The sequence below is a fragment of the Vipera ursinii genome, assembly GCF_947247035.1.
Source record: "Vipera ursinii genome assembly, chromosome: 3".
Lineage (NCBI taxonomy): Eukaryota > Metazoa > Chordata > Lepidosauria > Squamata > Viperidae > Vipera > Vipera ursinii.
In genome coordinates, this window is record NC_139516.1 from 79,831,759 (window position 1) to 80,120,116 (window position 288,358).

At 39.4% G+C, this 288,358-nt stretch overlaps 4 protein-coding genes and 1 long non-coding RNA gene across 8 annotated transcripts; 4 read left to right on the plus strand and 1 right to left on the minus strand.

The window, feature by feature from the left end:
- Positions 1-1,071: 1,071 nt before the first annotated feature.
- On the plus strand, positions 1,072-34,245 carry CLCA4 (chloride channel accessory 4; the record flags this gene model as incomplete). Its single annotated transcript, XM_083360246.1, has 15 exons — positions 1,072-1,191; positions 3,256-3,396; positions 10,335-10,485; positions 11,253-11,361; positions 12,366-12,534; positions 12,613-12,834; positions 14,483-14,707; positions 17,220-17,397; positions 22,558-22,664; positions 24,136-24,366; positions 25,609-25,876; positions 27,925-28,089; positions 31,807-32,043; positions 32,377-32,825; positions 34,240-34,245. 15 exons carry the CDS (start codon positions 1,072-1,074, stop codon positions 34,243-34,245), a joined length of 2,778 nt encoding a protein of 925 aa, XP_083216372.1.
- Positions 34,246-40,323: 6,078 nt separating this feature from the next.
- Positions 40,324-61,497, plus strand: SH3GLB1 (SH3 domain containing GRB2 like, endophilin B1). 4 transcript variants are annotated; one of them, XM_083357836.1, is made up of 11 exons: positions 40,324-40,579; positions 47,915-48,056; positions 51,253-51,381; positions 51,664-51,797; positions 52,046-52,138; positions 53,233-53,319; positions 56,018-56,041; positions 56,796-56,885; positions 57,650-57,750; positions 58,219-58,453; positions 61,023-61,497. In XM_083357836.1, the coding sequence occupies exons 1-11, from the start codon at positions 40,508-40,510 to the stop codon at positions 61,128-61,130; spliced, it is 1,215 nt and encodes a 404-aa protein (XP_083213962.1). In that variant the 5' UTR covers positions 40,324-40,507; the 3' UTR covers positions 61,131-61,497. The 4 variants fall into 4 exon arrangements, with proteins under 4 accessions (XP_083213962.1, XP_083213963.1, XP_083213964.1 ...); XM_083357837.1 differs by lacking the exon at positions 56,018-56,041 and having other exon boundaries at positions 40,325-40,579; XM_083357838.1 differs by lacking the exon at positions 53,233-53,319 and having other exon boundaries at positions 40,329-40,579.
- Positions 61,498-80,114: 18,617 nt separating this feature from the next.
- SELENOF (selenoprotein F) lies at positions 80,115-102,425 on the minus strand. The gene is made up of 5 exons (XM_083358866.1): positions 102,322-102,425; positions 100,002-100,169; positions 89,165-89,228; positions 83,298-83,347; positions 80,115-81,004 (listed from the first exon to the last, which is right to left on the minus strand). Exons 1-5 carry the CDS (start codon positions 102,388-102,390, stop codon positions 80,873-80,875), a joined length of 483 nt encoding a protein of 160 aa, XP_083214992.1. The 5' UTR covers positions 102,391-102,425; the 3' UTR covers positions 80,115-80,872.
- Positions 102,426-102,892: 467 nt separating this feature from the next.
- HS2ST1 (heparan sulfate 2-O-sulfotransferase 1) lies at positions 102,893-211,870 on the plus strand. Its single transcript, XM_083360474.1, has 7 exons — positions 102,893-103,688; positions 178,572-178,813; positions 186,043-186,128; positions 191,254-191,392; positions 193,531-193,628; positions 197,754-197,911; positions 203,894-211,870. The coding sequence occupies exons 1-7, from the start codon at positions 103,565-103,567 to the stop codon at positions 204,118-204,120; spliced, it is 1,074 nt and encodes a 357-aa protein (XP_083216600.1). The 5' UTR covers positions 102,893-103,564; the 3' UTR covers positions 204,121-211,870.
- Positions 118,035-124,122, plus strand: LOC310639077. Its single transcript, XR_014492229.1, has 2 exons — positions 118,035-118,112; positions 123,809-124,122. It is a non-coding gene; the product is annotated as an uncharacterized lncRNA (long non-coding RNA).
- Positions 211,871-288,358: the final 76,488 nt, after the last annotated feature.

Here is a 288,358-nt window from a genome sequence, read left to right on the forward strand (position 1 = left end):
GTGGACCTGAGGGTGTTTGGTTTTGTGTGCTGCCTGTATCACACGGATGGGGCTTTGCTTGTTTGTGCGGCCCAGTTACTGGCATGCTGTGGCCCGGTACTGGTCCACGGTACCCCTGCGCTATGAGAAGAAGAAATCACTTGTATTTAAGAGAAAATGAAATGGTTTATAATTGTTTTAATGAGGAAGACAATTATGAGGAGGACAACCTAGAACTAAGGAGAAACTTCCTGTCAGTTTAGAACAATTGATCAGTGGAACAACCTGCCTCCAGAAGCGGTGAATGCTCCAGCACTGGAAGTTTTTAAGAAGAGACTGGACAGCCATTTGTCTGAAATGGTATAGGGTTTCCTGCCTGAGCAGGGGGTTGGACTAGATGACCTCCAAGGTCCCTTCCAACTTTATTATTGTTGTTGTTGTTGTTGTTGTTGTTGTTGTTGTTATTATTATTATTATTATTATTATTATTATTATTATTATTATTATCCTTTCTTTTCCATTTCTGTTTCTGTTTCTCTTTTTCCTTCCCCCCCACAGCTTCTACTCTTTTTTTCAGTTTGTATTAGTTTTTAGAGTTTTTAATATAATCTTTAATAAAATTATTACAGGAAACCACCTCCACTCACTTTTTGGAAAAATGCAAATAATAGACCATCATATGACTTCTATCCAAATATTGACTTCAAAAGTGGGGAAAAAGTTAAGTTCATGAAGTGAACAAGTTACTTTCCTATAAGATTGATATTCCAAAAGGTTGATTTAATTTGCAATGTTTGTAAAAGAACAAAAGAATGTTCTATAAGTTCTTTAGAATGCTTGCAATGAATTAAGATCAGAATGAGGAACTTCAATTCTTATTAAACTGTTGATATTTAACATACATATCAACAAAGAATAATCAGCAACTGAATCACTCCATCAGAACAAAGTCCTGCTATAAAATATGCTGGAGTTGACTGCACATATAAATACGTGCATATCTAATACTTCTGTGCCATCGTTTCAGTCAACAAGGTGAGGAAAGTAGTGCCAACAAAGATGGCACTCAGTCAAGACATTTTGGTGGTAATGATGCTACTACATGGAGTAATGGGAACCATGATCAATTTCACCAATAATGGCTTTGAAGACATTGTTATTGCTATTAATCCAGCGATACCTGAAGATGACAGAATTGTTACCAACATAAAGGTATGATAATTGGACATTTATGAATATATTAACTGTATAATACATTAAGAATTCTGCTATCTATATCTATCTTTTGTAAATAATGAGGTAGCTTCCAAGATGTGTGTGTGTTATGGTGGACAGCTCTGTGTCAAGGGACTGGGCAATTCAAGACCAATTTGATGATGAGAAAAGAGTCCTTATCTGACAGGCATCCATTTGAATAGGCATAAAAATCAACTGATAAACAAGCTAAAATATATTTGTTTAAATTATAACTATAGCTGCCATTTTTATCTATTTCTGTTGATGATGCCACTTGATTCTGTCTAATATTTTACTGATTTAATTGTATCCTGTCTTTATTATTTTTGCAAATACCTCAAGGCAATGAACATATTCAACACACCTTCCTCCCCCTATTTTCCCAACAACAACCCTGTAAGGTGCTGAGAAAGAGTGACTGGGCCAGTTGGTCACCCAGCTGGCTTTCATGACTAAAGAGGTACTAGAACTCATAGTCTCCTGTTTTCCTGCTTTTGTCCTTTGGTGACGTGTAAGCGTACCCCCTGCTTTTACTATGAAGTTCCACCATTAATGTTTATGAAACTCCAAAGAAATTCATAAACGCTTCAACCAACTTGATTTCTCAGGCCCATAATGCTGCTCTTTTATCATATGGACTTTGTGTTCCATTTTAAAAGTCTTCCACACTCAGATCAGGCTAATTGTTAACTAGTCTCTCTCCTTTACCACTTTGAAGGAGAGATGAAGAAATCCTCCTTCATTTCATAGAATTGTAATAATTTGATCTCTGGCACAATATATCATATTAGTGCTGGCCTTCCCCAGCCTGATGTTTTTGAAGTTGAACTACAAGTCCTCCTTTTTTAATCAATATGGCCAATGAACATGTTTACTGAGATTATGGGAACCATAATAATTCATTACATCAGAAAGATATAAAAAAATGAGGAAAAGTCATACAAATTAGCTGGAAGAAAAGTATTCTTCATATACCAAACAAGATTGTGAGCTTTAGCAAAATTTCACCCTGTAGGAATGTATGGTTATTAGATAGTTTTATTTTTAATGGATCTTATTCACATGCATTTAATTTTTTTTTATAATTTCTCAACACAGCAGATAGCCTCATCTACTAATTTCCTGAATGTCAACATTTTGTCAAGTGTTCAAGAAAAAAAAAGAATATTTACCAGAGAATTCACAGATTCTATACGTATATATTTTTTATTTTTTATTTTTATTTTAATTCCATTTATATCCCGCCCTTCTCCGAAGACTCAGGGCGGCTTACAAGCTTAGCAGTAGCCTTCATTCTATGTATATGCCTGCTTATTAGGGCTTTCACCCCCCCCCAAGCGGCATTATTACAAAGCCAGCTTAATTGCCCCCAACAATCTGGGTCCTCATTTTACCTACCTCGGAAGGATGGAAGGCTGAGTCAACCTTGAGCCTGGTGGGATGCGAACCTGCACTAATTGCAGGCAGCTGGTGTTACTTAAGGAGGCATTAGCCCACTGCTCCACCAAGGCTCTTTTTTGTTATATTGTAAAGAGACCTTTTTTCTTTTCACAAGGTAATACTAATAGTATTGTTTAACCCAGGGAAGTTGCATCATGTCCACTGTGTTTTCTGTGTTTTTAACTGTATATTCAATAAAAAAAATTAAAAAAAGAAAAAAAAAGAACACAGAAAGGACAGAAAAAGTTACAACAACATAATTTGTGACTTTCAGATTCTGGGAAGTTGAGGTCTAGGTAGAACCATCTGGGTATGTGTAGTTTAACGAAGAGAAGGGTGAGGGGTGACATGATAGCAGTGTTCCAATATCTCAGGGGCTGCCCCAAAGAAGAGGAAGCCAAGCTATTCTTCAAAACACCTGAAGGCAGGACAAGAAGCAGCGGATGGAATCTAATCAAGCAGAGAAGCAACCTAGAACTAAGGAGGAACTTCCTGACAGTCAGAACAATTAATCAGTGGAACAATGTACAGAACCCTAAACAGTAACAATTGACAGCTCCACAACAAAGTGAATATATTTGTATTTTGTGTTTCTATTAGGATATGGTTAAAGAAGCATCTAATTATCTCATCAGTGCTACAGAACGAAGATTTTACTTTAAGTCTGTAAAAATTATAATTCCATTAACATGGAAACCAAAACCAGAGTATAAAAGAGTAATAAGAGAATCCTACGGAAAAGTAAGTGGACAATATTCCTCAAAAATATATATTAAGAGACAGAAACTACAATACAGCTGCAGGTCTCTGAATTTGTCTTTATAACTCAGTTGCCTTCTCCAATTGCAGTTGCTTTGAAAGGGTATTTGCCTTTTAAGAAGGGAGTCTGAAAGAGCTGGATATGTTTAATCTTCAGGAAAAAAATAACTGAGATAGAATATAGAATACTTTATAAATAAATAAAAAGGTGACAGATTTAGAAGGCAAGAGCTTTTTACTCACTCCCTTTCTCATTCCAGTGGTCAGGACAGAGAATAATAGACTTAAGTTACACAAAGACAGATTCTGACTACTAGTATAAAAAAATGTAATAACAGTTCAACTATGCTGGCTTTATTCAGATTCTTGCACTGAAAATCAATAGCCTAAACAGGCCCTTCCAAATGGACGATTTTAAGATATTGCAACTGTGACATTTGCAGGGGTTATGAATCTAAAAGTCCATATTTACAGAAAGTTTGCAATTAAATCACTGTTAGCCCTACAAAGTAGAGTAGACTAAGACACAATGCAGTTAAGGTCAGGACTAGTTATATTTTAACACCTACAGTAACAGAATCTTGCAAGTCTGAATTTCCTCCTCCTCCTCCTCCTCCTTGCAACCCAACTCAGTGTGACCCAGGCAAATCAAAGTTTGAATGTGCTCTTACATCAGCCATAAAGTACTATGCAGTGCATATTGTGCTGCCACCATGCGGTTATTTGGGGAACTATAACATTATGCTAATTTGGGGAACTGCAACATTATATTAATTTGTTCAGCCAACCCCTCCCATTTGTGACGTACTTCCTCCTTCTCCTTAAACTCCATTCTATTACTTCCTGCCACCATCTCACATGCGGTGGTCTCTACATGCTCGTCTCTACATGCTAGGATCATTACTGTCTTTTGACCTTGAAATACCGTCCATTTCATCATCTACCACACCTTGTCTGCTGTAATCTTCTCTGCATGCAAATAAAGGTCCTTCTGGATGATTAAAAGATAATTTCATGAGTTCTGCTATCTGGCAAAGGTTGTTAACAGTGATAGTATCTGCTTATACAGGCCAGGTACAGGGGTCTCAGCAAGGGGATAAATCATTAAACAACAGTCAGAGTCAGAAAAGTCAAAAGACAGTAGAATTCCTACAGCCTGCAATCCATATGCGTGTGTCATATCTGCAAGCAAGCTCAGTGTAATCCGCCATCTTGTGAGAACACATGGTCACACAAGCTTACTGAACATCTCCTGTGTATGCTGAAAACTGTTTCTGTATATTGGACTGTGTTATAAACCCTGTCTAAGCTAGAATTTGACTTCTTAAAGAGACAGTACCTATTTTTGGCAAAACTTAAAAAATGTCTAGACAAGGCTCTGAACACTCTTTTATTGCTGAATCAATGCAGACGCATCATGCTTCTGACCACACAGATACACAGGCAGCTGATTCTGCTGTAAAATCCAAGCGCACAATAAGACCAACACAGAAACTCAGAGAAAACTATGAGACAATTAGAGATGAATTCTCCAGTAATCTGTCAGACCTATGGGACAGAATTGCACACTGCATGTCAGTTTTGCTGCACTTTAATGACAATCCTGCTGAATTAAGAGACTCTATAGATCGCCTATCTGCAGCCTATGAACGTTACCAGTGGCTGTCTGCAAAATACACAGCCTTCTTAAAGGACTCTAATATAGATGACTCCTCAGCAGAACTAACCAAGACTGATGCACTAAACCACCAAAGAGATCTCCTAGTGCAGGGGTAGGCAACCTCGGCTCTTTTATGACTCGTGGACTTCAACTCCCAGAATTCCTGAGCCAGCCAAGCTGGCTCAGGAATTTTGGGAGTTGAAGTCCACGAGTCATAATAGAGCCGAGGTTGCCTACCCCTGTCCTAGTGCAAGATGCAAGGGATAAGGCAGAACTCCATATTGCTGAACTGCAGGAGACCAGATCCACAGCATGTTCTTCTAGATCCTCTCGCTCCAGGACTTCAGCATTAAGTGATAAGCTGGTAGAGGCCCATGCACATCTAGAAGCAAAGAAAGTGCAAGTCTCCTTTGCCAGAAAGGAAGCTGAAACACAGGCCCGCCAAGCAGAGGCGGAATCTCAAATAAAGATTCTGCGAATAGAAAAGGAAGAAGCAGCTGCCCTAGCAATGCTAAGGGTCTTCGAACAAGCAGCGAAGGAAAGCACTGATCCAGATTGTGCCATCCCAACAGAAGTGGAAGATCCAGTGGAACGCACCAGTAAATATGTGCTAAAGCATAATATTTGCAACGATGCAGAGCCATCTTCTGTACCTCCTATGAACAACACTGTTCTGACTCTCAACATAGAGAGTCAGAAACCTGCAAGGGCCTGAGCCTCTTCAACTCCACAACACAAGTGCATTAGCACTTCAAACTGCATCACCAATGCCAGCAATAAACTGCCAGTGCCAGCAATAAACAACAGTTTAATCAACAGCCAGCATAAGCCTTAGAGACTAAACCACAGCTGAATCCTCTTGGAATGTCATTCTATCCTGGTACACCTCACCCTTATTCACCAGAGAACTTTCACACCCAAGGGGTCCCACAAGTTTCTTTGGCACCAAGGAGTGAGGGATCAGACCTCTCTGACTTTGATACATGATTCGCTGAGAGCTCATCAACACTAGACTCTCAAGGTTTGATGACTGTCCAGAGAACTACAGATCCTGGAGATCAACCTTCAAAGCTGCTATTGCTGATCTCAACCTTACCACCAAGGTGGAACTTGATCTACTCATAAGGTGGCTGGGGCCAGAATCTGCAGATCATGTTAAAAGACTGAGAACAGTACATGTTGACTCTCCATATGCAGGTCTTGCTGCTGCATGGGCAAGACTTGAGCAAACCTAAGGAAGCTCGGAAGCAATAGAGAATGCTTTATTCAAAAGACTGCAAAACTTTCGAAAGATAGGCAACAAAGATAATCACAAGCTTCAAGAACTAAGTGATCTCCTCATGGAGATAGAATTGGCAAAAACAGACCCACGTCTACCTGGTCTAAGCTACCTGGACACCTCCCATCGTGTCAATCCAGTGGTGTTAAAACTGCCATACAACCTGCAGAAGAAATGGACACAACAAGGCTCAGAATACAAAAGATGCTACGATGTATCTTTCCCCCCATTCTCATATTTTTGCAGGTTCATCAGCGAACAAGCCTGGACAAGAAATGATCCCAGCTTCAACTTCAGTGAATTCAGTGGGCCTGCTCCACCATCATCATCAAGGTATGATAACACAGCAGCTAAACACAGAGACTCACGTGAAGCTGTGTTTACAAAAAAGACGGACATCTCACCTCCTGTACCATCTCCTGCTCAATGAAGTGGTTCAGATGATAGAGATAAAGATCCTAATCGTCAGTGCCCTATCCACAAAAAACCTCACCCTTTTAGGAAATCTTGTGAGCTTAGAGCAAAGACCATACAAGGGCAGAAAGAGGTTCTCCAAAAACTTGGAATATGCTACAGGTGCTGTGCTTCTTCAAAAACTTGGAATATGCTACAGGTCCTGTGCTTCTTATGACCATTTTGTTAAAGACTGTAAAGCCTTTGTCAAGTGCACAGAATGCAGTAGCGACAAACACATTACAGCTCTGCATCCTGCTCCACTTCCAGGCAATCCACAGCAACCACTTGTATCCAACCCTGCTTCAAATCATGGCGGGGAGCAGCAAAGTCATGCTCCAGTCACAAATGTCTCATCTTCATGCACTGAAGTGTGTGGGAAAGGTTTCAGTCACAAATGCTGTGCCAAGATATGTCTAGTCAAGATATATCCAGAGGGTCATCCTGAAAAAGCTACCAGGATGTATGCCATAATAGATGAGCAGAGCAACAGATCCCTGGTCAAACCCAAATTCTTTGATATCTTTGGCATACAGGGACTTGCAACACCATATACTCTCAACACCTGTTCTGGTCGTGTAGAGACCTCTGGCAGAAGAGCTAATGGGTTCATGATCTCTCATATCAAAGCAAAAAAGGGCATACCATTGCCATCATTGGTTGAGTGTGACCAAATACCAGACAACAGGGAAGAGATTCCCACTCCAGAAGCTGTATATCACCATCCCCACTTAAGGCACCTGGCTACTGAGATTCCTCCAATGGACATGGATGCTGACATCTTAGTCTTGCTGGGAAGAGATATTCTCAGAGTTCATAAAGTACGCCAGCATTGCAATGGACCTGATGATGCCCCATATGCACAAAGACTTGACCTAGGCTGGGTAATAGTGGGAGATATATGCATAAATAGAACGTGCACACCATCAGAGATCAACTCCTTCAAAACTCACGTGTTAAGGAATGGGAGTGTATCTCACTTCAGACAATACCCTCACCACCATGAAGAAAAGGAGAAGCCTCTTAACATCGTCCAGGTATCTGATGTTATCCCCATCACCTGTGATGATAACTTAGGCAGCACAGTGTCTCATACTACATGTAATGACAACAAAATAGCCATGTCAGTTGAAGACAGAGAATTCATCAACATGGTGGACACTGAATTCTCCAAAGATATGTCTAACAGCTGGGTAGCACCACTACCTCTTCATGCCTCAGGAGAAAGCACAGCTGAGGTCTTCAATCTTCAAGATCCTGACAACAATCCAGAGATTCGTCCTGAAGTCAAGATCCTTCTCACCAGATCTGAGCAGAGAGCCATCATGGACTGTCAACACTCTGAACGGTTCTCCAACTGGACAAGGCTTGTACGCATCATTGCAAGGTTAGTCCACATTGCACAATGCTACCACACCAAGTCTAGTGACACTGAATGTCACGGCTGGCACTTATGCCAAAAACCTCTCTCTGCAAAAGACAACTGCTTCTGGAATCAATGGAAGATGGAGTATCTTTCTCTTTTGCAAGGACACAGAAAATGGCAACATCAGAACCCCCAATCTCCAAGTTAGAGACCTTGTTCAAGGACCAACAAGCCCAAAGAATTGAAAGGCACCATAAAGACTTTTACCAGACCCATCACAGAACTTGTCTTGCCTTTGCCCCTTGGAGACTGAACTTGTCGCCTTTCCTTGTTGGATCCTGACTTCAAGAAGAAAAGTGATTTAAACTTTAATCTAGACTTTGAGGCCTGAAATTACAGTTGTTATTGTTGCAATATATGCATGTTCCACCTTTATGTCTTTCAGGTCTTCAAGACAACAAGCAAATCACAAACATTTATTTGTATTTGCATAACTACCGTTATACAATTTATAGTGGTATTTTACAATACCAGACAGGGAGTGTGCTGTTACATCAGCCTAAAGTACTATGCAGTGCATATTGTGCTTCCACCATGCGGTTATTTGGGGAACTACAACATTATGCTAATTTGGGGAACTACAACATTATGTTAATTTGTTCAGCCAACCCCTCCCATTTGTGATGTACTTCCTCCTTCTCCTTAAACTCCGTTCTATCACTTCCTGCCACCATCTCACATGCGGTGGTCTCTACATGCTCGTCTCTACATGCTAGGATCATTACTGTCTTTTGACCTTGAAATACCGTCCATTTCATCATCTACCACACCTTGTCTGCTGTAATCTTCTCTGCATGCAAATAAAAGTCCTTCTGGATGATTAAAAGGTAATTTCATGAGTTCTGCTATCTGGCAAAGGCTGTTAACAGTGATAGTATCTGCTTATACAGGCCAGGCAGAGGGGTCTCAGCAAGGGGATAAATCATTAAACAACAGTCAGAGTTAGAATATTGAACATGCCTACTCAATACCCTCTGCAGTCAAAGAATGACAGAAAAGTTGTTACCTTCAAGTGAGCTTTATGCTCATTGCTGGAAAAAAAACAATTTCTAAACTATATACACTAAAACTTAATTTAGTGGACTATTAAGAAAAGAGATATCCATTATTCCCAAAGATCTGCTAAATCCAAAACTACTTCTTTGGATCTATTTATATCACTTATATAATGATATAATTAAGCAACTGTTGTAATATTCACCATTTAGATAGTGACAACATTATAGAAATCGACATATAGTATAATTTTATTTTATTTTATTTTATAATGACATTATTAAGGTGAAATTAACTGAAATGTATCTGATTTATCTGAACTATTTGGGCTGTAACTGATTTGCCTGTTATTTTGAAGAGGAATGACAACTAAATGAAAATTTTACTCAATCTTTTTCAAGTCTGCTAAATAGTAGTCCACTAAATTAATGTTTTACTGTAATTCATGGGTGTCAAACTTGCCATGTCACATGAGGTGTTGTGACGTATCACAACTTTTTTCGCATTGCCAGAGTTGGGATGGATGCGGCCTCCGGATGATGCAACCGGTCCGCAGGCCAGCAGTTTGACACCCCTGCTGTAATTGGTTTTTTGTGATGTAAAGGGTCTTTCTTACAGTCTAACAAAGTGACTCTATATTGCAAAGATGTTGCTGATATTGCTGAAGAATAATTGTTCACATCCCTAAATATTTCCCCTGCTAATTGTGGCTGCAAGGATTTATGAAGGACAATAGTTTCTCATCTCTGCAATGTAATTAAATGAATTATAGATATACTTAATATGAGTAAATCATATGAATATCAACCAAGCCTTTCATTATTATGGTGATCCAAGTTTATGTTTCAGATGCAGAAGGAGTTAATTTTGACTACTTCCATGCCAGTGTGCAACACCTTGTCAATTAAGTACCATAAAAGATGTATTCATTGTAGGCAATTTCAAGGCTAAAGAATACCGAATAGTGTGATGCAATAAATTAAAAAAAAATATACAGTGAATTTCTAAGAGGTGGTTTAAGACCAGGGATAATTTTGTATTAGCAAAAGATTAGCAATTTTTTCTTCACCAATCTTTAAAATATGCCCATGATTATTTTATTTTAGGCTGACATCATAGTAGCTGATCCTTACTTGAAATCTGGAGATGATCCCTACACCTTGCAGTATGGAGGTTGTGGGACACCAGGAAGATACATTCACTTCACGCCAACATTTCTGACAAATGACAATTTGCGCAATGTTTATGGATCTCGAGGTAATATTAATTGGGCTTTTTTTCATTCTCATTAATGAAACCTTCAATAGGCAGGGACTGAACAATAACCAACAAAATAAGAAAGTTCATGAAAAATAAATGCCTAATCTTGCTCGGTCACTTCTTTCTAAAGGGTCAAAACTCAGGCAAAAGTTTAACGAGTTTGCATTTTAAAACGAACCATACAGTCTCCAGCCTGAAACTATCATACCCTGGGTCTATTCAGAGGATGGCCAGATTCAAAAGATGGAGCCCTGGGTGTCTGCATGTTTAGTAAACAGGACAGAAAAGGAACTTTCAGTTTTGTGCAGCAAGTCATCTAGGCTTTATTTAATGAATTTCCCTTTTGGAGTTGCACATAATAACTCAAGGTTGACTCAGCCTTCCATCCTTCCGAGGTAGGTAAAATGAGGACCCAGATTGTTGGGGGCAATTAAGCTGACTTTTTAATAATGCCGCTTGGGGGTTTGTGTGTGAAAGCCCTAACAAGCAGGCATATACATAGAATGAAGGCTACTGCTAAGCTTGTAAGCCACCCTGAGTCTTCGGAGAAGGGCGGGATATAAATGGAATTAAAATAAAAATAAAATAAAAATAATTTTAAGTGCAGCTTCAATTCCAAAACTTTTCTCAGTGGGATCATCATTAAATACCCACTAGCAATGGTATGTCTACAGTTCCAACAGCATTTAAGCACATTCACATAACACCAACTTCTTACCAACTATTGTAAATTTACAATTCATTTGTTTTATTTTTTCCTACAGGCAGAGTCTTTGTCCATGAGTGGGCTCATCTCAGATGGGGTGTCTTTGATGAATATAATTATGATGCTCCTTTCTATGTTTCCAAGGAAAAGAAAGTTGAGGCAACAAGGTATCTTCCTAGACTTATATTGGCTTCAGCACTTCATCAATTTTCTATCTACTTGTCTAGATCCAATTATTATTCAAATAATATTCAGGTCACTGTCTTGATTTGTTATTTGTATATCCCTTTCAATTATTAAGCTATTAAGACAATGGTTTCTTTTGTATATCCAGTCTAATATCATGGGAAGTTTTCTTTATAAGTAATTAAGAAAAACTTATTTCAAAATTATCTGGGCTCTTAGTAATTTGTTTTGCTGTTTATTCAAAGACACTTTTGTTTTAGTCAATAAACTTATAGTTTGAAGATTTTCTTTCACTAAGAATTGAAGGAAATTCACCTGGTGCTCTAAAACAAATGAATCCCGACATTCCTAATAGCTAAAATGCAGTTAACGAGTAATTTCCAAAAGTGATTATAAAAGGAAGCATGCAAACTTAATGTCTTTTCAAAGGGGTCTCCACTGGGATTTGAGCAAGATGGCTAACCCTTCTTCTCCCAGAATTCCACCAAGGACTATCATCTTGGAAGGACCAGATGTCTGGACCATTGGTGGGTGATCTCTTGTGTGTAGAAGAATTTTCAAAGAGCTGTTTACCGCTCTTCATTCCGCCATGGTTGTTGGCTCTGCTTTTCTGGGAACTATCTTCAGTTCCCTATTTCTTCCCTAGAAGTCCCTCCAATACCAAAATTCATAATTGTCAATACTCTTCCTATCCTGCTTTTTCAAAGTCCAAGGTTGCAGATATTGTCTACTTAATATAAACATCTTCTCCTGACGTGGATGAGAGATCAAGGATTACCTGAACTTTAAGCTAAACCAGGAAGCTGAAAAACATCCTGGAACAAGGCAACAGCAAACCACTTCAGTACTCTTGCAAAGAAAATGAAATGAATATACCCCAAAAGTTATCAGAAGTCAAGCTCAATTGGAAACAAATGTTCTCTTTTTATATTGATGTCATAGTTTTTCATTTGTAAATTATGTATATTTTTATCATATCATTTAGATGTTCAGCTAGTGTCACTGGTGTTTATATATATCCAACTGGACCAGGAAACCACAGAGACTGCAAATTCCAGGAGGACACTCAGATGTATGAACCGGGATGTCAATTTGTACCACATAAATCCCAAAGCACTCCAGAGTCGATAATGTATATGCAAAGTCTACCTTCTGTAAGTATAACTAATGTAAAGCATTTAATCTGATCCGATATTTGTCCTCCTGATTAATTCTTATTTTTATACTTTTAGGTTACTCTGTTCTGTAATAAAAGTAATCATAATATGGAAGCACCAAACCTGCAAAACAAATTCTGCGACTATAGGAGTACGTGGGAAGTAATCATGAATTCCACTGACTTTGCCTCTTCATCGATAATAAATACTCCTCTACCTGACCCCACTTTCACCTTGATGCAAACACGCGACAGAGTTGTCTGTTTAGTGCTTGATGTTTCGGGAAGCATGGGAGGTGTAAGTGTAGTGTTAGAAGATTCTTTTAATAGAACACTTCTTATAGGAATGCTGGGTTAGATGTTAAGTCATTATTAATATTTAATCGCTTCTAACTAAATACACGCTTCTTTTTTGTAAAGCTATTTATGAAACTATAATACGTCATAGTTGCTTAATTGTTCTGAAAAAGGAGAAGTTATCCAAGAGGATAGATATGATCCAAGATATTATACAGGCCTTAGAAGCAGGGTTTTGTAAGACAGTTTGAAAGCAGGCAAGATGTGCACGCTGCATCCATACATCTGGTTTGTCCTGCCCTCTTCCCTGTTCTGAACTTGGCAGGAAATTGCTATCCCAATAGCCCTACACCACACACTTAATGTCCAGTTGGACAGGTCTGTGGTGTGCTGCTGTCCATAAAGCAATACGGAACATGGAACTTTGCAGCATTGCCATTATTGGTTCATTCCCCGACTGAGAGTTTGTCTTCTCCAACATCATCCACTATTTGGAAATCCTCCACCAATTGGCACACACAACCCTCTGGGGTTACTTCATCGCTGCAATTTCTTTTTTCTTCTTCTTTCTTATTGTACCTTTGTCCAGCTACGCTTTCAAAGGTAACTCTGGGCCAGCCACCAACAGTTTGACCACTCGATTCTCAAGGCAGCAAGAAGTTAACGTTTTTATATCTTTTGGCACCGTCTTAAAAGGCCCTCTGCATTTTTTTGCTGCTGGATAAGGATTTTCAAAGAGTGCGAGTTTAAGAAAGAAGTTTAGGTGTGGGAAATCAGTGTGGGATCTGGAAACTCCCTTAAGAATATTACTTGAAGAAAGGAAATGAGGAGCTGGGCTTCCCTAGGAACAGCAATCACTGAAAAGGGAATTCCCAGGGATATTGGCCTCAACTTATGACCACAACTGAGCCCAAAATTTTTGTTATTAAGACATTTGTTAAGTGGATATAGCCCCATTTTGCAACTTTTCTTGCTACAGTTAAGTGAATCACTGCAGTTGATAAGTTAGTAGCCCAGTTGTTAAACGAATCTGGCTTCCCCATTGACTTTGATTGTCAGAAGTTTGCAAAAGGTGATCACATGACCTTGGGACACAGCAAAGGTCATCAGCATGAACCAGTTGCCAAGCATCTGAATGTTGATCACATGATCATGGGGATGCTGCAAAGGCCGTAACTGTGAAAAGGGGTCATAAGTCACATTTTTCAGTGCCGTTGTAACTTTGAAGAATCACTAAATGAACTGTTGTAAGTCAAGACCTACCTGTACAAAAGCCAAGTCTTCTCCTCTTTAATCCCGGGAAGCAACACACAATTTCAAAGTTTCATAGTTTCTCATCCAACTAATCACAAGCTGACCAATTCATTTTTTTAAAAAAAGAAAAAATACAGGGGAGCCAGAGAAGGTAGGGTTTAAGTCTCTCCCAACTCAATCAGTTCCAAATAGCATAAATGTTTAGTTACAGATCTTAAACAAGCTGTTAGAACTTTGAGATCAAGGTTGGATTTAGGCTAGCTGTTGCTGCTTCTCAATTGATTTTATCATTTGGCCAAAACAAAGGCATTTGAAATGGATTGTTCAGGCAGTATTGACAACTGACAACTTTGTCGTTCCTCCCCGTCCTCCCATCCCTTTTTCTTTCTTTGCAGTATAATCGCATTGCTCGTCTCAAGGAAGCTGCAGAAGTGTTCATCCTACAAATAATTGAAACAGGTTCCTGGGTTGGAATTGTAACATTTCAAAGCAGTGCCAGCACTCGGGTTGGCTTGCAACAGATTGTCAGTGACAAAATAAGGCGGGATCTTGTAAATTATTTGCCTACCACAGCTGGTGGAGGGACTAATATTTGTGCTGGAGTGCGCGAAGGATTTCAGGTGAAAGAAAACATTCTCCCATTACTTTTATTTCTAGTCCCCCCCACCCCAGACCTATGTTGTATAGTGAGCTGGTGCAGGTGTTTTAAGAGAAACATGAAGCAATTATATCATTCAATCATTGTAATTTTTTCAGCCTGATAAAGCTGGGTTGGCAGTATTCACAAGTACCACAGCTTTAATAGATGCCTATTGAAATTAACACACACACACACATGCATATTTTAAAATGAAAAATCGCATTATCTCAGTGATCTTTTATGAAAATCTGATGGCAATTTGATCTCTTTTTTATTTAAATTGCATTTATTATATTTATTTTGGGGGGAAATCCTGGACAGCATCCATGCCAAATTAAGATCCATCATCTCTCATCAGTGTGGAAAACAGGGACAAAAAGATGCCATTCTATTAGGAGATTCTCTTCCTAATGATTAAAAAACAATTAAAAGTAGAATTTCCATATTAATTTTTGAGAGATAGACTGGCATTGCTATTCTTGTTGACTGGATTAGCCTGCAGGCCAGTTTCTGGATACACTTAGAAGCACTTCTTACAGTGGAGTTTCAGAATTTGAAAATATTTTTATTTTATAAACAACTTCTTGTAATCTTTTCATCTTTTAGTTCAGGGGTGTCAAACTGACGGCCCACGGGCCAGATGTGTCACGAAGAAACCGTGCCCACCCTATTGCTGGCAATGGGGGAAAAATTCCAATGCGTCACGAGTTTGACATGTCTGTTTTAGTTGTATACTACAGGCAGTCCTTGACTTACAACCACAATTGGGGGCAGAACTTTTGTTGTAAATAAGAAATTTAAGTGTCTCACGCCCAATTTTATGACTTTTTTGCCACAGTTGTTAAGCAAATCACTGCAGTTAAATGAATTATGTGGTTGTTAAGTGAATTTGGCTTTTCCTGTTGACTTTGATTGTCAGAAGCCAAATGGTGACCACATGACCCTGGGATGCTGCAACTGACACAAATACAAGTTGGTTGCCAAGTGCCTGAATTCTGCTCACTTGACTGTAGGGATGCTATGATGGTTATAAGTGTGAAGAACGGATATAAGTCACATTTTTCAGTGGCGTTGTAACTTTGAACAGTCACTAGATGAATGGTTTTAAGTTGAGAACTACCTGTGGAAAGAACTTTTTTCCTATAAAGAGAAGAGGAACATGCCTGCAAATGCAGATTTTATAAACTATAATTCCACAAGACAGTCTCTGAGGAATGGAAGGATGAAAATGTGAAGTCATCGCGTCTCAAGCTTGAGCTGACCTCATTAATCATGACATAAAATGTATGCAGTTGTTAAAACAGGGGTGCCCAACCTCAGTCCATGGACCGGTACCGGGCCACGGCATGCCAGCAACCATTCTGCACAAACAAGGAAAACCCCATCCACAGTTTGCAGGCAACACACAAAACCACACACCCTCTGGTCCGCAGAAAAAACTCTCTCCATGTAACCAGTCCCTGGTGCCCAAATGTTTGGGGACCTCTGTGTTAGAAAACACAGGAATGCTTTTAGTATGATAGGAGGATACAGCAAGGGATGTGGTAGGAATATTTGTAATATCAAAATACCGGCCCTTTTTCCCCCAAAGTGTATTTCATATGAATCAAGCAGGTTAGTGTTGCTCTGTTTGGGACAGGTTAATAGAGGTAGGGTTAGAGGGAAAAGAAGACAAAATAAACAAACAGAATAACAAAGTAGAAAGACATTTTTCATTAATCTGCTTGGAGATGTTAGGATATGGCAGATTTTTTTGCAATAATACTAGTTCTGCAACAGTGGCAACCATGGCAACAGGCTGAGGGTGTGTGTATCGAACTGAAGAAAATAGCATACAACACAAAGGCCACCCCTTTTGTGCATTTGTTGCAAATTAAACACACACTCAAAGGAAACAAAACTTACAACACTGACACACCACAACACTGCTCTCGTCAGTGTAACACAAATTATAAGATCTTATGGATTTTGTCCTTCGGTAGACATTTTATATGGCAGTCCTGGCAACTACTAAAATGGAATTGCAGTGAAGTACTGCTGAAAAGGAAAAAGAAAGATTCACATCAGAATAGAGCTTTAGAATAACCAAAGCAATGTTATACATGTTGTACGTTGTCTTGGTTCTAAGGCCAATTGAACAGATAGAGGAAAAACAGTGAAGGATGAAGGATTCATAGCACATCACTCCACTGAGATTTATAATATATTTTCTCTCTTTCTTTTCTTCTGTCTCTCTCCCTTCTTTTTATTTCTGACTCTATATGATCACAGGAAGTATGTAGTCTGGCTTTTATTTCATAGGTAATGATTTCTAAGGAATGCAGCACAGCTTTATGGCAGCTGGGGAAACATGCTGTAATTTTTATTATAAATTATTTATATAATTATTCCATGAACGTTATCTAGCTCCTTCATTTTAAAGAGCATTCCATGAGTTTTATACTGCATTCCCTGTTCTGCTAATATTTTATTTTAATTATTTTTTAATACAGGTGATTCGTTCAAAAGATGGAAGTACCGAAGGGGGTGAAATTGTGCTCTTGACAGATGGAGAAGATTCAGGAGTAAGATTTTGCTTTAGTGAAGTTGAAAGTAGTGGATCAATAATTCACACCATTGCTTTGGGGCCAAGTGCTGCAAAAGAGCTAGAAATGCTGTCAACCATGACAGGTAAAGTAAGCTATATACTGTACTTTGAAGGGTTTCCAGTGTTATGCAACAACAAATGGTTATTCAGAAAATGTGAGCTTATCCTCATAATCACTGTTTGTCATGTATTCTAACTTCAGGTATTCTAAAATGATATTGCAATAAGACCCAAAGAAAACTGTTTCAATGCCCAAACTGTATTAGTTCTGCTTCATTTTCCCATTCTCATTGCTCCCCCTTGTCTTTTAGATAATTTCTAAAATAATTTGTCCTGACTACACGTACAACAGGCTTCCCACTTGATTATGAAGAGAGCAGTGAAGAAAGGAATAAGGTTCTAGGTCTTCCGAAATATCATCATCTCAAGTTTAAATTACAAACTCATTGGTATACCACAGAAATAATCAAACTTGTCTGAAAACAGACCTGTGCCTCCCAATTATGAATGCAAAAAGTCACCCCAAATATCCTGAGATCACAAACTCATTAACCGTGTTCTGCAGTCTTGTGGCAATATCACCTAATTCCTTAATTTTCATTTAACTGAAAGGAGAGTCTGTACTTCGAGGGGAAAAATGGCAAATTGACAAAGGCTCTGCCAAAAGTGGAGCCAACAACTGCAGTAGAATGGAGAGCCGACTAGTAAACCAGCTCTTTGTAATTTCTCTCCAGATAAGGAGAGGACTTGAGATTACCCACACGTGCTCCAGACAATCGGTCTTTACAATGAGACTGCAAAATTGTAGCCTCTGGCAGGTTTAGAGCTCTGAGAGACAAGGGAATAGATATCTTGCTCTAACCATGATTGGTGCCTTCTAAAGGCCATTTGGTACACATACTTCCTTTTTGAAAATTGCTTGTTAACTGCTTTTCAGTTATTAGGAACATTTGGATTGATAGGTTTTATAGCATTGGGTGAATTTCCTTCAACCCACAATGAAAGAAGATTTAATTACAAGATTTGTTGTTGTTGTTAGCTGCAAAGTCGTGTCCGACCCATGGCGACCCTATGGACAACGTTCCTCCAAGCCTTCCTGTCCTCTACCATCTTCTGAAGTCCAATTAAGCTCACGCCTACTGCTTCAGTGACTCCGTCCAGCCACCTCATTCTCTGTTGTCCCCTTCTTCTAGTGCCCTCAATCTTTCCCAGCATTAGGCTCTTCTACAGTGAGTCCTTCCTTCCCATTAGGTGGCCAAAGTATTTGAGTTTTAGCTTCAGGATCTGGTCTTCTAAAGAGAAGTCAGGGTTGATATCCTCTAGGACTGACCAATTTGATCGCCTTGCAGTCCAAGGGACTCGCAGAAGTCTTCTCCAGCATCATAGTTCAAAGGCCTCAATTCTCAGCCTTTTTTTAATGGTTCAGCTTTCACTGCCATACATTGCAACTGGGAAGACCATAGCCTTCACTATACACACTTTTGTTGACAGGATGATGTCCCTGCTTTTTAGTGTGCTGACTAGATTTCCCAAGGCTTTCCTCCCGAGGAGCAAGCGTCTTTTAATTTCTTGGCTACAGTCCCCATCTGAAGTGATCTTGGAGCCCAGGAAAATAAAATCTGTCACTACCTCCATTTCTTCCCCATCTATTTGCCAGGAATTGAGAGGGCTGGATGCCATGATCTTGGTTTTCTTAATGTTTAGAAAACCCAACTTTTGCACTCTCCTTCTTCACCCACAACAAGAGGCTCTTTAGTTCTTTTTCACTTTCTGCCATTAGAGTGGTATCATCTACATATCTTAGGTTGTTGATATTTCTTCTGGCAATCTTAATTCCAAGTTTTGATTCATCTAGCCCTGCCTTTCTCATGATGTGCTCTGCATATAAGTTAAATAGGCAGGGCGACAGTATACAGCCTTGCCGGACTCCTTTCCCAATTTTGAACCAATCAGTGGTTCCGTGTCCAGTTCTCATTGTTGCTTCTTGGCCCACATATAGGTTTCTCAAGAGACAAATAAGATGGTCTGGTACACCCATCTGTTTAAGAACTTGCCACAGTTTGTTATGATACACACAATCAAAGACTTTAGCATAGTCAATGAAGCAGAAGTAGATGTTTTTCTGGAACTCTCTAGCTTTCTCCATGATCCAGCGTATGTTGGCAATTTAATCTCTAGTTCCTTTGCCTCTTCGAAATCCTGCCTGTACTTCTGGTAGTTCTTGATCCACATACTGCTGGAGTCTAGCTTTTAGGATTTTAAGCATAACTTTACTAGCATGACAAATGAGTGCAATGGTGTGATAGTTTGAACATTCTTTGACACTGCATTTTTTTGGAATTGGAATATAAACTGATCTTTTCCAATCCTGTGGCCACTGTTGAGTTTTCCAAATTTGCTGGCAAATTGAGTGTAGCACTTTTACTGCATCATCTTTTAAGATTTTGAATAGCTCAGCTGGAATACTGTCACCTCCACTAGCTTTGTTGTTGCTCAGGTTTTCTAAGGCCCACTTCACTTCACATTCTAGGGTGTCTGGCTCGAGGTCAGTGACCATCTCATTGTGATTATCAGGGACACTAAGCTCATTCTTGTATAGTTCTTCTGTATAATTTTGCTACCTCTTCTTAATCTATTCTGCCTCTGTTAGGTCCCTGCCATTTTGGTCCTTTATCATGCCCATTTTTGCATTAAATGTTCCCTTCATCTCTCCAATTTTTTTGAAAAGATCTCGGGTCCTCCTTATTCTATTGTTTTCTTCTATTTCTTTGCACTGTTCATTTAAGAAAGCATTCTTATCTCTTCTAGCTATTCTCTGGAATTCTGCATTCAATTGGGTGTATCTTTCTTTTTCTCCCTTGCCTTTTGCTTCCCTCCTTTCCTCAGCTATTTGCAAAGCTTCGTCAGACAGCCATTTTGCTTTCTTGCATTCTTTTTCTTTGGGATGGTTTTGGTTGCTACCTGTTCTACAATGTTGCAAACCTCTGTCCATAGTTCTTCAGGCACTCTGTCTATCAGATCTAATTCCTTAAATCTATTTGTCACCTCTACTGTATATTCAACAGGGATATGATTTAATTCATACCTGAGTGGCCTAGTGCTTTTCCCTACTTTCTTCAGTTTAAGCCTAAACTTTGCAATGAGAAGCTCATGGTCTGAGCCACAGTCAGTTCCTGGTCTTGTTTTTACTGACTGTATAGAGCTTCTCCATCTTTGGCTGCAGAGCATATAGTCAATCTGATTTCTCTGTTGACTGTCTGGTGATGTCCATGTGTAGAGCCATCTCTTGGGTTGTTGGAAAAGGGTGTTTGCTATGACCATCGTATTCTCTTGACAAAATTCTATCAGCCTGTGCCCTGCTTCATTTTGTACTCCAAGGCCAAACTTGCCTATTGTTCCAGTTATCGTTTGGCTTCCTACTTTAGCATTCCAATCCCCCATGATGATAACAATATCATTTTTGGTGTTAGTTCTATAAGGTGCTGTAGGGCTTCTTGCCCGCAGTAGTATACCTGATGGTCATCTGAATTAAATTCACCCATTCCTGTCCATTTTAGTTCGCTGATACCTAAGATGTCGATGTTTAGTCTTGTCATCTCTTGTTTGACCACGTCCAGCTTTCCTTGATTCATGGATCTTACATTCCAGGTTCCTATGGAGAAAAAATCTTTACAGCATCGGAATTTCCTTTCACTACCAGATACATCCACAGCTGAGCATCCTTTCTGCTTTGGCCAGTCACTTCATTCTTTCTGGCACTACTAGTACTAGCCCTCTGCTCTTCTCCAGTAGCATATTGGACGCCTTCCGACCTGAGGGGCTCATCTTCCAGCATCATATTTTTTTGCCTTTTGGTACTGTCCATAGGGTTTTTATGGCAAACATACTGGAGTGGGTTGCCATTTCCTTTTCCAGTGGATCACGTTTTGTCAGAACTCTCTGCTATGACCTTTCCGTCTTGGGTGGCCCTGCATGGCATAGCTCATAGCTTCATTGAACTACGCAAGCCCCTTCACCACGACAAGGCAGTAATCCATGGGGAATTACAAGTTTAGGGACTTAATTTTTTTTTCTTTTGGAATGAACAGCAAAATGGTACTTAGTTTTTGAAAAGTTACAAATAAGAGTTCATACAGCTTTGAAATAAGATTTTGGAATTAGTGATAAGAATCCTTTCATGGGAAAATGCTTTTGTTTTGAGTTCTATTTGAAAAGAAAACCATGACAAGATGACTTTGAAGATTGGATACTAGAGGGAAGCATTATTACACTTAAAGGAGAAGAACATTTGTCTTTCTAATTGAGAATGGAGGATTTGTTTGTAACACTGGATATATTGAAGAATATTTTTGAACAATGGGCTCAGAAGTTAATTTTAAGAGTGTTTGCCTCTGTGTATAGACTATGTTTCAAAGATGTTATGAAAGAGGAACAAGTTTTAACTGACAAGATTGAGGCTGAATTGAAAAGGGATTAAAAATGACAGACTACAAGAATGATATAAAAATTGATATCCCGTTGGACACAAAGAAACCAGCTGATACCTTAACAATTAAAAAGAGACAAATAACAAATGAAGAGTGTGACCTGGATAATTTTCTTATATTGGATTCCCAGAAGAGGCTTGTTAAAGTTTTGAACAATTTTGTGAGAAGGGATAAAAAAATGAAAAAAATCAAACTCTGGAACATGATTTGAAAATCAAGATCAAGATTGTTAAAAGGAAGGAATATAATGTTGGTTTATTTGAACCAGGTTAAAATAGATATGTATGTTTTTATCTCCAGTAAATCTCTAATGGACTTTTGCTGATCAAGCCTCAATGAAAGAGCCTTTAAGGCTTGTTTATAAATAAAAGATTGGATATGGGAAGAAGAGATCATTTGTTTTATTTTAAAAGGAGGCAATAAATTATTAAAATTATTTATAGTTTTGATGAAGGGGAAGTCATTTCTTTACATATTTCTTTTTATTATATTCTTATTTTTTTCTTTCCTATTTTTCTATTTTTGCACTTTTTTCTTTTCATTCTTTTTATTTTTTTAGTTTGTTTTAGCTTTTGTCTTTTTAATTGTAGCTTTTAATAAATTACTTTTTTTTAACAAAAATGAGATGGTCTGCAAATGATATTTGGATTGTTGCTAGTGCTGCATTGCTGATCCCTAATGTAAACACTGAAACCAGGTTTAGGCATAATGCAAATATTTTAGTGAAACTAACAGATCATCTCCATCTTAATTTAGGGGGATTAAAATTTGCTGCCTTTGATAGTTTGGATCCCAATGTCCTCATCAATGTTTTCAGTGGAATTTCATCAGATAGTGGAAATATTTATGATCAGTCAATTCAGGTATTTGAAAGTTATTTATTTTTTAAAAGCATAAATTACCTGACTGTCAACAACACTGGATGATTAGTAGCCCTTCCTTTGACCATTCCTTTTGAATGGTTTGTAAATGGAGCTATTTCTATCAATCTGTTGATGGCTAATTTGTCAAATGCCATGTTTCTAGAAATTCTCTTGCATGCTTAGATTTGGCTTGATCTAAAATATTTACTTATTCTCAGTTGAAATTGTGATGGAACTTCTCTGTGTCTGGTGGAATTAAAGATATTTGATTATGTCTTCTGATTACCAATTGACATTCATGGATGCTCTCTGCCAATCTTCTGCCTGTTTGTTCTTCATAGTGATTTTCATAGTCTTTATATTGTTTGTATAACTCCCATTTTTCATGTTTGGCTGCTAATTTTTGGATTTATGTAAGATGCTTTGGGGTTACTGTGTTACTTTTTAGGCTAACAAAACCAATGATATTGGTTAGTATTTTCTTGGAAATGTTAGTAGATTTCTTATATTTCCCAGTGTCTTACAACAATTATTTAGAAATGTTTTTTTTAACTTTCTCATAATTTATTGTCTACCTTACTGCCACTTTTGCCACTGTTATTGCTTGATTATCACTGCTTGCATGATTGTTAATTTTGCATTGAACTTTTTTATTATTCTTGATCATCTGATTAAACATATAGGTTTATGTATACTTAGCTGCAGCGTTCTGATAACTATATGCATGTGAATGCAGATGTTTGTGTGCCTGTGTACGTCAATTGTTTCTATAGGTCGTTCTCCAGTTATAACCACCAGTGAGCCCAAAAATTATATTGCTAAGCAAGACAGTTGTTAAGTGAATGTTGCCCCATTTTACAATCTTTCTTGTCATAGTTGTTGTGAATCGCTGAAGTTAGTAACACAGTAATTAAATGAATTTAGCTTCCCCATTAACTTTGCTTGTCAGAAAGTCACAAAAGCTTATCACATAAACCCGGGACACTGCAAGTGTCATAAATATGAACCAGTTGCCAAGCATCTGATTTTGATTATGTGACCATGAGATATTGCAACAGTCATAAGTGTGAAAAATGGTAATGAATCACTTTTTTCAATGTTATTTAACTTCAAACGGTCACTAAATCAAGTACTGTAAGTCAAGGACTACCTGTAGTACGCTTTTATTATTTATTATTTATTATAGTAATAAAAATATGTAATTACCTATGAAAATTACCAAGATAGATGATAGATAGATAGAGATATGGTTTGTTGTAATATCTGGAAGAGATGCTGTTATGTCAAGTGGTTGTTGCACTAGAAATACACAACAATATCAATGTTTATTCTTTAACCTTATATAGCTTTGTATTCAATGTTCTTAACTATTAAATTTACCTTAGATTATATATTCCCAAAGTAATTAAATACATTTTATTACAATTGTAATATTTTCTTGCTATATCATAATTTTTTTCCCCACTTATAGCTTGAAAGTAAAAGTCAGACAGTTGATGCCGGCAATTTTCTTAATGGTATTGTAACCATCGATCACACTGTAGGAAATGACACTTTTTTTGTACTTACATGGAGTGTAGCCAATTCTAAACCTGGAATTCTTTTGACGGATCCAAAAGGAAAAACATATCATACTAATGATTTTGAAGTTGATAATACCAATCACAAAACTGCTCGACTTCAGATTAATGGGACTGCCGAGGTAAAATATCTCAGCTTTCTTTCAATCAAGGAAACTGTATTATCCTTAAAGTTATAATTTTAACATTCCTTTTAGTACAAACAGGTCTACTTCAGAGTGCAAGCGATATACTAATAAAGTTTGTAATACTTTAAACTAAATTAGTACAATTACTTTATCTGCTGAAGCTCCATAGGATGGTAGATTAGACAAAGAAATAACCAAGTCTATAAAAGGAGTGGCCTGGTGTTTCAAATTTCTCTTTGCTGCAACAGTTAGCTGGTGCCATTTATTTGCCCATTCATTCTATTTTGACAGTTGGGAGAAGTTATACTCTACTAACAACTTATTTCCTCTGTAGTTGAAAACTGAAAATGTATTTTACCATATTTATTGGAATTTTAGACACTACAGTTGTAGTACATGGAAGACATTGGATTGGTGAAGACTTTCTTGAAGGGAGTCCTCATATGGGCACTCTTGTGTAGCCCCAAGTTGGCATTTCATTAAGCATAGTGTTCTGGCAAAAGGCTGGTCTTCTATGGACGTTCTTCAAATATACAGTCAATTGATATTAATGATATTGTTAATTGCAAGCAGTTACACCATCATTAAATCTTTTACACATACAGTGTGAGCCACAATCATGAAATTATGGGACCTTAGTTCATATGAAAGCCAATATGTGTACAACTGTATGAGTGATATTTGCAAGCTGCAGAACTAAAATTGGAGACTTCACAAGTGATCATGAATGGGCTTCTGTTGTCAAACTCTTTAAAATTCCGGCATATACAAATGCCTATTTATCCTAATGAAATACTGCAGGGGTCCCCAATCTGTGAGCCACGGCCCACTACGAGGCCACAGCCTATTGGCCACCAGGCCACGTGAGTGGCTGGCAGCTGCGCATGTGTGCATGTGCATAGCCTTACTTGTGTGAGCATTGTGAGCATCATGGGCATTCATGGCCCCACTCAAGGGAGCATCCCTGTGAGTGTTATGGGCTTTCACTGCCCCATTTGTGTCATAGGCACTCATGGCCCCCTCATACGAGTGCCCCACTCACACAAGCAACGGGTGTTCGTGCATGCCCGCATGTGCTCATGCGTTCACTCCCCACAAAACCATTCTTTCCCCCCCTCCTCCCGCTATGGGCCACCAACCCTGAAAAGTTGGGGAATTCTGAAATACAGGATGCAGAAAATCAAAACTGCAGAGTGAATATTTAATAAAATTTTACTTCCAAATTTTGATCTGCAGGCAGGAGATTGGACTTATGTACTTTATAACACATACTCAATGGCTCAAGTGTTATCAATCACGGTAACTTCTCGAGCAGCATCTCTATCGGAACCTCCAGTAACTGTAAAGTCCTACGTAAGCAGTGATGCAAATGTTTTTCCCAATCCAATAATTATTTATGCAGAAGTCAGTCAAGGACTTTTGCCAGTACTTGGTGCAAAAGTTACAGCCACAGTTGAATCAAAGACTGGAAGTGAGGATCTAGAGCTTTTGGATAACGGTTCTGGTAAGTGTACTTGGAAGAATGCTTGCATTATATATTTTTCATTGATCTCTACATAGTATTCTAAAGATATGAACTTACCCACATGGACTCAGATATTTGTCTTACTACTGTTATTCTAAGATCATAAATAGCGATAGTGATATTTGGCCACTGTGTCTGTTGAGTTCCTTGCACCATTGCAGCTGCTTGCCTGGAAAAAAAATGAACTGTGTTGGATTAGGTATGGAAGGCTCATTTGTGGCTAGTGTGCTTCTGCTCTGCTCTCCTTCTGTTGTATTGTTTTATCACACCCTTCTTAGCGTGATGTAACAAAATCTTCACCCCAAGATATAAATAGCCAGTCGCTTAGACTGTCAGCAACATTTCTAGATTAATTTGGTTCAATTGTACTGAGACTGTACATTGTCCCTTTATTTATTTAACTTAAATGTAGACTTCATCATGAGAAATGCTGAACTGGTAGAAACAAAGATTCGAAATAAAATTAATGGGAGAAATAACCACCTCAGCTCTACTAATGATACAACTTTAATGGCTAGAAGAAAAAAAAGACCTAAGCAATCTCTTGTTGAACATGAAAGGAGAGAGTGCAAAAAATGTTCAATATTTAAACAAAACCCAATATTATGTTTACAAGCTAAGTCAATCCAGTACATCTAGACAGAGTAGACTTCTAAGTTATATTGTAACAGGAAGGCTTCAAGTCTGACATCTTAGCAAATTATTGAAATAAAAGACAACATCTAGGTTCAGCCATAATTAACCCTAAGGTGACATACATAACTTTGTCAAAAAGTCGAATCCCTCTACTCTTAACCTTTTAGAAAAAAAGAGGCTTTATTTTTTTGGGGGGTGGGGACTGTAGGCAGACGTCTGGGAGAAACTGAGAAAGAAAGTGAAACAATTTTATTTATAACACTGTGAGATTCTATCATTATTTTGTTTAATATAAAGATTAGCATGTAATTATTAGAAATATTTCTCACTCAACACTTGGCCCAGAAAAGTCTGAACAGAGGATGAGGGATATTTTAGTACTTGTGGTATTCCAAGTCCATATTTTTCATTGATCTTTTACATAGTATTCTAAAGATGTGAACTTACCCACATGGACTCAGATATTTGTCTTACTACTGTTATTCTAAGATCATAAATAGCGATAGTGATATTTGGCCACTGTGTCTGTTGAGTTCCTTGCACCATTGCAGCTGCTTGCCTGGGGAAAAAAAATGAACTGTGTTGGATTAGGTATGGAAAAGCACAGAGATTTAGGCAAATCAAGGTACAAAAATTTAGTCTAGTGAAACTCAAGGTAACATTTGTTTCTTACCTTACAATTTAATTTTCATAACATTAGTTTTCAGAGCTAGTCTTCTGAAAAATGTATACTATCTTAGGTATCTACACTTAACAAAAATATGATTATACAGGCCTGTTAGTTTGAAGTTTGGAATATGTCTCCAGTGATGGGATTCAGATATGTGAACAACCGGTTCTCTGTGTGGATGCCATTTCCAGAAGTCCATTCTGGGCCTGGGCAATAAAAAATTAGCTACCGGTTCTGCTGAACTGGTGTGAACTGGCTGAATCCCACCACTGTATATCTCTCATTTTTAGTGTTTACAGACATTTATATGGAAAAAAATCATGCATGGCATATACCATCTGTATGATATCTCTGTCAGAGAAATTATATTCTGATAAATCTTTAGTTATTTTATCATTGGCTCTGAGTGGCTCACAACAGTACTTAAAATTAGCCCATCATCCCTCAAATTTAGGAAGTCATAAATTAGGGTCCCTACTGTCTCAGGAAATCTATGCCAATAACATTGGTGTTTAGAATCTAAGACCCAAGAATTACAGAATTGGAAAAGCCTTTGTGGAGCCATTTTGACCAACTCCAAACCTATAACAGCTATTCTTTGGTTCTGAATATAAATAACATAGAATTAAACATTTACTTCTATAAAAACAGGAATATAACTTATTTTGGATGTCTTTTCTCCATTATGCAGGTTGTTAATTTTTAATATTTTTGTTTCAAGGTGCAGATATTATCAAGAATGATGGAATATACTCAAGATACTTCACATCATTCAAACACGATGGTAGATACAGCATAAAGGTGCATGTCCAAGGGAGAGATAGCACCAGCCAACAAACTCGCCAAAGGAATCACGCTCTATATATGCCAGGCTATGTTGAAAATGGTAAAATTGATGAAAGAACAATAATTGATTAATTACATGCCATCAAGTTGTTTTGGGCTCCTGGTAGCCACATAGTTTTTCTCCATCATGATCTATCACGAAGACCTAACTTGATCTTTCAAGTTTTCCATCACCACAATAACTGAGTCCATTGACCTTGCTCCTGGTCATCTCCTTCTCTTTACTTCTATCTTTTCCAGTATTAGAGCCTCTTCCAGAGAGTGAGGTGATTGCATAATGAGTCTGAAGTAGGATAATTTGAGTCTGGGGTCATTTGAGAACTCCAAATTGATTTGTTTGTCCACAGTATTCTTCAACATCACAGTTCAAATACTCTTCCCAACTTGCTTCTTCAAAGTCCAACTTTCACTTCTGTACAGTATTACAGGCAATATCATGGCTTACATGATTTTTTTAAAAATAATTTTATTAAATATTTTGATACTTAATACAGACTAAACTTAGAGAAAAAGAATAGAATAGAAAGAAAAAGTGTAGAAAAGAAGAAAAAGAAAAAGAGAAGAAAGAATACAATGAAGAAATATATAAAGAATTTCAAGCTTTATCACAATAAGTATAAATAAATTTAGTAACTCTTGCGGGTAAAGAAGGAGAGTGCAAAAGTTGGGTCAAAACCTAACATTAAGAAAACCAAGATCATGGCATCCAGCCCTCTCAATTCCTGGCAAATAGATGGGGAAGAAATGGAGGTAGTGACAGATTTTATTTTCCTGGGCTCCAAGATCACTGCAGGTGGGGACTGTAGCCAAGAAATTAAAAGAGGAAAGCCATGGCAAATCTAGACAGCACACTAAAAAGCAGAGACATCACCCTGTCAACAAAAGTGCATATAGTCAAGGCTATGGTCTTCCCAGTTGCAATGTATGGCTGTGAAAGTTGGACCATAAAAAAGGCTGAACACCAAAGAATTGAGGCCTTTGAACTGTGGTGCTGGAGAAGACTCCTGCGAGTCCCTTGGACTGCAAGGTGATCAAACCGGTCAGTCCTAGAGGAGATCAACCCTGACTGCTCTTTAGAAGGCCAGATCCTAAAGCTAAAACTCAAATACTTTGGCCACCTAATGAGAAGGAAGGACTCACTGGAGAAGAGCCTAATGCTGGGAAATATTGAGGGCACTAGAAGAATGGGACGACAGAGAATGAGGTGGCTGGATGGAGTCACTGAAGCAGTAGGCATGAGCTTAATTGGACTTCAGAAGATGGTAGAGGACAGGAAGGCTTGGAGGAACGTTGTCCATAGGGTCGCGATGAGTCGGACATGACTTTGCAGCTAACAACAACAACAACTCTTCACTAAAAGAAGTTACGAAGAGCTATTCCTTCATTTCATATCCCTTTCCTTACCTGTAAGCAAATCCATAAAATATGGGATTAGCAAAAACTCCGTAAAGGGTTGCCATAGTTTTGCAAAAAAAAAAAGTGTCAACTGTGATGAAATAACCCTATTTTATATTCTTTCCTTTTACTTCTAACAGTCTGAACATTTAGTTCCAAATATTGTCGTAAGATTTTATTAGTCTTCAATTCTTTTTAATTGCCTTGCACAGATTTTTTTCCCCAAGATGTTAACAAGACTCTTTCATAAGAAAATATTTTCCAGGTCATTCTCTTGGTCTATCATTTGTATTTCCCTTTTAATTTTTAAAACTTCAGCCAGTTTCGTTTCAGTTCTTTCCTGTCCTGTCAGATAAAATTTGTTTCGCGTCTGTCATTCCTTCATTAACATCTTTTGGACATATTCTATCCACAGAAGCAGACATCTGACTCTGTTGATATTGTAGTTACAAATTCTGGCCCCATTCTCCCAAGATGTCCTTTCATGTTTTCAATATTATAATATTTTATATCATTTTGTAACTCCCAGTATTGGCCAACAACAAAGAGCAGGCTTCTATTTTCTAACATAGTGATTTTAAAAGCTACATTAATCTTAATTTTATCACACCATAGAAAGCCATGCCATCTGAAGTTCAAGGAATGTCATTCTAGTTTTAATACCTTATTTTCTACTTCTTCAACCAAACCAAACAGTAAGCTTCAAGTACAATTTCAGGCATTCCCAATCTTCTTCCTTTCTTTGCAGCGTGGAGGATTTTATATTTAAGCCTTGGCAAGACGGCTAGCATAGAAATTTAATAATAATACCCTGAACTTTTTCTTTCGTCATGCAAACCGAGATGTATTTTTCTGCCATTGCTTAAATGGTACAGTTGTCCCCAATAGGTATTCTTTGAAACAAAAACATCATTTTAGACAGTAAATTCATTTTTATCCTAAAAATTCTTCACAACAATGAGTTTAATTTCTCTCATCCTTCATATCATCTTAATTTAATTTCCTGTCTTAAGATATTGAAATTATTCTGAAATAACATACAATTCATATTAGTCATAACTCCCAAGCATTTCCTTTTTGTTGATGTTAAAATCATTGTTCCCATTCTTTTTCCTCTTCCATCTTCCTGTTTTGTTAATATTTTCATTATCTAATTATTAATTTTAAATTGAGCTAATGCAGCAAAATCCTTTAATTTTCCTTTAATATTTCTATTCCTTTCAAAGAATTGTCAAACTATCAACATCAGACAACACCCATAATTTATATATTTTCCTTTTAATTCTTATTCCAGCAGTTATTCATCTTGTTTTAATACTCCAATCAATACTTCCAAAGCTAAGATGAATAGCAATGATTGCAGAGACATCCTTGACTTCTCTTTTTTTCTGTATCTCACAAGGCTTTTTCACTTAAAAATATTTGTGCCTGTTGCAAAGTATAAATCCATTTTACCCATGGAATAAACTTTTCACCATTATCTTTCAGATAGTAAAGTCAGTTATCCAAGGCCTTTTCTACACTTGGAAAAATCAAAGCAGCCTGTTTTTCAGTATTTTATTTTCAGTATTCCAAAAAGTCCGATACATTTCTAATATCTTTTGGGTAAAAACCCAAATTGATCTTCATTATGGAAATCAATGCAATAAATAACTATAACTATAAAGGTAATGGATTCCCTGTGGATTTTACTCCCCTAGTCCTGGTCAATTATAAGGGGCAGTGGCCATCTCTGTTTCAAGACCATTGAGCCAATACTGTCTAAAGACCATTCTATGGTCATGTGACCAGCATGTCGTCACAGAGTTCTGTTATCTTCCTACCAAAGTGGTACCTATTTATGTACTCGCACTGCATGCTTTCGAACTGCTAGGTTGGCAGGAGCTGGAGCGAGGACGGTAGCTCGCCCCATTGTGTGGTGCTCAGGTCTTCAACCTGGGCTGCTGGCTTTCCAGCTGGCAAGCCCAGAGTCTTAACCCTGAGCCCTCTTTGTCTCTCACTGTCTGTCTCTGTCTCTTTCTCTCCCTGTCTCAGTCTCTCTGTCTCTGTCTATCTCTGACTCTGACTGTGTGTCTCTGTCTCTGTCTGCCTATCTGTCTCATCTATCTATCTATCTATCTATCTATCTATCTATCTATCTATCTATCTATCTATCTATCTATCTAATAATTATGTATCTCACAGTCCCTGATGAGTAAATAGGCATGATTGTTTGTATGCGTATAAACACACACATATACATACATACATACATACATACAATAATATGAAAATGATTTGTCATTCTTCTTTGTAGACAACTGAAATAAGCATCAGTTTGGAGTTTCCGCTGAATGACTTTCTTAAAAACTTTTTACAATAGGTGAAATAAAAATGAATGCACCAAGACCAGAAGCTAGTGACAATGATACCCAAGCAAACCTTGGAAAATTCAGCAGAATTGCTTCAGGAGGTTCTTTTGTAATGTCAGGAGTGGTTTCTGCAACTTCAGATGCCTTTCCTCCATCTCGAATCACTGACCTTGATGCCAAACTCAATGATGAGGATGAATTCCATTTTTCATGGACTGCTCCTGGAAACGATTATGATAAAGGAAAAGGTAACGTTTTCTTTCCTATGTTGGGCAGAAGAAATATTGCTAAAGGAGGAACAAAATACTACTTGTTACTAGCTCCCAAACTTAATTCTTTATGGAATTTTCCTTACCAGATAAAATTAGGTGAATGCAATCTAATTTATCACACACACAGTGCTTTTGGTTTAAATGAGATGCCTTTGCCTTAAATAGAATATGCCCCAGAACCCTCTGTGAGTCGTTGCAAAGATTTCCCTGACAAAGATGTCTGTTCCCAAGTGTTGTGGAGAATTTGTAAGGACAGAGTCCTTTGTCTGAATGTCTCTTTGAATATTTTCATTTTTTTGTTTTTTGTAGCTGAAAAATATGAAATAAAAATGAGTGAAAATCCTCTGGAATTAAGAGATACTTTTGAAAGTGCTGCTTCTGTCAACACATCCAATCTGAAACCTGATGATGCTGGGGCCAAACAGTCATTTCAGTATAAGATAGAAAACTTCACAAAAGAAAATGGCACCGCAGTTTACTTTGCCATTCGTGCCAATGATGGCATCCATTTTGGGGAAGTATCTAATATAGCAAGAGCAGTTGTAGTTCTTTCTCCACCGCTCCCTACTCCTCTGCTCCCTACTCCTCCCAAACCAACCAATCCTTCTAACTCTACTCCTCTCACTGATCCTTATACCACACCTTCTAACTCTACTCCTCCCACGGATCCTTATACCACAAAAACCACTTCTAGTGTGACAACTCCCAATGATGGACCCCCTGATGTGATAAATATTGTGACTGTAATTGTTATCATAGTATGCATTACTCTAATTATTATTTGTGCTTGTATATGTATAACTATTTGTGTTTTACATAAGCAAAAAAAGGCAAATCCTGAAACTGCAATGTAAGAAGAAGTAAGGATTCAAAACTATAGACTGGAAGGAGAAATAAAGACGATCTGTGCTAGTTACATAGACTTCTAACAACCTGTATACGTATATTTAGAAGATCAGTTAATATTCTCTGTCATAGATACAGATTTTTGCAATAACATTGATTTTAATTTCTAAAAGGAAAGAAATTAAATCACTCTCCTCAGCCTATAGGGGAAGAGGTGAGTCAAAATAAAAAACAAGTTAGAAAGATTTATCAGCCTTGTATTTTAAATTTTATAAGCCACCAGAGTCATCTACTGTTTGAGGGGATATATATATATAAATTTGTTTAATAAATAAATACAGAAACAAATAATTTCCCCATACTTTCATTACTCAAACAAAGGTGAATTTCCTGTGCAAATACCCCATTTACCTATTCCTCCTTTTACCTTTACTGTAAATTTAACATAAAGCCAATCTGAAATTGTTTAGCAACCTCAATGGCAGCACTAATTTCATCTACACTGATTTACAAGAGCAAGTTTTATGTTAGGTTTAGGTTACAATGATATTGCCATAATGGAGTCTGATTCAGCTTTACACTGAAGCATTTGTTTTCTGAGATGAGAAAGATTAAATTAAATTAAATTAACTTTCTGCAGGCAGAATTTAAATGGCTTGAACATGTTGAATGGTTAAAGTGGCAACTTTTTAGCAATTACAGTTTTTACAGTCCAAGAAATCTAAAAGCATCAAAGTGGGGATTTGGGGTGAAATAATTATAGAACAATAGGATTTTCACCCAATTTAGTAAAATTGCCAAATACCCAATGATTATATTGCACCATAATGTTCTATACTACAACATTAACTAAAGTTGAAGATGGCTTACCAATTCTAATGGCTACCAACAGGGACCAAATTGCTTCTCCTAAATATTGGTAAAATAAGTATCAAGAGTCAGACTCATGACAAAATGATGTTTTAATACACATGGTAGGGAGAGATTTAGAAGAATCATATGAGATAAAAAATATTGTTACATTTCAACAATTTTACTTATTTTCATTTGTTTATTCAATGTATACAGTCTCAGTTCCATGAATCTGGGCAGCTAACCAGGATTAAAAACAAAATAACAACAAAAAAGTCACTAAATAATATAGAGTGGCCAAGGTAGAAAACCAGCCAACTCATCAATCAACATTTGCTCCAGTCTTTCTGAAGTTTAATAAAGAAGAAATTTAATTAATTCCCAAATTTGTTCACCATTGTGTGTGCAACTGCTACATTAAATAGCCCTTGGTGTATTTGTGAAGAAGTGTATTGAACTGTTTTGTTTTTGTAGGTATAATTCAAAATTATGGGCGACATGAAAATGGATGGGGATTTAATAATGTACCTATGACTGCCATCCTGACTTTTCTGACACGCCCCTGTATTTCTGTCTTGAATCCCCAATTTCTCCTTTGAAAATAAGACCTTTGAATTTGATGGGCCAAAATATTTTCTGACTTCTCATTGACAGGCTTATCAGACACCATTGCATATCATCCTCGACTTACGACCACAATTGAGCCCAACATTTATGTTGCTAAGTGAGACATTTGTTAAGTGAGTTTTGCCCCATTGTATGACCTTCCTTGCCACAGTTGTCAAGTGAATCACTACAGACGTTCAACAGTAACACAGTTATTAACTGAATCTGGCTTCCCCATTAACTTTAAGAAGATCTCAAAAGCTGATCACATGACCCCAGGACATTGCAACCATCATAAATATAAGTCAGTTGCCAAATATTTGAATTTTGATCACGTGATCATGGGGATGCTGCAATGATTGTAAGTATAAAAAACGATCATGTCACTTTTTTTTCAATCCCGTTGTAATTTCAGTCACTAAATGAATTGCTGTAAGTCAAGGACTACCTGTCCAGCAACACACCAATTCCCTCTGAGAAAACTATATACAAGTTTTTATCTGAGGTCTCCATCCCCACCAGGATTCATTTTTATGCCCTCCTGATCATGCTTTATCAAATACTTTTTTGTCAGTCCTAGCAAAGAGTAATCTTCAAGCAAGCAGTTCATCATCTAGATCAGGGGTGTCAAACTGCTGGCAAAAGCCGTGCCCACCCCATTGCCGGCAGTGGCAAAACTGTCCCGATACGTTGCACGATGTCACATGACATCATTTGACATGTCTGATCTAGATAATTGACAACATGATTAAATGCTTTAAGAATAGAAAACGAGTGAGACAAGTCTATTCTGGAGAAAGTTTGAGGCAGTGGTTAAGGGTTGGATTAGAAATGGGGAGACGCAGATTTATGTCAATCCTCAGTCATAAAAGCTCATTGAGTGACTTTTGGCCAATTATTTTCTCAGCCCAACCTACCTTATAAGAAAAACATCAAGAAATGATCCCCAGCAACTAACACAGATAGAACCTGGAATTAAGGAATTTTTTTGCTGATTTTGAAACAAAGTCTTCATGTGGGAATGCTCAAATTCTAAATTAGAAGTCACTATTAAAAGTTTAGGGGGGAGGCGTGGTGGCAGAGGAGTTAAGATGCTGGGCTTGTTGACCAGGTCGGGAGTTCAATATCTAAGTACCATAGTGACAGAGAGAATTTCCATTACTTGCCCCAGATCCGGCCAATCTAGCAGTTTGAAGCATATAAATGCAAATAAATACAGTAGGTACCACTTCAGTGGAAAGTTAACAGCGTTCCATGTGCCTTCAGCATAGAATCATGCTGGCCATATGACCATGGAGGTGTCTTTGGACAATGCTGGCTCCCTCGGCTACGAATTGCAGATGAGCATTGCCCCCAAGAGTCAGACAAGATTGGCAGGGGAAATCTTTATTTTTATTAGACATTGAGCATTTCTCTCCTTCCTCTTGGGAGATAATGACTCACTTCTGAAATTATATTTCCTTCAGATGGGAAATTTGAGGAGAAGAATAAAGGTCTCTTTCCAGTCACATTTCTCTGAGATAAGGACTTTCCATTTTTCAGGTGGTTAATTAGTTTATGACAGAAGTAGTTTGGTGTAATGATTAAATTATGAGGCTAGAAGCCAGGGGACCTGGAGTTCTACTGCTGACCGAGGCAGAAAACCAGCTGGGTGACCTTGGGCCAGGCATCTCTCTCAGCCCCAGAACTGCAAACCACTTCCAAATATTGCCAAGAAAACTGCACGCAGCCATGTCAAGACTGACTGAAAGAAAAAAATGGAATCTGGAGGCCAGGGAGGAGACAGGCCAATAGAAACCGAGGCATTATTTTACAAGGCCTTAACCCTGGAACTCTTCCCATTTAGCAGCCGAAATCCAACTTTCAAGCCAAATGGGAGTGACATTTTCAGGCTCTGGGAGGTAAGAATACAGTCCCTCTCTCACTGCTTGCTCTGTGTGCAGCAAAGCAGTGCTAGGACAGATCATTCGCCCTTCCTAACAGTGGGTCTCCTGTGGGAAAACTAGGTCAGTTTACATTTTGCTTACAGTTTTCTCCAAATGCTCCTGTCTGTTTTTCTCCTTCCCCTGCCCTTGTTAATTCATTCTTCTTAGGAGATAAGGTTGACCCAGCTAATTACCGTAGACAGGCGAAGCCAGCCACCTGCCTGCTTCGAGCTACCTGTGTATATAATTTATATTTTTTTTTTCATTTAGAGTTTCTAGGATTACATCTAGTAGAACTGTCTGCAGTTTCAATTCAATTCAATATTTATTTTTACTCACCACACGTAGATTGTTGGGGGCAATAAGCTGACTTTGTAATAATGCCGCTGGGGCCCCCCCGAAAGCCCTAATAAGCAGGCATATACATAGAATGAAGGCTATTGCTAAGCACATTTGATTTGTGCTTAGATTGTAAGCTGCCCTGAGTCTTCGGAGAAGGGCAGGATATAAATGGGATTAAAATAAAATAAAATAAAAAATATGCTTTGGCTATCTCAGCAATCCTTCATGCATCGTGTATCATCTAAATCTAAAGCAGAGGTTCCCAACTCCCAGGTCTCAGACTAGGACTACTCCATAACCCTAAGGAACACAAGAGCCTTCCCCCTTTGTGGTTGCACCTGCCAAACTCAAGGTTGGTCTGTGAAGGAGTCCTTCGGGAGAAGGGCGGTATATAAATCAAATAAATAAATAAATAAAAGGAGGCCTGCTCCTGAAAGGCCTGCCCTGAGGCTCCCTGCAACAATCAAAGGGCCACTTCGGTGGCCTCAGTTTGTGATCTGTTCTGCAATTAGCACTTGTTCATATTTTTGACACCTTGAGTTCCTCTACCTCCTTGTAGCAATAATATGGTCTATTTCTATAGGCACCATCTGATGATGTCCTTCTATAGAGTCATTATTCTGGTTGTTTCAAGACAAGTGTTAGCTAGGAAGAAATCATAAAGGCAGAAATTGGTAACATCTGTTTTTATTATAAATGACAGCTTGTGGCTCAGCATCACACATAAACTCATTTTCAATGGACTTTTCTTTATGAAATTGAGCTAAATATTGGGGTGAATTTATCTTGTAATTCCCCAGAATGCTAAATTGATTTCATGCAGTATGCTGACATCTAGCGGATTTACAATATTATTTTTATTTTACTTATTTATATCCTGTCCGATAGATGCTAGTTGCTCTAATACCATTTTTGCATTGTGGAAATGTGCTGGTGAAACTTTCACCATGCGCATCACTAACTACACCTCAATTTTTGGGAAAGAAGTCCAAGTGTAGAAAATGAATCTTCAGTGACATGCTGCACTTCATAGAGCTGTACACTGTAAGAAGTTTGTGAACCAGCTGAATGTAATTTGGCACTCAGTAGTTTCCAAGAAAATTCTCAATGACATCCTTGAATGCTTTCCAGGCAATTTTCTCAGACTTCACTAACCAATTTTCGAACCGTCTCATTGTCATTGATGATGTATCTGAACCGTGAACCAAGAAAAATGCCTTTGTTAATCTTGGAATTAAGTTATTCTTGGAAACATCTGTCTCAAAGAAGAAAAATCATCACCTTCCTAGCTCATCACTTTCAGAATTTTTTTCATTAGTGTTTTATGTGAAGCAGAGGCAAAAATATCTTTGTCCAGTCAATAGGTGCTTCATTTGTCATGTTTTTCTGTTCTGAAATCAAATTTGTTTGGAATGATCATTTTTTTGTGACTCTCTTGCACAACTATCCCATTCGCATAAATAAAAACAGTACTTGGTACAGCTGAAATGTATTCCAAGCAGCAGAGCCACTACTTTTAGATCTCTTATACTTGATCTACTGCAGGGGTGTCAAATTGCCAGCCCTTGGGCCAGTTTCATCATACCGAAGCCAAGCCCACCCCATTGCCAGCAATGCAAAAAGAGTCACGTCACAATACATCATGTGAGGTGACGAGTTTGACACCCGTGATCTACTGGATATACATCAACCAACAGTTTCATGTTTTCATATGTTTCTTTCATGTGTGGAGCAGAGCAAACAGGTACTGAAGGATGTACATGCCATTGTGCAACAACAGAAGCATTTTATAAAATGGTATATGATAAGTTAAATTACAAGCTATTTTCATGATTAGCAGCCAAAAATCTATAAGATACAGCCAAAAGTGTTTAGGAAGCAAAATCTTTGTTGTCCAGAACTCTGTTGGGAAATCTAGAGCAATGAAACTAGAGGAAGAGTAGAGGAAAAACAGAGGCAGGTGAATTCAAAATTTAGTCTTAACAGGTTTTATTAAAATAGTTTAAATAGCTTTTAGTAACAGCCTGGTGAAAATGTGGATCAATGAGACAATACTTTGCAGATAAAATTGTTCAAGTCCATGGTAGTTTAGGTTTGATAATGGCTACTATATTGATTGGTGTACCAGCAAACTGCATTTCCTTAGGTACGTTTTGAGTACGGTAAATTACAAACTGATAAGAATGTTTTTTTTTTAATCCCACAGTGACTAACATCTTTCAAACCACCTTGTCTCTATTACTGAAGTTAACAGGAGATGCACTTTAGTGTAGTGTTTAAGGGGCCAAGCTAGAGACTGGGAGATTTAGGAGTTCTAGTCCTGCCTAAGGCACAAAGCTGGCTAGGTAACTTTGTGCCAGTCATTCCCTCTCAGTCCTAGGAAGAAGGCAATGGCAAACCACTTCTGAAATCTTCCAAGAACACTGCAGAGATTTGTCCAGGAGTCAATGATAACTCGAAGGAATGCAGATAATTTTGTAACCTTCCCTTTATTGGATTATAAATTCAAATGTGAATTCCAAAAGGCTATTTGAAGATTCTGAGATATAATAGGCACATGCACTTTTTACTATATCGGCAATTTACAGCGTCATATATGCACATACTTCCGTTCGGAGTGCAAAAATACCTTTTTATGAATTTACGATGCGTGCCACACTGTCTGAACCAGTGCTTTTTTTGTAAAAGAAAAAGGTGCTGGAACTCACACATGTCATCAGTGGCGTAGCGTGGGTTGTCAGCACCCAGGGCAAGGCAAGTAATTTGCGCCCCCTAACCCGTGGATTTTAACACTCGAGTCTCTTCCACTAGATTAGTTAAAGAAACCCTTACCCCCTAAGCACATGTATTGTTTGTTATGAAAATACCGATGTAATTAAAGTAAAATGCATCTAATGCGCCCCCCCAGATGTTGCGCCTGGTGCGGCCGGCCCCCCCTGCACCCCCCACGCTACGCCACTGCATGTCATACAACCTGCCTTGCCTACCCTACAAGGTTCCATTCAAAAAAGGTGCCGGAACGCCGTTCTGAGCGTTCTATGAGAAAAAAAAAAGCCCTGGTCTGAACACATATTAAAAACCAGGCCAAATGGTATTTCAGTGGTGAGAAAAAGGCACCTAGCAAGTACTCACGGGCAGTCACATAAAATCAATGACGCTTATTTTTGGAGTAGATGCTCCTTCTGATCTTGGCTGCCGTTTTGAGGACAGCGACTCTGTTGTGTTCTGAAATAGCGTGATCGGTGCTGGAAGACAAAACTCTCTCAAATCAAGCAGCAATTCCCGAGACAACGGGAGGTGGAGGAAAGAAAAAAGATCCACGTAGCTCAGGGGTCTTCAAACTTGACCCTTTTATGAGTTGTGGACTTCAACTCCCAGAATTCTCCAGCCAGCACGCCTGGCTGAGGAATTCTGGGAGTTGAAGTCCACAACTCATAAAAGGGCCAAGTTGGAAGACCCCTGGCGTAGCTCCTCCCGAGGCACCACCTCTCAAGAGATTAGTACGTGACCGGCCGCTGTAATCTACAACCGCAGCCGCCGAGAAAAAAGGATCACGCCCAGCCTCGGAAGGACGTTCCCGTTAAGATCCTCGACTTAGGAAGCTCGTCATCCGGGTTGGGGGCGGAGCGTAGTTGAAGCAGCGGTGCCGTCTCCTTCTAGCTCTTTGGCTCCGCCCACCGTCCCGATGCATCCAATTGGCTGCTGGTTTCGTAACTCCTGGCCAAGGCCCTGTTGCGGCTGGCACCACCCTTTTACTGCCGCCGCCTTCGCCGGCGCTTCCAAAGGGAGGAAGTGTGGTGGGCGGCAAGCCGCCGCCGCCGCCGCCAACGACACCCCCCTCCCCTGAATTGGTCGGCTCCCGCTGAAAGATGAATATCATGGATTTCAACGTGAAGAAGCTGGCGGCCGACGCTGGCACCTTCCTCAGCCGAGCCGTACAGGTAAAGGCGCGGAGAAGGCAGAAACCAGCGCTGAGGAAGCCAAGCCTCGTTTGTTTGTTTTTTTTCTTCCCCTCCTTCCAAAGAGGGACTTCTCGTCTCGTCTCCTCCCGAGAGAGAAGCTCGGGCGTTGGCGCAGGCCGTTGCTGCGCGCGCGAGACCACCCCACCCCTCCCCTCCTCTTCCCCAGCTGGCACGGAAGCCGGTCTCTCTGGCATTGGGGCAACAACCGGTTGATCAGGAGCCAAACTAGGCCTCGCCTTGTCTCCTCTCTTCTCCTCTCCTCTCCTCTCCTCCTCCTCGCCCAGTTCTGCCCAGGACCGGGCTGTCTGCATAGGCCAGGGGTAGGCAACCTCGGCTCTTTTATGACTCGTGGACTTCAACTCCCAGAATTCCTGAGCCAGCTGTGCTGGCTCAGGAATTCTGGGAGTTGAAGTCCACGAGTCATAAAAGAGCCGAGGTTGCCTACCCCTGGCATAGGCGAAGAAGGCAGAGACGTGGAGAAAGAGAGAGAGAGAGAGAAGGGTTTTTGTGCGGTTTTTGTGCCCCTTGCCCTACGGCTCTCCTCCCCAGTCCCCCCGGGTGGGTGGGGTTGCGCAGCTGGCTTTAAATGCAGCTGTTCCTCAGCTCCAGCGCTTACGCAAGGTCTCCCTCCCTCTCCCTCTTTCTCTCCCCCCCCCCAGCCTTTCCCCTCCCTCGTTGGGTTTTTTCTTTTATTTCGCTTCCTTTTATCAGCCTTTCTCCCTCGTCTCCCGGGGGCGTTTCCCGCGAAAGGGAGGAAGGTGTGTGTGTGTGTGTGTGTGTGTGTGTGTGTGTGTGTGTGTGTGTGTGTGTGTTGGGGTGGGGTGGGAGAATGAAGATGCAAAACCCCGAATGGCCCTAGACAAGGTGAAGAGTTTAAATGAAATGCTGGGACTTTCAGGACTGACGGAACGAAAAATCTTCCCTTTCTTTTTCTTTTTATTATTAAAGAGTTTTACAAAAAAATTTTTTACAATACATATCCCCAAAACCCACCCACCCCAAACCACCCCCCTTCCGCCTCCCCCCCCCACTTCCCAGAGCTGAATACAGGGTTATAGATAATAATAATAATCCTATTCTAACTAAAATTATCCATTATAAAATTAACCAAATTCATAATGTGCTTTAACTCCCCTTTAACATAAAAAGGTAAAGGTTCCCCCGCACATGCGTGCTAGTCGTTTCCGACTCTAGGGGCCGGTGCTCATCTCCGTTTCAAAGCCGAAGAGCCAGCGCTTGTCCGAGGACGTCTCCGTGGTCATGTGGCCGGCATGACTAGACGCCAAAGGCATACAGAACACTGTTACCTTCCCACCGTAGTGGTCCCTATTTTTCTATTTGCATTTTTACGTGCTTTCGAACTGCTAGGTTGGCAGAAGCTGGGACGAGTAACAGGCACTCACTCTGTTACGCGGCACTCGGGATTCAACCCGCCAAACTGCCGACCTTCTGATCGACAAGCTCAGCGTCCTAAACATAGATACATTCAAATTATTCAAAACACAATAAGAATAACTTAAAAACAAAAATATAATCAATACTAATACTAAAATTAATAACAAGATCCCTCTAAAATCTACTCATAAGCTAAGTGGAACTTTTTAGTCCATTATTTATTCTGAATATAATCTATCCATCTTTTTTTTTTTAAACCCCACACCACCACAAACAACTACGCTTTGAAATCCTCGAGCCAGTCATCATCATAAAACAGCAAGCAGCCAGTGCGGAGGGTTTTTGGAAAAAAGGGCTTGGGACAGATTGATGGAAGATTTGGGAAGGCGGGTGGTTTTGCTGGTGGTCGTGACTTACATTGCTCGCTGCTTGCTACCCTTGTAAAAATCGAAAGCTTGATGTCTTCAGTACACGACCAGATTTGGGGAATTAAAATGTTGCCATTCTTTAGCTAGCCATGAAGGTTTCAAAGTGCACCCCCGCTGGCTACTTTGTGACACAAAATGCTGGACTAGATGGCCCTGTAGTTGTTTGATCCAGCCAGGTTGTTGTGACATTATTGTTTCACTTAAATATCTGTGTAGACAAATAATTACAAGCCATTAGGATAACTGTAGGTGACTGTAGTGACCCTTCTAGACGCTAGAGTTCGGCATTTATGCTGTCATTTTGGAAGAGTAAGGTCCAAGTAAAATAATATATCAGAAAACAAAGTGAGGCCTCTTTCTTGCTCTCCATGTGTCTCCCTTCAAAAACAAAAATAAAGGATGTGCTCTCAGCTATTATTAGCTTAAGCGCAAGAGTGACTTCATACAACTGACTCTGCACATTGAGATTACGTTTAACTTTGCAAAAAGAAAATGCCTGTCTACAAAGTCTTAGGGCGCTCGATATATTATCAATTTTGTTGATTTCTTCTCATTCTACAGAAAATGTAAGGCTATTCCTGTTAATATACACAGCATGGTGGTGAGAGGAATTGTGCCCTTTTGCTTAACGTTCACTTTTGTATATTTGCCTTATTGGTAGATTGGATGAATTTGTGGCTTTAGAGGATATTTTGTTCCTAACTACACTTACATAAGACTTCCTGTGTTGTGCAATTGTTGCCATAGCACAAAGTTAGGGGATATCTTTAAGATTTTTCCAGTTATTAACAGGATGGCATTTCATTTCTTGGTAAAATTCTGCTAGTTGCATAATTGCCAATACCACTAGAACCATATTCATTTTCTCTTCTACTCCTAAAGTGTTGTTATATATTAATTTTAAACCTTCCATTTGGCTTTTATGGTAGGTTTCTGATCTTGTCTCTTAATTATAAACTAATGAGGAGAAACAAAAGTAGTAGTAAAGTTTTCTTTAAGTTGTTGGTAACGCCATGTCTGCATAGTTTTCTGAGCACCAATAAGAGAATGGTTTGCCTTGTGCCAAGATTGATTTTCCAGTCTAGCTTATAGTTCCAAAGTTTTTTAGAGGCTGTCTATCCAGGTACTAAACAGAATTGACCTGCTTTATGTTTTGAGATGAGCTTTCATTGGCTAAGTACTGTTTGTTTATTGATAATATTTATAATTATTTATGCAAATCTTAATTCATTATATAATATGAATATTAATAGTTATATATAGGGATAGAATAACCTAATGAAAAGTATGCTGATGTCATAGTGGTGGACCCCATTTTGTGACCCTTGGAGGTGTGTATGACCCCAATGTTGTTGGCATTTCGTACCCAGGTCAATTTTATTCCAGCATATGTTGAGCCCTGAGTTTGGTTGGATTTGTTTTGTGGATATCCAATCAATCTATTGTTTAATGTTTAATATTATTTTAACTTACTGTATATTGGTTTTTGATTTTGTTTGCTTTGACTTTGTACCTTGTCCAGAATTCCTTAGGAATAGCCTAGGCTGTGTATGTTGTAAAGTAAATACGCTAAAAGAACATTTAAGACTAAGTCAAGTCATTTCCAAAATACCAAATATTTTGGTTGAATTTTTCACAAGTAAGGACACCGTAGGGGAAAGAGACAGATTGCTGCTTGACATATAGATGTCTTTATGTGAGGGATATCCCTAAAAGTTCTCTTGTTGATGGCCTTGTGATCTGTTTATAGTCTTTAAAATGATATGTGGAACAGAATTTTATATTAGAAGTCTACTCCTTTGGCCTCTTCTTTCCCCTTCCCATGTGACCATTGCTACTAACCACCCTGCGCAGTGGTTTTACATGTTTGTTTTCATAATATATACTGTATTTTTATTTACAATTGTTTAAATTGCAATGAACTCAGAAGAGAGAGGGAGGAAGACAGGCTATATGTACAACAGATGTTTGTTCAGTTGGTCTCTTGCTTTCTCCATTCAGGCCATCAACACTAATTGCCCTTTATGAAATCTCGCAAGTTTATTAAATTTTTATTTATAGATATATGTGTTCAGTTGGTCTCTTGCTTTCTCCATTCAGGCCATCAACACTAATTGCCCTTTATGAAATCTCGCAAGTTTATTAATTTTTTATTTATAGATATATGTAGTATTGAAAGCTGCTCAGAGATGAAGCAATACCAAGTGGCTTGCACTGCATATCCCAATCTCACTACAGATCATCCACAAGCATCAGTATACTACTAAAAATATTGTGTTTGTTTGATTGTAATCTTCCATTGGGTGGAACAGTGCAGCATAGGGCACAGATTTTTGAATCAACATACCTCAAATGGGCTAACCTACAGAATGTGTACCAAATGTAGCACCCATGACTCCTGTAGGGTTAAAATTTTGAAATTTTGCAAAGTTGTGGCTGCTGCTACACTCAGCCATGAACATGTGATCATCATTTTCAATATTCCCTGTCAGTTTTCTACAAGGAAAATCAATGAGGAAGTCAAAAGTCACTGCCATTGTTTTTCTGCCCTGCTTGTGGTCATTCTGTTTTTCTGATTAAGTAAGGAAATACCTCTGAAATGAAGACCCGATGGGTAACAGATTGTCTTGTAATATTGGTGGCATACCTAGGTCTGAACTAAGATACAATTAGTCTCAAAAGAATCTGTTTCCCCAGGGCTTTTTGCAAGTGTTGCCACAAAGTCTTCTCAACAATTTTCTTTAGAAAGGGTTGGTTGGAGACCAATCAATAGTTGTCCTGAATTTCCAGTTTGAACTATGGTTTCTTGAGAAAGAGGTATACCACCATCTCCTCCTAAACAGGGGACATTGTCTACTCTCTCAAGGATGCACTGAGCATTGTACCAACCCATCACTGAGACATGGTTTGGAGCCTTTTGCCAATCAGAAATGGAAAGGAGCCAGATTACAGATGTCCTGTTCCCATTCTTCAAGCTAATTGCTAAAGATTAGTATAAATAAAAGTTAATATTTTTCATACATGCCAGTGTTTCTTAAATTACTTAATAGGCTACAGTACTTCCATCTACCCTGTTTTAAGAACTACATTTCTTCATTTGTAGTTTGTTCATTGGCACTGGAATGAGAACAAACAAAGCTATCTTCTAATTAAGAGATCCTATGATGCTTGTCTTATGATGCTGACTTATTCACTTTTATAATTAATGGAAAAAAATAACTCTTTCATTTTGCATTTTCTTGGCTACAAATAAATATATTTTTGATCTGTGTTAAACTATTTCTGTAGGCTCCAATAATTTTCATTTTAGTAGGTCATCTTGGTAATAGTAAGGCTGTTGTCTATATGTTATTGTATTGTTTTCATGAATTAGATATTTGACTATCTACTTCTCTACTTTCTTCCCTGATTATATGCAAAAGGTAATTGTATTACTGGTCCATAAAATGTATATCACATTGTCTTTTGAGATTGTCTGCACAAATTCATATCTCTTGTCAAGTAATATTCATTAATAAAACTTGCATACTGGAGATTCTACCCAACGTTCTCATGCAGTGTTTTATTTACACATTGCATAACTTCAAATATTTACCATAACTGTAGCATACAGCACTTCTTAAGCATTCATGTGATTTCACAAAGCAATAAAGCAAGTTGAGAGATTAATCATAATTTAAAACATCCATTTTTGTTTATTATTTGGTATTGATTGGAATGTCACGTAGAGCCAATCTTCAGGAATATTTTATTTTTTAGATTATTTTAATCCCACTTTGATTACTTTATAAGTAATTCAAGACAGCGAACATACATAATACTTCTTCTTCTTCCTATTTTTTCTATAACAATAACCTTGTGAGGTAGATTGGAGTGAGAGAGAGAGTGTAATTGGACCAAAGTCAACAGCCAGTGTTCATGCTTAAACATGGGCTAGAACTCACCTTAATTACTACACCAACCTGTTCAGAAAATGAATAGTGATCAAGCTGCTATTGTGAAAGAGATCATAGGGTTATGTATGCTATTCCATTTTAGTAAAGAAGCTGGATCAGCATGCATGAGCATTTCCTACCGCCCCGAGTCCTTCGGGAGAAGGGTGGTATATAAATCCAATAAAATAAAATAAAATAAATGTGAACCTAGTTCTCTAAAGTAGCTCTCTTAAGAACTACAGTACACTCTCTTTAGAGAGAGTGTAGTTCTAACCTGAATAATCTGAACAATATATACATAAACCACCAAAGTCATTCCGGGATAAACGTTCAATTTACAGAACACGAAAAAGATAAATTGCTTTTAATTAATTTATTTATCCATATAATTCCAGAGACAACATGTATTTTACAATTACTGTAAAATTTTATTTATTTATTAAATTTATTTACCACCTATCTCACTGTCAAGCAACTCTGGGTACAACATTCCAAAAGTACCTGACATTCTTACGTAGATGATGAAACAATTAAAATGATATATGTTCTTTTAGCATAAGCACATAATAGGGTGTCAAGTGATAATCTAGGAGGGTCACTTTTCTGAAATCAGCCCTTAGAAATGGAGTCACCGATGTTCTGCCTCGTACTTACAAACTAAACTGGAAGGATACCATGTGGTTAATGGTACTGAAAGCTGTTAAGAGATTTTAGGGAAACTATTCCAGCTACACCCTGCCTGACCTTTTCTACAGACCATCTGTCAGGCTGACAAAGATAGTTTGAGACAGATTTGCAAAGGATAACGAATTTCAGGAATTGCACAGGCATTGCTTGCTTAAACATGTTGCCGAAGGAAGGCTTCCCATCAAGGATGCAAACCCTTAGTAGCCAGTCGTTATTTCTTCTTACATTGTTGCCCCTTCCCCTCAAGTTCTGAGGCTGTGAGGAGGAAAGTTGTTTTTTTTAAAAAAATTAACACAGAACTTGAAAAACCCTGTGTCAGACTACTGTACATGAGAATGCCTACCACCTATTGGTGGGAAAGGAAGGGATGTTCGATAATGCTGAGGCTGAGGCAAACAGCTTCTGGGATCAAGTAATATATCTCCAGGCTACCTGAGGCACCATCTCAGCCAATGGGATTGGCTCGTCCCACTTGCAGAGGTTTAGAAGAGCCTCCTCTGCTGGGCCCTCCCTCTGGAGCATCATATCTCCTCTGTAAGATCTGCACCCATCCTTTTGATCTCCCATAAAAGCCTTAAAACCTGGTTCTCCGATTGGGCTGGGGCCTGGATGGAGGATCTGTTATTCTAGAGGTGGTTACCAAATTAGAAAATTCCACCTCCACTCTATTGTATGCCTCTCCTCCATTAGCTTAGCTATTGCTTTGTTGATTTTATTGTATTTATTATCTTGCTCTTTCAATCTTTTATAATATTGCTGTAAACCGCCCAGAATCGCATGACAGAAAAATCGGCGGTGAATAAATTTAATAAATAAAGTAAAATAAATACATGTGTACCAATATATATGCTTTTCTTTAATCATTGTAGTTTACAGAAGAGAAACTTGGGCAAGCAGAGAAGACAGAATTGGATGCTCACCTAGAAAATCTTTTGTGTAAGGCAGATTGTACAAAACAATGGACAGAAAAGATTATGAAACAGACAGAAGTGTTGTTGCAACCAAATCCAAGTAAGAGCAAAACTTTATTTGTCTTTTGCCATTAACTGATTTGCATTTTGATAAGTTCTACATGCATATATAATGTAACCTGAATTACTAACTTCAGAGAAACTAGCATTTAACTCTTCATGAATCCACATGCCATCTTTCAGTTGTTTTATTATGTAAAAGGTAAAAAGGTAAAGGTTCCTCCGCACATGCGTGCTAGTCGTTTCCGACTCTAGGGGCCGGTGCTCATCTCCGTTTCAAAGCCGAAGAGCCAGCGCTTGTCCAAGGACGTCTCCATGGTCATGTGGCCGGCATGACTAGATGCCAAAGGTGCACGGAACGCTGTTACCTTCCCACCGTAGTGGTCCCTATTTTTCTACTTTCATTTTTAATGTGCTTTCGAACTGCTAGGTTGGCAGAAGCTGGGACGAGCAACAGGCGCTCACTCTGTTACGCGGCACTCGGGATTTGACCTGCCAAACTGCCGACCTTCTGATCGACAAGCTCAGCGTCCTAACCCACTGAGCCACCGCGTCTCTATTATGTACAAACTATGCAATAATTCTAGAACTTAAAAAGTTAATTATAACCTATAAGCTTACAATTTTGCAAAACAAGTTGATTCAAAATAAAAACCAAACTTGTAATATCTTAAGTGACTAGGATGAAATAAAATTGATAGTATAACTCTCTGAATGTCAGAAATTCAAGATTTGTTGAAGCACAAATAACCAACTGATTATTCAAAGCTTTATGCTACTTTAATATAACTAAACTTAATTCAGTTCTACAGTTCTGAAAATTGATTTCTTAAAAGCTTTTCATATGCTTGGGGTGAGACTTCATATACACATTTTTAAAAAAGCTTACACCCCAGCTTTCATTGAGTAGCTCAAGGCAGCATTTAGCACTTTTTCCTCCATTTATTCCTCACAGCATCAACCCTTTCAGACAGGATGGGCTGAGAGAATGTGACCAGCCCAAAGTAAGCCAATGAAATTATATCACTGAGGGAGAACTTTAACCTGGTCTTTCTTCCTCCCCTTTCCTAATGTGACACTCTAATCGTCACATTGTATTGCCCTTCAGCAATAATTTATTTGATATTGTTATTATTACAGGGGCACAATGGCCCAGTGGTTAAAGACATTGAGCTTGTCAACTGAAAAGCTGACAGCCGGGGTTTGAGACCGAGCCCTGCATGAATGGGTAAGCTCCCAACTGTTCTGTACCAGCCTGCTACCGGCCCTGCAGAAAAGGCAACCCCTTTACAAACGGCAAGAGGCTGGAAATACGTCTGCCAAATTTATTACTACAAAAAACAAGACACGAACCAAGATACAGGAGCTTTGAAACACTATCTGAGCAGTTGCTTTCAGCAAACCAGCCCTCCCCACACATTCCCTTTATAAAGAGTTCAGGGCGTGGCCTCTCTCTGCCTCCTTCCGAGAAGCCCCACAGCCTTCCTCTGTTTACTCCTACTTGACTGCCTCCTGCATCGGGCGTCCTTGAACAGGGCCAGCTGTGGGTCATCTTCATCCACACTGTCAGGCTCACACAGCTGGGTCTCCATGGTGACCAAGTGGGAGGGGCCTGCCTGAGGGCTATCATCAGCAAGATCTTCAACCCCCTCAGCAAGGTCTTCAACACCCCCCTCCTCTGATTCGTCCGACCCAACTGCCGAACCCACAGGCTGACCCTGAATCACAACACCATCTTTGCCCCAGCTCCTGCCCACCTAGCAGTTCGAAAGCATGCAAATGTGAGCAGATAAGTAGCTACCACTTCTGTGGGGCGGTAACTGTGTTTTGTGGGCCTCAGTGTATAGTCATGCTGGCCACATGACGCTGGAAAAAGTCTTCGGACAACTCTAGCTCCTTCAGAGATGAGCACCGCCTCCTACAGTTGGACATAAACTGGACAGGGGAAAACTTTACCATTACCTTTATTAATATTACAAAATATACAAGTTTGGTTGTATAGCTAGTCCCCAAGTTACAATGGCAGTTGGGACCAAGATTTCCATTGTCAAGTTATATGGTCATAAATTATGTCATGTGACCACATTGCTTAACAATGGCAATCTCAGAAGTCCCAGTCGCTATTGTAACCCCATATTGTGTAGGTCAGAGGTCGCAAACCTTTTGGGCATCAGAGACTGGTTCCGTGGAGAGGTTTTTCAGTGGACCGGAGGGTGCGTGGTTTTGTGTGCTGCCTGTATCCTGCGGATGGGACTTTGCTTGTTTGTGTGGACCAGTTGCTGGTATGCCGTGGCCTGGTATTGGTGTATGGACCGGGTGATTGGGGATTCCTGGTGTAGATCATGAAATAGGAAGAGGTAGGAGTCCTAGGCAGGCAATGCAGGGGAGAGCATGGTTGCCATGGGGGAGAGGCAGGTGCTACCCAGTGAGTGTGTGGCTAGTGAGGGTGCTGCAGGTAGGCACTACAGCAGGGGTCCCCAACCCCCGGTCCATGGACCAGTACTGGGATGCGGCATGCCAGTAGCCAGGCCGCACATACAAGGAAACCCCCGTCCGCAGGATGCAGGCAGCACACAAAACCACGCCTCTCTGGTCCGTGGAAAAACTTATCTCCTGGTACTCAAAAGGTTGGGGACCTCTACACTACAGAGTGAGGGTGGATGAAAAAATAACAGGAGTGACGACCAATTTCCTGTCAGCTTCCCCATTCACTTTGTTTGTAGGAAGCTGGCAGGGAACATCAGAAATTACAATCATGGAGCATGAGTCCAAATTGCAAGCCAGGTACCCCGATACCCAGATTGCATGACTATTGGGACTGCATTGGCTGTTTTTCCAAGAATTGGTCATAAATCTCATTTGTTCAGTGCTGTGGTAGCTGTGAATGTTTGCTGAATGATTGGATGTAACCCAGTGTCGGCCTCCCAAGTAGACCAGACAGAAAATTACGACAAGATGAACTAATTCTATTTTAATGTAAGGCTACATTTACAGAATTGGCAAGTCTGAAAGTACAAGTCTCCTGCTACCTTTCTTTTACCCCTAATAAATTAATATGAATTTTCTCTAAGTTTCTTTTTCCGTCTGTTACTCAGTTCTGGGCTCCTGATCATTCCCCAGGCAACATATTTCCCACCACCTCACCCCCCCCCCCCCACTTCCAAGGTCATTCTCACATTCCATTCCATCCAAGAATTGTCTATAATGTACACGTGATATGTTTTGTTTTTTGCCAGATGCTAGAATAGAAGAATTTGTTTATGAGAAACTGGATCGCAAAGCACCAAGTCGTCTGAATAATCCAGAACTACAGGGCCAGCATATGATTGATGCTGGAAATGAATTTGGCCCAGGAACAGCATATGGCAAGTTGCAATTATTAGTTGATATGACAGAATGTCTAAAATGAATTAATTAGATACTAATTCTATGATGAATGATTTATCTTCATTGTTCTAAAAGTGCTCTATAACTTTACATTTTGAAGCTATGTGTGCTGGGTACTGAAAATAATATTTTGAACACATTATAAAAATGGTTGTAATATTTAAATATGTAATAATACACAACTAAGGAAGGCTTTGAACAAATGGTCTCAATTATGTCTATACTGCTATTTGAATCATGCAATCAATTTTTCATTGCAGGAAATGCTCTTATTAAATGTGGAGAAACGCAGAAAAGAATTGGGGCAGCAGACAGAGAACTAATACAGACTGCTGCAATAAACTTCCTTACACCTCTTAGAAATTTTATTGAAGGAGACTATAAAACAATTACTGTAAGTTATTAATATAACTTCTTAATGAAACTTGAAGTAATTCTGAAAGCTCAAAGAAATAACTTTTATTGTAGTAGTTAAGCATTTGGTAGCATTATCAAGAAACGTAGCACAATTCCTGATATGCAGCCTTCGCTGATACAAGGAGCAAGAAATTGAAGTAGTTATGCTATTTCATTTTTGTGAAATAAAACTGAATCTTTTTCATATTTTTGTCACAAATAATAATGTTTTGTTTTGTTTAACAGAGAGAACGCAAACTATTACAGAATAAAAGGCTAGATTTGGATGCTGCCAAAACTAGACTGAAAAAGGCAAAAGTAGCAGAGGCTCGTGCTTTAGTAAGTAAGATCTGCTTCGTAAGAACTTCACAATACATAGTTTGTATTTAATTAGTATTTTGTTTTAGTTCTTCACAATCCAGACATTGCTGCTAATAGCAGAAGGGATAGAAAACTAACTCATTTGTCCTTACCTTCTTTTATAGTCATGTATATCTTGGAAAAAGTCTATGCAGGTTTTTGGAGTGCATAAAGTATTTATATATTAGATTTTTAACCTGCCTTTATTACTTTATAAGTAACTCAAGGCTGTGAAAATGCCTAATGCATCTTCCTCTTCCTATTTTTCCCATAACAACAACCCTGTAAGGTGGGTTGGATATTGCAAGAGAAGAGAGGAGCTAGCAAAATACTTCCACCAGCAAAATGCTTTAGCTGGATGAAACACTTTTTATGAATATTAGGAGACCTTCATTTTCAGAATAGGAAATCTGGTTCTAGTCCTTTAAAAACAGTCACCATAGGTTCTTAATTTTTCAGAAAAAAAGTCATATAACAAGTTTAATAGGTTTGTGGCTGCGAACATAATATTAGTAGAACTTTGTTCAGCCTAAGGTGAGACTCTGTAACAGGAAATCTCTAGTCTTGGGGAAGTTAAATGATTCTTGTAATGTTACTTAGAAAACAAGGAGTACCTCTAGGAATTCATATTGGTGGGAGAAAGACTATAAAAATGCTGCTTCCAGGTACATAGTTTCAAGAAAAAAACAGAGCAAGTACCACATCTGAGAACAGGAGGAAAACATCATATTGGCTTTAATTCTGAGATGTTCCGATGAGAAAAAGAGCTGTAATGACTGAGTTGCCAGATCCAAATGAGTTCTGTTTACTAAACGGGGACTACATGTACTATCTAAAATGTGTAGGTAAGGCTTAAGAGATGATCTAATAATATAGATACAATGATCTAGAAGTGCTAAATTCTGTATATTGAAAAGCCTTAAAAATTATTCATGAAGTGTCACTGCTCAGACAATGTGTATCTTATATCTTTGGTTCTGCCTACTGATACTGCAGTCTAATTAATTGATCTACTTTGCATTTTCTAGCTTTTTTTCCACAACATAACATCCTTTTGTCTTTATACTTTTAAGCAACTAAACCTGTCACCACCTGATGAAAATAATATTATGGTAAATGTCTCTTACATGCTCAACTTGCTGCATGTAAAATGGCTGAAGGTTTGTTGGCCTCTTGTCTTCATAACATTTCTTAAGGTGTTTCCTCTTGCTTTCCTGCTGATCAGTATTATTTATTTAGATGAAGTACCACGTCAGCAACCATGATGGCATATATATGATATGTGGTCTAACACATTCACTGTTGGGGAGGTGGAGCTGTATCTCAAAGAGCAATCTGCTGATTGAAAAAACTAATCATTTAAATAATTTTATTGTTGGGTTTCTTGTCCTTCCAAGGTGCTGTATATATTTAGGAAATAATATATGTGCATGCATGAATCCCCAATGTACTAATTAGCCTTTAGGGTGAGCAGGAGTATTTTAGAGCATAGAAAGTGAATAAGAAAGAATACCTTTTAAAAGGTACAAGATAAAAAGGAAGACGTAGTAGTAGTATTAACTCAAGGCAGTGACATAATACTCCTTTCTCCTTCTGTTTTCTCCACAACAACCCTGTGAGATGGCCTTAGCCAGCACCATTCATTATATTTTTTCCATATCTGGAAAAGCATTCTGGCTTATACCACTTTTATACTACTCCATGTATTCCCTTTGCTTTTTAACCTTCTTACCTTTTTTTTTAGGAATTCATTAACCTGATCCTATACATGTCTTGATTTTCTTCTTCCCCATTCATTTTATTTTTATAAATTTCTGTTGCGTTTTCTATGACTAAATGACCTCAACGTACATCTTTTGTACTTTGCATTTACATTTATATTCACCCATTCATTTTTTATTGTCTCTTCTTGTTTTATCACATATACTTTTTCAATATTCCAAATCCCCTGCATTCACTTTTTATGTTTCTTCTGATATCTCCCAACTTTTACTGTTGCCTAGCAAAGTGGGCGGAAGCACCCTTGTATCTATAGCCATTTTCACTTCTTTCAACAAACATTCATTCCTCACAGCAGACCTCATACTTTTTATTTAGTAATTCGTTATTTCATAAATGTGGGAACCAAATAAAGGGATATTAAGATGTGCTTGTAGAAAGATGGCAGGTAGCATGTTCATTACGAGAGATGAATATTTGTTGAAAGAAATGAAAATGGTAGACACTGGCAGAATATACACAGTTTCATTCCAAGATATTGGTATTGTGTTCCTTAATATAGGAGTACTCTCTTATCCTTTTGTTCTTCAAAATTAAAGTGAAGTTCCATTAATTTCTGAATGATCTGTCTGTCTTGTCAACACCACCAACTCCTTTTTTTGGTTTAAACATTCTTGTGCTTTTCTACATTTGTTTCTTAGGAATCTTTATTTACCCCTAACGTGACTAGGTGGGGAAGATATAGGATGGCACAGTCACTTAGTTAACATTTAAACAAATGTATGAATTTCAGTAAAGAAGTTAATAAGGGCTATAAAGTGATTAACTTAATATTATAATTATTTGTAGTCTATCAGCACTTACCTTTCCTAGCACTAAATATATTCATAATCCTGTCTCTTTGAAGATAGAGTTTTTCTTAGACTAGGACTCTGAGCCTCTCTCAATTCTATCTTTTCATCCAAATCTTATATAAAGTTATGGTTTCTACATAAGAAATTTTGCTCTACTGAAATTTTAAATAGACTTTAAAAGCTGTTTATTCACAAATCTGATATCTTTTAAGGCCTTGTGAAAATATTTTGACTTATCTCGATACTATCATAGAAGCTTTTGATGCACAAATAATTTCACACTAATCTTTTAGAACAGAATTACATGACTTAAAATGCAATGTACTAATTATTAAAAGACATAATTGTGAGTGCTAGCAATTTGAATATTGTATCATCTTTAATGCATAAAAACAACAAAATAAGTGGGTCCTTTTTGGTAACCATTGGATTTAAATTATTGAAATGTCAAAGGCAGGCTTGGATAGCAAGAGAAATCACTTATGTTTCCATTATTGTTTGTAGTAGCTGGTTTTTGAATAGATTTGGCTTGTGTAAGCCATTTTTCAAAATAAATGTCATCCATCTGGTCATAATTCTGTCAACTGCTATTTAGATTGTATTCTTTTTGTTGCTTTTGAAGATAATGGGTATTTTTAACAGATTATTCTTTTGACACATTTAATTCATTGGATCCAGAAGTCTATAAAGGGAATATTACTCATGTGGAATGAGGAATTTTCTCTCTGTGTATGTACAACCGTCCTCTCTATGTCCCATGTCATCTCTTAAATATTGAACATTATAGAGGAGTCAAGAAACATCTGGCAAGATAGAAAATAAGCCACCACTAAATCAGAGACCAAAGGGACCTTTTTTTTTACTTTCTGGAAAAGCAACTCTGGATCCAAATACTGAACATCAATTTTTAAAAAATTGTTTCAAGTTTTAAGCTGCTGACAGAATGTTGAAGATTCCCGTTTCGACATTTTCCTTTCCTACAAATTGTTTTTACCACGAGGGAAAATGGTTGGATAAAGGTTTTATCTGGCAGTAAAAGCATAATAATATATGGATATTATAAATAAGGAGAAAAATCATCCTGTAAGAAACTGCACTAGTAGTAGCACTGTCAACTGTAACAATATTCAGTAGACTAAACTTCAACTAATATCAAGCTATGTTCATTACATTATAAAATAAATCCATGAAATGATCATTAATTCGTAGCAGGAGAAAAATGGACAGTGAGGAAAACATAGCAATATAAATTCTTATTGTTTCTTTACATCTTTATGCTTACAAGATATGGGCAGAGGAAGTGACAAAAGTAAGTACTCTGAAGTGAAAATCTTGATTAAGAAATAATGCTGAATTGCTGATGTCCAGAGATAAATCTTATTGTTTAATTCAATAGTCAGTGGTGTGGTCATGGCAAAATGATAAACAATTACCAAAAAAACCCCCTCCAAACATATATATGAACTCCATAACACAAGATAATTCTGATCTGTTGCACAGGATAAGAACTTGTTTGATTAATCTATGAGCTTCAGTCTCCAATTCTGTATTTGAAATGCATTCAATACTACTACTCACTGGAAGTTTGGAATAATATAGTCTTCAGGCACTCATTTGATTGCTTTGAGACTTTAAAGTGGAGAGGGAATAGGACATGTAGACAGCCTCGTTGCCACTTTTTTTCCAACTAGACCTTCGGACAGGTGTTCTGAAACAAACATGCATCGGCACTGATTTAAACGTGAATACCTCTGTCAGGGTGATTTAGGATTGCAATACATTGAATGGAAATATATTGTAGCTGTTTTTCAGAACTCAGCACCTGAATTACTTTCAATATAGTTTAGCTGAAAATGTTTTTAAAAAACCAATTTTGCCAATATAGCCTTTAGACTTGTAATAAGTGTTCTTCCAGCAAAAAATACAGTTCTTAGTTATTTCAGGAGCTGGCTGTTCAGTCCAATGAAGGACCACCATTTATTGAACCATTTGATTATATTTTGCCCACAGCATAAGTAATGTTGTGTTATCAGTACTCTGAAAAGTTGTAATATGTTTTTCAGTCTGAACAGGAAGTGCGGATAGCCCAAAGTGAGTTTGACCGGCAAGCAGAAATTACTCGACTTCTGCTGGAAGGGATCAACAGTACACATGTAAGTACAGAGTAAAAGGGAAGATTGTTTTGCTTAAATGTTAAGGGTAAGAAAATCAACAGCAATTACCGGTAATTATAAGTAAATGTAAGATTATTAATTATAACTAAATGTAAGCTGATTATATCCCTGCCACTCTTCAACCATCCTGCATCATCTGATACAGTAAGACTATAGTAAATAAAATATCCTCTAGAATTTCTGAAGATTCAAGTTCCTCCCTTTGCCCCATTTAGAATGAAAATCTGCAGTTTAAGTTCAGATACAGTCTTTGTTCAGTGACCACTCATTCAGGGTCCATTTGAAGTTACAACAGCGTGGAACTAGTGGGACATTATGGCTGGTTTTCAAAGTCCTCATGGTCATATGATTATGATTTGGGTGCTGAGTGACTGGCACGCAATTACAATAGTTGCGGTGTCCAGCATCATGTGATCACCATTTGCGATCACCTAACAGTGACAGTGGGAAATGCTGCCACTGACATTGTAAGTTGATCTGGTCACATGATATCACACATTCTGATTGTCCATCTTAACAGTGGAATTGCTAGTCCCAATTACTGTCATTAATGAGGATTACCTATATTAGTGGTTAATTGTCTTATTTGTAAAATTTGTAAAATTTACCAATTTCACATTTGATAAAGGTAATCCTTAAAACTTAATTCCCCCATATCCTCCAAATGAACATCCCTGTATTTTTAAATGATGGAAACATCCCTGTAATTTTATTATTAGTATTTATGTTTTATTGTATCATAGGCACATCATCTTCGTTGTTTAAATGATTTTGTGGAAGCCCAGCTGACTTACTATGCACAATGTTATCAGTATATGTTGGACCTTCAGAAACAACTTGGAAGGTAGCAAAATAATCAAATCTTTAGTTACATGTTTAAACTAAAGAGGTAAAATCAATAGAATTGGCAAGTTTTTTTAAAAAAATTTGCTTAGTGACTATTCAAATTTCATGATAGTGCAATTCCTTGAGAATATCTTTCTGGAAAATTTCTGTTCACGTAACATCAAAGATCAGTATTTTATCATTATAGCTAGGATTTAATTGCACACATTTCCTCTGAAGCAAAGAAAAGTTTTTTTGGAATTCGTATGACTAGTCATTGAAGACAATTTGAATCAAATGTTTTGTAACTTGTACAATTTTGTTTATAAAGCTTTTGTACATTGCGTTTTATAGTTCAAAAATAGAATTGCTTGTTTTTGAAAAATTATACTGGAAGATAAAAATCCACATTAAAATTGTTATTTGAAAGTGTGTTACAACATTCATGTTTATCTGAAATAATTAATTTTATGTTCATCCTTTATAGCTTTCCAGCTATGGTTCTTGCCAACAATAACCAGTCATCTTCAACCTGTGCTCCAAGTAGTTCTTCTAGTAATATGTCCTCAGCTACTGTTACACCCTCACTGTCTTCAATAAGCAGTGCAGCAGCTTCTTCAAGCTTTGGTGAATTGAAGTCCTCAAGTGGTCGTAGAAAAGCCAGAGTACTTTATGATTATGATGCTGCAAACAGCAGCGAATTATCACTACTTGCAGATGAGGTACATATTTACTATTTTTTTAAATGAAAGCAAATATTTTATAAAAGTATGATACATCTGCCTTTTGTCTTGGAGCAATTGCAGTGTGATCTGGGTTGGAATTATGTTACCATAAGGCCTTTGCCTTGGTCAGATTATGTGTGATCTCTTTTTGCTCATTGGTGATTGCCCCCTCACTTTGCAGGTATGTAGAGTTAAGTGTCAAGTTTACGACAGATGAGATTTTCAAGTGACTCTGAGGCATTGTTTACCTTAAAAGTCCTTTATTAGCCCTATACATCGGCAAAAGCTTGCTAGAGAAAGCTGGAATCTGAATCCCCTCCCCTTTTGCACAATATATTAAACACAATTCTCCACCTTTCTATTTCTGTCATGAATCACATTCTCCAATTAATTTGAAGAATCAGTTTCTCTTCTGTTAAGACAACCGGCCAAGTTCTTATCTTCTCTCATTTCAGACAGCCTTGAGGTACAATCTTCCTCCTCCCTCCTCCCAGCAATAATCCTCGCTCTTAAAGTAATACACAAGTTTAACATGTGAAATAGCTGCTTCTTCATCTCTTGTCAAGCAGGAACATTCAATGTTAGCAGCGTTGACATTAAGATTGTATTGGTCTGCCCCAGGTGACTGATGGATCCTGTGAAGATTCAGATGGACCTTGGATTTTTATTCCAAGGATCTGATGGGTGGTTTAACTGCAGCTTGGTTATTGCCTGGAATGGGCCTGTGTTGGATTGCTCCTATGTGGCCTCTTACTGTGCCTTTATCTGGAAGTGCTCCTTGTTTTTCTGAGGAACTTCGGGAGAACAGTGTTGGAAGAGGACAGAGAGTGAATCTGACCAAATATGAGTTAAGAGCCATATCTGGGATTCCATCATGGCAATAAGGGTGGCAAAACATGGTTATTTTTTCTGCCCTTGACGTGTCTGCCGATAGCCACCCAACAGCTCTCTTTAAAGTGACTTGTTCCTTGCTGGGGAAGGATGAGCCATTGAATTACTTGAAGGGTGGTAGGGAGGAATTGGCATCTGGCAGGTAAAGTTGTTTAGATTCACTCAGAGGTGGACTCCAACTGAATAGGCTTACCAAGGTGACAGAAACAAGGACCGGTGTTGTTTTTCTGGAGTGAGTTTGTCTAGTAGCTCCTGTGAAAAGAGAAAGGGTCTTCAGGTCTTTTCACCTGTACACTTGTTTATTAGATCCATGCTCCACCTGAATAGTGAACACTGCCCAGGGGGGAGACGTGATATATCCTTGTGATAATATCAGCTTCATTCAGAGGGAATGGTACCATTTGCATTGAAGGTCGTAGGTTCCATCCTCAAGAAGCCTTTGCTGAATCCAACAATCCTGGATAATTTTTCATCCAGCCTTTAGATTTTCCATTCTGGGGAAGATTGTTTAGAGGTTGGTTAGGCTACAGCTTCAGAGGGCTGTGGCAGATATGGATTATCTAGAGTCCTTTCAGTCACATTCGAGACCAGGACTTAATATTGAGATGGCATTGGTTGTGCTTGTTGATGACATTTGGCAAAATCAGGATGGAGTAGTGCAATCATTGTGGTTCTCCTTGGTTTCCTGGCACCTTTCTATGCCATCAGCCACAATATCCTTCTTGATGCAATGTAATGATTAGGAGTGGGAAGCTTAGCATCTGTTGGTTCTTTCTCTGTGATCAGGTCCAGTTGATGTTAGCAAATCAGAGACCCTGATACATGAGGTTCCTCAGGACTTGATGTTCCTCCTATTGCACATGGTAACAATTGGATGAGTTTATCCATCAGTTTGGTGTCCCCTCATACAGGTTAAGTAGAAGATGCTCTCAAAATCTTAGGCTAGGCAGTTCTGGATGAAGAGCAACAGCTCAACCTCATCTTGACAAGACTAAGTAGCTGTGGTGTTTGGACTACCCTGATCTGAAGATGTTCTATCTAATGCCAAGGAAAGTTACACTTTCGCAGTTAGGACTGATGTGCAGTTAGAGGGACTTTTGGATTCATGGCTCCTACATGAGGATCTGGTGTGGTCAGGGAGATTTTTGTACAGATTCCTCTAGTGGGCTGTTTGGCACCCATGCCTGGATTGAGAGGCCCTTGAGATAATCACTCATGCTTTGGATTGCAGTGTGCTCCACATGGGGCAGCTTTGAAGACCACTCAGAAATTGCAGCTGGTTCAACATGTAGCGACACAAGCAGTTATGGGTATGTCATTTGTGCCCACGTAACTCCTCTGCTGCATGAACAGGTTACCAGTCTTCCAGGTACAATTTGGGATTTGTTAGACACTTAATGAAGCTGTTCCTAGCATGGAGCCTGATTATCTGAGATCTGTCTTCCATTGCCCACCCTAAATGATTTGGGAAAGTGGGAATGCTGTCCTTCCCAATTAAAAAGTGTCATCTGGAATGAACCAGGAAGTAGGTTTTCCCTGTCACAGTACCTGCAACTCTTGCTTTTAATATTGTCCAAAATACATTCTTTTATTCTGTTTGCCAGTCAGAATTATGTTGGAGTAAGGTGACTTACAGTTTACATATATAAATAAATGTTTTCTTTATTGTTTCTAGGTGATAACAGTATACAGTGTCTCTGGCATGGATTCAGACTGGTTGATGGGTGAACGAGGAAATCAAAATGGCAAAGTGCCTATTACTTACTTAGAACTGTTAAACTGAGTGATTGGCTTGTATAAAGACTGTCAGTTATGGTGAGATCATATTTATATGCAATTTAACTTTATATAAACCAGATTTAAGTGTCTTCCATGTTAATGTCTTAATGGATGAGAGTAACGAGCATTAGAAATGGGCATTTCTTGCCAGTATTGTTGCATGGTAGATACTGTTTTGAGAACTAAGTTGTTTAAGGGCTTTTTACTTTATGTGCCAAGATTGTTTCCTACATAACTTTGTTTCTATTGGAATTTTCACTAATAACAGTTTTCTGCTTTTGAGTACCTGAACCTGAAAACAGGGAAAACAGTTTTCTACAGAACTTTTCATAATGACAAGCCGCTTCACAATAATAAATTCTTGAAAAATTGTTGCCTTTCTTTTCCTAGCTACAATTGAACTTTTATCTTTTAAAGGACTATAACTGTACTTTTGTGCAGCAAAACACTGTGGTCTTAAAGAAAAGTCTTCATAACATGTTAGTGTTGGTATAGATATTGGGTTACTACAGGACAATGTTTATGGGATATCCTTGACTTATTCCCCCACTTCCACACATTTGATTGTTTTGCTCAGATTTAATAGCGTTGCTTGTTAATACAAGTATTTTGGTCAAATGTTGATTGGATTACAAGTGTTATCATTGTTAGTCACCTTGAATACAAAAGGAAAGGAATAACATCAAGATAGTCCAAATTCGGAAGTCTTTTGTGAACTTGCCTCTGGGTGACACGGTAATTCATCTATGCAGTCTAATTTTTCACCATTTAGCATTATAATCCACAATTGTACATTTCATTTTTTCCTGTTAAACATTTTTTCCTTTTATGTAAGGGAAACAATAGCAGCCACAGATAGTCTTCACACACATCCTGCCCAACCATTCCAAGTGCAGGCTAGCTCTGTGACATTTCTCCAGGTACACCAGAGAGAAACTCCTAGTTTCACAATGCCACTATCTTCTTTGGTGTTATCATTGTAACTGAGGGCCTTTTTAAGTCATAAACACTATTGAGAAAGATTAATAACACACAAGAAGCCAATCCTGAACAGGCCTAATCAACTGAAGATTGACAAAGTAATGGCTGCCAGGAAAGAAACTGTTGAGTATTTCAACCCCCCCAGAATATAAGCAGCATACCTAAAGCAATTGTAACTCTGGAGTGGATGCCTCCCTCCTCCCTTAACATTTAGTCACTTTCTGAGGAAGGTACCAGCAAAGTTATAGCTGGAGAAATCATTCTGAAACTAGGGATTTCATGGCACAATAAACAATGCACCGAATAAGGACACTGTATTTTGGCCACGTTTGCATTCAGTTCATACCATAATAACTATTTTAAAGAACTCAAATTATTGAACATAAAATGGATATTAGGGTGTTTCTTATGTAGCTTGTCAAGGGGTAATCAGTGGACTTTTAATCTGAGAATAGTTTGGGCTTCTAGCTTCAGAAGAGGATTTTCCTTACCTTCAGATTACAACTTGCCTAAAAAATGCCAGGTTATTAAAGCTTTCTTGGCCAACTTCCTTATTATTCCCAGAGGAGTTTTTAAGGATTAAGGTTTGTAATTGCCCCTCCAAAACCGAACAAATAAAGGGAGGTTTGCCTCTGTTAGGTTAATGAGCAAGCTTTGTCTTATCTATAAGTTACATGCTCATTATATGCTTTCTCTTTTTGTTTTGCTTTGGAGGAGCAGCTGTTTAGCTTGATCTTTAAAAACTCCCATGAGAATAATAATAATTGGGCAATCACAGTATCTCAAGCACTTCCCCCATAGTCCACATGAGATGCTAGGAAAGCTGCAAAAACTGGCCCAGATAGTCTGCAGTTGATAAGAAAACTGGAAAGGGTTGTGTGCCAAAAGAGGCTGCTGTCCATCTCAAGGATCCCAACTGAGGGAATGTTCAGGAACGGGAAAAATCCTTTAAAATGCTGCGTATTTCAGTGATCAGAGAAAGTAATAAGGAGAATAAGCTGTCAACTACCCCACTATAGAGTTTCCCCACATAAAGTTCCCCACTATACAATATAACTCTGTCAAAAGGGAGAATGGGGAAGAATTCCATTTCCATCACTTCCTGGAGCAATAAACTACAGTTCTCCCAAGTACAAAGTCCTGTGAGTCTTGAGTGTAGCCAAGCACCTGGTCCCTCTTGTCACCAGAGGGATATTATCAATTTCGAAAGAATTATTGATAACTGATTTTCAAATTTCATACTAGATGGATACTAGTGATGGCCTTTTTCAGAAGTTTAAATGTGCTGAAAAAAATACATGTTAATGGCCCCATTATTTATCAAGAACCAGAGAGGTTACTTTGCAGTTTCTATGTCTGATGGCTGCTCCTGTGTTTGGTCTTGTGCATATTAAATGGCTCTCTCACTAAGGACTGTTCTACTGTATGCAACTTTTTAAAGTACAGTGAATGATCCACTCTTGATGGTTGACCTCCAGTAATATGACACATTATTTGTTTTAGTGATGAAGCCACGCTTGGAAAGTGACTGCTTTGTAATAATAGAGGATGCCTCAAGTGAAACATCAAGAATGCAGCTGGTATTCTGAATGGCTAAAAATCTTGATCCACCATAGAAATATTCACTAGCTTAATTTCTACTGATGACATGTAGACCCATATACATATTTGAACAGCTAATGACTGCATTTAAATCTAATCTGGGCACAGAGGAAAGACACAGATGGATTGATTCAAACCATAAATTACTTATGTGGCTTGACCTTGAAAGCATCAGACTAAAATTCAAAGATATTTGTTTATAAATAGCAGCCTATGGAGGCACACCAGGTGGCCCTCCTTGCATCTAACTATCATATAATCTCTTATAAAGGTAAAGACCAAAGCCATCATAAAAACAAGGCAGATGTTAAATCAGTCTGTCAGACTGCTAAACTTCACACTTCTGGCATTGTAACAGCTTGAAGCTTTTGTAATGGACTCTCACTCTCAGCCATCCAAGACCTTTATTGACATGGGAGGCACGTTATAGAGCCCTCTCTCTCTGAATGTGTGTTACACAGCTATATAACAGGGCTAATGAGTGACCCCCAGTTTCAATATCAGAAATGGCAAAATGATATCTGAAGATAGCCAAAACTTTGGGCTTTGGCCCAATTCTATCAGAAGCAATAAACCCCCCAAAAGACCCCTAAAATCTACGTACCCCACCCAAACTCTAAAAGACATGATCTTTGGGGACATAATAGGATTAACCCACCAATACCAAAAGGGCACACTCAGGCTCAGGTCAAAGTACATGACACAGGAAATACAAAGCCTCAAAGAGGAACAGGAAACAAACTCAAAAGCCCAAGAAGGCATAAAAACACACACTTCCAACAACGTGGTCAGCTTTCCCAGAGCCATGCTTCTGTCTGGCTTTGCTCTTCAATAAACCACAAACTTCTTTCTAAAGCAGTCTCCATTTTGTTTATTCCCAGCTTGGACTGGACCCTGATGAAGATTTTTCTTTCAACAGTATTATACAGAGCAGAGTTGTCTATTTCTTTGCCCTTAATATTGGGAACTATTCTTGTTGCTCCAAGTTTTGTAACCAAAATCACTCTCAACTTTGAATGTGGCAATGCTTAAAGTAAGAGTTTATGACCTACAGACTGATAATCAGTTATTGGCTACAGACTTACTGTAGTTCTTACCCTCTGCCCTATTATTGCTTTTATTGTCTGAGGACTATTTGCTACGTTTGAAGGATGCTATAGAGCAGACATGTCAAACTGGCGACATCACTTGATGTCGCGCAACGTATTGGAGCCTTTTCGCCATTGCCGGCAATGGGGTGGGCACAGCTTCTGGATGATGCGTCCGGCCCGCGGGCTGGCAGTTTGACACCCCTGCTATAGAGGAAGCTCTCAGAAAGAGAAATATAGTATAGTATACATATTGTATACTGTACACACCTACATTTATATATTATAAAGTTTAGTTTAAGAGAAGGTGGACTGTATATACAATTCTGATAGACTGTATATATCCCTTATTTCAACATTACTGAATGCTGGGACCTGGATAGAGTTAATGCAGGTATTCCTCAACTTACTTCCCCACATGACCCCGGGACACTGCAACCATCATAAATATGAGTCAGTTGCCAAGCATCTGAATTTTGATCATGGGAACATGGGAATGCTGCAAAGGTTGTAAGTGTGAAAAACAGTTATAAGTCACTTTTTTCAATGCCATTCTAACTTTGAACGGTCACTAAACAAATTATTAAGTTGACTATGTGTAATATATCATAGTCATCCGGGCCTGATGAATCCCTGTAAGGATTTATTTATTTATTTATTTTAATTCCATTTATATCCCGCCCTTCTCCAAAGACTCAGGGCGGCTTACAAGCTTAGCAGTAGCCTTCATTCTATGTATATGCCTGCTTATTAGGGCTTTCACACACACGTACTAGACACGTACTGCTTTCTGGTGGTCAACGTGTCTGAAGACACCATATGGGATACATACCTATTTCATTGAATCCTAGTTCTGCGTTGTATTCATCTGGCCCATCTGCTTGAATTACCCTCTGTGTCTAGACAGCTGATGTCAATGAAAGATCTTATTCCCAGTACTGGCCATTAAATAGCTTTCCCTCCTAAATTGGCCATGAAATGTGGATAGACAAATAGGTTCATGTGTGTTGGAAATATGTGTAAATCTGTGTTAAGTTCCAATTCTTTATATTCAAGAACTCCTTATTTTACAAATCTATCCCCATTTTCCTGAGTAAGTATTTCACAGCTTCTTTAGCTGCTGACCGAACTTAAGGATTCAAGGGAAAAGTGAAGCTGAGTCTGCAGACATGACATTTGCCCAGTTCTGGATTTTAAAATGGTCAGAATTCAGCAGGTTAGGCCTAATTTCACGACAACCCTAGTCATTTTGAAATTATAACCTGTATAACCTGTTGACACATGACACATAGTGCACAATCTGTTGGGTTGAAATTAGGGTGGATTGCTGTTGTTACACTTGAGCTTGCAACTTGCAACTTTCCATAAATATTTATATAATAGTATACAATATAGCTGGTTAGAAAGAAAAACCCTAGTAGGCTAGGTATTAGCCAAGGTCACATAGAATAACACAAGCAGCAATAGACATATTTTTTACACTGTTCATATTAATTTCAGTTCCTTGAATTTAAGAGCAGGTAAGAGTATTTAATAATTGCAATATATTGGTGCTATTGTTTAAATGTCCCCTTTAAAAGAGAAGGTAGAATTAATATTAAAGGTGGGATTTATTTCAGAAATGAATGGATCTTGTATGAGAACTATATTGTGGCAATTAAATGCTGAATAAGGACAGGGAAATTTGTGCTCCATGCCATCTTCAGCCATGAAAGCTTATTGTGTAATTCTCAGCCCATTCTGTCTCAAAGCTTGTAGGGAAAAACTGGAGGGGAAAGAGCTGTGTACATTCCTTGAAATCCTGGAGGAAAGAGAGAGTGGAAATTTGAGAAATTAGCTTTTGAAAAAAAAACAAAGTGAAAGAGAATTTCTGGCATTGATAAACGCTTCCTATATATTTACTCATCAGAGAGTACTAAAGATCATACTCCACCTTCACTAAACCTGTGCAACTTGCCAGCAGTGACACACATTATTATATAATTGAATGTCATGATAATGTATGCATTTAGATACATTTGAAATTTTGGTAACATATGGTAAGTGTTCTTATAAAATGGCTGCCATTAACAGATGCTTCCAGGTACCGGTATTAAAAATCATCTATTTGTTAGAAAGCAAAGTGCTAAGATGAATTTGTGCCAACCCTTTTTACTAATTCTGTTTTTATTTTTATTTTTTATAATGTGGACACACTTCCAATCAAAGCAGTGTGAATCCTTAAGTGTTGTTGAACTGCAGCCAATAACCCCAGCCAGTATAGCCTGTGATGGGGAGCTTAATATTTGAAGGGCCATATTTACAATAATGTTAAGTTTGCTAATGTCGCTTAATGGCAGTTACTAACGCTTTCTATCATTTCTTCATGGTGTTGTTTCACCAGTAGATGGCATCATCTATTTCCTAAAAATAATGTAGAACTATTATTTGCATTTATTGCTTACCAAAAGTACCAGTATTGTGGAATGTTTTCTGCAGTCTTCAAGGCATAATAAACACGTCTTTACTCATTTGTATGCAGAAGAGCTGTAACCGGGTCACAGAACAATGTCCACTATGTTATGCTGTTTAACTGCAGCAACAAATGTATATTGGTTATCAACAACTGGATGTGTGATATAGTATGTCCAGTAAAATCTAAATAGAGTGCAGTTTCACAACTCATAAGTTGCAAAATTATCCAGAATTTTATTACCATACAACCAAATCAGAAGTAGACAAGGTTTAGTCCTCCAGTTTTTTGGTCTTCAACTCTCATCAATCTCCTCCAGCCAACCCACTTTTAAGGGCTTAAGAGAGCACTGATTTCCTCTCCCAGATCTCAATTATTCGTCCTGTGAATCTACAGGCATTTTTAAAGAAAAGCCAATCATACATCTCTGACAGGTTTAATGCGCTGGATGTAATGTTTATGAACATATTTTGAAAAAGATAGATTGAGGAAAAAATGCATTTTATTGACCCATTTTTTCTATGTCAACTTTTGATCACAAGTGCATTATTGATCCTAAGTATTTTAAAATGAAAACAGTCACACACAAATAGGGCAAAATTACACTGAGCCATTCTAAACTGTAATACAAAAAGATAGAGATTAAGAGGACTTTACAAGGACTTTACTTTTCAAAATAAACCATTCACATGATGTGATGGACTACTGAGAGCAAACATCAAAGTCACCATCAAATTGTATTATTTTCCTAGCACAGAACTTGATCCTTGGTCACTTTACCCATTTCATTGGAATTGTGGGTGGGATTGCTAGAAAAGACAATAAACGCAGAAAGCACGATGAGCAACTACCTATGTAGGTTGAGCCAAAATAGATGCTACATAAGAAAACAAATGAACATTTTGACCATGTGTAAACGATATCAGTTTTATTTGGTACATGTAGTTCTCAACTTACTATCACCACAATTGGGAGCAAAATTTCCATCATAAGTCAATGCATTCATAAAGTGAGATGGCACGTATCCCCTCTGACTTACATTGGCAATCCTGGCACTCCCTGTTCTGATCATTAACCAAGAATCATGGTTTATTAATTGAGTATCCACCCCAATCCACCATTTTGGGCTTGATTCCCCCCCCAAGCCTGTATATGAATGCACCCTAAAAGCTTTTTATGGTAAAAGGCAAAGTTTTTAAATGTTGTCCAAGCCATTCTGAAGTTTGGCAAATGTGTTTTGCATGGATATTATTATTACGGGCATACAGCTGTGAGAGCTGTTATAACAGTTTCAAGTAGACTGGTGGTATCAAATGGAAATGGAAATCTTTATTATGGGACCAACGGCAAGACCAATCATTTACCCAGAAGGAGCCAAACAAAAACCAAAATGACACCAACTAGTAAATAGCTTTCTTTCTTGTCCCCACTTTGCCTGTTCAAAAGCTGCTAACCGTTGTTCTTCAGGAAATCTCACTCCTTTACTCTAAAGGAAAAAAAAAGAACTGCAGAAAGTCCTGCTTTGTTTCACAAGCAGTTTTCTTTTTAACACACTAAGTGTGAAGTTTTAGTGTTATGTTGGCAATCCTGGCTCAGTATGAAACAGCTTTTTCAATTTAGCTTAGAACCTGAAAAAAAGAATTGAAATTAAGAAGAGTTATTATCTCCCCTTTCCTGTCATCCCCAGTATGGAGATGATCTGCTATTGGCTCTGTTAACATTCTTAACCCATTTCTGAGGAATATTATTTTTAACCCTAAGATTTAGCAAAATTCTCTATAAGAATAAAGGCAATAGAGCTCCTTACACACACAACCCAAAGGTGCTTTCTTTCAAAAGGCAAATGGACTCTCATGTTTTGCTAGAAGACATAGAGTAGACATACACCCCATTAAGTAAATCCTTCCACTGGAGGGGGGGGACTGCATAAAGTGTTAGTGTATGGAGTATTGGATAACAGGATCAAATTACAGGGAGTGCAGAATTATTAGGCAAATGAGTATTTTGACCACATCATCCTCTTTATGCATGTTGTCTTACTCCAAGCTGTATAGGCTCGAAAGCCTACTACCAATTAAGCATATTAGGTGATGTGCATCTCTGTAATGAGAAGGGGTGTGGTCTAATGACATCAACACCCTGTATCAGGTGTGCATAATTATTAGGCAACTTCCTTTCCTTTGGCAAAATGGGTCAAAAGAAGGACTTGACAGGCTCAGAAAAGTCAAAAATAGTGAGATATCTTGCAGAGGGATGCAGCACTCTTAAAATTGCAAAGCTTCTGAAGCGTGATCATCGAACAATCAAGCGTTTCATTCAAAATAGTCAACAGGGTCGCAAGAAGCGTGTGGAGAAACCAAGGCGCAAAATAACTGCCCATGAACTGAGAAAAGTCAAGCGTGCAGCTGCCAAGATGCCACTTGCCACCAGTTTGGCCATATTTCAGAGCTGCAACATCACTGGAGTGACCAAAAGCACAAGGTGTGCAATACTCAGAGACATGGCCAAGGTAAGAAAGGCTGAAAGACGACCACCACTGAACAAGACACACAAGCTGAAACGTCAAGACTGGGCCAAGAAATATCTCAAGACTGATTTTTCTAAGGTTTTATGGACTGATGAAATGAGAGTGAGTCTTGATGGGCCAGATGGATGGGCCCGTGGCTGGATTGGTAAAGGGCAGAGAGCTCCAGTCCGACTCAGACGCCAGCAAGGTGGAGGTGGAGTACTGGTTTGGGCTGGTATCATCAAAGATGAGCTTGTGGGGCCTTTTCGGGTTGAGGATGGAGTCAAGCTCAACTCCCAGTCCTACTGCCAGTTTCTGGAAGACACCTTCTTCAAGCAGTGGTACAGGAAGAAGTCTGCATCCTTCAAGAAAAACATGATTTTCATGCAGGACAATGCTCCATCACACGCGTCCAAGTACTCCACAGCGTGGCTAGCAAGAAAGGGTATAAAAGAAGGAAATCTAATGACATGGCCTCCTTGTTCACCTGATCTGAACCCCATTGAGAACCTGTGGTCCATCATCAAATGTGAGATTTACAAGGAGGGAAAACAGTACACCTCTCTGAACAGTGTCTGGGAGGCTGTGGTTGCTGCTGCACGCAATGTTGATGGTGAACAGATCAAAACACTGACAGAATCCATGGATGGCAGGCTTTTGAGTGTCCTTGCAAAGAAAGGTGGCTATATTGGTCACTGATTTGTTTTTGTTATGTTTTTGAATGTCAGAAATGTATATTTGTGAATGTTGAGATGTTATATTGGTTTCACTGGTAAAAATAAATAATTGAAATGGGTATATATTTGTTTTTTGTTAAGTTGCCTAATAATTATGCACAGTAATAGTCACCTGCACACACAGATATCCCCCTAAAATAGCTATAACTAAAAACAAACTAAAAACTACTTCCAAAAATATTCAGCTTTGATATTAATGAGTTTTTTGGGTTCATTGAGAACATGGTTGTTGTTCAATAATAAAATTAATCCTCAAAAATACAACTTGCCTAATAATTCTGCACTCCCTGTATGTACACTTGCAGAGAGGCTGGGTTTTAGGAATGAAGCATCATAAAATTAGGCCCTCTGTGACTAATTCAGTTTATGTAATATAAACATCAAGGAGGCTTTTTGTGTTAAAGACAATCAGTAACTTGAGAAGACAACAAAAGTGAGTATGAAGGCACATCAGTTTTGGGGGTGTTAGAATTACATATCTGGTTAGTAATGGTGGGGTTCATTTCTCTCTCTTTTTGTTCCCTGTTAAAATTGAAGATCAGGAGGAAAGAGAAATCCTGCCAGGCCCTAACATCTTGCTTCCAAATAAGTGGAAATCTGTAAAGGGTTACCCTACTTTCAATTCTTTTAGCACAAATCTGAAGGCAGATGTTTGGAAGATGATCCTTCTTTGTTTTGATCTGTTGTTGACCTCTCAGTTTACTCAGGGCAATGTATGTTCCGGTCTGCAAAGGATTTAACTTGAACCTACTCTCAACGGAATGTTGTTTCAAGCAGTGGTGGGATTCACGTATGTGAACAACCGGTTCTCTGTGTGGGTGCGGCTTCCAGAAGTCCATTCTGGCCTTGGGCAACAAAAAATTAGCTACCGGTTCTGTCGAAGTGGTGCGAACTGGCTGAATCCCACCACTGGTTTCAAGGCTAGATTCCAGTTCTCAAAGCGAGAGTACAGGTAGTCCTTGACTTATGATTCCAATTGAGGTCAGAATTTCCACCGCTAAGCAAAGCGTTGTGCCCCCATTTTATGACCTTTTTTGTCCATGGATGTTAAGCGAGTCATTGCAGTTAAGTGAAACGTGCGTTCACTAAACAAATCCAGCTTCCCCTATTGACTTTGCTTGTCAGAAGTTGGTTGGGAAGCAACTAGCAAATACATGACCTGGGATGCTGCAACCATCATAAATATATGTTGGCTGCAAAGTGTCCAAATTGTAATAATGTAACCCGGGGATACTGCAATGGGCATAAATGTAAAGACTAGTTGTGGGTCACTTTTTTCAGTAATGTTGTAACTTCAAACAGTGGCTAAACAAATGGTTGTAAGTCAAAAACTACTTGTAAGGTTGTGGACCATGTATGGAAAACCTTCCTTTACTATTAAGTATCTACCGTATTTCTCCCAAAATAAGACCAGGTCTTAAATTAATTTTTGCTCCAAAAGATGCATTATTTTCTGGTTAGGTCTTATTTTCAGGGAAATACAGTACTAAATGCACCCATCTGGATGACAATCTTAACTGGGGCTTATTTTTGGGGTGGGGCTTATATTATGAGCATCCTGAAAAATTATGCTAGGGCTATTTTCCGGTTGGGTCTTATTTTCGGGGAAACACGGTAACACATGCTGGCATATTGAGACATTTTTACATGACAGATTTCAGCTGCAATACAACTCAATCCTTGGCCCCATTCTTAATTCAGCTGCATTCTTTTACCTTGGTTGGTGCAAACATGGGAAACATCCGTGTTGAATTTGGACTGCTAAAGATCAGATTCAAATATCCATGCATAATTTAGTCATATTGGCTGAGGCCAGGGAATGCTGAAGTTTAACATTCAAACCTTGCTGGCTTCAGGCCAGTTCAGTGAGAGGGCTTTTTGTTATTTTTGTTCCTCCCTTAATTCCCCCCCCCCATGTAAACCAACAAAGTGAAATATCCACCTGTGGCATGCGTATCTCCCTAAATTGGAGGGGACATCCGAGACTCTTTTTTTTAATGTAAATTTTATTGGTTTTTATAAGGGTGGGGAGGAAAATGAAGGGATAGGGTGTGGGGTTGAGATAGCGGGAAAGATGGGGTTTCCCCCAATCACATTCAATATTAGCAAATAGCATATTGTTTGGGTTGATATATATCAATAGAAGTAGACAGTAAGAATAATGATTGATAACAGTAATAGATATAGCAAATTATAGTAAACAATGTTAAATTTTCAATCTATAATATTTTCCTTAGTAAAACAAGGTCAAAAATAAGTATCACATTCCTTTCTCTCTAATTCGTTTGTCTAGCCATTGATAAAATTTATTCCAGGTTCTATAGTAGACTAAATGCTCTTTTTCTTTCATCTGTAAAGTTAATTTATCCATTTCTGCACAGTCTAGTATTTTCTTAATTAGCATTTCTTCAGTTGGTAAACTCTCATTTTTCCAATATTGGGGATACATAATTCTCGCTGCTGTTAATACATGTAATATTAAATGCCCAGTCTCTTTATCATAATTGGGATCTATCATTCCTAACAAGAACAATTCTGGTTTAAATTCTATTTGTTTTTTAACCATCTTCTCCAACCATAAATGTATCTTAAGCCAGAACCTTTTAAGGACATCTGAGACTCTTAATCCGTCCCTGAATCTTGATCCACAAAGTGCTTCTAACATCAGAGCTTTGAAAGAAAGATCAGCTTCAACTGATAGTTTAACTTTAAACAATATATATATATATATAGTATTCTTCTTGGGTGTTCAGAATGACTATTCACTGAAACCATATTTTAATAATTAAATCTTGGGCCAATCACATGAGTAATGCTGTAAGTAAATACATTCCGGATAAGTCAGTTCAAACAGGCTGAGATCATTGGCTTAGAATAAGTATAACATCCCACACAAGTCCTCTAGTAATCTGATTTATACTCTAAAATCACTGAGATGCCAGAATTTAATTCCAATCATTAAGTATAAAATAAAACAGAAACACAAAACTGGCATTCCTTTCAACACACTGGAGCTCTTGGAGTGTTAGTTGAAACCCTAATTCTGAGTGGGACTTTATCGTCACAATTAAATTTTGTATTTGTTGTCTTGGTATACTCAGGACGTTTTGAGTTTTTAACATTATTGTATCAATGCAAGCTGACATCAGTGAGTAGACCTAATCGAGAAACCTAAGGACAGATTTTCTAAATGGAAGTTTTAATATCACATTTTATATCCCATATTATATATATTTTTTGCAAAGCATAACCAGCTTGGCCCTCCCACCAGCTGAAAAAGTTCCTTGCAGAAAGCTGAAATGTTATCCCCAGAATGATGTTGATGATTGATACAATCTGAAGACACAATCTGCTATCTAGATCATCTCAAGGCTAAGTTTAGCATGATGTTAAAATTATATCGAGTGCGTTTAAGTCAAGGACATACAAACTTGCCGACTTTAAGATTTGTGGATTTCAATTCTCAGAAGCTGGCTAGGGAATCCTGAGAGTTGAAGTCCACAAGTCCTAAAGTCGCCAAGGTTGAATACCCCTGGTTTAAGTTTAAGAGCAAATTAAAGACAATATGAATAATGAGACTAAGGTTTTCATCCGGATTTCAGATATGGAGTTCAATTTATCCATCCTGCATGCCCATCCAGAATATCTTCTCCCCAATCAACTACTGGCATAACATCCAACAGGGATATCTTCTGAAACTAGTTAGAATGGTAATGAAAAAATTATCTCTGGCTGTGATTTTTGAAAAAACTCAGCTCTGTCCAGGAAAGGGTTACATTAATTCTCTCCCCACTCAGTTTTGACTGATTTCTTGGCCTGCACCTGTTTCCCCCTCCAATTTTGATATGGTCATTCTCATATGTAATTTAACTCTCCTCTCCCACCTAATGAGAGGTCAAATCTGATTAGCAGGATATTAGCTCCTTTATCTCAGCATACCTTTTCCAGATGTCTCCCCCCTCCCTTTTACACATCACTTTATCTTTCCTTGAGTTGTGTCTGCCAATCGCTTCAATTTCTACTGCCTGAAACAGCCACCGAATTCAGATCTCCAAAATTCTTGTAACGTGGTGAACAATAGGAGCAAGGTAATGATCATTTCGTTGGCCCCACTGTTGGACAATGCAATAGTCGGTGCTCATTAATGTGGGGTGTCTGCCAATTGCTTCAATTTCTACTGCCTGAAACAGCGACCGAATTCAGATCTCCAAAATTCTTGTAACGTGGTGAACAATAGGAGCAAGGTAATGATCATTTCGTTGGCCCCACTGCTGGACAATGCAATAGTCGGTGCTCATTAATGTGGGGTGCAGAAAATGAGAGGAAGCCTATTGATGTTGCTTTTCTATATGTAGCCATGAATATTGTCTAGTTTGATAAGACTTGTGTGCCATGAAGAAAATGCATATGCTCTTATAAACATGTAAGCAATACAATCCTCAATTTATGACAATTGAGCCCAAAATTTGTTACTCAGCAAGACAGATGATAAGTGAGTTGTGCCCCATTTTACAACCCCTTTTGCCATGACTGTTAAGCAAATCACTGAAATTAAGTGAATCATGCAGTTGTTAAGCAAATCTGGGTCCTCCTCCCTCCCCCCAGCCAAATGACTTTGCTTGTCAGAAATTCCCTAAGAAGATTGCAAATGACAATCTCAGGACCCTGGGATGCTGCAACCATCCTAAATGATGGTTGTGAAGCACCCCAAGTTTCTTCATATGACTTTGGGGATGCTGCAGTGTTCATCAGTGTGAAAACTGGTTGTGTCACATTTTTCAGTGCCATTTTAAGTGGTCATTAAATAAATGATCATAAGGGGACTGGAGGCTAAAACATATAAGGAACGGTTGCTGGAATTGGGTATGTCTAGTTTAGTGAAGGAAGGGACGCGGTGGCTCAGTGGGTTAGGACGCTGAGCTTGTCGATCAGAAGGTCGGCAGTTTGGTGTGTTGAATCCCGAGTGCCACGTAGCAGAGTGAGCGCCTGTTACTCGTCCCAGCTTCTGCCAACCTAGCAGTTTGAAAGCACGTAAAAAATGCAAGTAGAAAAATAGGGACCACTCTGGTGGGAAGGTAACAGCATTCCGTGCGCCTTTGGCATCTAGTCATGCCGGTCACATGACCATGGAGACCTCCTCGGACAAGCGCTGGCTCTTCGGCTTTGAAACGGAGATGAGCACCGGCCCCTAGAGTCGGAAACGACTAGCATGCATGTGTGGGGGAACCTTTACCTTTACCTTTAGTTTAGTGAGAAGGACGAGGGGTGACATGATAGCAGTGTTCCAATATCTCAGGGGTTGCCACAAAGAAGAGGGAGCCATGCTATTTTCCAAAGCGCCTGAAGGCAGGACAAGAAGCAGTGGATGGGAATTAATCAAGGAGAGAAGCAAACTAGAACTAAGGAGAAATTTTCTAAGTTAGAACAATTAATCAGAGGAACAACCTGCCTCCAGAAGTGGTGAATGCTCCAACACTGGAAGTTTTTAAGAAGAGACTGGACAGCCATTTGTCTGAAATGGTATAGGCTTTCCTGCCTGAGCAGAGGGTTGGACTAGATGAACTCCAAGGTCCCTTCCAACATTATTGTTGTTATTATTATTCACTACCTGTACGTGGAATGGTAAGCTAGGTCAAATTAAACGTTGTTATACGCAGTTGAAGCAAAAGGGATTTGCATCTGAATCAGAAATCCATGGCCATGGCTATATAGCACAGATGGGTTGGATGAGAGCAAGCAGCCAGATGTTGGACATTTCCAGGAAGACCAAGGCTTAATTTTACATCTCCCCATTATGGATCCGAATAGCCTTTTGACAATATTCCTAAGACATCAGTAAAGATGCAGTCTGTTTATCTTTCAGTTAACACTGTAAGTTAATTTAGGTATATGAAAAGCCTGGCGCTTATCAGGAGTAAATGCACCTGGAAATTGAATTAATGTCTTGGCTCTTTATGTTGTCTGTTTTTCTGGAGCTGAAAACATTTTCCTGCCTTCTAGTCAAGTCAGAAGAATACCAGTAGGATGCTAAACTTATATATATAAGGCGCACCAATGGGATCCCCTCTATCACCAGTTATCGCCAACCTTTTCATGGAAGAATTTGAAACTAACGCTCTGGAAAAGACTACAAACAAACCAAAACTGTGGCTCAGATATGTGGATGACACCTTCGTGATCTGGCCCCACGGAAGAAAGGAGCTAGAAAACTTCCTAACACACCTGAACAGCCTACATCCCAAAATAAAATTCACCATGGAGATTGAAACAAACAACCAGTTACCTTTCCTGGATGTACTTATATACAAAAAACAAAACGGCACCCTAGGACACACAGTCTACCGAAAGAAAACGCACACCAACCGTTACCTCAATGCGCAATCACATCATCACCCAGCACAAATAAATTCAGTAGCCAAAACACTAATAACAAGAACCAGACGCCTTGCAGATAAAACACATATACAAACAGAACTACACACCCTGACAGACATATTGACAGCAAACAAGTTCCAAAAAAACAAAATCACCAATATGATTCAGCAGGGGACTCCGAAACAGAAAAACATCCAAGAAGAAGAACAGAACAACGGACGAGCCATCTTGCCCTACATAAAAGGAACAACCGACAAAATCAGTAAAGTACTACGCAAACATAACATCAAAACCGCATTTAACACTGACAGAAAGATATCAACCATCCTGAGAAATCCCAAAGACAAAATAGAACTGGAAAACCAGGGCATATACCAAATCCCATGCGCCTCCTGTCCAGCAACATACATCGGACAGACTAACAGAAGAATAGAGGTACGTGTAGAAGAACATAAGAACTCAGTACAGAAGAAAGATCACACATCTTCACTAGTACAACACATAAACACTACGGGACACAACATCAATTTTGAAGGTACAAAAACAATCGCCAAAATAGAACATCTCAATAGCAGAATAATCAGAGAAGCCATTGAAATAGAAAAACACCCAGACAGTATGAACAAGCGAGACGACACCTCCCGCCTACATGACATTTGGAAACCAGCATTGATAGAGAAACGAATTTCAGCAAACAAGGATTTAAAAAACCAACAAACAACCCCAAATGCCACCAGCCCCAGCAAGACTCATCCACACCCAGAACAAAAACTCCCCCACACAGAAGACAGAACAAGTCAAGCAAAAGTGCCATCACCCAAGCAGAAGAACGCACACACGAACCTGACTGACCCATACCAGAGATACATAGCAGGTCCTCGAACTCGGAGCCAAACCAAAGCTCTGGAGGCCACTACACAGCCCACTCCTCAGGACACCAAATCACAACACTCAGGATATTACAACACAACAAAAAACCCCACCCATTCAGAACACACCCCACCCAATCAGAAGACAGCCACGCCTCCAACCAATCAGAAGACAACCACGCATCCACCCAATCAGAAGACAGCCACGCCTCCACTCAATCAGAAGACAACCACGCCTCCACCCAATCGGAGGACACCCCCACCCAATCAGAAAGCAGCCACGCCTCCACCCAGTCAGAACACAGCCCCACCGGCAGTTGGAAGGAAAGGAACAGCCAGACCACGCATTGCTCCTGGAAGCAGCAGGAGGAACACTCCGGCCTGATGATGACGGATGGGATTTCGTCGAAACGTCGCCACAACTTTCTGAAGATGAAAGGAACGCGGGAAGAAACCCGAGACTCTAGATCTACATATATATATATATATATATATATATATATATATATATATATATATATATATATATATATATACCAAAAACACACCATACAAAGACAGTAAGATGTCAATCAAACAATAAAATTCCCCAAATATTCACAACCTCAAAAACATACTCCTATTGAGGCAACTTGGGAATGACTTTGAGATGCGTCATTGGACTTTTTAGTTATATTGTGCTTTTCTGTGATTGTATTTTAGTTGTTTTGAATAGAAAACCCCAAATACCCTACAAGTTAAATTGGCATTTCTCGCTCTCCCATGGTTTGGGTGCGTTTTATAGCAGCCAAATATTCTGCAGAAAAAAGTGAAAACACTTTAACTAATGTTATACATTTTAATTGAAACTTTGCTAAGTTTTGAAGTATAAGTTTTTTTAAATTAAATATCAATGGTCAGTTATATCTGCATAATACATTTATTTATTTTTTGCCGGGGGGGGAGAATCTTAAACAATATGCAATTTCCATTGCTTAGCACGTAGGAAATTTCTGTTCTACTGATTTATGTCCTTTGAGTATTTTCCATTATAATCCAATTTAGGAAACTGGATTACGAGTCCTAATTGTATTGCTTAGGCTGTTTCTTTGGCGTTAAACATGTTTTCCTTGTTTCTTGCTGAATAAATTACTTTTATTAAGTAAATAAAAAACATTGCTTAACATTATTTTGCACTGAGATTTTAAAAACAATTTTTGGAGGGACAGCAATTTAAGTCTGCTGCAGAAATAAAGCCTTACTGTACCCAAGATAGTAATATATTTGTGCTAAAATTCCCCTATTCCAATAAATCTGTAAATTTGATCTGAACTATTTGGAGAGTTTTAGTCTTTTAAAGGCACCACCATTAATGTTTTAAACAACTTTTGGGAAAAAAATGATATAATCACAATGAGCTTTTGAATATTTTGAACCTTAGAGAGAGAATTGAAATGACTGGAGGATATCACATTTGTCATCATGATTAGATCGCTTTCAGATCACTGTGATGCTAATTGGCACCAATGGGATCTACAGGGAGGAGGGCTGAATTAAGATGGTTGTGTAAAGTGCCTTATGGATCCTCGATTCCCTGTGGGCATTTTTGCAATGTTCAACGATCTGGCAGGCAATTGGGTTGGGTATTTGATCTCTGGAATGTAGAAACAATGAAAACAGTTGGAAGGATTTCTCTGGAGGAACCACTCTCCCTATGTGAGTCTCTAATCAAAGGATGACTGACAGATGGAGCATCATAGAAGACTCCTGGAAAAATGAGGGAACATGACTGGACAAAGACAGAAACTCATATCTGGGCCTACAGCATAGTTGTAATGGTGGTGAAACGTCTCTCTTCTAACAGTATATGTGGATCACCATTTATTAGCCCACAAGGTAAGCCATACTAAAAAAAATGCCATATAGGTCAGGATTACTTTTATTGTTAACAGTGATAGTAACAGAATCTTGTACATATGAATGTGCTTCTCACTTTATCTTCGGTTGAACTAAGATGGTCTTGTCTTGAGATGTTTTCTCAGGTTACTTTCTTGGTCCAGATTCAAGGCCAGTTTGTCTGTCCGTTGATATTATTGTATCATTACTAGTACTTCAAGCTACAATAATGATTTTTATACCTGCTTGTGAAGACACCGATCAGATTAAAAACAGATTCTGTACTTCAGGAGGTCAACTTTGTGTGTGTGTGTGTGTGTGTGTGTGTGTGTGTGTGTGTGTGTGTGTATTATTATCCTGTTTGAGAAACTGTCTGTCCTTCTTAAGCCATCCCTGTCTTAAGAAAGTTTACAAAATCATTTAGAATTGCATTTGCAATTGAGGCACATATAGGCTGATTTCATTAAAAAATTGTACCGAACAAATGACACATTCAATACATATTTTGTGAAGTAATTTATTGCCCTCTCAAATAATTTTCCTCTTCACTAAACTCATGTCTGCTGAAGATGATAAAATAATTTAGTGAAAATACACATGACATCAGACATGCATATGCCTTTCTTTAAGGCTTTCTATGTAGTCATCATTAAGTGCAATTCCCTAGCATTTTCCAGTCAATCAACAGCATGGGTCTCTCCAAAACGACAAACCATTTTTTAAAATAAAAAAGCAAGTATCTATTATGGACATTCTCAGTTATAAAAATCAGAATAGTAGAGAAATACAAAATGCAAAGAAAGGTAGCAAGTATTTGGGTGGTGATGGTGGATGGAATATAGTATATTGTATTTGGTATTAAGGTCTCATCATTGTATAAATGAGTGGCAGCATAATATGCACACTTATATGCAAGCACAGAATCACCTAATTAACAGAAACCTTTTATGAAAAATATTCCAATTGTAAAAAAAATCAGTATTTGCATCAGATAATTTATCAAACCCTATCATTAAGGAATCTCTATACCTGCAAAACTGAATTGAAATATACTTGACAGTCATTTGATCAGCCTACCAATTTATAAACTCTGCTTTGCTTGAAGTGCCTTGTAATCAATATCCACATAACGCGGGATAGCTTTTAAATGAATGCAGAAGCTGGGATGTTTTCCAGCATTTATCACACTTTGAGAAGATTATGATGATGAAAAACAGTATGAGAAATCAAGATTTCAATTCTTTTTAAAAGGGGAAAATATTTAGAGACGCTCTAGCTTTTCATTTAAGAATTCTTCGACGCTATCTGTATTCCATTTGAGGATGCTCAGTTCTTCGGCAATGTTCCCACTGTCGTCCAAGAGCTTCAGTACAGGATCAGAGCCACGCACATACTATGGAGAAAAACATATCTAAGGTTACTGACTGTGTCTGGATTAAAAATATTCAGCCTATTTTGCTTGGTCAAACCTCATCTCCCTTGCTAAAGTTCAAATGTCAGTTTTAGATTGAATTAATTATTGTAGCCTGTTGTAAATATGGATCTATTTATGTCATGGAAAAAAAGTCAAACACAGGCCTTTACTGCTTTATCTACAGTCAAAATTGGATTAGTTAATTCAAGTCTACGACTGATTGCAAGAAAATGCTATCACCAGAGATGAAAATTAGATTCAGCAAAATTATGTGGATCTTGCCATTAAATAAAGCAGAGCTGTACTTGGAGTAGAAAAGATCAAGAGCCTATTTGAAAATGCAGTATTGAACATTCCACCTTCCCCCTATTCAATCCTTCCTTATAAAATTTTGAAACAATTTAAGCATAGAAATTTCTTTCTTTTTTCATTAAGTACAAAAATACTATGACAGCTGGAGGGGAAGAGCATTATAGATCATAAAATATGTAAATACTACATGGATAATACATATTTTTGTGCAGTCTGATCTTAGGAGAGCTCTCTTATGTGTGCTAAACTTTGGAACAGAGATATTTGCTGATGTAAGATTACTCCTAACCTTTCTGCTATTCAATGGAAAGCATAATTTTTTTTTTACTACTGAACTTCAATGGAAAATCTCTTGCCAACTGGACTCATGGCGTTAACAGAATCTGAATGGACTCAAATCATATTCAAAAATTATTCTGTATATAAAAATATTGTCCTGTCTTTAAAATGTGTAACGAATCAGTACAAGTTATTTTGTATCAGTTCAACATCCCTGCCTCCTTTAAAGTTAAATTTCTTCTTTATACAAATAACTAACTCGCTATTTTTTATTATTATTGATCCAACCTATCATGTGCATCTTTTGATGCAAAATGCATACTTGAATTCTCTATATCAGGGGTTTTCATCGATTGTACCACTTTTAGGATATGGCAACATCCGAATACCACCAGTCGCCTAGCAAGGTGTCAAAAATTTAATGACCCCCCTCCCCCCAAAAAGGAAAAAAGTGATGAAGTACAGGTAGTCCTCGACTTACAACAGTCAACTTAGTGACTGTTTGAAGTTACAATGGCACTGAAAAAAGTGCTCCCCAAGCCACAGCCAAGCAAGACACCTGCCTGTCCGGACAGTGGCGCTCTTCCTCCTGTCTGAGGTTTTCATTGTTGTGAGCATTTCTGTTGAGGATTGGCAGTGGGGGTGGGGTGGGGTGGTGTTTGGTTTTTATTTCCCCCTTCTGCTGGGTGGTTGCAGCAGGCTTTGGTTATTTCACATGACCCTGGGACACTGTGACCAGCATAAATACGAATCAGTTGCCAAGCATCTGTAAATCACAAGACCCTGGAGATGATGCAACATTCCAGCTGATCGGTGCTTCTTCTGGGCTCAGCAGATGTGCTGGGATCAGCGCCGAGCTCCAGCTGGAGCCTGGTGCTGATCGTGGTGTTTCTGCTGAGCCCTGACAGCCCTGCAGCTCCAGCCATCTCTCGCTCAGGCTTGTGCGGTGCTGCCACCGGTTCAGCTCATTTCCCTCCCCCACTGCCACTTTTCTAGGATGGTCGTGTACCACCTGCCAAAGTATCACAGGTGGTACCCGTACCATTGGTTGAAAAGCCCTGCTCTATATTCTCTCTGAATCCATGTTTTATAGCCACCCTTCTATTACTAGCTGACCACAAAAAGGGAGAGTAAGAGAGCAAAAAATATGCAAACTTAACTATCAGCTATCAACATTTAGAGCTGTTACAACATTTTTAAAAAGGAACATACTATGGTTATATGGTTGGTATGAATAAACAAGACTTTATTCCCTTGAGAAAGGAGCCGCAACCAAAAACATGAGGAAAATGAACAAAGGGGAACAAACTGTAAAAGAAAACTTGCTATACAAAGTTTTCTTACCAAAACAGGTACCATGACTTGTTCTGTATAAAATCTGGAAACCTGGGGTTGTAATAAAGGTTTTCCTTTGCCCAGTGAACAAGCAGGGTCTTTTTTTGTTGTTGTTGTTGTCGTCAGGCACACTCTGAATGCTTGTAGAATATGTTCTCAGAAAGTGGTTAGAAAATGGCTGATGGTGTTCCTGGCTTGTTTAGTTGAATGCCACTCTCTATGCACAAAATGTTTTTAAATGTCTTATAATACTTTATGCCAGACAAATGCAATATTTTATGAGGATTTTTTAAATTAAAAATAAAATAAAAAGGCAGTCCCAAAACCAGTCAAAATTGGTCCTTACCTTAATCTGCAGTCCCCTGAACAGTTTGGGCTTGTCACTCTTGACAAAAGCTAGAATTCAAAAGAAAGAAAAAGGAATTCCAAATAGGTTTAATTTCTCCAGATAAATACTGTATCTGTTTTTTAGGTGTTAAAGAGATATTTTTAAATACCGATTTTAAAATCTAATTGGAAGGCAAAAATGATTTTGGAATGCTACTCTGAACATTACATAAATATTAAAGATAACTAAAGGAGAACAACTGCCTCCTGAAGAAAATTGACAGCAATTGAATTTATGGTTGGTGCCACATGATGTGAAAAAGGGGGCGCTATTAACCACTCTAAAATGTTTACAGTAATTCCTTATTCATTTTTTTCTACCTAATTTATAGATGCAATTCTTTTCCATGTTAATCAGCTTTTACAGGCAGTCCTTGCCCAGCAACTATTTGAAGTTGCGATGGACCTTCCCCAGAGCTACTTACCACCCTATTCTCATGCATTCTGGGCACTTGGCAACCAGTGTGGATTTGTAGCATTCTGCGGTCACATGACTACCATTTTTGGCAGGCTGGTTTCCAGCCAAAAAAAAAAAAAAAAGACCACTGAAGAAGATGGGTTTGTTTTATGACTGTGGTATTTGCTTAACAATCACAACCACAATCACTGCCACAAGCAAGGACATGAATTAGGCGCTGTGACACGGTGACCCACTTAACGACCACCACGACTTACAACTATAATTACAGGCTCAATTGCAGTCGTATATTAAGCACTACCTATACCTATACTAAGGGACACGGTGGCTCAGTGGGTTAGGACGCTGAGCTTGTCGATCAGAAGGTCGGCAGTTTGGCAGGTCCAATCCCGAGTGCCGCGTAACAGAGTGAGCGCCTGTTACTCGTCCCAGCTTCTGCCAACCTAGCAGTTCGAAAGCACGTAAAAAATGCAAGTAGAAAAATAGGGACCACTACGGTGGGAAGGTAACAGCGTTCCGTGCGCCTTTGGCGTCCAGTCATGCCGGCCACATGACCACGGAGACGTCCTCGGACAAGCGCTGGCTCTTCGGCTTTGAAACGGAGATGAGCACCGGCCCCTAGAGTTGGAAACTACTAGCACGCACGTGCGGGGGAACCTTTACCTTTACCTTTACACCTATACTATAGTATATTCATACACTGACCAGTGTATGAGTACTAAGTCACCTGCATGTAGATAAGGAAGCAGAGAGGTAGCATTAGAAATCTGGGCCCCTGCATGTGAGTTATTTGGCTAGATTTGCATATAATACTAAACCATGACTTAACAAAGGTCTGATGAATAACCCACTGCTATTTATTTCTCAAATTTATTTATATGCCATGGATTTGTAATTGCCTCATAGCAGTCTTCAAAAAAGAAATAAAACAGACCTATCAGCAGATCTAAATAAGCAAACTAAAAAAAATTCAAGAAACAATAATGCATTAACACATAAAAGCCAATTCCAGGTAGCAATCAATGTCCAAAAAAGTTCAGCCTTCACAAACATTGGGGAAACCATTGTTTAAGAGGGTCGAAACGGCTTCTAGAGAGAGGATATTTCACAATATGGGTTGGGAAAGAAGTCATGTTGGAAAAAATAATAATTTTTTTGGCTCTTGTCCCCTTCATCTTACAAACATTGGCTGGATTTATATATATAATGCAAAGTGATGAAGTATGGTATATCAACCACAATGGCTAAATTCACACAGCATGCTAAATCAAATCCAAACAAATCCTATTATGTGTAATACAATGAGTAAACTCAGCAACAATGTGGGAGATCAGCATTAAGTTATCCAGATGAGATGCAAATTTGCTTTGTTGACTGAAGGATTAAAAGCTTGCAATGTTTATCACAGTGGTATGGAACATTTCATCAACTCAAAAGATATTCCTTTGTGGACGGATTTCTCTTTCGCTTTTTCGGTAACATTAGCAGACCAGATCTCACAAAGTGATATAGAGTGATAGAAATAACTTAATGCTGATCTCCAGTGTTGCTCTGTCTGATGTCAATTCAAAACTCTAAGACACATTGTAGAGTTGGCAGTATCCTCACGCTAGCAAAAATGAACTGAGGCACCTTCTGGATTTAAAAAAAAGGCAGTAAACAACCTGTTTTATTTTCTGTTGAAACATTTTCAATATGTGATCCGAGGATGAGTAAGCATCGGAGCATTTTAATTTAAAAAAGAAGGAAAAATGATGCTAGTTGAAAAATGCCATTTCCATTATAATGAATGAGATTTTATTAAGTTTCTTGAAAGAGAAGAGATCTTTGTCCTAAAACAGAAGCACGGAATCTGTGTCATAACAGTGTAGGAAGAAAAGTCTCCATCATGGTTCCTCCAAGCGGGGAATAAACATGGCAACTGCTTTGGGAAGAAGGTTGTAGTTTATTGCAGAGGAAAGGCAGACAGAAAGATGGATCCAACAGGAAAAGAAGGACTGAACACATGTGGGTAGTGGGTTTTTATACCCCCTGGACTCTATTGTCTGGAGTTATTTCCTGTTTCAAGCTTTGTATTTCCTTTGTCACATATGCTGTCCTGAGCCTAGGTGTGCCACTCTAGGATTCTTGCTGGTTGTCTGTCCCAGCCCACCTCCCTGGGGCCGGGGTATGTAGATTTTAGAAGTCTTCTTACCTTTAACCTCCCTGAATGGTTTACATCTGCATTTCTATAGTTGGTTTCCGCTTGGGGGAGGGAGACTTGGGGCTATTAAGAAAAACTGGGCATGCTTTTCTGTCTCTTTAAGATCCTTTTAGGAAATATATTTTCCTGCCCTTTTAATATTTCCTTCTCTGGGGAGCTGACTTCCCACAACAGCAACAATGAGGAAAATGAGGACACAGAATTTACAAAGATGTGCAAAATATTCCATGCATTTAACAGCTGGGTTCAGGTGGACGTGCATGTTTCAGGCAGAAGTGATGTGTGTCCACGTGTGGAAAAAAAACACTTTTTTGTTTCAGGCAGAAGTGATCTGTGTCCATATGTGGGAAAAAGTTTTTGTTTCAGGCAGAAGTGATGTGTGTCCACGTGTGAAAAAAAGTTTTTGGAAGAAGTGGGAGGAGGAAGAAGAAGAAGAAAGGCAACATTTCCACTGTTTTCTACAAATCTATAATAGAATAGAGAGAGCTTTTACTCAATTAATAGAACAGAGACAAAAAACAACGGGACAATAAAAAGTGAACAAAAAGCTGGCAGAAGCAGGGAGAAAACTCAGGTGGGCTGCTTGAATAGCAGATGTTGGTAAAAGAGAAAAGAAACCTACAGTTCAGCTGTAAAACCAGAAAGGGGGACTCACAGTTCAGTGCTAAATCTGCACACTGCAGGTCCAAGTTGAACTTCTGCCATCTCCAGTTAAAAGAAGCAGATGATGGAGAAAACTACCAGATGCCAGGTGAACGCTACTGAGTTAGTGCACAGACAGCAATTTATTTCACCTTAAAATAACTAATTTTGTAGACAAAAAATAATCGTTGGTAAACAAATCTCTCTGTTTGAGAAGCGACTGCTATAATTCCAGGAACTGCAAAAAAAAAAAAACAAGCCCAATGTGGTGGATCTGCTCAGCTGAAACAAAGAGTCTGCAATTTTAAGAAAAAGTCGTGATTTTTGCCAGGAGGACAATATCGTTGACTGTTGAGAGAGTATTTTAAATCTCAGTTATTTTAAAAGACGAACTTGGGAAAAGGGATCATGTTGCTTTTCTTACAGATTAACATAAAATAATTAAATGTTAATACACTACAGGTAGACCTTACTGCCATACTCATTTAGTAATAACTTCAAAGTTATAATGGCATTGTAAAAGTAATTTTAAGAACCAGCCCTCATATTTATGACCACTATTATGACGTATGTCAGACATGTCAAACACAAGGCCCGGGGGCCGGATCCGGCCCGCGAAGTGGTTTCATGTGGCCCGCGAAGCCATCCTGGAAACAGTGAGGGAACGGCTCCCACTGCCCTGGCCCAGAGACCCTCCTTCTGCCAGAGACCCTCAGATCTGTCCCACTCCTGCCCAGGCCCCCATAGGCACCCTTGATGCAAACTATGTAGAGCTGACCATGCCCACCCAGTAGGCCATACGCACTCTAGCCACGCCCACCCTGGCCATACCCACCCGGCCCCCTGAGGGCAACCGCAATGCTGATGTGGCCCTCAATGAAATTGAGTTTGACACCCCTGTATGTGATCTCATCAGTGCACTCTGACCAGGAAAATATGCTGAAGATCATGAGGTGAAGGAAGCGACGTATTTCTGTGGCAACCCCCTACTTTGGAACACGTTTTCTTCTGAGGCTCATGGGTTCTCTAGCTTGCTGGCTTATAAGGCGGTAAGAAGGATTTTATTCTGTAGGAGATTATGTAGAACTGATGTTTTGTTTCATGTTGTTATTTTTTATTGGTTGATATTATTGTTGTAGATGAACTAGAATCTCTGGAGTGGAGTGATGCAGAAGCTGCTATATGAATAAATTAAATGTTCATAGATCAGCCACTCAATTTGATACCGCTATTCCTGTACCTAGATTTTCCAGTTAAACAGAAATAATGATTATAAAAAAATAAAAACAATCAATGCGCACTACATAAAGCAAATGTCCAGGTTTTGGGATATTCAGCAAAGAAACAAGTGGGTCCCACCAGACAGAAGTCTACTTTTTTTTTTAAAAAAAAAAGGGATATTGCCCCGAAAGCCTTGGCAATTACACGCTATATAGTCCAAAACAATCTAAAAATATTCTACCTTTTGAAGCAACAGAATGGTCTTCATCTAGCCTCATGTTCAATTACAGTTATTCAAGTGACATGCAAGGAACAAACAAAGCCCTCAGAACAAAACCAGTAATTCTTCCCTAGGAAATGGCTGGCTGCAGTTTAAGACCTTAAGAGTTGCTGAATAGAACAACTGTAACAAAACCTCTTACATCCGACACTTCTTAGAAATTTTAGATGTTTGCAAAGCAAATGACTTCTCACGCCTGCTCTGCAACATGCATGCGCTACCAGCGCTACTTTTTTTCCTTCTATTTTGGTTATTTCTGACTCCGAAATAACTCTTTGCTATTTATTTAATATTAATATTTGGGCCACTTTTCATGCCAGGAGTAATAGTATCCTGAAGCAATCATTCATACAGCTGCCAACGACCGCCTCCCATCCTATTATCGTGTTTCCAACAGCCAACTCTCAATAAGCAATGATTTGGCCTAAAAGATATATTAAAAATAGCTGGGGCAAGGAAAGGAATGGTGGAAAATGGGAGATAGCCATTTACACACGTATCTTGCTATGTGTGCACGTATACATCTAGATAAAGACAAAGTGGAATATGATGTGGATATTTTAAAACCCACACATTATATGCACACACATAAAGCTACTGCATATTCAAGAGAAAAACTCAAGGCTTGGGCTACATTCCTCTCAATCCTTCTTCTAATTCTGTTTCTAGCAGCCAAGTGAAGAGCAAAATTTCACCTCCCCACTATCTTGATAGCAAAAAACAAAACAACAACAAAAAAAAAAACAGTGAGTGGCAGTTTTTAATTCAAGAAAGGAAACCAGAATTAGATGGGATGGAAAAATATCATTGCATGGATTCTGGGAAAGGAAGGTTAAAAAAAACAAAACCTGAACTACAACTTCTATCACTGACCATGCTCTCTCGTACTGATAAGAACAAGAGTTCAGAATCTGGAGGAAATCCCAATTGAATTGACCATCCCTTATAAATCGAATATACACATACTATGCCAGACTAGACATTCCTTCAGGATCTAAACAAATGATGGGGTATAACGACACGTTATGGAAAATAAATACCAACCACTGCAATTTCACTTACCCTGAACCTGAGGGAACCTCCCCAATTTTCATCCACACACTTCAAGGATTGCTCCTGCATAGAGCTGAAAGAAATAAGCAACATCTATTAACAATCCGATCCAACATTATTACTCTTCATGCAAAGCAACAATTTGACTTGATATACATTTATTTTTAATAGAAAATAATTACCAAGATAATCAATACATGTGCCTGAATTTTCTACACAGTGAATTGGTTTACCAAGATTGAAGAACACCTTAAAAATAAATTACTAACTAATGTTGTGCAAGATTGCACATTCTACACATTACCATTAAAAAAAACTGCTGACGCTGTATCCGTTCCCATAGGAGACACTGCAACCATGGACAGATATCTAGCGGGGAAAAAAATCTGGAAGGACAAGAACTAACATACTTTACCAGAATTATATAGAAGCCATTCTAGACAGAGTGATAACCATACTATTGGATTCAGTTTACACTATCAAAAATTCCGGCACTTTTTTATGATTTTTAAAAACATTTTAGGCTGATTTGAAAGTTACCTAAAAAAAGGGGACACAGGCACAGTAACACGTGCCCTGAATTTATTTCATTACAGTAGTATGTTCTGTAACCCGCTGAAGGGAGTATGGAAACTGCCACTAATACAGCCTGCAAGTCTTGGTTGGTAGTCCTCAGGTTAGGAAGGCAACTGAGACTGGAATTTCCTTCACTAAGGGATGCAGTTATAAAGGGTGATGTTCATGTGACTTCACTGCTTAGTAACACAATCTTGGCAGTCCCTGCTGCCATCATTAAGCGAGGTTCATTAAGTGAGGACCTTGCAGGAGAGTTTTGTGGGAAGAGGCATTGAAATCACATTCCAAGAAAGCAGCTGATAGGCAAGAGCTACAGGTGGGCAGGTGCTATGGAGTATGGGCAGGCAAGTATTGTAGGGAGGGGCTATAGAGCAGGGGTCCTCAACCACCGGTCCATTGACCAGTACCGGTCCATGGCATGCTAGCAACCGGTCCGCACAAACAAGGAAAGCCCCATCCATAGGATGCAGGCAGCACACAAAATCATGCCTCCTCCGGTCCGAGGAAAAACCTTTCTCCACGTAAACGGTCCCTGATGACCAAAAGATTGGGGACCTCTGCTATAAAGTGCAGGGGGGGGCACTACAAAGTACAGGAGGGAATGAATATTATAGGCCAGCACTGTGGAGTGCAGGTGCTATGGCTTGCCACTACAGAGCATTGACAGGTGACTGCTACAGAATATGAGATCCCCATGCTGCCTGCAGGCTCCTTGCAAGAAAAAGCAGCAGGAAAAATGTGCAACCTTCTTCTGGCTTCCCCGTTGACTTTGCTTCTGTGAGCAGAGAAGGTCATCAATGATATGTGAGTTGCTAAGTGCCTGAATCATGATCGTGGCACTGTGGGGAATCTATGGCAGCCACAAATTTGAGGACCAGTTGTAAGCCCCCTCACTCAGTACCACTGTAACTTTGAATGCTCACTGAACAAAGGGTTGTAAACTGAGGATTACCTGTTCACTCGCAGGACAAAGTGTTCAGATCATAATGATTTGCTCTTTGTGACAATGGCTTTTGTTGTCCGTTTCAGAATTCAATTAAAAGTTTTCATTTGAGATTCAAAGCTTCTATGGTATAAACCACATTAGCTGAAGGACTGCTTGTATATGTAGGATCCTTCATAATTGCTAAAATCAGGGCCTGAAGTTCTATTCTCTGGCCCACCAGCGATAGGCTAATGTGTATCAGGAGGTAGACTTTTCAGTACCCAACCAATGCATCTTTAAAGACAGATTATTTTGAGCAGCATTTGATATTTTAAAATGTTTACCCAGGTGCTGCTGTTCCATTTTGTTTTGGGTGTTGCCTCTTAATGAGGTCAGTGCATCCTGACCTGATGCTGCTATAAAATACCTAATTCATTTCATTGGAGTAAACCAATTAAACATCATTTCAACCTAGTTCAAGCATGATATGGTTAGCAGTGCTTTCGATAGGACTACTGCACTGCCTGTTTTGTTCCCCTTGGTTGGGGAGCACAAAACCTAGGGAACAATAAAGGCAAAAGCCTTAGAAACTGTCAGATTACCCCTGTGATCTTTTCAGTGATTACTCTTTGGAATCCTTTGCCTTCCAGGTAAAGGAATTAATAGGCCAAAAAAGTATAAGATGTTGAGATTTAGGAATCATGAATGTGATTTCATTTAAAAACACGTCTCCCAGAAAATGAATATGGATGTATTACATCAGCAAGACAAATTTCATACAATGGAGCCAAAACGTAGAGATTCATGGACCCAGCAGCTAAAACACAACGTACCAGTGAAAATGATGCATTGCATTTTGGAAGTGCAGATAAAAGAGAAGGCTTACTTGGAGGTGCTTACAAGTGTTTGTAGTTTATAAAAGTTGGGATTTTATTATTTGTAACTGGAAAATTATCCAATGCAGCATATCCAGAAGCAATGAAATCAGGCATATTTAAATCCTCCTGATTTCAAAGGGAGAATTATGCAGATCTTTAACAGCTAAATTCTAAATGTGTACCCAGGAGGGAAGTTTATATCTGAAAGCTAAATATTCCACTGAAATCAGCGAGAAGGGGAAATGCTTAATTCATGCTCAATCGTGTCTTTGTACCTGCTTATTGAATAGGCCAGTCTTTCCTTTAAATCAGACATTTATTAGAGCTGACTCGTGTCTTCTCGTTATTAAAATAAAAAAGCATACAAGCATTTGAAAACTAGCATCTTGAATTTCAATGTAATTTAGGACTCTGAGCTAAATTCAATAGACGATCTCTTCTGAAATCCCGGCAGATTTGTGAATAATACAATGCGTAAGGTAAACCAACGCCAAGATAGCCTTGAATTCTGAGCTGAATGTCGATTGTGGGACCTGAGAGACTCACGATCAAATTCCCTATTCGACTAGGAAGCAAACAGAATCATCTCCGAATATTCAACTTTTTTTTAAACTGTACATCTAACTGAGGTGAAAATAAAAATCTAAGTAAACTTCGAAGGAAGAAGAATAAAGCTCAAGCTAAAAATGAAGCTGGGATGAAAGTCAGGAAACAACGTCCCGTCCTTTCCCCATTCTACTGATAAAAGGAAAATATTTGTAGCTCAGGGTTGACATGAGGGGTCCTTAGGTGCTCTCTGAGTTTGGTTGTTTTCTTGCAGATGTTTCATTACCCAAATTAGGTAACATCACCAGTGCTAGTAAGGAAAACTCACTCATTACCAGCACTGTTGACGTTATCTAGTCTGGGTAATGAAACATCTGCAAGAAATCAACCAAGCTCAGAAAGCTTCAAGGACCCACCCCCCATTTTCTAATTCTAGAATGAACCTATCACATTTCTAGCCTCATCACAGGACCTCCTCTTTTTCTACTTCACAGGTTCACTAACAACATGGTGGTTGAATATTAAGGCTTTATCTCTCTGATCTAATAGTTACACTTTCAAGAGAGTATCCACTTTCAAGAGAGTATCAACATTTTATTTGGGATGAAAGTATAAAGAAAAATGGGAAGGAGTATTTCCATTGACATTGCCATAACTAAGACAATCAGTCTGTTTTGAAATTACTACTATTTTGATAAAGCCTGCAGCAGAAGCCCAGAGGTGTATGATCTAAAGCACGGGTGTTAAACTCGCTGCGCCATGTGATTTGTCGTGACGTATCACGACTTTTTTCGCATTGCCAGAGCTGGGGTGGGTGCGGCCTCCACATAATGCAACCGGCCTGCGGACCGGCAATTTGACACCCCTGATCTAAGCGAAACTGAAAATAAGAGTCAGAATCTTTTAAGGTCACAGCTATGTTTTAATTAGCATAGCAAAATGAAACTGACTTTAAAATGAAGTTAAATCAGGTCATGCAAATAACATTAGCCTAAAGCACTAAACACATTCTACTATATTATCAGTTCCTGGAACTGGCAGCTCTTCATGGCCACTTGGTTTAAATTATTCTCAAAGATCTATTTTCAAGTATTTCTATCCCTCTTATCCATTCCCTTCATATACAGGGGTGGGGTGTTCTGTTTTTGAAAAATAACATTTACTGGAAGAGTGAAATTACAGAATCTTTGTAGAAATAATTTCCTTCTATTATAATATTAATACTGATCATGTAAAAGAGCAGTTTTACTAAGTATCTCACTCAGTTTCTTGGCATTCTCAGGCCACTGTTCAACATGCCTACTGTTTGTTGTGCGAATAATCTCTTTCCATACTAGCCCTGATGTCAGGTCAATGATGGAAACTTGGAAATGGAAAGCTGCTTCAAAGCAGCTGTTGAAAGTTGACTATTAGGGAAAAAGTATGTGTGTGTGTGTGTGTGTGTGTGTGTGTGTGTACACACACACACACACAAAACAGCCTTTGGGCTGACAAAAATTCTGCCCAAGAACAGAAGAAGGCTTCACACAAAGTCTCCATTACGATGGTTTGAAGAATGATGCCAGTATGCTTTCTCCTTCCCAGAAGGGGGAAACAGAGGAGATTTGTCATGAGATATTCATTATGGAGCCTTGAAAAGCACTAGGAGCAAGCAACCATCTGTTCTGCTTCAGCCCTTGCCTTTTAAAAAGAGCACGCATATGAGAATAGGCATATGAGGCATGCATCTTAATTATCATCTGCAGAGATCTGACACAGCATACAAAAATAAAAAGGAGCATTATGTTTAAAAACGACAACAAAAACATTCATCTGCTGAATTCTGAGAAGGTTCATAAGAGAAAGTATAGAGAAGTCTGTTTGTGAATAGACTCATAGCTGGAATTTGGCTTTTTGTTTCATTTCAGCATTTCCTGTTGTCCAAGAAAGAGGCAGCCATTCTGCTTTAAAAGCCAGCTATATCTTTCTGATGAAAATTTTGGTTAAAAGCTTCAGATTTACATACTTGTTTCATTTCAGAAACCATATAAGCCAATTTGCAGAGAACAGACTTCTTAGATTTATGTGTATGTATATTTACACACACATACAAAATATCAGGCAACCACTGGATTTACTTTTTTTTTAAAAAAAAAATTGAGTTCTAATGGTGAAGAATATCAGAAACTACTGGATTATTAGAAATTAGAAAATGCAGTGTAAAAATAGATTTAATTAAAGGAAATAGGTAATTCCAAAAGAGATGACAGTCACTAGTAAAAGAGCAAAAAGTCAATTCCAAAGTGCAACCAAGTCAACATATGAATTGGCTTTAATGCTAGGGTCTTAATTTTCCAGGTGGTAGCTTACAAGACTGAAAACAGAATTTCTGGCACATTTTAACTTTTTCAGAACAGAATAGTATATGTGTGTATAGGTCAGGGGTAGGCAACCTTGGCTCTTTTATGACTCATGGCTGGCTCAGGAATTCTGGGGGTTGAAGTCCCTGAGTCATAAAAGAGCCAAGGTCGCCTACCCCTGGTATAGGTAGTTCTTGACTTATATCCATAATTGAGTCTGGAAATTTGGCTTTGAGTCATTGATGTCATTAAGTGACTGTGTGGGGTATCTCGGGGGTGAGGGAGGCCCTGGCTTCAATTGGGGAACGCTGAGCTTCTTGTAGCGCTTAAGTTCAACGCCCAGTGTCACTGCCATCCGATACCACTTGCGGATTTGCTCAGGAATTTCCCTGTAGATGCATGCTTGAAACAGGTCACTGTCCAAGTCTTCCTTAAAGCAACAGATTAACAATTGCTCTGGCCACTCTTATTCTGCCTGCGACCCTTCATAACTTTTGAAGAAACTCCTTTGCTGGTCAACCCTTTTGGTTTAGGTCGCATATCTCCACTTTGGCTTGCAGAGCCTGGGACTCGTCTTCAAACCTGGCTCTTAGTTCATCCAGAAAAAGATCTATGTTCCCTAGTCTGGTGTGTCCTCATCGTGAAGACTGGTTATCCACTCTGCAGCCTCCCCTTCTATGTTGGCTACCACTGCGTTCACCATTATCTCTCGTCGGGGTAGGCAAGAGCATAGCGGTCTAGATGAGCCCAGACTTGGTTCATGAAGAAAAACAGCTTATCTGGGTCCCCGTCAAACATGGCTCTGATGGGTAGTGGATCCACAGGAGGTGCCCAGTGTACTGGATACCAAACAGGGCACTGGTGCGGGGGCCGTGGCTGAGGTGGAGCCCATCTCTGGAAACCTCTTGGCTGCCCTCTGGGCTCATGGCTTGCTGTTGGTACGGAGGGCTTCGCCTGGGACCTGCTGCTAGCCTGGGAGATGGGGAAGCTGCACGGGTCATGAGTGGACTCGAGTTCTGATGGGTGAGGAGCGGTTGGATTGTTCTAGCCTCAGCCCCAGCTGAGACCTCGTACTTTGCAATTGGGGGTCACTTCTCTGATTTCCATTCAGTTGAACTTCAATCTCTCAAACAAATGCCCATGGACTGCTGTCAGGTACTTTCATTCCCGATTCATTCCATCCCACTGCTCTCTTTACTTTCCATTTCAGTGTGAGAGATAGGAGGCTGTGGGAAGAGATCAAGGGGAACTCAGCTTCAATAGCCTTGGGGGTACTCTTGCACTGGAAGTCTTCCTCTGCTCGGTATAGATCCCCAACTTCTTCCTGCACTGCTGACCTGTCAGATTTGTCGGCACGGATCTTCAGCTGAGTCCCCATTGGTGGAACTTTGTCCCCTATCTGGGCAGCCATCTGTGTCCCATCTGCAGGTGTTGCACCAGCATTAGTGGTCGCTTTTCCTTTTTTCTCTATTCTGCAATCTTCCGAGTCTTTGCCATCCTCCCAAAAGAACTGGGGCTCAGGACCCTGAAGAGTGTTGTTAGATAGCTTTCTATCTCAGAGCAGATTTTTTTTTCAGAGTTGGTTTAATGTCAAGGTTCCGACTAATGAACCCAAACAAATCAGAACCGCGAGACTTGAAGTCTCCTCAAAGAACATGTTTATTGGATACCTAATATTGGCACCGTCAAAAGTGAAACCAACTCTAAACTCTCCCCCCCCCCGGAATTCAATGTATCTAAATGAAGCATTTCCCTTCCCCTGCTATGCTACTGATCACACTATGCAATGAAGGCAATTGGCGGGCTTTGTGACACTTATTCTCTCCACCTTCCAGCATCTATGGGAATGACCTTGGTTCCCATGGGATCATTCTATGTTTGGTCTAGCAATCCTGTCGGGTTCTTCCCCCCACTTCCTCCCAACCTGTGTGGCAACCAAGAATGACAAAGATGGCTTCAGCCAGGTTTGTTTCAGAAACTGATCATTAAGCATGGGCATGCTTTTGCTGAAAACTGGAAGTGCCACTTTTTGGCACAAACAATGTAAAATGCAGTCATGTGACCAAGGGACGGTGAAAATGGTCATGAAGGAGGCTATATTGCTGTGCACCTGAAGTTTGGCCATGTGACAGTAGAGGGGGCCTGACCACTGGATCTTTGAATTCAGGTAACTCCCCTTTTGGGGGGTCAGTTTTAACTTTGTACAGTCCCTAGGTGATTGGTCATAAGTTGAATACTACTTATATATAATTAATATATTTTAAAAGAATTAAAATATATTTGTCAGCACCAAATACCTTTGACTGAGGGGACAGGGTAATTTTAACTAAAAAGTATGTAAGTGAACAGCACAGTTAACTAGCTTCACAATGTAGTGATCCCTACTATATTGAATGTCTTCACTGGATAGATCTCTAGAAGATAAGGCTTTTCAATAATTATTAGCGATGGGTATATAACTGCTTAGCACTTATTTGATCACATATCATTATTTGCATACAGTAGTATTATGTGTTAAGATCCAGTTTAACTCATTAGAGATAGTTTTAAATGCAGTCTTGTGTAGAAAAATTAAAAGAAAGATACTGCTGGAAGAACTGTAATACTATATATAGATAACAATAAACTAATTTTTATATGGGAGTTAGTATACTAGTATATTAATAGCTGTTTTACATGAATTTTTTATGAGAATATCAAAATTTAATAAGAATTTTTTATTATAATTCATTATTTTATTATAATCATAACATTTAATACTAGACAAAGAAAGAGTACAGAAAGGATAATGTGCAAGGGAAAAGCAAAAAGAGAGGGAGGAAAGGATAAAGTAAAAATAAAGAGAAATAAAATATTTACAAAGGTGACTTCCCATATTCATCACAAGTATAAACAAATTTTACACTCTACCACCTCTAGGGTTACAATTATCTCTTCGTTCCATATCCCATCCTTATCTGTAAACATCGTGTTTTCTCATGTATGCCTGTGTCTCTATAAAAATGATAATCACAGTAATGAACCAATGCATGGTTGATCTATTCTCTTATCCAAATAATATTAATTGTGCTCTGTACTCTCTTGATGTTTGCCTTGACCTCATTTTGTTAACTTTATTAAATTAGCATGCAATAGATACCTTTCACATCAAACAAGATTGGATGATTTGATTCTTCCATGAGAACAGAGTTCAGCCAAGAAGCAAATAATAATAAAAAAGGACAGGATTAAAAATGTGCATTGGTAGCGCAGTGGTTAGAATGCAGTATTGCAGGCTAATTCTGCCCACAGCCTGGAGTTCAATCCCGATGGGGCTCAAGGCTGACTCAGCCTTCCATCCTTCTAAGATTGGTAAAATGAGGACCCAGATTGTTGAGGGCAATATGCTTACACTGTAAACTGCCCAGAGAGTGCTGTAAAGCATTGTGGGGCAGTATACATGTTGAAGTGCTATTGCTATTACTAAAAGGTCATCAGAAATTTCTTACACTTCCACTTGCTATCATTATCGTTAACTTGACTGGTAAAGTAGTGATTGTGCTACTTGACACACAATTCAATATAGGGGAAAAGAAATAGAGCTCATTGATCAGCATTCATTTTATGTTGAGAAAAGACAAGGCCTCTCTATGCAGGAAGAATATGGCAACAATTTCTCCCTCTGCGTGTAGAACTTACAACTTACTGTAAAAGCCAACAGGATAAAATTTATGCCACTTTTTCTATCTGGAAGGCAAAGCTTAAAATTTCTTCCTGTTGTGGGTAGGAAACTCTGTCCCTTCAAGCACATGCATCAATTTTAGCAAATTTTGTTCTACTTTTCTTCTATGGTATATTATAATATAACAAGAAAACTTGCAACTGGTTAAGGTACTTGGGAACAGAAGAGAATTTGCAACAGTCAGCATAATACAGTACATAATTTAAACGCATCTATTAGGTGGCTAACTCATGAATATTTTGATGACCAATGCTTAAAAGGTATATGAAATATGTTTTCAAATATTATGTGATTATTATTTTTGATTTGGCCTGGACATGATCAAAGTAATAAATTTAAACTATAATATACAAAAACAGTAAAATTGGATACAGGCAAGTTCCTATGAAGCATAAATCAGTTATTACAATGACATGCAATTTATTGTACGTGTACAACCTGTAAAAGTCGATGTTTTTAAGTGTTGCTTACACAGCATTTAAATAATAAAAAAGTATCAGCTTTTAAAATAAGTTGCCAAACAGTTTTCACTCATGCCTTTTTAGAAACACAAAATATTCCAAGAAGTTTCTGACTATATGTCATATAATTCTTAAACCTCTCTAAATAAATCTAAGAAACCTAACAAATTTTGTTTCTTGAAACAGATTTTCTGAATTACTAAGCATCCTATTCAAAGCACACAGCACTCTCTTTCAGAAATGTCTTTACAATGAATTGGGCATTCTTATCACTCTGGTCCAGCACAAGATAAATTACTTTTCTGTAAATATTTCATTGCTGTACTAATAAATATGTTTTTAATTGCATTTAGTTGTGTGGCACCTGATAATGATGCCTCGAGAACAGAAACAATACATTTTGATTTCAAACCGATGGGGGATGACTATTACCAATAATCATATAGTTGGCTTCTCCTGAGTGGCAGCAAGAACAGTTATACAGAAAAAGTTCATCACTTGCCATAATGGAAATATTCAGATCTGAAATACAATATTTTCCTTTCTTCAGATAGGAAAAATATTCTTCCATTGTAACATGCACAGTAAACACCTATATTGTATTTATTACAACATCAACAAATAGTTGGTTTTTACCCTGAGGAACTGATATTTAAAAGAAATGTAACTAGCTATTTAACAAAACGTTTCCAGTAAACAGCAATGTATTATTGCTAAGCTAACAACTGGAATTTGTTCAACATTCTCTTCAGTTGATTGTATTTAATCTAACATCTAACTGATTGTATTTCATTTTGCTCAAACTTAACAGACTCCCTAAGAGACAGAAAGCAGACTGCTGGCTGACTCATGTTTGACCTTAAAAGTTTTAGGAAAAATCAGTATTGGCTTAACCAAATGAAAATCCAACAAACTTTTGTTGCCAAATTTACAGTATTAAGATTTAATAAAAAAATAAAAAAACCTTTCAGTATAAGGTAAAGGTAAAGGTTCCCCCGCACATGCATGCTAGTCGTTTCCAACTCTAGGGGCCGGTGCTCATCTCCGTTTCAAAGCCGAAGAGCCAGCGCTTGTCCGAGGACGTCTCCGTGGTCATGTGGCCGGCATGACTAGACGCCAAAGGCACACGGAACGCTGTTACCTTCCCACCGTAGTGGTCCCTATTTTTCTACTTGCATTTTTACATGCTTTCGAACTGCTAGGTTGGCAGAAGCTGGGACGAGTAACAGGCGCTCACTCTGTTACGCGGCACCCGGGATTCGACCCGCCAAACTGCCGACCATCTGATCGACAAGCTCAGCGTCCTAACCCACTGAGCCACCGCGTCCCTTATATCTTATATCACAGGATAGTTAAAACACACTTTAACTCAGATATTTAAACATAATAATGAAACCCACCTTTCTAATTTCAGATTGAGCTTCCTCTTGGCAGCACTTTCTGCAGAATGGATCCAACTGATTCAAGCCGAATTGGCCAAGAAGGTCACAAGAACTGCACAACAAATTACTGGAAAAGCCAAGATCTCTGCATGCCTCCGATGATAATTCTGCTCCATAAGCAGATATCTGAAATCAAGTAACATTTACACAATCACTTTAACATAGATATCTGTAATGTTTCAGTATCCATAGTAACAATTTTTAAATAACATAGTTTCAAGATCTTCCATTTCCCACTGCAAACAAGACCTACGATTACTCTTTTGAGGACTCAGGTAAACAGGAAGCATATTAACTAATTTACTTATTTGCTGTGTGAGGTTTATTGCCACAGGAATTGTTGTATTTATCCTGTCTGACTGGTTTGCAATCTGTACTAACTATAATTTGTTCCCTTTAAGTCAGTGATGGCGAACCTTTTAGAGACCAAGTGCCCAAACTGCAACCCAAAACTCACTTACGTATCATCATGTGCCGGGTGGAGGTGGACCTTTGGGTGGGTGTGGCCAATTTTGTGGGCATGGCCCATTGGGTTGGCGTGGCTGCAGTGGTAATGGCAGACCAGGCGGGACTAAAGTTCAAGCAATCAATTCCAACTTTGCGAGAACTTTTTTTCCGCCAAGAAGATGAAACTGATTGATTGAACAAACCTTTTTTTCTTTGTACACAGCGGCGAAGGCCTAAAGCGAAAAGGTTTTATAAAGCCCAGCTGAAGACCTAGGACTGGGGTGATGGCACGCGTGCCCACAGAGAGGGCTCTGAGTGCCACCTGTGGCACCCGTGCCATAGGTTCGCACCACGGCTTTAAGTTTAGTCAACAATGAGCTATGAGCTCATAGTGGTTTGAGAATCGGCTTATGTCGTTGTATGTTGGAAAGCCCAGCATGAATTTGTGGAGAGGTGGTGTTATGTTCTTCATTTAGCAATTAAATATTTATCTTGTTCTTCAAAGGACTCATTTGGCTTTTTTATTTTCATAACTGCCTTGCAAGACAAATTGGGTTGAGGGCTAGTGTGAGTAGACCAAAATCATCCAGAAAGATTTTTTTCTTCTTCTGAATATGGGGCTTTAACTTGCCACTTCAAAAGTTTCCACTGCCCCCACAATTCAAGTCTTACTTGCAAAGGTGAAATAATAGTATATGTGCCCACAAAAATTGCTACTATGGTGGCTCCTTTTGTGTCAAGTCACAAAACTCTACAATTAATAGCTTATTTCTCAAGCCTTTTAATGCCACTGTTATAGTTTCAGTTACTATATATAATTGGTTAGATTTTATTATTAATTTTGTTTTAACAGGCTGTTACGGTAGTAGCGTTTTTACTATTGACCTAGAAGCCATCTAGACCCATCCAGCTAACAAACTGTGTACAGATAAGCAGAAACTATGCATGTGATTCTGGTCTTGAAATTAAAAAATCTAATCACTTCAAAGAGCGTCTTTGGGAATTGAGGGGGGGGGTTATACACATTAAGAACATTAATAAAATGTAATTAACTTATTACATAAAGTTCTACTAACTATATTTCCAAGGCATCTGTTCCAAAGTATCCACTGGTACTCATATATCAAGTTCATTCCCCCCCCATATGTTCCGTAGTGTGACTAAGAAATTAAAAATGGGGTGGGGGGAGAGAAACTACCCAATATAGCCAATGGCGAACACCGAAATAATTATACTGGATCGTTTACAAGACTTCGCGTTCTTATTCGAGTAAAATCACGTCAAGCTTTTACGCTGATTTCAAAGGGTTTAGCTCAGGGGTCGGCAACCTCGGCTCTTTTATGACTCGTGGACTTCAACTCCCAGAATTCCTGAGCCAGCTATGCTGGCTCAGGAATTCTGGGAGTTGAAGTCCACGAGTCATAAAAGAGCCGAGGTTGCCGACCCCTGGTTTAGCTAAGACAGGGGTAGGCAACCTCGGCTCTTTTATGACTCATGGACTTCAACTCCCAGAATTCTTCAGTCAGTATAGCTGACTCAGGAATTCTGGGAGTTGAAGTCCATGAGTCATAAAAGAGCCGAGGTTGCCTACCTCTGAGCTAAGATATATATATAACAAGGACCGTATCCAGCTCAACTTTTTCCTTTTTTTTTTTAAAAAAAAAGTAAAATGCATCCTGTTATTGCAATCTTTTCGGGAAGGAACCGCCGGGAAGTCGAAGAAATAGCGAGTCAAAAATAACGAGCGGAAACATCTTCGCCTCAAGACCCCCTCGGGCCGTTCCCCAAGCTCATCGTCGCTACTCTCCTAGTTCTAACGGTGCTTTCTTACCGCCTGCAGCGTCGCTAGCAACCAAAGCCAGTAACGGCCAAGCCCCATGCCTCCGTCTCGAATCGCCATGTTGGCACAGACGGTTAGCCCAGGGATTCTATTGATTAGGCCCCTCTACCGACAGGATGACCAAAGTACTGCCTGTTTCGAGCAAAGGAAATAGCCGTACAGTTCTCCCATTCATACGGAACTGACCAGTGTAAAAAAAAATCGAGAAGGGCAAGAACACATTGGCATTTGCAAGAAACAATTTACATGCTTTCCAAGACCACTCGATCCCTCTTTTTTTTTCAGGCACTTTCTTTGGACGCTTCGGAACAGAGCTACCTACTCCCCCTCAGCGAATGGTGCCTAGAGATTGACGAGGCGACCGACCAATCACACAGGCGAACATCAACCTTCGCCTTTACGGCCGGATCCAATACCCTAAGGCAGGGGTAGGCAACCTCGGCTCTTTTATGACTCATGGACTTCAACTCCCAGAATTCCTGAGCCAGCCAAGCTGGCTCAGGAATTCTGGGAGTTGAAGTCCATGAGTCATAAAAGAGCCGAGGTTGCCTACCCCTGCCCTAAGGGAAAGTAGCTAGGCCTACGGGACAAGTTTGTCCAATCAGCAAGCAAAGGCCTAGAAGGGACGCGGCTTCAGTCCCTTCCAAGTTACGCGAAAGGAAGCGTTTGCAGGCGGGCGGATGGCATTGCCTAGCTAGCCAACCGAAGGAGGAGAAGGGGAGCGATAAGCCAATGGACGTTACCTTTTGGGGCGGGACCTGTATTCTGGCTGGTCCGGGCTAAGCGAAAGGGGGCGTGAATACGGCCGGGCGTTTCGGTTGCTGAGCAGCGCAGGCAAATTGGTGGGTTGGCGGGGCGCGTGCCTGGCACCGTGTGCGGAGCGGGGCCGCCGGACTGAGCCGCTCAGGCGGTCGGGCGGCGGAGCGCGCGGAGGCGCCGTCGTCGCGAGGTTTGGTGAGGAATGTGAGAAGCTCCAGGTTTTCCCCGCGAGCTCTCCCCGGCGCCGGGGCTCTCCCCTCGCTCGTCTGCGGCCGCCGGTTGTTGTTGTTTTTTTGCTTGCTTGTCTCCCGCAGAGGCTGTTCCCCGACCACCACCACCACCCCGGTCTCCCCTCTCAGCCCGCCACCCGCCAGCCACCCGCGTGATGTCGTGATCTCCAGGCGGACGTGCGACCGAGGAGGAGGAGGAGGCGGCACTCAGGTGGCGGCGGCGGCTGCCGCTGCTGCAGCCGCCGATGGGGCTGCTCCGGATTATGTTGCCGCCTAAGTTGCAGCTCTTGGCGGTGATGGCGTTCGGCGTGTCCGTCCTTTTCCTGGAGAACCAGATTCAGAAACTGGAGGAATCCCGTGGGAAGCTTGGTAAGTCCCGGACGGCTCCCCTCGGCCTTGGGAAAAAGTAAGTGGGAGCTATGGAAAGGGGAAGAGAGGGGGCCGTCAGAAAGTCGTGGTTGGGTTGTGTGTGTGTGTGTATAACGCGATTGTCTGAAGTGGGGTGGGAGAAAAAAAAAAGATGCCTTTCATTTTATTGCAGTACAACCAAGATGGCAAGGATTTTTTTTTATTTTTTTATTTTAATTCCATTTATATCCCGCCCTTCTCCGAAGACTCAGGGCGGCTTACAAGCTTAGCAGTAGCCTTCATTCTATGTATGTGTGTGTATATATATGTATATTCATTCTATGTATGTGTATATATATATATATATATATATATATATATATATATATATATATATATATATTTACATATATATATTTACATTTATATCCCGCCCTTCTCCGAAGACTCAGGGCGGCTTACAAGCTTAGCAGTAGCCTTCATTCTATGTATGTGTGTGTATATATATGCATATTCATTCTATGTATGTGTATATATATATATATATATATATATATATATATATATATATATATTTACATTTATATCCCGCCCTTCTCCGAAGACTCAGGGCGGCTTACAAGCTTAGCAATAGCCTTCATTCTATGTATGTGTGTATATATATATATATATATATATATTTATATGCATATTCATTCTATGTATGTGTATATATATATATATATATATATATATATATATTTACATTTATATCCCGCCCTTCTCCGAAGACTCAGGGCGGCTTACAAGCTTAGCAATAGCCTTCATTCTATGTATATGCCTGCTTATTAGGGCTTTCACACACACCCCAAGCGGCATTATTACAAAGTCAGCTTAATTGCCCCCAACAATCTGGGTCCTCATTTTACCTACCTCGGAAGGATGGAAGGCTGAGTCAACCTTGAGCCTGGAGGAGGGTGGGGGTGCTGATCCGGAGAAGCTTTGGATTGGGAAGACAGTGGAAAGCCCTTGGGTGTCTCTCTAAATGAGATAATTGGGTTTTGTTCGCATGATTCCGCGACAAACACTGCAAAAGTATATAAATATAAATGACTCAACTACTGGCCCTGGATTTTAATCTATATGTAGATCCTCTTGGTGTGAATCCCAAAGAAATAAAAGGAGAGGCATGCGTTTAGCTTAAAACAACCAACGAGGAAGGGGTTGGTTTTTTTTTTGGAGTTCTGGTTCTACGTAACCAGATGAGAGGTAGGTCTGAAGGCTTTTTCTTCAGTCTCCAAATGAAATATTTGGAATGTCCCTTTTCTGTTTAGAGTCCAAACTTTGAAATAGAGAAATGTGAAGGAAGAGAAGGCAGACGAGCACTCCGAATGAACAGTGTATATTGATTATGAAATATTTACTAGATGTGGTTCATGGATTTCATAACTGGTGTTTCTATTGCTACTCGGTCATTGTGTAATTGTTAGGGAGAACGCTAGCACAGAAACTTAAACTTCAGTTTGTATACCTAATTGCATCCTTTAAAGTTTAGCTAGGCTTTGTTGACGTACTTTGTTGAATTGCTTCGCTATGTATGGTGATAAATGATTATAAATTTTAGCAGTCTGTAATCTGTTCTGTATATAAGATGGTATACAATAATGAAGGATTTCAGGGTCTATCTTTTTATGCTAAACATTACTTTTTAAAATGGGGCTTACTGAAAAGCCATGATTGACTGTCACACAATAAATTCCAGCCAATTAAGATGTGCACTTGATAAACATATAATACAGATTATGGTTCTTAAGCATGTTTTCATAAAATCAATTTATTATAAAACTTATTTTATTAAAAAGCAAAAATTAAAATTCCTACCTCTTGATAGTGTAGGAATTACAAAAGGGTTGTACATTTTTCTTTGCCAGTATGTGCCATACAAAACCAATAAAAATGATGGGAGGATGGCAGTTTGGTGTAATGGTTAAGGCACCAGGCTAAAAATCTGGAGACACTGAATTCTACTCCTGCCTTAGGCATGAAAGCCAGCTGGATGAGTTTGGGCCAGTCACTCACAGAATTGTTGTGAGTAGGAGGAAGAATATTAGGCATGTTTGCTGCCTTGAGTTATTTATGAAAATAATAAAAGTGACAAAAATAAAACATGCCATCTACCAGTATCACTTCATTATATTCATACATTCTAACTGGGGGGAAAAAACTTTGTTTTTCATACTTCTAATCAGTGCTTTTTTTGTAAAAGAAAAAGGTGCCGGAACTCACATGTCATACAACCCGCCTTGCCTACCCTACAAGGTTCCATCCAAAAAAGGTGCCGGAACTCCGTTCTGAGCGTTCTATGAGAAAAAAAGCCCTGCTTCTAATGTTAAAATGGGAGAAAAACTGGCTTTTATGCTGTACCATACATGTTATAATAGTAACTGTGAGAGGGATCTTTGAGTGGACAATCACTTAAATATAAGCCAGCAGTTTGCTGCAGGTGCCAAAAAAGCCAACACAGTGCTAGGCTGCATTAACAGAGGAATAGAATGAAGATCACGTGAAGTATTAATACCACTTTACAATGCCTTGGTAAGGCCACACTTGGAATACTGCATCCAGTTTTGGTCACCACGATGTAAAAAAGATGTTGAGACTCTAGAACAGGGGTGTCAAACTCAATTTCATTGAGGGCCGCATCAGCATTGCGGTTGCCCTCAGGGGGCCAGGTGGGTATGGCCAGGGTGGTCGTGGCCTACTGGGTGGGCGTGGTTAGAGTGCATATGGCCTACTGGGTGGGCGTGGCCAGCTCTATATCATTCGCATCGAGGGTGCCTATGGGGGCCTGGTCAGGAGCGGGACAGATCTGAGGGTCTCTGGCAGAAGGAGGGTCTCTGGGCCAGGGCCAAGGCAGTGGGGGCCGTTCCCTTACTGTTTCCAGGATGGCTTCGTGGGCCGCATGAAACCACTTCGCGGGCCGGATCCGGCCCCCGGGCCTTGTGTTTGACATGTCTGCTCTAGAAAGAGTACAGAGAAGAGCAACAAAGGTGATTAGGGGACTGGAGGCTAAAACATATAAAGAACCGTTGCTGGAATTGGGTAGGTCTAGTTTAATGAAGAGAAGGACCAGGGGTGACATAGCAGTGTTCCAATATCTCAGGGGTTGCCACAAAGAGGGAGTCAAGCTATTCTCCAAAGCACCTGAGGGCAGGACAAGAAGCAATAGATGGAAACTAATCAAAGAGAGAAGCAACCTAGAACTAAGGTGAAATTTCTGACAGTTAGAACAATTAATCAGTGGAACAACCTGCCTCCAGATGCTGTGAATGCTCCAACACTGGAAGTTTTTAAGAAGAGACTGGACAGCCATTTGTCTGAAATGGTATAGGGTTTCCTGCCTGAGCAGGGGTTTGGACTAGATGACCTCCAAGGTCCCTACCATCATCATTATTCCTCATTTTGTAGTAATACTGTGAAAAATGAAAAGCAATTTGTATTTATCTTCTAAATCAATACAGCCCTTTAAATACTGTGCATAAGATCTAGAAGCAACTCTATTAACTAGAAAAAGTGAAATTTCTTTCAAGTGGCTTTATTGACATGTTTCTGTCATTTTCCTGGCAACAGTATGCCTGTAGCTCACAATTGCTGTCATCAGTGCTGGCTTACACCTTCCCATTCTAGCCCAGACCCCTGGGATTCTCTGATACTTTTTCACTGAGAAGTAAACCTGTGCATTAGAGTACATCTTGTAAACATACTTAAATTCTGTGTGTGTGTCTGTGTGCATATATGAAAATAATCTAGCTAAGACCTTTCACTTTTAAATGTGAAAGGTGGAAATGTGATTCTTATTTTCTGATCCAATATGTTTATATTGGTGTCTTGTTATGCAGCATTTCATATTTTTAATATTATGCAACTCAGTTGCATCTTTTGCACAGAACTGTATATAGAGAAGGGCATGGGATTTGAAATTAATGTACTTTTGTTTGATGTGATTTAGGCAAATGCAGGGACCCTTAAACAATATTACATTTCAATAGGGCAGTCCTATCATGTTTATGTAAATGGGCCACTGAGCTCAAAGGAATTCCCCTTATGTAAGACTGTAGGGCTGCAGCCTTAAATGCTTTCAAAAAGAGGCTTCAGTTTATTGGATGGAAATATTAAATAGTGATATTTGGTAGAATAATAATTTATAATCTGAGAAGCCTATTGTGTAACTCCAGAAAGTACATGGTAAAATGGATATATACTGTGTGAGGGATTCTGTATATGTGGTAAATACGATTTCCTAGATGGTAGCACGTATATGGGACTGTGTAAGTTCATGAGGAAGCCACAATAAATGCCTGCTAAATATAAAAGTAATGCAGTTTGGATCTATATTCAATTGGAGCACTGTCTGACAAAATATTTCTGCTGATGACCTGGGGTAAGAAGCCTGCTTCCTTTCACCCTTTCCCCTCCTTTCCAGATCTCTTTGTCCCTGAAAATCTATTCCATAGGTTTTAGGGCTATTCTATAACAGCATGGGAATTATGGAGGGAAATTGATGAAAATAGTTTCCCCTCCTTTTTATTGGTTGGCATATTTGGATGGCACTCTGCTTATGGAAGGGACGCGGTGGCTCAGTGGGTTAGGACGCTGAGCTTGTTGATCAGAAGGTCGGCAGTTTGGAAGGTCGAATCCCAAGTGCCGCGTAACAGAGTGAGTGCCTGTTACTCGTCCCAGCTTCTGCCAACCTAGCAGTTCGAAAGCACGTAAAAATGCAAGTAGAAAAATAGGGACCACTACGGTGGGAAGGTAACAGTGTTCTGTATGCCTTTGGCGTCTAGTCATGCCGGCCACATGACCACAGAGACGTCCTCGGACAAGCGCTGGCTCTTCAGCTTTGAAACGGAGATGAGCACCGGCCCCTAGAGTTGGAAACGACTAGCACGCATGTGCGGGGGAACCTTTACCTTTACCTTTACTGCTTATGGAATATTCTGATAGGAACTAATTTGATTCTGCAAAGTCAGAGATTGTTTTTCTGTGTTTACTTCTTCACAAAATGCTTATTAGAGCTTTATGAGTTAATGGAACCATATTAATTTTCCATAGTTAAAAATTAAATCATGTTTTTTTTATTATTTGAACTACACTAAGCTAGATCCAATTTCATGTAAGTAGATTTTAGCTCACACAGCTAAAAATCACAGCTTTTTTTTTACTTTTTGTCCTCTATATACTACTTAGAGGGACGCAGTGGCTCAGTGGGTTAGGATGCTAAGCTTGTCGATCAGAAGGTCAGCAGTTTGGTGGGTCGAATCCCGATTGCCGCATAACAGAGTGAGTGCCTGTTACTCATCCCAGCTTCTGCCAACCTAGTAGTTCGAAAACACATAAAAATGCAAGTAGAAAAATAGGGACCACTACGGTGGGAAGGTAACAGCGTTCTGTGTGCCTTTGGCGTCTAATCATGCCGGCCACATGACCATGGAGACGTCCTCGGACAAGTGCTGACTCTTCAGCTTTGAAACGGAGATGAGCACCGGCCCCTAGAGTTGGAAATGACTAGCACGCATGTGTGGGGGAACCTTTACCTTTACCTTATACTACTTAGTCCTTCCTAACAAAGTCGATTTGCTTGTTGTGTTCGTTCCACAGATGCATGTATGTGTGATTATAACCTATTGATATCATCTGTGTTGGTTTGGGATACTTTTAAAAATATTTTATGCCATATAATGGAAACTCTTGCCTAATAAATAATTTGTCATTTCTAATTCCTAGTTTTAATGGTTAATCATAGTATATTGGTTAATGTGTAAGGAAGGATATGTCAACAAATGACTGATTAAAAATGATTGGAGTTCATTATGTTAAAGTCTACAATGTTATTACCATTGTACTATTTTCAACAAACAAGTAATTTCAGATTATATTAACTTAAGTGTTTTTGTTTCTGAAAAAAGCTTCCTTGAATTAATATAAATATGATTGTAGCGCAGTGCAATTCCTGTATTATTAATAATTTTGAGAATTATCAGTAGCGTTATAAAAGCTAGCAATATATATGATCACACTTTATTCTTACACAATTTGAGATAAACTTAGAAAATGAAAATATATTTGACGTTTGAGTGAACACTGTAATATCTGTTTTTATCTTTGACAGCATAAGGCTATGGAAACAACTGGTGACCTAATGGCAGTTTTAGATACACTCTGATTAAGTAGCAATCTATAATACTGACATGCCAGTAATTTTTTACTTCTAAATATAACCAAATCACTCGGATTACATTGAAATGTGAATTAATTGGCATGTAGCAAAAATGAAATTCCCACATTGTGTAATACATGGGAATGATAGTCTTTCTTAATACATGTACTGTAATTTAGTTTAACAATTCCACACTACCTATGACAGTGAAAATGAAATTGCTTTACATGCTGTGATTAGTTTTCTTAATATTCCTAATTTAATCTCATTAGAAAGCACTCTATAAAGAGAGCCATTTTTTGCATTTACCCAATTGCACATGTATTTTTGGTAATGATAATTCTAGGAAACGACAATTCCAACTTTAAGAATTTTTTATTGCAATTTATTTATTTATTTATTTTATTATTGGGACTTATATGCTGCCCTATCTCCCGAAGGACTCAGGGCGGCTAACAACAATAAAATACAATAATACAAAAGTTAAAAAGAAATTAAATTAATGGCCCCAGTAGAATAAATTAAAATTAAAATTAAGTTAAAAATTAAAAACATAATTAAAATCCCTGTCAGTCCAGGTCAGCCTGATGGAAAAGGAGTGTTTTGAGGCCGTGGCGAAAGGACCGGAGATCCGGGGCCATCCGAAGCTCAAGGGGGAGTTGGTTCCATAGGGCTGGCACTCCCACAGAGAAGGCTGGGCAAAGTTCGTCCTTAGCTACGGCACGAAGCTGCTTTTCCACCAAGAGTTGAGAATCCAGGAGCATCCCTAGATTATATAGCAGCTCCTCCTGGTATAACTCTACTCACAATTAAAGTTGATTTTAACTTAGAGGCAGTCAGTTTCTGAATCCTCAGCTACTCTGTCTTGCTAGGGTTTCGGTCTCTACCTGTTTTTCTCCCTTTAGCCTCAACAACCTTCTCAAGAAAGCGAAGGAGGAGCATGCACATTTGTTTAACTGTAAACATTAGATTTTAAGAATTTAGGCAAAAGTTGAAAATAACTTTCAGTTCTATATTTACAATATGAGGTTGTGTTATAATTTTCTCTTAATTGTATTCCAAATGCAGTTACACTTTGGTTACCTTTTATATTCCCCTTGCCTTGGCAGTTGAAAGTTAGTAAATCTTAAACAATTGGGTACTATTAGGTATGTTTTTATGCTGCTTCCATTATCTGACTGAGCATTTACAGTGACAGTATGTAATACATAGCATTACAATAACTATCAAGTAATCACTGTGTGAAGTATATCAAATAATAAATATGGTCAGTATCATAATAATGAAAGCATGGTGTTGTACAACATCAAAACAGCTAGATTTGGGTACGTTCTCCATTCTTGCCCCAGTACTCCAAATACATTTAAAACATCATGTTTTTTAAAAGTATTTAAATACCTTTGAAAGTGAAACTGTAGTTCTTCCATCTTTGGGGAGCATGTTCTGCCTTCAACAATCAACTTGTCATGAGATGTAGGGACAGCAAACCTGTTTTGGGGGTGAAAGATTTCAAATCTAGCCTGACCCGTTTGCTGGTTAGTGACTGAAATAAAATGACTGACTGGCCTGATCCCTAACTACCGGTATGTAGGGACTTGACGTTGATCACCAACCAAGGTGAATTGCATTCAGAACAAACTGACAATCCATGTGGCTTTCATAATCTTGTTGTGTTATACGATAATATCCACTTTTTCTGATTAATGTGCAAGTTGCTGAACTAACTAAATTTTCAAGGACAGTCTCATTTGGAACACATATGCTAGCTCAGCCATGAACTAACAAGCTCCATCGCCTTCTCCTTCACCTGGTGTACCAGTCAAAGCTGGGCAAAGTTCGTCCTTAGCTACGGCACGAAGCTGCTTTTCCACCAAGAGTTGAGAATCCAGGAGCATTCCTAGATTATATAGCAGCTCCTCCTGGTATAACTCTACTCACAATTAAAGTTGATTTTAACTTAGAGGCAGTCAGTTTCTGAATCCTCAGCTACTTTGTCTTGCTAGGGTTTCGGTCTCTACCTGTTTTTCTCCCTTTAGCCTTTTAATAGGCATCAAAAAAGAGGAAGACGGAATAATTTCCATGTTATTTTTACCTGGAAGGCCTGCCTGAATCAAATGGTAGATTCTCCACAGATTTCAGCAGGCGAGCACTCCTAAGAACAAGTGGCATCACAGAGACTTCCTCTAGCTACCTTAGGAAGTGCCTTCCTTGTTAGAGACCTAGACAGTGTATTAGGTATTCTTATCCCAAGTGTATGATTGTAGATGTCCTACACTAGGAATGCCCCCTCAGTAGCTGTTACTTCGACAGTGGTATAATGTGTACATTGTGAAGATACAGTTTGTGATTGCCTTACTTAACTAACCATAATGCATTATATATTGTTCGTTCAGGCGAAGAGGCACGGCACAATTGATATCTAGAAGTGGTCTAGAGCCGGGCTTTTCAACCGGTGGTACATGTACCACTAGTGGTACGCGAGCACATGGCTGGTGGTATGTGTAGGACCAGTTGAACAGCACTGTAAAAAAATGTAAAAAAAAGTACAAAAAGTGTTTTTTTACTAACCTGCTTTCAGCTGCATTCCGTTTCTCCATTCGCTTCTCAGCCTTCAGTGGTTGTGGGACAAAACAAAAAAGTTCCATGAGACTTTCTAACTTCTCGTGTGATCTTGGGAGAAGTTAGTCTCATGGAACTTTTTTTTCCTTTATTACTGATAGTCCCACAAACACGTGGAGAAGGCTGAGAAGGGAATGGAGAAACGGAATGCAGCTGAAAGCAGGTTAGTAAAAAAACGCTTGGGGGAGGCGAGGGCATCTGGGTGGGTGCGGGCGCGGTCACCTTACCCTGCATGGTGGTGGGAGGGTTAACGGGTGTGGGGGGCCCAGGAGGAGCTGTGTAAAGCAGGCACCCTGCACAAACAGGCACCCTGCAACCTGAGGGAAGGAGGGAGGGACAATGGAAGGGAGGGAGGGAAGGAGGGCCAAAGAAGGAAGGAAGGAAGGAAAGAAGGAAGGAAGGCAGGGACAATGGGAGAGAGGGAGGAGGGAGGGCACCCACCCCAGTCCCACCCACCCCAGTCCCACCCACCCCAGTCCCACCCACCTCCACCAGAGACCCATGGATTCCCCCCACATAGGCACCCTGCAACCTGAGTAATGAGCTGCCCCCCGGCCATTGTCAAAAGGTTGCAAAAGGTGATCACATGACCCTGGGATACTGTGACCGTCATAAGTATGAATCAGTTGCCAAGCATCCGAATGTAAATCACATGACCCTGGGGATGCTGCAACAGTCATAAGTGTGGAAAATGGTCATAAGTCACTTTTTTCAGTGCTGTCATAACTTTGAACAGTCACTATGTGAATTGTAAGTCGAGAACTACCTGTACTTTATCATTTTTTTCCTTTTTTTGGTCAAGTTTTTGACAACTTGCTGGGCGACTGGTGGTACTTGGACATTGCCTTACCCTAAAAGTGGTACAATGGGTGAAAAGGTTGAAAAACCCTATTCTAGAGCATTATAGCATACTAGTATATACTTACACATACTAGTATGCTATGCACCTAACTATCTTTATCCTTGCAGTACGTCCAATACTTAAAAATTGGCTACTTATTGATGGCTCAGGTGATAACCCAATCCGAAGACTGATTTGGAGATGCTTCATATGTTAAAAAGGTAAAGGTAAAGGTTCCCCCACACATGCGTGCTAGTCATTTCCGACTCTAGGGGCTGGTGCTCATCTCCGTTTCAAAGCCGAAGAGCCAGCGCTTGTCCGATGACGTCTCCATGGTCATGTGGCCAGCATGACTAGATGCCAAAGGCGCACGGAATACTGTTACCTTCCCACCGTAGTGGTCCCTATTTTTCTACTTGCATTTTTACGTGCTTTCGAACTGCTAGGTTGGCAGAAGCTGGGACGAGTAACAGGCGCTCTCTCTGCTACGCGGCACTCGGGATTTGACCCGCCAAACTGCCGACCTTCTGATCGACAAGCTCAGCGTCCTAACCCACTTATATATGTTTATTTATTATTTATTATTGGGACTTATATGCTGCCCTATCTCCCGAAGGACTCAGGGCGGCTAACAACAATAAAAAACAATAATACAAATGTTAAAAAAAAGATTAACAAGCCTCCCACTCCCAACCCCCCAAGACGTCACAGCAAGATACCATGGTCAATGGTATCAAAAGCCGCTGAGAGATCTAATAGGACCAGGACAGAGGAATTTTTTTTAATTTTTATTTTAATTCCATTTATACCCCGCCCTTCTCCGAAGACTCAGGGCGGCTTACAAGCTTAGCAGTAGCCTTCATTCTATGTATATGCCTGCTTATTAGGGCTTTCGGGGGGCCCCAAGCGGCATTATTACAAAGTCAGCTTATTGCCCCCAACAATCTGGGTCCTCATTTTACCTACCTCAGAAGGATGGAAGGCTGAGTCAACCTTGAGCCTGGTGGGATGCGAACCTGCACTAATTGCAGGCAGCTGGTGTTACTTAAGGAGGCATTAGCCCACTGCTCCACCAAGGCTATAGGAATAACCCCTATCCCGGGCCCACCAGAGATCATCCACCAGCGCGACCAATGCTGTCTCCGTGCTGTACCCGGGCCTGAAACCCGATTGGTATGGATCTAGATACTCATATGTTATATAACACAAAACTCGGAGTATAGTTAGAACCATCATTACAGTAAACATGTGACATTTGTATTTATTTTACGTGTATCGCTAAGACATGTTGACGTGCACTGAATTTATGAAGCAGTTATTAGTGTAACATTTTAATTGCTAGATAGAAAGTTTCTAGTCACTAGAGAATCTAGGAAGCTCTCTGTTGAAACTGCCTAACAAATATTTAAGAGGTCTTTAGGAATTTTGCATTCATAGTTTTTTTTTTCTGTATGTAGCTTCAGCTCTGTGAAGTCTCAGTGGTGATAAATTGTATAAAGTTTGATAGTAATATTCAAATATTAGATGGGGTAATATCAAATGTATGCCAGGTTCCCAGTTCTACCATTCTGAACAAATTTAGGAAGCTTGTCATGTTGACAATAGTTGTTGTTTTAATTGAAGAAAGAGTTGCAGCTTATTGTGAAAAATGAAGAGGAGATTCCATAATGTGGGAGTCAGTTTTTCCCCGTTAAAAAAAAGATGGAAATTAAAAAAGCTATTATTTCATAGCAAATTGTATGGAAATAATAATATAAATTGTTTCCTGTTGAAATATGGAAATTAGTTCATGCTATCTTGATTTAGTTTGATTTAGCTTTAAGTATTTTCTTAAAACTTCATCAACAAAATTTAGAAAATTGTGCAGCATTCCTGATCTTAATATTTTAAATCTTGTTTATTAATGCAGACATTCACATAGTGTGGATTGTAATCCATAGGGAATCTTAGGTATATTGGCCTGGGGGTGGGGGGGAAGCATTGCAGAATGTCTTTAAAATGTTGACTAAAGCTTGATAGCCAAGCTTATATATTTGAGTATTAGTAAACATATAAAGCAATTTTTACTTGCTCTTTTGGGGGGGAGAGGTACAAGTTTTATATTAATCTTCAATAGTATTGTATTCCTTACATTATAGGGTGTTATTTTGAAATGAAGTTCTTTTTATAGTCTCAATTTACCTGTTGAAATCCATCATTATGACAAAAACATCAATAAAGTTTTATAACAAACTTTGATTCAAGTGTAATGTATTTTAAAGCAGTTGAAATTCTCATTTTTTTCAAACTATAGCAATTGTATGTATTGCTCATATGACAAACTATTTTTCAGTATGGGCAATCCATTAGTACTGACCACCATTAGTTAGGTTCAGTTTCTGCTGAAAATAATACTGTATTTTCCAAATGCTTGTCAGCATGGACTACGGTATAATAGTAACTTTTAGAATATCTGTAGAATAGAATATCTGTAACTGAAGTTAAGTGATACTTCATGTTTACTTTTTCAAAATGGAAATGTTTTTGTTGGGTAGTAAATTTAAAGTAAAATTGATCAGTCTTGTGGCATTAATAGAAGTATGCTAAAATTACAAAAAATAATGAAAGATACATAATTTTTGGTTTCACAAACATTTTTTGCTTTTGGAGAAGAAGGTTTTATTATAATTTCTCAGAAAATGCTGTCCACTAAGAGCATGAAGCTAAGTGTCTGGAAACAATTGTAAGAATCTACCATTGGTTATTTGCTGAATAAGTGAAAAGTTTATTAATTTAGAGAGAATATCTAATTTCAATTGCTTAAGTACATTTTAATGAGTTGACTGTAGATGTCTATTGCTGTTGAGAATATAAGTAAGCAGTATTAACCTAGATAGGTTAATATTTTGATAAAAAGCAAAACTTTGCAATTTTTTTTTAAAAACTCACTTGAAAGTTATCTCCTAGTTCACCTAGATTTTGGTAGTATGAATGGATAGGGATTTTTTAATATTATTTTATATAATTTTGATGACATGGCTATGCGTTATAAAATTGCATAACTGTCTTGACAATGCAAAAATTAACAGAGTGGGAGTGGGAATATAGGCTGTGATGCCATAAATCAGACATGTCAAACTTGCGATGTCATGTGACATCGCGCAATGTATCAGAGCTTTTTCACCATTGTCGGCAATGGGGTGGGCGTGGTTTCCTGATGACGCATCCGGCCTGCAGGCCAGCAGTTTGACACCGCTGCCATAAGTCAATTAAATGCATGCTTGCTTTATTTGTTTCATTTTTTTTGAAATGGAAGAATAGTAACAATAACCTTCCTAATATATTTTATTTGTATATTGGTTCCCTTTCAGCAAAAGAGCCTTGGTGGAGCAGTGGGCTAATGCCTCCTTAAGTAACACCAGCTGCCTGCAATTAGTGCAGGTTCGAGTCCCACCAGGCTCAAGGTTGACTCAGCCTTCCATCCTTCCGAGGTAAGCACATTTGATTTGTGCTTAGATTGTAAGCCGCCCTGAGTCTTCAGAGAAGGGCGGGATATAAATGGGATTAAAATAAAAAAAAATTAAAAAAAATGCTGTACTTCCAGCAAAATTACCATGTAAGAATATGAAGCCTTACTAAAGTAGAAAATATTTTCCAATGCATTTTTTAAAGTCAGTCAGTCAGTCATGAAGAATTTAATGCTAATATACAGAAATTGAACTGTAGATATTTTCTACTGGATTTACAAAATATATTCATAGGCTTCTGTAAGTTGATGTGGCATACCTAAAACAGATTTAGAATTTCTAGTTTATAAGCTTAATTTATGACTTAGAAATTATGTGGAATATTTTGTTACTGTTTACAGTTGACATTTCTATAATGGATTGTTTTAGGCAAACAATGTGTAGTTTTCCGTGTAAGCAGTTGCCATCTTTGAAGAGGGATGGCATTTTATAATATTATGGATTTTATTTCTTCTAACTCTTTAAACATAAGACATAATTGAGTTCTGAAGGAATAATGCTCATATGTAGAGTAGTGGAGAGATGGCTTCAAGATTTCCTAAACAAAACCCTCAAAATTATCCCATCTAATTGTCCTTATTATATGAGTGGGAGATAGAATCTCTGTCAGAATTTCAACAATAAAGTACAAGTAGCCTTCGAGGAATCTGTTTTTCTGACCTGGCTTGCCGCAAAGGGTGAACGCTATAGCCCAGGGGTGTCAAACTGCCGGCCCTCATCCAGAAAGCGCCACCACCCCATTGCCGGCAATGGCAAAACCGTCCCAATACGTTGCGCGACGTCACGTGTCATCGTGAGTTCGACATGTCTGCTATAGCCTCTTTGGTCATGCGGAGCATTTTATTGGTGCAAGATATCACCATTTCTGTCTGCTTCTGACTCACAAAGTCATTTTCCATTTATTGTTCATTGTTTCAAAACCCTAATGTATCTTTCTTTTTATTTTAAACACTACACATATTAAAATAAATATTTTTTGCACAAATTATATTTGAAATGTCATATGGGATTTGAATTGTGCTCAGCTTGGCAAAGCAAACTTCAAATAAACAGTATTAATATATTTGATGTGGTTTACTACAGTTTTGAGTTAGCCTTAGCTTTTCTGCTTTAAAGAATATATACTTGATTTCTCAAAACTAAATATTCCCATCCCATGTTCTTTTATCTTTTACATTTACTAAATAGGTTTCTCCTTTCTTGGTAGGGACCAGCGCACCCCAGTTATACTTTGGAAAACTGGGAGGATCAAGTGGTGATATGGAGGAGATAATTTTTCTGGGGTGGGGGTGGTTATTTTCATTCTCTGAGCAGAGGTTGCATTATGATAATAGCTGTCTCTTCAGGGGTTGGTTTTTTTTTAACAATCTTGTTAAAAATTTGTTTCCATTTTTTTGTCCATTCTTATAAAATTCTCCAAAGATTTAAAAAGCCTATTTTATAAATCTAATGTAGAAAAATTATCTAGGTCACTCTCTTGGTTTGTTATTTCTATATGCCTTTTAATTATTAAAATATCTGGTTCCTTTTGTATGTTGGGTGTAGCATCTTTCTCCATATTATTCATATAGATTGTTCTTTTTAAAACCAGTTTTTGATCAGTCTCAATCTTGTCCAGCAAAACCCGTTCCTATTCCATAACATCTTTTAAACACAGTCTGTTTAGGCAGACCTTCTTAAAATTAATTTATGGCTCCATTGTTCAAAAATATCCTTTAAGAAGGCCAATGTCAACATATGGTATTTTCCTTCTGTATTAGTAATCAAACTGAAGGCTCCTTCTCCTTCTCCTAATTTCCAAAATCAAAGTTCTAACCATCTCTTTGTATCTTCTTGTGTGTGTAATCCTTAAAATTGTATTTAAAACGTCTTTCACTACAGATTAAAGGAAACTCATCTGATGTTTTCAGATTTGTTCGTCCAAATGTTCCTAATAGCTGAAAAGCAGTTAAGCAATTTCTGAAAGTGATTAGAAAATGAAATATGTTAACCCAATGTCCTTTTGAAGGTGCTGACCATGGTTTGACCAAAATGCCTGCTGCCTCTTTTCGTAGACCTAGAGCTTTTAAACCTGTGGGAGATTTCTGTCTTGTAGTTTCCTCCTGAGGAGTAACTGTCTGAAACACTTGTGGGCAATCTCAGGCCCTTTCCTTATCCTATTTAATTTTGCTTTTAATGGCCCCATCTTCAGTTTGCTATTTCTTCCTGGGAAGTGAGAACTTGCAATTTCAAGGAATGTTTAGGAAAAAAGATCAAGATTAGCAATGCATGAACATAATCCAGTTTTTATTAGAAAGAACAATGAAAAGTTTTCACCATGCATTCAGTAGCTCTTCAGTATACAACAGAGGTGGAAAGATTTGCAGATACAGATTTTAAAAGACATTTAAGGTGAATATTAGAATCATATTTTTCTTAATACTAAAATGGCTCATGTGAGCAGGTTACTTGTTGTGCACTGGGCGTTATCCTTGTTTTTCTCTCATCCTCACCCATTATATACACCTTCTAAAAGTATCTTAAATAGGATTCCTTATTCCTGCCAAACAAATGTGGTAGGGAAAGTGATAATTTTAGCTTAACCTTCCAGTGATGTCAATTTGGTTGGCAGACATATACAACTAGATATAATTGGCTCCAAATTCTTAAATGATAGCTTCCACAAGGAGCTATATTTTATGTTTGTCTTTGAAACAATTTCATTTTTATTTTATGTATTTGTTACTTATAAGCATAAATCTTAAACACTTTATCTTATGACTTTGAGTTGATGAATCAGCTGATTAACTTGAACTGGGCCTTCTCCCAGTTAATATTCATGTCTCCTACATATTTATTTTATTTTATTTTTGACAAAAGTGAGTAAAGTACATGTGAGTTTTGAAACATATGAATAATTATATTTCTTTTTTCTTTTACAGATACTAAGTAGATACTGGAAAGATTGGATAAATTGTACATTTTTTTAAATTCACCTTTAAAATTTATAAAATGCAAAAAGCTAGTAGTAAGTGACCATGTTCACAGTATTTTAAAAACAAAATAAAATGATACTTTCTTAATAAAATAGTAGGTTGGATTGCTGCTGAACCAGTAGTTGAATCATCAAATGTCAGCCTGCTTTGGACTATTTTTGTGTTTGAGTAAGCACTGACTTGATAATGATCCCAGTGTAAAAAGTTTACAGTATTTCTTTTGACCTTTTAAATTATTGGGTTTTTTAGATGGTGATTCACATGTGGTATTTGAATTAGTTATAGTACTTGTTGTTTGTATAAATAGAAAAGTTGGGATACATTAGTGATCAGATCTTAATAAAATAGTATTTTTCAGTGAACTGCAAATTTTCAAATATGTAATCTAGAGTTCACCCGATGAGCCTAGATAAGTATTTTGAATTAATATGGGATAAACTTCATATACATAATCATGTAATGAGTGTCACATACAGTATTCATAGTTGAAGTCCCTATATTGAAAGCATTGAATAAATTTTACATAATTGTAGAACAAATATGAAGAGTTGATCAGACACTATGAACCTTTGCTGTTTCTATATCGTCTCTCTCTCTGTCTCTCTCTTTCTCTCTCTCTCTCTGTGTGTGTGTGTGTGTGTGTGTGTAGAAATGTACTTAAGTTGCTTGTCTCCCATCTGAAATTTAAAAGAAATACTGATAGATTCAGTTAGGGCTGAATAACCTCTGGATTTGTTGACATAACTTAGCATCCTGACCAGATGGCAGATCATATGGAACATTTTAATGATATAATGAAAATGTTTAACCATTTCATTTGGGGGTATAAATGTAGAAGCAGTTTTCTTCATTAAAACTTACACTGCATTCAGGACTCTAAAATTGTTCCTAAATCAAGTTAAAATCACATTGCCCCAAATAGGCCCATTTTGTAACTAGATTTCAGTGTGGCAACATCAAGATTTTGAAGGAATTGCAACTGCAATGCCAGAAGTCACATGCACTGCATAGATTGTCTGCCTCAGCCAAAATATTCAAGAGAGGGCAAAGTATGTTCTTTGTATATTTTCAATATATATAAAATACAGAACTTGCAAAGAAACTCTGCACGTATGATTAGTACTATACTGTGTAAAACAGATTATTTGATAGCAATCATTTAAACAAGCTGCAAAACTGAGGAAAAAAACAAGGAGCAAAATCATATCATTGTATATGATCTTCCTTCAAATGAACCTGATCAGTAAAGATCAATAAATGGAAATGTTATGAATAAATTTCTGTAATATTTCCTTGATGATATTTGGGGGTTAAGTTTAGTTAATTTAAGAGATGATCCATTATGTTCTATATTTTCTTTAACATTAGTTGCAACTACTGGTGCCCTTCTATATTTCACTGCATCAGACACTCCAGATTTGGTGTAGGCAATTTGGTGTAGTCAGTCGGTATTATTCCCATTTGTTGCTGAAGTAGTAGCTTTAGCTGGTATGGCCAGTAGTTAGTGATTCAGGAAGTTGTAGTTCAGCAGCATTGGGAGTGCTCCATGTTGCCTCCCTCTGCATTAGCCCTTCAATAAATCCATTGTGTATTTGTAGATGACGAGGCACGCAGATTAACAAAAGAAAAAATTAAGATGGCAAGGCTTTAGAGTAGAATGTTAAGTCTGGAAGTATTACAGCTTATCCCAAAGCTAGACAATTCCGAAAGAAATATTTTTTTGGCCTATTAAGATCTGAAAATGGGGGTTTGTTTTCTTTTTCTCAGCTTTTCAGCTTTTTTCATATATGGTAATATTTTTAATTAAATAGTTGACCAGTGTGTAAGGGTGTAAAATATCTTCTAAAATAGTTTAGAATTGAACCTTTATAAGGTTGTAAGGTCAGGAAGGTAGTGTTAATATAGAAGATATCTAGAGAGACTCATAAATATGTAAATATGTAAAAACTGTTGTCACTTATTTTCTAATATTTATCTGTTGTGTGTATACTATCCAGCACATTATATAATAGGCATAATTTAATGATTGGTGTAATTGGTTTTGTTACATCAGTATAGATCATGGCTTTTCAACCTTTTCACTGATTGTACCACTTTTAGGATATGGCAATATTCGAGTACCACCTAGCAAGGTGTCAAAAACCTGATGACCAAAACAAAACAAAACAAAACAAAATGTTCAAAGTTGCAATTGCACTGAAATAACTTATGATCATTTTTCACACTTATGACCATTGCAGCATGCCCAGGGTCATGTGATTTATATTTGGATGCTTGGCAACTGATTCATATTTATGATGGTCATAGTGTCCCAGGGTCATGTGATCCCCTTTTGCAACCTTTTGACGAGCAAAGTCAATGGCAGGGCTGCTGGTGGCCAAGTGCTAAGGCGGGACTTCCTTCCCTCCCTCCTTCCCTGCCTCCCTCTTTCTCATTCCCATCTCCTTCTGAAGGAAGAATTTGAACAAACACCTCCCCCCATATTTTCTCTCTTTCATATATTTATCAAACAAGGAAAAGCCTCCAGAGACAGAAAAGACAAGCTGCTGAGTGAACTAGCTTAAAAAGGCACATGCCCCTTTAAGAATTAGCTACTAGCTAGAAAGGAAAGTTAAGGAGCTGGCAGCCAGCATTTAAGGAAGAAAAAAAATGTAGTAAGTACTGGCTGCTGGCTAAGGCAGCCTCCTCAAATGGCTCCATTCATAAGTAAAGGAATGCTACAGGCAAAATCCATTCAGGAGAAAAATACTTCAAAATCCCTTGCAGCAAAACTTACAGCTAACAATAGCAGAGCAATAGAATCTAACAGGAGACATAAACCATCAGCCAAATAGAAATTGCCAAACACTCCTTAAGAACACAAAGCCCACATTGCACAAATCCCAGAACTTCAAAGCCACAAAAGCACATAAGAATCCTTCCACTCTCCATCTCCCTCCCTCTCTTCCTCCCTGCCTCACCTCCAGCCGATGCTGCCTTTCTTCATTGCTGCCTTTCTTCATTCCTCATGGAGGGCAACCCCTCCCCTCCTGCATTTATTGCCTCTTTGTTGCTGACAGCACAGATGGCTGCCATAGAAGTTGTAGATTGGCTCATGGCCGGCCTGCTTGATCTCCTCCTCCTTCTCCTTTCCCTTCAGTGCAGCTAGAGCTGACTCCGCCTGCTCCCAAGGCAGCCTCTTTTTTCTCTCTCCCTCTCCCGCCCAAACTGCCTCCTTTTATAGCCTCTCCTGTCTCTGCCCCCCCTCCTCTTCCTTTCTGTCCCAGGTGAGCCGGAAGTGAGCCTGGGGCCTTTGCCTTGCCCCAGCCACTCTGCAGCTCTGGAGGACTCTCTCACAGTTAGTCCTGCGCTGCGCTGGCTCGTTCCCTCCCCCACTACACTTGGCTGGGCAGGGCCTTGTACAATCTGCCACGTGCTAATGTACCACAAGTGGTACACATACCACCGCTTGAAATAGATAACTGTAACTGAGCTTATTTGGATGCAGTTTACATTAATCAGTGAAGGGGAATATTTGTAGCTCAGGGTTGAAATGAGGGATCCTTGGTGCTCTCAGCTTGCTTGTTCTCTTGCAGACATTTCATTACCCTAACTAGGTAGCATCATCAGTGCTAGCATCAAGGACCCCTTAGTTTGCATGAATTCAGCTGCTGGTAGCATTGCAACAAAGGTTCATCCACCAAGAGTTAAAAAAACATTTTATCAACCTTTCCTGAAAATTTGAAAAGTAATAATACTGCCTATGCTATTTAGAATATCACAGAATTCTGCCCCCTCCAGAGATTCTCTGTTATTGATTTTGTTTTGTCTGTAGACCTGAATGATTATGCTTTCATATACTCATATTCCTTCTTTAAAGAAGGGCTACTATACAGTGGAAGCTGGTCATATTTTAAACTTGTACCCCTTGTAACAATAGCCCTCTTAAGTGGGAATGCCTTTTGTATGCCTTTTCTGTCTCTTGGAATGTCTTGCCAAATGTTTTTGTTTTCTTCTTTTTACAGATCACTTGTAATTGCTGGAGGTCTTGGCAAACTGTTCAAGTTGTAGACCAAAAGATTTATTAAAGTGTCTACCCCAGTAATCTTTTTTCCCTGTACCAGCTTTGTCATAAAAGCCAACAGAATATGCCAGGGCCTTATTAAATTGTTGGCTAATTTGGCCCTGATCAAAATAGCCTGAATCTTTTCCATAGCAGATCCGTATCAGATGCCATAACAAAATACAAATTGTTCCATATCTTCTTATACATGAATGGAGTTTATATTCCATAATTTGGGACTCTGAATTGCAACTAATTAACTGTTTTATGTTTGTATATCCAGTGCTTTTTTACTAAAAAAAAAAAGTGCCGGAACTCAGAGATGCTGTCACTGGGAGTGATGCCAGTGTCTTGCTACGGCGTTGCCGCCCGTTCTTTGCACCCCCGCCCCTGTGGCTCAGAGCCACATGCCGCAGAGATTCCCCTCCCCACAGCCGCCATTGGGATTCCCCTCCCCGCAGTTGCCATGCTGTGGCCCGTGCTGAGCCCCCACCCAGAGCTGCTCTGAACCCCGACCCAGAGCTGTGTTCCTTGTGGCAGTGGTCTCCGGCGCCAAACAACCTCTTTCCAGCCACATCCAGAAAAATTTGTAACAAACATTGGAATTCTCAAGGCCATGTTTGGTATTTCCCAGCAATCTGTTACTGGAAGGAAAAAAACAATCCCTGCTGCGTTACTGATCCCAGAGAAGCATTTGCATGTATGCAGGTATCCTTAGGGTGCCATAGTTATGGTTGAGAAATATTGGTTGCGGAGTTGGCATTTCTGGATGTAATACAGATATTTTGGACTTATTTTTGTTTCTTTGCATGTTTGATATTTTTTAAAAGGCATATGCTGCTGACTACACTTATGCACATATGTAACATCTTTTGCTAGGATACATGACCACTGCTTGTCCAGAATGTGAAAAGTGAAAGATTGTGACTAAACAAAATTTTAATGTACAGATAATACCAGCAGAAATTATTTTAGCCTTTTTAATAAATGTTGTTGTTGATGTTAAGCTCACAATGGAAAACATCATATATTATTATCTATATACTAGGTGTTAACACTGCTAACATCGAATGTTATTGCTTGACAAGAGATTTAGTTTAAGGTTGGGAGGGGGAGATGAGTAGGATTGCACCTTTCAAGGCTATCTCTAACTAGAGAAGATAAGACCTTAGGGGGTTTTCTAATGGAAGGGAAACTGATTCTTTAAATTAATTGGAGAATATGATTAGAATTAGAAAGGTGGAGAATTGTGTTTTAATATATTGTGTTTTAATATATTGTGCAAAGGGCGGAGATTTCAGATTCCAGCTTCCTTCGAGCAAGCATTTGCTGGTATATTAGGCTAATAAAGGACTTTTAAGGTAAGCAATGCCTCAGAGTCACTTGAAAAGCCAATACATTGGAAACTTTACATCAAGCTGGAATCCACACTACTTTTTAAACTAATTAGGGAGTTCCAACCTCCCGTCGCTGTCCAGGTTTGGGAGGCAGTCTGGCAAAGAGTTGGGGAAGATCCCATAATGGAGGGAGTAAAATTGCCTGAAGCCAGTTCCCGGCACCAGCAGCCACCCCAGTGGGGGAAGGGCCAGCGAAGAAGCTGACAGGGAAAGAGTTTCAGCAATCCTCCCAGCTGGTAGCTAGACCCAAACAACCAGGAGAATTGGACTGGTCATAAGAGTGGATTAAACCCAGCGGAGTCTCCAGGCGCCTCAAAGCAGCCAGGCCAGCTGAGATTGAATACTCGGGTGAGTGAAAAATCCTGTCTGCAGATCAGACTGCCTGCCAGACCCAGGAGTCCCCTGCCAAGCCCTCCATACCCATAGAGACAGAGGACCCCAGCCTGGGGCCTCTGCAGCAATGGGAGGTTGGGAAGCCCCCACAAGTGAAAGGCCAACAACCTCTGAGCTTGCCCCAGCTAATAGAAGCCTTGCAACAGCTGGGGTTGGTGCAGAAGCCTGGAGATCAGGAGCTGGTGGGAGGACAGCAGCAAGGGTGGCAGCAGCAGGACCCAAGCGTGCAACCTCTGAACGTACAGCAGGACAAGTGGGGCCAGCAGCAAGGGGGGGGGGGCTGGCAGCCATTAAATCAGCAACCAGAGTGGAGTCAACAGCAACTGGAGACACAACAACAGCAGTAGGGGCCCTGGCAGCTGGTGAATCAACAACCAGGAGGGGGCCAGCAGCAACTGGGGGCACAACAACAGCAGTGGGGGCCCCAGCAACCGTTGATCCAACAACCAAGGGGGGGACAGCAGCAATGGGGCCCCCAGCAAGCAATGATGAGCCCACCCTTCAGAGCAACCTTCGATGGGGACCCAGAGAAACTGATTTTTTTCCTCAACCAAGTACGCTCTCACTTGAATCGCTGGGGTCACTCTTACCCGAACCCGGGTGCAATGGTCGATGTGATTGCATCCAACCTAGAGGGAGAAGCATCTGAATGGTTGAACAATTTATATAATGAGCAGGCCCCTGAATTGGAGGACCCCCACCTTTTCCTCCTGGGGCTGAGGGAAAGATTTGAGGACCCATCCATTGCCCTCAAAGCGGAAGAACAAATGCATAAGATAAAGCAAGCTGGCTGGCCTGCCCTAGAGTACGTGGAGGAGTTTCGAAAGATGGCAGGTCGGATAGAGAGATGGCCTGATCAATCAATAATTCATTTTTTTAGAGAAGGGTTAGACCACCTTTCTCAGGCAAGTATCTACCAAGCTGTACCCAACCAGCTGCGTGAATGGTACTGTTGTGATTCAGCGTCAGCCTGTGGATTCGGCAGCTGAGTTGGACAATTCTGAAGAGGAGGAGGAAGAGGGGTTTGGAGAGCCTTTGGTGTCAGAGTAGGGTTCTGATGCACCACAGAACTCTCAGCCAGGCCCCTCCCGTCTTGTTCCTCCTCAGACCCAGCTGTGTGACCCTGAAAGATTGGAAGAAGATGATCCACAGCTGGCTTTGATCAGGGACGCTAGGAGCAGGAGGCAATCCAGCAGAACTGAGCAAAGGAAAGCAATGAGGCAACTCGGGAGAGGGGAATGTGGGGAATGTGGGGAGGTGCTGGTTGCTGAAGGCAACCATTTGAAGAACTTCTGATAAAGTCTTGGTCTGTATTTGTTTAACTTTTGTTTGAACCTTTTCGTTTAGCTTATGCAAATAAATTTGGTTGGATTAGTTTTCAAAACACACAACAGTCCAAACAGTAAAAGTAAAGTCCAAATTAAGAATATTTCATTCTTAAGAATTGTTTAATTTAAAGTGGTTTAGTTGTAATAGATGGTTATAGATTCAAAATAGTTTTCAAGAGTGTACAAAAGATACTATTTTTTTCTAGCATCAGCTAAATTAGACATATTACATTGAGAAAAATGTTTCTCATTTCTTTCCTGTTACCTTTATTGATTTCATTGCAGAGATATTAACATAGGAAATAGATTATTTTGTTATCTAATTTTACCTTCCAAAAGACAGAAGCAGATGAAAAATGTGAGGTTCTTTCTTGAATTAGCTGTTTTAGATTCTAAAAGTTTAGTTCCTAAAGAAGTAACCTTGTAAATAATTTTAATGTCCTCCTCTAGTGCAGGGTAGCCAACCTTGGCTCTTTTATGACTCAAGGACTTCAATTCCCAGAATTCCTGAGCCAGCATGGCCCAGCTTGGAAACCTCTTTTTTTCCCCTCAGCGTGGCTGGCTCAGGATTTCTGGGAGTTGAAGTCCTCTTATAAAAAAGAGCCAAGATTGCCTACTCCTAAAGCCAATAGAGCAGGGGTGTCAAAGTGCCGGTCCGTGGGCCAGATGCGTCACAACAAAACCGCGTCCACCCCATTGCCGGCAATGGGGGAAAAGCTCTGATACGTTGTGCGACGTCACGTGACATCGCGAGTTTGACACCTCTGCAATAGAGGGAGCTTTTTTTTTTGCAAAAAAAAGTGCTGGAACGCCGTTCTGAGCTTTCTATGAGAAAAAAAGCCCTGTGTATCTCAAATGAAAAAAAGTAAATTCTAATTAATTAATTAACTAGTATTCCTGGATCCCTACAATGGAGAAGCTAGAGAAAATTTTGCAGGCTTGTGTCTTTCTTTGAACTTTTTCTGCACTGGCACTTTGGAGCACTTTTCCATACCAGATGTTACCTGTAAGAACAGAATTGTGTAGTCTTTTTTTGTCTTCAATAGTCATGTCTCAAAATTGGATAATAACTGAATAAGTTGATTTTGATCAACTGTGTCTAATTATCACTACTTTAATGCGATAGCACTTAATATAATTAATGTAACTACATTTCTTGGATTGACCAGCATAAAAGAACGAAATATGCTCCCTATTGCTATTTACTTATTTGTATCCCACCTTTATTATTTTTACAAATAAGGCAGTGACCATATCCAACACACTTTCCTCCTCCTGCTTTACCCACAATCACAATAACCCTCTGAGGTGAGTGGAGCTGAGAGAGAGTGACTGGCCCAAGGTCACCCAGCTGGCTTTCAGGGCTAAAGAAGAATTAGAACTCAAGGTCTCACAGTTTCTGGCTTGGTGCCTTAACTACTAGACCAAACTAGCTCTCAACTGCTTATGTCTGTGAATTTGCATGTGGGGGCGTATAAAGATTATATATAAATAGTGACATGGTAGTTGATATAATGATTTCGCACCAGTGTATAGGTAGTCCTCAACTTACAACTGTCATTTAGCCTGGAATTACGGTTGCAAGTCATGCCAGTCTTTAAGTGGGGCATCATGTGAACCAATTTTATGACCTTTTTGCAGTGATCATTAAGTGAATTGCTGCAGTCATTAAGCGAATGTGGTGATTGTCAAGCGAATCTAATGTCCTCAAAGAGTAGGGTTTTTATTTTGTTTTTGTTTTGCTGGAAATCAGAACTAAACCCCAGTTTTTTGCAGAAAACCTTGTAAATTAGGTGACCGTGGGATGCTGCAAGTGGCTGTAAATCTGGGCCGGTTGCTGAGCACCCAAAATGCGATCACGTGACCACGGGGGGGGGGAGGGCAGCTGTTGAAACTTTGAATGCATTGTGAGTAACCCTTGGGAGGTCCTGTAACCTTGAATGGTTGCTAAGCGACTGGTTGTCAGTAGAGGACTTCCAGTGTTAGGGTCTGTATGGATACTTAAATGCAGATTTTGAGTGAGAAAGACATTTAAAAGGTAAACATTACCCGTATGAAATTTTCAGTAAAGATTACAGTTACATCCCCCCAAAAAATCAAACTCCAATTTGCTATGCAAACACACGTAGAAGTCATTTGGTATACTCTCTTTCCAGATGGCATTTAAAATTACATAAACTAATTAGGGATGATGGAACATTAAGGAAAGGAAATCAATTCACTGTTTTTCATAAAATTAGTTCAGTATACTATTTTTGTAAAGTGAGGACCAGCTTGCCGTTTATGAGTATACTTCCAAACCACCGTCAGATCACAGTTTGCTGTAATGTATAATGAAGCATTTACTTTCTTTTTATTTTTAAGTTTCTCACTCACTTGAGTGTCATTTTTTTTTGATACAAGAGGAGTGTCAAGGTTCCGGCTGAAAAGCCCAACGAAGTAAATCCACCAGAGACATTGCGATCTCTAATGTAAAGCTTTGTTAGGCAGAGCATACCGGCAGGGCAGAAAGTATACTAACTCTGGCAAGATGGCGGGGGAAAAAAGATAATTAAAAGAGTAAAACCTTCCCTCCCTTCTCTGACAGTTCAGGTCACATTGTCCAGTCTTCAAGTGGTTGTTATGAGACGAAAGTCTCTGTTCGCCAAAACATCTCTTCAGTGACCTCGACTCTCACACTGATAGTAACCACTTGTGCTTTCCAGTCCTTTTCCCCTCCCCTCCCCCGCAGCTGTAAAGCAAAAAGCAGCATGGCAGTTCTCATGGCAGAGGTCTTCGTAGCTTTACAAGGTCTCAATGTGAAATGTGTGTGAGATTTTGGAGAAAGCAAAGCACATCAAAATCCATACCTTATATTGAAGTATAAACCAGATGAATGGAAACATGCATAGTTCAAATTGTTAGCATTTCAGTGGACACAATTTATGGGAAGCTGTACTTACAGTGAACGAAAAATTTTTTTTGATCCCCTGCTGATTTTGTACGTTTGCCCACTGACAGATGATCAGTCTGTAATTTTAATGGTAGGTTTATTTTAACAGCGAGAGACAGAATCACAACAAAAAAATCCAGAAAAATGCATTTCATAAAAGTTATAAATTGATTTGCATTTTAATGAGTGAAATAAGTATTTGACCCCTTCGCAAAACATGACTTAGTACTTGGTGGCAAACCCCTTGTTGGCAATCATAGACGTCAGACGTTTCTTGTAGTTGGCCACCAGATTTGCACACATCTCAGGAGGGATTTTGTCCCACTCCTCCTTGCAGATCCTCTCCAAGTCATTAAGGTTTCGAGGTTGATGTTTGGCAGCTCGAAACTTCAGGTCCCTCCACAGATTTTTTTTATGGGATTAAGGTCTGGAGACTGGCTAGGTCACTCCAGGACCTTAATGTGTTTCTTCTTGAGCCACTCCTTTGTTGCCTTGGCCATGTGTTTTGGGACATTGCCATGCTAAAGGAGTTTTTTTTTTTTAAAAAAAATCAGACTCTTAGTTCAGCCCAATAGAATTAAAGTAGCAATTAAGCAGCATTGCTAAGTTGACAAGCAGTATTGTTTATTTGTATTCCACCATTTTTTTTATAAATAAGGGGCAAGCATAGCCAACACATCTTCCTTCTTCTATTTTTTCTACTTGAGATGTAGGTTGGGCTGAGAGAGTGACTGCCTGAGCAGGGGGTTGGACTAGATGACCTCCAAGGTCCCTTCTCCTCCTCCTCCTCCTCCTCCTCCTCCTCCTCCTTATTATTATTATTATTATTATTATTATTATTATTATTATTATTATCTATTTCACATCCTAATACATCACACGTTACTGATAGGACCGAGCCTATGTTTATCAGTGTACATCTACTTATACATAACCAGATTCTGTTGTAAATTTTAGCTAATTCTTAACTAGAATATTCAAACGTCTTTTAACATCAAACGTGGGATCCATAGCCAAATAGTGTTAGCTTTTAATGCAAGGGTTCTTGGTTCTCTGTAGTACCATGGCCACCTAAAATGAAAAAGGAAATTGTATGATTACTGTCAGTTGTGATAGTACTCAGTGAGTATGGCCGCTGTCAACTAAGCATTGAAAGGTTTCCTTGCCCATTCCTTATTCTCTTACTGCTATGTCATTTTGACTCTGTGGTATCCCTCCTAGTGAATCGCTTTTTAGCAGCCAGAAGCCTCCTACATTCCCACCCTCCTCCTTCCACTGTAGTGAGCAGATTAAACAACACAGCTTCTGTTGTGTTTTTTTGGGGAAAAAGTGCCCATAAATTGGACCGTCCAGATTGTAAGCTTCCTTTTTATACGCCTTGGTTGGCCTTCCTAACCAAATGTCTTGGTTGTGATAGGTAGGATCCCAAGACCTGCCTCCAATGTTCCTCTTAGCAATTCTGAACTATTGTCAAAAGACTTGTTTCCAGTTCAGTAGATGGATTCCCGTGACGTTACTGATAGTGCAAACTTAAAAGATTAAAAGCCTCATTCGTCCTGAATCAAAAGTGCAGACTCATAAAGACTCTTCCCCTAGTGAAGTCTCAGAATTTGTGGCTGTGGCTCTGATCTCCTCTCTGCCAGACTATTGGTATTTCTTGGGTACAAACAAAGCAGCAGTTCCCCACTCTTCACTCTGCTATAACTAGTTAAGACCCAGTTCCACTGCCTCAGTGATGTGGTTGAGTTAATGGATGGAGATTCGGGCTTAGGTGTCAGGTCCCAAACTGATAAACGTTGAGGAGAATTTTTTCCCCCCTGATTTCCAGCAAGCTTCTCTGATAATACCAGGAAAGAGAGCGTCTACTCACTGGATAATATGAAGCCTGTTAGAAAGAAAATTGGAAAGTGTCAGAGAGAGATTACCATGGAGATATTGATTCTAAATTGAAAATAATTTAGTTGCTGAAATATCCCATCCTATTCATCTCAATAAATCTTGTTGAAGACAACTCTGTGAAATCATGCTTATGTCTGTAAATCAATATTTATTTTAGAAGGCTAAGCCTATTTTATACATTCGTAGAATGTCACTTGCAGCAACACATTTTTGTCTTAACTCTATCTGTTACCCAAAGGTAGTTTCATTTCCAGCTCCAAATTTTTATTTTCTCCTAGCTCCAAAGATTAATTATCGAAAAATGCATTATTGATGTGCATTGTTCATGGGAGTCAGCTATGGGGCTGATTTGGAGAGGAAGCCTTGGGTACAACAGTTACACTGAATGAAGAAGAGATATAATCCTGATGAAATCCGTTCAGTATCCAGCTTTTTCATCAAAATAGGCCAATCTTCTTCCATGCAGAGGAGCAGGAATTTCAGCATTTGTTTATAAGAATACAGATGCTAAATTGATAATGCAATCTTAGGAATTATAGTTTATAGATGCTCTGTATAGTATGTAGATGCTCTTTTTTTGACTTGCCAGCATGTTTTGTTCCATGTCATCCTACAGAGCCAATAGTTTTAAGACAAATATGTGAAAGGATACAGGTTTTCCACCTCTTGAAACCAGATCACCAGAGAATTTCATCCTCTTTAAATTTTGCAGTTAGGGATCTTTGTTGCCGTTGTGACTGTTTACTCCACTTGAGCTTTCTAAATGCTGGTAGAAGGTATAGCATAGCAAATCAAGTGCAGAAATAAATTCATTGCTAGTGTCACAAAGTACATTTGAGGCAGATTTGTGGGGAAACAGTTCTCTTTATAGGAACTATAAAACAATTGAAGATCAGGGACGTTCATTCTCAATTCTGAAAGATTAAGATAGAAGAAATGATTGCAATGAACTACTTTCCAGTTTTAATGCAGTTTGAAGTGTCAGTTCACAAATAGTGAATACAAAAAAAAAATGGCTGGATTATGGAAACGTGTATACTTTGTAGGTTGTTGAAAGCACTGATTTTAGATGTTTGTTTCCCTAATTACTGTAGTAAACAGCCAAAACACTGAAGCTCAAACTTTGTCCTCCTAATTACTGTAAGGGACGTGGTGGCTCAATGGGTTAGGACGCTGAGCTTGTCGATCAAAAGGTCGGCAGTTTGGCGGGTCGAATCCCGAGTGCCGCGTAACAGAGTGAGCGCCTGTTACTCGTCCCAGCTTCTTCCAACCTAGCAGTTCGAAAGCACGTAAAAATGCAAGTAGAAAAATAGGGACCACTACAGTGGGAAGGTAACAGCGTTCCGTGCGCCTTTGGTGTCTAGTCATGCCGGCCACATGACCACGGAGACATCCTCGGACAAGCGCTGGCTCTTCGGCTTTGAAACGGAGATGAGCACCGGCCCCTAGAGTCGGAAATGACTAGCACGTATGTGCGGGGGAACCTTTACCTTTACCTTTAATTACTGTAGTTGAGAGCCAGTTTGGTTTAGTGGCTAAAGGCACCAAGCTAAACACAATGACCTCTGGTTTAGGAATTAGCACAGAGCCAGCTGGGTAACTTTGTGCCAGTCACTTCAACCTTTGGCAAACCACCTTTGAAAATGTTGCCAAGAAAAGTGCCGGGACTTGTCTAGGTAATTGCCAAAATCAAGGCTGACTTGAAGATCAAGGCTGACTTGAAGTCCCCTCCCCCCTCCCTCTCTTTCTTACACACACACATGCTTATCTTGATTTTAAAATTTTCTCCAGCAGTTCTCATCTGCCGAAGAATTGTGGCAACAATTACGGTATGTCACCAATTATAACTGCATGATTAGCAAGCCTTTCTCTCTTCTTCCATCAGGTGATGATAATATAAAGAGCCAGTGTAGTATGCTAGCAAAGATCTAGGATTCAGGAACTTTTCTGGATGATTTTGAACTACTCAGTACCTCTTAGGCAGTCTACCTGCCAGGATTGTTGCAATGAGAAAATTGCGGGAGAGCACACTGTACACTGCCTTGAGCCTTTGAGAAGGAAGCATGCAGTATACATCTAACTATAAAAAGAAGTTTTATACTAATATTGGGTCATTTTTGTGCAGTCTCATTTGGCCACTGAAATTGAAAATTATGAAAATATAATTTTTAATAGAATTTCCCCCTAATTCCCTTAATTCTAGAAAATCTTGTCCTGAAGGGGCTTAGCAAAATACACATCAGGCATTAGCAAGAATAGGGAGCTATTTGCATGGGAGATTTTAAACATGTTTCTGAATGCCTATATGTTTCCTCTAATTCCTTATGATTGATTGTTCTGATTGTTAAGGAAATATTATTTGAGTATAGATCTTGAACCTTTTTCAGCCCTCACTGCTGGAGTGTATGTGCATTGTAGGCACAACACAAAGAGTTTGTTAAAAATGTATGGTTATACACACTATTTTTCAGATTTGTATTCAGGAATATTATAAAAATGCTGTCTCACAGTCATTCATACTGAATTTATTCAATTATTTTTGTAAAAATGGTAGAGCTATATTTTAACAGGAATTTGTTAAAGGAAGCACATAATTTTTTTTCTCTTCTTCAAATCAGAATCTGAATTCACTGGAAGAAAAACTCAAAAGATTTATGCATGGAGGATGGGCCATATCTGCTTTATTTCCTGAATATCAAAAAATACTTCCAGAAAGCAGAGGCTAGGACTTGACCCTTTTAAAAATAATATGCTGTTGTGTGTGTATGACTTTCCATAAGCTTTATCATCCGTTTTATTACCATTTTAATTCATTATCCTTTGCTATTTGTCTAATTCTCAAAGCTTCAACAAAACAACATGCATGCCGTCTCTTAGGTGGCCTTAATTCTACTTTTGGACTGCTCTAGAATATCCTAAGGCAAATGATATCTCAATCCCTAGTTTACGCAGTAAATGCATTATTTTGTGTAGCTCAGCAAGTACTGTATGGGTCAAAGTGAAATCTGTTTTGAACTATAACGTCTGAGCAAGCATCTTGCTCTTTGTCTACTTTGCATATCTGGGCCACTAATGTGATTGTAATCCAATATAAACTCCATTTGCAGAAGAAAATAATATTTTACAAAGTATTTGATTAATACAAATTAATCAACGACTTAGGACCACAATTGAACCCAAAATTTCTGTTAAGTGAGTTTTGCCACATTTTATGACCTTGCTTGCCTCAGTTGTTAGGTGAATCCCTGCAGTTGATAAGCTAGTAACCTGGTTGTTAAGTGAATATGGCTTCCCCATTGACTTTGCTTGTCAGAAGATCACAAAAAGGGATTTACATGACCTTGGGACACAGCAGTGGTCATAAATATGAATCAGTTGCCAAGCATCTGGATTTTGATCACATGATTCTGGGGCTGCTGCAAAGGTTGTAACTCTGAAAAATAGTCATAAGTCCATTTTTTTCAGTGCCGTCGTAACTTTGAACGGTCACTAAACAAACTACAAACTGACTACCTGTATATGGAATTTGTTACCAGCAGTTACAGTAACTGCAGCTGGTTTGAATGATTTAAAAGGAGATTAGAGACATTCATGGAAGATCAGGTTATCAGTAGCTGTTAGTATTGATGGTAATTTACTACCTCTTACATCATAGACTAGTACCTTAAATATTGATTATTGGGAATCAACAATGAAAGAAAAACAGTTACTTTCCAGTTCATGCTGGTGAGTTTATTGAATGATTCTAATTGCATACTGCAGACAAAGAATGCTGAACTATAGATGTGTCTGTGGTCTTATTTAGTAGTTCTTTGTATATGCTAATCTTATTTTGATAAATGTATAAATTTCAATTTATGGCCACAATTGGGACTGGGACTTCTAGCAGTTAATTAAGAGTCATCATGCGACTGCACCCAATTTTATAATTTGAGCAATGCTAATGTTTTATTTCACATATAGTAGATTTATTCAACCTGTCTCTTACAATATTTATCTAAAATAAAAATAATAACCACTTAACTACCTTTGAAGTAGGGAGAGGGGGTCTCCTTATATTTACAGAAAGGGGTGGTACTGCTATTTTTAAAAAGTGTTTCTTCCTTATTGAAGACTACAAAAGTAAGTGTGGACTCTGTGGAAAGGTTAAATGATTTAAGTGATGCCATAAACATCTTTAGCCTACTGCCTGGAAGCTGTGAGTATCTGGGTGGATAACACCAGGCATTAGCTGAACTCTGGCCAGATTGATTGACTCTTGGTTTTGGGGCCTACGGATTTCAGGACTATACCATCTTTGGTACTGGATAGGGTAGCACTATCCCAAACCTGGTGTACAATCTGGGGGTCCTCCTAGAGTCTCAATTCCTGCTTGAAGAGCAAATGATGACTGTAGCTAGAAGGGCTTTTTGCACAACTTCGTATGGTGCACCAGTTGTGCCCATTTCTGCACCGGCAGGCTTTGATCATGGTCACACGGAACTGCCCTTGAAGAGTATCTGCAAGCTTCAGATGGTGCAGAATATAGTGGTGCTGGCTGTTATGTGTTCTCCTAGAACAGACTATGTTACACCTCTACAATTCAAGGGGCTGCTTTTAAAACCATTCATGGCATGGGACCAGGTTATCTGAGAGACCTCCTCTTTCAAATTACATCTGTTCATCCCATAAGAGCTGGCTGAGGGGGGATCCTTCAGATTTCATCAGCTAGGGATTTACACCTGGCAGGTCCTGCTATGGTGCCCACCCATAGGTAAATCCCCATCCCTCCCCCCCCCTTATATTTGCTGTATCCCTCCTGACATTCCAGAAGTTAACCTGGCTATGTCACCAGGCCTGGAATTCCCAGAGAATGGGAGAATGGATACTGTTATTTTTCTACCTGGCATTTGTATATATTTATGTATTGTTTTTTTATTATGGTTGCTGTAGGCTGTCCAGAGTCACTTTTCATGAGATGGACGGTCATAAAAACTTTGATTAATAAATACAATAAATAAGTGAATAAATATTACTAGTAGGACCTTAGCTTTTTCTGCCTAATTCTAGATATTCATGCTGTACAGTATGGAGGGCAAGCAGTGTAGTCCAGTTCAAAATGGTTGAAAGTTATGACCTGAACAGCAGCAGTGAGATCCTTATCTTCCCAAACTGCTGGCGACATTGAGATTTCAAAAATATTTATGCTTTCACCAAAAGCATGTTTATGTTTCTGTTGTCACCAAACATTTAAATAAATATAGTAATTTGCTGTATAAAATGAAAATATAATGTTCATTAGAAAACACTAATGTAAATAGAGTTTACATAAATAAATTGCATGTGGAATATTCACCTAGAAAAAAGTGCATTTGCTTAGTTATACCTGGTTTACTTGCCTCCAGAGGGGATTATTGTACTAATCTCTACATAGCTAGAATGTTTTCAGTAGTCACTGAAGCCGTATTGCATTGGTATTGTTTTTTCCAATTTGATTTCAGGTCCAATAAAAGATGAAACTGTAGATGGTTTGGGTTAAGGCTAGCTAAAATAGAAAAAACATTGTATGTGCTTTGTCAAGGAAAGCAACAATGATTAACTGAGATCATGCACGACCTTTTCATTGGCAATATCCCAGTTTGGGGCTAATCTTGTTTTATTGCTTGTATAGGTGTTTTTATTTTAATGAACTTGTAAATGTTTGGAAACAAGTTTCCTAAAGCCTCTTGTGGATTTATTGTCTCTGATTTACGCATCTATTTTGGCAGTTTACAGTTTGAAAAACAATGCATACATATTTCTGTGAATAATATTCCAAATGACCTAAACAAACTGTTCTAAAACTAAAGTAAAGTGTGTTGAGATGATTTAAGACAGGGTAGGACCAAGAAATTGTCTGTGTATGAGCTGATAAGATGCTTAAAAGGAATCAGCGAGACACATAATGGATAATGGGCACAAAGAGGTGAGGTATGGACCTAGTCGTAAATTAGAGGTTTGCAAGGACAAAGTATGTCAATGACGAGCATTGCTATAAACTAAATTTAGATTTTTTAAAATTTCTTTTAGAATTATTTCTTTTGCCCATTATCTTCTTTTTTCTTTAGTTTCATTATTTATTTATTAGATTTTTATCCCAACTTTATTATTTTATAGATGATTCAAGGTGATGAATATACATAATACTTTTCCTCCACCTGTTTTCCCCATAATAACAATCCTGTGAATTAGAGCTCACAGTCTCCTGGTTTCTGGGGCAGCACCTTAACCACTATTGTTGTTAGTTGCGAAGTTTTGTCCAACCCATCGCGACCCCATGGACAACGTTTTTCCAGGCCTTCTTGTTCTCTATCATCTTCTGGAGTCCATTTAAGCTCCCGCCTACTGCTTCAGTGACTCCATCCAGCCACCTCATTCTCTGTCGTCCCCTTCTTCTCTTGCCCTCAATCTTTCCCAGCATTAGGCTCTTCTCCAGTGAGTCCTTCCTTCTCATTAGGTGGTCAAAGTATTTGAGTTTCAGCTTCAGGATCTGGCCTTCTAAAGAGCAGTCAGGGTTGATCTCCTCTAGGACTGACCGGTTTGATCGCCTTGCAGTCCAAGGGACTCGCTCACTATACCAAATTCAAATTGTTTTCACCCTGAAAGGGAATAGTGTAATGGGTATGTGCCGTACATCTGTTCACTACTTCTTACCCTCCAATCATAATAGGCAATTTGGGACAGGGAAGTGTTTCATGTATGCTTTCCTTTTTATTATTCTTTTAGCTCATTTGCCAATTAATTGCGCTGCCATTTTTCATATGACTAATTGTCCTAGAAGTACCTCCCAAAGCATAGAATTACTGTATAAATATATCTACTGTGGATTCAGTTTGTTTCCTTACTGTTCAAGTTTTTCTTATTAAAATAAAATGTAGTTAAATGAATATTTTGAAACCTTAGTCTAAGATTATTTAAATATGCATTTTTATACTTTTAGTATATGTGTTACTCTCCTTTTAACATGCCGTGATTTGACAGCAATACATTTAAATATTTCCATATAGAACTTTAGAATTTGTATTTAATTTCAAGGGCTGCAACCAGAGCATTGCATTCAGTATTGATCTATATACTACTAAAACTCTGAATTCTATAACCTTGAACAGAGGGAAACGGTGCATCATAGGGCCAAACATTTTGAATCAAGGTACCTCAGCTGGGCTAACTTACAGAATACATCTGAAATCTGAGACCCATGACACTCATGAGATTGAAATTTGGCAAATTTTATAAAATGTTATAAAACGTTTTATGGCATAATACAGAATGTCTTGTGCTGATGTTTGACATTTCTCGTGCTGATGTTTGACTGTTTTATACAGTTCAACATGGACTATTTTCAAGGCATCTCTGTATCTCTACTTTTCCAGTAAAGACAGTACGTTGCAAGCTCTGTCATTGTTTAAGGCACTGAGGAACTCGGTAAAGAAATATCTCTGAAACAATGACCCCAGAGGGCACAAACTGTCTAGTTTTAAATTAAACATGGAGGGAGACCATTATTAAGAAAAGAAAATCTTGATAAAACTCTACCAATACAGGGAGGCATGTCACAGGGCAGGGTGTGTGAATCTCCAGCACCTGAGAGCAACGCAAATACCAGTAGGCAGATGTTTTACAGAGGGCGCTCCGAAATTGAAATAAAGAAGAATGTTCTGATTGTGGAAAGTGTAAAACTGTGGAGAAGCCTGCCTCATGAAGTTGCGGCTCCTCCATTACTAGTCATTTTCAAGAAAAGACTGGCTTGTTGTTTGTGTGAATGGTTATGAGGCTTCCTGCATTGTGCAGAAGCTTGAAGTAGAAGCCCTTCAAGGCCCCTTTAGATGCTATGATTCTGTGGGTTGTTTTTTTTTACACTTATAAAAAGATTCTGCTTTGCTTACAAAATTAAAAGTGTACTATTTCTGGGTTTTCTTTTAAAGGCAAAGAAAATTAAATGGAAATTGCATTTACCTGTGGAAGATACCATCATATTTACATAAAGTCACATTTACAAAATTACATCAAGAGGGAAATGCAACATAATGATTTCATAATTTATAATCAATTCACTATGATTATATTTTGTCTCTTGATGTAATTTAGTAAATACGATTCAGGTAAGTATGATGTTCCGCACTTAATGTAATTTATGCAGTTTTTAGAATTTCAGAGGACTGGGTCTAAATTTTTTCCCCACATTTTAGATTAATGGCTGTTTTATTGAGAAGCTATTTGTCAGTGCTTAAAAGTGGGCCATGTGGAAATCAGTTTAAAACTGGAAATAATGTCAAATTGATTTTTTTTATAAAGCGTCTCCATTACTTCAATTGCATTATTCAACATTTTTAGTTTAAACTTACTGTAACAGTTGGCTGTGGTGCAGGTTCTAGTGCGGGAAGTACAAAAGATTATAAATAATTTCTTATATAATAGTTGTATCTGAATCGTTGGGAAGAGATTTGGCATTTGTAAATTTATCGGTGTCAGGCTATTCATACAGTCTTACAAATGTTTTTGCTTTCTTAGTTTAACTCAAAGAAGAGAATAGATGCAGCTGATACTATGTAGAAAATACTTTAGTATTGAATGAAATTGCTCTGTGAATTTAGTATCATAATACAATATATTACTTGTTTTCACTCTTCTACCCAAAACTTACATTATGAGATCTCTAATCCAATCTTCCCAAAATGCTGCTGTACATTGTCCAGAATGTCCAGTTTCCACGGCCAGTATCTGTACTACTGACAAATGTTAGTTATTGTAAAGCATGATCAAGTGATTAATTGGAGAAAGGTTGTTTAGTGATTGGAAATAAAACTGGATATGTGGCACTAATATGAGGAAATCTTGTGGATATTAATAGAACTATGGAAGCCTTCTGGTTTAATTTTTTTTAAATTTTTTTTTAAATCCCACCTTTATTATTTTATAAGTAACTCAAGGTGTCAGATATTCATTATATTCCCTCCTTCTATTTTCCTCAAAACTTCATGAAACGGGTCGGGCTGAAAGAGTGGCTGACCCAAAGTCACCCAATTGGCTGCTTATAAGAAGTAGTACACAAAGCAAAACAAGGGGCGCGGTGGCTCAGTGGGTTAGGATGCTGAGCTTGTCAATCAGAAGGTCGGCAGAAGGCGGGTCGAATCCCAAGTGCCGCGTAACAGAGTGAGCGCCTGTTACTCGTCCCAGCTTCTGCCAACCTAGCAGTTCAAAAGCACGTAAAAATGCAAGTAGAAAAATAGGGACCACTACAGTGGGAAGGTAACAGCATTCCGTGCGCCTTTGGCGTCTAGTCATGGCAGCCACATGACCACGGAGACGTCCTCGGACAAGCGCTGGCTCTTCGGCTTTGAAACGGAGATGAGCACTGGCCCCTAGAGTCAGAAACGACTAGCACTCATGTGCAGAGGAACCTTTACCTTTACCTTACACAAAGCAACATTTCTAATAATCTTTTTCTGTTTTTGGTAACAGAGGCTTTATTAAGCTAAAAAAAATTTCTGGACAATTTGAATGCTACTAGCTATAAAGCTTGCAAGATAATAAGTACAGTATTATTATTTAATTAACTGATTAGTTCCAATTTATATAGCTGCTTATTGCAACTGCATAACTCTGGCCAGCTTACAGCAATTTAAAAATTACAAAACCAATTAAAACATATTAAGAAAAATATAAAACCAATAGAATTAAATTTAGGTAATGATAAAGGAAAACAAGAAAAAGCAACTTCTGTGGGAAATGCATAGTAAACTGAATCTGTAAATGCAGTATTACATTGTTTGTTTTTAGGCAGAAGGGAGAGAATTTGTTGGTTTATTTTCTTAAATGAGGTTAAAATGACCTTATTTTAATTCTATAGTATAATTGTTTTTAAAAGCACCTTTCCATTTTGAAGGACTTTAGGAACTCAGTACAAGGAACTCTTTATAGTGCGTTAGAAATTCTGCTTAACAATCTTTATTGCTTGATGGCTAACCTTTACACTGAACATATTGACTTGGACTGGCGTACCACATAATGTACATTCAAGGTAGTTCTTAGCATTAACTATATATAAAACACATTGGCTTGTAAAATACTGCTGTATATTCCTGGATGACAGATGTACTCAATCGTTCATTAATAGAAATAGCAATCTTAAAGATTGCCTAATGGACATTGCTTTTAAAAAAACACTGATTTTCTTCTGCACTTAGTATCATTATATTATTTCAAATGGAAACTGCCTGAATAACTGCCCCTCAAGCCAGTTTAGAAATGACAGAAGATTTTAGAAAGCAACTGGATTGTAGTTAAAATATTACGTTATTAAGTTCAATTTATTATTGAATTTATCTTCAAAATACTTTGTGTAGACTAAGATTAATATTAAATTCTATCTTACAACTTCCGTTAATGTCAGTAATGGTGGCAAACTGGAATCTGTAAACTGCCTATAATTTTTTTTAAAAAAAATAGCCATTGTTTTACAGGAAAGATAGCAGCTTAAGGTATGATTCTACTATTGTAGCATTGTCTGATTTGTTCAAAGGAACTATTTTGTGGAGTCTCTGCTGATTTCATATGGCAACTTATGTGTTTCGTTGCTGCAGGGTTTTTTTTTAAAATAATGTTTACAAGATGGTTTGTAATATGAAATGGAAAACAGAATATTAAAAGCCAGGTAACCTTGGTAGGAAATTTAAGGACTCATCCACAGAGCCTGTAAGTCATGAAGATACGCCACTTCCCATTTTTAAAAGACATACCCTCACATTGGAGCCTTAATTTCGTTGCCTGTCCAAAGTGTTCTGTCACAAAAGTATTGTTTTACCTGTATAATGCCAACAGAAGAATTACTCTGTAGATGTGCATGGAAAATAAAACTGAGGATAACACAGTCTGGCTTGCAATCTACCCTACTTCAGTTGAATGGCAGATCTAATATGAGGATCCTCCCTTCTATCCAGTTCATTCTTCATTTGATTGCTGGCAAAACTGTAACCTCAGCTTTCCACAGTCCTGCTCTTCCTTTAAGTTGGGTAGACAAAACAGTCAAATAATTGTCCTGAAGAGCTGGTTGCTTATACAATCCCGCAAAGAGAAATTGACTGCATTTATCAGTTACAAGTAGTCCTTGACTTGACTTAAGACCACAGTTGAGCCCCAAATTTTTGTTGCTAAACAAGACAGTTGTTAAGTGAGTTTTGCCCCATTGTACAACCTTTCTTGCTATAGTTGTTAAGTGAATCCGTGCAGTTGTTAAGTTAGCAACATGGTTGTTAAGTGAATTGGGCTTCCTCATTGGCTTAGCTTGTCAGAAGGTTGCATAAGATCACACGACCCCAGGGCACTGCATCTGTCATAAATATGAACCGGTTGCAAAGCATTCAAATTTTGATCACTTGACCATGGGGATACTGCAACTATTGCAAGTATGAAAAACAGTCATAAATCACTTTTTTTTCAGTGCTGTTGTAACTTCAAATGAACTGTTGTAAGTCAGGGACTGCCTGTACAACGTGAAACTTAAAAGAGGTTTCTTAGTGCAGGGGTCCCCAACCCCCGCACCGTGGACCGGTACCAGGCCACGGCATGCCAGCTACTGGTCCGCACAAAACAAGGAAAGCCCCATCTGTGGGATGCAGGCAGCACACAAAACCAAACTCCCTCCGGTCTGTGGAAAAACCTTTCTATGGGAGCAGCTCAGTCCTTCTGGATTATCTGACAGCACCTTTTTTCTCCCTACCTTTCAGACACTAACATTCTGTTTGGGAACTTGTGCTGGTTTTAAAATGCAGGAGTAATCTTTTAGTGTGGCTATGTAAGTGTGGGTGCTTCACTGAATCTCTTCTGTTTGGTTTGAGGAACAAAAAGAGGACCAAGTTGCAAAGGAAGAGAGGAGGATTTCCGGGAGTTTATTTGAAGTGGAAATATCTTGTTGGAAGGATCCTTAGGAGCTGAATTGGCAAAAACTTGGGATGGTTTTCAATACTTGAACTAGAGGAACAGGCAGAAAGGGACTTGGTAGGAGAGAGAAAAGCCACCCCACACTAACCCAACTATGTCTTAGAAGTACGTATTTTTGATTCCTAGAGCAGCCATGGGCTTCATTAAGTCATTTTTTAGTTTTGTCTCAGAAGAGGAAAAGAATAGCTTGGACAATTGATAGACTATTTTCATTCAGCAAAATGAGACCATATTAACTTTGTAAAGTTCAACCGGTCAGTCCTAGAGGAGATCAATCCTGACTGCTCTTTAGAAGGCCAGATTCTGAAGTTGAAACTCAAATGCTTTGGCCACCTAATGAGAAGGAAGGACTCACTGGAGAAGAGCCTAATGCTGGGAAAGATTGAGGGCAATAGAAGAAGGGGACGACAGAGAATGAGATGGCTGGATGGAGTCACTGAAGCAGTAGGTGTGAGCTTAAATGGACTCCAGAAGATGGTAGAAGACAGGAAGGCCTGGAGGAATGTTGTCCATGCGATATCTTTGCAGCTAACAACAACAAAGTTCAACAGAATTTATATAAAAAAAGAGACTGCAGAGGTTTTTGTACCTATTAACCTGTACATCTTTTGTCCCAAAGGTGCTTTCCAAAAGGCAACTGTATTTCCTTAGTTTTTTTCCTTGAAAACATTTTGCTTCATATCCAAGAAGCTTCTTCAGTTCTGACAAAGCTTCTTGGACGAGAAGTGAAATGTCTTCAAGGGAAAAACTAAGGAAGTCTAATAGCCTTTTGAAAAGCACCTTTGGGACAACCATGACCTGGATGATTGAGAATCTCCATAGACTGTGTTTCTTTTCTTTTTAAAATTGAACTGCAGGCAATTCTACTCTCTTCTTAATAGAAAGCTTTAATTAAATCCTTCCCTTCCCCAAATGCTTGTTTACAAAATACCAATATTTTGGCTCAGTTTCATTATACAACCCCAAGTACGAGAGGTTTTTATTTTTAATTTAGGATTTCTAACAATCCAAAAATGATTTCTTCCCATCGGCCTGAATTTTTTCAGAATGTGAGCTGTGGTGAGGATCTAGATATGCTAGTCACATTTGGAAGCCTTGGGAAATGGCCGCATTTTCACAGAGGTGTATATCACCCTAGCTCAGAGGTCCCCAACCTTTGGGGCACCAGGGACCGGTTCTGTGGAGAGAAGTTTTTCCACAGACTGGAGGGTGCGTGGTTTTGTGTGCTGCCTGCATCTCACGGATGGGGCTTTGCTTGTTTGTGTGGACCGGTTGCTGGCATGCCACGGCCCAGTACTGGTCCACGGACTGAGGGTTGGGGACCTCTGCCCTAGCTTTAGTAGCACAAAACAATGCCTGCAGGTTTAAGTCAGAACTTAACAAACCCTTTCCGTCTGCTGCTCAGGCATACTTAGGGCCTTCCTTTTCTCTTAGTTCTTCCATGTAATAGAGGCAGATTGGGTGTCAGTTTGTAATCTCTCCTTCCTACCCGATTCTGCATGTTTTCTGCAGTGGAGGAAAGCCTACAGCATAAACGGGAGAAAGGGGTAAAATTGACACGGATAGTTCAGGTTGGATTGTGGGGGCCTTGAAATCTTTTAAGAAGTTGTAACCTTATCAGTACCGATCACTTCAGAACTTGTAAAAAGGCAGCCTATTATTATCAGCCCTGACTTAGGGCTTGTGTGCCCAGGTGTCCCACTCTTGTGTTCAAGGGAGTGATTCATGATAATACTGAAAATATGGGAAACGATAAAGGAAACCACCATTCATTGCTCTGAAACTACCTTACATTGAAGTATGTGTGAGGAAATACTTTGTATGTTGTCGGACTATTCTCCTATATAAAGGAGAAACTGCTTTTCCAGAATCAACCAAGAATTTTGATTAGGCTCCACCTCTTTCTGAATATAGAGCTCTTGATAAACATGTTTCTGTAAAAAAAAACACCTTACTGTTCTAATCTTAGAGATTTTTAGCTATGTTTGTAAGCGATGTAGTTCGAAGCAGATTATTTTAAAGTGGATCCTTTTGCTTTTGATCAAGGTGAGAAGGCTGTTTTTTTAAATCACCTTGGGTTTGATCATAGTGAGATAGTGCGAAGAACATTTGGAAGCGCAATTACATGTTAATATTTTTTATTATACAGCTGTTTTTGAAGTGCGAGAAATTAGTGCAGAAATTATATGACTATCAAGTTTTGACATCCTGTGATTTAATTCTACTGAGAAGCAAAATCTGAATAAGTCTCATCAGAAAGCAAGCATATTTCTCCTTTGTACCATGTGACTAATTTTTTGTACATTTAATTCATTATATGTACTCACATTGCTAATCAAATTCATGGGAGGTCATTATGGATTCTTGCATAAATCAGTGTCCCAAGGGATCATGGAAATAATTTATTATCTTTAATAAAGAAACCCAAAATGAAACAAATTAAATTGGCTTGGTATGGAAAAGAATTTACCATTTGAATTTTGTAACAAAACTTGTACAGTTTCAAAATGTGCTAATTTATTTCTGTGGCACAGTGTGGTATGTGTTTTGTTTGGTTTGGTTTTGGCTTAGTAAAATGTATTTGCCCAGTCTATACAGCATGTGTTTCCTAAAGCATCATCAGTAGTTTACACAGTGAAATTCGATAGAGCACCTTCCATATACAGATCAGGACTCTTGAATGGGAACGAATCTAACTTGTGTACTTATTCTCCCAAGGAAAATGGTGATATTAGCTCAAAGTATAATAAAGAATGATTCCAATAAAAAGACATCAGGGTCCATTCATCCAGGGTGGGATGGTTGTCAAGGCAACATCTGAATTATTGTTATTGGATTTTTTTTAAGGCCACTCCAAGAAGACTCTTGGTGGTACACAATGAAACTAATGCGTATGTTAAAAACATAACTAAAAAGCATATCACTAAAAAGCATATCACTGCTCATACCAAGTAATACTTCCAACGTGCAAGAATAGCTCAACAGGGGCTCCACAGACACTCATTTTCATAGGGTAGTTTTTACATCAAATCCAAATTTTGGACCATTAATGGTCCATAGAGATCATGAAGTAGCCCACCTTGGCCTTCCAAGTTAATTATCAGTGAGCTGGCCAAAGTTGTCTTGGTACCTTAACCCTGTCTCTTTGTGTTCAGGTCAGTCAGCCAGATTGCAAAAATGGATCTGGTTCATCAAAATGTATAGGAGATAGTAGCAAAATGTTAAGTAGCAATATGAGTTCAAAGTCTTAGAAAATGAACAATAATAAACACTTCTCAATTTTAGATATTAATTGTGAGTCCATGTGCACTAGGCAAAGTGGAACTGTGATGTCACACAAGCAAACCAAACATTAGGTTGATGATTTATTCCCTCCTAGTTGCTTAGTACACAAATATTTCTTTGAAGAACATTTTTGACCAGCTCATGTGTGTAAGTTATTACCATGGCCTGAGATATGTAAAATAAGTGATAAAATTGTTTGAGGGTAGAAAATTTAGCTTAAAAGGATCTTTAAAAATGGAAGGGATGGGAAGGCATACACAGACACATCATAATCACTGGTCAAGGAATTTCCCATGCTCTTAAATATAAAAACACAAGAAGAGGGTTTCTTTAACTGAATGGCCGTTGTATTGTCTAAGCATTTATTTAGTGGTGCATGATATCAGAAAATTTAATAAACCGTTTTCGGTACATTTATGTGTCTCCCAAAACTGGTCTTTGCTTTCTCCAGGACCATGCTAGAAATTCCCTCTCCCCCCCCACCAATCATTTCAAATCAAGAGACTGTTGCACAGTGAGCTAGATAGAAATAAAATATATAATCTATATCTAGCGCCCCAGTAATCTTATATTCTGTTTATGGCATTTCATTAAAAGTTAATTTGTATTATTGGGTGGTTGTATATTCAATCTGTCTTCCATGAGATCAAAGAAATGTACATTGCATTCCCTCGTCTAGGCTTTCTCTACAACCATCTAATGCAGACATGTCAAACACAAGGCCCAGGGGCCGGATCCGGCCCGTGAAGTGGTTTCATGTGGCCCGTGAAGCCATCCTGGAAACAGTGAGGGAATGGCCCCTGCAATGGCCTCCGCTGCCTTGGCCCTGGCCCAGAGACCCTCCTTCTGCCAGAGACCCTCAGATCTGTCCCACTCCTGCCCAGGCCCCCATAGGCACCCTTGATGCGAACAATGTAGAGCTGGCCATGCCCACCCAGTAGGTCATATGCACTCTAGCCATGCCCACCCAGTAGGCCACGCCCACCCTGGCCATACCCACCCGGCCCCCTGAAGGCAACCGCAATGCTGATGCGGCCCTCAATGAAATTGAGTTTGACACCCCTGATCTAATGGAATGTTTGGGCCAAAAGAGAGTGATTGACCCAAAGTCACTGGTGAGTTTTTGTGGCAAAGGTGGACCTCAAACTGAATCTCCCCCATCCTACTCCCAATGCCTTTACCTGCATGCAACATTTGCGTATAGTTTAAGTGCATTAGCTTATGTTTTTATAGTACATCACAACATTGTTTAGAAACTCCACTTTCATTAGTTTCTTCTGTCGTAATAAATATCATTACTGAAACTAGATTATAAATGTTAATTACAGTTATTCATTTAATTGAGCTTAAAGCATGGGTGTCAAACGCTTTGGCTTGCCTGGGCCACATTGAGAGAAGAATTGTCTTGGGCTACATAAAAATGTATAATATAGTTAATGTATATAAATCACATAATGTTAAAATTTATGATCTTGTAAGACTATTACTAGCTGTTTGGGGCCATGTGTGGGCTGTGGGCTAGGGGTTAGACACAAAATTAAATGTTAGAATTAATATTAAAACAGATAAAAAGAACCAATGTATAGACAGGGCGGAAACTTGTATTATCTGAAATAAAAGTAAGCTATTATTTTTAAATATATATATATAGTAAACCATATAATGTTATGAATTGAGTTATATGTAAAACATGTTCAAATAATAAATTAATGTTTATATTTCAAATTTCTTTTTATTTGTAAATCCTTTCAGCATCTCCCCACGTTTTCAAAATTGCCATAAAATTGGTTTAGCTTTGGAAGAATTGAACCAAGCAAGTAAAGGTAATATGGAGTTTAAAGCTTTGATATTTGTTTACAGAACATATTTGTTTTTTCCACAATAGTGAGAGCATTTCCAGAATGCTGGTCAATATTCTCAAATTAATTGAGTGAAATTCAGCACATTTCCATCTACATCTGATTCCTCAAAGCAACCGAAACCTATTACTCCCTTGACCATAGATAACTGATTGGTTGTCTTAAAAAAGCCAACCTTGTAGTAATAAGTACGATCCATCAAATAACAACCCATTTAAAATCTAGAAGATCAGCCCCTGCTGACTATTAAATGCTTCATATGCATTTCTTCTATAATGCCTTTAGTAAGGATTCCCTGCATGCCTGTGGCTTTGTGGTATAGAATTGCAAAGTAGGAAGCGACTGATAAACATTGCTACAACTCTTTTAATATTTCTGGCAGCAGAAATATGCTGAGCTGGTAACATCAATGCTAAAACCCAAACTTCAATTCACTGTGGCTCCCAAAGGAAAGCATTATTGTGACTAGTTCACAATGTACTTTAAGGTAATGGAATCTCTCCCCAGGAATACAGCAAGCGTATTACCACAACATTATTGATACTCTAAAAAGCCTGTCATAATATTTCTAGTACTGCATTAAGATTTATGGTAAAAGAGGCTCCCAGCTATCTTGGAAAGGAAAAAAAAATGTACTGCTACTTTAAAAGTTAAACAAAGATCTTTAAAAAATGATACAAATTGCAAAATGGGACTACTTTTCAGTAGAAAAACCATAGTGTGTTTGGCCATGAATAATGGGAAGAACAAACAACTTTTAAAGAAGATTGCAGAGTATTTTATTAATGCTAGATAGTGGAGAGGAGGATATATTGTTATAGTGCTATGCTTGTGTTGAAAGAAAAATCTTCATCAGGGTCCAATTCAAGCTGGGAATAAACAAAATGGAGACTGGTTTAGAAAGAAGGTTGTAGTTTATTGAAGAGCAGAGCCAGGTAGAAGCACGGCTCTAGGAAAGCTGACCACATGTTGCTGGGAGTGGTGGGTTTTTATACTTGCTTGGGCTTTTGGGGTTGTTTCCTGTTCCTGTTTGAGGCTTTGTATTTCCTGTGTCATGTACTTTGACCTGAGTCTGAGTGTGCCCTTTTGGTATTGGTGGGTTAATCCTATTATGTCCCCAAAGGTCATGTCTTTTAGAGTTTGTAGATTTTAGGGTTCTTTGTCTTCCTAATCTCATCAGTTTCCAGCTTCCTGTCTCCAACCTTCCTGAATGGATTATTACATCTGTATTTCTAAAAGCTGGTTTCTGCTGAGTTTTCTGGCTGGAGGAAGGGAAAAGTTTCTGGGGGCTGATTTCAGTCTTTTTAAAGATCTTCTCCATTATTCCTTTGGGGAAATATATTCTGCCTTTTTAATATTCTCCAAAATATTTCTTTCTCTGGATTCTTCCTACAGTTGGATATCTTCACCACCACAGTTCATTCTCTTTTCACTGCTTATGAAGAACAGAGGAATACCTTGATTTCTCTGGTAGTGTGACTTAGCATAACAATTTATAATCTTTGCTATGGAAGAGTGATTGCATTTGGTCAAAATGCAGATGCTTTGCCACTTTATTTCTAGGAAGCCATATAATTTTGCCTAATTGTATCACATGAGAAACAACAATCTGGAATTTTAATTGTTGCTTTGGAGAAACCATTTGCTTTGTGAATTCAAATCTTTGTTCAAAGCCTAACTGGCATCTATCTAGCTTTGCCTCCCTCATTTCCCTCCAGTGTCCCTTCCTCCTTTCTTTTTTAATTCCTTCCAAATACAAATATCCTTATCTATATTATTGTTGAATTCCTTTCCTCCTCCTTTTTTGCTATTTCTGATGGAAGGATGGCTTATGTGTGAGAAACCGGTTGGTATATGCTTATGAAACTCAACAAATCTCCCTTATTGTATAGACCAGGGGTAGGCAACCTCGGCTCTTTTATGACTCATGGACGTCAACTGCCAGAATTCCTGAGTCAGCTATGCTGACTCAGGAATTCTGGGAGTTGACGTCCATGAGTCATAAAAGAGCCGAGGTTGCCTACCCCTGGTATAGACGTTTAATTCATTGGTTAATTCAAGTAACTTTTTGGTTGGGCCCTGCCCTTTCTCGAGGAAATGTGCCCTCTGGTAGATTGATATATAAAAGAATGAAGAGATAAGTAAGTGTGGAAATTACCTTGGCGGACAGGAGGAAGAGCTTCAGACTAGACCAGTGATGGGGAACCTTTTAGAGACCGAGTGCCCAAAACTTCCCCTGCCTTTCCCTCCAACAGGGCCACCCACCTCCTCCATGGCCCACCGCAGATTGCCCAGGCAGCCCAGCAGCGCCATGGCAGCCACAACCTCTGCCCGCGCCCCACAGCATCATCTGCACGCGATGGGGCATGAGTGCAATGTCTTGTCCCAGCTGCCATGTCCTTGGCTGCTTGGGGGTGATCCTCCTCCAGGGGGCTGGTGGTGAGGGTGCTGCGGGGGGGAGGTGGGGCTGTGGCAATGGCACACGTCCCCACAGAGAGGGCCCTGAGTGCCGCCTCTGGCACATGTGCCAGAGGTTCGCCACCACTTGACTAGACCATTGCTATGCAAAAGGTATCTCAGTCCTCAGAAAAAAGAGGGTGCCCTGAAAGCATTTCAGAAGGCACTTTTCTAATTTTCTGGGAAGTAAAAGTAAAGGAGAGGGGGGGAAATACTCTCAGATTAGCAAGATTCTGTTAATGTAACCTTGGAAGAAAGATAATGCTAATATTCATTATTGTGTACCTGCTCCGGTCTACCCGGAAGGGCTAATAAATGTCTATATCACAGGTGGGGAAATGGATTTCAATTGGATTTGATAAGCTAGGATGACAGGGGAGGAGAGTTCATCATTGTGTGGGAATTTAGGTTTATAATATTTTTATCTGTCTACCATTGGTTTTCAGGGCAGGCGGGGCATCTTACATTCAGGTAAACAACACCAGAGTCAATCTTTTCCTGTGTTTTCTAGATCACAGGCCCCAATCTTTTTGGGCACCAGGGACTGGTTCCATGGAGAAAGGTTTTTCCCCCCGGACCGGAGAGTGCGTGGTTTTATATTTATTTATTTATTTATTTTTTATTTATTTATTTATTTATTTGATGCTGCCTGCATCCCACGGATGAGGCTTTGGTTGTTTGTATGGACCGGTTGCTGGCATGCTACGGACCGAGGGTTGGGGGACTCCTGTTCTAGATAACTGGAGTGCTGCAAGAATCTTAATATTCTTCTTCTTGAAAGAAGGAAGTTTTCTGCTTGCTCTATCAAACTGTTTCAGGCTGTGTTGTTTCTTAATTTTTTTTTAGAACTCAGTCAAGTTCACGCCCCTCTTCTTTCGCCTCAGAAGCAGTACATTCCAAAATGCTGAGGGAGTACTTCAGTTCCTCAGATGCATCTCTAACACTGCCTTGTAGCAAGAGGCTGGCTTACTGTCGATGTTTTGATCTCCAGTTAAAGTTTAACTTCTGTCCAGTGGATCTGACTTCTTTAATAGTCCTTTATAACTTTCCTTTGTACTAGAGGAGGAAACTGAACTGCTTACCGGTGGTGGTGTTTTTTTGTGTTTTTTTTTAAACTAAAATTTTGAACGTTCACATGCTACGATCAAGCTAGTTTGAATCTGTTCATTCTTTTAAATAGAGAATTCTGGCCATTGAAATTCTGGCAAAGTAAATTAGACGTAGTTCTTAAAAATGTTCCAAGTCCTGGAGATGGAATCCAAGTCTGCTAAATGTCACAGAAACTGCCTATCCTTTTCAGAGCCTTGTCTCAGACTTGGTTTATTATCCGTCCTCCCAACAGCCGCACTGGAAGGCAGATTTACCAGGATCCCTTTTGAGGCCTATGCTTATTCTTAAAGCTTGGAGTGGTTAAAAAGGTCGGCATAGTGCAGGCAGTCCTCAGCTTGCGACCACAGCTGAGTCCAGAATTTTATGTTGCTAAATGAGACATTCGTTAAGTGAGTTTTGCCCCATTTTACGACCTTTCTTGCTGCAGTTGTTAAGTGAATTACTGCAGTTGTTAAGTTAGTAACATGGGTTGTTAAAGTAAATCTGGCTTCCCCCTTGACTTTGCTTGCCAGAAGGCCTCAAAAGCTATCACATGTTGGAGCATTGTAACCATGGTAAATATCAACCAGTTGCAAAGCATCTGGATTTTGGTCACATGACCAAGGACAGGGGTACTCAACCTTGCCTCTTTTGTGACTCGTGGACTTGAACTCCCAGAGTTCAGGAATTCCTGGCTCAGGAATTCTGGGAGTTCGTCCACGAGTCATAAAAGAGCCAAGGTTGCCTACCCCTGAAGGGGATGGTGTATTGGTCGTAAGTGTGAAAAACAGAAGTCTCTTTTTTCAGTGACATGGTAACTTTAAACAGTTACAAATGAGCTGTAGTAAATCAGGGACTATCTATATATTAAACTTTTATAGGGACCTAAACAACACTTGTGCCTCTTTCGGTAAACTCTCTGAGGCCACCCAGATAAAGTTCTTCTTCCTTATTAACTTATCACTGTAAGCAATGTTGTATACATATAATACAACGGAAAATTGCACCGCACGATTAAGCAACAGATAATAAAAAGACATCAGCTAAGCTGGTAGTCCATCTCTCTTCTCGGTTGCTTTTATATTATTGTATTTATATCTTACATTGTATGTTGTATTATGTTTTGTACTGTTTGCATTCTTTGTTCTTCTGAATTGTTTTGTTGTTGGTCTTTGGCTGTACTACAGAAGTAATTCATTGTATTGTTCATAATTATTTTGAAGCATTGTGATTTGTTTTCCAAGTGGACTATGCATTATAATTCATAAACTTGTTATGCATGAACAATAGCATTTAACTATTTCATGAAAATTGTTCATTTTCTTATACAAACTTTCATTCATGACTTTAATCTCTCACATAAAACTTACTGTTTTTAAAGACTTATTTAAATAAGTATTAAACCATGCAAGAAAAATACTTTTGAAAATTTTGAGGAGATTTGATTTCAATTTTCTTTTTTATTTATCGAAGGAATATTCTCCATCTGTCAGCCTAAATGTCACTATAGCTGATGAAACAAATAGTGCAATAAATCCGTAGAATTGTATAAATTCAAGAATGGCAGCATAATAAGAATCACATCAGTAATAAATGAGCTAAGAGCAGGATAAATTTATTAATTTATACCCAGAGGGGACTCCCTCTCTCTCCCAAAAAAAGCTGGAAATAGGGGAGAGGTGAGACCTGGAGATGGCATTATGTGTCCAGAAGGCAATTTGGAATTCTCTTTCTAGTTGTGGCTTGTTGAATTCCAGAAGGCAGCTGAATTAAAGGGAAACCTCAAAATCATCAGTTGAAGATCCTTGTGCTCAAGTGAACAGATGCAGGAAAAGCTAGCAGCTAAGCAACGTATTTCAGAAAAAATTATGCTAAGATAACTAGAACAGTGGTCCCCAACCCTCAGTTTGTGGACCAGTAATGCGCTGTGCAAGAAGTGGGAACACACAACCATTCCCCCACTGCTGTTACCGCTGGTCCGCAGAGCCAGATGTTCTAGACCAGGGGTGTCAAACTCAATTTCACTGAGGGCTGCATCAGCATTGCGGTTGCCCTCAGGGGGCTGGGTGGGTGTGGCCTGGGTGGGCATGGCCTACTGGGTGGGTGTGGCTAGAGTGTGTATGGCCTACTGGGTGGGCGTGGCCAGCTCTACATCGTTTGCATCAAGGGTGCCTATGGGGGCCTGGGCAGGAGTGGGACAGATCTGAGGGTCTATGGCAGAAGGAGGGTCTCTGGGCCAGGGCCAAGGCAGTGGGGGGCCGTTCCCTCACTGTTTTCAGGATGGCTTCGCGGGCCGCATGAAACCACTTCGCGGGCCGGATCCGGGCCCCGGGCCTTGTGTTTGACATATCTGTTCTAGACCGCTGATCTAGAAAAGAACCTGGAGTGAGAAATAGCACATGTGATTCAGCTTGGAGAAAGAGGAGGCCAGTTCAGCTTTTTGCTGTAAGATTTTAACTTTATCACCCATCCTTGGTCAGTTGGATCACAGCAGTATGCTGGGTTAACTGCATTTCCCAGACTGCTATTAAAGGTAACTCTTCATACACGGCATTACAAGAATTTATCAAGGCAATGATCTAATGTAATGGCCAGACTTTCCCTGTCTGGAAAAAGTTATCGACTTTTAGCATTTAAGAATCTAATAAACTAGTTATATTAATTAGACCAACAAATAAGCTAAGTTGATCTGAGTTCAGTTGAAGTCTAAGTTGATGCTAATTGTCTTCCAAGTACTTAAATGTTTTGAATTTTATCTACTATGAATTTTACTTAAGATGAAATTACTTTGAACAGAATTTTTGGAGGCTCTGGGAGAGCTGGCTGTAACAAGATCTCTAAAAGTAGTTTAGTTTTCATTTAGCAAAGCAGCTCTAACTAACTTGATAATTAAAGGCTGAACATTTCTAGAAAATAAATCCAAGTTTTGAAATGTCCTTCCAGCTATGTGTATTTGCGTGTGTGCGCATAAATAATCTGTGGGCTTTCAGTAGCATTTGATGCTTATGTTTTGGGGTGTTAGGATTTTGAAGAACCAATACTTTTGGCTTTCCACAATTGCTGGAAGATTCAGTGACAGTTTCTGACTTCTAGATTGCTTTTGGTTTATAGCTGACATCATTTTCCCCAGAAGCTGAGATTAGGATCTGGACGGTTTAGTGCTGATGTGCTGTCCTTAGACCGTAAAGCTTTCAGACTCCATGCAGTTGCTTTGGACACATCAATTGGAAAACATTAAAATGCAGTACACTAAGAAGAAAAGATTAATGTTACCCTAAAGTATTCCATACCAGGGCTTTTCTGGTTTAATTCATTCATGGGTAAAGCCGATTGGTATCTAAAATTCCCTAGGCTACTCAATGAACGCATTTGTGCTTGTTCTGTGACAGAACAGCTATAGGAAAAAGGCAGAGACAAATGATTGCATTATGCTGATAGAAAAGAGATTGCATTTTCAACATTTGTCATCTCATTCAACTTTGATATGAGACATTCTCCAGACTCTGCTTTTTAGGCAGATTTATCAGTGTATTTTTTTATTCTCCCTGGTCTTAAAAAAGTAATCAAGTATATTGAAAAGGTATTTAATTTCTGGCCTTCCGTTTTAATGCTCATATCAGGCAATGAGTTGTGCAACTTGCATCCTGCCAATAATCTTGTAGGATTTACATGTGTGTCGAAACTCACATTTTAAAAAGTAACATATTAATACATTTATCCCCTCCCCACCCATGCGGTGACAATAACAAAATCAAACAAGCTACTTGAAAGGCTCCAAATGGGGTCCCAAAGCCCCCTGACAAAACCATGTCTTCTAGGCCTTATGGAAAACCAACAGGGTGGAGGTCAGTTTTATAGCTGGATGAATAATGTCCCAAAGGGAGGGAGGCACCACAGAGAAAGCCCTTCCTAGATCCCACCAGATGTATTTCCTTGAGAATTGGACCCACCCCATGCCCTGCCTTCCTGCTTTGGTGGGTTGGATAGATGTAATTGGGCAGAGGCGGTCCATCAAATAGCATGGTTTTAAGTTATGTAGGGCTTTCAAGAAATATACAGTTTAATTACATCACCTGATTATTATTAAAGTTATTACTTGGGAATATGACTTTGAATATAATTTTAAAATAAATCTGTATAGAATGTAGTCTGGATTCCCAGGAGGGAGGTGCTGTATTCCAGCGTGAAAGAGGCAGCAAAGCATGGAATGGTTGGTTGGGAGGAAGAGAGTACGAAAGAGTCCTCCATAGCCATTCTCAGAGTTACCTATAGTATTACAAGTAGTTGGGCAAGATTTCTGTCTGTATGTGAGGAACAATAAAGGAAACTACTATACTCAGAAATAATTCCATGTGTCTTTCTTGATTTGTGAGCTGCCTGACAATCTTTATCCAAATCCTGCTGCAAAACCCTTTTCCTATGTCTCTGCGCAGAATTTCATGCAGACATCTTTTTTTTCAAGATGAATTTTTGCCTGTTTGGAAATACTAGTCGATAGAAGACTTCGGGTAAGACAATGTAATCATATAGTTCTTTAATAAAATGCAAAATCTTTTTCATTTTATTTTATAAAGCATGATTTGACTCTCCCTCTAGTGGTGAGCAAGTATTGGAGTGCATCTGAAACTGAATAGTAAACCTCTAATAATAATACTTTTTTTTAAAAAAAACTTTTTTTTAATGAGATACTTTGTCAAAGGGATAGGAACAAAAGCAAATTAATAAATCAATTTGCTTTCACAATACAGTCCTAGGCAAAGAGATGAAAAAATAAGATTGGCAGATGTTTCATCTAATGCTAAAGAAAACCATATTAGTTTTATCAGTTTACTGGCTTCATCAAAACATTAATTTATGGAATATATTTTTAAAAATAAATATAATTTATAGCTTTTCTTCTTATCAAAAATAACTGCCAGAATGGTTTGCAACATGTCTTTTTATGTATGTTTTCCCATTTTTAATTATAAGTATATATCATCTTAACTATATTCATAATATTATTTATTCCATTCCTGTATTCTACCAGTGTGGTTGAAATAGCAGAATTAAGTTAAGTGCTGCTGATTTGGTCTTCTCTATTTGGGGATATAAATGACAGTGTGATGCATATTTATTATGAGACTTTTTAACTACTGAAACATATTAAGAAGATGAAAAAATACAATTTCAGTTGTTATTGCTATATTATGCAAGCAAACGTCAGCAAATTTAATATCAAAGGTAATGGTTGATGTCTCTTCTGGCTCTATCACTGATGTACCATATAATCTCTTGCAACCTATTTAATTTTGCCCATATTACTTCTCAATATGCAAGTGAAGTGAATAATGTTGATTTTACAGTACTTTTTAAAAAATCAGTGATTTGTATAGCTTAAAAATAGTTATATCCTTAATATCCGAAACTTCATTTTAAAAGAAGACAAATAAAACATTATCATTGTTTAGAAAATCCTCTTTCTAAAATAAGAGGAGAAACACAATTGTGATTGATTGGTAGTATTAAATACTGGCATACTGGAATATTGGCTTTATTCACAATAGTTGTGAAGTTCAAGACAATTTGTCAAATGCATTGTGAAGTTCAAGACAATTTGTCAAATGCATGCTAAAACCTGGCATGATAATTTAGTAGACTTTAGCATTTATATAAAAAATAACTTATAGTCTACCACCTATTTCACAAGCTAAAATGATTGTTCAACTAAATGTTAACAACATTAACACTACCAAGTTGAGACAAGGATACCTAACCAGTGCAATATAATGAAGATTGGAATTTCTTAGGTAATTTGAGTTTTTTGGTTATAAAATAGTTAAGATCAAAAGTGTTTTTAGTAGAAATCTGATGACATATTTAGGTTGAAGGGAAAAATGAGTATTTGATGAACATAATTAAATAAATAGGGACGCGGTTGCTCAGTGGGTTAGGACGCTGAGCTTGTCGATCAGAAGGTCGGCAGTTTGGCTGGTCGAATCCCGAGTGCCGCGTAGCAGAGTGAGCGCCTGTTACTCGTCCCAGCTTCTGCCAACCTAGCAGTTTGAAAGCACGTAAAAATGCAAGTAGAAAAATAGGGACCACTACGGTGGGAAGGTAACAGCGTTCCGTGCGCCTTTGGCGTCTAGTCATGCCGGCCACATGACCACGGAGACATCCTCGGACAAGCGCTGGCTCTTCGGCTTTGAAACGGAGATGAGCACCGGCCCCTAGAGTTGGAAACGACTAGCACGCATGTGCGGGGGAACCTTTACCTTTACTTTACCTTTAATTAAATAAATGTTAATTGTTTTTCTGAACATTGTTAACTGTGACTAATTACAAATTCAGTTTCTCAAATTATGTTTTAAGTGTGGGTCATAAATAAATTTGAGGTAGACAAAAAGCAGGAGCCCTTTTCAGTGGATGGGTAGTGATACCAGAGTCCAAAATTGCATATTCATTTAGTATGCTGTGGACCCAAATAATTCTTCCTTCTTCCCTTGCTGCTCCCACTTTTACCACTTGCCTCACTTCTTGTTGTGATTCAGCGTCAGCCTGTGATATGGGCAGCTGAGTCTGAAGATTCTGAAGAGGAGGGGTTTGGAGAGCCTTTGGTGTCAGAGAGAGGCTCTGATGCAATGCGGGACTCTCAGACTGGCCCCTCCCATAATGTTCCTCATCAGACTCAGCCATGTGAGCATGAGGTATTGGATGTAGATGATTCACAGCTGGATCTATTCAGGGACGCTAGGAGCAGGAGGCAATCCAGCAGAGTAGAACAGAGAAAGGCAATGAGGCAACTCGGTGAGAGAAGGAGAAGGCAATGAGAAGCCACGCCTTTGGACTGCTGATAAAAGGGGAAGGTGTGGGAGTTGCTGGTTGCTGAAGGCAACCATTTGAAGATCTTCTGGTAGAGTGCTGGTCTGTTATTTTTGTTTAACTCTTGTTTGAACTTTTGATTTCTTTGTAAATAAATTTGGTTGGGTTTTTCCAGCCTCTTGACTATAAAAAGGGGTTGTCCCTGACATTCAAACAGGGCCAGTCATAGGCTGGAACAGAACACTTATTGCCAAAATGCTACGTTCCATTCTTTAGGGCTATCTGATACATTCTATGATACATATGGAACTGAATTGCAAAGTGTGTGCTCTTTCATTAAAAATTGTATATTTTCCTAATTAGGGATGTGTCGCCTTTCCATTCTTCCTTGCACCTTCCTTTCTGTCAACCACTGTCAGTGCCAAGTTGTGGTGTATTCCGCCCTCCCTCATCTTCTAAGCCTTGCCCTTTCCTTCCTTCCTCTGCCACTGTTATCCCAGCATGGCTCGTTCCAGTCTCCCACCTGCTGTAAATTATCATCACTTTCCTTCTACTCCCTTCCCTGCCTTCCTTCAACTGCCGATTTAGTTGACTTCTTCCCTCAGTTATAACCTCCAAAACAGTTTTGCCTGGGAAAACTGCATTTAGATCTGTACCTTTAACAAAACGCATCTATTTTGGTCTATAGTTGAGTCGGAAACATGTTTCTGAGTGCATGTTTTGTTTTGTGCATCGATTGATTTGCACATTCCTCGGAGCAATAGCAGATTTACTCAGATAGATGGTTTAGGTATGCTTCACATACAGGACTGTGTTCTGTTTAGTAAGCTCCAGAAAAATAATAATTAAGCACTGTTAAAGCCTGCTCCTGAGCACTTTATCACATAGTCTCAGCTGCTCCTTACTTCAAGCACATATTTTTTTGGGATCTCATGTCTACCATGTGAACCCAGGAAAAAGTTACAATTCCTTTAAGGAGGTGTCGACAAGTCCAGCACAGAGGTCCTCTTTGAAAAGCTCCAGATCTGAAAGACAGCACATCCCTATCTCTAATTACACATAGTCCTCGACTTACCACACTTCATTTAGTGACCGTTCAAAGTTACAACATCACTGGAAAAGCGATGTATGACCGTTTTTCACACTTAACGACCGTTGCAGCATCCCATTTGGTCACACGATCAAAATTCAGATGCTTTGCAACTGGTTCGTATTTATGAGGGTTGCAGTGTCCCAGAGTCATGTGATCAGATAATTTTGCAAGCTTCTGGCAAGCAGAGTCAAGGGGAAGCCAGATTCATTTAAGAACCGCGCTACTAACTTAACAACTGCAGTGATTCACCTAACAACTGTAGCAAGAAAGGTCTTAAAATGGGGCAAACCCCAACAAATGTCTCACTTAGCAACATAAATTTTGGGCTCAATTGTGGTCAAGGACTCCCTGTATCTTAGTAAATCTGTTATAGAAGATTGCAGTTAGTGGTTCATACTGTAAATTCAGTTCTGTTATACGCAGATAGAACAATCAGGCAATAGGATGTATTTGGGGGGGGAGCTACAGTATTCCTACTCAATTTAGGATCTAGGCCAGGGGTAAGCAACCTTGGCTCTTTCTGGGAGTTGAAGTCCACGAGTCATAAAAGAGCCAAGGTTGCCTACCCCTGGGACTCTAGAAGACTCAGAGCCTTCTCTGTTGGTATGCAGGCCACCGCCACCAGCAGCAGATCCATCAGGCTGCCACTGCTGCCTGGAGCAGGAGCCCCGTCCAGCACAAAGGAGGCAAAGCAGCTGACTAGCAAGCTCAAATAGAGGTGGTAGAGCAGAGGTCATCAACCATTGTCGATTGGTGGACTGGAAGAAAAGGGAGAAGGAAGCATTTTACATGTGTGCATGCACGCACAAGGCCGCGAGCATGCACATGCTGCAAATGGAGCGGGGCTAGTGCCTGCGTGATACTCACTAGCCCTGCCCAGTTTTTGCATGGTGCCTTGTATCTGCACCCTGTGGTGGGGCAGTGGCTGTTTTTGCACCTTGTAGCACAGTGGCCCATTTTTGCACCCTCAGTTTTTGCGTGCCAGAGGTGGCACTTGGAGGCGCCTCTCTGCCGCGCCCCCCCCGAAGATACCACAATGCTTATGCGGCCCTGGCACTTTGCAATAAATAAGTGACTTTTGGGTTGTGTTTGGGCACGCGGTCTCTAAAAGGTTCGCCATCACTGCTCTAGGCTAACACAGAACTTTACCTTTAGCATATAAAGCACCTTCCTAAATTCCTCATTGTTGGGTTCAACATGATTTCTCTTGGGCTCTTTAAATGAACAGTAAATACTAAAATATTTTGACATTAAGGAAAAACACTATGTTTATAGGAAGACTATAATTTAAAGGAAGAACACAAGTATGTCCTCCTTTGAAAATTAAATATTCATAAACTAGTAAGTGGTAATTCCTAATGCTTGTTTTGTTTAATATGCAAGAGCAATTTCATGCAAGGAAAGTATGAACTGTAAAGAATTGTAGACTGTTGGAATAAGCTAGTGATTATGCAAGACACAGAAGCATGATGTTCTGTACCAGCCTGCTACCGGCCCTGCAGAAAAGGCAGGGACAACCCCTTTACAAACGGCAAGAGGCTGGAACCAAGCCTGCCAAATTTATTAACATAAAACAAAGCAAAACAAGACACGAACCATGAAACAGGAGCTATGAAACAGGAACTATTCAAGCGGTTGCCTTCAGCAAACCAGCCCTCCCACGCATTCCCCTTTCATACAGTTCAGGGCGTGGCTTCTCTCTGCCTCCTTCCGAGGTGCCCCATTGCCTTCCTCTGTTTACTCCTGATTGCCTCCTGCGTCGGGCGTCCTTGAACAGGGCCAGCTGTGGGTCATCTTCATCCACGCTGTCAGGCTCACACAGCTGGGTCTCCGTCGTGACCAGGTGGGAGGGGCCTGGCTGGGGGCTCTCATCGGCAAGCTCTCCAACCCCCTCAGCAAGCTCTTCAACACCCCCCTCCTCCTCTGAGTCGTCCAACCCAACTGCCGAACCCACAGGCTGACCCTGAATCACAACACATAATTTCTGTTTAGCAGAGCGTCTTCAATAAAGAAAGCTTCAATATCTTGAAATACATGTGTGAATGGATACGCAGAATACTAGTAGGGCCTTGGCAAAATATAATTGAAACATTTAATATTTGTATTCCGATCAAGCAGAAAGACTTATCTCTTTTCATGTGAAAAGAACTGGTTTGCAGCCAGAATGTATTATATGCAGACAGGGAAAGCTGTTTTAATTAGAAGTTTAATCTGGTGTGGAACTGGATTAACTCCCCAAAGCCCTAGTGAGCATCTACTCTCTTTACCAGCTGGTGTGTTTCTCTTAACAGATGCATTTTTTTATCTGTGTATTGCTCTTTGAATCTTTTCCCTCTTTCCACTCTATCCATTTGTCAGATAATAAACACTGAGAAAATTACAGCTTGTCATTGCTGAATGCAATAATGTTTTTGAGAATTCTTGCCTTAACCACTAATGTATACTTTGATCAAACTTATCCAGTGTTCTAGGCCTGATGGTATTTCTTTTAGAATATATGGTATTGGCTTTATTCTGCCTGAGCAAATAGAAACTGACAGTTTTATGGACAAAATCCATTGCAGTAATTTTGTGAAACAAAACAAGAATGAAAAACATTGTACAGAATTGGATATGCGAAACGCAGTGGACATAAATGGGTATGTGAAAAGCTGTTACTAGTTGTGCATTTAAACAATCTGTGTGGAACAATAGCACTGTGTTGTGCCCACAGAATGTTTAAATATAAAGCACATCCTTAAGGAACTTCTACAGATATCCATTTACTAAGATGAGCACTGAAAAGTACACATCTTGCCATAAGTGGCTCTGTCAGGACTCCAGGAGCACCCACAAGTGGATAATCCTCTAGACAAAAGCCGAAAGACACTTAATTACTTCTGCCATTGTGGAGCCACCTCCTGTGGTCTGCTTCTCACCCAGACTTTTTGTCCCTTATTCACATTTCTGAAAGATGTTGGAAAGGTTACAGAAGGTATCGGTGAAGAAATAAACCTACTTTATAATAATCGCCTTCCTGCTGCATATCAGCTTACGTACTTTTGAAACTGACACTATAAAGCACCCAATATTAACTATATTCTTTTTTTAAAAAATGTATACACAAGCCATCTCAGCTCACCATAATAACTTCAGTGGAGTTTTTTTTGCCATTAACAAAGATTTTCATAAAAGTATAATGAATTTACTATGTGTTCCCCAACAAAATGTCCAGCTCTACAATAGAACGTAATTTTGGTATTCCTTAATGTAGCATTCCTAGTACTGTAGTCATCAGATCAGGCAGAAAGATGTATGGAATTCTACCAATGTACTTCCTGTTGAACCACTCACCCTGCACTTTCCCACTTCTTAGCTTTCTGGCTAAGATCAAGTATGGGAAATGTGATTCTCAGGAAATGTGATTCTTAGGCCAGATGCCACCTTTGTTCCAAAGGTGTTATTGGACTTTCAGTAAATAAGCCTATGAATTGTTGTGCTTTTTGTCTCTTATTTGTTCTTAGAGGTTCCTAGGTCCACCACAGTCTTTCTGTGTACGTTCTGTAAGAGTGATTTTCATGTCAGTTAGTGTTATTTCAAGGAATAGCTCTCCTCAGTCTCTGTAAGGTTGGGCATCCAGAGATATTGCTGCGAAAAGCTTGCGAACCCTTTTAAATTTTCAACAGTTCTGTATAAATATGGCGTAAACATCCCTACCATAGGGATAAGGGTTTTTTGCTGCAATGCAGGTCACCAAGCCACACTTTCATTCAAGCCAAAATGTTCTATTTTGATCTCTCAGAATATTCTTCCAATAGCCTTTTGGCTTATCCACATGATCTTTCACAAACTGTAGATGGGCAGTAATGTTCTGTTTGGAGAACAGTGGCTTTCTCCTTGCAAGCCTGCCATGCACACCATTGTGGTTCAGTGTTATCCTGATGGTGATCTCAAGAAAACGTGACATTCACCAATGCAAAAGAGGACTCTTTAGTTCCTTATATTTACAGTGGGTGCCTTTGAGATTTCCTGCAATATTACACACTGCATTTACAACTGGTTTCAGAAATATCCTTTGTTCAAGGTTACAAATCTGTGTTATGGAGATCAGAATTTTGGAAGTAAATACACAGAATTCTGTTCTGTAAATAATACAGGACCTCTCATATTGCACCTGATTTTGCAACTCATTAATTAAAATACCTGCCTCTAATTTCCCCTTAGTAGATTCCATCACACCTTCGAGTGAACTTGTAATCCTAGAGGTGGATATACTTTTGCCACACAAACAATTATGTAACTTTGGATCAGTTTTCCTCAATCAATTAAAAAGCATGTTTTGCTTGCTACTGTTCATACCTTTCATACACAATGATACAACTCTATTTTTTTATTTTAAAAAAAGGATGCATGTGTAGTCAAGTCCCATACTTCTCTGCTTTCTTTGCTGGTCAAAAACTGCAGTGCTTATCTTAGGAGCAGAGGGGAAAATGGGAACTATACTTCTAAACATTTACAAAAGAATCCCCCCCTCAAAGTTTGACCTAATTATCTTATTATGTAGTAAGTGATAACCCCTGTGAGCCAAGTTCCCATTTCATAGTGCATTTTGTACACATGGCTGGCTATTTTGCCTGAAGATCTGGTAACTTTGAAGTTCTTGCAATCTTCACGCCTGTGATTCCCTGCTAAAAGGAATATTGATTCACAATGCATATGTATAATGAATCACTCAGTTCTCAGAAAAGAGTCATCAGGTAGTCATATGCAGTGGAACATTGTAGAAAGCCGTGTAACAGCCATGCTTAGTGATTTAAAATTTCCTTCTAAACATTATAATTCCTATTATGAGACATAGACATCAGCAGAACGAAGAAATAGCATGTTTTTCTGGGCATTTGCACATACTTCACATAGGCATTAGTCCCTATCGCAGACCATAAATATGAATGTCCTAGTTTAAAATTCATAATGTGAGAAATTAAGGAGGGGTGATAAATATATTATGCTGCACAGCTGTGATTGCTATGCAGAGTATATAAGCAAAATGAACCAACACTGAATTAGATGTTAATTAAAATTTTAATGAATTTTATCCATTTAAATATTCTGAAAAACAGTCTGAGAAAGAACAGAATATAAAGATTAAAAGGAAAAAGAACATCTCACATATACAACATATTGTATATATATTGTTGTGTGTATGCATGCATGTTCTTGTAATAAATCTGTATGAATTAAACGTGCACCTGTTTTTCTTTTGAAGTCCAGAATAGCTATATAAAAATGCACAGAACAAAATATAATAGGATGAATTATAGCATTTGATCATGCTGGCATTTGGCAATACATTTAATTGAAAATTAACTATTGAACTTCTTTCGTTCCTTATATAAATATTTGTATATATACAAATGTGATACTTGAGTGGGTTATCTGATGGTAATAAAACTAAAGTTTTCAGATCACTAGCTCCAATTTCCAGGCAGCTGCTGCATTAAATTGTATTTAATGATATCAAAACCCAGCTGGAGTTGTCTTAGCTGACTTTGCTTACTAGTATAGAGAGCACCAGGTGTGTGTGTTGGAGTGTGAAAATAACTCTCTACATAAGCTATGAGCAGTGCTATTTGCATTCTTATGTCAAAATGTTTTTACTTGCTGTTGGAGAAAATAAATACTTTGGACATTGTTAGCAAACACTGATTCATTAGTCCAACTCTATTTGTGATAAAGTGTTTATAATTATTTATAAATTATGAGGATTGGCTCCTAATGTGTTCATGTCTTACAGGTGATCCTCGACTTCCAGTCCTCCAGTTAGGACTGGAATTTTGGTCACTAACCAATGCAGTCACAAAGTGAGTCATCACATGACTGGACCCAATTTTATGACTATTTTTACAGTGGTTATTAAGTGCAATCATTAAGCAAATCTGACTTTCCAGATTGATTTTTCTTCTCGGAAGCCAGTTGAGTAGGTCATAAATCACAACTACGAAACTGCAAGACATAACTCTCGTAAAAGCGAACGGGTTGCCAACAGCCCCAGTTGCAATCACAGGTTTGGTGCAACAGTTGCAACTTTGTGGATGATCTCAAGTCATTTTTTTCAAGGCTGTCATAACTTTAAACTGATAGATAGATGAACAACTGTAAGTCAGGGACTACCTGTAATGGGGTCTAGGGCAATTTATTTTTAATGCTATTTAATTTCATGAGATGAATATAAGGTAAGATGTTGCTACCACTGCTCTACCAGTAGTGCCAGCTCCAAGCAGTTCATGTAGGATTTACAATGTACTTTTCTATTAGGGAACATCATTACAAACCCATTATTTTACTACACTTGGAAATATTTCTTCAGGTAAGTCAACAGTATATCATCTTATCTGTTATCTTCAGCCCATACAGATGGAATATTATATACACCTATTCCTGATAATAAATGTTTTAAAGCAGTACCATTACTACTGCATGTTTTTCTTTCTTTTCTATTTTGGCTTTAAAGAGTTGTTGACTGTCTTAAGTCCTAATAATGCATATGTTAATATTAGATTGAATTCTCAGGTTGCCTATTACCATAGACCTGTCTTAGCTATTCTGCATGCTATCCAGGATCTTTTCAACTTCTTAGTGGGGTGTCATAGTGTGACTTGCCCAAGTATTAGCACCCAACTTTGTCTCTACACTTCAGTTCAAAGGATAAAACGTGCCTTGCATACAAATTCCTTGGTTTATTCCCTAACTTCTCCAGATAGTAAAATAAAAGACTCCCGTTGAAATCTTAGAAAGTCACTATCAGCCTAACTAAGAAATATTGCTATTAGAAGACTAATGATCTAATTCACTTCAAAACAGTTTCTTGAGTTTATGATCAACTTAAACAAGGCCACCTTCAATTCCTAGAAATGATTGGGATATAAATTTAATCCTGCCTCCAAACATTTAAATATAAAATTTAGAATTGGTACATATACAGCTAACCATATAACTGCTGTATGCAAAGTGTTGGGAATTTACTGTTTAAAGGAAAATATGCTAGGCATGATTCCCATGTTGCAAAAGTCTGTCCTTGGTTAAATTCTGCTAAATTTGACATTATAATCCACCTTATAGGAGAGTTGCTTTCTATCCTGCATGTTGATATTCTTCATGGTAGAAATGAATTTATACGGGTTGGGGAAGAAGACATAATTCTGGGCTATTGAATCTAAACTCAGGCTCTTGAAAACATCTGTTGTTGAAATCAATATTGTTCAATTTATACTGATAGCTCTAAAGATGTTGCATTTAGGAAAGTGAGATCAGCTTTTTATGTTGCTATTATATTATTTGTTGGATTGTCTTTCAAGTATGTCAGCTAAATTAATGACAGCAGTCAGTGTTGGAATAGATGTCCAGATTAAAAGAACGGTAATCTTATCTGATTCTTTGACAAGGTTGGTGGCTTTCCGTAATGGAAGAGTGAGATGTAAGTATTTTTTGGTGAATCAATTTGGTTTCTGAACACAGAATCACAGATAGTAGATTTTTCGATTTTATCAGGACATTTTAGGGAAGGAAAAAGTAGATCACGCAGCTGAGGAGAGCTTGTATAAAATTGTTATGGATATTCCTTTGTATTAATCTTCTTTGGAGGTCAGATGCAGGCTTAGTTGAGAGATTAAGGATGAATTTGGAGATAGTGTGAGTTGTGGCTTACTGGGAGGAGAATTTATTTTCTTTGTCCTGATTTCACATTTTTAGGGTTTTTACTGCCTGGGCCATAGGAAACAGATGAGTCATTCTGGAGTCTTGTTAGGATACTGTGCATTAATGAAAAATCTCTTCAAAAATGATAGGGATACTATGGGATAGTGTGATGATTGTAGAACAGAAGTTAATCTCGTCCCTTGGAATTGTTTGTGTTAATGATAGAGACTTGTTGCTGCAATGACTCGCTGACGGGTGTTTTGAGGTTTTTCTGCAAGAACAATGGTTTATAATACTGTAGAACAATTTAAAAGGACTTGTGGATGATTTATGGGACTAGAAGTTATGATTTTATTGTGACTTAATTGAATTGAAATCATCTTCCAGGAGGTGGCAATAATAGGGTTTATATGTGCTTGCAGTGTTATTTCCTTGGAGTACAATAAGGCTTTAAGGAGAAGGTAGGAATTGTTTTTATTTACTGGTTTTGCTACTGATTGGTCATGGGAAATAGTGAAAGCAGAGAATAGAGCACGGCCTGCTAGTAAACATTATATTAATGGAATAGCGGCAGGTATTAATACGTTGAGGAAACCATAGCTTGGCTATAAGGGAAAGAAGGGAGGAGATTGGGTGAGCTCCCAACCTTTCAAATTGTGGCCTAGCAAAGATATCAAGGTGACAGTAAAGGTGGCCCTCCAATTTAAGATCTTGCTTTATAATGCCTGGTCCCTTGCTAATAAATGTATTTATTATATAAGATATAATCCTGCCTAGACACATTGGCTGTGACATGTCTTGCAGAGATTTAGCTGAGAGAAGAGTATTAGAATTGTTACAGACTCACAGTGAACAAAGTCAGATTCACACTATTGGAGCAAATCACAGAGAAGTAATTGCTAACTGTTTATCTCTTTATATAGATCTCTTTATATATCTAATAAATATTGAAGAGCGGAGATATGAAAGCTCTTTCTGTTTGCTTGATCTTACTTCTCTTGGCTGACTAAAACAGATGAAATGGAACTGATGCCATAATTATAGAGTCCCTGCCATATGGAGGATTCAAATCAGAGTAATTCTTCTGATAAGACTAAAAAAACCATATTGTATTGGATGGGTAGTAAAAACATAGGAGCCTAGCAATTTGGGAATGGATTGGATTGCGTAGAGACAATTGAGGGGGTGGGGTTAACAAGAGAGAAGGGGTTAGGTACCAGTGGTATTGTGACCATAAAGCATTATTTGAAACTAGACATTCTGTGACCCATTGGATCTTCATTTTAGAGATATTTCCTTACCTACCACCATGTACCCCTGTGCACTTTATCTGACCCTCGTAGCACCTTCTCTGCAGCCTGCCAAACCAGCTGTGTGCTGTTCCTGACCTGCAAAACAGATCTCATGCACCTCCATGAGTTCACCCCAACACACACTATGACGGAGGTCCCCGACCTTTTGGGCACTAGGGTCCAGTTCCACGGAGAAAGTTTTTTCCACGGACCGGAGAGTGCGTGGTTTTGTGTGCTGCCTGCATCCCACGGATGGGGCTTTGCTTGTTTGTATGGACTGGTCGCTGGCATGCCACAGCCCAGTACCAGTCCACGGCTCGGGCGTTGGGGACCCTTGCACTATGACACTCCTGAACACCTTCTCACTTCTTCCTTCATGTGGCAGCAGCCATTTACCTGCCTGCTAGCCTGGGACTGCCAGCTTCCTGCCAGCTTCCTTCTTGTGGGAAGTTGGCAGGGAGGGTTAGAAATGATGACCTTGTGACTGTGGATGAGCCTAGCAGTGGCCATAACTTTGCCAAGTTTCAGTCCCCAGGGAAATTCAGTAATGAGTTCCAGAGTTTGGATGCATTCTGCAAGTTAGCCCCTCTGAGGTACCTTATTTCAAAAATGGTTGCTTTATGATGCACTATGTTGCTCAATTGCTGTTGTTGTTGTTAGCTGCGAAGTCGTGTCCGACCCATCGCGACCCTATGGACAACATTCCTCCAGGCCTTCCTGTCCTCTACCATCTTCTGGAGTCCATTTAAGCTCACGCCTACTGCTTCAGTGACTCCATCCAGCCACCTCATTCTCTGTCGTCCCCTTCTTCTATTGCCCTCGATCTTTCCCAGCATTAGGCTCTTCTCCAGTGAGTCCTTCCTTCTCATTAGGTGGCCAAAGTACTTGAGTTTTAGCTTCAGGATCTGGCCTTCTAAAGAGCAGTCAGGATTGATCTCCTCTAGGACTGACCGGTTTGATCGCCTTGCGGTCCAAGGGACTCGCAGGAGTCTTCTCCAGCACCACAGTTCAAAGGCCTCAATTCTTTGGCGCTCAGCCTTTCTTATGGTCCAACTTTCACTGCCATACATTGCAACTGGGAAGACCATAGCCTTGACTATACGCACTTTTGTTGACAGGGTGATGTCTCTGCTTTTTAGTGTGCTGTCTAGATTTGCCATGGCTTTCCTCCCCAGGAGCAAGCGTCTTTTGATTTCTTGGCTACAGTCCCCATCTGCAGTGATCTTGGAGCCCAGAAAAATAAAATCTGTCACTACTTCCATTTCTTCCCCGTCTATTTGCCAGGAATTGAGAGGGCCAGATGCCATGATCTTGGTTTTCTTAATGTTAAGTTTCAACCCAAGTTTTGCACTCTCCTTCTTCACCCGCAACAAGAGGCTCTTTAGTTCTTCTTCACTTTCTGCCATTAGAGTGGTATCATCTGCGTATCTCAGGTTGTTGATATTTCTTCCGGCAATCTTAATTCCAACTTTTGATTCATCTAGCCCTGCCTTTCTCATGATGTGCTCTGCATATAAGTTAAATAGGCAGGGCGACAGTATACATCCTTGCCGGACTCCTTTCCCAATTTTGAACCAATCAGTGGTTCCGTGTCCAGTTCTCACTGTTGCTTCTTGACCCGCATATAGGTTTCTCAAGAGACAAATAAGATGGTCTGGTACTCCCATCGCTCAATTGATAGTTACCGATAAACAGGAGAGTTTTAGTAGTATGTAGATTCCTGAGTTTAGGACTTACTGAGAAATTGATGCTCCTGCTATAAACCTGCCCAGTTACTGGAATTCAACAGGTGAGGCTCTTTTCAGTGTGGTCCTGCTAGACCTTTATTGCTGTGAAGGAGAGCAATGTATTTCTCCCAAACTGTGAAGTGTTCTTCCTAGCACAGCTTAGTTTCCACTCATCCAGCATTTTGAAAAATCCTGAAACTACCTTTTTTCACATTAAATTTAAATTTACCGACAAAGAATTAAAGGGAGACTAATATAGCTATTTTACCTTTTTTCCCCAATCATACTTTTAAACTAAATTTTGATCTGTTGATTGTTAATGTTAACAAATCAACACATCTTTTCAAACGCCACCCAAAGTCACATTTTTGTGAGTGGATATATTAATTTGATAAATACCTATTATGCTTAAACATATTTATTTAAAGTATTTAATTTGGACATTGTACATGTGCTTTTACAAGTCAAAAGACAGTGTATGTATGCAATAAACAAATATTCGTTTAATTCACTTTAATGCTGCTTAATATTAGTCATTTTTGTGTTTACCTAGTAGGATGTCATTGAACTAACATTTCAGAAATCTCACTTTCACTCTTGTGCATAAATTAAATCCAGTAACTCGATTTGATTTACACAGTCCAGTTACCACTGTTGCATATGTGTTCAAAATTAATAATGATTTAATTACAAGGTGGGAGCTGCTTACGCTAGCTGCCAAGGTTGTGCTTGTGTACTCTCTCATGGAGAGTAAGGTAATTATTAAACTAAGATTTGCAATGGTATTGCCAAAACTTTACTCAGAAAAGTGGCCCAAGGCCAGAGAAAAGTATCAGGCTGAGAAGTAAATAAAGTTAGAAAAAAATGATATAAATTTAGAGTGTGGGTTTTTTTTTCTTTCGTTCTTTTAACTGAGGAAGTGCCCAAAATTCAGCTGGTATAATAAAATCAAGTATTTGTCCTTCTATCTCTAGATCCCCTAAACACATTTTGTTTTGAGGAGTGTTGTGCCAACCTAGGAGAGATAGTTTGGTCTAGGCCAGTGGTGGTGAACTTTTTAGAGACTGAGTGCCCAAACTACAACCCAAACCCCACTTATTTATTGCTGGGTGCCAGGTGGGTATGGCCTACTGGGTGTGTGTGTCTGTGGTGGTCATGGAAGATTGGGTGGGTGTGGCCAAGGGGGTGTGGTTACCTCACTGTTGCTCGTGGGGAGGAACACTTGAGGGGTGGGCAGGGTTGGGGGAGCTCCAGGAGGTCTCTGGCAGGTGGGATGGTAGACAGGAGACTCATCCTGTGGGGTGAGGCGAGGCAGAGTGGGGGTGCCATTGCCATGGGGCAAGGCAAGGGCTGGGGAAGCTGCTGCCTGACACCATCGAACCCTGCACACAGAGGTAAGCGAGCGCATGGGGGCCAACAGTGTTCGTCAGTAGCCAAAGCCTGCTGGCCCCTTGACCAGCGCATTCTGGGGCTCTGCAGCCCATCGCCAGCAGTTCAAAGAAGCCGCCTCCAAGATGGATGGTTGGCCAACAGCTGAGGAGATGATGCAGTGGGTCGTGCCTGGGAAAAGGAGAGCATGCAAGGCCAGAAGGGACGGGATGGGCGGGAGGAAAACCAGCCGTGCTGGGATGCATTCAGCCATGAGGGCTCTGAGTGCCGCCTCTGGCACCCGTGCCATAGGTTCGCCACCACTGGTCTAGACTCTAGTGGTTAACATGCTTACCCAGAAGTAGGGAAATCCGAGTTGTATTCCTGTCCTGGGAAGAGACGCCAGCTAGATCTCTTTGGGCAGTGAGTGTTTCAGTCCTTGGAAGAGAAGGCAGTGGCAAATCACCCCTGAACTGGAACCACTTGTCATTAGCATTTTGTTTGTGTGTGTTTTGCTTTGTCTGTGGACCTCGGCAACTGCTTGCTTAGATCACTTCTGCCATCTGAACAGTGACACTGATATCTGGCTTTCACACTTCAGTGTCTCCAGCTGGCTGCATGTTATCCAACTGTGTTCTTGTTATCCACCCAATAGATTATAGACTGATTATAGACTGATAACATAGTCTGATGATGTAGTCTGCTTCAAATCCTCCTTCACCTTGGCAGAATACGATAAGCGTCAGGAGCCCTCCTACCTTCTTTTTCATGCTTGCTGCCATATCTGCGGTGTACAGTTAATGGCGTCATTGTTGGATATCAGAGCTCCCCAACAGTAGCTTTGGACTGAAGGTTGATGAAACATTTGATTCATAAAGTTGCGTAGAGCCAATCATTGTACTGTAATACTCTACATGACAGATTTTTTTTAATGATTTTCCTACATTTTTGAAAGGCATTTTATGTCACGTTCAAGATACTTGAAAAAGAAAGCACAACTGAAAGTATAAAATAAGATTTATTTATTTATTTATTTATTTATTTATTTATTTATTTATTTATTTATTTATTTTATTTGTATACCGCCCTTCTCCCGAAGGACTCAGGGCGGTGAACAGGGCAGTACATATTAAAAGACAAAATACAAAAATTAAAAAAGATTAAACAAAATGCCCACGAATAAGTTAAAACACATTAAAAAAGTAGGTTAAAACACATTAATAAAACCCAACCCCATCCCATCAGGCCAGGCCAGCTTGTTTGAAGAGGTAAGTTTTTAGATCGCGCCGGAAGGAGCGGAGGTCAGGCGCCATCCGGAGCTCGACCGGAAGATGGTTCCATAAATCCGGCGCGCCCACATAGAACGCCCTCCCCTTGGGGGCCGCCAGTCAGCATTCTTTGACCGGTGGCACCCTGAGGAGGCCCTCTCTGTGGGAGCGTACTGGGCTGTATAATTTTTGTGAGATTTGGCTTTAGATAAATAAAGTTCATCCATTTGCCTTAAAGATTTACAGTAACATTTAATAAGTCGGGCTTTGTTTTTTTTTTAACCTGATTCCTTTTGGAGTAATTGAAATACTTCTCAAGTTGTTTGCTGCCAGCTTTTCAGGAAATTGCTGAATTTTGTGGCAAATAAAGGAAAGGTCTTACCTTTTCCTTTTCAAGTTCATAGCAATATTAGGGTCAGGTATTTTCTCCCAGAAAAAAAAATGATAGAAGCACAAAGATATTGAGGGTTTTTTTGGTGCATACTTTACATGCCTAATTTGTAATAAATCTAATCTTGCCTTGGGGCGCAAGTAGAAATCTGTGTTATTCAAGAACAGATACAAAATAGACAGAGAAGGCTGAGTTGGTGGGATAGGGAAAATGAAGCAAGCTGTGATCTTGTAATGAAGTAGAACTATGCTAAATTTGTTCAGACTAGAATCTGGTCTGTAGTACAAGGCAATTTTCTTGACAGTTTAAGAACAGGAAAAAATTGAAAGTGCAAGAATCATGTTCCAACTTGTCTGATCTGTAAAATCCTGACAAGAAACCTGTTGGTGGTGACAGTCCAGGAAAGAGGAGTAGTTATTTATGTCTAGGTTATAAGAACAGTTGAAAAATCATCAAGCCAGTTGGAATCTTCTGTCTTTTCTTGGGAATACTAAGATTCCTGAGACAGAGTTTTAATTATGGTGTTTGAATTGATACGAAAGAAGCTTATTCTGTTAATCTGGGTACTTCGTATTGAGATGTTGATAAGTCCCTTTCTCAATATTGTTGAAATGAAGATGAGTCCTTCGGGAGAAGGACGGTATAGAAATTAAATTATTATTATTATATGTTAAAATTGGGTGAAAAAGTGAAACATTTCATTGGGGTGGACTTACTTTGTCAAATGAATGTAGATACAACAGGTTGTTTTAACTTTTCTTTAGTTCCTTTTTTTTCCTTTTAGTATCCATCTTTCTTTTCCCGCCAGCTTTTAGATGCAAAATGTTAAGATTCTGCCATCCTTAAATAACACTGAACTAAAAGCAACAAGGCAGGGCTAGATGAATCAAAATTTGGAATTAAGATTGCCGGAAGAAACATCAACAACCTAAGATATGCAGATGATACCACTCTAATGGCAGAAAGTGAAGAGGAGCTAAAGAGCCTCTTGTTGCGAGTGAAGAAGGAGAGTGCAAAACTTGGGTTGAAACTAAACATTAAGAAAACCAAGATCATGGCATCTGGCCCTCTCAATTCCTGGCAAATAGATGGGGAAGAAATGGAGGTAGTGACAGATTTTATTTTCCTGGGCTCTAAGATCACTGCAGATGGGGACTGTAGCCAAGAAATTAAAAGATGCTTGCTTGCTCCTTGGGAGGAAAGCCATGGCAAATCTAGACAGCACACTAAAAAGCAGAGACATCACCCTGTCAACAAAAGTGCGTATAGTCAAGGCTATGGTCTTCCCAGTTGCAATGTATGGCAGTGAAAGCTGGACCATAAGAAAGGCTGAGCACCAAAGAATTGAAGCCTTTGAACTCTGGTGCTGGAGAAGACCTCTGCGAGTCCTTGGACTGCAAGGCAATCAAACCAGTCAGTCCTAGAGGAGATCAACCCTGACTGCTCTTTAGAAGGCCAGATCCTGAAGCTAAAACTCAAATACTTTGGCCACCTAATGAGGAGGAAGGACTCACTGGAGAAGAGCCTAATGCTGGGAAAGATTGAGGGCAATAGAAGAAAGGGACGACAGAGAATGAGGTGGCTGGATGGAGTCACTGAAGCAGTAGGCATGAGCCTAGATGGACTCCAGAAGATGGTAGAGGACAGGAAGGCCTGGAGGAACATTGTCCATAGGGTCGCGATGGGTCGGACATGACTTCGCAACTAACAACAACAAAAAGCAACAAGAATCCTTCACAATTGAATGAATTTGCATGTAATGCAAGCACAAACAAGGGAACAACTTAGACAAAGAAAGGAAGGAAAAAAGAAAGGGAGTAGTGAACTGAGAAAAAAATGAAAGAGATCACCGTTTTTTAAAACCTATCTGTAAAAGGTAGCTTTTGTAAAATATATATTTTGTATCTGCCACCTGTTTTTAACGGGACTGAGCATTTCATTATATATGTTAGGTTTTACTTGCTCTTTTTCTTGTTTTCAGGAAAGAATTTTTATTGTTCGGATGGTGTGAGGGTTTTTTGTTTGTTTGCTTGCTTGTACGTGTCAAGGCTATAAGTGCCACAGAAGGCAAATATAGTAACAGAATACTTATATTGTTCCTACTTGTGGGCTAACTCTGAGCGTGTACTATATTTGGGGACGGGAACCAGTTTTTTTTTCTCCTTTGAAAGCCCCACTCTTCTCCAGATGGGGAATTGCATGGTGATGGCAAGGACAAATGATGCAAGACATTGATTGTGCTGCCCATTTTCTTGCTCTTACATTTCTCTGTTCCCATCCAACAAGCCGTTGCCAAACAAATGTATTGTTTCTTGCTTGAGATCTCAACCGATTAATTTTTTATTTATTTATTTTTTATTTTAATCCCATTTATATCCCACCCTTCTCCGAAGACTCAGGGCGGCTTACAATTTAAGCACAAACCAATGTGCTTAGCAATAGCCTTCATTCTATGTATATGCCTGCTTATTAGGGCTTTCACCCCCCCCACCAAGCGGCATTATTACAAAGTCAGCTTATTGCCCCCAACAATCTGGGTCCTCATTTTACCTACCTCGGAAGGATGGAAGGCAGAGTCAACCTTCCTTGTCTTGCTTTTCTTCTGGCCATTTCAGTCTCCCTGTTTTTACACCCTCACCCCTACCCCACCCCAAATCCCACCATATTATTTCCAGAAATTCAAAATGACTTCTAACATTGGATTTCCCTTTTCTGGGTGGAGTGTAACTCCATTGATTTCAGATTTCCCTGTTATTCTCTTTTGTTTTTTTTATCTACACTTTGAGAAGTTCAGGATGCCCATTCCTTCCCTAAAATCCCAATATTCTCTCCACACTCTCCCATTGCAAAGACAGTATTTCTATCTTCTTGACCAGTTTAAGAAATTGCAATGAGGACTACTATAATCATTAGGGAAAAAGTATATTTATTAAACTTTGTTGGGCTGGTAGTTAACTAACTACCAGCCTGCTAGGCAGTTTATCTTCAGGGCAGCTAGGAGCAGCAGGCCTCCATATATACTACTACTACTACTACTACTACTACTACTGCATTCGTGTTGGAAGCACCTACCAAAGCACTTCTGGGTTGAAAGGATTAGCTGGTAATATCACTGTTGCCCAGGGGATGCCCAAGTGGGCTTCTTTCATGTCCCTGTTATTTTCCCACTGAAGTGGTACCTATTTATCTACTTGCATTTACATGCTTTCGAACTGCTAGGTGGGCAGGAGATGGGGCAAATTGACAGGAGCTCATTCTGTGACATGCTCACTCTCAGGTTTTGAACTGCTGACTGTTGACCTCTCAATGGTCTTTTGACTCAGTGTCCTAACTACAAGAGTTACTACGGCCCCCATCCATATATTGAAAAGGTACATTCATTTGGATGATAGTCCTGGCTATGTTTTGTGATAAATTCATTTAGCAATTACTTGGAAAGATGCTGAAAAAAATATATATTGTCCCAGTTTCTGGGATTTCCATTTCAGCTTTTCTACTTGCTTCATTTGCTCCTTTCTTTTTTTGTGGCTTGTGTTTTTGTACTCAGGATGGAAATTTTACATCTTTAATGATGTTATTGTCATAAAGTACTTCCACTTCTTTTCTTATCAGACTTGCAATTAATTTGTAATTGGATTTTGCAAAGCCAATCATTGTAATATCATACACAAGGGACAGCGCTGAATTAAAATAAGCACAGGATTCATTTTATCTAAATTTCAGTTCCTTTTTGCAATTAATTGACTAAATCCAAAATGGTCACTAGCTAATGTTTTGTAAAATTCATATTATGTGCAGTATCTTTTCAACTGTCTGCCTTTGCAAAGTGTTGGATAGTTTATAGTCATTATTTGTAGGATATATGTGAAAAAAGTCTTACTGTGTGATCTTTTTTCTTATTCTTGTTAACCCTGAATAGTTTCGGTTCCAAATTATGACATTTAGCATTAACTATGATTAAGACTAGCCATAACCCTGCCACCTTTAATATACCTTATGGGTTTCCCCTTCCTGTAGTTTATTTTATTTTATTTATTTGTATGACCACCCACCTCAACAAGTGACTGTAGATGGCGAACAAAATTAGAAATAAAATAAAAACAATTACAATAATGCAAATGTTAAAATACATAATAGCCAAGAATGTATGATATACCATAATCACTAATATAACCAAGAAACAAATCACTACATACAGTTGGTGCCTAAATTTTCCATTCAGGTTGAGATGGCATGCAGTGCCTTCATTTTAGAAAAAGTAACATTCTTTAAAGATATAGCTACAAATTTAAGATGTTTAAGGAGCTCCTTTTTAGCCATGGTTTTACCAAAGTCACTTACCCTACTCCAGGGGCAGGCAACCTTGGCTCTTTTATGACTTGTGGACTTCAACTCCCCCTGGACTAATCTATCATATGATCCAACACTTAGTAAAAGGAAATTGAAATTATATTGGTCTAATAAATGGCAGAATTAAAGATGTGTTTGTTTTGTTCTGTGCTTTGTTTTCACAGAGAGGGCTATTGCAAAACACGAAGTTCGGGAAATAGAGCAGCGCCATACAGTAGATGGCTCTCGATCAGATCTAATAATTCCAGATGAAGATGATGATGTAGTGATCATTTACAATCGGGTACCTAAAACTGCAAGTACATCTTTCACAAACATTGCATATGATCTTTGTGCGAAGAATAAGTATCATGTTCTTCATATCAACACAACCAAAAACAATCCTGTTATGTCTCTACAAGATCAAGTAAGTTACCATGGTTAAGATATTACATTTTGCATTGCTCATTAATCTTACTTACAATTTTCTCTATCAATCATAAAGTATTGTGTGTGTGAGGTGATGCCTAAACTCCCAGTGGAGAACAACAAAATAATAAGTTCTAATAAAATCCCTGACTTAGAATTAGAGTGGAAGTTTTCATGTCTGATTTATGTTACATTCTAGTTTCCTTGAACTTAAATTTGAATAAAGGCAAATGTAGGTATGGTATAGGTATTTGCTTTGTGATAAATTAGGGCATTCTCTCACTGTTTAAAACAGAATTAATCATCTTCTTCTGTATTTTCTACATCAGTTGGTCATTCTTTCCTTTTCATATCAGATATAAATTCTTGCCTTTTTTTAGTGGCTTAATCCTTTATTTCCATCGTTTGTACATAACTGGGTCATATCTTTTTTAAAATACAAACCTCTTGATGGAATCCACTGATTCATATTCAGATCATTTTCCATCTTTGTTCTTAGTCAGTCTTATTACCCTTCGGCCTTCTTTTTCAAAATTCTAGAAGAATAATTGTCTTAATAATGCTAACCATATGATGTCCCTTTATGTGCTATCAAGGGTAGCAAAATGGATTATCTGACTTATGGATGATCAAGAAGGAGTTTCTTAAGGCAAGTTATATGTCCACAGAAATATGGTGAATTTCTATTTTTTGCCTAAATATGTATTGCACACCTGGACAGTTCCTCAGAAAATCATGTTGGCAACTTATTTTGCTCAAATCTCAATATGCAAAAATCATATTGTCAAGGTTCTGACTAATGGAACCAAATAAATCAGAACTCCGAGGCTTGAAGTTTCCTCAAAGCACATGTTTATTGGATACACAATATTGGCAAGGTCAAAAGTGAAACCAACTCTGAAATTTCCCTAGAGAGTCAATGTAACTAAAAGTAACATTTCCCTCCCCTCTACTATACTACTAGTAATCCCCCAGGTACGAGCGTTTTTATTTAGTGAGCTTTCACAAAAACAAATTCAGAAAGGGTACTTACATTAGAAATTCAAAACTGTGACCAAAACAGGGCCTCTCTAGCCATGTGACTTGATTTCAGTCTCTATTGTAGTGGCGGCCATTTTTATCTCTGTGACTTGCCTGGGCTGTTTGGGGCTTTGAGAAGCCAGAAGGTTGTTTTTTTTTGTCCCTGGTCACACAGCCAAACAAGAGCCGAGCTGGTACAAGTTTTTGCTTTCACTGCAATCTGCTACTGCCTGTGTTCGAGTGCTACAATTACTTCTGTAAGTATTTTTTTTAATTTTTTTAATTACTCTAGACTTTGCAAACACAATACCTTGCAAAGTACAGTACTTAAAAAGCAGAGCAGTTCCCAAAGTACATGCAAACAAAAAAAACTTGCAAGCCCTCCTTGGAGGAAATTTAGTTCTTGAGCCAGCTCACTGGAAACATCTGATCGGCGGCTGGTGGTAAACCCTCCCAGTTCAGTTAATGTGGCAGTTACCAGAGGAAATAGTAAGTCAGATCTTGGTTCATTTAACAATCCATTTGATTTAATTAATGAATTTGATTTTAAAAATTAAACATTTTAAATTTTTTTGTAAAATTAAGTGATTCGTTTGAAGAGGTTTTTTTTGACTTACGAGCCTAATGGCCAGGTTCGTACCTCGGGGACTACCTGTATAGATTATGCTACCCAATGAAAGTAATTGACGGACTCTTCAATTCATCTTCACTCCTCCTTCCAGCATCTATGGGAATGACCTTGGTTCCCACGGGACCACTCAGTGTTTTGTCTAGCAATATTTTGTTTTCCTATCCCCCTTACCCCGAATCTGTGTGGCAACTTAGAAAAATAAAGATGGCTTCAGCCAGGCTCTTTTCAGAAGTTGACACATGCATCATTAAAGTAAAATGTTGCACTTGTTTTTTTATCATATTTGTCACCAATTTTGAAATTTGTAAGCTATTCTCATATGTTTTTCTGAGCATGTGATTCTTATTCTTTGTATCTCAGAGAATTTTTGAAGCTCCCAATTTTCACTTTTTTCCCTGTAGGATTTCTGATGTTCTTTCTCTGTCAAGATACATTTATTCTATCTTTCACATCTAAAAAATGCATCTGGGTTGAAAATGTAAAGCAGTTTTAATATGCCAGAAGTTCAAAAATAGCTTTTGAATACTTTCTTTTTACGTATCAGGAAAAAAAAATTCTGCAGAAATCCTTTTATATTTTCTGACCTTCCTAAGTAAAATTTTAGAAAAAAGTCTCCCGTTCAAGCACTCCTCCAAAACAAAATCCCAAACAGGTTTGTGTGTGTGTGTGATAGCTTTTGTAAAAATATGAAAGAGACGTAGTGGTGAAAATACTTGCAGAGCTGCATATGATCCTGAATAATTGATGACAAATGAATATTCTCTGTTCATGTAAGGCTTTGGCATCAAATATAGTGATACCAACATACATTAATTGTTACTTCAGTTACTTACTACTGCAAGATTGTAGACAAAAATACTAATATAAAAAAGGCGTACAGGCCAGGTCTTTTGTATTTATGTGCCATTATTTTTTAATTTTTTTTATTTTAATCCCATTTATATCCCGCCCTTCTCCGAAGACTCAGAGCAGCTTACAATGTGCTTAGCAATAGCCTTCATTCTATGTATATGCCTGCTTATTAGGGCTTTCACCCCCCTCAAGCGGCATTATTACAAAGTCAGCTTATTGCCCCCAACAATCTGGGTCCTCATTTTACCTACCTCGGAAGGATGGAAGGCTGAGTCAACCTTGAGCCTGGTGGGATGCAAACCTGCACTAATTGCAGGCAGCTGGTGTTACTTAAGGAGGCATTAGCCCACTGCTCCACCAAGGCTCCTTGGTGATAGTAGACTTTTCCTAGAAAAGGTATCAAGAATGTTGAATGGGCAGTTTAATATTTGCTCCAGTTTACTTTTCTGAAGGGACGTGGTGGTTCAGTGGGTTAGGACGCTGAGCTTGTCCCAGCTTCTGCCAACCTAGCAGTTCGAAAGCACGTAAAAATGCAAGTAGAAAAATAGGGACCACTACGGTGGGAAGGTAACAGCGTTCTGTGCGCCTCTGGCATCTAGTCATGCCGGCCACATGACCACGGAGACGTCCTCGGACAAGCGCTGGCTCTTCGGCTTTGAAACGGAGATGAACACCGGCCCCTAGAGTCGGAAACGACTAGCACGCATGTGCGGGGGAACCTTTACCTTTACCTTACTTTTCTGGGGTTTTTCATTCAACATGCAGGTGCTGGAGGAGGTGGAGATTTGAACAACAGCATAGCACAGTCTTTTTTAAAAAAAAATTCACACATTAGTATTCATGGTCTTTGTACTTAAACTGCCTGGATTCACTTGGGAACTGATGCTGCATGAGTCAGTTGAAACTGAAGTAATAACAATTGGCAGGATCTGTGACCTGTTGGACCTTGAGATTTGATTATTGGAATAGTATTTTTCATATTTATCTAGCTTGTGAGATTTAGAATGTGTGGAGTATCATCATTATGTCTAGATCTTATAGGTCAGTTGTAGGATAGAAGCCCAAATTGTTCATTTCATATTCAAGACGTTCAAAAATCTATCATCCTAAAAAATATAAGCAGTTGTAGTTAAATTTAAGAGACGCGTGACAGTATTTTATTTTTTTTTAAAAATACATACCTGATGCACTACACTGACTGTTCACTCAAACACTGGGAATGAACTTCCATTATATCTCTCTGCAGTAAGTTAGAAGAGTATTCTTTAGAGCTGGATCCATGGCAACTATATTCCTAACAACTTCATTCACTTTTGATAGCAACATTAAAATATATATATTTAACTTGTATAAGTAAGCTTTGAAATATTTGCAGCAGCCCATAGAATGAAGAATTCTGTTTAGGCTTTTTCCAATTATTTTTATTTTATTTTTGTAGCAGATTATGATGGCGACAGGTAGTCCTCGACTTATGAGAGTAATGGAGCCTGCCCATTCTTGTCGGACTACATTAAATGAAGTGCATAATTAATGACCTCCCCATCCCTGCTTTCTCCAATGCATTCCTAAAATGAATGCACAGGTCATTAGGTAGAGCATGGGGTGACTTGGTGGGGGGGAAACCATGAGAGGCCTAGTGCAGGCACATGCGCACCGGGTATACCTCCCCCAACCTCTGCGATATCCCATGCTCTGCCTCCTGCTCCTTGGGTTCCCCAGAGATCTATGGCCCTCCTCCATACCCCACCCTGTCACAATCACACACTTCCTTTTGAAGATATCCAGAGCTCAGGAAGTTGGAGTAGAGAAGGCCTCTCCCTTGCTGGATGATTGCTGGGCCACGTGGCACAATTGAGAAAAAAATCCTGCTGGTTTTGCTTCCATCACAATCCTTTCCTGCCCGGTGCCAGCTGCTCTAGCTTTACGCTAGCCTGGCTGGCGTTCGTGGAGCTAAGTAATTGTGTCGATTTTGGTCTGTTGCATTCCTTTGTTCCCCAGCCAAGCGTAAATCGGCACGATTTCTTTAGCTCCTCGAATGTCAGCATAAAGCCTTATACTACTATGGCTGGTATTCGGGGAGATACCGGTAAGAAGAAATTGTGCCGATTTTGGTCTGTTGCAATCCTTTCATCCTCAGCCAGCATAAATCAGCATGACTTCTTATCCTCCCGAATGCCAGCGTAGGGCTAGTGTTACGCTGGCTGAGGAGGAAAGGATTGCAATGGACCAAACTCAGCACAATTTCTTTTTGGTTCTCCAAACACCAGCCATTCTAGTGTCAGGCCTTATACCGTCATTCGGGGAGCTATGGACGGCAGTCAGCATGAAATCTTCTTAACGCCCTGAACCCCAGCCATGCTAGTGTAAAGTAAATGCAGCTGGCTCTGGGGACGAAAAGATTTGTGAGGGAAGCAAAATCAGCAGGATTTCTTCTGTTATGCCATGTAGTCCATCAGTGGCCTAGCAAGGGAGCAGCCTTCTCTACCTGACAGTGAGCGAATGGCGACGGGGTGGGTGGGTGGGTGGGTGGGTAGGTAGGTAAGAGTGAGTGGAGCCAGGTATGGTGGGAAAGCAGGCCCAGTGCCTCTGAGGGCCTGACAGGGCAGGATGAGAGAGTGATAGGTAGGAGGGTATGCTGCAGTCTCTCTGTGGTCAGTCGTAAGGGTGAATGACCACGGGGTTGCTGCAGGGGTTGTTAACTTTGAAAGGATTTGTATTTAGATTTTTTTTTGGGGGGGGGAGTTTGCAACTTCCAGTGTTCATTAAATGGCCTGTTCTACCTTAGTTATCTGTATTTTGTCCGACACATTGATGTTATATGAGAGTTTGCGATACATTGTAGAGAGTAATTAAATAAAATTTGGTTTCTGTATCATATATTTCTGTTCCCTTTGACATAGCGTAGAGAACTAGCTATTGTTGCTATACCAAAACAGAATTAAGTTTGCATTCAAATGGCAGCTAAATGTTTGCCTCTTTAGAAAATCGCAAATGGCAGAAAATATTTCCTTGATTCCTAAAGGAATGCTTTTTTTGCTCAGGATGTTGGGGAGCTGTATTCCCCCCCAGAATTTAACTTTCTTTATCATCCCACTTGTTTTCTCTCTCTCTGTCTCCTTCACTCCCTCCCTCCCCCCTCCCTCCCTCTCCCTCTTCCCTCTGATATCTATGTTCTATTATTATTGAGTATGCTTAATTCTCATTATGCTACGTATTGTTTTTATCTCTAGATTTTTATGATTATTTGGGGGGGCTGCTTTCTCAAACTTTGCAATTCTGCGGAGCAAGTTGGTAGCTGGTTTTTTTTGTTAATAATGCTGGGAGTTGGCACTCGAACTTACTATTGGAAGTTAATAACCATTCTACAGTTGAAATAGTCCCCATTTTATATTGACTTTGACAATTGTGTCTGTGTTCATTGGCTAAAGCAATCTCCTCCAAAGGTCAAGATGCAGCTTACTTCAGATGTTTGGCATTCTCTCGGCAATAGCTAAAGTCATGTTGCCAGACAAGTCTCAGAAACTCCAGCAACCATGAACACTGTGTTAGGAATGTTGTTCTAGAAATAGCATTGCATATTATCTTGATAAATTACGAGAATAACGTAAATGTGTCTGCTTTATCTTACCTGTTTGATTAGATCATTACAGATACTGATTTTCATGTTGACCGATTTTTGTCCAAGTTTGTTGCTTTCTGAATTATGTATTTGTATGCAAACTCCTGTAGCTTCTTCAAAAATATACTGCTCAAAAAATAAAGGGAATACTTAAACAACACAATGTATAGGATGTCTTATTTTGTGTTCCCTTTATTTTTTTGAGCAGTATACTAATACTGGGTGTCTGTACAGATAATAGGGAGATTCTTGAGCAGTCATATAAGCTGTCCTAAGGATCTAGCTCAGAGGTCTTCAAACTTGGCCCTTTTATGACTTGTGGACTTCAATTCCCAGAATTCCTTAGCCAGGCACACGGGCTGAAGAATTCTGGGAGTTGAAGTCCACAAGTCATAAAAGGGCCAAGTTTGAAGACCCCTGATCTAGCTGCTTTAATGCTTTGTGGTGTTTACACTAGCAAACTTTTTAAAGCACCACTTTCAAATAATTGCAATAATACACATGTATTGTAATTTCCAACTCAGAACTCCAGGTCTGTGGACTAGAATGAGACGTTGAAGAACATTTCTGTGATATTGCTAAGACGATTAATTGAAATATTGCTGAAGTTGCCAGGAGTTGAGCCTGGCTGGGAGCTTTTACTCTTGTCTGTATTTACCGGTGTGTCATTGTGTCAGTGTAAAATTCGTATATTCTAATTATGAAAGATAGGAACTAAATATAACACTTAAAATAATAAATACATATTTGACTAATAATTAAAGCAAAGCTTGTTGAAAGTATTGTTATAGAATATGAAATATAAGACATTCCTGATTAAAAACTTAGCCATGTTTAGCAAATTCCAATGTTTTCAGCTATCTGTCCATAATAAATATTGATGATGCTGGCTCATCATCCTTGAATTTCTGGAGGATATAAAGTAGAATAAATTATCTTAATGAATACACACACACACACACACACACACACACACAGAGAGAGAGAGAGAGAGAGAGAGAGAGAGAGAGAGAGAGAGAGAGAGAGAGAGAGAGAGAGAGAGAGAGAGAGAGAGACGTATTTTGTTTTGTAAAACATTAAAAAAAAATCTTCCTTTCTCTTGTAGGTACGTTTTGTGAAGAACATAACTTCATGGAAAGAGATGAAACCAGGATTTTATCATGGACATATATCTTTCTTGGATTTTGCAAAGTAAGCCACACAACAAATAATTCAATTTGCACCAATTTGACCTTGAATCATTCTTTATCATTTCTAATTTTCATGGTATAACTGTAGTTCACGATTCACTTTAGTTTGTACTGCCCTCTCATGGTCAAGATCAGAAATTGCACCATACAGAGAACTGCAAATACTGGGTTTTGGTCTCTCCTTCCAGTTTTGCTTTTCTCTGCTTCCACCTCCTCTTTCATTTTCTTAACATGTCCTTTCCTGTTCAGACTTTGTTGACAAGAATGTTGTAAATCATGTTGCCTCTTAAAAGAGCAAGTCATGCACATTGATATGTCTGAATAGTCAGAGAAATTAAGTCAGAGAAATTATTTTTCCTGATAGTTAAATCTTGAATGTTTGTGTATATGTATGTGTGTGCACCTGCGGGCGTGCGCATGTATACATCTGTGTCATAAAGACAAGAACAAATGGTTTTAATAACTTATTTTCTCTAACATTTCCACAGAGGTTCTCTCTTCCCCTATCTCAAGACAGTAACCAAGTTATAAAGCCTCATCATTCGGTCCTAATCAGTAAAACTCCATTAAAATTTATCAGAAATGAGAAGGCATATAGGTGTATGTTTAACCAAATCATATTCTATATCTTCCTATGTATTTTAATAGTATTTTAAACACAAGCAGGATTCTTACAGTTAATTTCAAAAATCTTATTTTCAATCCATCTGGCTCTTTAGCAACTTTCTAAAAATCAATGTTCTAATGTATTTCAAAGCAATTTGTTCAAAGTTGTTAAACTTCTTTCCCTGTGGATTGAAGGAGAAGCACCAGGTTTGATGAAACTTGCCATTCTGAAAGTTCTTGATAGCCCAAAAGCAGTTAATAAACAATTTCAGGAAAGGATTAAGAAAGGAAGCGGATGAACCCAGTGTCCATTTGAATGCTTTCAACCTTGGCTTGGGCAAAGCTGAGTTTCCTTCAGCTTCAGGGGCTCTAAAACTCAGTGGAGGCCATTGTTTTACAGTTCCCTTACAAGGAGCCTCAGTATAGAGGTCCTCCCCTTTATCTGGATAGGAATTTTGAAGCATTAATTTGTTTGCCAATTCCTTGCTCCATTGCAGTCATGGTGGTATTAAATTATTAAGAGCATCCCATCCTCAAATGTTAGGACTGAATGCCTATTGTCCTCAAAGGATTTCTGAGTGGAAGTTGATGTTGTGAAGAATCTCAGGTGTACCCCGGGCTAGTGGCTAAAATTATTTTGTAGAAATGTAATTGTTAGTTTTAGCATTAAATTTGATTTAAAGCAGCATAGAGCATTGGGCCAGAAACTCAAACACCTTAGAGTGGGTGCATGCTATGCAATACATATAGAAAAAAGGGTAGGGCTTGCCTTGCAACTTGCATCGTTTTGGGACTCTCCTGATCCCTCCACAGATGCTTATCTTTGTGGATCCTACAGTTCTGTACCCTGACAATGTCTGAGACAGAGACCAGTGCATGAAATTTCTGTTTGAACATTTATTTTAAGGATAGTGGGAATATAGGTTGAATATGATATGTCTTTCATGTTTTCTTCAGATCCTTCTGCTTATAGCAATAGCAATTGCACTTAGACTTATATACTGCTCCATAGTGCTTTACGGCACTCTCTGAGTGGTTTACAAATGTCAGCATATTGCCCCTAACAAACTGAGTCCTCATTTTACCGATCTTGGAAGGAGGGAAGACTGAATCAACCTTGAGCCAATCAGAATCGAGCTCCTAGCTGTGGGCAGAGTTAGCCCGCAAATATGGCATTCTAACCATTGCGCCATCACAGCTCCTATACATTGTAGTCATTGTTTATTTCTCAATTTTGCTTAACCTTAAAAGCATGGTAGCTTTTAAAGCAAGTTAAGAAAGAGTATCGTGTCTGTGTGTGTGTGTCTGTGTGTGTGTGTGTGTGTGTGTGTGTGTGTGTGTGTCTGTGTGTCTGTGTCTCCCCTGCCCTCTGTTTTATTTTGGCAATTGTGTAAGAATGGCAACCTCAAACAAGTTTGCATTATATATACTCATGAAACATAGTATTACATAATGCTGCAGTGAACAATGGCAGAGAAAGGTTGAAATATTACAAACCAAGAAGGAGCTCTCAGTCTGAAAGAAAAAAAAAACCCGAGTATAAAATTGCCTTGTTTTTTCAAATTCAGTAGCGTAACATACTGTATTAATGCATCTCTTGTGTTGAATATATAATGAAATAATAACCTTGTGAACAGCTTTGTAAGCATTTCTTTACTCGATAGATTATTCATAGTTTGAAACTGAAGACGTCTTATTCAGGAAAGACAACAAAACAATATCACAATTTACACTTACAGGCGTATTTTCCCCAGGACTGTTTTATACTTAAGTTTTTGTTTGTTTGTTAAATGACTGTGCCTAACCTCTATATAGTTTGTTTTCTTATGTTTGTGATTTTGATTTTTAAAATAATGCAGTATTTGCTCTTCTTGAGTAACAACATATGGTGTGATGTTCTTTGAGGGGAGAAATATACACACTCTGAATACTGTTTGTTTATCTTCTGGAATAAAGTCTCCCCTAGTGCTTTGATTCAATATGCACTCATACAAAATTAAAATGAAGTTAAAAAGTTTTTCAACAGCTGTGATAAAATACATTGTAGAAATTATATCAAACAGAATTAACATATAGACAATATATGGATGCTTTCATGTTCTTTGAAATATAACTACTCAGCACTAACTTTCTGATAGGATTCTCTTCATTTTTGAATTTTATCATGATTGATTTCTAAAGAGACCTTGATACCTTTTGGGTCTCTTTCCTAACAATACTGATTCATCTCTCCCATCTACCGAAGAAAGCCAAACCTGTGTCTTATCTATTCTGTGTTGGCTGTATACATTCATAGATGACATAAAAAACATATGTTAGACTAAGAGGGCGTAAAGTATAGGAGGAATAATTGCAGCAGTAAGTTTCCCTTCTGCTTCTCTTTCCTGAGCATTGTCTTCCCACATGCAGAGATGAGCTGGCACTTCTGCTTGAGTCAAGGAATGAGAAATACGAATTGAGAAACATGTGCAACAGAGACCTTGATTCCTCTCTTGATTTCCCTCGCTGCGAAAGAAAGAAAGAAAGAAAGAAACTTAGAATATAGTTTTTGCATTTACACCATGCGACCAGTTGTAGTGTGAACAAAATGATAACTATAGCAAAAGGTCAAAATGAAAGCACTTAAATACGTGCAACTAAATCAAGAGTAGCGGCAAAAGAGGCCTGAAGTGGATTGCCTGCTCTTGACACTTTGGGACCTGCTCAGTTTTGTGGCCAGTGTTAAAGCTTCCTGCAAAGCATTTAAAAACTCTCCCCACCTCTTGTGGGAAATGCTGAACCTCTATTAGAAATGTCCCAAAATATAAGCTAGCTTTGTGTAAGGTTTCACAGAACAGTTTGTAAAGGGTCATTTTGGTTAAAAAAAAACAAAAGAAAACCCAACTTGCTGCTTAGTATATCCATCTTAATATACTTAAATAGATAAAAATCTAACTTCCACTTCAGCACAAACCTATCCTAATTTCTGGAGCAATGGAAGACCGTTCTTGCCCTTTCTTCTTGCAACCATTTCCCCCAGTGGGGCCAGAAGAGAGCCCAGGCCTTCTCCCAGGCTCCCCACTTCTGGGCCCTCTGTCCGGTGCTCTGCTTAATGACTGTACAGTCACTTAACAACTGAAACGGGAAGAGCCAGGATTGAGCCAAGCAGTCATTTTTCTCATTTAACAACCACTTCACTCAGCTACCAAGATTCTGGGTCCAACTAAAGTTGTAAGCGGAAGACAACCTGTGTGCACAATATGATGAAAAGCTTTTTATTTTGTAGTAAATTTTCATAGGCAAGCCACTTTGCTGTGGTGGTTAAGGTTAAGAGCCTTGGTGGAGCAGTGGGCTAATGCCTCCTTAAGTAACACCAGCTGCCTGCAATTAGTGCAGGTTCGAGTCCCACCAGGCTCAAGGTTGACTCAGCCTTCCATCCTTCCGAGGTAGGTAAAATGAGGACCCAGATTGTTGGGGGCAATTAAGCTGACTTTGTAATAATACCGCTTGGGGGTTGTGTGAAAGCCCTAATAAGCAGGCATATACATAGAATGAAGGCTGCTGCTAAGTTTGTAAGCCGCCCTGAGTCTTCGGAGAAGGGCGGGATATAAATGGAATTAAAATTAAAAAAAATAAAATAAAATAAAAATCAGTGTAGGAACCGGGAAACGATGAGCTCTAATCCTGCCTTGGGCACAAAAACAATTGGGTGACCTTGGACCAGACACACTCTCTCTCTGCCCTAGGAGGGAGGGAGTGTTAAACTACTTCCAGCATGTTGCCCCAAAAATTGCAGTGGCTTATCCAGGCAGTCTATAGGAGTCAGAGGCACAGAGACACCGACATTTTCACAAGATCACTGTATAAATTCCTTAAAAGAAGGTGCTAATGAAAGAACAAAACTATTGCACTCAGTCCAATCCTATCGGGTTTCTCATCTGTTGAATATGGCTAATTGTCATTTTTCCAGCTTCCAGTATTCATCAAGCTTAATTATCATCTCTGCAACAAGCCTTTCAAAGGCAGGACTTTATCAAATTTATTTAACATTTATTTAAAAGGCAGGACTTTTATCAAAGCAAAAAACTATTTCTGAGCACCTCCCCCATCCTCATACCTTTCCTCCATCTGGTCATTATAGTAAGGCCAGCTGCATTATCTTCTTTGTTGCAAAGTATAGTTTTAAAAGGTTGCATCTGTTGGAAGCAGAAGTACCAGACTAGACTTCTGCTGATAATACTTGTTAGACAAAATAAAGTGAGTATCTATATGTAAATATCAAGTGTGCATGTTTTAAATCCACCAAAATGGAATGTATTATGATAAGGTCTGGTGACCTTCCTTTGAAAACTATCTCGGCTGTGAACTTTTTTTTTAAAGGCCCTTGAAATTGAAAACGTATTGTCTGCTTATTGTTTTTTCCTGTATACATTAATATGGGGGGAAAGGAGAACTCTTGAAATAAACTTGACACCGGATCCATTTTTACATCATGCAGGAAACGCTTTGATTTGTCAATTAGATTATCTTTTCTGTTTCAGATTTGGTGTTAAAAAGAAACCAATATACATCAATGTCATAAGAGATCCTATAGAGCGGCTGGTTTCTTATTATTACTTTCTGCGCTTTGGTGATGATTACAGGCCTGGACTCCGAAGGCGAAAGCAAGGGGATAAAAAAGTAAAAGTATATCTTGTTCACTTTCTTTGTGGCTTAGTTTTAACTATGTAATTTATGAACTAAATGAAAAACATGAGACAGTAATGTTCAAAACCAAAACTGGAGCAAAAGTTCTCATTCCATTCACAAGAGTTTTCTCTACATTTTTTTTTGATCTTTTAAAACATCTGTTCATGAGAGCAAGAATGAGCTTTCTTTCTTTTCTTTTTTTTTTAAACACTCCTCCATATATTTCTTTTGTTATTTCCTCCATAATCCTTTATTGAAGATCTTAAGCTGGTTGGCTCATGTTAGAAGTTTCTGCTGTAAATTGTGAACATACTTGCTTGTCTAGCTCTTTCCTGGATTTCTTAGCTTTTGCTTTTTGCCTGTCGGCAAGTAAATAAATAGGTAGAGGCTAACGGAAGGTATCTTTCTCAAGTATCTATAGCATAGAGGTTTCATCAAAATGACGGAAGTAGTGTCATGGTGGCACAATACAAACCTTGCCCCTTTTATACGTCTGGGCACTATAATGATACATGCACAAAAGAGAAGGAGCTTACACAGTGCAACACTACTTTTGTAATTGACTCTCCCCCAAGGACACTTCTGATACCTTCTCCTCTCTTAGTAAATATCTGGATGCTTCATACCATGAGCAGAGTGCAGTCTATTAAGAAGTGTGTAAATATCCTAGGGGAATGCGGTGGCTCAGTGGGTTAGGACGCTGAGCTTGTCGATCAGAAGGTCGGCAGTTTGGCGGGTCAAATCCCGAGTGCCGCGTAACAGAGTCAGCCTGTTACTCATCCCAGCTTCTGCCAACCTAGCAGTTTGAAAGCACGTAAAAATGCAAGTAGAAAAATAGGGACCACTACGGTGGGAAGGTAACAGCGTTCCGTGCGCCTTTGGCATCTAGTCATGCTGGCCACATGACCACGGAGACGTCCTCGGACAAGCGCTGGCTCTTCGGCTTTGAAAAGGAGATGAGCACCGGCCCCTAGAGTTGGAAACAACTAGCACACATACGCGGGGGAACCTTTACCTTTTAAATATCCGTAATTGTTAGGCCTGAATCTGGCGGGATAATATTACAAGCTAATGATGAATCATAAAACTTTTGCCCTGTATTATAAAGAGTTGTGGATCGGAATTCTTCAAACTGCAAGTAATACAGTCATCCCATCCCAGTATAATATTTCATACTTTGGGGGTTGAATATTATGAGACTTTATTACTATCAGCTGGGTCGTCATTTTATGTTATGGGAATGCTAAAGCAATCCATGGATCCATTTCGGCCAGACTGCATGGGTCTTCCTTTTGCTTTGGTGCCATGTTAACTGTATTCAGGAGATACCTTTCCCTTTAAGCAGATGCAGTCTACTTATTAGATTGTTTATTATAGCATTACTTCGAAAATTCAGTCCAGAGACCCTACTCTTGCTATAATGCCTAAAGAGTTTCTTAGCAAGAAGGAAGTTGGTTGTGATCCAGTTGATCAGTCAGCTGTAACTAATGCTGTCTTAAAATCTGTTCTGACCACACATTTCTTGCTGATGTACACTTACTTGGTGGTTATCATATCACACCCTCTGTGCTCTTGGATTTTGCATTGGTTATAAGCAAGAATTGTTCTGCAACATTTGTTTGGATTCTGCTCCAGTAGTATTAAAAAGTACTAAGTAATTAACCCTTGTATAGGAGGATTCAGAACTATCAAAATTAGCCCAGTCTACTGTAGCAGCAGCAGCAGTAGTATAATTTGATTACCAACAGGCAATCTTTTAAATCAATAAATATAATACCTTCAAATTAGTTCCTGCTAATATAAAATAAACCATTTTAAAAAAACACATTTTGTCTATATTCCCATGAGCCATTTTAATTTCCATTTTTAGTTAACTTCTGTTGTGATCTCTGCAAATAGCATTTGCTTCTCAAGCGTCTGTATTGTTGATTGGTTATCTGCAGTTGGAGCCCAACAGAGTTTGACTTGCAAGCATAGTTGATATAGACAGATTCAGTTGTAGAAATGGGACTTTTTGCTATTGTTCTTATATCCATTATTTAACAATATGACCACTTTGAAAAGTTTCATATGCAAGAAGGAGTTTTACAGCTTGCTTCTGAGTTTCTTTCGTTGTTTTTCCCCCCCAGACATTTGACGAATGTGTAGCAGCTGGAGGCTCAGATTGTGCTCCTGAGAAACTCTGGCTTCAGATACCATTTTTCTGTGGGCATAGCTCTGAATGTTGGTAAGAATATGACATTACAGAAGAAATTTATCCTTGATTGTGTTACATTGATTGAACTAATGAAAATGGGTACCGGAAATTTAAATTTGGGCTGATGGTGGTGGTGAGGATGGTGAGCTTTAATTAACATAAGTAGCTTACCTTCCAATGAGCAGAGTTTTAGAGAATTATAAACCATTTTCAAACTGAACTGTCCCTTTCCTTTCTAAACTTCCATATCAATGATTGACTATCCCGATTAAAAACTGTTTAAGAGGACTTCTGGTTTTGTGTCACAGTGAGACGGGACGCAGGAAGGCAGAGCTTCATTGCCCCAAAGAGGCGATGAAGAAGGAGGGGTGCCTTGTTGATCACAGAGAGACAGCGGTCTCTCCGTTTGATCCAAGAAAAGCTCTCTAAACTGGCAGGGAAAAGAGCGGCCACACCTCTGTGGCTGGCCATTAGTTGCTGACAGCCGAAAAACAAAGCTTTAATTAGCACATTGTAAACAGCATGTTTGCACTGGGTGAGAATATTGTTCCTTTATTTACTATTTTACAACTTAATTTCCTGGGAAAGGCTCCCAAGAAGTTTAGAAACTCCGGATGTGAACGGAAGTGGCATTTTAAATTTGTTATGCGGGACAGAAATACACAGTGCTGAAGTAAAAGTAATACAAAGCTACATCTTTGATAAATCTGAGAACTGAGATAATTGTTAAGATTTTCTCTTTGAGAAAAAAATTATTGAGGTGAAATATAAGAAATCAACCCTTTGTTTTAAAAGTGGAAAATGGACTTTGAATGACATCTAGTGGTGGATTTGAGTACGGTACCATAACTAGCTCCTTGGCTGCTTGGTACAGCTGGCAATAAAGGGAAATATTTTGGCATATTTATCATCCTGACCTTCTTGGACTATAAATACCTACTGAGCTTGTACTTTTAATCTCAAGAGCTAGTGGGAGAGAAAGAAAGATTTGACTTTTGAACATGTCTGGTTGAACATTTTGAACACTTGTAATGTTGTGGACTACAACCTTGCCTGACTGATAATTTTCAGGATACTTGAGACAAAGGATTACTATAAAATATTGCTATTAGGACTGGATTATAAAGGCTATGTATAAAGACCAGAAAAGTAGAGGAAATCTCATTCCATTCTTAATGAGACTGGTGATACCAGAGGATTTCTAGGAATGATGCCTCAAGAAAAAAGAAATACCTTTGAGAAGAAAATACTCTCTGTGTTACAGCAAATTCATCAAACATTTGTTGCACAAAAAGAGGACATAAAAAAACCTATAGTGAGACTAAAAATAACCTAGATGATATATAGGACCAAATCTCCAAACTGAAGCTACAACTGGAAAGCTCCCAGACAACGACTGTAAAGTATGAACAAATAAATAAAGAAATCAGAGGATGAAGCAGAAGAAATGGATCTAGAGATGGAGGAGATAGAAGAAAGGAAATATGGACTGCAAGACCTACCTATAACAATGAAAATACAAAAGACTCTTTACTCCTTTCTCCAAAATACACCTGATGACAAGGAAGATGATTTTAGAAAATGGAACATAGAGTGGGCAAGGGAAATATTTAGGGAATGTGGATGGGCAGAGTCCCCCCCAAAATAAAATAATAATAAAATAAAATAAAATAAAATAAAATAAAATAAAATAAAATAAAATAAATAAAATAAAAAAATAAAATAAAATAATAAAATAAAATAAAATAATAAAATAAAATAAAATAAAATAATAAAATAAAATAATAAAATAAAATAATAAAATAAAATAATAAAATAAAATAAAATAAAATAATAAAATAATAAAATAAAATAATAAAATAAAATAATAATAATAATAAAATAAATAATAAAATAAAATAAAATAAAATAAAAATACCTAAATTGCCTTTCTCATGCCAAGCAGCTTGCACAAAAATATAAAATTTTGGGGCGATTTAATTGCCTTGCCCTGGAAAGCTGCTTGGCAAAAGAAAGAAAGCGAGAGTTAGACTTAAAAAATAGAAGATTTGCTCTATCAGTGGGGGGCACTATCTGTTTAATATACCTGTTTGAATATGAATAAAAGAGTGGATGAACCTTAGATATAACTAGAATTTTATAAAGGAAGATATGATTTAGAATTAAAATAGCTTTTTCTTTTTTGATATGGGAAATTTGAAAATAAGAGGATTGCTTTGAATAAAAATTTTTTAGCTACATAAATGTAATTAATATTGAGAAAATCTTAACTGATAAAAATACTGTAAATATTGATGGGAAATCAAACTTAATAAGAGCACGAAAACAGGATATTGACTTATGAATTGATATTACTGTTATTTCTGTAACATTAGTAAAATATGATGAAGATGTCTATATCTAATTTTGTATGCATCAATAGTACTAAGAATTGTAATTGTTTAACCAGGGAAAAGGAAAAATATGAGAAAGAAAGGAAGATCAAGGAAAAAATACTGGAGTGTATAGTACTGAATAGATTTATATTGAAGAAGTTAATGTTATATACATAAACCCAGACAACATGTTGTTTACTAAGCTCTAAAGATTGTGATTTTTAAAAATCAGTAAAACTTATATATATATAAAAATAACTGTTTAAGAGGAGGTGGGGATTTTGGCACTGGCTTTAAAAAGTATTCATCCAAAGGAGCTAAGCTTATTTTTCATTTTAATTGATGGAAATAGGCACAATTGAACTGCATTATAAAAAAACATAACCACACTGTGAATTCATCAGTAAGGAAAAAGGAGCAAACAAGTGGGGTTTGTCATGATAATGCCCCAAACAAGTAGTGACTGGAGGTCACTTCAAGTATAACCTATTTCCAACAGAATGTTTTTGTATGTAAATGTGCTAATGATCATTTCTTCAGACAATTTATTCAGTGCAGTGGCGTAGCGTGGGTTGCCAGCACCCGGGGCAAGGCAAGTGATGTCACGGCACCGCCGAAAAGACGCGCCCCGCAGCGGCGTAGACTTTCCAAGAAGAGTCGCGCGCATGCGGGATGCTTCCGGGTCCCTCTCGAGGGCGGCTGGGCGGGGCTCCAACCTGCAAGAGCCGCTGCATTCAAGCTCGCACGTGAGCCCCGCTAAATAAAGCCACGCATGCGCACGAAGCTAGGCCGGCCGGCCGGCGGGTCCATCTTCGCTCGGCCAGGCCTGCCGGGGCGCCTGCGGGGCGCTTGCAGTTGGCCTGAGCCTGGGCGGAGAGTTGGGCGCTTCTATTTATTTTATCCAGTTTATGTGGCCGCCCATCTCACCTGCCGGACTCGTTTCGCTTTGCAAGAAAGAGCAGCTCGAGAACGGAGCCAAGCCGACTCTGTGCAGCCCTTAGGGCTCCCTGAGCTGCTCAGTGCGAGCGCGCCCCCCCAGATGTTGCGCCCGGTGCGGCCGGCCCCCCCTGCCCCCCCCACGCTACGCCACTGATTCAGTGCAAGCATGAGCAACTACTTTATGAGTACTAAATGTCATCTGAATGCTTAATCATTTTAAAAATAGAATATAGAATATTCTTTATTGGCCATGTGTGATTGGACCCACAAGGAATTTGTCTGTGGTGCATAAGCTCTCGGTGTACATACAAACAATGAAGTAATATACAGTAATCATAAGATACCAATAGTAGATGATAATAGGAAAGATGAGAAGGATAATAGGAAATCCCTTTGGTTTTGCTTATAATGTAGACTTACTAAAATGCAAATATTCTATGGCTGTTGCGGAAGACTGTTGAACAACTCCAATGTTCTCTGAATCTCTCCCTCCCCCCCATCACATTCAAAATGACACTCTTGGCTGTTTTAGTATAACAGCATAACTTTTCCCCACTAAATAGCACATTTTAAAAAGGCATTTGCGCCATCAAGAAGTTAGAAATCAGAGCTGTAAATCTTTTGACATCTAACCTAGGCAGTGAAGAGAACAAAAAGTGGGGAGAAGGGGAAAAAAGCAAAGGAAATTAAAAATGTGTGCAGCTGAAACTTTGTTTTCTTGTCTGTGCAAAGATAACAGCTTAGCCATTATTTTAGCCTGGTGTGAGAATATCTAAACGAAGGGAACCAAAATTCTTGGCAGACATCAAAACCATCCTGTAATTACTTTTTATCATTTTAGGAATGTGGGAAGCAGATGGGCTTTGGAACAAGCCAAATACAACTTGATTAATGAATATTTCCTAGTGGGAGTTACTGAAGAGCTTGAAGACTTCATTATGTTGCTGGAGGCAGCTTTGCCTCGCTTCTTCAGGGGTGCTACAGAATTATATCGAACAGGTATTTCATCACCCCTCAACTACATCATGTCTCTCTGTGTGTATGCATTTCTTTTTAGGAGAAAGCACAGTGTCTTTTCCGAGATTTTCATTATTTTGTTCCTGAAAGAATTACAAGCGATGTATTAGGGCTATTAAAACTGAAAATGTGCTTCAAGCATAGAATACACACCCAGCATTTTGCAAATTCTGCCTAATTGATTGACTGGGGTGTGTGTGATTCAGCAAAATTGAAGAGCACGGCATTTTGATCGATGGGGGTTTTGGCCGAAAAACAAAATCTGCAGATCTATGAGAGGCTGAGTAGGGCAACCACTACATACCTAAGTCAGGCAACTTGGCTAGCAGCTGAGGCTTGAGTGGCCGGATCTAACCTGCCACCCTAAATCATCCAGCCAGTAGTCTCCAAAAGAAATATTATGTCTCCCTGCCTGGGGTGGTTCTTAAAAAAGAATTCAAGTTAGCAATTTTGCCTTAGATTGGTGTATGCCCAGATTATTTTAATAAATTCTAACAATCTGAATGGGTTACAAGTCTGTATTTAAAATATACATGTGTTTATATTATACCTATTGAGATCTCTTCCTCCTCTCCCCTCCGTAAGCATTTCTTTCCCCAATCAGCAGAGGCACACTGAGACTCTTCAGAGGACATTCTTATGTTCCCCTTTGGCCACACCTCCCTTCCTTTCCCCCCAAAGCAGTGCATCTCTATGATTTGCCCCAAGTGCTAACAGGGAGGGGGAATGGGGGGGCACATGGCCTCTGGCCCCTTTTACAAAAGAACGTTCCCAGCCCCTGGTCTCAGCACTGGCTCCCTCACCAGTCTTTCAGTGCTTTGTTTCCATTTTATATATTGTTTTACCCAGTGGTTGTGTTTTTTTTTTTTTGGTAAAAGAAAAAGGTGCCAGAACTCACACGTCGTACAACCTGCCTTGCCTACCCTACAAGGTTCCATCCAAAAAAGGTGCCGGAACTCCGTTCTGGGCGTTCTATGACAAAAAAGGCCCTGGTTTTACCAACATATAAAATACAAAGAAAAATAATATCAGGAAATTATGACAAGGAAAAAAGAGGGGCAACGCTCTCTACATGGGGCTGCCCTTGAGGACCACTCGGAAACTCCAACTGGTGCAGAATGCAGCCGCGCGAGTTGTGTTGGGGGTCTCCCGATACTCCCATGTTACACCTCTGCTCCGTGAGCTGCATTGGCTTCCAGTTGCCTTCCGGGTGAGATTCAAGGTGCTGGTAATGACCTATAAAGCCCTACATGGCATGGGTCCGGAGTACCTTAGGGAGCACCTGCAACTGGTGTCAACTTCCCTCCGCCCAGTGCACTCCCACAGAGAGGGCCTCCTCAGGGTGCCACCGGTCAGAGAATGCCGACTGATGGCCCCCAGGGGGAGGGCGTTCTCTGTGGGTGCGCCTGACCTTTGGAACCGTTTACCGGTTGAGCTCCAGATGGCTCCTGACCTTCGCTCCTTCCGACGTGATTTAAAAACCTATTTGTTTGAACAAGCCGGCCTGGTCTGATGGGTTTGGGGTTTTAATTATTGTTTTTAAGTAATTTATTTATTGTATTTGGGCACCATGGTTTGTTTTTAATTTTTGTATTTTGTATTTTTGATATTTATTGCCCTGTTCACCGCCCTGAGTCCCTCGGGAGAAGGGCGGTATACAAATTAAATAAAATAAATAAAATAAATAAATAAAGAAAATATGAGATACAAGGGAAGAAAAAAAAAGAGTTGACTTCTGACTCTTTTTAGCACAGTACAAGATAACATCCCAGCCTCAACTTTTTACTTTTACACATATAACTAGCCATTTCTATAACAACAAATCTATCTAATCAGCAAAACCAAGTCAAAAGTTTCATTTTGTTTCATTGCAAGCCCCAAATCCAGAAGTGATATCCAAATAAAAAACATAATTAAATATGTTCTTCTTTTTGAATAAAACAATCAATTTAACCATTTCTGCTTTTTTTAAAAATCCCATTTATATCCCGCCCTTCTCCGAAGACTCAGGGCGGCTTACAATCTAAGCACAAATCAATGTGCTTAGCAATAGCCTTCGTTCTATGTATATGCCTGCTTATTTGGGCTTTCGCCCCCCCCCCAAAGCGACATTATTACAAAGTCAGCTTATTGCCCCCAACAATCTGGGTCCTCATTTTACCTACCTCAGAAGGATGGAAGGCTGAGTCAAACTTGAGCCTGTTGGGACTCGAACCTGCACTAATTGCAGGCAGCTGGTGTTACTTAAGGAGGCATTAGCCCACTGCTCCACCAAGGCTCTTTTATCTTCCTTGCTGTGGAAATCATATGTATTTCTATTTGCACTTAATAATCTTTACAAACTATCACCATTTATATTAACAAAATTCTCACTGTATTCTTTCAGATTCTTTAACCTTAAAGGGAAAATTACTTTTTCCATCCATTTTAAAAGACTAAACCTTTCTTTAAAACATTTCTGAAATCAAAGCTTTCTAATTCATCTTTTTTAACTTCCTCTTAACATGCATACTTTAAAGTTCACTATTAAATTTAGATCACTCGCTCCAAGTTACCTTCATAGAATAATTTTTTCTTCTTGTATACATCCTTTTTAAAATTCTAAACTTTTTAAAAATTAATACATCTTTTTCTTTAACTTTCTCTTAACACAGGTACTCTCAAATAAACATTCAATAACATTTTACAAACTTTAGGAATTACATAAGCATTATATATAAATGAAAAATAAATTTTCAAACATTAGACTTTCTTTCAATTACAAATATCAAGCTGATAAAAATCCATTCTAATTCCAATTGATTCATTAAGTTTAAGTCAATCCTTCCACCTTGTCTTCATGAAGTAAAGTCTTTTTCTTCTCTGGAATGTTTGTCAAGTATTTATAAGCTTCTCTTTTCCTCAAGGATTTCTCAACCATTTTAATGTCCATAAGGAAAAGTCTTAAACTTATCCTTTTAAAAGTTGCAGATTTTCTTGGAGCTTTTCTTTCACTTGTATTGTGGAGCTTATATTTAAACCATCATAATAAGAGTTGGTGTCAGGTTTATATTCCAAAATTGCAACTGACTCCTCTGCATTGTCAGCTACTTGTGAAATTGCCTCGGAGGTTTGGTAACTTTCTACACATATTTGCATCTCTGAAGTAGTTTGAGAAGCTTTTTTTAACATCCTTGGCGCATAGCTGATCTATGAACTGATGGATTTTATTTAAAGATTTTTCAAATACATCTCTAATAATTTGCTCCTCCATTTTCTTAACTCCCTCTCTAGTCAAAGAATAGCTTTTTTGTAAACCACTTAAGAATTGCTGGCCAATCAGGAATCATGAAAATCGGAAAGTTTTAGCCACCCACAGCAAAACAGACCAAACGACAAATTACTAAAAACAATAAACTAAACTAAGCTAAACTAAAACCACAACTTTCTGCCCTTATATTTCTCCATCAACTTTTTTTTTTTGAAAAAGATACTCCACACTTCCTTATTTTGGCTTGCTTTAATAGCTTCTTCCTTGTTGTTTAACACTGAAGATATCCCCAAAATGTCACAGATCTTCAAAAAGGAGTAACAGGCTGTGGTTAAAGAGAGCCTCATTTAGCTTAATAAAGATTAATAGTCTTTAAAAATTACTAAGAAATGAAAGGCACAACTTACTATCCATTTGAAAAATAAATTCTAAAAGGCTTCTTCTTCAGCAACAAATTGATTGCAGCCCCCCCCCCCTTGTTTTGGCACACAAGCTGCTTCGAAGCACAGCTCCTGAAGCTACTTGCAGACCTTTGCTGTATTGGAGGATCTCGAGGGATAATTCTCTTGTAGATCTTGCCCATCTCTTTGGCTTCAAGTGCACCATATTCCACTGCTTTTTCCCCCTTCCTCCCGAATCTTCCCCTAGTTACCCTTAGCTGCTACTGTTTTGCTTGGCCATAATGTATACAGCTGGCCTGATTGCCTTTCCAATCACCCTTAACTGCTGTATGCTATCCCCAATGTTGTTTGGTTTCCTTCTTCCCCCTCTCCCCCCCCCCCCCTTTCTCCAAAACAGATACGGATTTTGGTCTGGGCACAGTTGTGTGCACAGAACATTGTGCAATGTGCACAGAACATTGTGCAATTACTAGTGAGAATATAATACCAGCGGCTTTTTCCAATTTTCCCTTATGTATCTGAATACATATAATTTATCTTTTATTACTTGCTGAAAACTAAATAAAACATAAATGGCTTTTCTATATCCATCTAGGCTCAGTAGAACTAACTTTTTCATCGCCATTTGAAGAGGTCTAGCAAGTTTTCATGGGCTACCAATGTATTACTGAAAAAAAGAAAGTAAAGCTTCATACCTGGCTTTAGGAAATAGGAAACAGACCAAATCACCTTTAGACTACATTTCTAAATAGCAAGCATACTCCTTTAAGTTTCCAGTTATATGTAGCAGGCCTGTGCAGCGCTTCAGAGTGAAAGGGGAAAAGATATTTCAAAGCATGCATGTATGTAAAATTTGAAATTTGAAACGCCCTGTGTCAAGCTGAAAACAGTTGTTTTCTATTGGAAATGAACTGGTTTTTTAAAGTTTTTATTGATCTTTTAATACAATTCAAAAGTACTTCTTCAACAAACATGTTGTCTGAGTTTATCATTCACTAATACAAATTGAATTCCTAATCCCTTATTCTTCTCTCCAGCCACTGATAAAATAAGTCCCAAGTATGAAAATATTCTGTTCTTTTTCTTTCAACCTCAGAGTAAGTCTGTCCATTTCCGCACAGTCTAGTATTTTTTTTAATTATTTCTTCCTCTGATGGTATTTCTTCATGAAATGAACTGTTTTAATCCTGTTGGAAATGTCTCAATATGACACTCCACAGATGATCAAAATGGCCTGTTCCCAGTAGAGGACAACTGTTTAGAATTTAAACATTTTTCACACCATTTAATAGGAGCCATATTTACTATTTTCTTTCATTGTAGTTTATAGCCTGACTTTGATTATTATTTCATAATTATGGCTAGAGAGTAGAACATAAGGAGCTAGTTTTGATAGAATGTAATATAATATATAGTATAGCTTGTATAGGGACGCGGTGGCTCAGTGGGTTAGGATGCTGAGCTTGTCGATCAGATGGTCGGCAGTTTGGTGAGTCGAATCCTGAGTGCCGCGTAACAGAGTGAGCGCTTGTTACTCATCCCAGCTTCTGCCAACCTAGCAGTTCGAAAGCACGTAAAAATGCAAGTAGAAAAATAGGGACCACTACGGTGGGAAGGTAACAGTGTTCCGTGCGCCTTTGGCGTCTAGTCATGCCGGCCACATGACCACAGAGATGTCTTCGGACAAGTGCTGGCTCTTCGGCTTTGAAACGGAGGTGAGCACCGGCCCCTAGAGTTGGAAACGACTAGCACGCATGTGTGGGGGAACCTTTACTTTTACCTTTATAGCTTGTATAGCATGTTAAATGCATATAGGTCTTGTGGTATATACCTAACATAAATGACTTTGTCCTCTTGCCTTTAAAAAGATATTTTAAGATAAAACATTTATATTATGAGAAATGTCACCCAAACACAAATTGCTTTGGTTTTTTTTATTAATTTTGTTTATTTTTATTAATTTTGCTGAATTTCTAAATATTAATCATGATTGAAATAGATAAATGAATGTGATAAGAAGAAATGCACTTCTCTGCAGTCACTCCCTCTTTATGGTTTCATAATTAAGCCCTTTAGCGGTGACAAGAATGCAACTTTTTTTGCTTTTTCCCCTCAAAGTTGTTGCTCACTTCTCAAAACTTAATAAATCTTGGTCAAAATTTTGTCACTTTTCACATCTGTTTAGAAACCTGCAGAACAAAACAACAGCAACACCTTGCAAGCTTGCATAAATTTAAGGGTCCACGAGAATATTTGAGAATATTTACGCTATGACCAATGAAATTGTGACTTGTGACTCTTTTTTTTTTAAAGGTAAAAAGTCTCACCTTAGGAAAACAACGGAGAAGAAGCTCCCCTCAAAAGAAACCATTGCAAAGCTCCAGCAGTCTGAAATCTGGAAAATGGAGAACGAGTTCTATGAATTTGCCCTTGAGCAATTTCAGTTTGTCAGAGCCCATGCGGTTCGAGAAAAAGATGGAGAGCTATATATTCTGGCACAAAACTTTTTTTATGAAAAGATCTACCCCAAATCAAACTAAAGACGATGGATATTTTTAGGCTAAGAAAACAAACACTTGTGATCACATCCTTGTTCTCGGCACCAATTTGTAGATGATTGATGAATCCACTCAAGTGCTTTGATCTTGAGCTCGGCAGAGTGCACTGTGTATCGCTGGAAGAAGACAGCTGAAGACTAAGAGACCTCGATCATCTCTAAGTTTATGCTTTTATTTCTTTAATATTCTGAAAGAAGGTTACTACCTAGACCTTGCACAAAGATTTACAGAAATTAAGCACACACCATTTGTAGCTGAAGCTTAGGTGAAAGACTTCCTTTTATTGTCTTCTTGATTCATAGGGCAGTTTCTTTTACTTAATGCAGTGCAGAGAGGAAGCTGTTGGTTCAAGATGGGAGATTTGGGTTGTATACACTTACGAATAATATAAATAACTGGCCGACATTTGTGCTTTGTTCTTGTGAATTCATATCACATGCCATTCGTTGGAATGTTCACCTCCTAAGAAGTGATGCAGTTGGACGTTCCCGAATTTATAAATAATGGATTTTCATTTTAAGAAGTTAGAACTGGTCATCAGTGGGTTTTTTTAAAAAAATAAAATAAAATAAAAATAAAATAAATCCTATAGTAATATTGTAAAAAGGCTGAAAATCACTCAGTGTTTCTTTAACATCTTTTGAACCTCCATCTTACGTTGGGAAAACTGTTAAGTTAGGTTTTGCCTACACTTCAATGTAAAACAGATAATGGATTCTGTATCAATGTTCCATGAATTCTTTGTATTTTTAACATCTACTGGCAAATCCATATTCTGACTCAAATAGTGAGCCTGTGGTATGGTTAGGGTTTTCCTATTTAGATACTTTTACCAGTAGAATATTTTTACTAAGGTCCTTTACAATGTGTTTTAAAGTATTGCATTTGCAAAAGGAGAAAACAGCTGTAAATAATGCGTATTTTATGTATTTGGACCAAAAGGTTACAAGTAAATTGTTTAAAGTGTCTTTGCACCAATTTTGTTGGATGAAAAGTAAAAACAGCCCCATTTGCTTTTCCAATCCCCACTTAAAATTGACAGTTGGACATCACTGAAACATACTTCAGTGATCTCAACAAATTTAAATATACAGTGTGTCTGTCCAGGATCTCTTTTTTCAGAATAACAACTTAATCATCATCTTTTTATCATGACTAAAAGAAAACTGAAGCATGTGGCCTGGCCAAGAGAGATATGTAGAAATTGATGTCAGTGTATTCATTGAACAGCCTTACATTATTTAGTAAAGTTGCATTTGCCGCAGTTAGCACCTTACAACATAAATGAGATTGTTTAGCAATTAACATTCTGCAATGCTATATTTTAAACAAAAATCAAGAACATTTGAGGTTCTTAAAACCCTGTTGGTGCACAATTTTTGATTTTTTTAAAAAAAAATAGCATTAAGTTTGAAGATTTTTTAAAAAGTTAAAAAATAGCCTTTGAATTTCACATTCAGTAGAGTGCTAGAAGTGTAGCTGTATCAAGAGAAAGTCTATTATACAGACAAAACAGGTTTATCTATAATTGAATGTTTTAATGCCAAAAACACGATACTGTTATAATAAGGTAATGAGACTGTTAAGTAAAGCTTTTACCTTTATGTATATTTTACTTTGACTACTTCTTAGAGAGATTTTAAAATGGCACTGCTTTCCTATGCGGTACACTTTTGTTGAGTTGACAAATACTGATTATGTTACTTCCCTATATTACCATAAGCCTGACTGTTTTATGGCCATTTAAGTCCAGCTGAACGAGTTATGGGAAAATGTAGTAATACTTGCTATAGTATTTAAAATATATTAAAACTTATGAACTTTAAGTGTGGATGTTGACAACCCAACAAAAATATTGACTGTCCAGGCTAATGGTTATATAGTTTGCCTGTTTTCCATTCTTGTGTGCTGGGAAGAGAATTTAAGGTTCTGCTTCAAAACAAGGAGTTGTGTAACATAACCTGAGCTAGTGTCACCATGAAGATACAAATGTGACTGTGCAAATTATTTCCAAAAACCTCCTTAACATGGTGCCAATTACATGGGATATCAGTCCTTGCAGATTCTCCACTATGTGGATGTGTGTTTAAAGGAAAGAGTGTTTGTCTGCTAATTAGACATGAACTACTTTGCCTCTAGATGTATCTTCATTAGTTCAGGTGCATTTTAGGCTGCAATGATACCTACAGTTACCTGGGATTAAGCCCTGTTGAACACATTGGGACCCATTCGTGAATAAATGCATATGGTTATGATGGCAATATTGTAAAACATACATCAAGTGGGTGAAAAGAATAGAAAGGCCCCCCTTTTTATTTCCTAAAGGCTCATTTTGAAAGCAAGCTGTAGCAGCTATTATGCATTTTAGTTACCTTAAATCATAAATGAGTTATATTTGGCTTCGTGAGATATCAGGTACTACTCCATTTAGGGAAAACAATATTCCTCATGGCTATTTAGTCCTAGAAACTACATGAAAAGTTGGTGCAATATTAAGATAATGGCAGAAAATTTAAAAATGTGTGATTGCATTTAAAATGAAACACAATATTTTGAGACCCACAACACTGCTATTGCATTTTACACTTAAAACATCTGTATTTTATTTTCTAAAATTCTTTGCATGATGGGGTTGTAAATTACTTTTAAAGAAATAACTGAATAATGCTCTGAATGCTTATAAAGTAGAATACAGGCTTCTAAACATTTAACATAAACTTACAACTTACAAAAATTAATTGAAGCAGGACATAGCTTACACATTTCAATAGTATTGAAAGTGTTATTAATGAATTATTTATCTTCCTAGAGAAGGCTGTTTAACTATGATTTTACTTCACAAGTAAAAGCATAGTTTAAAAGGCCAATTTTTGTTTGAATCTTAGCAGTCAAAGAGAGGGTAGTTAGAGCTTTGATCTTTAAAGAACGAAATTATCTCTTGTTAGTTAATAGTTAACATTCTCTGATTTTTGCTACAGTAATTGACTTATTGTTCCCTAAATACTTTTCTTCTAATCACTTGTTCTTTCTGGATATTCTGTTTAGAATTCATGGAAAGTTTAGCTGAGCTTTTTGTGGGGAAAGAGGTGAAATATATAACAAGGGCAAATAAAAGACTTTTAAGGAGGAGAGATAGAGCAGTATTGTTCAGTGTGGCTGAGGTCTCATTTTTAATCTTAAACTTGAAAATAGTTGTAAACATGGGCATACAGGAGCAAATGGCTGTGTCAAACTCAGGCTTGATTTGAAATTCTTACTGGAATGATTAGAGGATTATAAACTTATTCAAGAATTTTAAAAATATAATTATGGAAGATCTACAGGGAGATGCTTTCAGCTAAATTCTGCATGACCGTATCCATGTGGAAGTAAGACTATCCTTTGGACAAAGTTTTTCTTCAAATCTTTCCCATCAAGATCAGGAAATCAAGAGTGGAAGAAGAGTATGGATTGGCATCTTCAGATTGTATTGATGACCCATCACCCAATAGGACTTACACTATAATGTGATCTAGTATACTTCTAAGGCAGGGGTGTCAGACTGCCAGCCCATGGGCCGGTCGCATCACTGATACGTCGCAACACGTCATGCAATGCGGCGAGTTTGACACCCGTATTCTAAGATGTTCCAGCAAAGACTGCTAATGGTAGAATGGCCTTTGTTATTAAAAATAAACACTCTGTTCTCACTGTTCCCTGGGAAACCACAAAAAGACTTGTAAAAGAAAGTGTTTTGGTCCTACGATTTTTAAGTATCTTGAAATAATTACAAATATAAAATCTAGATGTTCCTCCTTTGCAGCACATACAGTGGATATAAAAAGTCTACACACCTGTTAAAATGCCAGGTTTTTGAGATGTAAATAAAATCAGACCAAGATCAATCACTTCAGAATTTTTTCCATCTTTAACGTATAAGCTGTACAATTCAATTGAAAAACAAACTGAAATCTTTTAAGGGGAAAAATAAACATAATAACAGGGTTGTTGAAGTCTGCACACTCTTAAAACTAATACTTTGTTGAAGCACCTTTGGATTTTATAACAACATTTACTCTTTTAGGGTTGGAGCCAGTCGGTATATAGCCCATCTTGCCTTGGAAGTCTTTGCCTGCGCTTCCTTGCACAAGCGCTTCAAATCTGTCAGATTGCAAAGGCATCATCTGTGCCCAGCCCTTTTTAGGTCAAATTGATGGATATTTGGAACTACTCATGATTCCTTCCACCTTGACTAAAGCCCCAGTTCCAGGTAAAAAAAAAAGCCCCAAATCATAATGCTTCCAGCATCATACTTCAATGTGGATATGGTGTACTTTTGGTGATGCACAGTTGTTTTTACACCAAACACACATGGCCAAAAATTCAACCTTAATCTCCTCAGACCATAACACATTTTCATACATGCTTTTTGCCAGACTTGGTGTACTGTAGTAGCTTTTGCAAAATGTAGCTGGCCTTGGAAGAATTCCTATTAAAAAAAAAACTTCCTTCTTGTCACCCTATTCTACAGGCCAGATTGTTGTCACATGTAATACAATGAGATCTTTTTGTTGCTTTGTAACTTTGCAGACACAGTTTTTGCTGTAAGAGGCAACTGAGTACATGTCAGGCAAATCCTACAACAGCTGAACTTCATATGAGCTTGATTAGAATCACTTTAATTGGCAAGTGTGTACTGACTGCTATTTAATGTCAATATGAATGAAATTGGTTAATTCTCAACACAGCCACAGCCACACATCACAGAATGTGTGCATGGTGAAGCAGCCATCTTATTGTACATTTTGTATTTTTATTTTTTTCCTCCTAAAGGATTTAAGTTTCTTTTTCAACTGAATTATATAGCTCATATGTTATATTAAAGGCAGACAAAATTCTGAAGTGATTTATCTTGGTCTGATTTTTTTTATAACTCAAAAACCTGGCATTTTAAGAAGTATGTAGACATATCACTATAGATGGTAGTCTGCATTCCAGGCAAACTCTGAGCAGTGGCTGTGATTACATGTAGGATTGACACAATAACCATTGTCTTGTATCCTTCAGGAGCAAATCATGGTTAGCAGGGTCGTCTTTTTTTCCATCTCTCCTAATAATTTCTGGGAATAATTCTAAACAGTGATTTTGAAGAGTAAAACAGCCAACCCAAACTGGATCTTTTGTTACCTCTGAATATCACATAATAAATAGATTGTCCAGCCACCTGTAACCATGGCTTGTAGTTGATTACATGCTATGGAACTGGATGAGGGATTGTGACAAGCATAGTTTCATGTTACATCTAAACTGTATTAGGGTCTGTGAGCTCTGCAGTATTTCAGTTATTGGTTCTCCTGAAAAAACTCACTCTTGTTAGGATTCCTCCATGGTGATATTCTATAAAGAGGATAACTGAATAATCTTTTCTCCTCACTCTGAGTAGAAGCACTTTTTTCTTCATACTGAGCATGTGCACTCAAGATGCACCTTACCTGTTGTTTCTCTTGATCAAAACTACAAATGTACTTTTTTTTTTGAAACATTTTTTTTAATTTAAAAATAAAATGGTGGTGATGGCATAGAGGAAGTACCAAAACAAAACTGATAATCAAAGACTGCCAAATAGTAGCTAAACAGAGGTTTATATTTCAGACTCAATACTCTATACAAAATGCTTACAATTAACTTTCTATATTTCAGCAAGCAAGGATAACTTTTTTTCATCAGGTTTTTTTTAAGATTGTAAATGTCAAATTAAATTTGTATTTGTGTTTAAGTAACATATTCCTTAAAAGGTGCGGCTCATAGTACAGATAATTAGTAGACGGGAAGATAAAATTTCTTAGAATACTTTAATGCATGTATTTAAAGAATTTGATTAGTAGGACCACTTGAATGAAGTTATAAGAATTGCTTTATAAATCTTTAGGCTATGGGAGGTGGGTAGTGATATTCTGATTATTTATATATTTTGTAAATCCAAATATATGAAATATGTATGTTGTAATGTTTATAGTAGTATTCCCCAAATCCAGTGAATTAGCACCATGCCTGCTAGAGGTGGAGTCAAATGCCTGCTAGAGGGGGTGTTGCAGTTGTTATGCACATGAATTGCTGCCCTGAAACAAATGAGAAACTTACCTGCAAAAGGGCAGTGTGTCTGATTCTGGAATTAAAACACAGTTGTGGAACGTATATTATTGCGTAGGGCTTGTGTCTTGTCTGCTTCACAGGTTAAAATTGCCTCTTACTAAGCCATTTCTGTACAGGCTCAAATCTGAACACTCTCCTCCCTCTCAGTAGATGACAATGTAGAATCAGCTTTTTGAAATCCATGTGCATTGGAGAACAGAACAGCTTTAATATGCATTTCAACTGTGACACTTTTTCTCCAGTTAGTCCTTGACTTACAACAGTTTGTAACGGCACTGAAAAAAGTGACTTATGACCAGTTTGAACACTTAGGCTGATGTAGCATCCCCATGGTCATGTGATTAAAACTCGGGCAATTGACTCGTATTTATGACAGTTGTGTTCCCCTCTTGCGACTTTCTGACAAAGTCAATGGGGAAGCCAGATTCACTTAACAAGAATTTGACTAATGTATCAACTGCAGTGATTCACTTAGCAACGGTGGCAAGGAAGGTAGTAAAATGGGGCAAACTCATTTAACAAATGTTTCACTTAGCAACAGAAATTTTGGGCTCGATTGGGGTCGTAAGACGAGGACTGCTTGGACTTAACTTGCAGAACTTGATGCACATAGTAAAGTAAGCTTTTGTAATATCAGAATTCTAGCAGATGTGCTTCAAAGTGTACAGTGAGTTTACAATATACATAATTTGTTCAAATACTGTATATTCACAGAGTCCTCAAATTATTAGAAGTTAACAGTAACAATTGTTTTTGACATTTATTACATAAGGGAAAGGTTGCTGCTTTAAGAATTGAATGCTTTTTAGATATTTTGCATTTCTAAACAAAAACAGCTGATACTGACTTTCCTATTATGAACATTATTCCCTGTCCATCTTCTATGTAGTCTTAAAATTAAGCCTTTTATGATTTCAGTAAGATTTGCTTTTACACTAACTTCTCCAAGCATTGAAGCTGAAAATGGTCTTGGAAATATTTTCTATATTCAGTGCCTAATCTGTGCTACTATGAAAACCTGCTGAAAAACCTCTGCCAGGTGCACTGCCAATTAGCTCTTCAAGTGTGAAAACTCAAGTTTAAACTAGAACAAGTGCCATCAATGATTAGTTGCCAAGATATACTGTATCTTAAGTCCATGTAGTTATGTAACCTTTTGCACCTATTTATAAGCAAAAGCCCTGGTTATTTTTATATATTTGCTTTGGAAAAAAATTATCTGTTCAGATGCTTGGATTTTTCTCTTATTGAAGTTTTGGTGAGCTAAATTGTAGTTTCTATATTACAGCATTTCAAAAGCATTATCGAATGTAATTTTGAGAATAGAGATTGTGACTCATTATTTTTTTAAGCCACACGTCTAAACTAGTGCCTTTTCCCTCAGTCTGTGTTAGACCATACTCTTCCTTTTCACATATGGATTCAGTTGTTCAATACTCTCCCAAGTATAAAAAGCATTTTGTCACAGCTGTTTGATAGACTTGCTTTATTATTTTCCTTTTATTTTGCTAAGAGCTTTCTCTTGATGAGTGTTTCAGTTGATTTACCTAATGCAAATGATACATAAAATAAAACACCCAATGGGAATGGGGGAAGACAAGTCTGGTGTCTTTGTTGAAATGTGTCTTGTGAACATTCAGTAGGCATATCCCAGGAAAATGCAGTGTCAGGTGCAAGAAATCAGGAAGCAAGGCAATCCAATTGAATACAGGTTTATTGCATGCTAACCCTGTCTACAATAATCTGAACCACTAATGGTTAAAGCAAATTGGCGGTAGATAAGAGTCAATAGAATTCAAGGGGTGGGGCGAACTTAGCTCTCTTGTGGGTGTGCAAAGGGATTTATGACTACTGACTTGCTTGACCTCAGGCTCAGCCTGGTCATCTCCTACATGCAGGCGGTTGAATGTAAATTTAAAAAAGCTGCAGGAATGCCTTTGTTATATGACTTTTTTGTGAAAGAAGTGCACAAAGAGGTAGAGACCTTGTGTGAATTAAGACGTGGGTGAGTGAAATAGTCAAAGTTGAGTTTGGAATGACAGCTCACATTTGGAGGTTTGAAGGAACTTGAGGCAGCTGAAGGAACAAAAATGGAGTCCAAAATAACCCACTGGTTATCACTGCTTGGGATTTATTCTGTAACTGGAGTGGATGGCAGGAAGAAAACAGGCATCTCACAGTCAAATAGAAATTTTGGAGAACATTATCTGAAAGGAAAAGTGTGCTAAATTGAAGACACACTCCCTAAAGGAAAATTTAGACAGAAAATAAGTTTAAAATCAAATATAACACGAAGCTATACAGGGAGTCCTCAAATTACAAAGGATGCAGTCATAAGATTGATGTAATGTGACCACACTACTTAGAAAAAGCAATCCCGGCAGTCCCAGTTGCTCTTGTAATCCCCAAATGTGCAGATCATTAAGGAGGAAGTGGTTGGGAGTCCCAGAGGTAGGAAGTTCAGGGTGCCACTTGGAGTTTGTGAGGCCTGGTGCAGGCCACATGTAAGTTGGGGAACGAGGCTACTACAGGCACGTAAGAGCCCAGGGAAGAAGGAATGACACTGTGAAAGAAGGAAAGGAGGCTCATTAGAGTGACTTGCAATCTTCCTTGCTGGCTTTTCCACTAACTTTGCTTGTGAGAAGCCAGCAGGAAAGGTCACATATACGGGAACCATGGGACACTGTGTCAGGCATCTTGGGTAAACCAGACAGGAAACACTACTAAATGAGCTAATTCTATTGTATTGTAAGGCTACATTAACAGACTCTTGCAACTCTGAAAGGACAAACTTCCTACTACCGCCTTTAATTCCCTGATCAGTTAGGTCAGGTCCTTCCTAAATTTCTTAATCTGACGGATAATCCGTCAGGGGCTCCTGCCTCTCCTGTCTGTCTGTTTCCTAGGCAACATATCTTCCCCTCCTTCCCCAGGGTCACCCGCACATTCCATTACATCCTGCAACTGTGGTTACATGCAAGCTGCTTGCCAAAGCAGGTGTGATTGGGAGGCACAGCAATGGCTGGTATTTTGAGGACTGGTTTTAAGTACCCCTCCTTCAGCACTGCTGTGGTCACTTTGAACAGTCTCTGAAAGAGTGGTTGATAAGCAAGGACTATGTGTAGATGCTTGGTTTCCTTATCTTTTCAATTTCCAGTGAAAATCCTCATAGACTGTTTTCCTCAACAAAATGTGGTTGTGTGACATTATTACATATATATATATATATAGTATGTATCTATTATCTGCATAAAATTGTACACAAGAAATAGCATTCCAACAAAAGGCCAGGCCAGGCTTAAATGTAATTTTCATGAACGAGTATCTGGAATTGGAGAAGTTGAAGTCCACACATCTTAAATTTTTCAACTTTTGAAAACACTGATCTATCTCTACCACATGCCACTCAAACACTAATCCAAACTGGGCCTCTGTAAATTTACATGCAGTCTGCAGGAAAGAGATTCCTGAACTTTTTCCTTCTTCCTTCTCCAAATGCAAGAAAAAGGAAATGATAAGGACTTAATAGAAGAAATCTACACATTTTTATTTTGTAGGAAGCCCCACAGAGTTCTGTAACTACGCCTGTGCTAGCTCCCATTCCTTCCCCTCTTGCCCTTCCATGTTTGAACCAGAGAACTTCTGTTGCTTGAAGAACTGTTTTTTTCAAAATCCCCCTCCCCCTGCAGATCTTTGGGGATGAAGAGGTTCTACGTTGCAGATGTTCTTGAAGGGTGACAACAGGAGAAGGAATTACTGCCCTCGTTCTCATTCTACCACAAAGTTAGTTCCTTTCTCCTGACCCTTCAAGCAGTTGCGTTCTTCATCTCTCCCTTCCAAAGTATCTTCCAGTTGTATTTAGATTCCTCGCTGAGTAAAGGTTGGATTAAGTGCTGTCCTGTTCAACTCCAGCATTCAATATTCCTGTGTGAACTGTTTTCATAGTAAATGTAACATGTCTGCACATACAATGTGCTGGTAACCACTTGAGAAGAATTCTCATTTTCCTTTTAGATATGTTTTACAACTTTCTTTAACTGATACAGCTATCTTCCTCTATTCCAAGTTTTCTTTACAGGGCACTAACTTTGTTAAAGCAAATTAAGGTAAAGGTAAAGGTTCCCCTGCACATGCATGCTAGTCGTTTCCAACTCTAGGGGCCGGTGCTCATCTCCGTTTCAAAGCCGAAGAGCCAGCGCTTGTCCGAGGACATGTGGCCGGCATGACTAGATGCCAAAGGCACACGGAACGCTGTTACCTTCCCACCTTAGTGGTCCCTATTTTTCTACTTGCATTTTTATGTGCTTTTGAACTGCTAGGTTGGCAGAAGCTGGGACGAGTAACAGGCGCTCACTCTGTTACGCGGCACTTGGGATTCGACCCGCCAAACTGCCGACCATCTGATCAACAAGCTCAGCATCCTAACCCACTGAGCCACCATGTCCCTTAAAGCAACTTAGATCTCCACAAATGCCAGTATAGGCCTCTTCCTGATGCTAGCTGTCCCTATACTAAATTCTGAAGAGCGGCCTTTCTTAAACAGGTTTGGTACTTTCTCTTCCCATATGGCCCCTTGGGACATGCTGTTTTTTTGTTTTTTTTTTAAACAGATATTCAGTATGAGACTGAATGAGCCAATCTAACTTTCTGGTTGGTTACCCAGAAGCTATAATGCGTAAATGCAATCTTTTATAAATGTCCTGAAATCCTAAGGCACTTCACTGCAGCTGTCTTTTTACTGTGGAACAGTCAGCTGAGCCCACTTTACATGCTTGCTTTCATCTCTTAATGGGATAGTTCCTAAATATTTAGTCATCAGCATTACTTGCTGAGGCAACAGTTGTGTGTGGAGTTTCAATTCCTTCTCAGGGCCAGCCATTTAGCCAGCCAAGGAGACTCCTGAAGGTTAAATCTACAGCTGACTTGGGGGGAGGGGGGAGAAAGAGAGAAGAGAAGAGAAAAATGGAAGATTACTTATCCTGGGATTAGGGAAAATGTAAAGCCCACTCTCAAAATCATGCTTAGCTATTAACGCCATGCAACCTTATCTTTTATGCAGGCAAACACATGGACCGTAAAGCTGGTAGACATACTTTCTCCCAGGGCACCCTTCATTCAGGCTGAAATATGGAACCACTTGAGCCATTATTGCCAAGGAACGTGACAATACCTCAGTATGGAACACATTAGCATCCTGAGCAAGAAAATGTGCAGATTTTATTGGGTTGTCACATTAGTTAGTATGACACCTTTTAAAGTAAATGCTTGCCTGCATAGCCTGTGTGAATCTTAAATTCACTGAGGGGGAGGGCGTGGTTGTTCGTTGGCCTTTTTGTGAGTCTCTTCCCTTCCCCCCTCCATGCTAGAGTTGAGCTTAATGCAACTTTCCTTGCTTCTTAATAAAACATAAGAAGCTGCAAGTGACTCTCAAAGCAATATCCAGATGTTTTCTTCTTACAGAACTCCCTCTTCCTGTGGTGACTTCTTTCTGGGTTTCATTACCACATAGCACAGATGTGATAACTCACGATAGAAGCTAATTTTTCAAAAAAAAAGAAGCAAATAACACTTCGTTTTCTAAAAAAAACATAAGCCTTACTAAGAACATCTGCAGGTTCAAAAATGAAAGTTTCAAGACCTTTCAACTTTTGAGAAGAACACACTGGAACCTCACCAAAATGAAAAGGGCCAGGCAACAATTTTTGCCATTTTTTTTAGAAACCTAAGTTGCTCCTGACCGTGCCCTTCACAAGAGACCTTTTTAAGCAATTTAATTTAATTTAATAATTTAATAATTTTATTTATATACCGCCCTTCTCCCGAAGGATTCAGGGCGGTGAACAGGGCAGATATATAAAAAATACAAAAATACAAAAGTTAAAAGAAAATTAAACATATGCCCAACTAAAAACAGTAAATACAGATATTAAAAATGACCATAAAAACCCAACCCATCCCCCATCAGGCCAGGCTGGCTTGTTCAAATAAGAGTGTCTTCAGATCGTGACGGAAGGAGCGAAGGTCGGGCGCCATCCGGAGCTCAACCGGCAACCGATTCCATAGCTCCGGGGCGCCCACAGAGAAGGACCTCCCCCTGGGGGCCACCAATCGACATTCTCTGATTGGTGGCACCCTGAGGAGGCCCTCTCTGTGGGAACGCACAGGGCAGAGGGAAGTTGATGCCGGTAGCAGGTGCTCCCTTGAACTAAATGTGACTATTGGACTATGTTCTCCCTTTTCATGGAATCTCAAGACGTCTTAAATATTGTCTCAGGAGTGAAGATATCGGGATTGAAGAACCACTTTTCTTTTCCCTCATCACCATGGAGCATGGCCAATTCTGCTGCCATTGCCAAAAGCCAGTGCAGATGGAACGAGATGAATTGGTTTCTTAGAAGGCTGTGTTTTAATCTCCATGTTTTTTCTGCTACCATCTTGCTCCTACTTTCTTCTCTAATTTTTATTAAAGAAATCTTTCTTTCTTTTTTATTGAAAAGTTTTACAATACATTTTTAAATACAACCCCCCTCCTCCCCCTCCCCTCTCCCCAACCCCTCCCTTCCCTCCCCTCTCCCCTCCCCGACTTCCCAGAGCTGAATACAGGGTATAAAAATACAAACAAGCATAATCTAAAATATGCTAACAATAATAAGACATTAAATTCTGTCGCACTTTAACTCTCCATCGTCAAAATATTAATAAAATAACTACTAACTAGTTATACATCATATAGATCCAGTACTTATTCAAATGCTAAATGAAACTTTTTAGTCCCATATTTATTCTGAATATATTCAATCCATCTCCTCCATTCCACAATGTATCTCTGTTGCGATTGGTCTTTCAAATACGCTGAAATCTTTGCCATTTCCGCCAAGTTAGAAACTTTTAAAGTCCACTCTTCTATAGTCGGCAGTTCTTCCTTCTTCCAATATTGTGCTACTAAAAGTCTCGCTGCCGTAATTAAATTCAACATCAACTTAGTATCTATAACAGTAGTATCTGTAATAATACCCAATAAAAACAATTGCAGAGAAAACTTTATCCTTTTCTTAAATATCTTTTGCATATTCCACCAAATTTTGATACAAAAAGCTTTAACCTTTTTACAAGTCCACCATATATGAAAATACGTTGCATCCTCACAGCCACACCTCCAACATTTGGGCTGGCAGTTCGGATACATACTTGCTAATTTTTTAGGATCTAAGTGCCACCTATAAAACATTTTATAAAAATTCTCTCTTAAATTTTGGGCCTGTGTAAATTTTACATTTCTAACCCAGATCTTTTCCCAAGTGTCCATTGTTATAACTTCTTGAAAATTCTGAGCCCACTTTATCATATAGTCTTTAACAAGTTCCATTTCTGAATCAATTTCTATCAATGCATTATATATCCTTTTTATATGTGCTTGACCTTGATCTCTAATTTGTTTTACCAAATTTTCATCAGTCATTGAAAAACCAACTTTCTGATCCTCTTTCCATCTAGCCTGTAATTGCCCATACTGAAACCAAGTTTGTACAATCTTTTCTTCTTTTAAAATATTATATGGCTTTAATTGCCATACATTCCTCTCTAAACTTAAGATTTCCTTATATGTAGTCTCATCATGTTTAAATCCCACATTTATATTTTCTATTGCGTGTTTAGGTATTGCCCAAATGGGTATCTTATAATTTAACTTATGTCTATACTTTTTCCAAACTCGCAACAGAGCATACCTTAAAATATGTATCTTAAACACATTATCCACCTTCTTATCATACAATAAATATGCATGCCAACCAAATAATAAATCATGACCCTCAAGATTTAATAATCTCCCTTGTGTTAAATTAAACCAGTCACTTATCGCTGACAAGGCAGCAACCTCATAATATAATTTAAAATTAGGCATTTTAAGACCACCTCTTTCACGCGTATCTTGCATTATCTTAAATTTAACTCATGGCTTTTTCCCTGCCCAGACAAATTTATTAATTCCTTTTTGCCATTCCTCCAAATTTAAATCCTTTTTAAGTATAGGTATCATTTGAAATAAAAATAAAATTTTTGGCAAAACATTCATTTTCACTGCTGCAATTCTTCCCAATAAGGATAATTGTAATTTTTTCCAACTATCTAATTCTTTTTTTATTTTTCCCCATAACATTTCATAATTATTTTTATATAACTTCACATTTGAGGCTGACAGATATATCCCCAAATATTTAATCTTTTTAACTATTTCAAATCCTGTTAGCTCTTCTAAAACAGCCTTTTGTGATACTGTCATATTTTTAGACAATATTTTAGTTTTTTGTATGTTGATCTTAAATCCAGAAACTTTCCCATATAACATTATTATATCCATCAATTCTACAACTGAATAATCCGGTTGAGTTACTGTAACAACCAGGTCATCTGCAAACGCCCTCAATCTATAATCCTGATCTCTTATTTGAATTCCCCTAATTTTTCCCGAGTCACGTATTTTAATCAATAATATTTCCAATGTTAAAACAAATAGTAGAGGTGACAACGGGCACCCCTGCCTTGTACCCTTTTCAATATTACATACTTCAGTCAAACTGTTATTAACTATTATACGGGCTGTTTGCTTTTGATATATTGCCCTAATTGATTATAAAAATTTGTCCCCAAATTCCATTTTCTCTAATACTTTCATCAAAAATTGCCAATCCAATTGATCAAAGGCTTTTTCAGCATCCAAAAAGATCAACGCTGCGGGGATCTGATTGTTTCTTTCCAAAAATTTCAATAAATCTACAATATGTCTCACATTATTCTTCATTTGTCTACCACTTATAAATCCAGTTTGATCACCATGAATCACTTGTTGTGTAAAGAAATCTTTCATAAATCTTTAATGTTACCTGCTTTTGAACTGCTGGATTGGCAAGAGGTGGAGCGTGAGACAGGAGCTCACACCGTCCCATGGCAGCAACAGGGCCTTGAATGCGGCCCTGTTGATCATCAGCCCAGCATCCCAGTCTTGTGAGCCACTCCCTCCCTTTTAACAAAGTAAAAACCGTAAGAGAAAATATTTATTTATAATCAAATAAAGATAATAAGCAGTAGTAGTAAATAGTAAAAAATGAAGATAGGAAAAGAAAGATCATAAAGAAGCAATTTTCAGCCTTCTTGACTGTAGTTATATCTACATTTTTTTACTTTACCCTCTTTCTCTAAGTTGGATCATAATTTCCTTCTTTTCATAAGCTACTCTTTTTAATCCTCAGAGTCATAAATCACAAGTTCATTTTTCTCTTTTGTTCAGCAAAAAGTCCATAAGAGGTTTCCAGTCACTAATAAATGTAGTCGTTGAATTTTTGCTAATCGAATAGGCTAATTTTACCATCCTTGCTAGTTCTCTCTCCTCCTTCCTTCTCATATTCATCTTCCTCCTCCACCAATGTTCCCACTGTCTGGAAAAACTACCTTCTGATGGGCAGGGGGCCACAGCCTGCTAATAAGACATAATCAGCGATCTCTGGTGCTGGCTCGCAAAAAGGTAGTGAAGGTCCACAAAAACTGATTGGTTCTAAACCGTGTTGTTGTACCTGTTGTTCAGATGGAACTTGATAGGTGAAAATTTGCTCCCCTTGCCCAACGTCTTGGACAAACTCTGATCTACAGATCGTCTTTGTTTAGTGACTACAATTAGGACCAGCAACTCCATCACTAGTTTGGTACACCAGACATCACTTGACCGTGATGGACTTACAACCTCCTTTCCACCACAATAGTTAAGTGCATCCTCCGTGGTCATTAATTGAGACATCATATAACACCACCTTGCAATTTTACTGCCAGCTTCTCTGGTGACTCTGCTGGTTGGGAACCGGCTGCGAAATGCACAAATGGCAAAGGTGACTGTGGGATACTGCAACAGTGGTAAATGCCTGCCCAAGTCGATCACAATCAGGGCACACTGCATTGTTCGTAAGTGTGAGGACAGGCTATAAAGTTACTTTTTCAGTGCCACTGTAATTTCAAATGGTCATTAATTAGGATAGTCGTTAAGCAAGGACTACCTGCATTGATCTCCTTCTCATATATGGTGCAATTGCCCATCAGACTGTGGCTTTTCCATGACTTGTTACTCATGCTGAACCCCATGCTAATAAATTTCATATGCCCTTAAATTGGAATGCATGAATGGGGTCCTGCGGTGTGGTATCAGTCAATCATTTTGAGAACATTTGGAGTGGATAACGGAACATTTGAATTCGCATCCAAAGCCAAACAGACTTGTTTTGATTCACGCTTAAACTGAAATCAGAGCACATTGCTTCATTCAGAAACCGATCAAACCAACTATCCTGTGCTCAAAGGGGTTCTAATTTAAACACTGTGCATTCCTTATAAGAATACATCCATGCATTTATATGAATTTGATTAAAGCTAGTGTCATTCAAAAAGTAGCTGGCTATAAAAAAATCACTAAAACAAATGGGTTTCATACCTTTTTTTTCTTAGCTGATGTTTGATATATTTGTGATTAATAACAATTCTATTTAAAACAAACTTTTAAAAAAAAGTCTCATGTGAAGAGGCTGATTTAACCCTTAATATCGCTGAGGCTGCATCTTTAATCTGATTTTTATTCAAGAGTTTTAGTAAAGTGAAAACACTCTCAGGGAAGGGGGGTGGGACCGAGGTTTGATCAGGCTTTGAATGGAATTCCTGAAATCTGTCGGATGAAATTAGCCAGGAGGACAAATTAGTCATGACTATACTGGAATTCAACCCTGCATGATTGTCTTCTAGCATCCTCACAGTTTTATATCTCAACGAACCTATGAGGTGGGCTATACTGAAAGGCAGAGGCTACTTTTAAGCCACAGAGTGTGCTTGAGAACAATCTCTTATTTATCACTAAGGAGCCATTCAGCCTTTTTTTTTTCTTGTGCGTACAGGATGTGCTGCCTTGCAATGATGAGAGGGAAACGATAGAGCCAAAATCATGATAGGATCACCTGCCCAGGTTCTGGCCACATATGTCTAGTCAGACAAGATTTTTCCCAATTAATTGATGGAGTTTAGTGTGAGCAAAGACCTGGTTCCTTTTTGCCCTGTTGATGGCACAGATGTCCAGCCCTTCTATGCTTAATGAGGAAACACTGTGCATTTAGATATTTTATCTTGCAGGATGACATTTGTTTTCAGATAAGATGGCAAGCGAATGATGTGTCATCTGTTGAAGTCACTGGCTGGGATCCAAAGTGCTGTTTATCATTCTTCAAATTGTTTCCAAAAGCTGGGGAACTTCCCAAAGGAGTTGTTGTAACCTACAAAACCTACAAAGCCGGTGTGAGAAGATGAAGAATGAAGAAACTACTTCTCTTCTGGGCCATTCGGTCCCTGACACTATGATTCAAAGTTGGAAATTCTCAAATGTTCTGGAAGTAAAAAAAACCCGTAAATGCTGGTATGAAGGACACAAAGTGGTGTTTGTGTTTGCTGGTGGAGAATTCCTTAAGTCTAAGTAGAATTTTACAGCATGGTAAATACTATGCTGATCTCATTAGAATTCCTTTGAGTTTCAAAATTAATTATCAGACATCTACAATTGAGCTAGGAATGTGAAAGGAAGGAAGGAAAAGGAAAGTGGGAAGGAAGAAGAAAGAAAAAGAAGGGAGAAAAGGAAAACAGGGAAAGAGAATAACCCCAAAACTGGAGCTTTGGTACCGCCATAGTAGGCCATCCTTTCAGACACGGTTTGGAGCAAATGTCTAAAACTGTTTTACTAGGTGAAGACTAATTTATGCAATATTTTTTCCCAGCCATGTTCCAAAGTGATTTGTTATGTAAAATAATGAGAACACACAAATACTAGCCTAAGACAGTGACGTTTTCACAACGTGTACACATGAATATTTTGGCTGTTATTTTTTTAAAAATTCCATTTATATCCCGCCCTTCTCCGAAGACTCAGGGCGGCTTACAAGCTTAGCAGTAGCCTTCATTCTATGTATATGCCTGCTTATTAGGGCTTTCACACACACCCCAGCGGCATTATTACAAAGTCAGCTTAATTGCCCCCAACAATCTGGGTCCTCATTTTACCTACCTCAGAAGGATGGAAGGCTGAGTCAACCTTGAGCCTGGTGGGATGCGAACCTGCACTAATTGCAGGCAGCTGGTGTTACTTAAGGAGGCATTAGCCCACTACTCCACCAAGGCATAGAGAAAAAAAGGCAAAGTCTTTCTGTAGTCAAACTTACCTCTTGATATGACTTTGTAATTTCTTGGTAGTGATATGGAACTGGAAGACATTGTCTCTTTCTGAGATTTTTTGCCCCTGTTCTTTCTGACTCTCCTGTTGAGTTTATAGCTCTGGGATTTCCCACTAGTCCCCATCTAATTAATAAGAGCCCCAATTTTTAATGTCAGCCAAACTTTACTTGGGACAGTTGATAACAGAACCCAGGAAACTAGGTTTAAGTCCATCATTTTAGTCTTGATCTGACCTACATCCAAGGTTCTGACCTGACTCGTTTTACTTCCTCTTATCCTCCCGTCTGTATTCTTGTGCATGAAATATATTAGCACCGTGCAAGCCATCTTCCAAGAATCAAAATTCTTGTAGTGGGATATACCGGTAAATGCAACGAACAAAGCAATTAATCCCATAATGTTCATATACTATCAGAAAAACGTAACTTCTGCCACTTCAAAGTTTTGGTTATCTACAAGACTAATCAGTTAAATCTCTTTTAATACCCACAGTGAACCACCATCCAATCTTCCCAGTTCTTTGTACCAAGTCTTAGTGCTGTCTACCAAGAGCAGAATCCAAAGGGAAGGTATAAGATATCCATGTTATTTTTTTTAAAAAAAAATTATGCTGTTTAGTGGAATAAGAATTTTCATCTGGTCCTCTGAAAAGCTATTCAATCACCTGTTGGCAATGTTAACCATCTCATAAACTCTACAGTGTATCCTTATAGTATACATTTAGAAGATGGCTCTGTATTGGCTACAGCCTGTTGTCATTTTAAAGCTTTTTACAAGCTGTGTGCACTTTAACCGTCTTCATAAAACTTTGCTTGAACCCTGGTGTCTCAATGTCTCCCTTCTTTCCCTCTTCCCACCCACCTCCTAGAAAAGCTCTTCTCTTTTATGTAGACAGCAAAGTGACTTTTTAGAGCATGGTCCATTGGGAATAATCAGCAATTGTCATGTAAACCTTTCTCCACTCACATTGGATAGCAACAGTCTGTGGTTTCTGGGTCTTCAGCTTGGCAGAAACCTCCTTTTGGTTATCTAACTGTTTAATCTCTCTGAGAAAAGATCTGTGCAAACATATTGATAGTACCTTTTGGAGAAGTGGTAAATCATTTGATATACGATTATTGTTCTTGGAATCTTAAGTGAAACATCCACCAAACATGCCTTGTCTAGTTCCTTGCTTGAATTTGAGTTTAATATTATTTCTGCCTGAGTACTTAATGAACCTGGTCAATAAAGTGAGTCTCTTTGGTTACATCTCAGAAATGACTTGAAGGGCAGGGAATAAAACAATCTTTTTTCTTTTAAAAGTTTTATTGAGCCTATACGCTTTCAACAATAGATAAACAGAACATTTATAAACTTTTTGTGCTACTTGCAATTTTAAAAGCTGGATTAAAGAATGTACATAGAAAGGTAGTAACTGCAAGCCATTTAAATACCTTACCTTTATCAAGGATAACTCTAGGACTTGCACGAAGTGGGAGTTCCTAGAAATGCAATTTAAGTGCCATCACCAAAGCATGAAACAAGAATGAAACTGAAACCTTTAAAAGTAAATTTCTGATACCACCTATGTTTATTTAGAAATAAATCCAACTTGGTTTTTTTGGGGGGGGGGAATTTATGTGAATGGCAATAAGATTGCAACCTTATTTAGTATTTTCTATAGTAGGAGTGGAAACACATGTAACATGATAGACATCGTTAAACAACCTTTTAGCAAACTAGCAAGGATACCAGATTCTATAGAAAATCCAATAGGTTTTCCTGATTTAACTTTTGATTCCTAAAATGAGCGTTACCTGTTCTCTTCCGTAATGAAGTAAACAAAATCCTAAGTATTTTTATTCAGAGTCAAATCATACATCCAATAAAAATAACTACTGCAAAATATCCATAATGTAAGAAACAACGACTATGAAACTCAATAGATGCTGAGTTCTAGAACGTAGATTTTGTAAATTGCAATTATCATCACTTCCACTAAATGCAAATAATGTACCCTAATTACTGTGAGCCTACAGCTGTTTGCAATCTACAACAAACTGCCTCCAGAAGTTGTGAATGCTCCAACACTGGAAGTTTTTAAGAAGAGACTGGACAACCATTTGTCTGAAATGGTATAGGATTTCCTGCCTGAGCAGGAAGTTGGACTAGAAGACCTCCAAGGTACCTTCCAACTCTATTGTTATTGTTATTGTTACCAAGCTCGACAACCATTCGTTGAGACCTATCATGGACTCTTTCAGAATTTTGCTTTCTGAGACTGCAAAACTAGAACCACTTCCAGCTATCCATAGTTTTGGTATTTAAATAGTATGTTATGTTCAACTGAGAGGGTCAAACAGGGTGCAGGTCTACTACAAGCCAATAACTATTTAATATATTCCAGAAGTACTCTTAAGAGTCTAGGATCTGCAGAGGCTTACTATAGTATTTAAAGCTTTTCCTGATGGGAAGTATGTGTTAGGGTGCTAAAGTTTAAGAAATTCTGTTGGAGGATATATTGTTGGTGTTGGGTGTGTGGTGTAATTAACTATGAGTTTAAGTGCTGTGAATGGTTGGCCCTTAACAAAGGAAATTTGCAGGTATGAACCAACGCCAAGTGAATGTGCTCACTGAAAATTAACGGTCTCAAAATAGCCCAGTTTTTATTTTTATTTTTTAGAACATTATTTCTCAACCTGTTCTTTAAGATGTGTGGATTTCAAGTCTCAGAATTTCCTAACCAGCATGCTGGAAGGATTCTGGGAGCTGAAGTCCACACATCTTAATTTTTCCCAGGTTGAGAAAACACTGCTTTAGAGGGAAACAGCCATGGCACGTCCTTTGCATGCAGTAGATTCCAGTTTCATATTCTGCAGAATGACAAAACAATACAGTACAATACAGGTAGTCCTCAACTTACGACCACAACGGAGCCCAAGATTTATGTTAAGTGAGATATTTGTTAAGTGAGTTCCGACCCATTTTACAATCTTCCTTGCCACAGTTGTTAAGTGAATCATTGCAGTTAAGTTAGTAACGTGGTTGTTAAGTGAAACTGGCTTCTCCATTGGCTTTTCCTGTCAGAAGGTTGCAAAAGGGGATCACATGACCCCAGGGCACTCCAACCATCATAAATAGGAAAGAGTTGCCAAGCATCTGAATTTTGATCATGGGGATGCTAGGTAAAAGGTAAAGGTTCCCCCGCACATGCGTGCTAGTCGTTTCCGACTCTAGGGGCCGGTGCTCATCTCCGTTTCAAAGCCGAAGAGCCAGCGCTTGTCCAAGGACGTCTCCGTGGTCATGTGGCCGGCATGACTAGATGCCAAAGGCGCACGGAACGCTGTTACCTTCCCACCGGAGTGGTCCCTATTTTTCTACTTGCATTTTTACGTGCTTTCGAACTGCTAGGTTGGCAGAAGCTGGGACGAGTAACAGGCGCTCACTCTGTTACGCGGCACTCGGGATTCGACCCGCCAAACTGCCGACCTTCCGATCGACAAGCTCAGCATCCTAACCCACTGAGCCATCAGTCACTTTTTTCAGTGCCATTATAACTTTGAACAGTCACTAAATGAATTATTGTAAGTTGAGCACTACCTGTAGTTGAAATAATGGACAGCCATCTATCATTGACAAAGAGGTCTCTGCAGAACTTCAGATTTCAAGGCAAGAAGATGCTTGCTGAGATGAGAAGGTGGCATTGGTCCAATTCTGTAAATCAAACCCCCTGCTCGGTCCCTTTCAATTCTATTGTTCTATGTTTTATGTTCTATGTTCTACGTTCCATGTTCTGTTTTATGTTCTATATTCTACATTCCATGCTCCATGTTCTACATTCCACGTTCTATGCTCCACGTTCTATGTTCTACGTTCCGTGTTCTATATTTTACATTCCAGTTCTACGTTCTATGTTCAAACACTCTTTCCTGGGATGAGAAGGCAAATGTGGTAGGCAGCTGTACAACACCACAAAAAGTTGTGGCTATTGTAACTGCAGAGAGGTGCTACAGTTGTTCCTGTCCACACCATATCACCTTTTTGGTCTTGGAATTTGAAATGCTACACATTTGCAGAGAATATGTCACCCTTGCCTTGACAATGAGCTGATGATCATCCCAAAGCATCTTCATTTTATGCAACTATAGCCAGAGATGCTTATATCCTAGAGGTTGTTTTGTGAAAATATTACACCTGAATGGTAATCAAAACTAGTCCCACCCACCCCCTCCCATTTAGAAAAATCAAACCCAGGAAAAGTTTTGCAGCGTGCTTCTGCTGATCTGCTAAACTTATCTTCGCTGTTCAGTTTTCAGTTCCTTTATTTTATTTCTTTTTGTAAAAAAATAAAAATAAAAATAAAATCAAGAGACTGCGGCTATGATGCAAAGTGGGGACTAATTAGCAACTGGCAATTTGTGTATTTTACCCTGGATCCTATTGCCAGTGGGCCTCCTCTTTAATCTTCTGCTTGACGGATCTTATGTTAAGGCCAATAAAACCAACTGCCTTACTTCAGCTCTTATCTAGCGTTGAGCAATTATCAAGAGGCAATTATCTAACTGCAAGCCCAGTGACCATGAAAGATAAGTAGTGACAAACATACAGCTCTTTTCCTACATTTCTTACTTACCTTCTTCTAGAACAGAAAAAAGAGACTCTGTGAAAATCAAACAGCTGCAGAATATACTATCCCCCCCCCCTTGGTACAGCCCTTAAAAAAGTTTCTTGCAGTTGATAAGTGAGGGATTGTTTTCATCTGTCCTTCCAAATGGAAGTCTTTTAGCACCTCCAATCCAAAGGCCTCGTACAGCTGTCCTTCGCATTCCTCGGTTATTCTGCAGCAGTCGGATATTAAAACCATGAGGAAACAAGCGAGAGTTGAATCTAGAAAGTGACAAACGCTGGACCCTCCTTGTACAAAATTTGGGAAATGAGACAGGGTTAGGGTTGCACCATAAAAAGTGGCCTACAAGCTTCCGGTCCTGAGAGAAATCCTGAGCTTTCAAAGCAAGAAGAAGCATTAACTCGGAACGGGGGGGGGGGGGGGGGGAGAAATGAAACACAACCTAATTCTGAATTTAATCCACTAGATGGTGCAAAAGGAATTCTCACTTGGTACTAGAAAAGTATTCAAAGCTGTTTGGGAAGGCTCAACAAGGCTGTGATGACCTCTCTTTGCCTCCATGAAGGTGCTCATGTTTTATGCTCAAGCTGCTTCTTTTTTTAAGCAGAGAATTCAGAAGATGCTGCTTGCTGCTAATGTTTACTTACAAATCAATGTCATACAAAGCAAGTAATCATTACGGGGCAGTTTTAATGCGTTAATTAAATAAATGGATCCATGCCTTAAAGAACTGAGTCTAGCAGAGATGGCAGACCTACCTGATGTGCGCTACTGCCTTTGGAAGACTTTTAACCGATTTGGAAAACTTTTAACCGGTTGCAGTTTTTTCCCTCTCCCTGAAATCAATGCAAAATAGGACACAACTAAACAAAATCCTGTTGACTTCAGCACAAACCAAATGGGTATCTCCAGGGCTTTTTTTGTCATAGAACGCTCAGAACGGAGATCCAGCAACTTTTTTGGATGGAACCTTGTAGGGTAGGCAACGCGGATTGTATGACATGTGTGAGTTCCGGCACCTTTTTCTTTTACAAAAAAAGCACTGGGTATCTCTTGTTCCAACAGTCCGTGTCTGCCCTAAACAATGGTAGCCATTACAGCTTTATGTCTCAACTGGCGAATGTTTTCCAAATCTATATTGGGCTTATAGATTGGCAGCTACTTTGATATCAATTTGGCAAAATAACGAACAGAGTTGAAATAACTGCAAGTTAGTTTAGGAGCTTGGTGCTTTGGACAGAATGACGAAAGCAGTGTTGCAGCAATGTACCACATGTGATGTCACATATGCACAAAGGGGGAGAGGGAACAGCTAGATTTTTAGTATTGTTTATATGATTTGGTCCTACTTCTGTTCTCCCAACACCACTATCAAACCTATTTGAAGGGCATCATACTAGGAAAGCACCATTCTGCCAGTGGAGTTGATCTCTTTATTTGATTCCAATTTTCTATTTACCCTTTGGACATGTCTTTGGAGCATAGCGGCATGCCATTTATTTTTTAACCCTTGAAGATGGCTAGAAAAAGCCTTTAAGATTTTTGTAACATGTAATAGAGAGCATGCCAGTCCCGATTATTTATGGAGATTCTCAATCATCCAGGTCATGATTGTTCCAAAAGTACTTTTTCCAAAGGCAACCGGTCTTCATTTCCCAACCCCCCTTGAAAATATTTAATTTGCTTCTTGGATGAGAAGCAAAACATTTTCAAAGGGAAAAAAAACCGAGAAAGTCCCGTTGCCTTTTGGGAAAAGCACCTTTGAGAAAGGCTAGTCCTGAGTTAATTATGAAGACAACTTTTTAAAATGCTTGTCCTGTTGTGATTACTGACTCCCCGATTTAATGCACTTTTGTTTTTGACAAGCAATTCTGGAAGGTATCTTAATATTATAAGAAGCTCTTTATCTAAAGAAAGTTTCCTGTGAGTTGTCCAGATAAGTTTAGCAACAATCAGCGGCTGTAGAAGAACCTGTGGCAGAACCTGTGGGGTGGAGTTAAAAAAGAGATCAGCTTAGAATCCCTACATAGTCAATAAATAAACTAAGTCCAACCTCTGTTGGATTCTCTTGACCCTTATCTTACTCCAAGCAGGTGCTGGCTGTTAGTTGAGAAGATTCCTGTGAATAGGCATGAGTAGCAATAAATCAGTTTAATTGGACTTTCACCTGTAGACCAGATTGTTTGTACTTGACGGTAGCCACACGATAGGGATTGTAAGTACCCAAGTGGTCAGATTAACCTCATAGATTAAGAACTTCAGTTTGAAAATGAACCCAGTATGGACTCAGTGCCAAAAAAAAAGCCTTAAAAGGTTGCCTTTCCTTACATAATAAATAGCCCAGTAGATGTTTCATATTGATTTGTTGGGCATTTAAAGTGCTGTGTTTTATCTCACTGAACACTTAGCAAATTTGTCATGATTGTATTTAGCAGGGCAACCACATCATTATTTATTTCCCCAAACCTTTCTGGCATATTGTTTAAGCCCTTATTACACCTTGGGTAAGCTACTATTACATTACGAAGGAATGATAATGCCCTTTCTGCTTAAATAAGCATGACAAAATAACAACTCTGTTCAAGGGAGGCTCCATTGGAAGGGAATATCCCACTGCCAAATGCAATGCACTTTGTGGCTGATAAAACTTGAATCCCATTCAAAAAGATTTGGAGCTTCTTGTTGCTATTTAAATGGCCAAGCATGTTCTCTGGGATTTGTATCTTGCATCTTGCAAAATCAAGCAAACAATTCCTTGGAGAAAGGGAAAGAAATCTAGTTCCAGGTATTGTGATGAAATTCTACTGTATTTATAGTGTGATCTGTCCATGATATGTACATTGCTCCTTGGACAATGGACGGCAACATCCAGATTAAGATACACATCTAATAATCATTACCATTCATCATCAATATCATTTTAGCCATTCTCTATCTACTGCAGGATGAAGGCCTCTTCCTCATGTTTCCAACCAATCGGTCCTGAGCTTTCTTTTGCCAATTGGGCCCACAATACTTGCTGATGTCATCGATCCATCTTGATTTAGGTCTCTTTCGTGGAAGCTTTTTTATCAAGTGGGGTCCACTCTGTCACTGCCTTGGTCCACCTGCCACCAGTTCTTCTTGCTATGTGAGCAGCCCATTTCTATTTCAATTCTCTTACTGTCTTGATGATATTGTATACTTTCGTTTGTTCTCTAATCCAGAGGTCCCCAACCTTTTGGGCACCAGGGACCAGTTTCGTGGAGAAAGGTTTTTCCATGGACCGGAGGGTGCGTGGTTTTGTGTGCTGCCTGCATCCCACGGATGGGGCTTTGCTTGTTTGTGCGGACCGGTTGCTGGCATACCGCAGCCTGGTACTGGTCCACGGACTGGGAGTTGGGTAGCCCTGCTAATCCATGTGCAGGTCTTTCTATCTTACAATCATTACCATTATCATCTTGAAAAAGCTAAGCAGGATAACCACTAGGAAATGCCATGGCTGTAGGCTAGACAGGAAGATCAAAATAACATCCTAGGAAAAGGCGAAATTTATATTATTGTACTGTTGGGAAAAGCAGTGTGTTTGGTGATTGTGGAGTCACCAGAAGTCACGGTCAGCTTTAGAGATGCTTATCTTTTACTTTTGATCCATGGGAAACTATCAGAGAGAATGGTCCTAGTGCTACCAATTAAAAGGATTGTGTGCATCTATTCAGCCTTTCTCTCTTCCCTGCCGATTTCACACTAAGTTAAGAGAAGAAGGGGTGGGAAAACAGGCTATGAAATCCAAGATGAATATTGCTTTGGCCCTCTATAATATTAGATGTCTAGCTTAGAGCAACTGGAGGCTCTTTGTTTCAAGAGCTGCACGTAATGAGAATTACTCAGCAGTAATCATTACAATCATTACAAAGTCAATCACATTTGTTTATCTTTCTTGGTCATGTGTTCCTTTTGTGTTCATTATCTCCATAACAAGTCACCTCTACAAAGTTTTCTTTCCCTTGCAGTTTGTGTCTTTCCTATGCCTCCGAGTTATTTCTTCTGGCTTCTGTTTAGTTCTATCAAAGGAGAATAATAAGAATTCTCTCTAAGGAGAAAAACACTTTTTTGGTATAGTTTCTTTAGTTCATGCCCTCCAAACAGAATGGATTACAGTGTCCAGGTTTCTTAATTTGGGAAGTTATTGTCCAATAGATCTTGAAGGTGTTGGTTTGGGAAAGACTATAATAGCAGTTACAACTGTCTTAATAGTTAGTCCCTTCTGATCAGGAAGGGAATGAATTGTATGTAACATTTATTTCAGAAGTAGAGAAAGATGGAATTAGACAAGTACCGTAATTCATTTGGGTGTGCAAGCGTACGAGGAAATGCTAAACATTGCTTTTCCTAAAAAATAGTCTTCATATTAATTTCATTTCCGTAATACAGTTTACCGTATTTAAGGCAGTTTATTAATAGCCTCTTTGCTAATAGGCACACAACACCTTACATACAAGTAAAAAGGGCAGATTTTGCTGTTTGATTATTCCCTCCTTATATGTTTGGTATTGTTAGGCAGTTATGATTCTCTCAATTGTGAGTCTTTCACGAATTCTGAGTTGAAGTGCTAGCCAACTATCCTTGAACTATTAGCAAGTTACTAGCATAAAATCTGCTGTCTCCATTGTCAGTCCAACGCATCTGTTATGAGAGAGGTGTACAAAAGCATTCAATCAAATGAAAGTTTGAACTAGCTAGGTATCTTTTGAGCGGAGTGGTGAACAGGAGTAACAGATTTAATTGTTAATTTTGCCATTGTCTCATTGTGTGCAGAGAGGGCTCAAGGCATATAAGGAGCCCTCGAATTACCGCCACAACCGACCCCAAAATTTATCTTCCTAAGTGAGACATTTGTTAAGTGAGTTTTGCCCCATTTTACGACCTGGCTTGCCACAATGGTTAAGTGAATCAATGTAGCTGTTAAAAATTAGTAACCTGGTTGTTAAGTGAATCTGAATGGATGTTGCTTGTCAGAAGTTTGCAGAAAGGAGTCACATGACCCCAGAAGACTGCAACCGTCATAAATATGAACCAGATGCCAAGCATCTGAATTTCGATCACATGGCCACTGGGATGCTGCAACAGTCGTAAGTGTGAAAAACGGTCATAAGTTACTTTTTTCAGTGCCATTGTAACTTTGAACGGCCACTGAGGAAACTGTTGTAAGTCAAGGACTATCAGTAGTTGTTCCCTGGGTTTCACAGGTCTAATTTATATAATTGTCTCTATAAACAATTGCTCCTGTTTTTAACAGTGTCCCTCATCAAATATTAATTCATGTCTACCTTCCATACATAGGACCTGCATTGTCAAGGTCAGCTGGTGGTGTCACATGACACAGTGTGAGTTGCCAATTCCAGTATTGTTTTTTAGGCTTTTTTTTTGGTCTAAATGAATTATCCTGTATCCTCTTAATTGTGCTGAACAAATTACATTTGTCAAGGTTTATCTTGGTAAATAAATAACTGGAGACACATGGATGAGTATTTGTGCTGTTCAAGGTCTCTTGTTCCATTTGTGGGAACCAGATGAGCATGAAACAAAAGAGAACTTTTCCTCTAAAAGCAATTATCTCCCTGCGTTCCCATCAGGATAATTATATTGCAGGGAATTCTAAGAAGCTGTGGAAGTAGACCCGAATAGTTAAAAGCGACAGTGGCTAAATTGTTATGCAAAAGTTAACAGACAGTGCTACCACTGGGCCTGTTTCTCCTATTCAGAGGAACTGGCGCACTGCATCGTGCAATGTTAGCATGAAACAAAAATTGCATTAGGAAAAACAGTTGTGATATGAAGCATGAGCTAAAAGGGTAGACGAAACCAATACAAACTTGGACTTGACTGCTGCTCTTAGAGCTCAGTTGCCGGAGAAAGATTGAAAGCCTTTTTCTTGAGAAGTTAAACCACACTTCCTTCAGAACTGCTTACCAAACAATTCTTTGTAACTTCAATAATTGTGATTTATTTTAATTTTTGGTTGATAAACTCAGACTAGGACATCACAAACATTCCTTGTTCTTGCCAATGGGACTTTGGCATGTTATCAAAAATAGCTCTAGGGCTGAGTGGGTGTCACACCTTGGAGAACCAAAGAGCCCAACACATAAGAAGAAAGGGACATCCTGAAGAGCATTGGCTTCTGGAAATCTTTCTTTCTTTGTTTTAATCAGGAGGGGCCATCTTTATCTTCTTTCACATAACAGAATAATGTTGCATTTCTGGGTATATTTCCATGCTGGATGTATGTGTGCACTGGGATGTACAGAGCACTCTGTGTATGTTTCTTATTTGATCAGTAACCAGGAGGTAGAATGGGGGTTTGGAATAGAGAAGTCAGCAGAACTTATTCCATGGAGATGAATTGGAATATTTTCCTAGGTTTCTCTCTCTCTTTCTGCCACACCCCTCTCACCCCCAGTCTTATCTGACTCCTTTTTTGAATTCAACCTCTTCTTTTTCCTGGCTTTTTCCCAGTGCTTTGTTTGTAAAAGAAAAAGGTGCCGGAACTCATACACATCATACAACCCGCCTTGCCTACCCTACAAGGTTCCATCCAAAAAAGGTGCCGGAACTCCGTTCTGAGCGTTCTATGAGGAAAAAAGCCCTGCTTTTTCCTAATCCCATATGTGGTCCTGTTCTGTTCTGTTTTCAGGGAGTTATCCTACTGATGGGTGGACAGAGTCCTAGCCTCTTGTACATAATTTCTTTTAAACATTGTATAGGGTTGGAATGAATAAATATGAAAAAATTAGCTAAAGCCTGGATTTAATCCTGCTTCATCAATGGATCAAGCAAACACTGACTCATTAATCTATCTCCAATACTGTTTTAAACATAAAGTCTGGTTCTTAAAAATAGGAGGAGAAAAGTTGGAGTAGAAGTTATTTCCAGACTTTATTCTTAAATAAACCCCTTAAAAATTTAAGAAACCCCCCCCTAAAGACTGTAGAGGGGAAATTCCTTGGGTATTTTGAATGCAAAGGTCCTCTTCATCACAAATCTTGCATTAGATGTTACAATATCTCAGATAAGCACTCTCCTCTTAGAAATAGATTTTCTTACCAAAGCTATTCATTTAAGCAGGCTAGTTAATGGTTCAGCAGTATCCATATTGATTGAGAAACTACTGAAATCTTGTCTATATGTTCAGCCTGCAGCAATTAAAACTAATTCTGGTAATATGGATATCCCAGATATTTGCAAGCAATGTGAAATCTAAGTCAGGATCAGGAGCATTTTTAATTATAAAGTGTCCTGCAACTGTCACCATGAAATGTCAAGCAGATGCAAGCTCCATTTAGGGATTAATTCCTTCCTTAATCTTCAGGCATTCAGTCTGTCCAGTGCTGTCTTAATGCAACAAGAGGCCTGTGATCGTTTTAGGGCTGCCATTATCTTGGAGCAGGCTCCCAAATTATCTCTTTTTTTCCCCTCTATCAATCATCATACAGATAGGAGCTGTGATGGCGCAGTGGTTAGAATGCAGTATTGGAGGCTAATTCTGCCGACTGTCAGCAGTTCAATCTCACTGGCTCAAGCTTGATTCAGCCTTCTATCCTTTTGAAGTCAATGGTGAAATGAGGACCCAGAACACTGGGGGCCATATGCTGACTCTGTAAACTGCTCCGAGAGGGCTGTAAAGCACTATGAAGTGGTATATAAGTCTGAGTGTTATTGCTATTCCCATTTAGCCATGAAAGGCTGAAACTAATCTTAGCTGCAAAAAAACGGATGACCAGTAGGTGACAGGAGAGGGAAAGAGAAAGAGAAACCAACAGTCTAGGAATTCACTGTCATCTAGAAGTAGCCCCAATTTTTGCTATCCCAAAATAACAAATAATATTGCATAGCATTTCTATTGGTCCACTTTTGACTAACTGTATTCAATGAAGGCATAAGTGCAAACATTCTGGATGCAATAAATTAGAGACAGGGAGGGAAAGATGGAAGTCTTTATAGGCTGCATTAACAGAGGGATAGAATCAAGATCACGTGAAGTACTACTACCACTTTACAATGCCTTGGTAAGGCCACACCTGGAATTCTGCATCCAGTTTTGGTCACCACGATGTAAAAAAGATGTCGAGACTCTAGAAAGAGTACAGAGAAGAGCAACAAGGATGATTGGGGGACTGGAGGCTAAAACATATAGGGAACGGTTGCTGGAATTGGGTATGTGTAGTTTAACGTAGAGAAGGGTGAGGGGTGACAGGATAGCAGTGTTCCAATATCTCAGGGGCTGCCACAAAGAAGAGGGAGTCAAGCTATTTTTCAAAGCACCTGAGGGCAGGACAAGAAGCAATGGATGGAAACTAGTCAAGGAGAGAAGCAACCTAGGACTAAGGAGAAACTTCCTGACAGTTAGAACAACTAACCAGTGGAACAACCTGTCTCCAGAAGTGGTGAATGTTCCAACACTGGAAGTTTTTAAGAAGAGACTGGCCAGCCATTTGTCTGAAATGGTATAGGGTTTCCTACCTGAGCAGGGGGTTGAACTAGATGACCTCCAAGGTCCCTTCCAACTACTACTACTTCTTCTTCTTCTTCTTCTTCTTCTTCTTCTTCTTCTTCTTCTTCTTCTTCTTCTTCTTCTTCTTCTTCTTCTTCTTCTTCTTCTTCTTCTTCTTCTTCTTCTTCTTCTTCTTCTTCTTCTTATTATTATTATTATTATTATTATTATTATTATTATTATTATTATTATTATTATTATTATTATTATGGTCTACTGAGGCAATAAGTACCAATGAAGCAATGTTCATTGGAAGAAAAACCCAAGAACGTGAGGAACTAAGTTAAAAGGCAACTCAGCAGCAAAACGGTTAATACTATATATGTGGTTAGTGGTGCACTGTTGAGTGATCCTGATTATTTGAGCACCAATTCTCCTGTTAAAACAACATATTAGTGATTGTGGCTTAAGTGTGGATCTCATGTTCTCATCAGACACAACATGTACCCAGGGGAATTCAGATGGTCTATTTTACATAGATCTTTTTTCTTCTTTGGAAGATGTAAGAAGATGGGGTTTCCTAAAAAGCAACTTTTTTTAATGAACAGACTTACAACTTTTATAAATGATTATACTTTATATCTTCCACAGAAAAGAAGATTTTCAAAAAAGGATTGGCCTAAAAATTATAGCATTTCAACTCTGAGCTTTTGAAATACAATACTTAAAATGTACTTTTATTTATAAACACACCCATTCAATTCAACTGGATACAGTTTGCAATGTATATAATAAAGCCCTTGTAATATAGGTAGTCCTTGGCTTACGACCACAACTGAGCCCAAAATTTATGTTGTTAAATGAGTCATTTGTTAAGTGAGTTTTGTCCTATTTTACGACCTTTCTTGCCACAGTTGTTAAGTGAATCACTGCAGTTGATAAGTTAGCAGACCGGTTGTTAAGTGAATCAGGCTTCCCCATTGACTTTTCTTATCAGAAGTTCACAAAAGGGGATCACATAACCTTGGGACACAGCAACGGTCATAAATATGAATCCAGCTGCCAGGCACCTGAACTTTGATCCCACAATCATGAGGATTCTGCAAAGGTCGTAGCTGTGAAAAATGGTCATTGTGACTTCGAATGGTCACCAAAGAAACAAACTGGACTACTTGTAATGTATAGCAAGTAAAGGTAAAGGTTTTCCCTTGTTTGACTCTAGGGGGCCGTGCTCATCTCTGTTTGTTAGCTGAGGGAGCCAGCATTGTCTGAGGATGTTTCTGTGGTCCTGAGGCCAGCCTGACTATATGCCAAGGTGCATGGAATGCTGGTACCTATTCATCTATTTTCAATCTGTTAGGTGGGCAGGAACTGGGGGATGTAAAGGGAACTCACCCCGACGTGCAGTGCTTGGGTCTTGAATCTGGGCTGTCAACTGACAAACTCAGTGTTTTTAAACCCGGTTTTTGCACACACACACCCCAAATATAGTAAATGACATAAAATAATTATGTGTCTTTGTGTGTGCATTCAGAGACATTTAACTGAATGATGCATTTCAAAAGCAAAGATAAGGCAGTTACTGTAGGTCCAAGATCGGCTTATGACCGTTTCAATTTCTCCCAGGCATCCGAAAGAAGATTCAGTGTAGCCTAACAGATTGGCATATTTAATTAAAGCACCTAAGATTTTCCAAATCATGCTACAAAATGAACAGAGAACAGATAAAGAAGAGGAGAGCTAATATACACAGTTCAGCTCTTTATTCCTAAGTTAATGGATGGCTCACTGCACAGTGGATATTGCGTCCTTCCTAAGATACGGAATGTGCAACTTCTCAGGATATTGTATCGCTTCCATTTTGAAGTGGTCCATTAAGGATGCTGTTCTTAAAGGTCATTCCTATTCCACTCTAGTTCCAAGCATCATCATGGCAGAGGAATGTGAATGTTTCTTTTGTCTGAGCTTGACACTACACAAATAATTGTTCTACATCCAGCTGGGGACGCTTATTATGGAGAAGTTAAATGCTTTAGCTTTTCCTCTTGATTATGGACACAACTAATAACCTACACCCAGTGTGCTGAGACAATGTATTATGATTTTAGTATGCATATGCCAGCCTTCAAATCAAAGGTTTTCCCATGGGTGATGTCTTCTGTAGCAATTCAGCAGACAAACCAGATCATACCGGCCACTTGATTCTTTAGCTGATGGTTAAGTCAACAATGCACAGCTTTCCCATCCTATTATAATTAGGAGCTGACTATAGGGATATGTGAATTCATCTAAATCTGATTTGAACCGCTTAAATGGAATCAAATGAAAAACAAGCAAACAAAAACATATTATGGAATTTGGGGCTACGTTTCCTGATTATGTACATTTTAATGAATTATTGTATGGGAATAAATAGTGTTCATGTATGGTTTATCCCAGATTTAGCACACAATACATCGGCTTTAAACACATTTTATGAAGAATCTGTAAGTGTTCACCAAGGTAAGATCTATCTCCATAGGGTAGAAAGGGATCTTGGAGATCTTCTAGTCCAACCCCCAATCTACACTGAGGTACATTTAACACCTGAGGCATCATTTTATATACTATTTGTTAGTAATGTAACCAAATATTACAGACCAATGGATATCTTTAAACAATGGAGAAAGTAGGCAGAATTTGGAAAATCAGTTATATTTCGGTATGTGTACACATACTGTAAGTGTGTACCACAGATCCTTGTGTGGCGCTGCAACTGAAAAAGAAGTGGATCCCTGAGAGATTGTGCTATTAAGTTGCTTTTTAACAAAACTCCCAGTAACTATGTGCACATCTTCCCAGAAAAGCAGGTTCAGAAATGAAACTGGATTATTTTTTTTGTTTGTAGATGTACGATTGTGAAGATAAGCTATGAAAAATAGTCTCCGCATTTATCAATAAATAATCCATGGTTCCACTTGCAAAACTTTCTCACCTATCTGAGCTCAAAACAGATTTAACTCTGCTGAAATTATTCCTGGTGGGATATGTTTTAAAATTCCATTTTATTGGATTACAGTTTGCAAAATTGTGCTCCCTGCAACATGAAAGTGATTGGGATAGAAAAGCTAAAGGGGAACTGCATTGTAAGGAGAATACGTTGCACATTGAATCATGTGCTGTATGAGTGATTCAGACATAACAGCACTGAGATAAAACTTCAGCTTAGATAATCCCCAATTTGTTGGGGGTGGAAGAAAGCTGGGACACTGCTACAATTCATTTTCTTTATCATGAATCTCCTTCCACCGTTGGCTTTTAAGTTCTGTTCCTCCATCCTTCTTGGCCTTCCCTGTTTAGCTACAGCACATTAACTCTTCTTGAAGTATAAATTGGAGGAAAAGCAAGTGCCAGGCTTTTTTTTTAATGGTTTCCAAACGCTGTGGAATTTCCTGCTGGCTATATTAGATTGGCCAACAACTTTGTAATTGTCTAAAAACAGTTGGTTGACATTTCTTTCCACCCATGTTTTTAAAAGCTACTTGGCTGAAATGCTGCTTCTTTCTTCTTTCTTTTTTTTAAAAAAAAATTAAACCAAACTGTATCCTGGAATCCTTATGTTTTCTCTGGGTGAACCATGCTTTCATATTTATGACTGAACTCCCTTGCAACGGACAGTTTTAAATCTATGGTGAAAGAGAAGTTATATTCCTTTCAGTGATTTAAGAGTAAGAGCAGGAAATGAGTAATTCTGATTTAAAATCAGGAATCACTTAAAATAAGGATCACGTGATCCTCAGCTTCAGAGTATTTTATATATATATTTTTTAAATTTCCTGAATAGGAGATGGGGGGAGGAAAACTACAGTTGATGAAAGTTAATCACTGCTTTATTTTTGCATACCAAGAGTTTAAACAAGCACCATACCATTTATCCAGCTAGTTCAAGGTACATCTAAACCAATGTCTTATAAGGACGAATTCTCTAGTTATATTGAATTGCTGCTTCTTCCATCTCAAGAAATAATGGCTGAGTGACAACTGGACACAAACATTGATTATGCTGGCTGTCGTCTATGTCAGCTGTAGCCCAACACATGGAGAGTTTATCTCTTTTAGGAAGATTAATCTGTAGTACTTGATAGTGCTTTCTGGCTTACAGACTAAGGTATTTCCCCCTTGAGATTTATTTATTTATTTATTTATTAAATTTATTCGCTACTTATCTTGGTGTCATGAGATGCCACAAACTGAACTGTCCCCTTTGACCTGCAAAGTATGTAATCTCCTCTGAGCCACATCTCAGCTGTCAAGAGTTAAAGAGTTTACAAGAGCCGAGGTAGTGCAGTGGTTAGAATGCAGTACTGCAGGCTACTCCTGCTGACTGCCAGCTGCCTGCAGTTCAATTCTCACCGGCTCAAGATTGACTCAGCCTTCCATCCTTCCAAGGTCAGTAAAATGAATACCCAGATTGTTGGGGGTGGTGGCAATATGCTGACTCTTTAAACCGCTTAGAGAGGACTGTAAAACACTGGGAAGCAGTATATAAGTCTAAGTGCTATTACCCTCCGCCCCGTGCGTTCCCACAGAGAGGGCCTCCTCAGGGTGCCTCCAGTCAGAGAATGTCGGCTGGTGGCCCCCAGGGGGAGGGCCTTCTCTGTGGGCGCTCCGGCTTTGTGGAATCAGCTGCCGGTTGAGCTCCGGATGGCACCGGATCTCCGCTCCTTCCGGCGCGGGTTAAAGACCCATTTATTTGAACAAGCTGGCCTGGCCTGATGGGGAATCACTTAGGGTTTTAATATTTATATATATATATTATTGTTTTTTATTGTGGGCAATAATTTAATTCTTTTTTAACTTTTGTACTTTTGTAGTTTTAAGATATGCCCTGTTCACCGCCCTGAGTCCTTCGGGAGAAGGGCGGTATAAAAATTTAATTAAATAAATAAATAAAATAATAATTATCCTCAATAGTATTGACAGATAGTCCTCATTTAACAATTACTCTGTTTAGCAATAGTTTCAACACATGGCAGCACTGAAAAAGTTGGTTTATGACTAGTCTGTGAACTTACAATGGCTACAGCATCCCAAGGTCATGTGAACATCATTTGTGACCCTCACAGCCAGCTTCCAACAAAGTCAGTGGGGAAGCTGACACTATGTCAGGCCCCAAAAATGAGACATGGAGTTTCTTCTGAGTAGTTTCCTTTATTGTTCTTCACTTATAGATAGACTCTTGCTAGACTAAAGCAACTATTTGCATAGTTATAAATATACCCTGGGATTTATAACCGTTTAAACCTCCTTCCTGCCAACCAAACATTCCACGTTTTGATACTTCTTTACCCTTTCAAATACAGCCCTTCCCTCCTGGGAATCCAGACCACATTCCACCCCAGTTGCAAGCCATAGTCGCGTGTCATCAGGCTTAATGACTGAGGATGATTCACTTGAATGAACCGCAGCGTAAATGATGTGGTGTTTCACTTCCGTCATTTGGCAATGGATTTGCTGATCATTAAGTGAGGACCACCCATATTTTTTATTTCCTTACATAGAAGCTGACAGCAAGCCCATGCAATGAGTAGGGTGTGCCAGATTGCAATGGCACACATGACTCTGAACAGATCCACCCATGCAGATTTATTGTATGATATGATGGGGTAAACCCTGCAGGGCTATTCTGCATAAAGGGCAACTCTTGGGCTACAAATGCCATAGGTATATTTGTATTTAGAAGTTGGATTACAGAGGAGAATGTTGAATGGTTCCTTTCCACAAGGCCATAAATGTCTCTGAGAAATCATAATGAATTACATAATTGACATTATTTGTGTGATGATACTCATGATGTTTCTTGCTTTGCCCTGTCCTCAGCCTGTTGCAGACATCCCCCCACACATTTGAATAGTTGTGGGGCAGGAAGATCCCCCCAAAACCCAGTGCCTCCAATTTTTTAATTTTGGAGGAGTGGGAAAGAGAGAACGGTGGTCCCCTCACCTCCACAGTGGTAAGAACTACCGTACCGGGGAGAGAATGTAACTTTTTCTTCAGAAATACAATTGCAGTACCTCTTTTATTAGCCCCCGCATACTTTAACTCTGACATTTTTGCGTGCTGAAGGGAGTCTTCTTCATTTTATCCTTCATCAGTAGCTAAACCTGCTTGAGCTCATTAAATGGCAATGTGTTGGTTACTTACAGTTGATAAAATTATCAGAGGCCCGTTTTTCTCCCAGCTGGAGCTGCAGGAAAGCATATGCTTCCAGGCCAAAAAAAAGCAATAAGAGAGAAATGTTATTCTCAGATTTGACCAAGTGACCCTTTCCCCTTTTTAGAGGAGTTCTTCTGAATCCCAGCCCAGGACACATCCTTTTCTCTCTCTCTCTCTCTCTCTCTCTCTCTCTCTCTCTCTCTCTCTCTCTCTCTCTCTCTCTCTCTCTCTCTCTCTGTGTGTGTGTGTGTGTGTGTGTGCGCGGGAAGTGACTTATTATAAAACTCACTGTACTCATTGAAGTTAATGAGATGTGGAAAGCTTTGTAATTTGATTTGCTGGACCATATGCTGTAAAAGGATACTGCTGATTGCATTCCTCCACATTTAATTTAAGCAGTATGCAACAGCTTCTTCATATGGCTACTTGTATAATTAAAATTAAATTGGAGTATTTAAAAAAGAAAGAGGGGAAAAAAAGAAAGCACACCCCCACCATTGGCTATATTTACTTAGTGTGTGGTTGGATTGCAAGGTTTCTTCTCGAAAACATCTGTAAGTAATGTGTGGGTCTAATTTTAAATCTTGGCAAATATCTTCCACTTAACATTAGGGGTTTTTTGTTGTTGTTGTTTTTTTACTGACAAGGTTTCGAGTGGTGGTTTTTTGGAAGCCTGTTGGTAACAGATATGCATCCGCAAGGACAAAAACATTTCTTAATTAGAGTTAACTGTAACACAAAACTTAGCATTCTCCTGACCTCCCTCTCACACTCAATTTAGACCCTGCAACACAAATGGGGTGCGGTGAAATTAGGCTTCTGTCTTTACCAGATGCAATGAAGTATTTTGTTGTTCTTTAAAAAAAAAAGTCATCCCAGGGTCCAATGTGTGTGTGTGTGTTTTTTGTTTTTTTCTGTCTTTTCACCATCTGCTGAGAGCAAACACAGATTCCAAAATGGGCAAAGTTATGTGCTCTTTGTGCAGGACTTCATCTAGATGCCACTATGTAAAACCATACTGCTTTAACATATGTCTAGTGCTTTGATTTCCCTCTATTTAACTGCAAATATTTATGAGGCGGAATCCCAGGGATTTTCCATGTTTATATGTATATATGCTTTTTTTTCAGCTCCCCACAACAGCCTTCTGAGGTGGCTTGAATTAAGAGAGAGCGACTGGCTCAAAGTCACCCAGCCAGCTTTTGTGGCTCAGGGAGGACTAGAACTCACAGTCTCTCTGTTTCTAGCCTGATGTGTTAACAGTTACACCAAACTGGCTCTCAAGTAATGCAATGTGTAGTTTTTATTTTTGAAAAGGTGCATACCAACTTTCCTCACCCTGCCATCCTGGAGGTTTTGGACTGCAACTCCTATGGAACAATAATTCCATCACGTTAGCTAGGGTAGAAAACAGATTATGTCATAAACTTTTATAAACTTTACTGTAAGAGCCTATCCATACTTTTTATTTACATAAGCAGTATTCCCTTCTCAGGTCTAAATAACCCAGTGCCCCAATTGTTCCTCCTAATTTCTTTCTTTCTTTTTTTTAAACAAATCCAGATTTCTTATCACCCCAGTTGCTCTCCTTTGCACATATTTTAGTTGTCAATGTCCTTCCTAAGCTGCAAGAGAACATTTTTAGGTGCAATTGTCCAGCCTAAGATTTCTTTGGCACCTTCATGACTTACATTCATCTTGTGATCTATGACAGGGCTTTTCAACCTTTTCACCCATTGTACCACTTTTAGTATATGGCAACATCCGAGTACCACCAGTTGCCTAGCAAGATGTCAAAAACTTGATGACCAAGAAAAGAAAAAAGTGATAAAGTACAGGTAGTCCTCGACTTACAACAATTCGCTTAGTGACTGTTCGAAGTTACAATGGCACTGAAAAAAGTGCCCCCCAAGCCACAGCCAAGCAAGACACCTGCCTGCCTGCCTGGCAGTACTCACCCTCCTGAGGTTTTCATTGTTGTGAGCATTTATGTTGAGGATTGGCAGCGGGGTTGGGATGGGGGGGGGTGTTTGGTTTTTATCCCCCCCCTCTGCTGGGTGGTTGCAGCACTTCACATGATCCTTGACACTGTGACCGTCATAAATATGAATCAGTTGCCAAGCATCTGAATGTAAATCACAAGACCCTGGAGATGCTGCAACATTCTAGCTGATCGGCGCTTCTTCTGGGCTCAGCGGAAGCGCCAGGATCAGTGCCAAGCTCGAGCTGGAGACTGACGCTGATCCTGGCACTTCTGCTGAGCCCTGACAGCCCTGAAGCAGCACTGATCTTGGCGTTTCTGCTGAGCCCTGATAGCCCTGCAGCTCCAGCCATCTCTCGCTCAGACTTGTGCAGTGCTTCCACCAGTTCAGCTCATTCCCTTCCCCCGCTACCACTTTTCTAGGATGGTCGCGTACCACCTGCCAGGTGCCAATGTACCACAGGTGGTACCCGTACCACTGGTTGAAAAGCCCTGATCTATGAGACCCATACCTCTCAGATTTCTCTCTGTCAGTTCCCACTTTGTTCTAGAGCAGTGTTTCTCAACAATGAAAGTTTGAAGATGTGTGAACTTCAACTCCCAGAATTCCCCAGCCAGCTAACTTGGAATAAGAGATTGAATTTGATTGGCAGTTCTAATACCCAATCACCATAGCCCCATACCAGATGTATGGACTTCCCAACTCCTTGTTTTCATTATTTGGTATCCTTGTAGTATACAGGATGTGTTTCTCTTAAATTTCCTTCTGTTGCTTTGCCTACCATGGGCAGACAATTCCTATTGATGCAAGCAGTGTCTCCTGCCTTCCTTTGTTTCTTCCTCAAGCCAATTCTTCATCATGCATTTTTATTTTGCTATATATTTCATTTGTACAGTACTTTCTTTGCATTTTTCAAGATTACATGATCCCTATCATTAGTGTTCCTCAGCACTGTCCCTGTTGTCGGTCACTTCTAAATGGGTAATGAAGGTGATTCTGTTTTGAAGGATTTTTACTTAACTAACATTCATTATTACACTTGTCTCTAATCTGTGTTGCTTTGGTCTTTTTGCACATTTTAAATTTGGGTTTTTAATGTGAACCATCTTGAGTAGTTCTGCAACTTCTCTGCTCTCCCTTTCACTTTACCTTCCCCCTCCCCCCCCTTACATTTCCTCCTTGCTCGTTTATCTGCAACCTAGCAGAATGGGAGCCGATGGGAGGAGTTGAAGAAGAAAAACATTTTTATCCTTGCCTTATTTTCATTCCGCTGCCCCAGTGCCTTGTTTCACAGCTAATTGGCGCAATTTGCAAGACACAGGTCTGCTTCCGTCACCTTTTGGTTCCACTGAAAGCATGGGGGGGAAAAAAGTAGCAGAGCTTTTTCAAGTTTTTTTTTGTAGTTCTGTTGCAGGATCCAACCTCTCACTTTCAATTATAGCTATTTGATAAAAGGATCTAGTGCACAATTTAGATGAAAAAAAAATCCTTCGGCCACGTCTAGTGGTTTTCCTCCATGCTTCTTCACTGAACAATAAAGGGAGGGAGGAGGAGGTCAAAAATCATTGGAGATCCATTTATTTCCCCCAAACTCAATGTGGAGGTCAAGACAAAGATTTTGACCAAGCTTGATTTCAGCCCTTTGATTCTGGGTCGCAAACACAATGAAATAATTTTACCACCTTGAGCCTATACAATTTAAAACCAACCTGGCTGGCTGGAGCGTCACACCATACCAAATTCCATGCCTGGGATTTTCGATATGGAATCAAGGATCAACTCTGGAGCAAGTGTTAGAATCAACCATTAAAAGAATTAAAGGTCAGCTTGGAAATCTAATCCAAATATGTTAGAAGAAATCTTGAACTTATTGGTTTCTCTTTTGAAAACTGTTTTTTTAATAAACAAGTTAGAACTGTGGGGCCCTTGGTTCTAGCACTGATGATGTTACCTAGTTGGGTAATGAAATGTCTTCAAGAAAACAGCCAAACTGAGACATTACCTAGAACCCCAGAGTTCAACCCTGAGCTATAAATATTCTTTTTTCTAAAGTTAGAACTGTTTGTTGAAGCCTTGGTTTTAATATTAGTAAAAATGTAGTTCAGAACTGTTTTAATAGTTAAGAATATATTATTGGCAATAAGGAACTATTGGAATGTAGCCAAACTACAGTATATATGGGAAGCATCCCCCCAAGCATGTGTTTTATGTATCTTCAACCTCTTTCCCAAAATTTTCCTAGCTTGACAAAATATTTATGCTGGATGCACAGATATATTTGCCATATGTAGCAATCTTACAGTCAGTTAAGTATGAACAAATCAATAATTACGTAAGGTGAATTCATGTCATGTAGATTTCTTATAATCTGTTAACAGTGTCACCCAGTAAAGACGTTTTAGTTTATGGTGATAATCGTTCTAAAGTTCAATTAAATGTCCATATTTTTAAACTAAGGGACGCGGTGGCTCAGTGGGTTAGGACGCTGAGCTTGTCGATCAGAAGGTCAGCAGTTTGGCAGGTCGAATCCTGAGTGCCGCGTAGCAGAGTGAGCGCCTGTTACTCGTGCCAGCTTCTGCCAACCTAGCAGTTCGAAAGCACGTAAAAATGCAAGTGGAAAAATAGGGACCACTACGGTGGGAAGGTAACAGCGTTCCGTGCGCCTTTGGCGTCTAGTCATGCCGGCCACATGACCATGGAGACGTCCTCGGACAAGCGCTGGCTCTTCGGCTTTGAAACGGAGATGAGCACCGGCCCCTAGAGTCGGAAACGACTAGCACGCATGTGCGGGGGAACCTTTACCTTTACCTTTATTTTTGAACTGGCAAATTTAAATTGTAAAAGAAAGCTCAAGGCCGTATTGATTGGAAACATGCAGAAGAGGCCTTTATCTTGCAGTGGATAGACAATGGCTAGAATGATGATGATCATTTTTAAATATATAATTTAATGTTTATTTTTCAGAAGACTATATAAGTAGAGTATCAGAATACATAAATAGTTGCAGAATACCAAAAACAATGAGTAAAGAACAACAAAAAGGCATAATAAGTACTTTTTAAAAAGTGACAGAAAAAAGGAAAAGGATAAGAAGTATAATACCGTTATAACAATCAACAGTTTCAGTTTTAGTATACATTCCTGTAATCTTTATCTAGGTGAAATGGTGCATCACTGGGCAACAATTTTTGAACCAGGGTACTTCAAATACGTCCTAAATTCGGAACCAGTGATTCCCACATTTTATAAAGCATTTTATGACTTAAACATGATCATGGAACATTTTATGACATAATATAAAACATCATAAAACATTTTCTGTGCCAATTATTTGACTGTGCTCCCTATATAGAATTGTTTTGTTACAAGCTGGGTGGCCAATAAATTCAATAAATCAATTCAATAAATAAATAAATATATAAATGATTCAACATGGGCTACTTTCAAGGGAGATACATCTCTGAATATATCCCAACTTTTCCAGTGAAAGCAGTACATTAGAAGCTCTGTCATTTTTTAAAAGCATTGAGGAATTTGGTAATGATCAATTACCAAATCAAATAGAAAAAGATAAAAGTTACCCAATAATCCCACTGTATTTCTCATTGTCAACCAATCTACATTCCAATAAGAGCCAAAGATTTATCAAACTCCATACCTCTGGAAATAAAATGCCCCTTCTATTGAAGATTGATCCAAAAACAAATAAATGGTAACTTTCCCATAAAGTCAATAAGGGATGATAATCTACTAAAGTCAGCCTGTGCCCTGCTTCATTTTCTACTCTAAAGCCAAACTTGCCTGTTATTCTGATTATCTTTTGGCTTCCTACTTTAGCATTCCAATCCCCCATGATGATAAGGACATCATTTTTTGGTGTTAATTCTATAAGGTGCTGTAGAGCTTCATAAAACCAGTCAATTTCATCCTCTTCAGCACTGGTGGTTGGGGCATAGACTTGGACTACTGTGATATTGAATGGTTTGCCTTGAATTCGCACTGAGATCATTCTGTCATTTTGGGGATTGTATCCCGGTATTGCTTTTCCTTCTCTTTTATTGACTATGAAGGCTACTCCATTTCTTCTGAGGGATTCTTGTCCGCAGTAGTATACCTGATGGTCATCTGAATTAAATTTACCCATTCCTGTCCGTTTTAGTTCACTGATTCCTAAGATGTCGATGTTCAGTCTTGTCATCTCTTGTTTGACCATATCCAGCTTGCCTTGATTCATGGATCTTACATTCCAGGTTCCTATGGAGAAAAAATCTTTACAGCATCAGACTTTCCTTTCACCACCAGATGCATCCAAAGCCGTCCTTTCGGCTTTGGCCCAGTCGCTTCATTCTTTCTGGTGCTACTAGTACTAGCCCTCTGCTCTTCCCCAGTAGCATATTGGACACCTTCCAACCTGAGGGTCTCATCTTCCAGCATCATATCTTTTTGCCTTTTGGTACTATCCACTGGGGTTTCCATGGCAAAGATACTGGAGTGGTTGCCATTTCCTTCTCCAGTGGATCACATTTTGTTAGAACTCTCTGCTATGACCTGTCCGTCTTGGGTGGCCCTGCACGGCATAGCTCATAGCTTCATTGAGTTACTCAAGCCCCTTCGCTGCGACAAGGCAGTAATCCATAAAGGGGCTTAGAATGCTTCTGAGGATCTAAACCAAACAAGGGACAACGCACAAAAGAGAAGCATGCTGGGTGGGGGAGTTCTGGGAATTGAAGTCTACACAACTTAAAAGCTGCTGAAGTTGAGAACCATTGAGCAACAGGCAACCTGAACCATCTTGTAGAAAATACTTGTTGGTATACACAAACACACACAGACACACACACACACACAGACACACACATACACACACACACGTGTGTGTATACATACATATGTGTATATGTATGTATATGTATATATATGTATATGTATATGTGTGTGTGTGTGTGTATGTATATATATATATCCAGTAATATCTTCTTATTGCCAATATGAGAGCAGCAGCCAAAAAATAGTTATCACTGATTAATTTGAACACAGGATTTTGCAGTGTGGAAACAGTACTAATGATGACGATTCCCAAACCTTCCAGAAGAGCGTATTCTCCAGTTAATACTAATTCTTAAGAATTACCTCTACACATGCAGTCCTATTCCATCTCTCAATGCAGTGCAAACAACTCTATTTAACAACTTCAGTCAATTTACTGTAATGTAATATTTCACTTAGCGCAATATCCTTCTGAGTAGGCTTTGTACAAGTTCACTGATAGATCCAATTCAGAAATAGAAGGTCCTTGCTCCCCCCGCCCCAATTCCCCTTTATAAGACTTTATTTTAAATCTCAGGATAATTTCTCAGTCTTGGAAAACTCATTAAAGAAAACCTCTGTGTATAAAGTCATTTTGGGAGATACAATTTAAGATTTTAATATGAGCGTATGTCCCTGCTTCGTGCTGCCAAAAATTTAGAAACTGCTTCTGCAGAGAAGATTATTACTAATGGCAAACTTGGCTTCCTTTCTCTCTTTTTTTAAAGACGCTGTAATTTGGCTCAAAAATGATCATTGGCTTTTACTTTTTAATCTACAATGTATTGTTTTTTTAATCCAAGCCCACAAGCATAGCAAATTAAGTAAAAAGAAAATGAGCTCTCTGTTTACGGGACCACAGATCTTGCCTTTCTTTCTAGCTTGTTTTTTCAATGTGAATAAAGATGCTCTTTTCATCCAAAAAAAATGGCAAAGGCCAAAAGTTTAATCTTTTCTAGACAACTTATTTTATTGCGTTTTAAATTTCCCCGTGTATTAACGTGACCCTTTTCTGTAGCTTTTTATGCCTGGTGTTTAATTACTTATCATTAGCAACATGCATGGGGGAAGTAGTTTAGCATCTTTATAAATGTGATCATTAGTACATGGAAAGACACCGGTTTCTTTAGGACTCTCATTATTTATTCAGTTTTCATGGAAATGATCATTAGGAGAAAACGGGCCACCTGGTTAATTGCAGTCCCAATTTGAAAATCTCTGTTGCATTTCTTGTGGACTCTGTGATTATGAGCGTCTGCATTTCCTAGCTAGGTGTATCTTTTTATGTCTGTCTGGAATGGATTTGCTAAGCAAATAATTTACAAATGCCAAACTTTGGTAAGGGGAAGAACCTACTGGTTATTCTTAAGCCCTCCCCAGCAGTTATAGCCAAAATTCCTTTAACAAAAAAATAATAAAATAAAAGCAATAAAATAAGGGTCATGAATATGTAAGTTGGAATCAAAGTTATCTGAAAATACATCAACTTTTAAAGTTATGTGTTTTTCTTTCCTTTTCAAAAATCTTTATTGGCAAAGATGTTGTTGCCACTGCAAAATATATTCATTTATCCAGCAGAATCTCATTTAATTCAGGAGGGCTTTTGTCTAAATAAGCCCAATTATTTATTTGATTATGCTTCTAAATCATCTAGTAATCACAGCTCTCTCTGTGTTGTACAAAGAAGTTAAAAAACGATTACACATCCTATTACATCCTATCTTTTCCCCCTATGCAGAATTACGTTTATTTTATGGCCTGTAGGCATTTTGTTTTTGTTTTTTAAAACAAAACAAAACAAAAACCAATATATGCATTTTGTTGAAGAACTTTGCTTTGGAAGACTAATCAATAAATTATGTTTGTGAGAAAGCAATCATGTAGATCTGTCTTGCTTTTTTGCCACAGAAAATCATAAAGTGTGAAAAAAGCGGTTACCTCTTAAAAATGTAATGTACAGTAAACAAGCTATGGCCATTCAGAATCTGTTCAGCTCTCATTGGTTGGGATGACTGGGGATGATGGGAGCTGGAATCCAACCCTATCTGGAAACCTCAGTAAGACAGACAGATAAACCCAAACAGTTTGTAATTCATGCTTAGATGTAGAGGATTTCTACAACTATAGACACTTCATCTACCCTTTAAGGAAACCTTCCCTAACTTGGTGGCCTCAAGATATGCTGTGATCCTTCCACAAAATTAGACCAAGCTGCCAAATCCTGCTTTTTGTACTTTTGCAGAAATGTAAACTCTGTAAAGTTTAGAGAAGCACTTGATTTTAAGACTTGGAAGTGGAAATGTTGAGATGGGGTATTCTTTTGTCCATTAGCCTTGTAAAATCCTAGCATTTATTTTTGTAAAAACTCACCTACGCATACTGTATTCTTTTTTAAAAGACATTGCTTCTCCCCAACGTCTTTTCCATCTGCTGATTATTTTAATTCACTGCCAGTTTTAAGTTCCTTGATACTTAATTATGGAATCTATATGATATAATGGTTCCTAGCCACAAATCAGAAGGCTGATTATGACCTATAAAGATTTCTATGGTTTTGCATTAGAACGTCAAAGAAATGCTTGGATTCTGAAGAACTTTAGAAGATCTTTTGTCTCAGATGCCCCCCCTCCAATTAGAAGAGTGTTTGTCAGAAGAGACTCTGAGACCCTTCCCAATTTGGGCTGATTCTGATTCATATTTGTTCTGTTAATAGATGAAGCCTTTCTTTTAGACACATTTTTGCTTATTAAGCTAAATGCTTCCCTCTAAATTAGCTTTCAATTGATGGGGGAGATGCCATTTTTATTTCTCTTTTTTTTAGCTGTATATTTTCAATCATTCTATTTCTATGTTTTAATCATAATTTTCTATTTTATCCTGTAACTTCTGGTTAGCAGCTTTGTGTGTTATTGGAAAAGCTCTGAAAAACTACTGCAAAGAAAAAGAAATAAAAAATGTCAAATTTTTAGACCTTTATCTGTTAGTCAGGTGGTAGCACTTAGCTGACTTTGGCTGATCTTGGAAAGCTAAGTAGACTTGGCTATAATTACTGTTTGAACAGGAGACCACCAGAAAATATCAAGGGTGAAAAAAATCTATCATGCTGGTAAGAAACTACATATAACTGTCTTATGAAATCTCCAGGATTCATGGTTAGTTCAAAGAACTGATATTTTAATCAAACATAACCCACAGGGTTCTCATGAAGATAAAGGGAAGTGAGTGAATGTGTAATGGGACAAGAACAAACAAATGTGTACTGTATGTCAGATCCAATTTCTTGGGAAAAAGTGAAATAACATTATACAATTCTTGCATTTTTCAGCATTAAAGTTGTAGCAGAATTCTCTACCTACAAATAAGTGCTAATAGGTATGCACTTTTAATGAGAAAGTCACCTTTGGTTTTTTCCCCCAGTAAAATGTGTGTGCTGAATACGGTACACAAATAACAATCATAGGGCAGTAATAGTGCATAAGTATGTTGTGCTAGTATTAAAAGGCATGAAATCTAGAAATAAACACTTAACAAAATAAGGATTATTTTCCATGCATTTATCCTATTTTACCTTCACAGCTTTAAGGCAGTAGAGACATCCTGATATGATAACTTCTTCTGTTGTAAAAAAAAACCACACAACTGTGACAGAAAAAAAAACTTGTCAGAACCTCTTATTCTGTCTGTAAACAATTAGCCGGCTCTTGCTCCTTCAACCTAGTCTGAAAAAGCTCTGGAAATCTGCAATCAGTTATATCTCCAATTAGCATAAAATATATTATCCATCTATTCATTTATTAATGATTCATCAGTTAACCACACATAATGAGCAAATAATTAGTAATGCAGTCTGGTTGCCAAAGAACTGGGAAAAAAAGTGTTGGCATTTTAAAGATGAAAGGTTGCATTTATACCAAAGCTTGGTGATGATAAAGTTAATACCAAAGATAATTACAAAAGCCTCTACCCGATATTAGAGGCTGTGGGCCCACAAAACGTGTCTAATTGAACTTAGATTATTCTTCAAAAACCGGCATGTTACTGCATATTAGTGACTGGTTTTGCTGGAGGGCTGAGGTATACCCCCAAATAATCGTCCCAGTTAATAAAACGGCAGACAGCAAGACAGCGAGTGCTCTTTGTTTGCCTGGTTGAGGCCTTTTGGAAAACAATAAATTGCATTGATGTCAGCCAAGCCACATCCCTTTGCTAATTATCGTTTGGTGCTGAAATGACTCCTGTGAAATTGGAAGCAAGGAGAAACACACAGCCGTAGAGGGAGGCTTTTCAAGCTTCAGCAGTAAATGTGGGATAGGCCTCAGGCACACAGATGTTAAAACAGTGAATTCCCCTACAGATTACGCTAATGGAAACCCTGTCAGAGTAAGTCAAATCCAGGGTCTGTGGTCAAAATCTAATTAATGTACCTAAAAAAAAAAGAAAGAAAGAAAGAAGAAAGTATTGGGATGCCCCGAGGTGATGAAGTCTCCAGAAGAAACTTGCTTGTTTGTAAAAACTGTTAGCATGCATAGCAACAAATGCTGAGCTATTGCTTCACGATGTAACACTTATTTGTTGTGCAGCTCTGCACCATGGATTTCATAGAGGACTGGTGAATCTAGTTTGTACAGCAAACTTTTAGCTCTCTTTTGCTCTCTAGACAAATACCCCTCCTGGAATCCATTTGGGAGAGCTGGGAAGATGTGGGTGCTCAAGTCTCTCTGCAGAAGCTGAGAGGAAGCAGAGTTTCTCTTGGATTTGGGGAACTGATGGAGCATTAAAGAAATTCTGGAGAGAATGAGATTGGACCAAAAAAAGGGCCAAATTACTCAACTGTACAAAAGTAAAAAAAAAATAGAAAGGGATAATGCCAGCTGGTGCTGGAAGGTTCAGTTTGGGAATGTTGCTGGCACCATCTTGTAAAGCAGCATTGCCCAACCTTTGCTGGCTGGGGAATTCTGGGAGTTGAAGTCCACACACTTTCAAGTTGCCAGCATTGGGAAACACCGTTCTAAAAAGCTTTCGCAGCTGTACAAAATTTGTCCCAAGTAATAACAGATTAAATGAATTTCTAATGTAGGAATCTTCCAGTTTCCACAAGCCATCCATTCCCACCCCCCAAAGCAACAACTCTCCTCCTGCATATTTTATAAAGAACAGCACAAGCAGGAGAGACCTTACCTTTTTTTTGAGGAAAAGAAACTATGAAACTCGTCCACCAAGATACACGTTCACATCAGACCACTACAGCAGAACGCCATTTCAGAATGGTGAGTAGTTTGAGGATTTTAACACGTTGAATTATTTAAATCTGTTTTAGAATAGGTGTCCTTTGTAATTCGACTTTCTTGTTGAGGGTAGGGCTTTCTGAGAAAGATATCTTACCCAGAGCCTTGCAACAATGAGCTTTTGTAGGATGTGGCAGAAGTAAATATGCAGAATTTTTTTTTTTTGCTAAAGACCTATTTAGCAATGTGTACATCCCTACAACATACAGCAAATAAATAAATAAATAAATAAATAAATAAATAAATAAATAAATAAATAAATGGGCTCTGAGCATCCCATTTGGTTGTTTGCTGATGCATTTGTGGCATAATAGACATTTTATCCTTAATAGTTAAATTTGAAGTAAACAAAAGGTAGAATGATATTAATTCCCAATGAGATGTTAATACTATTATATTTATTTCTCTTTTGCTTTCCTTATGAAATGGCACAAAGTATTTTTAGGATATCAAAGGAATGTGTTTTGCTTGTTTGGCAAGTGTGCAAAGTACAGGGCGCTCAATATCCATGAAACCAATATAATTCTTACATATCTTTTTAAGCAGAAACAGATTGTTTTCCCTTTGGGAGTTTGTTGCTAGGGTTCAGAAGGGAAACAAGATAAATAGAAAATTTACATAGGCCACTTAAAACATCACAGCTAGATAAATTATACATAATTTATTTGATGATTGTCCGGAACTTGAGCTAAGTACTATCATATAAATGCTGGGTTGTTTCATAATATCCTAATTCACACAATTAAACAATAATATCTCTAATTTAGGTTTAGAACTGTGTGTGAAACAAGCTACAGTGATTTATAAACCATAGTTTCTGTCCTATCATATTGTGCAAACACTGCCACTGTAATGTATAATTTATATAATAATCACGGCTTAGTGCATTAGTTCAGCCACAAGTAGAATTCTTTTTGTATACATATATGTATATATGTGTATAATTTTAATTGAAGATTTTAAGAACATAGTTAAAAAATAATATAAACTAATATAAAGAAACCAAAAAGAAAAAAATCAAAAAGAGAGCTAAAAGTGTAAGAAAGAAAGAAAATAAAAGAAAAATAGAAATGAAAGAAAAAAGATACAATAGCAATAGCCCTTAGAATTATATGCTGCTTCATAGTACTTTACAACTGTCTCTAAGAGATTTACAGAGTCAGCATATAGCCCCCAACAATTTGGCTCCTCATTTTACCAACCTCACAAGGACGGAAGGTCAACTTTGACCTGATCAGGATCAAACTGCTGGCAGTTGGCAGAGTTAGCCTGCAGTACTGCATTCTATCCACTGCCCTACTACAAAGAATAAGACCTTTGGTCCTGATTGTATATTAATCTGTAAAATCCTCTGAATCAGCATATGTATTTGAATTCAAATTTTTTTCACATATCTACTAAGCATGATAAAATAATCTTTCTTATTCACATTTCCAACATAAACCTGAAGTGCCTTTATACATTCTAGACAATTTCTTTGGTGACATATGCAGAACCCACCGTACATCATTTTATAAAATTTCCTTTTAAGATTATAACATAGTGTAAATTTCAGTCCTTTCATCCACATATTTACTCATTGTTCAATGCATGGTTTAGCTTTAGTGTAACTGAAATGTTTAGCCCTCATTCTTTTACTTGTTCTTCTATTTCAATTTTCTATAAACGTTTATATGTTTTAGCAACCACATATTTATCATTTGCACATAATTCTGTTTATACTCAGTTTTACAATGTTTGATGCCATAAACACTTTTGCCTATTTTAAATCTTTCTGAAAATTGTAAATAAGAAAACCGTTGCCAACTATATCACTCTGCAAACAATTTATCTCTTGATTTTATTGTGTTCTCCTTGACAAAACTGCAGTATCTCACAATAAGTTAGCCATTTGTGCTTGCCTATTATTGTGCTTGCCTATTGGTGGGGTTTTTTTACTGTTGTTTTATTGAGGTTTTAATATTGTATTGACTGTTTTTAGTGGGCATGTATTTAATCCTTTTTAAATTTTTGTAATTCTGTATTTTTATTCTTGCCCTGTTCACCGCCCTGAGTCCTTCGGGAGAAGGGCGGTATAGAAATATTATTAAATAAATAAATAAATAAATATTATTGCTTGTTTAACAGAATAACAGAGTTGGAAGGGACCTTGGAGGTCTTGGACCTTGGACCATTCACAACTTCCGGAGGCAGGTTGTTCCACTGATTAATTGTTCTAACTGTCAGGAAGTTTCTCCTTAGTTCTAGGTTGCTTCTCTCCTTGACTAGTTTCCATCCGCTGCTTCTTGTCCTGCCTTCAGGTGCTTTGGAGGATAGCTTGACTCCCTCTTCTTTGTGGCAGCCCCTGAGATATTGGACCACTGCTATCATGTCACCCCTTCTCAATCTTAATTTTTAGTCATCAATTCTGTTTGATCTATTTTCATCTTTTGCTAACATCTTTGTCTTCCACTTATTAATCTTAAAATCTGCTAGTGCACCAGATTCTTTTAGTTTTGCCATTAATGTTTTCATTCACTTTAAAAGTTCTTCCAAATTCAACACCAAATCATCTGCAAAAGCCCTTAACTTAGGAATTTCTTTTTCATTCTCTGCTCCTACAATCCTCTCATCTTGTCTTATATCTTATTCAATATTTCAAAGATTAAAATAAAGAGAAGCCGGTAGGCATCCTAGTCTTGGGTTATTCTTTTAATTTTTTTTTGTTTTTGTACATCACATGTTAAATCTCAGTTGAGGATTATTTGTGCTTTCTGTGTAGGGGGCTGGAGGCTAAAACATATAGGGAACGGTTGCTGGAATTGGGTATGTGTAGTTTAATGAAGAGAAGGGTGAGGGGCGACATGATAGCAGTGTTCCAATATCTCAGGGGCTACCACAAAGAAGAGGGAGTCAAGCTATTCTCCAAAGCACCTGAAAGCAGGACAAGAAGCAACGGATGGAAACTAGTCAAGGAGAGAAGCAACCTAGAACTAAGGAGAAACTTCCTGACAGTTAGAACAATTAACCAGTGGAACAACCTGCCTCCAGAAGTGGTGAATGCTCCAACACTGGAGGTTTTTAAGAAGAGACTGGACAGCCATTTGCCTGAAATGGTATAAGGTTTCCTGCCTGAGCAGGGGGTTGGACTAGATGACCTCCAAGGTCCCTTCCAACTTCTTCTTCTTCTTCTTCTTCTTCTTCTTCTTCTTCTTCTTCTTCTTCTTCTTCTTCTTCTTCTTCTTATTATTATTATTATTATTATTATTATTATTATTATTATTATTATTATTATTATTATTATATATAGGAGAAATAGAATACTGTATGTTCATGAATTAGTTTTCTCTTCATTTGTTAGCAGCTCTTTACTTGCTTATTTTGAACCCAGGTTTGGGTGAAATAAGCTTTTTTGTCCTGCCATCTCCTTTATGGATTCAAAAGAAGAAGTATAACAGAGTTTCCTTTCATTTGTGTTATACATGGATATGGTTATGAGTTTCCTCCCATCTTCATTTTCCATCTGGAAAACTGTAGTCTCCGGCCCTCTGATATCATTCCCCCGCCATCCCTTGTAGCTAAAAGGGAAAGTCCTTCCTGTAACTGACTGAGTCTGTGCCTAGTAATATCAAGACAAGTGTGTGTGTGTGTGGGTCAGACGGATGACCTTCAGGGGCCCTTGTCTTCTCCTCCTCCTTTTTCGTGGGAATCGAGAATAGTTTAGCATAAAGATTGGGTCATATGCTCCTCCTCCTTACAAGGAATTAATGCTGCAGGCCTGCCTGTTGGGAGATTTAAAGGATTTAAAATGAGCTTTCTTTAGAGTTTGGTGGCTTTGTGGTAGAGCAGGTATCAAAGCCAGCGTTTCTTCATCCTGAATATTGCTGTGTTAAATGTGATCATTTCCTCTGCAGTTGCTTTGAATTCCTTAACTGAGTTTTCGCATCTAGGAGGAATGTCTTTTTTCTAGTTGAACTCTTTTTCCAGAATAACCAACTTTATTTCCCTCCCATGGTCTTCCCTCTGTCCCTGAGATAATTCATTTGTTCATCTAACAAGTATTCCAGAACCACAGTTTGCCCAATAATTTCTTCTCTGACAGAGGCCCATAATTCACAGTGTGTACTTAGAAAGCTCTATTTCAACTTTTTGATGAAAAACTTGTCCTCTGTCTATCACCCGTAGCTGGATGAGGAGATAGAGGACAAATGCCACCTTAGAGCAAACTCTTCATTGCTATATAAATTACTAGCATCGCAACTATCCTGGCCTATTTCCTGTGGCTGAATTTGTTTGCAAACTTTGTGCCTTTACTCAGATGGTATCAAGTCAGGCTATCTAGAAGTACTCTTTTATGACTGTTGGACTTCAATTCACAGAATTCCTGAGCCAGCATGGCTGGCTCAGGAATTCTGGGAGTTGAAGTCCATGAGTCATAAAAGAGCCAAGGTTGCCTACCCCTGACCTTTACCTACTGCTGAATGTTTTTTTTGTCTTCCCCTGTTGCAAAGATATTCCATTTTCTCCAAAAACTTCAAACCATCAAGCACTTTTTAAAGATCAAATGGATCATTTCAAAGCCTTCTGAATGTTACTCTGTTGACTGTTATCAGAAAAAAACAACCCTGACATAGGTATTTGAGCCCATACTTTCTACCAGATTTCTCCCCTCCGCATAACAATCTAAGAAAGTAATGCCACATTTATTTCCTAATTTTCCACAGATCAGTCCAATAGGCTTGCAGTCCTGCAGCTCACAGCTACATTAAAAATACAAGTTTCCATCTGTTCTAGAATTTCTACCCCCTCCCCCAATGCACTTCTCCACCTTTTCATTCTCGATGGGGGGCAGGGGGAGAAAAAATTGAACTAGAACATCCTTTGGACTCTTAATGCTGGAAGGGAAGTCTGAAATGGTTCGTTTAGATGAGTTATCAAGGTATAAAATATAAGATGGCAAATGCTGTTCGTTCAACATGCCTCCATCGATATTCTGTTTGCAATGCCCTGAGAAATCTAAGTGGCCAGACAGGTGATGCAGACAGGTTTATGCACTTGCAAAAATTCTGACTCTGGAAGGGAAGAAGAAGTAGAGGAAGGGAGGAGACAGTGCAATAAAGGTAGAGTTCTAGAATGGGGATTGATCCTGATGAAAAACGATCTGTGTGTTGTCCTGTGCTAGGAGGATAGAATAGATAGATAGAATCAAAGCATAAAAGACTCTGCCACAATTCTAGTGAACATGTAACTTCGGGCGCAAAGCTGATTTCCCCCTGCTCCTTTTTAAAGCTACTTTGATTCTAAGCTAACATATGACATACATGAATATATATATATATATCATTTTTATTATTTCAATTGGAATATGTAAAAATTGAGCAGCCTTGGTGTTAGAAATTCTGTTTATTTAAAGTACCACATAGAGCAAACAAAGAGTACAGTCACCATGTGTTTTACTGCTCAACTATATAACTGTAACAGGAACTGGAAACTCTACTTAGAACAAAAGAGCATAGAATATATGCCATAGATCCAAACTTGTAAACACTGCCATCTACTGGGTAAATACTACTGTAGTTGTTGCATAAAAATACATTCTAACAATGAATTTGAACATTTGTAAATACAGAGATGTAGACCTTTATGGAGATCCATGGCTGCTAGCCTTGATGGCAGTGTAATCGTCTCAGTCATCTGTTGGGGGATTAGTGGGTTTCCTTTGGCAGTTGCTGGAAGAGATGCGCCAGGGATGTAATCCAGCAGGGCCCAGCTTATGTTTTTTTCTACACTGCTAATGTATCAGGTATTATGTTATACACTCAACTTCCCAAAAGGAAAAAAAGTGCAAAACCTAACCCAAAGTTTATTACATGGATGATAATGAAAATGCAGTGTGAAAGTCCTAGGGGCTTGATTTGCTATGTCCACAAATGAGAGTGTTTGAATTGGTTTCCACATTTTTTTTGGGATAAGTTTTATTTTTTTCTCTCTAAACAGAATTTGAAAATGATTATTGCAAAGTGCTGTTCTTCCTTTCAGGTTACTTGTTGCCCTTGCATACACTTACATCAGTCTTAAGACCCTCTTTGGAAGCTCTGTCCAAACCACTTCTGCCACTGAAATAAGGAAAGTGAGTCTTAAGGACACGGTCTTATTAGTAGGGACTTTCGGGCTATGGAATAACCACCCCAGGTAGACTCATCAAACACCTTTTTAGTGACTTGGTGAAGAACATTTAAGGTTTTTGTTATTTCGATGCTGTTACTGGTTGATTTGACCTCCCTCCCTCCAGTACAAGGTCCTTTTTGGGGGGGGGGGATCAACTAAGTATTGGTCCATTGCTTGTGACAGAACTGACCAACTATCATGTTTTCCAACCCGGACTTCATGGGCTGAAAGAGAGTGACTGGCCCGAAGTCACCCAGCCAGGTTTCAAGCTTTGCTCCATATGAAATAGCTTGCACCAGCTCTTTTAAGCTGCTTTCTGTATCAAGTTACACTGCAGAAGCCATGGCGCTCTGAGTTTAAGAGATCACTGCACAGGAAAGTAAGAGTGGATAAAAAACGAGGAATGGAATGGAAAAAGACATGTGGAAACTTGAAAGTGACTGGACTTTCTGGTCCATCAATTTCATCTGTCCTAGAAGGAGTCTGAAGTCCCTGAGGCTTTTCTCGTCCAGGACTATTTACCTTAAAACTGGTTTTTAATAAAGCACTTTGCAACGAATTGGACTAATATAGAGGAGAAATTCACAACTAAGCTCTTCTTTACCAGCCTGGAGCAAATACTGCATCTCAGATTTTCCCGGTGCTGCTTTTAAGCTTTGTTACATCTGCAAATTTTCAAGTTTGTACTTTTTCACCCATAGAAATGTTGGCTCTTCTTGAGCGAAAGGTATAAGATTTTTATGAGATATTTGGTTAATCGGTTACTAGCAGACAAATACATTATGTTGCCTTTACATATATTGCAATTGTAATTAATTAAATTCTGGGGTGGGGGGAAGTTGTGCAGTTTTAGAGAAAATTTCAAATTGGGAGCTTCAGGCTGACATGTTTGGGGAAGGCTTCCAGTTATGACCAAATAGAGCCTGCTTTGTGTGTGTGTGTGTGTGTGTGTGTGTGTGTGTGTGATATATCAGGCAGAATTAAGGGAGGCGTTCTCTGCATTTTTGATATGATGAGCCCAAAAGATTCACTGCTATAGAGTTGCATTTATGGGATGGGTAGCTATATAAATTTGATAAATAAAATCTAAAAAATAAAATGTAAAATATGAAACAGGTTTTAAAGTTTGCAAGACAAGCTTTTACTCCTCTTGAAAAAAATTGTTTCGATACTTCCTATTTTGGGGGCAAAGTCCCCAAGAATGGTCTAAATGTCAAACTGAGAAACCAGTTATGGTGATTTTGAAGGCTCTCTGGCAGGAAGAGAGGTGTGGTCAGCCAACCCAATTTTTTTTTTTTTGTAAAGACAAAAAAAAAAAGATATCGGAAGAGGAAAGAGGCAAACCTGCTCAAAACTGTATCTGAAGCACATAGAATATCTGATGTCTGCAACAGCGGGGAGAACACACAAATAATAATCTCTTATGTCAGGGATCCCCTAACCTCGGCAACTTTAAGACCTGTGGACTTCAATTCCATAAATCTTAAAGTTGCCAAGGTTGGGGACCCCTGTCTTATGTCTATGTTCATAGGAGTTTGTAAAAGACCTCTTGAGTCTAGCCTGGACTGTAAATGTTTCTGTTGTCATTTAGCTTTCTTAAGAGTGACAGCTGATTCGCAGAAAAGGCATGCATGACTGTTCTTGTTCTGAACCAGCCCTCTTCTCGCACCCCTAATCAAAAGAAGAGACTGGAAAGCGTCCAAAACCAAAAGGCTTCTGCCAAGTTTTAATTACACTGTTACAAAAATACAAGAGCTTGACTTCTCAAAGGGAAAAGTTGCTTTCAGCAACCAGCCCCTCCCCAAACACTTCTTTTATAGAGAGCTCAGGGCGTGGTCTCCCTGTGCCTCCTCCCGAGGAGTCCCATAGCCTTTCTTTGTTTGTCCCTGCTCGTCTGCCTCCTGCGTCGGGCGTCCTTGAACAGGGCCAGCTGTGGGTCATCATCCTCCGCACTCTCGGGCTCACACAGCTGAGAAGAGGTTCCCGGCTGAGGACTCTGCAAAGTCTCCAAATCATCATCAGCCGGTTCGTTTCCCTCCTCCCCCACATCTGAGTCCTCCGATACATCGGACCCGGCTGTCGGACCCACAGGCTGGCCCTGAGTCACAACACTATCCCGCACCGCAGGGCCCTTCCCCCGGGTCTGCCGATCCGGATGCGGTCGGGATGGGAACTGTTCGTGAAAAGCAGTCACCAACGCAGGGGCATGAACGGCGGTCGCGTCTTCCCATGTGAAGTCCTCCGGCCCGTACCCTTTCCACTCGATCAGGTACTGGAAGCGACCTTTCAGCCAGCGGGAATCCCTGATGCTGGCGACCTCGTACTCGGGGGTGCTGTCGCCATCACGAGGTCCTGATGGGGGAGGTTCCGCTTGGCGAAGTGGACAAGCCGGTTGTTCGGGGACCAACAAGGACCGATGGAAGACGGGGTGCACGCGCAGGGAACGTGGCAGAGTTAAACGATAGGCGACCGGGTTGATGACGGCCTCGACTGGGAACGGTCCAAGGTAACGGTGGTCCAGCTTCCTCGCCGGCCGAGTGGATGGTAGGTTCCTGGTGGACAGCCAGACCCGATCCCCCACCGATAATGGAGGCGTATCCCTTCTCGACCGATCGGCGAACCTCTTGTAGTCGGCCTTGGCCTTCTCCAGCTGCCGTCGCACCAACCGATGGATCGCCTGTAACTCCGCCATGAATTCGTTCGCTGCCGGCTCCGGTGAGTCCACGGGAGAAAGGGGGAAAAACCGAGGGTGATAACCCACATTGGCCAAGAACGGTGTCATCTGCGTGGAGGTGTGCTGCGAGTTGTTAAAGGCAAACTCGGCTATGGCCAAATAGTCCACCCAATTGTCCTGCTGCAGGTTAACGTAGCAGCGCAGATACTGCTCCAAAATGCCGATGACCTTCTCGGTACCCCCGTCGGTCTGAGGATGATGCGCGGACGAGAGGCAAACCTTAATGTCCAACGCTCGCATCAACTCCTGCCAGAAGCGGGCTGTAAACTGGGCCCCCCTATCGGAGACGACTCTATCGGGAAGGCCGTGCAGCCGGAACACCTGTTGGATGAACATGCGACTAGTGGCGCGAGCTGACGGTAAGCCGCGACAGGGGATAAAGTGCGCCATCTTGGTCAACATGTCCACCACCACAAACACTGTCGTGAAGCCGGAGGATGGGGGTAGATCCGTCAGAAAGTCCATGGACACAGCCCCCCAGGGTCTCTTGGGCGTTGGCAAAGGCTGCAGTAAACCAGGCGGGGCCCCTGTCGCTGACTTGGCCTGCCTGCATGGGACGCAGGAGGTGACATAAGACTGGACATCGTGTCGGACTCGGGGCCACCAGAATGTACGGGAGACCAGGTTCAGAGTCTTGAACAGGCCAAAATGCCCCGCAGCCGGGTTATCATGACATTGGCTGAGGACGAGTCCCCTGAGTGGCCCTCCTGGAACATAGAGCCGGTCACGATAATACAGGAGTCCATCCGTGACCGACCAAGGCGAATCTGGCCCCACCTCTTCCTTCCGCTGAGCCACCCACGCCTCCTGCTGCTGCGCCTCCCGGATCCGAGCCCGTATATCCACCGGCTCCCGCACCGCAGCAAAAGACTCGACGGGGATCACGGTCCTGGGCGGAAGCTTGTCTTCCACTCGGGTGTACTCGGGCTTCCTGGACAGAGCATCCGCTCTCTGGTTGTGCCCGCTTGGTATGTACCGCACCCGGAAGTCAAACCTCGCAAAGAAGAGGGACCACCGGATCTGGCGTTGGTTCAAATTCCGAGCGGTCTGCAGGCTTTCCAGATTCTTGTGGTCCGTCCGGACCTCGATTTGATGCCGCGCCCCCTCCAGATGATGCCTCCAAGCCTCGAACGCCGCCTTGATGGCCAGCAGCTCCTTCTCCCAGATGGTATAGTTGCGCTCCGAGGGATTCAATTTCCGTGAGTGATACGCGCAAGGGAAAAGGGTACCGTTGGGCGTCGCTGCCTGGAGTAACACGGCCCCAATGGCAATGTCGGAGGCGTCCGCCTCCACGACAAACGGCCGTTGCGGGTCAGGATGCTTCAAGATGGGCTCCTTCATGAAGGCGTCCTTCAAAGCTTGGAACGCCTGTTGTTCGGGGGCGTTCCACTGGAACCGAGTCTTCTTCTGCAGGAGCCGGGTGAGGGGGGCTGTCAAGGCAGCAAAGCCAGGGATGAATGTCCGATAGTAGTTGGCAAATCCAAGAAGTCGCTGAATATCCTTCACGCGACGCGGGGGTTGCCAACTCTGCAACGACTCAACTTTACTCGGTTCCATGGCGATGCCCTCAGGAGAAATGCGGTGACCCAAGAAATCAATGGTCACCTGGTAGAACTGGCACTTCTCCAACTTGGCAAACAGCCGATGTTTCCGGAGGCGCTGCAGGACCTGACGGAGATGCTGATGATGCGCTTCACGCGACGGGGAGTAAATCAGGATGTCGTCCAGGTAAATCACAACAAACTGGTCCAACAGATCCTGAAAGATGTCATTCATAAAATGCTGAAACACAGCGGGGGCGTTGGTCAGGCCAAACGGCATCACCGTGTACTCGAAATGTCCATAGCGAGTACCAAACGCCGTCTTCCACTCATCACCCGGCCGAACCCTGACGAGGTTGTAAGCTCCACGCAGGTCCAGTTTCGTGAAGATCTTAGCCTCCCGGAGTCGGTCCAAGAGCTCGGGGATGAGGGGCAGCGGGTAGCGGTTACGCACCGTGATAGCGTTGAGTTTCCGGTAGTCACAGCAAAGCCGTAACTCGCCCGACTTCTTTTTGACGAAGAGCACGGGCGCAGACACTGGCGAGGACGAGGGCCGGATGAAACCACGAGCCAAGTTCTTCGTCAGGAAGTCCCGCAATGCAGCCAACTCGGGCTCCGACATGGAGTACAAACGCCCCACTGGGAGAGGCGCATCAGGGACTAGGTCAATGGAGCAGTCGTAGGGCCTGTGCGGGGGTAATTGGTCCGCCTCTGACTCGCTGAACACGTCAGCAAAGTCGGACAGTTCGGGAGGCAAGGAAACCCCTGGGGAACCCTCCACCTGGCCGGCACAGATATGGCGGGTGTGGTCCACGCACTGCAAACTTGGGAAGGTGACCAAGTTCTGAGACCAATAGATCTGTGGATCATGCGCCCGGAGCCACGCCAGTCCCAAGACCACGGGGAAGTGCAGATCCGAAGTGACGTAGAACTGAATGGCCTCCACATGGGTACTGATGGCCATACACACGGGTTGCGTGGCGGCCGTGATAGGCCCGGACAGGAGCACTCGACCATCGATGGTCTCCACAAGCATGGGCGGATCCACTGGACACTGGGGAACAGCCCATTTGGCCACAAAGGCCGAATCCATAAAGTTAGTGGTAGCCCCAGAGTCAATTAAGGCATGGACCGGAATCCCCTCTGGCTTGCCAGGAAGGATCAGACGTGCCTCCAAAATCAAATGCCGTGGAGGTTCACAGGCACCGTCGGAACAACGTCGCTCGGTGTGGATGTTGTGGGTCGCCCGATCTTTCACACCGTCTAGATCGGGCTCGGGCCGTTTCCCGATAGCAAAGCAGGGGACTTTCTCGGGGCAGGCTTGGTCACTGACGCCCGCTGACGCTTCTTCGGGCAAGAAGCAGCCAAATGTCCAGGGTCCCCACAGTAAAAACACAACCCCTCCGATCGTCGTCTGTCCATTTCCGTCACCGATAGACGGGACCTGGCGGCACCCAGCTCCATTGGCTCCTCCCTCTGGACTGGGGGCTCACGCACAACAGGGGCGGCAGGGGTCTGTGGGGTGGCACGGCGACTCTTACGCTGCTGCAGCCGGGCATCGATCCGCAGACAAAGATGGATCAGCCCATTCAGGTCTGAGGGAATGTCCACGCGGGCCAGCTCATCCAACATCTCCTCTGACAAGCCATCCTGAAAGGCATCCACGAGCGCAGCCTCATTCCAGGCGGAATCCTGGCTAAGCAGCCGGAAATCGCTGATATAGGCCTGTAGAGGGCGCTGACCCTGCCTCAAAGCTTTCAGGCGTCGGGTGGCCGTCTGCGCCTTAATCGGGTCCTCGTACATGAGGCGCATATGGTCACAAAACCCCCCAAAGTTATCCAACAAAGGGCTAGGCTGTGCCAACAGAGGCGTGCCCCAACGAGCTGCATCTCCCGACAGAAGGCTCAATACGAATCCCACCTTATCTCGGTCAGTGGGGAAATCAGCTGCTCTCACGCTGATATAAAGCTGGCATTGTCCCAGGAAGGCAGGAAACAGTTCTGGTTTACCAGCAAATTTATCCGGCATAGCTATCTGACATTTCCTCCTGGGTGGGGGGGCAGCATGTACCTGAGCCTGCAGTTGTGCCACCTGAGTGGCCAGCAAGGTGAGTTGCTGGTTGAGCTGGGCATTCTCGGCAAGAAGCTGCTCCATCGTAGTATTAAGGGGTGGGTGGCTGAAAGCAAACTGTTCTGAACCAGCCCTCTTCTCGCACCCCTAATCAAAAGAAGAGACTGGAAAGCGTCCAAAACCAAAAGGCTTCTGCCAAGTTTTAATTACACTGTTACAAAAATACAAGAGCTTGACTTCTCAAAGGGAAAAGTTGCTTTCAGCAACCAGCCCCTCCCCAAACACTTCTTTTATAGAGAGCTCAGGGCGTGGTCTCCCTGTGCCTCCTCCCGAGGAGTCCCATAGCCTTTCTTTGTTTGTCCCTGCTCGTCTGCCTCCTGCGTCGGGCGTCCTTGAACAGGGCCAGCTGTGGGTCATCATCCTCCGCACTCTCGGGCTCACACAGCTGAGAAGAGGTTCCCGGCTGAGGACTCTGCAAAGTCTCCAAATCATCATCAGCCGGTTCGTTTCCCTCCTCCCCCACATCTGAGTCCTCCGATACATCGGACCCGGCTGTCGGACCCACAGGCTGGCCCTGAGTCACAACAGTTCTGTCTAAACTAGAAAGTTTCGATTTGGGGCATTTACACACTAGGCAGATCCCGAGTGTCTCTCTTTTTTCGATAGTGAGAAAAAGGTTTCCTCTTACTCCTACTCCCAAGAATATAGCCACAAGCCCCTCACCACTGACAGTTGGCCCATCCGACAGGTAACCTATTCCCAGAGTGGGCCACAAAATAGAGGACATAAAACAGCTCATGGTCCACTTGATTTTTGCTTCAACACACTGCTGCATCTTCAGGGCCAGCCAAATGCTGCCAGTCATCTGCATCAAAACCAGACAATTCATGGCCCTGCCGTGCTCCACTACCAGTCTATACAATTCTTTGATGCTGATGCTGAGATGCTGCTGTCCACAGTCTGCTTGCAGTCTGCTATTGCTGCTGTTGCTTGGATGGATCCAAGCAGAACTTTGCTTCTCCTCTGCCGCTGTTGCTGCCGCCACCACTACTTCTCATGATTCTCAAGATGAGCGCGCCAAGTGCAGATCTGTACATTGGGGAAACAAAACAACCACTTCATAAATGTATGGCACAACATAGGAGAACAAACCCATCAGGACAAGAGTCAGCAGTCCATGTGGATTTAAAAGACAAAGGGCACTCTTTCAAAGATAGCAAAGTCCACATTTTGGACAGAGAGGACCGCTGGTTTGAAAGAGGGGTCAAAGAGGCTGTCTGTGTCAAAACTGAACAGCCCTCTCTCAACAAAGGGGAAAGGATACAACATCATCTATCTCCCGTCTACAACACAGTCCTTTCAGCAGTTTCACACCCATTTGCACTACTCAGGTAACCCTGACAATAGAGATAAGCCTCCAGGTGCATCAACGACCATCTAAAAATACAAATGACTAGCTGTCTGCAAGGAATATAAATCCTTCCATTTCCCCACTATCCAGTCCCAAGTTTGTACATGAATACCTACCTCTTCAATATGACTACTTTATTGTTGTTGTTGTTGTTGTTGTTATTATTATTATTATTATTATTATTATTATTATTATTATTATTATTATTATTATTATTATCTTTTTCAAACCAGAGAAATTCCCAGGGGTCTGCATCTGCTTTAACAATTTGTACGACTCTCTTGAGAAAACATTGGCAGATCTGGCTGCAGGCACGGTGGAGGAGAAGAATGCCATTCACAGCATGTTTTGCTGAGTCCTGACATCCAGGTCAGAAAAAGAAAAAGAAAAAAAAAAGAGGAGAATTCAAAGATATGTCGGACTGCTGAGAGTCTAGCAGGCCACAGTATATGGCTGGTCTGCTAGATCCAGATCACAAATTTTGCTAGGGTAGTAAGGGAGGAATTGCACAGACTGGGCTAAAAAAAAAATTAAAGAAATGAAAAAAGAAATCAACTGTGCTTAATTATTCTTTTTAAAAATTCACTATTCAGCTTACATCAGTGTTAACATCTACTGAGAAATGCAGCCATCAACAATTTGCAACTCAATGTGTGTTACTTTAATTAGTATGAAAATTAAAGGGCACCTATAGGCCAGTGTGAATGATTATGGAAATACATGTGCATCCCGTGCAGGGCTCTCATTTAATTAATCGTCTTGTAAACTATATCAAGCACTGTAAGGCTCTGAGTGTAGCAGCTCCGTTTTAAATAACTACTTAGTACTCAACAGGATGTGGAAAAAAACTCTGCAACAGAGGCATCTGTGTCTCAAGTTTCCAAGATTAAGGGTTGTTTTGTTTTTTCCCCCCTTCAGAGCAAAACTATGTCAAGAAGAAAATAACCGTGTCTAAATGCCATTTCTGGGATGTTCAGACATCCATTTAAATTGTTTCTTGGATACGGTATATGTTTGGTTGCTCAGGGGAGCGTATGTGGTCAAGACAGAAGATCTACAACAGGGGTGTCAAACTCAATTTCATTGAGGGCCGTGTCAGCATTGCGGTTGCCCTCAGGGGGCCAGGTGGGGTGTGGCCAGGGTGGGCGTGGCCTACTGGGTGGGCGTGGCTAGAGTGTGTATGGCTTACTGGGTGGGCATGGCCAGCTCTACATCGTTGGCATCAAGGGTGCCTATGGGGGCCTGGGCAGGAGTGGGACAGATCTGAGGGTCTCTGGCAGAAGGAGGGTCTCTGGGCCAAGGCCAAGGCAGTGGGGACCGTTCCCTCACTGTTTCCAGGATGGCTTTGCGGGCCACATGAAACCAATTTGTGGGCCGGATCCAGCCCCCGGGCCTTGTGTTTGACATGTCTGATCTACAAGAACCAGGAAGGGTGTGTGTGTGTGTGTGTGTGTGTGTGTGTGTGTGTGTGTGTGTTTTGTAGAGAAAGTAGTGGTTTGTAAATGACTGACTTTAGAAACTGATTGGCAATACTGTAGTAAATATATAAATGAAAGCCTGAATTAAAGCGAGGAACGTTAACTACTTAAGGTAAATGGAAGAAAGAAAGCCACTTTTGTTTCAACTGCCACATCATTTGATTAAGAAACAAATCACCATTTCTTTTCTTTTTTTTAAATGCAGCCTTAATTATGTTTACTGGGTGTTGGTTGAAGGGAAAGAAAACCTATTAAAAGCAACTTTCATGAATTCTGTTCTGTGTGTCCAGCATTGCTGGATCTGTAATCCTTTTGCATTTCTGCTTTGTTTTCGTTAGCAAAGGAAAACATTAAGATCACTTAAAAATGTTCTATATATATATTTATCCCTCTCCATTCATTCTTTTAGAGAATGCAATTTAGATGCCAATTGATTTTTGAAAGGGTCTCATTTTAAGGAAGGAACCGACTAAATGAGTAGAAGTAGAAAAACACAACAATTCAGGACCTGGACTTATTATCTTCTCTCTAATGAGGTTCTAAATCAATGGCATTAGATTGGTTTAAAGACGACTTAATGGAGGGGATAAATAGGCCAATTGGAAATGAAGGCATTATGAGCTCTGAGAAGTTTCTAGCTGGTATTCAAGCTCTAAAAAGGTAAAGGTAAAGGTTCCCCTGCACATGCGTGCTAGTCGTTTCCGACTCTAGGGGCCAGTGCTCATCTCCATTTCAAAGCCGAAGAGCCAGCGCTTGTCCGAGTATGTCTCCGTGGTCATGTGGCCGGCATGACTAGATGCCAAAGGCGCACGGAACGCTGTTACCTTCCCACCGTAGTGGTCCCTATTTTTCTACTTGCACTTTTATGTGTTTTCGAACTGCTAGGTTGGCAAAAGCTGGGACGAGTAACAGGCACTCACTCTGTTACGCGGCACTCGGGATTCAACCCGCCAAACTTCACCTTTTATTCAAGCTCTACAGAAAGATGCTTATTTTTCTTTCTCTATCAATTTCAGTGAGTAAATGCAGCCCTAGAGCAATGTTGTCTATGCAGTGGCAGAATGTTACCCCATCTCTGAAGCTCTTCTGTAAGGAAGAAATATGGTTTAGCTATCCTTCATATCTCCGTTTAAGCTGGCAGCTTAAGTCCCACCTCTTCTGGACCTAGTAAGGCTGGCAAAAATATCCTTCCCAAAACCTTAGAGATTTACTAATATTCTTTTGGACTAGGCTATATCAAGGATTAATGATTATGATTCAGTTCAAGACAGTTTCCCAAGTTCTCTGTGTGAGATGCATCACCCTGGAAAACAACATTTGTTAGCATTTCAGAGTAAGTTCCACTAGAATTTATTTCTGACTAATGCAGTTAGGTCACAATTAGAGTAAGTTCAAATAATGAAATATTCAGTTTAGTGCAACTTGTAAATTGATACCAGGTCGTGCTTAATTTGACACAAAACTTAATTAATGTAGGGACTAGGATATGCACAATTGGGTTTAGCACACGTGCAGTTGTGGTGGGGGTTTAGACACTCCTTTGCACGTGCAAAATGGAAAAAAGGAAGACTGACAGAGGAAAGCAGCACAAGCTTTGAAAAAAAGAAAAAAAGGCTTGCTATTATATTAGACCCCCCAAAATTGATGTGGAGGGTACTAGGGCTAGAATTATTTCTGTTGAATTGGAACCAGTTGCCATATTTTCCATAGAAATATCACTTCCAACAGTGCAACTTCAAATAACGTGAACATTTTGTGCAATTCATTAACTGTAGTAATCAAGATCTACCTGTGTCTTCAACACTGCAGTTTTGGACTGAAATGCTCTACATAGTCATTCATCTGCAATCCATTGAATTCTCCGTTGTTGTTTTTAAAGTCAGCTATATATTACATTGGATGGTTATTTGGACTAGACCCTACTAGGTGTTAATAAGTTTCAGGTTGCCCCAGCACTATTGAGACAACAGAACAATCATAGCCAATGCCTCACTGAGAAATTCTAAATAGAATTGAACTAAGAAGATAATCAGTTTGGTGTAGTGGTGACAGCACCAGGCTAAAAAATGGGAGACTGGGAGTTCTAGTCCCACCTTAGCCCCAAAGCCACCTGGGTGACCTTGCGACAGTCACTCTCAGCCCTATGAGGAAGGCAATGGCAAACCACTTCCAAACTCTTGCCAAAAAAACTACAGGGACTTGTCTAAGCAGGAGTCAACACTGACCCAAAGGCACACATACACAAAAAGTGTACGAAATGTTTCCTGTGTTTGGAACCCATTTGCCATGTACATAATTACCACTTCATGTAATAACTACTCTGCTTATGTATAATCACAACCTCAAGGCTTTTTCACAATGAATTCTGCCCCAGAAGGAAAAAACTCTACTTTTATGCCTTCCCTTTTGAATATCAGCTCTTCACCACTAAAGAAAGAAACCGTTCTCTGCTTTCACATGGAAAACCATCAAATTTTCATTTCATTTTCAATCCACTGGCATTTTTTTTTGTTTCTATTTGCTGTCCCTTATCGTTGAAGAGCACTTGAAGTGACATTAGAAGAGGAGCTACAGTGCAGTTACATTTCATTCTTGATTTATTTTTTGTGTTTATGGAGAAGAGTCAAATTATGTTTTTCAGGTGTTGGCTACAAAATCAAAGAGTATAGTTCTGTAACTGTCTGAAAATGGCATACGAAAGAGTGGATTTTAAGGGGCAAAGGAAATAGGTTTGGATTTGCTGACAAATATTTCTCCGCCCTGCTTATTTTTTCTTATCTCATTATTATTAATAGCTTGACCTTTGAATAATGTTGTGTTCATAACCCAGAAGTACCTTCATTCATACAGAGTAGCTCTAAATATATTCTGTTCAAGCATATTTTATTCCATTCATTTTATCTGATTTTTATATTTTGAAAAGTCGTCCACTAAAATCATAATACGTTGTACTCGTTGGTTTATGGCAACGTTTCCAAACTGGTGTCTTGCAGAAGAATTTGAATTCAACTCTTACAATTGGCTAATCTCACTGGGGTTATGGAAACTGAAGTTCAGCACATCTGAACAGCACCAGGTTGGGGGAAATTGCTGTATACCTTGAAAAAAAAACCTGACAGAATGGCAAATGCTTTGAATGTTTCTGTATCAAGATAAATAGATATCTAGCTAATGGGATTCGGCATCCATTGAAGCTCTCTATTCTACAAACAAATTCTCCACTTGTTTCCAACATTCTGGATCATATGGAAAGTATCTCCAGAAATTGGGAGTTTTCCAGTTTGCAGAGTTGCTTTCTTGGCATGAAGGTGATCAAAAGAAAAAGAGAGGAACTGCAGAACTCACCTTGCTCATTTTCATATTTAGAATACTTGCTTAAACTTAAAACTTAAAATCATAGAATTGGAAAGGGTTATTTATATCATCAGTTCAATCTCCATGTTTCTTTGGTTTGGTCTAAACTCTAAAGCAAGGATAGCGCTAAAGTATAGTTGTGCAGATACTGAATTCTCGACCTCATCAACTCTGAATAAGATAGCCAATGGTGAGGAGTAAGATAGGAGTGGCAAGCTAGCAACTTTCATAGGTCCACAGTTTCTGTCTCTGATTGCAGAGCCCTGAAGGAATCTGAAATAGTAACCAAATTTGGAAGGTCTGACCAGCTTGATCACCTCTAGTAGGAATACCATTTTAGAACATTTGGTGTTGTGCAGTTGTGCATATCAATGAGAACAAAATGCTGAATTATAACTTATTTTTTATTTTTTTTGACAGGGAATTTTCTTCCCCATTTGGGGCACAAGCAAAACTCTTTGGATTTATTTTTAAAATCACTTGGAGTGAGATAAAAAGTTTTCCTTTTAGTTGAAGATCTTCATTCCACTTTATTTTATTTTATTCCATTTATTTGATTTGATTTTTATATTTTGAAAAGCAAACCACTAAAATCATAATTTGTTATACGTGTTGGTTTATGGCAACAAACTGGCGTCTTGTATAAGAATTGGAATTCAACTTTTACAATTAGCTAATGTTTGTCACAAAGGATTATTACCTATGTGACAGATATACCAACACATATAGCAAATTATAATTTGTGGTTTGCTTTTCAAAATATAAAAATCAAATGAAATAAGTGGAATAAAACATGAAGATCTTCAACTAAAAGGTCGCTCCAAGTGATTTAAAAAATAAATCCAAAAAGCTTTGCTTGCTCCCCAAATGGGGGGGAGGGAATTGGCAAAAGATTGGAAATTGGTAGCACCTTAGTCGGAAAACTAACACATTTTATTAAAAGGCCTACACTTTCAGGAGCTGCTGCTTACTTCATCAGATGCACTGAATGGCTAGATTGATGTAGGATTTAAATTGTGGTGAGTTGTAAGGGAAACAGAGGGAGGAAAAGAGGGGAAGATAGGTTGGTTATGCAGATACAGGTTACATGAGAAACAGATTATACAGATTTTATCAATTACCACTGTGTTTGTTGAGATCTTCTGATATTGCTTGAAATCTTTTGATGTATGGGAGATCGTCCGTTTCTTGCTTGATGTGGCTGTTAAGGTCTGTTTTCCCAAAATAGTCTCTATGAGATCTGTTATAAGTTGTCCCGGGAAGTTGAAATGCTGTGGTATTACTCTGTCTTTGTTTTGAGTGCTGATGTCAAACTTATATTCATTAATTTTTTTTGTAGAAAGTTTTCCTCTTTGTCCTGTGTAAAGTCCAGAAGGGCATTGCTAGCAGATGTTGGAACGTATCACATTGAAGGAAGAGCATGTGCCTCTAATCTCATGTGTGACTTGGTGTGGTGGTGCTATTGGAGCAGATGTGGCTGGCTTAGAACAATGCCTTCTTCCCTCTCATCCCCTCCCTGAGACCCTCCTTTACTTGAAATTCATTGATGACATTTTCATCATCTGAACTCATGATAATGAATCTGTCACTGCCTTCCATCTTCAAGAAACCAGTTTGGTGTAATGGTTAAAATGCTGGCCTGGAAACCAGGAGACTGTGAGTTCTAGTCCTGCCTTAGTCACGAAAGCCGGCTGGGTGGCTTTGGGCCAGTCAGCCCAAGCCAACTCATGGAGTTGTTGTGGGGAAAATAGTAAGAGTATTAAGTATGTTCGCTGCCTTGAAGTATTTATAAAGTAATGAAAGGTGGGATAAAAATCAAATAAATAAATGAAGAAGCTTCTACCCCGCTGTAATGTATTGGGATTTTTACTTGAACTGTTTCATGTGTCTGTTTGAATGCTGCTTAAGGATGCTCAATGGTGTGTCTGTGTAACGGTCACTGACTAAGCCAGACTTGTTGTCTCCAAGAAGATCATTGGATGATTTGGGGTGGGAATGGGTTCCTTTAAACCTATTGGCCGCTGCCTAGTGGCCAACCGTATAAGTAGCTGTGCAGCAGCCTCTGTTTCAGTTCTGTTCCTGTTTGCCTAAATAAAGCATGCTCCTGTTTGCAACCTTCCGTCTCGCTTATTGCCTGCAAAGAACCGGCTACACAACACCCACCATCAAGCAATCTAAGGTCTCAGCAAACACAAAGGGGTTTTTTAACACAATGCAATTGCTAAGGTACTTGTCATTTGTTTCACATGTAACCTGCATCTGTATAAGCAACTACCTTCCACTCCCCTTTCTGTTCACTCATCCTATATCAATCTAGTCACTCTGTGCATCATACAAAGTGAGTTCTACCCTCTCCCCCTAAAAAAAAAGGCTTATGCCTTTTCATAAGATTATTACCGAATCTCTATAGGGTCAAACATCCTTGCAAATTGTATTGTTATGCCTCATCTTGTTCTCTTTGTACCGATACAGCTCAATTGTTCTCTTTTTGCCCACCGTGATCAGCTTCTCATAAAAAAAAGAAGAAAAATAAAGAAGCACACACATACAAAAATCTATCCTTATTATGAGTACCATGTTCTATAAAGGTCTTCTATAAAACATTGGAACAAAGGAGAAACTATTTTGGAACAGGATGCAGTTGTATCATTACAGCCTGCTGCTTATATATGTCAAATGACTGATAGCAACTGCTGAGGCCTTTTCAATTCTCTGCAAGTGCTGTCTTTAGATACTCTTCCAGATAAACCCTTCTTGTACTGCAATAGAGGCTTGAAAGATAAATGATGCCAGAAACTATTATTTCTAAAGCCCTCAGCCACATGTATGTTTAGAGATTAGGCAAAAAACATGGAATAGCAGCATGGGAAATCTTTCAGATTGGCGCTTTCTGGATCAACTTAAAAAACAAATGTTTGGAGGATTAGTTATACAGGGTAACCATCCTGAATTGTCTCTTGTTTTAATTTGTCTGGATTATTATGCAAATGCCAGCCAAGTTTAAACCTTGATTGAGTGAAAATGGACCAATCTGTGGTTCTCCTTTCTGATATTCGAACCAGACAAATATAGATGCTTCTACCACCTGCAAACATACATACATACATACAGGGCTTTTTTTGTCATAGAACGTACCGGAACAGAGTTCCAGCACCTTTTTTTGATGGATTTTCCAGAGTTGCCTCGAACAAAATCTAGTCTTTTAGATACACTAAAAATTGAAGGGTTTTTTTTTCCCAACTACAAAGGTAAACCTTGTAGGGTAGGCAAGGCGGATTGTACGACATGTATGACTTCTGGCACCTTTTTTATACAAAAAAAGCACTGCATACATACATACATACACGTTTCAAAAAGGATTGTAAGAAAAGAATTTGTCTTTACACAGCCAATCCTCCTTTACAGAGCAGATATAACAGTGATTTGGTCCCCCCACACCCACAGTGCATTTATTTCTCTGCTGTAAACTTTGTAATCAAGGCCTCCTGGCTTGGTACAACTGGTGAACAAGATGGTAGTCTTTGGGTTGAAACTCAGCATTTTTAGTTTATTTTTGACGTGGGCAAGAGGGAACATGAATTAGCTCTTTAGAACCATACTGGCATGGTGAGTTAACTGCATGAAGGCAAAACTATTAGTTGGATTCGTTAAGTTATGTTGAATTGGGAAAACATGAACTCATTTCACCTGCCTCCTTTTGTGCCTTTGAGTCAGTGTTGACTCTTGGCAGTGACCTGGACAGGGTCCCTGCAGTTTTCTTGGCAATGTTTTTGGAAGTGATTTGCCATTGTCTTTTTTGTAGGGCTGACAGACAGGGACTGGCTCAAAGTCAGCCAGCTGGCCTTGAGCCTAAAACAAGCATAGAACTCACTGTCTCCTAGTTTCTAGCCTGGTGCCTTAATGGCTACACCAAACTGGATCTCCCATTGCCCTTCCTGAACAGAAAGAAAGGAAAGTATTTTGGGATGCTCAACTTGTTGAGGGATCCTGCTTGGTGGATCTGCATTCTGGAGAAAACAATGGATTTTGTTCAGATTTGGGAAAGAAAGCATTGAAAGAATGTGTGGTATCTCTGAGGCAGTCTATTGTGATGAGACTTGTGTGGTCATTTTAGATAGACTGGTAAATAAGTTGTGGCCAATGGACACCAGCCTCTGCTTCTCCCATTGAGCTAGCCCTTCCAGTAAACCAAGTATTCCATTTTTTCCTTCCAGGGGAACAATCTCAAATTGAGATACACTTTACCTCATATTCGTCTTCCCCATCTAGAAGAACTGGGGGTGGGATGAGCAGGTGGGGTAGCTGCTGAATGAAAGGGACAGCAAGACACCTCCCACCCAAGGAGAGACTGGTGAAACACCAGGTGTCCTTTCTAGGAAGGAGCAATGGCAAATGAAAAGTTACCAAGCTTACTTATTCTGTCGCAGAAAAAGACCCAATAAACTTTAACTTTGGGCAATGTTGAGCTTTAGGGTTTTGTGACTGTAGTCTAGACACAGATTTCCTGATGTTTCGCTGGCAAAATGTCAGGAGACTTGTTGTCTAGACCATGGTAAAAAAAAAATCCTGAAGCACAACACTGCCCAACTGATACCATGAAAAGCTACTTCAAACATGTTCTTGGTCATGGGGAGAAAGATAAAAATTTAATGGAAAGCTATTCCAAATCCCCCACATCAATTATAGCACCTAACTGCCTAGGTACATCTGGAGCATTGACACAGAAAATTTGCCAAATCCATCTGTGCTCTTAAGAGGAACTGTACTGCCTATCTCCTTTAGAGAAGATCAGAAGCTTGAAGACTTGTAGGAACATGAATTCTGGGGGTGCAAAGGGCACAGGTTATAGGTATAAACTGCTTGGAAAGGAAATATGGTAATGGAAGAATGCAGAGAATGGTTAAAGCCAATTCTGCAAACAGATCCGTTTCCTAAAGTAGGAATAAAGGCTAAATTATCCCTAATGCACTAGCTTGTTATAGAGAAATTAAGGCCATTTAGATGCTGAGATCTGACTTAGACCACTCAGAAAATAAAACTAATGCAAGTTGTGACCTATTGCTCCAACAAAAACACTACCTGAAGCATCTGGGCCCTTATTTCAATTCTCCTGGGCTTCTCAGCTTCTTGGAAAAACTAAACCTTGGCTGGGAAGTGGTACACTCCACTCCATATACAAACTTCTGTATTTTCTTTTTAAAAGGGTCAAACATTGCTGTCTGCAGCAGAGAGAGGGGATAGGAGGGACTCCTTCCTCTACCTGACAGAGAGCAAGTCTTCACTGAGAAGTGTAAATGTGGCAATGACCTTCGGAGACAGGAGGAAGAGCCATAGGCTAGACAGCATCTGATAAGCAAAATCTGTGTCCAAAGGAGGGTTGGGAGTGTAGAAGGCATCTCAGAAGAACCCCCGTGTGCAAAATCCTTTTTCTGTAACCTTAGAGTAAAGGTAAGGTTAGTACTCATGGTTGGGGCTTCTTATGTGGACTATCTCAACTGGCTTTCAGTCTTGAGTAGCTGTCTTCTGAGATTCTTTCTCCCACTCCACCCCTCCTCCAGAACTGGATTTCTTTTATTAGACCACAGTCTAGACTGTGGTTTTTCCTTCATCTCCCAAGGTCATTCTTGCATACCAGTGCATGAAGATGGGGAGCCTGTTGAAAGATTGAAAGGTATATGGTGTCTCTTTGTTGGCCAGTTTGACTTGTGTACTGTCAATTTTGGTCAGCACAACAAGTTGGATAGTTTGGAAAGTGCTACCTCCTATCTTTTAAAAAGGGGAACTATTTTGAATATACATTGAAGTGTATTTCAGCGGACTCCTTGGAGATATATCCAGTTGAAATTGAGGAGGATTAATATTTTCGGATTTACAACCCCTGCCGTTTTTAACCAATTTTGCCAAAAAAAACACAAAACAAACAAACACAAAAACAAAAACGAGGCAGAGAAGTTTCTGCAGTAAGTTTATGGATGAATCTCTTACCAAACCAAACATCAAATCTCTGAGCAGATTTAATTGAATTGGTTGGTTCTAAGATCTCAAGCTGCATGTTTGAACTAAAACATGTTCTTTTTTTGAATTTTGATTTTTTCGCATCCCAGTTGAATTGGATCAAAGTTGATTTGTACAGGCCTTATTATTATAACACTAGTATTAATTACCAGAGAAGTTGAAAGTCTGACTTTGAAGACAAATGTACGAGATGACTCCATAACTGTATGGGGGGGGGGGAGGAATATTTTCCAATTCTTGTTCATACAGAAGACTTCTGGATATGGTTCCAAAGATGTGGACATTTCTTGAGATTTCTTTTTCAAAATGTCATATTAGATAATAAGATTCCACAGCCTTATTTTTACATATCTTTTAAAATCATAATTTCATTCCTCATGGGTACCAAGTATAAAGTAACTACCTTAATCTTACTGTCAAATTTTCTTTAGGGACATAAACCAGTCACCCACTGTTTTGCACTAAAACTTTAAAAAAAAACAAAAAAAACCCAGCAATCTTTCAATCTTCATTAATTTGAATGCACATGGAAAATTCATAGGTGAAAGCCTGGTTTTACTGAGAAAAGTAAGGGTGAAATTAATTCACAATAGTCCCTGAAAGTCCAAAAAGGATTTGAAGCATTTTGAGACAACTCTCCATCCAAAGGGTTATAGAGAAGATCAAGAAGAATTCAATCTGATGGGGTACCATAAACAATTTGATATGCTAGGTTTTTCTCTTCCTAAAGTGGTCTCCGTACCATGATCCGACTCAAAACTTTAATTCAATTGCTTCAAATAGTGCATTTATAAGGATGATGATTTGCCCATTTCAGCAAAGAAATGTACAATTATAATGGTGTGAAAGCCTTCAGAGATGGCTCAAGAACAGTGGAAGCCTATTCACAAGGTAGCTTTTCATTCTTTAGTGGAGAGAAGTCTTCAAGATACTAAAAAATTAGAGACTGATGGACTGCAAATATATCTTGAATAGCCTGTCACCGGAATCATTAAAGGGTAGAGGCTAAGACACAAAAGAGAAGTATCACATTGACAAAAGGGTAATTTTTGGTTCGCAGTTGATTAGTTCTCACAACTGCTTCTTTGTCTCTCTGCCTCTCTTACCCATTTTACAGCTGTAGAAACAATACAGAGCTGCAGATTAAATTATGAATTATTGTTCAGGCTGGCCATGCATGTTATATTTATCTCTGGTAAGCATAAAACGATTTGCCGAAGGGCTAATCTGTCTCTGAATTCTGTTCAACCTCTGTATTCATTGGCAGTGGCAGGCTACACGAAACGTGTGTCTACCAGGAGAAGACAGTTTCCCCAAGACTACTTTAAACTCTCTTTAGGAGAGAGAAAAAAAAAAGCTGTTGTCATGTCTCCAGCCTCTCTGCTGTCAGTTATTCTTTCTGTTGCAATTGCTTTATATAGCCACAACCCTAGGCCTCCAAGGTATCAGATAGCTTTCTATCACATATCAATAACTTAGTAGGTTTTGCATTATTGCCCCATCAGAAGACACGGCAGTGAAACTGGAAGCCAGAGACATCTGTGTGCTGATGCTATCGATATTATTTTTTTTTTAAAAAAATTCCACATTCCGACTGAAGTTCAGTTTTAGCATTATAATAAACTGCAAAGACCACAGTGGCTGAAAAGAAAAAACCAAACTACCTTTCTGACTTCCTCTTTTTTTTTTTGGTTCTCTTATCTTTCCTTAGCAGGGAGGTCCATCTTTCTATCCACACGATTATCTCTCTACCCAGCTGCCAAGTTGTGAAATGTTTTTGTTCCTGCCCTATTGATGGGACAGCCATTTTTAATCTCTACTTGCCCTTACCTAAGATGGCACGTGCCTCCCAATCTCATTTTTAATCTTTCATAAACCTGACTTTTGCCTATCTGTATTCATCTCTTCATTTTAAAAGAGGATACACGTTCCCCCCCCCCACACACACATTTTTCTCTTAATTGATTTCTTTGCTTGGCATCAATATCTCTGTTGCATGGTGAGTGTACATAAAGCAAGCTCAAATTAAATTAAACAGGTTAAAAAAGTTGTAATATTGGAGTACTGATACCAGCATATAACAGTGTGCAAAATTGCAATCTCACCCTCAGAATCAACACGTCAACGATAATTCATGGTGAAACAGATCTTTAAGGTCATCGCATCCAAACCCCCAAATAATTGTTTATCCTCTATTGATGTTTCTCTAGAAAAAGGTGGGCAATCAAGCTGGTCAGTTCTGCTATCAACCCACACTTATTATTAGGGAACCTTTAAAAAGTTTTAAGTAGAAACTCTTCCTTGCAGTTTCTACCACTCAACGGAGAGTAAGTCTCCTCCATCTTCCGTGTGATAATAGTTGAAGGCAGCCATCAGTTCTACTTTTAATCTTCTTTTCCCCAGGCGGTTCCTTCAACCATTCATCATGGGATTCTTCTCCATCCAGATTGCTCTGGTTCATCTCTCCATCTGTTATTCTGTAACATTCTTTACAAAGGAAGCACATTTGTATTAAACCTTGTTGGAAGCCTACCAATTGGTGCTTTCGGTCATGAGTCCGGAGAGACTCCTGTTGCTTCTGAAGGTCTCCTCCTTAAGTCACATTTCTGGCTGCTGCATGCTTGGGAATGATCTCCTTTAGCCTTTGGTCTAATTTTAACCTGTGCAAGGAAACCAGCTCATGTTAAGAACCACTTGACCCTTTCTTGGCACCTTTGGCATGGGAAAGGCAGAAGAACATCTCAGAAAAAAGAAGAAGAGAAACATGGAAACGTCTACCCCACAATGTCTCTGCCATTGTTTCCTTCAGCCATACCCAGCCTTGGGAGACGGCCTTTGGCTAAGGAGTTTGGAGTTTGGAGACTCACCTCCACCCTGCCCCTGTTTTAGACCTAGAAGAATGGATACAAAAAAAATCTATGTAAAGATCACTTGATTATTGGAAGGTGTATAAAAAGAGGAGCATGTGGATATTGTAGTAGTTGTGTAGGGTATTCTGATAAGCATGTTCAATTTTACTTATCCAGTATATGAAGAACAAAAGCTCTAAAAGCTAACATTTATCTCAGAGGTAGATTGAAACCAGATTTTGAAATAAAATGCCAAAGTGAATAATTCTATTACAGGCAGTCCTCGACTTACAACCATAGTGAGTCCAAAATTTTGGTTGTTAGGGGAGACATTCGTTAAGTGAAACATTCGTTAAGTGAGTTTTGTCCCATTTTATGACCTTTCTCGCCTCAGTTGTTAAGTGAATCAGTGCAATTGCTAAGCTAGTTAAGGGAACAGGGCTTCCCTACTGACTTTGCTTGACAGAAGGTCGCAAAAGGGGATCATGTGATCTTGGGATACTGCTACCGTGATAAATATGAACCATTTGCCAAGCGTCTGAATATTGATAGCATGATCATGGGGATGCTGCAAAGGTCATAACTGTGAAAAACGGTCATAAGTCACTTTTTTCAGTGCCGTTGTAACTTTGAACGGTTACTAAACGAACTCTTGTAAGTCAAGGACCACCCGTATAATTACTTTTTAATGATAGGTTTAACTATATATAGGCATACATATTTATTTTTATACATAATATGTATGTATATACACCTTTACTGATCAAACTTTGTTTTGAAAAGGCAACTGTCCTGGAAATTATTAGAAGTGCAGAGTGACATTGATTTATTCCTCTTGGATGTTCTCTCATCTGTCTTCCAATTAGATAAATTGTGTGTGTGTGTTATTTTAAAGTTTGTTTTTCTTTTCCCTAAAAGTAACCAAATTGGTATTAACTATTCAAGATGTAATCTCCACAGCAGGAAGCAGCAGATCAGATTCATCTTAAATAACGAAGGAACGGCAGAACTGCAAGTGGAATGCATTTTCTTTCCTATCAATTATTTTTATGTCAGTTTAATGCTCAGGAAAGTTACTGAGTGGCTGTGCGGGAGAAATAAGCCCTCCATTTACTCCCATGTTTATTAGAAAAACATTAGTGTTTTGTGCCATTCCTGGAAGCTCCATTTTGGCTACTTATGACTGTCAGTTTACAAACTTCCTTGGCTTGATTAGGTTACCCTAACTTTTCAATGTAATGGAAGTAGATATTACCTGGAATGTAAGCTTTGTTAATCAACATTTCAGAGATGCGTATATATATATATGACTCAGCTCCTTCTCTAAGCCCTTTCCAAGCAAGGTAGGTGTTAGATACTGGGTTCGTTGCTTCAATGATGAGACGAGGCGAGTGAGTTCAGCAAGAACCATTGTTTATTTGGTTGCAGGAACTGAACTGAGAAACAGGGCTGCAAATGCAGCAATTTATACCCTGGCCTCTAGGCGGTGGCCAATAGGTTTAAAGCAACCTATTGCTACCCTACAGGCAGCCAATGGCGGTGCTAGAGATGGGTTGTCTGAGGAGCTGGGAGCCATTAGCCAGCTTCCCTGCTTGAGCAACCTTCCAGCAATTAATCCCACGTGATATTCCCTTAGCAAGACAAAGCCCAATAAATTACACCCCTCCCCCCTAGAATGTACATATATTATAACAACAAAAGGAGAATGATTACAGCAATAAAAGTTTTTCAGAGGTACAACAGTAATATGCAATATACATATTTCTCCAACAGTAATATGCAATATACATATTTCTCTGGCTAATACAGAGAGTCTCCTGGCTAGCAGCACATTAATGATACATACAACATTATAGCTCAGTTATTTCAGAACAAAATCTTGTACAGGAGGCTTGTGAACCCTCACGGAACGCCTGGGAAAGCCAGGCACTCCCTGGGTAGACCAGGGTCCATAAGTTCCAGTGAGTCTGGCTGACTCGGAATTCTCTGGCTGGTCCTTTCAGGTCGGCCCACCCCAGAGTCCAATCGCTCCACAGAGTCAGCGGCTGTAGTGTTCTGGTTGGCTTTCTCTGTCAGGGCCCCCATGTTGCACTCCTGGGCTTTGCTCCCCTATGGCCACCTCCCCATTGCTCCAACTGCTTGGGACCTCAGAGCCTATGGATTGATCAGCCTGGTTGCCAGTTTGCGGTCCATGGATGGGACCTGGGACGAAGTGCTCACTTTGTGGCCGTTCTGGAAAACGCTTCCTAAGCTGATCGATATGGCGATGGATAACTTGCCCGCCCTCTAGGCCCACTTTGTATGAGAGAGGGCCCGACGTTTTTTTGATTTTCCCTGGCACCCACAAGTTCCCATGCCCATAGTTCCTGGCCCATACCCCGTCGCCCAGTTGCAGCCCCTCAGGGGTTTTGGGTGCCTCCCCCAGCGCAGCTCTTCTGGGCTTTTACCCATTGCAGTGCATGACGTGGAATGTTGGCAGAGCAAAAAGTCGGCCAGTCCGTGGTGCCAGTCCCCAGTCACTATATGCTTCAATGATTCTTTCGTGGTGCGCACCATTCATTTGGCTTGACCATTACTAGATGGGTGAAATGGAGCCGATGTAGCATGCCTAATGAGGTTTGCCCTCAGGAAAGCCTGAAATTCTGCCATAGTAAATTGGGCCCCATTATTGGACACTACTACATCCAGTAGCCCATGCATTGCAAAGAGTTTCTTAAGCACCTGGATGGTCCTAGCAGTAGTCATATTTGCGATTGGCATACCTTCTAGCCATTTAGAGTGGCTGTTGAACACTATAAGAAAGAGCTGTGCCTGAAAGGGCTCAGCGAAGTCTATATGAATCCTCAACCAGGGTCTGTGTGTATCCTCCCACCTGTGGATGGGAGTGTGCAGCATTTCAGGCCTAGATTGCTGGCATGTGTAACACCCATGCACTTGAGCCTCAATGGCTTTATCTAATCCTGGCCACCATAAATAGCTTTGTGCCAAAGCTTTCATGCGAACAATACCCGGATGACCTTCATGAAGCGATTGCAATACCCTGTCCCTTAATGAGGTGGGAACAATGACCCTGTTCCCCCAAAGAATACAACCCTTATGAGCTGAGACCTCATGTCTCCTTGTGAAATAGCTCTGAAACTCAGGACCTGGGCTTTTATCTAGCCACCCTGTGTGGACCCAAGATAGCACTCTGCTTAGAGTCTTATTTGCTGCCATTTCTGCAGCTATGTCTCCTGCATGGAGGGGAAACTCCGGCAAGTCCTGAATGGACAAAACGCAGGCCACTGGGGCCAGATCTGGTTCGATTTGAGGCAATGGAAGCCTTCTCAGGCCATCTGCATGGCTCAAGGCTTGCCGGGTTTGTGAATTAGCTTAAAGCTGTAAGCCAATAAAAAATGGACCATCTTAGCATCCTAGGGGATAAGATGTGGGGTGTCTGTCTGTCTGCAGTGAATAACCCCAATAGCGGTTTATGGTCTGTGAAGACCATGAAGTCCCTGCTGTATAAGTAGTTGTGGAATTTTTTTACTCCAGCTACTATAGCCAGTGCCTCCTTGTCGATTTGAGTGTAATTACGCTCAGCAGACAGTGTCCTCGAGTAAAAAGCAATAGGAACTTGAGTTCCATCGCTCTCTAAGTGACTTAGGACAGCCCCCACCCTATATGGGGATGTGTCACACGCAAGGCATATCGGCATTGATTCCTCAAAATGAGTGATCGTGGAACTAACAGACAGTAGAGCCTTCAATTCCTGAAAACTTCTTTCATGAACACTAGTCCACTTCCATGCAGAATTTTTGTCAAAGAGCCGGTGTAACAGCTCTGCCACTGTGGCCTTGTTAGAAAGGAACACATGGTAAAAATTTAGGAGGCCTAGGAATGCCTGAACTCCTTTTGTTTTGGGGCTGGGTGCCATCTGAATAGCTTTTACTTTAGACTCAGCAGGGTGGATGCCGTCAGCATCTATACAGAAACCCAGGAACTCATTTGAAGGGACTCCAATACTACAATTATTCTTTTTAAGCTTGAGGCCTGCTGCTTCGTGCAGCCTTTGAAGGACGGCTCTGAGCCTCCTTGCTAGCAGCTCAGTAGACTCACCGGTGATGAGCACATAATCAAAATAGGTGCAAACCCCCAGAATGCCCTTAAAAATGCTGGGGGCTATGCTGACCCTGAATTGCAGGCATGTTACTTTAAACGCCCCCCTGTGGGTTACAATTGTCTGTGCTGTGGTTGTGGCCTCATCAACAGGAAGTTGTTGGTAGTCCTGAGCCAAATCTAATTTTGCAAAAATTGTACCACCTTGCAAAGACGCCAGGATGTGGCTTACTACTGGTACCGGATATGTATGCTGTTTGAGTGCACGATTAATTGTGCATTTGTAATCAGCACAGATTCTGACCTCCCATTGGTTTTTAGTGGTGTTACAATTGGGGTCTCCCATTCGCCCCATCTACTGGCTGCAGTACTCCCTGTTCAACAAGTTTATCTAACTCATTGTCTATCTTGTGTTTAAGAGCAAATGGCACCCTATGAGGTTTAATCCTGACTGGCACTACAGTAGAATCTAATTTATTGTTATTGGCAGGCCTGTGTATGTCCCCAGAGCTGAATCAAACACATCTGTGAATTCCTCGCATACTGTCACTAGATTCACGGCTTGCATCTGGTTGATTCCAGTTACTTGGATGCCTAGCGCATCAAACCAATCGAGCCCAATCAGGCCCATTCGCTGACCCCCAACTACGACAACATCCAGGTGCCCAGAAAACCCCTTAAATTTAACGGCTAGTGTGGCCTCACCCTTGACTGCGACTCTGGCATTCTGGAAATCAGTTAGTATAATGTCAGATGGCCTCAGCTTGGCCCATCTCTTATTGCGATTACAGATGAAATTAAATGTCTCAAGTGAAATAATAGATACGGCGGAGCCCATGTCCAGCTCCATCTTGCAGGGGACCCCTTGCAGCTCCACCTGAAGTCTAAACTTCGGTTTAATAGGGTAGCGAGCTCCTGTACGGTAAATCGACCATGGTATCTTGCTGCGGCGCCTCAGGGGATTGGGAGTGGGAGGCACGGTTCTGCGGTGGTTCTCCTCCTTTCTCCTGGGACGCTCGCAGTCGGTGTTGGCAGGGGGACAGAGGTCGACTCCGAGGCCTCTCGTTTGTGGAGTCCCTCAGGGGTCGGTCTTCTCGCCTCTCCTGTTCAACATCTACATGAAACCGCTAGGTGAGATCATTCGTGGTTTTGGAGTAGGGTACCATCAGTATGCTGATGACACCCAGCTTTTCATCTCAACTCCAAACAGCATCAGTGATGCCCTCGACGTGATGTCCCGTTGCCTGGAAGCGGTTCGGGAATGGATGGGGAGGAACAGGCTTCAACTCAACCCGGACAAGACTGAATGGCTGTACATACCGGCATGCCAGGATACTCAGAGCATTCCATCCCTTAACATCGGGGGTGAGTTATTACCCCCTGTTGATAGGGCCCACAACCTGGGTGTCCTCCTAGACTCACAGCTATCCTTGGAAGATCACATAGGAGCTGTGACCAGGGGGGCCTTCACTCGGGTTCGACTGGTGCACCAACTACGACCTTATCTGGACCTGGATGCCTTACGTACAGTCACCCATGCACTTGTGACTTCTCGCCTTGACTACTGCAACGGTCTCTACATGGGGCTGCCCTTGAGAGCCACTCGGAACCTTCAGCTGGTGCAGAGTGCAGCTGCACGAACACTTTTGGGGGCCTCCCGATACTCCCATATCACACCTCTCCTCCGTGAGCTGCACTGGCTTCCAGTTGCCTTCCGAGTGAAATTCAAGGTGCTAGTGATGACATACAAAGCCCTACATGGCATGGGTCCGGATTACCTACAGGAGCACCTACTGCCAGCGTCAACACCCCTCCGTCCTGTGCGCTCCCACAGAGAGGGCCTCCTCAGGGTGCCACCGGTCAGAGAATGCCGGCTGGTGGCCCCCAGGGGGAGGGCATTCTCAGTGGGTGCGCCAACCCTCTGGAACTGCTTGCCTACTAAAATCCGGATGGCCCCCGACCTTCGCACCTTCCGGTGCGACTTAAAAACCTACCTGTTCCAGCAGTCCGGCCTGGCCTGATAGCTCTTGGGGTTTCATTTGTTTTTACTATTGTTTAACTGTATGCCTACCTTGCTCTGTACACCGCCCCGAGTCCCTCGGGAGAAGGGCGGTATATAAAAAGAAACAAACAAACAAATAAATAAATAAATGCTTCTGCGGCTGGAGCAATACCCTACACTATACTGTCCCGGGGCCCCGGTACCTCTCCTGGTCGGGATGTCCAACTGGCGATTCAATGGCCAGTCTCTCTGGCGACCTCTGCAGATGGACATGATGTGGCCAGTCTTTCTGCAGGCCTGGCACGTGGCTGTCTGGAACCCACAGTCCATGCATTGGTGGCGGCCGCCACACCCTGGGCACCTAAGGAAGGGATCTGACTTGTAAGTCACCCCTTGTTGCTTGTCACTGTGATGCTGTTGGTCATTGTGTCTTTGTAGCTTGTCGACTTCTGTGTCGTCTTTGAGGTCTTCTGTGTGTTCGGCATCCTCGTGGTGGATGGCTTCCTCATGCTGTGCTGTTTTGGCAGGCTGCATGGCTCATTTTGCCCCACCGGCAGCTTCGTCCGCCATGATTTCTTTCAGCGCGTCTGGGAACAACAGAGTCTCTTTGGCGAAGAGTTTTTGCTGTAACTCTTGATTCTGGACACTGCAGACAAGCCAGTCTCATAGCCTCTCCTCGACATCGGAGAACTGGCACAGGCATGTGGCCTGCCTCAAGGCTGTGATGAATTCAGACGTTGTTTCACCTGGTTGCTGAACTCTCTGTTGAAAAGCATGGCGCCAAGCAATT

Bases quoted from the DNA above. Each gene is read 5' to 3' on its own strand.
- SH3GLB1 (XM_083357836.1), top strand. From the start codon at position 40,508: ATGAATATCATGGATTTCAACGTGAAGAAGCTGGCGGCCGACGCTGGC. The intron at 40,580-47,914 runs GTAAAGGCGCGG...TAATCATTGTAG, and splicing joins TCCTCAGCCGAGCCGTACAG to TTTACAGAAGAGAAACTTGG. The intron at 53,320-56,017 runs GTTTGTTGGCCT...TATGCTTACAAG, and splicing joins TGCATGTAAAATGGCTGAAG to ATATGGGCAGAGGAAGTGAC.
- HS2ST1 (XM_083360474.1), top strand. From the start codon at position 103,565: ATGGGGCTGCTCCGGATTATGTTGCCGCCTAAGTTGCAGCTCTTGGCG. The intron at 178,814-186,042 runs GTAAGTTACCAT...TTTCTCTTGTAG, and splicing joins TTATGTCTCTACAAGATCAA to GTACGTTTTGTGAAGAACAT. The intron at 193,629-197,753 runs GTAAGAATATGA...TTATCATTTTAG, and splicing joins GGGCATAGCTCTGAATGTTG to GAATGTGGGAAGCAGATGGG.